The sequence below is a fragment of the Salmo salar genome, chromosome 04 (assembly GCF_965601325.2).
Source record: "Salmo salar chromosome 04, fSalSal1, whole genome shotgun sequence".
Classification (NCBI taxonomy): domain Eukaryota; kingdom Metazoa; phylum Chordata; class Actinopteri; order Salmoniformes; family Salmonidae; genus Salmo; species Salmo salar.
This window is the reverse complement of record NC_138294.1, coordinates 31,507,748-31,773,634: the sequence shown is the minus strand read 5'-3', so window position 1 is coordinate 31,773,634 and position 265,887 is coordinate 31,507,748. Positions and strand designations below refer to the sequence as shown.

Sequence of the window (265,887 nt, the reverse complement as noted above, 5' to 3'; positions counted from 1 at the left end):
ATGAACCTCGCTTTGTACATGGGGGCATTGTCATGTTGCAACAGGAAAGGGCCTTCCCCAAACTGTTACCACAAAGTTGGAAGCACAGAATCGTCTAGAACGTCATTGTATATTGTAAAGTTAAGATTTCCCTTCACTGGAACTAAGGGGCCTAGCCCAAACCATGAAAAACAGCCCCAGACCATTATTCCTCCTCCAGCAAACTTTATTTAACTAGGCAAGTCAGTGAAGAACAAATTCTTATGTACAATGACGGCCTAGGAGTTAACTGCTTGTTCAGGGGCAGAACGACAGATTTTTACCTTGTCAGCTCGGGGATTTGATCTAGCAACCTTTCAGTTACTGGCCCAATGCGCTAACTACTAGGCTACCTGCCGCCCCTTCGCAGTTGGCACTTTGCATTCGGGCAGGTGGTATTCTCCTGGCATCCACCAAACCCAAGATCATCACTCCAGAGAACGCATGCGTTTCCACTGCTCCAGAGTCCAGCTTTACGCCACTCCAGCCAACACTTGGCATTGCGCATTGTGATCTTTGGCTTGTGAAGCTCCCGACGAAAAGTTATTGTGCTGACGTTGCTTCCAGAGGCAGTTTGGAACTCAGTAGTGAGTGTTGCAACTGAGGAAGAACGATTGTTACATGCTGGTCCCATTTTGTGAGCTTGTGTAGTCAACCACTCGCTATGAGCTGTTGTTGCTCATAGATGTTTCCACTTCACAATAACAGCACTTACTTACAGTTGACCGGGGCTGGCCGGTGTAGGCCGTCAATGTAAAATAAGAATTTGTTCTTAAACTGACTTGCCTAGTTAAATAAAGGTTCAATATTATTTTTCTTTTAAAAATAATTATATAGGAAGAGCCATGACTAGAATCCAGTACGTACATTTGAAGTGAGTAAAACAGTATGTAAACATTATTAATGTGACCAGTGTTCAATGACTATGTGCATAGGGCAGCAGTCTCTAAGGTGAACTATCGAGTACTGGGTGGTACCCAGCTAGTAACAGTGACTACGTTTCAAGGAAGGGTGTAGAAGGTTAATGTTAACTAGCTAACGCTGCCCATGAAAGGAAGTTAGGCTAGCGAGCAAGCCTTTTAGCCAGGTAGCCTAGGACAACAAAAAATAAAAGTGTGTACTGTATGATAGTCATATACCATTCCGTCAACATGAAAGAGAGGAGGATGGCATTGCCGTTTCTCTACTCGACTCCTCTGACGTCAAAATTATAGAATGGTATCCCTTCTTTTTTTTCTTGAGCGTGTTGTCTCTGACCAACGCTCTCGCTATCTCTCTCAAAACAATCTTCTTGACCCTAACCAGGGTCAAGACGGGTCACTCAACCGAGACTGCTTTCTCTGTGACACAGAGGCACTCTGACTGCCAAAGCTGACTCTCTTTCCACTGTTGTCATTCTTCTAGATATATCCGCTGCCTTCGACATCGTGAACCATCAGATCCTCCTCTCCACCCTCTCAGGGCTGGGTATTCTCTTTGATTGCATCCTACCTGGCAGGCCGCTCCTACCAGGTGACGTGGAGTGGAATGTGTCTGCACCACGTACTCTCACTACTGGTGTCCCCCAGGGCTCGGTTCTAGGCCCTCTCCTCTTCTCTCTATAGACCAATCACCCGGCTCCATCATTACTTCACATGGTCTCTCCTATCATTTCTATGCAGTTGATACTCAACTACTTTTCTCCATCCCCCTTCTGACACCCAGGTGGCGACACACATCTCTGTGTGCTTGGCAGATATCTCAGCTTGGATGTCGGCCCACTACCTCAAGCTCATCCTCCTGGGAAAGGCCTGCCCGCTCCAAGACCTCTCCATCACATTGACAACTCCAAAGTGTCCCCTCCCAGAGTGTAAAGAACCTTGGTGTGACCCTGGACAACACCCGGTCATTCTCTGCAATCATCAAAGCAGTGACTCACTCCTGCAGGTTCATGCTCTACAGCATCTGTAGAGTATGACCCTATCTCACACAGGAAGTGCCTCAGGTCCTAATCTAGGCCCTTGTCATCTCCCGTCTGGACTACTGCAACTCGCTGTTGGCTGGGCTACCCACTTGACCATCAAACTCCTGCAACTTATCCAGGAGGTTGCAGGCCACCTGTTGTTCAATTTCTCCCATGTCATCCCACTCCTCCACACACTCCACTGGCTTCCAGTTGAAGCTTGCATTCACTACAAGACCATGGTACTTGCCTACGGAGCAACAAGAGGAACTGCCCCTCCTTACTTTCAGGCTATGCTCAAACCCTACACCCATACCCTCCCACTCCATTCTGCCAGCTCTGGCCCTCCTACTTCTTTTTTAGATTCCCCCTTACTAGCTCTGACTTTGCTGATAACTACTTTATTGAGGAAAAATGTACTTACTATGACTGTCATATAGTCATATAGTTCAGTTAGCTTCTGTTTTGGGGGTACAGGAACAATGGTGGACATCTTGAAGCAAGTGGGGACAGCAGACTGGGATAGGGAGAGATTGAATATGTCTGTAAATACTCCAGCCAGCCGGAATGCACATGCTCTGAAGACATGGATTGGGAAACCATCTGGGCAAGCAGCCTTGCGAGAGTTAACATGCTTAAACGACCACAGAGAATGAGAGCTCACAGTCCTTGTGAGCGTTGGTGGCCCACGTCAGCGGCTCTGTGTTTTTCTCAAAGCGGGTGAAGAGGGTGTTTAGCTTGTCCAGGAACGAGTCATTTGTGTCCGCGATGTTCCCTTTATAATCTGTGATTGTCTGGAGTCCCTGCCACATACATCTTCTGTCTGAGCTGTTGAATTGTGACTCCACTTTGTCCCTGTATTGTAGTTTTGCCTCTTGTATTGCCTTACGGAGCTCATAGCTGGTCTGTTTGTACACCTCCATGTTCCCAGTCACCTTGCCGTGGGTAAATACAGTGGTTGGCACGAATGCTGCTATCTATTCATAGTTTTTGGTTTGAGTAAGTTATAATCGCCACAGTGGGAACAACATCCTTTATGCACCTCCTGATGAACTCAGTCACCGTGTCAGTGTATACGTCAATGTTTTTCTCAGAGGCAACCCAGAACATTTCGCAGTCTGTGTGATCAAAACAATCTTGAAGCATAGATTCCAATTGGTCAGACCAATGTTGAACAGTCCTTATCACTTCCTGTTTAAGTTTCTGCCTATAAGAGTGGAGGAGCAAAATGGAAGCGTGATCTGATTTGCCGAAGGATTGGCGGGGGAGGGCCTTGTAGCCATCCCGGAAGGGGAAGTAGCAATGATCCAATGAGTGTCCGATGCGCGAGTAGCACAGGAGATGTGTTGATAGAATTTCAGAAGCGTTTTCCTCAGATTTTCTTTATTAATGGCCCCAGCTACAATAAATGTGGTCTCAGGATATGCAACTTCCAGTTTGCACAAAGTCGAGTGTAGTTCCTTGAGAGCTGTCACGGTGTCAGCTTAGGGGGGAATATACACAGCAGTGACCGAAGAAAATCCTCTCGGGAGGTAATGCGGTCGGCATTTGATGGTGAGGTATTCCAGATTGGTAGAACAAAAAGAACTTGAGTTCCTGTGTGTTACCAAAATCACACCGTGAGTAGTTAATCATGAAACAAACACCTCCAACTTTCTTTTTCCCAGAGAGTTCTTTCTTCCTGTCCGTGCGATGGACGGAGTACACCGCTGGCCGAATTGAAGGGGACAATATATCCGGAGAGAGCCATGATTCCATAAAACAAAGTGTGTTACAGTCCCTGATGTCTCGCTGGAAGGAGATCCTCGCCCCGAGTGCCTGATTTTTGGAACTGCCTCGGAGTTCAAACTAATTTCTGGTCGAAATGCTGGTGAGTGACCGCCGATCTAATATCCAAAAGTTATTTTCGGCTGTAGGTAATAATGCAACAAACATTCTGAGCAAATAATGTAAGAAATAACACAAAAAACTAAACAATTTCATAAGAAATAATGCAAAGTTGGCTAGGAGCTAGAAATAGGGTGGCCGTGTCTGCCGACGCCATCCTGTGTGTGTAAATAGGAAATCCGGAATCCAACCAGGATTTCAGGAAACTGGGAATTTGGGGAAAGTTACTGGAATTTTTCAACCCTAGTTGGGGTCAATTAATTTTCAATTCAGTCAATTCAGGAGGAAAACTAAAATTCCTATTCCATGTTTTTCTTATAGAGAAGCATTGTGGAATATTGGAATTGGATTTTCAGTTTACTTCTTGAACTGCGTTGAAAAGGAATTGATAATAACCAAATGCTTTTGTAGATATCCTAAAACGACAACCATTGTAGCACGGTGTACTGTTGAAATATGTGTTCTCAGTGTGTTCAGCATTCATCATGGCCAAACTATAAACAGTCTGTCCCTACAAAGAGGTCTTTGTCAGAGTTTGTCTGAGGATAAGAGTGGGCAGTTGGCAAAAGCAAAACCCTTTCAGTGCCTATCCATCCATCATTGGGTGTTCCAGGGGGCCGGGAACTAATCTGCCTTTTGTTTCCAGAGGGACAATAATAGCCCGTGGACAGTCCTGCAATCAGTTAAACCTTTTAGTATTAGTTGATTAAAGAGTATCTTCAACCCTTCCATCAGAGAGTACTAGACTAAAAGATAGAGGAGATGTGAGGACAGCTTCACTCCCCTACGTATCTATATTGGTGAAGCAAAAATATGTAGATTTGACTCTATAATCCAGCATTTTGGATTTTAGATTGAATGTTTCATATGAATGTTTCAATGTCACCTATTATTTGAGGGTTTTTTTCACACATATCTGTTTTACCATTTAAAGAAATGAAAGCACTTTATGTATCTAGTCCTCCCATTTGAAGAACACATTTTTTCCATAACTATTTGGACAAATTCATGAAGAAGTATGGGTCTCATACTCCTAGTACGCAATGATTACATCAAGCTTATGACTATATGATGCATTTGCAGTTTGTTTTGGTTGTGTTTCAGATTATGTTTTGCCCAGTAGTAACTGAATGGTGAATAATGTATTGTGTCATTTTGGAGTCACTTTTATTGTAAATAAGAGTAGATTATTTTTCTGAACACTTCTACATGAATTATGGATAATCATGAATTAATCCTGAATTAGGGTGAGTGAGAAAGTTACAGAGGAACAAAGATCATACCCCCCAAAAAAATGCTTACCTCCCCCATGTTTTGGGGGTATGGTCTTTGTTCCTCTGTAACTTTCTCACTCATCATTATTCACGATTCATTCATGATTGCACTACATGTAATCATGTTAGCATTCACATTAATGTAAAAGTGTTCCGAAACATATTCTATTCTTATTTACAATAAAAATGACTCCAAAATACTTATGACACATTCAGTTGGGAGGACAAAGTGCTTTCATTTCTAAACGGTAAAACAGATATGTATGAAAATACTCTCAAGTAAAGGGTATCCTCAAATACACTCAAATAAAGGTGACATTCTGTACTGTCACCTCATATAAAACATTTTCTCTCAAATCCAAAACGTTCTCTCCTCACTGTCCAAATAAATACAGTACGTAGGGGGAGTGTACATATCTGCCTGATTTTTTAGTGGTCCAACACCTGTTTAAAATGAGTGGCCTTTGTGTAACAGGGTCTTCTACATGAGCATCACTGGAAACCAGTCATTTTGTGTACACAACTTTCCACGGAAACCCCTCAGGCAGTAGGGGGAGTTGTTTGTTTTGGTGTGGCCTGTGCATACTGACCCTTTAACATCTCTAAAGACCACTTGTTTTCTCTGTAGGTTCCTGGAAACAGCCCTTAGCTGTGGTATATTGGCCATATACCAAAAACCCGCAAGATGCCTTATTGCTTTTATAAAACGGATTACCAACATATTAAACCAATGAATGACATATTTTGATTTCAATATAGTCATTTCAGGATTAAACCTGACATTCCTATTCCACTGTTTTGTTTTAGAGAAGCATTGTAGAAAATGTGGAATTAGATTTTCTGATTACTTCTTGAATTTACTCAATTAAAAAGGAATTGTCCCCAACGCTAATCCCTGATAATAATAACCCAATGCTTTTGAAGATTTCCTAAAACGACAACTATTGTAGCATAGTGAACTGTGTGTGTGTGTGTGTGTGTGTGTGTGTGTGTGTGTGTGTGTGTGTGTGTGTGTGTGTGTGTGTGTGTGTGTGGGTGTGTGTGTGTGTGTGTGTGTGTGTGTGTGTGTGCGTGTGTGTGTCTGCGGATGTGTTTAACTATACTTGTGGGAACCAGAAGTCCCCACATCAATAGCAAACCGATTTGTTTTTTATTTTTATCATAAAATGGAGCCATTTTTATTTAAAGGGGTAGTATTCATCACAGGTATGACAGTTGAGCTCCTTTGTGTTCACATTTAAAAGAAACACATGCAGACAGGCTGACTGTGACCAGAGGGAAAAAAATATTAGTTTTTCGTTTTGGAAAAATTATTTTGAACATTGAAAACTATAACTATACTTGGAAAGTGTCACAGTCGTTCACGTGCCATATCACTCTCTTTTCCTCTTTCTTGCTGTCTTTTCCTCTTTCTTCCTTTCTTTTCCTCTTTCTTCCTCTTCTTCAATCTTTTTCCCACTCTGTTGATTTCTCTCTCATCATGCCTCTGATTATGAAGATGTTTCAGCCTCCGAGCAGAAGCTAACTACTCTTCTCCTACAGCTTTTTGTCTTGTTACTTTGGGATCTATTGTCATTCTGTGTTCATCTGTTTGTCTGTCTGCGCAAACTGCAGAGATCAGAACGTTGGCGTTGAAACAGTCAACCATCACCCACAGAAATAGCTCATAGGAGCCAAATAAGCAGATCTAGAAGCTGCATATGCAATTGTGTTTGTTATAGTGAATTTGTACAGCTTGTAACAAACAGGGATCACTATTAGACAGGAACATTGAAATGTCTGGGATGAAAATGAATGATTTGAACCTGTTTTGTTCTTCTCGGATGACTTTCGTCAGAACGCTGGATGCATTCAGAGGGACAACTTAATTTTAAAAGGGTACAATCTGTGACAATTTAATACTTCTTCAAATGTAATGTGACAGCCAAGTGTGCTATTATCAAACCAGCCGATTCGTTTCTGAAGAAAGAAAGCAATTGAATTGATGAATTTGTTTTTTACAAAAGCTTCAATAAAAAATGATATTATTGAAAATTGTCTCAATGTTGGTTGGCGGATGCCATTTTATTTCAATTGGTGTTTTCGTAAGGGGCTGAAGGTGGACTGTACTATCCCCTTGTCTGTGTACCAATAGACCAAAAGAAATTAATGAGAAATCCCATTCACACAATGTGGTCAGAAATAACAGATGCTGTTTCTTGAACAAAGTCTGCACAGGTACTGTAGGTTCACTCTGTCTCAAAAGCCCTGGGTCGAAACACTTAGCCCCATATATGGCTCCATTTGATTGGTCGGCCACTGAGTTTTCTTCAAAGAGTGAGTCCATGCACTGGGTTTTGTGAAGGTCAGTGTGTTTCATGGGATAGTATAGGAGGAAAGGGAACAACATGACGACCACATGACAAGTCTCCTGTAGATCTGTAGGAAGAAAGGGGAAGTGATCAGTGAGGCAGCAGCGTGGGTGTCTGTAAGTGTGTGTGTGTGTGTGTGTGTGTGTGTGTGTGTGTGTGTGTGTGTGTGTGTGTGTGTGTGTGTGTGTGTGTGTGTGTGTGTGTGTGTGTGTGTGTGTGTGTGTGTGTGTGTTAAATCAAATCAAATGTTATTTACCACATACACGTGTTTAGCAGATGTTATTGCAGGTGTAGCAAAATGCTTGTGTTTCTAGCTCCAACAGTGCAGTAATATATAACAAGTAATATCTAACCGTTTCACAACAATACACACAATACACCCAAATCTGAAGTAAAGGAATGGGATTAAGAATATATAAATATTTGGACAAGCAATGTTGGCGCGGCATAGACTAAAATACAGTAGAATAGGATAGAATACAGTATATACATATGAGATGAGTAATGCAAAATATGTAAACATTATTAAAGTGACTAGTGTTCCATTATTAAAATGGCCAGTGATTTCAAGTCGATGAATACAGGGCAGCAGCCTCTAATGTGCTAGTGATGTATATTTAACAGTCTGATGAGCTTGAGATAGATGCTATTGTGTGTGTGTGTGTGTGTGTGGTGTGTGTGTGTGTGTGTGTGTGTGTGTGTGTGTGTGTGTGTGTGTGTGTGTGTGTGTGTGTGTGTGTGTGTGTGCGTGTGTGTGTGCAAGAGTCTCAGTGTCAATGAACAGCAACATCGCTGTAGTAATAAATCGAATCAATAATACTTTTAGCAGCAGCGTAGGTGTGAGGGGGAGCAGTAGTTGTTCGCCATTCAACAGTCTTATGGCCAGGGAATAGAAGCTGTTAAGGAGTCTGAGCCTTGATGCACTGGTACCACCTGCCGGCATGGAGAGCAGTCCATGTCTCGGTGACTGGAGTCCAATTCTTTGGGTTTTTCTCAGACACCGCCGGCTTGTTCGTCCTGGATGGCTGGGAGCTCACACCCAGTGATGTGCTGTGCCGTCCACACCACCCACTGGGTCTTCCAGTCGAAAGTGGTGCAGTTGCCATAACAGATAGTGATACAACCAGTCAGGATGCTCTCAATGGTGCAGCTATAAAAGTTCTGAAGGATGAGGGGCCATGCCAATTCGTTTCAGCCTCCTGAGGGAGAAGATGCACTGCTGTGCCTTCTTCACTACTGTGCTGGTGTGAGAGGACCGTGTGGACACTGAGGAACTTGAAGCTCTTGACCCTCTCCACTGCAGCCCTGTCTATATGGATGGGGGTGTGCACCCACCCCTGTTTCCTGTAGACCATGATCAACTCCTTGGTATTGCTGATGTTGAGGGAGAGGTTGTTGTCTTGGCACCACACTGCCAGGTCTCTGACCTCCTCCCTTAAGGCTGTCTCATCGCCGTTGGTGATCAGGCATACCACCGTTGTGTTGTCAGCAAACTTGATGATGGAGTTTGCGTCATGCGTGGCCACACAGTCATGGAAGTACAGGGAGTACAGGGAGGGGCAAAGTACACACCTCTGGGGGGCTACCGTGGAGGTGTTGTTGCATACACTTACCACCTGGGGCAGTCAGGAAGTCCAGGATCCAATTACATAGGGAGGTGTTCAGTCCCAGTGCAGTGTCGTTGTCTGTGGATCTGTTTGGGCGGTATAAAAATTGGAGTAGGTCCAGGGTGTCTGGGATGATGGAGTTGATGTGTGCCATGGCCTTCCTCTCAAAGCACTTCATTATTACAGATGTGAGTCCTACAGGGTGGTAGTCATTGTGTCAGGATGACTTAGAGATTTGGGGAACAGGAGTGATGGTCAGACTGAAACGTGGGCATTACAGACTGAAGACGCCTGCCAGCTGGTCTGCATGTACCCTGAGGATACGCCCTGGAATATCATCTGGCCCTGCGGCCTTACGTGTTGACCCATTTAATAACCTTACTCACATCAGCCCCGGAAAGAGAGCTCACCCAGTCTTACCTGGCAAAATAAAGATTAAATAAATGTATAAAATCCTCCGGATCAGTGGGGGCCCCAGCGGGCTCTGTGTTGTTTTTGTGGAAGTGTGCATAAAAGTTATTAGTTCATCTAGTAGAGAGGCATCATTGTGCAGATCACGGCTTCCTTTGTAGTCAGTAATGTACTGTATCCCCTGTCACGTGTTGAGCTTCGGAGCCGGTATAATAGGATTCCAACTTGATCCGATACTGTCTTTTTGCCTGTTTGATTGCTCAGCAGAGGTCGTAGCGGGACTTCTTGTACATGTTCGTGTCCTCAGCTATAGCCTTGGGGTTACCTGTGATAGCCCTGTGAGTGGTAGCTCTGTCCTTTAGCACCCCTAGTGGTGAAGGAGAAATGTTGATAGAAGTTGGACATCACATGTCTTACTGACTCGGAATTAAAATAACCGGCAACAAGAAAAGGAGCCTCCGGGTGCATGGTTTCCTGCTTGTTTATAGCATTGTACAGTTCGTCATGTGCCAGCTTGTTGTTGTTGTTGTCCTGAGGTGGAATATATACAGCAGTCATGATAACAGATGAAAACTCTCTTGCGGGAGGTAGAAAGGTTGGCATTTGACCAGGTATTCCCAAACGTGTGAACAATAGGTAGAGACTTCCACTGCACTAAAGTCTGCACACCATTTGCTGTTGATAAAGAGACATACCCCTCCCCGTCTGGGTTTCTCTGAATCTGATGTTCTGTCCTCTCAATGAATGAAGAATCCATCAAAGTTTGATAGCCATAGGGGCTATCTTGTCCAAAAACCGTGTTTCAGAAAAAATGTAGAATATTGGAGTTACGAGAGTCCCGTTGATAGCAAATCCGCGATTGGAGGTCCATCTTACTATCAAGTGACCACTTTCGATGGAGGGAAGTGATAGCTGGTTCTTCACCTTAAAGAAAAAAATACACCCAAAACCACTAATTCCTATAATTGACAGTGTTAAATAACACTAATATCTGATATAATTATTTTTTGTTGGAAAGAAAATCATTTGGTAATTATAATAAGGTTACTAGCAAAATCTGTTGCAGCTCAAGTAGACTACAAAACTCACAATACAATGTTCTCTCTATGGGCTGGCTAGCTAACTAGCTAGCTAAGTAGCTAGCTAGCAAACGTAGCTCCACACAATAATACCAAAGTGAATATCAGCATGTGTATTAGTTGTAAAATCACCTAAACAAACTGCACTATCAATTTAGGAGTCTACAATATCACCATGTTCAACATGTAGATCGATGTGCCTCGCAGAGTGGAGTCTGACATTTCGTAATGGCCATGCAACGGCACAATGCAATGCACCCTGGACTGAAGAGGCAGACAACCCTCTGTTATATTACACATTTCTTGAGGTAGGAATATTGCAAAAATATGATGAATGGCTCAGAAAACTGGTATTTAAATCTGACATGTATGATAGACATTTTCACAATCTAAAAGTCGCATTCCTATTAACCTCAAGTCTAGTGATAGCTTTATCGAAATGCTACGTCATGCCGGCCAACTTTCTACCTGCTTTCTTTTTCTTTTTTTATTTCACCTTTATTTAACCAGGTAGGCTACTTGAGAACAAGTTCTCATTTACAACTGCGACCTGGCCAAGATAAAGCAAAGCAGTGTGACAAAAACAACAACACAGAGGTACACATGGAGTAAACAATAAACAAGCCAATAACACAATAAACAAGTCAATGACAGTAGAAAAAAAAGAAAGTCTATATACAGTGTGTGCAAATGGCATGAGGAGGTAGGCAATAAATAGGCCATAGGAGCGAATAATTACAATTTAGCAGATTAACACTGGAGTGATAAATGAGCATATGATGATGTGCAAGTAGAAATACTAGTGTGCAAAAGAGCAGAAAAGTAAATCAAATAAAAACAGTATGGGGATGAGGTAGGTAGATTGGGTGGGCTATTTACAGATGGACTATGTACAGCTGCAGCGATCAGTTAGCAGCTCAGGTAGCTGATGTTTAAAGTTGGTGAGGGAAATAAAAGTCTACAACTTCAGTGATTTTTGCAATTCGTTCCAGTCACTGGCAGCAGAGAACTGGAAGGAAAGGCGGCCAAATGAGGTGTTGGCTTTGGGGATGATCAGTGAGAGAATTTGCTTGAAGGACAATAGCTCAGATACACATGAAAACAATATAACATCAAAAATTGACTGTACGAATTTAGCTGTCTTATGCCACAATTTCTCCGTCCCAGACAAAATATCCACATCGTGGGACAATTCTTAGCTCGTAAATGATTGTTGATCTTCTTGGTTTGTTTGTGGCTCAGTTGGTAGAGCATGGTGTTTGCAACGCCAGCATGGTGTGTGCAACGCCAGGGTTGTGGGTTCGATTCCCATGGGGGGCCAGTACGAAGAAGAAAAAAAATGCATTAAATGAAATGTACGCATTCACTATTGTAAGTCGCTCAGGATAAGAGCGTCTGCTAAATGACAAAAAAATATATATATATATATAAAAAAAATGTGTGACAAGGTCTGCCGATTAAGTACCAACACATGCAGTCATACAGTCCGACAAAGTTCTGTCAGTATCAGAAATTTGGAGCCTTTATTGTGTAGTGTTACGAGACGATCCCGGTGACTGACCAATAGGAACATGCACAAAATGAAGTCAGATTAATATAATACTTTGATTTAAATGTTTACATGCTTTGCAAGAATCATTATTTCCCTAACAATCTTGTTTACATGACATCTTATATCAGATTACCTGATGGGATTTTGATAAATGCACAAAATGGGCAATCAAAATAAACATTTTTCCCACAGCGACCGATTTCATTTATGAGTTCAAACATACAGTTTGCATGCGAAAACTATTTCTAATGCATCATTTCAGTTTTTTCTAAGTCACTTGGGTGGCTTGCGCTGTTGGTGCATGCACATGTGAAGATCAAATACACCGCTGCAGTTGACATAGCCTACGTCAGCTGATGTAGCCTTGCATGCTAATCGCAGAATGTGACGACAGAACTGAAGTAAATCATACAATCTGGCCAGGTTGATTTCAATATTTTAATTTGGTAGCATCTCACAGTGTGGGAAGGCCTTTAGTCTCACCAGGACACCTCCACTCCTGCCTCTTTTTCGACAGCGTTTCCTCTTGGGTATCCCGAAGATACCCAAGAGGAAACGTTGTATACAAAGAGCCCAGGGCAGATCAAATTAAATCAAATTGAATTTCTCACATGCGCCAAATACAGCCTTACCGTGAAATGCTTACAAGCCCTTAACCAACAATGCAGTTTAAGGAAAATAGAGTTAAGAAAATATCTACAAAATTAACAAAAGTTTAAAAAATATATGCATAGATAATAAACAGCGAGTTGCAGCAGTGTAAAAACAGTCCGGGTGGCCATTTGATTAATTGTTCAGCAGTCTTATGGCTTGGGAGTAGAAGCTGTTAAGGAGTCTTTTGGACCTAGACTTGGTGCTCCAGTAAAGCTTTCCGTGCGGTAGCAGAGAAAACGGTCTATGACTTGGGTGACTGGAGTCTAAGACCATTTTTTGGGCCTTCTTCTGACACCGCCTAGTATATAGGTCTGGGATGGCAGGAAGCTTGGCCCCAGTGCTGTACTGGGCCGTACACACTACCGTCTGTAGCGCCTTATAGTTGGATGCTGAGCAGTTGCAATACCAGGCGGTGATTTTCAGTCTCCTGAGGGGGAAAAGGTGTTGTCATACCCTTTTCATGACTGTCTTGGTGTGTTTGGACCATGATAGTTTGTTGGTGATGTGGAGACCAAGGACCTTGAAACTCTCGACCCGCTCCACTACAGCCCCGTCGATGTGAATGGGAATGTGTTCGGCCCTCCTTTTCCTGTAGTCCATGATCATCTCCTTTGTCTTGCTCACATTGAGGGAGAGGTTGTTGTCCTGGCACCACACTGCCAGGTCTCTGACCTCCTCCCTATAGGCTGTCTCAGCGTTGTCGGTGATCAGGCCTACCACCGTTGTGTCGTCAGCAAACTTAATGATGGTGTTGGAGTCGTGCTTGGCCACGCAGTCGGGGATGAACAGGGAGTACAGGAGGGGACTGAGCACGCACCCCTGAGGAGTCCCCGTGTTGAGGATCACCTTGACAGATGTGTTATTGCCTACCCTTACCACGTGGTGGTGGCCCGTCAGGAAGTCCAGGATCCAGTTGCAGAGGGGGGTGTTTAGTCCCAGGGTCTTTAGCTTATTGATGAGCTTTGTGGGCACTATGGTGTTGAACGCTGAGCTGTAGTCAATGAACAGCATTCTCACATAGATGTTCCTTTTGTCCAGGTGGGAAAGGGCAGTGTGGAGTGCGATTGAGATTGCATCATCTGTGGATCTGTTTGGGCGGTATAAGATTGGATCTACGGTTGGAGTGGGTCTCGGGTTTCCGGGATAATGGTGTTGATGTGAGCCATGACCAGCCTTTCAAAGCACTTCATGGCTACGGATGTGAGTGCTACGCGGCGGTAGTAATTTAGGCTGGATACGTTCGCTTTCTTTGGCACAAGGACTATGGTGGTCTGCTTGGAACATGTAGGTATTACAGACTCAGTCAGGGAGAGGTTGAAATGTCAGTGAAGACACTTGCCAGTTAGTCCACACATGCTCTGAGTACACGTCCTGGTAATTCGTCAGGCCCTGTGGCCTTGTGAATGTTGACCTGTTTAAAGGTCTTTCTCACATCGGCTACGGAGAGCGTGATCACACAGTCGTCCGGAACAGCTGGTGCTCTCATGCATGCTTCAGTGTTGCTTGCCTCGAAATGAGCATAAAAGGCATTTAGCCCATCTGGAAGGCTCGCATAACTGGGCAGCTCATGGCTGGGTCAGAGCCTGTGTAGTAGGATTCAATCATAGTCCTGTATTTGACGCTTTGCCTATTTGATGTTTCGTCTGAGGGCATAGTGGGATTTCTTAAAAGCATCCGGATTAGTGTCCCGCTCGTTGAAAGCGGCAGCTCTAGCCTTTAGCTCGGTGTGGATGTTGCCTGTAATCCATGGCTTCTGGTTGGTATATGTATGTACAGTTACTTTTGGGACGATGTCGTTGATGCACTTATTGATGAAGCCGGTGGCTGAGGTGATATACTCCTAAATGCCATTAGATGAATCCCGGAACATATTCCATTCTGTGCTAGCAAAACAGTCCTCTAGCATAGCATTTTTTCCTCTGGTTGCACATGTGACATTCTGTTAGAAATTAGGTAAAACAGATTTAAGTTTGCCCATTATCAAAGTCCCCGGCCACTAGGAGCGCCGCATCTGGATGAGCATTTATTTATTTATTTATTTATTTCACCTTTATTTAACCAGGTAGGCAAGTTGAGAACAAGTTCTCATTTACAATTACGACCTGGCCAAGATAAAGCAAAGCAGTTCGACAACATACAAAAACACAGAGTTACACATGGAGTAAAACAACATACAATCAATGATACAGTAGACAAAAATGAGACTATATACAATGTGAGCAAATGATGTGAGATAAGGGGGTAAAGGCAAAAAAGGCCATGGTGGCAAAGTAAATAAAGTATAGCAAGTAAAACACTGGAATGGTAGAATTATAATTTGAAGAAAGTTCCAAGTTAATATAAATAATATGGTGTAAAGGAGCAAAATAATAAATAAAATAAATAAATACAGTAGGGGAAGAGGTAGTAGTTTGGGCTAAATTATAGATGGGCTATGTACAGGTGCAGTGATCTGGGAGCTGCTCTGATAGCTGGTGCTTAAAGCTAGTGAGGGAGATAAGTGTTTCCAGTTTCAGAGATTTTTGTAGTTCGTTCCAGTCATTGGCAGCAGAGAACTGGAAGGAGAGACGACCAAAGGAGGAGTTGGCTTTAGGGGTGACCAGAGAGATATACCTGCTGGAGCACGTGCTACAGGTGGGTGCTGCTATGGTGACCAGTGAGCGGAGATAAGGGGGGACTTTACCTAGCAGGGTCTTGTAGATGACCTGGAGCCAATGTGTTTGGCGACGATTAGGAAGCGAAGGCCAGCCAACGAGAGCGTACAGGTCGCAGTGGTTGGTAGTATATGGGGCTTTGGTGACAAAACGGATGGCACTGTGATAGACTGCATCCAGCTTGTTGAGTAGGGTATTGGAGGCTATTTTGTAAATGACATCGCCGAAGTCGAGGATTGGTAGGATGGTCAGTTTTACGAGGGTATGTTTGGCAGCATGAGTGAAGGATGCTTTGTTGCGAAATAGGAAGCCAATTCTAGATTTAACTTTGGATTGGAGATGATTGATGTGAGTCTGGAAGGAGAGTTTACAGTCTAACCAGACACCTAGGTATTTGTAGTTGTCCACAAATTCTAAGTCAGAACCGTCCAGAGAAGTGATGCTGGACAGGCGGGCAGGTGCAGGCAGCGATCGGTTGAAGAGCATGCATTAAGTTTTACTTGTATTTAGGAGCAGTTGGAGACCACGGAAGGAGAGTTGTATGGCATTGAAGTTCGTCTGGAGGGTTGTTAACACAATGTCCAAAGAAGGGCCAGAAGTATACAGAATGGTGTCGTCTGCGTAGAGGTGGATCAGAGATTCACCAGCAGCAAGAGCGACATCATTGATGTATACAGAGAAAAGAGTTGGCCCAAGAATTGAACCCTGTGGTACCCCCATAGAGACTGCCAGAGGTCCGGACAGCAGGCCCTCCGATTTGACACACTGAAATCTATCAGAGAAGTAGTTGGTGAACCAGGCGACGCAATCGTTTGAGAAACCAAGGCTACTGAGTCTGCCGATGAGGATGTGGTGATTAACAGAGTCAAAAGCTTTGGCCAGGTCAATGAATACGGCAGCACAGTATTGTTTCTTATCGATGGCGGTTACGATGTCGTTTAGGACCTTGAGCGTGGCTGAGGTGCACCCATGACCAGCTCTGAAACCAGATTGCATAGCGGAGAGGGTGCGGTGGGATTCGAAATGGTCGGTAATCTGTTTGTTGACTTGGCTTTCGAAGACCTTAGAAAGGCAGGGTAGGATGGATATAGGTCTGTAGCAATTTGGGTGAAGAGTGTCACCTCCTTTGAAGAGGGGGATGACAGCAGCTGCTTTCCAATCTATGGGAATCTCAGATGACACGAAAGAGAGGTTGAACAGGCTAGTAATAGGGGTTGCAATAATTTCGGCAGATAATTTTAGAAAGAAAGGGTCCAGATTGTCAAGCCCAGCTGATTTGTAGGGGTCCAGATTTTGCAGCTCTTTCAGAACATCAGCTGAATGGATTTGGGAGAAGGAGAAATGGGGGAGGCTTGGGCGAGTAGCTGTGGGGGGTGCAGTGCTGTTGAATGCAGTAGGGGTAGTTAGGTGGAAAGCATGGCCAGCCGTAGAAAAATGCTTATTGAAATTCTCAATTATAGTGGGCTTATCGGTGGTGACAGAGTTTCCTATCCTCAGTGCAGTGGGCAGTTGGGAGGAGGTGTTCTTATTCTCCATGGACTTTACAGTGTCCCAGAACTTTTTAGAGTTTGAGTTGCAGGAAGCAAATTTCTGTTTGAAAAAGCTAGCCTTGGCATTTCTAACTGCCTGTGTGTATTGGTTTCTAACTTCTCTGAAAAGTTGCATATCGCGGGGGCAGTTCGATGCTAATGCAGAACGCCACAAGATATTTTTGTGTTGGTTAAGGGCAGTCAGGTCTGGGGAGAACCAAGGGCTCCTCTAACCAGGCATCCTCTACTGACGGGATGAGGTCAATATCCTTCCAGGATACCAGGGCCAGGTCGATTAGAAAGGCTTGCTCGTTGAAATGTTTCAGGGAGCGTTTGACAGTGATGAGTGGAGGTCGTTTGACCGCTGACCCATTACGGGTGCAGGCAATGAGGCAGTGATCGCTGAGATCTTGGTTGAAAACAGCAGAGGTGTATTTAGAGGGCACGTTGGTTAGGATGATATCTATGAGGGTGCCAGTGTTTGCGGCTTTGGGGTTGTACCTGGTGGGTTCATTAATAATTTGTGTGAGATTGAGGGCATCAAGCTTGGATTGTAGGATGGCTGGGGTGTTAAGCATGTCCCAGATTAGGTCACCTAGTAGCACGAGCTCTGAAGATAGATGGGGGGCAATCAGTTCACATATGGTGTCCAGAGCACAGCTAGGGGCCGAGGGGGGTCTATAGCAGGCGGCGACGGTGAGAGACTTGTTTTTGGAGAGGTGGATTTTTAAAAGTAGAAGTTCAAATTGTTTGGGTACAGACCTGGATAGCAGGACAGAGCTCTGCAGGCTATCTCTGCAGTAGATTGCAACACCGCCCCCTTTGGTCGTTCTATCTTGTCTGAAAACGTTGTAGTTAGGGATGAAGATTTCAGAGTTTTTGGTGGACTTCCTAAGCCAAGATTCAGACACAGCTAGGACATCCGGGTTGGCAGAGTGTGCTAAAGCAGTGAATAAAACAAACTTAGGGAGGAGGCTTCTAATGTTAACATGCATGAAACCAAGGCTATTACGGTTACAGAAGTCATCAAAAGAGAGCGCCTGGGGAGTAGGAGTGGAGCCAGGCACTGCAGGGCCTGGATTCACCTCTACATCCCCAGAGGAGCAGAGAAGAATGAGTATAAGGGTACGGCTAAAAGCTATAAGAATTGGTCGTCTGTGACGTCCAGAATAGAGAGAAAAAGGAGCAGGTTTCTGGGGGCGATAAAATAGCTTCAAGGTATAATGTACAGACAAAGGTATGGTGGGATGTGAATACAGAGGAGGTAAACCTAGGCATTTAGTGATGATGAGAGAGATATTGTCTCTAGAAACATCATTGAAACCAGAAGATGTCATAGCATGTGTGGGTGGAGGAACTGAGAGGTTGGATAAGATATAATGAGCAGGGCTAGAGGCTCTACATTGAAATACGCCAATAAACACTAACCAGAACAGTAATGGACATTGCATATTGACATTGAGGAGAGGCATGCTTAGCCGAGTGATCAAAGGGTCCAGTGAGATTCAGACAGCTAGCAGGGCCATAGGTAGCAAGCTGGTGGAAGATGGAGGGAGGTCTGTTTTTAGCCACCTCATGCGTTTCCGTCTGTGGGTTAGTGGGGTTCCATGTGGAAGGGGGGACCAGTCCAAGTTGGCAAAATAGTTAGTTATAGTGGCCCAAGAAAAGTGTCCGATAGACCTATTCAGATCGCAGCCGATAAGACAGCTAACGATTAACGATTAGTGGGCCGCAGATGGGCGATCAGGTTACGTCGCGACGGAGGGGCCAGTTGGATAACTCCCTCGGGCAGATAACGTCGGTGGTCCAGTCGTGAAGGCCCGATGGGGCACCGCATCAGCAGTAAAGCGGGTCAGGATAGGTGATTGTAGCCCAGGAGACACTTCAGCTGGCTAGCTCAGGAAAAGCCCACGAGTGGCTGACGGAACTCTTCAGCTGGCTAGCTCCGGGATAATGTGTGTTAATTCCGGGACCGACGTTGCCAATAGTCACTCAGGTAGCAGCTAGTTAGCTGCAAGATCCAGGTGTAAATGTCCAGAGCCTGCGGTAGAAATCGGGGAAAGGAGAGAGAGTAGGTCCGGTGTGCTCTGGTCTGAGTCGCGCTGTACAAAAACTGGCGATAGCTTTTCGAGCTAATGGATAGCTGAGGACAGCTAACCGTGGCTAGCTGAACTCCAACGTTAGCCAGTGAAAATGGCTAACCTCTGGCTAGCTTCTGTTGTGGATTTCGGATTTTAGGTAAATAATACTTTCTTTTTTAAATTGGTGAGGCGGGTTGCAGGAGAGTGCTTTGAGGTTGAGTTTTAGAAGAAAAAATGTAAAAAGATAATGTGAAGAAAAAATATGTAAATATATATATATATATATATATACACGGGACACGACAAGAGGAGGGTAAAGGACATCTGAACTGCTACGCCATCTTGGAAAAAAATTGACTTGTTTGTTTGATTTACTTGTTTGCTTATGGCCTTATACAGCTCGGCAGATGAGTCGAAGTCAAAGTTAAAGCCTGAATTGAGGTTAGTAACTGCCGATCTGATTTTCAAATGTTTTTTCGATCATAGGAAATGATAGAGGATACATTTCGTGCAAAAAAGATAAACGCCAAAAGAATCACAAGATAGCAAAGTTGAGTCAAAGCACGCAAGACAGCAGCCATACAGTATGGCGCCAACTTATTAAAATAACCTATATACACTATATATACACTATTGGGTCTACAAATGGGAAAATAGCATTCTACATTCAGCTTTCTACATTACCCCAAAAGAGTGTTGAAGTGTCACTTTAAGATGGTTGGAAAATAATGTTTATTAGTTACTCAGGCTAAATCTAAATCATTTTACCTCATGGCATAGTCTGAAATTGCATTGGAATTCCAAGGAGATAATTATTGGGAAACATAATGCCAAAAACAGTATACTGTAGTATGATTGAAAGATAAGGTTTTTATGAAGGCGCTATCACGCAATAATACCGAGCTCTGTAGTACACTGTCGTAATGTCCAGTCATGAGTGTTACAACTATTTGATTGCTGAGGGGGACTGACTGTCCCACACTTGATCCATCACATGGTGTGTGGATGGTCTTATTTTGTCAGATTGAAGCCTGTCTTCTAACAGCTTGGACAACCATTTGCATGACTGACACAGCCTTTGCGTTAATCAAAGGGGCCTACTAAGGGCAGGATGTAATACACAGTAATACAGTAGTAGAGAAGCACTATTAATGTAATCAGCAGTTTGACATGAGATGGAGCCTGGGTATCCTAGTCTCATTTAAGATCAGCTAAAATAGGAAGGGACCCAGTGCAGAGCCTTGGGGGATTCCCAGCTAAAATAGTGAGGGACTTCGTATAGAGCTTTGTAGTATTCCCACAGCAATATTCACACCATTAGAAACAACCTGTGCCAATTATTTTATTGAAGCAGTTACGCAATTAACTGGCGACACATCTCCTTCGTCTTTTCTCTTTCCTATTTCTATCCTCTTGCACCAAATGCTTCCTTGTTATCTTCATTATTGTACACAGGATGCAGGTCTGGTCCACGGAAGCGGGGCTAGCCGGTGTTACGTGATTGGCACTTGAATTTGCATGCGTTCACTGAATAAATAGGAACAGAGAGAGTGGATTGTTAGCTTGGGATTGGTCGAGCCGTTGATTCAGTATAATGGCCTCTCTGTTTGTGTCTCCAGTGGGGTATATAGACGACACATTGTGAGTCTGGCCCGGTTTGGATACACACTGTATCTCTCCATCCCTCCCTCTCCCCTTTTCAAATGCTCATGCAACACACAAAAGAGTGAAAGAAAGTGCCTTTTCATGGGTGGGGTGGAGGGAGGGGGGGTTGGTGGGACCATGCACAGGAACTTGGTGGAAGACGAGTTAGTCAGCCGGCTACAACTGGCTTTTGCACGCCCCATCGAGCGATTCTCCAGCACCAACCGATGTGAATCCTGGGCATTTTACCAGCTCCATCAGGGCATGGGCGCATGGAAGGATGGAAATGGACCGGACGGCGGGCCAGTGTTTGATGGCTGTTTGCTATTGTGTAATCAGCATTGGTTTACATGCAGGAAGGGCCTTTTTAGAGTGTGCCAGTGTGCCTCAATGTATGTCCCAAATGGCTCTCTATTCACTCTATAGTGCACTACTTTTGATTTTTGCCCATATGGGTCCTTTATACTGCAAAATAACGTTTTTATTATGGTTTATTATTAATGAACAATTCAATATAAACAAAAAAATGTATGTGTAACTATTTGTCATTATAAAGTGTTTTTCATGGTTGCAAAGGTGAACAACACAAAAGTCGCCGCAATTCAAAAATGATCCAGACACTTGTGAGGGCAGAGTTATCATTGACTATTCTATAGGCTTTGATGAAAAGCCATCAAAAGACAGTACAATAAGAACGCCAAAAGTAGGTTAAAATGTATGACAGATAATAACAGAGGAACAAAGACTTACTTTAGATCTGCTTGCGTAATACAATTTGTTGCGCAAATCTCCCATTGACGACGAACAAGCAGGCTGGCGTATCTCAAAATTCCAACTAGAGTAGAAAAGCACAAACCAAAGCTATTCTATTTCAGTCTAAAATTCAATTGTCTCTTAAATGCAGTGAGCAAAGCTGGTTGAAATGACATTACAACCAGTTGTATAACCAGTTGTAATATGGTTATACTAATGTAATTTCAACTGTTCTGCCCACTGGAATTGTTCTAACAAACATAAGGAGGTTTAAACATTCTAGTATTTCCCTTTTATGGAGAATAAATTAGTTTGTGTTACATTATGTTATGAGGAAGAGGATACAGTTAGTATTCGCCATTCTCTATTACAACAACTTGGATATAAGATTTCATTCACTAGAATTTCAAGCCATCATTTGCTGAAGTTGCTTGAGTTCCAAAATGCAATGGACACAAATTGACACTGGTTTGCATCCCAAATGGCACCCTATTTCCCAGTAGTGCACTTCTTTTGACCAGGACCCTATTGACCCTGGTCAAACGTAGTACACTACATAGGGAATAGTGCCATTTGGGACACAAACCCCTGTGATGTCGACGGTCAGCTCATTGCCAACATAAGACAGACCGGAGGCAAAGTTCACTTCCATGTAATCAAATTGGACTGTGTGTGTGTGTGTGTGTGTGTGTGTGTGTGTGTGTGTGTGTGTGTGTGTGTGTGTGTGTGTGTGTGTGTGTGTGTGTGTGTGTGTGTGTGTGTGTGTGTGTGTGTGTGTGTGTGTGTGTGTGGTGTCACATAACAGAGGACAAAACCGAAAAAATGTCTGATAAACAAGTATTCCTCGCAATAAAATGGCAGCTTTTATCAAAGATTGTTTTTAAAATATATTTTTTTGTTGTTGTAATAATTATTGTTTTATTATTATGAATTTTTCAGATGTTAAATTAATTACTAAAATGTCATCAAAGAAGGAGGACAAAACAGAAAAAACCCAGCCAACTTTACATTTCTATTGTGGTAAGATGTGGTAAATTCCCACTTCCCAAACCATCCACAACATTGCTAACCATCCACTGTAGTCCTAACCATCGGTTTTTGTAAGTAATTTCATTTATGTACCCCTAATTGCACCGAATACTTATGTTAATCATACAGCTATTGTATGCAGTAATCATGAGCCTATGAACCAGAGTTACACTGTTAGCACTCAGGCGGTGTGCCCTAGTAGGAAGACCACTTTGTGCAGCTCACCCTGCATTATCAGCTCCAATGTAAATAACATGAGTAAGTCTACTTCCGATAAGCTTCCCAGTAAAGGATTAAAAACAATCAAGCTTCCCAGAAAAGTGCTAAAAATAGCCCATATGAACATACATAGCCTAAGAAACAAGGACCTTGACGGCTGTTACCAACCCTTTGTAAACTTCTGGGAAAAATGGTGTTTGACCAGATACAATGCTATTTCACAGTAAACAAATTGACAACAGACTTTCAGCACGCTTATAAGGAAGGACACTTAACAAGCACAGCACTTACACAAATGACTGATGATTGGCTAAGAGAAATTGATGATCAAATGATTGTGGGGGCTGTCTTGTTAGACTTCAGTGCAGGTTGACATTATCGATCATAGTCTGCTGCTGCAAAAACATATGTGTTATGGCTTTACACCTCCTGCTATAATGTGGATAAAGAGTTACTTGTCTAACAGAACACAGAGGGTGTTCTTTAATAGAAGCCTCTCAAACATAATCCAGGTAGAATCAGGAATTCCCCCGGGTAGCTGTTAAGGCCCCTTGCTTTTTTCAATTTTTACTAACGACATACCACTGGCTTTGAGTAAAGCCAGAGTGTCTATGTATGCGGATGACTCGACACTATACACATCAGCTACTACAGCGACTGAAGTGACTGCAACACTTAACAAAGAGCTGCAGTTAGTTTCAGAGTGGGTGGCAAGGAATAAGTTAGCCCTAAATATTTCTAAAACTAAAAGCATTGTATTTGGGACCAAACATTCACTAAACCCTAAACCTCAACAAAATGTTGTAATAAATTATGTGGAAATTGAGCAAGTTGAGATGACTAAACTGCTTGGAGTAACCCTAGATTGTAAACTGTCATCTTCAAAACATATTGTTACAGTAGTAGCTAAGATGGGGAGAAGTCTGTCCATAATAAAGCGATGCTCTGCCTTTTTAACATCACTTTCAACAAGGCAGGTCCTACAGGCTCTTGTTTTGTCACATCTTGACTACTGTTCAGTTGTGTGGTCAGCTGCCACAAAAAAAGGACTGCAATTGGCTCAGAACAGGGCAGCACGGCTGGCCCTTGGATGTACACAGAGAGCAAATATGAATAATTAGCATGTCAATCTCTCCTGGCTCAAAGTAGGGGAGAGATTGAGTTCATCACTACTCGTATTTTTGAGAGGTACTGACATGTTGAATGCACGAGCTGTCTGTCTAAACTACTGGCACATAGCTCGGACACCCATGCATACCCCACAAGTGTAACGTCTGCTTCCAACTCACACCCTCAAACACGTAGATCCCCTGAACGCAGCTCACTTTCCAGCCCACTTTCCAGCTCACACTCTCAAACACCAAGATCCCCTGAACGCAGCTCACTCTCCAGATCCCAATCACCTGAATTCTAATCACCTGTTCACACACCTGTATGTCATTTTCACACACTATTTAGTTCAGTTCTTTGCGTCCCATCACTGTGAGGTATTATTTGTTTTGTGACACACATTTTTTAGAGCGCTGGGTATCCCGTGATTTACTCCTTCCGTGTATGATCGTTTTGCCTGCCTCACTAACGACACCTCTTTGCCTATTCCCTGCCGGTACTTTAGCCTATTTGATTTCCTGTTATCTACCTATTGCCTGATCTTCCGGACTACGTTACTAGCCTTTTCCCTGCCTGTAGTGTTGCCCTTTTGTATGACCGGCCTGCCCCTGGACCAAGCTACCTGTGTCACGACTCCCACCGAAGTTGGTCCCTCTCCTTGTCCGGGCGGCGTTCGGTGGTCGAAGTCACCGACCTACTAGCCATCACTGATCCTCTTTTCATTTTCCTTTCGTTTTGTCTTGTCTTCCATCACACCTGGTTCCAATCCCATTCAATTACATGTTGTGTATTTAACCCTCTGTTCCCCCCATGTCCTTGTCGGTGATTGTTTATTGTAAGTGCTTGTGCACGTCTGTCCTGGTGTGCGTCGGGTTATGTACCCATTGTTTGATTGTTCTGTTTTCTGGTGGGTTTTTTGTTATTAATTTGTGCCGTTTGGAAACACAGTTTTTGTTCTCCTGCGTCTGACTTCTCTGCCACCAGTACGCACTCCTTACAGATTTCCTGTTATCTACCTATTGCCTGATCTTCCGGACTACGTTACTAGCCTTTTCCTTGCCTGTACTGTTGCCCTTTTGGACCCCCTGTGTATGACCTGCCTGCCCCTGGACCAAGCTACCTGTGTCACGACTCCCGCCGAAGTTGGTCCCTCTCCTTGTAAAGGCGGTGTTCGGCGGTCGACGTCACCGGTCTTTTAGCCATCGCCGCTCCACCTTTCATTTTCCATTTGTTTTGTCTTGTTTTCCCGCACACCTGGTTCACATTCCCTCATCAGACTGAATGTATATTACCCTCTGTTTCCCCCATGTCTGTGTGTGGAATTGTTTGTTGTTACGTGTATGTGCACGTTAGACTGGTTTGCGCCGGGTTATGTCAAACCGTATTTGTTTGGTGTTCTTAGTGCTGTGTGTTTGTTCGCCGTAATAAAGGGCTCCATTTGCTACCCAATTCTGCTCTCCTGCGCCTGACTTCCCTGCAGCCAGTTACGCATACGTTACAACCTGCCTCCTCCTGTGGTCCTTTGCAATAAACACCTGTTGCGCCCTGCACTTGAAACCAGCTCTCTGTCTCCCCTCGTGTTCATTACAACAAGACATGCCACAAGAGGTCTCTTCACAGTCCCCAAGTCCAGAACAGACTATGGGAGGCGTACAGAACTACATTGAGCCATGACTACATGGAACTCTATTCCACATCAAGTAACTGATGCAAGCAGTAAAATTAGATTTAAAAAATAGATTCAAAAAACAACTTTTGGAACAGCAGGGACTGTGAAGCAAAACAAATATAGGCACAGACACAGACACATGCATACATACGCACTATACACACACATACACATGGATTTAGTACTGTAGATATGTGGTAGTGGTGGAGTAGGGGCCTGAGGGCACACAGTGTGTTGTGAAATCTGTGAATGTATTGTAATGTTTTTTCAATTGTATAAACAGCCTTAATTCCGCTGGACCCCAGGAAGAGTAGCTGCTGCCTTGGCAACAGCTAATGGGGATCTATAATAAATACAAATACAAATACAAAACCATCCACTGTGTGTGTGTGTGTGTGTGTGTGTGTGTGTGTGTGTGTGTGTGTGTGTGTGTGTGTGTGTGTGTGTGTGTGTGTGTGTGTGTGTGTGTGTGTGTGTGTGTGTGTGTGTGTGTGTGTGTGTGTGTGTGTGGTTGGCTTTAACTTGGATTAAAACGAGAACAAATAAAGGAAGCCCAGACAATTCAGGCACAGCTGTAACACACACACAGCTGTGCCAAGCTGCTACAGATTGGTGAGGCAAGAGACAATCACTTCAAATAGCCCTGCAGTAGCTCAGCAGTAAGGTACTATACATTATTTATAATGAGGGATAATTGGAGAAAATCTGACCCCTCTGAAATGAAAATGGATGGACCTCGCTTCAGTAAAATATACAGTACCAGTCAAAAGTTTGGACACATCTACATTGTAGAATAATGGTGAAGACATCAGAACTATGAAATAACACATATTGAATCATGTAGTAACCAAAAAAGTGTTAAACAAATCAAAATACATTTTATATTTCAGATTCTTCAAAGTAGCCACCCTTCACCTTGATGACAGCTTTGCACACTCTTGGCATTCTCTCATCCAGCTTCATGAGGAATGCTTATCCACATGTCTTGAAGTAGTTCCCACATATGCTGAGCATTTCTTCGCCGCTTTTCCTTCACTCTGTGGTCCAACTCATCCCAAACCATCTCAATTGGGTTGAGGTCGAGTGATTGTGGAGGCCAGGTAATCTGACGCAACACTCGATCACTCTCCTTTGTCAAATAGCCCTTACAAAAAAATTCTCTCCTCGGCTATAGAAGTTTGTAGCGCAGCCTCTGAATGTCATAGAGACAAACCAACTGTGTCCCATGTGCATCGGAGTCACGTCTTTCTCTGGCATTTTAAAGCTTGTTTCTAGTGTAAATCATTGCAGACTAAAGCGTCGTTAAAGATCACTTAACCTCTATGGGCTAGGTGGGACGCTAGCGTGCCACCCGTGGTGCACTCCATCAACAGCAGGTGCATTTCAAGAGCGGCAAATTTGAATCCAATTAAATGTCAAAATTCAAATTTTTCAAACATATAACTATTTTACACCCTTTGAAAGATAAACATCTCCTTAATCTAACCACGTGTTACGATTTCAAAAAGGTTTTACGGCGAAAGCATAAATTTAGAGTATGTTAGGACAGTACATTTACAAGAGTTGTGTGTAATGTTTTGTCAATTCAAAGACAGGGTCACCAAAACCATAAAACCAGCTAAAATGATGCACTAACCTTTTACAATCTCCATCAGATGACACTCCTAGGACATTATGTTAGACAATGCATGCATTTTTTGTTCTATCAAGTTCATATTTATATCCAAAAACAGCGTTTTACTATGGCATTGATGTTGAGGAAATCGTTTCCCTCCAATAACCGGCAGTCAAGTCAGCGTAACAAATTAAATAATTAAAATTAGAAAACATTGGTAAAATATTATATTGTCATTTAAAGAATTATAGATTTACATCTCTTGAACGCAATCAACTTGCCAGATTTAAAAATAACCTTACTGGGAAATCACACTTTGCAATAATCTGAGCACTGCGCCCAGAAAAATACGCGTTGCGATACAGACTAGTCGTCATGTTGGGGAGATCTAAAATCGAAAATACTATGTAAATAATCCATTACCTTTGATTCTCTTCATCAGATGTCACTTCCAGGTATCACAGGTCCATAACGAATGTAGTTTTGTTCAAAAAAGCTCATCATTTATGTCCAAAAATCTCCGTCTTGTTAGCACATGATCTAAGCCAGCCGGACTTCTCGTCATGAACGAGGGGAAAAAATATATTTACGTTCGTTCAAACATGTCAAACGTTGTATAGCATAAATCATTAGGGCCTTTTTTAACCAGAACATGAATAATATTCAAGGTGGACGAATGCATACTCTTTTATAACGTATTGGAACGAGGGTACCCAACATGAACTCGCGCGCCAGGTGTCTAATGGGCCATCATCGTTCCATGGCTCTTGTTCGGTCAGATCTCCCTCCAGAAGACTCAAAACACTTTGTAAAGGCTGGTGACATCTAGTGGAAGCAATAGGAAGTGCCAAAATATTCCTCAGCCCCTGTGTTTTTCAATGGGATAGGTTTAAAGTCAATACAACACATCAGGTATCCACTTCCTGTCAGAAAATGTCTCAGGGTTTTGCCTGCCAAATGAGTTCTGTTATACTCACAGACACCATTCAAACAGTTTTAGAAACTTTAGAGTGTTTTCTATCCATATATAATAAGTATATGCATATTCTAGTTACTGGGTAGGATTAGTAACCAGATTAAATCGGGTACATTTTTTTTATCCAGACGTGCAAATGCTGCCCCCTAGCCCTAACAGGTTAATATAATCAGGTCCATTTAATGCCTATCCATTGTGTTTAGGTTAGCCCCAGCGTAGCTTAGTTTTATATACACCATCCCAAACTTAGGAAGGAAGTACATTTTCTTAGAAATTTGCCCTGTGCTTCTCTGAGCATGCTCTTCATATGGCTTAGACCTATAGTATTGGCTATTAATAGTTTTATTGAAACCACACTAGGCACACTTGATATCGCGCGCCCTGCAGAGAATCAGGGATGACAGGCATCATCGGGCACACATCAAGATACTATAATAAGCAACTAATTCTGAAACCCAGAGCAATATGACATTTCATACAAATTACATGACCCTCCCCAGGACAAAATTGAAAAATACTAAACCCACCCCCTAACTGAAGTGAAAAAGCATGACACTCCCCCATTTTCCCCTGGGTAACAATTGTGTACATTTCGACCTCTCCTGAAGTGGTGTCAACCAGATTGCCTTGAAAGTGCTGCCATAGACTCTTATTACAGGTTAGATGTGAGGACACTTCAGCCCATACAAATGTCACATATTTTTCATAGCTATCACGTTGTCTGAAGTACAATCGGCAACCTAACTAACCCTAGACTATTGTTTCCATGCCCTCCCTCACTCCTTGTCTACACTCAGTCACACCACCAATTGTGCAATTCTCTTGGCCAGAAGTCACTCTCTCTCTGTTGTTGTGGTGGGGTACACAGAATGCCGTGACACGCGTATAATGCGTAATCCCCACAATACAGATTGTGCCCCAAATCACACTCTATTCCCTGTTGCGCACTTAGAGTTGCAAAATTCCAGTAACTTTCCCAAATTTTCCACATTTTTCAGAAAAGTTAGCGGTATCCTAGATATCCTATTGATTCCCTCCTGATTCCACGATTCTTCCAACCAGGATTTTTTTCATGTTACAGGAATTTTGCAACTCTAAGTGTACTAATGTCGCACTATAGGGAATAGGGCCAACATGGCTCAGGTCAAAACTAGTGCTCTATGTAGGGAATAGAGTGCCATTTGGAGGGCAAAAAGAGCCCCACCTGTTTTGAGCCCCACATTTTTTGCAAAAAAAACAACAACAAAAAACTGTATTTAACTATTTATTTTTTAAATTGGGCGGAGAGGCTTGCCTGTTTTGCATGCTATTTGCCATGAATACATGTCAAATATAAGTTTGCAGAAAATGTAAAAAAATAAATATGTTATTCAGTTAATAAAGCCGCGTACAAACAGGCAGCTCCAAAATGCATGTGTTTCAGCCTAGCTCAGTGCTTTCTGTGGTGGTGGGGCAGGCAAGCATAAAATAGGAGCATTGCACCGTGATTGGCTCAGCATTGCACCGTGATTGGCTCAGTGTTCTGTCACTCATGGGGACACTACGTCACCCGCCTTTAGTAAGGGAAGATATCAAGAATGTGAGCCCTTTGGGTCCTGCCATAGACTTAGATTAGATGTGCCCTTCCAAAAAGGCTCAAGGTCATCGGCCACAGATAAAATGACGTCAAATCACGTAATATCTATAGTAGCTTTGATTCGACTGATCGTGTCAACATCTTACTTTCAAAATCTTAGCTAGCAGTCTTCATAAATCAAGTCGACAATCTACTGGCAACTCCTTTTTAATCCTTGTCATATGAAGAGAAATAATGAAGATACATATTGATAAAACGTATCGGTGTTCATCGGCCATTGGACATAAACATTTCACAACAAGTTGGAAATCGCAAATTCAACAATGAGTTGTTTGGAAGGAATCGTGACAGTGGCTAACCGCAAGCATTGCAACTGGGAAGTCGGGAACAAACGCGCTGGAGAAAAACGTTTTAAACGGTCATCCAACTCGGAATTGTAAATCTTTCTCTTTCTTTGATGACAAAATTTGCCAACAAAGGACCGTGAGTCCAAAAATGTCTTATATGCTGCTGCATAAATTATGTGTTCTGCGAGGGAGATATTGCCAGCCATATCAGCTATGTTTTTTAAAAAGGCAGTAAATGAGGCTGAATAAACTGTTTCGTGCCAGACAAGTCTCCACTGACAGCCAGGTGTAGCAGTGGTAAGGATTCACTCCATGGTAATGAAAAGAAAGCTCTGCTGTTGAGACAGCTTTATGTAGGCCCTAACAGTTTGTGGGCACCACTTGTCGCTGTTATAGTGCAATTAATGTATTGTTTAGTGTTGTGTTGTGGCTTTTCTGGCATGCATCTAAAAAAAATTGGGGGGGAGTTTGCCCCACCAAGATTTACATGCTAAAATCGCCTCTGTATAGGTCTCGTGTGCATACATTTGAATAATGTTGTTATTGCTTAAGAGTACATCGAGGTCAAGTGCACTACTTGTGATCAGAGCCCTATGGGCCCTGGTTGAAATTTGTGCACTATATAAGGAATAGGGTGGCATTTGGAACGAAGCCTATAATGGCTGAATGTATTATGGTAGGGTTCCCCAATTTTGGAAATCTGTTCCAAAATATGCCCACAAATAATATATGTGATCGTATACAAATGTAAGCAAGGTTTGAAATGATTATGTTTTAGTCAAATATTATACCTGTTTGGGCTTCTTGCGGTCTATTTCTATATTATTTGTTATTATGTTCCGGCCCCCCAACCATCCGCTCCAAAAGAAAATTGGCCCGCGGCTGAATCTAGTTGATGATCCCTGTATTATGGTAATGCCAGTACACAAAAATTCATTTGGATCTGGATTACTACAGACTTATATCAAAGTATGAGGTCAATAAGGTGTTCCTGCTGTGTTCTACTAAGTTCTACTGGTTTTTAGTATGTTCTGCTGAGCTGCATCACATCCGGCCGTGATTGGAAGTCCCAAAGGGCGGCGCACAATTGGCCCAGCATCCCGGGGTATTGTAAATAATAATTTATTGTTAACTGACTTGCCTAGTTAAATAAAGGTTAAATAAATAAAAAAAATCTAACATTTTTACAAACAACTTGTCTCACAGGAAGTCGACTGTGTGAATCTTGAGGGGTCAAATTGTGCGTGTGTGCATGGCTTCAAGTGTGATAGACATCCATATATTCAGATCAAGACAGAAATAATAACAGAGAGAAAGACAGAAAGAGAAAAAGAGAGAGAAAGAGAGAGAGGAACACTTGAACAAGATATCCCAGTAATAGGGTTGAATTGTAATAGCTGTGCTTTCCTCAATGAAAGATCGCTGTCTTTCTCCATCATATCAGAAGGGCCAATTACCAGACTTTGTATGCTTCCCTTTTCCCTATATAATACACTACTTTTGACCAGAGCCCTATGGAATATGGTGCCATTTGGAACTTAACATTTCTCTCCATCTACATGATGTTTCCCAAACTCTAGTCCTAAAGTACAATCTCAATCTCCTTAAAGTACACTCAACAAAAAGCTTATTTGTCTCAAATCTGTTTACATCCCTATTAGTGACTATTTCTCCTTTGCCAAAATAATCCATCAGGTGTGGCATATCAAGAAGCTGATTAAACAGCATGGTCATTACACAGGTGCACTTTGTGCTGGGGACAATAAAAGGTTAATTTACAATGTGCAGTTTTTTCACAACACAATGCCACAGAAGTCTCAAGTTTTGAACGAGCATGCAATTGGCGTGCAATAATGTCCACCGGAGCTGTTGCCAGAAAATTGAATGTTCATTTCTCTACCATAAACTGCCTCCAACGTCATTTTAGAGAATTTGGCAGTACGTCCAACCAGCCTCACAACCGCAGACCATATGTAACCTCGCCAGCCCAGGACCTCCACATCCGGCTTCTTCAACTGGATCGTCGGGTGGGGGGGGAGAGTATTTATGTCTGTAATAAAGACCTTTTGTGTGGAAAAACTAATTCTGATTGGATTGTACAGAAGATCAGGGGAAAGATAGCTGTGGGAGGCTTTGTGTGTGTCCTCAAATGGCACCCTGTTCCCTATATTGTGTACTACTTTTGACCAGGGTTCAAAGGCTCGGGTCAAAAGCAGTGCACTATGTAGGGAATAGGGTGCAATTTGGGATAAATTCCCATGGGAGGCGCTTATCATTAGCTAAATATCTAGTGGCAGGCTATGAATGCGGTCATAAAAGAGTGTTTAATGTTATGTGCTTTTAATTGTTAGATTTGGACGTTCCTTAAGTTCCATAAGACTTCAATGATGTGTAGCAGACATACTGAAAAGGAATATTTTAAAAAGTGCTGATTACATTGAGACCAAAAGGCTTTTTAGCTACCTCTGGGACTCTCAGCCTCTGAGACACGTGATCTTATGCAACACAAGTGTGAGGAGAATGTGTTTTGTTTGCTCAGTATCCAGCTGACGTTACAGTACACCATGAAGCAATGAAACTTTCTCACCCTTCACCCTGAGGTATATACAAAATCCAACTTGATCTGCCTGTAAAATCACATGTATGTCTCGCTGTCTTTGTCTCTTTGTCCACTCAGCATTTTCAGCCTGCTTTCCCCTACTAGTCTACACTTCTCCTTTCGACATCCTCCAATGAAATCAACTGTATTCCTTGCCTAATTTCATATTTTTTTTCCCACAAATTCCATTTTCTTTGTTTAGTTCTTCTAGGTTTCTGTTTTCCCCTGCTCTCTAAATCACACTTTTTTTTAAATAGAAAATCAACTAAATTGGATGTTCTAATTCCACAACATTGCTTAAACCACATCAGGGGACCCCTTTTGAGGTCTGGGAAAAATCAGAGAAATTTAGATTTTGGGGTGTAGTGACCCTTTAATTCCAGTGTGCACCAAGCAAGAGGCTGTTGTTTAGCAATGTTTTTATAGCGAACGTGTGATGGTAGAGTTGGCAAAACAAATATCCACTGGATTGATGAATATAATCATGATGTCATTCTGCCAGGTAAGCATAGGCTACTTTGTAGTTAACATTTCATTGAGGTTTTTGGGAAAGCCTTTCCACCTACCAGAAGATTTTTCAATAGCATCATGGCTAACGTGCATTCTGTTCATGTCTTATGATAAACTTTCAATACATTTAGTTGATTCCCTACTAAGTTCAATACATTCCTGAATATTGTTGAATTCCGTTTTATTGCCTGAATTCCGTGATTCTGTATGCGTTCTCCGTATCACAGATTTTATAGCGCCCTACATGACCCTCTCAGGCTCTGAATCATAATGTCCTTATGTCAATGTTTTGTTTTGGTCATTTCAATGGAGAGAACACACTAATTGATAATGGTGGGATTAATACATTGAGACTGGACAAATAGAGAACATTACCTTCTACGAAAAGCGAGGTAGCTTTTCATCTCCATTAGAAAGGTTAGCCCATCCATTAGTTTGGACAGGAAATTGGACAAAACCGGCAAACCGGTTTAATGTCACTAAGGCACAAAAATGGAACAGTGATAATTTAGGCCATATCAGTTATGTAAAAATAAAGACACTGGATCTAGTGGGATTCTCCCCATTCTCATTTTGTTCTCAGGCAGGTAGCCTAGTGGTTAGAGTGTTGGACTAGTAAACAAAAGGTTGCAAGATTGAATCCCCGAGCTGACATGGTAAAAATCTGTTGTTCTGCCCAAGAACAAGGCAGTTAACCCACTGTTCCTAGGCTGTCATTGAAAATAAGAAGTTGTTCTAAACTGAGTTAAATAAAGGTAAAATCCAAAAGTGAGCTCTTGTAGTTCCTGATCTTGATTTTCCACAGGGGTAAAGGTTATCTGCCGCTGTCAGAGCCCTTTAAATTACAGCAGTCTCAGTCCCTGTTGTGTCTCTGGGGGTGTCTCTGGGGGTGTCTGTGTCTGGCTGCTACACTGGGTGTGTCTCTCTGTCCCCGCCCGGGTCAGGGAGTTATGCAGCCCACCGCCCCTCTCCCTGTCCCCTTACCCCTGCCCTCTATTCTTAGCCTCTGTCCAATGAACAATGAAACGAAAGGCTTCTGCCCCGCTGGACCCCAATGTGAGGGAGTTGGGGAGGGGGGAGAGAGGCAGGGTGAAAGGGAGGGAGGGACTGTAATAACAAACCCGGGTTTGTGTCCTGTCAGTGGCCCGGGAAGGGGAAGAAAAACTTCAAACGACAAAAAAAACATCAGGAGGACCTTCCCATTCCAAACAATCCCTCCTGTCGTTCGTCCGGTGATCCGATGGTGAAGAGGTGACTGAGGGTGAAGGGGGGATGGGAGGAGGTGAAGATGACTCACTGACCTGTCTCAGGGGTTCATTTTTGTTTGTCATCCAGGAAATGGATGCGCGAGTGACGCCCTGATAGCATGGTGGTCCACTCCCCAGCTGTCCAGGATCCCTGCTTCCCTGTCCCTGAGCACGTTCACACACATACACATAACACTTTATTACACCATTATTCCATTATCTCAACCAACAGGGATCTATTTGGGGTTTCTGGGGATTAGTGTTTAGCAAATAGAAATATTATGCAGACCAAACATCTCTGTCAGATATGTAGATTCAAGGAATCATGTCAGCTCTATTCATGCATGTCTATCAGCAACGTTTCACAACATCTGCCTACTGAACATGCTCTCAGTGGGTTGGCTTTCCACATTCATTTTCAAGACACTTTTTTATAGAGCTCTATATTAAATCAAAGCTGGTATCTAGGTCTCCAAGGTGAGTGAAATAATAATCTACTGCACAGCTTTGATCCAGAGGGATTCGAAGATGTTGTTGTAAATTCTATTTTCAATGGAAAGGTGGGGAAACGCCATTCCACTGCAAATGAACAGACCTGATCATCAGTCAGAATACTTAATCACTGAGAACATGAAAGTCTGCTTGGAACTGTTTGTACACGAACAACAAAGCAAGCAAGCCAATATTCCATAAGATGAGAGGAAGGATTTTTCCTCAAGTTTCCAGAAGCCAAGAAGGGATTCTGGGATTGCGAATCAATAAAGAGGGAATTCTTAATGGCATCCAAAATCATCAGGGATGGTTTTGAATTTCAACTGAGAACAGTTGGAGAAAAACAACCATTCCGCTTTACATTGCATGTACAGTACATCCAAGGCTCCATCTGGTTTGTGTATAGCCTAGGCTCTCTCCTGTCTGGCTGTCTGGCTCCAAATAGCCTACAGTACCAGCATCTGTTTGTTTATCATCTGAGACCCACCCTTGCCACCAGACCTGGGTTCAAATACTATTTGAAATCATTTACTTTATCTGTGCTTGATTAAGCTTGCCTGGCTTAACAGAACAATAGAATAGTGTTGCTGTTTGATGAAAATCCTGTAGCATTTTTGCAACGAAAAAAATAGTTTTTACATTTATTGAAAGCAGTAACTCCCCTCAATGTACTTCATGACTCTAGGACCAAGAAAATGCATTCAAAATAGCTTCTGAAATTTCGTAATTGTATGTTCATTCATGGGATTTTTTTTTTTTTTTTTCAACTTCCTAAAACGTTTCTGTTTTGGAGATACCTATAAGGGGTTTTCGTCAAACAGTGATGATAATACCAGAACTGTAAACCCTGCCTACTGGCACTCTAGGCAGGCTAGAGCAAACACTCACAGTATTTGAAAGATTTCAAATAGTATTCAAACCCAGGTCTGCTCCACATACAATGTCTGCTTCTGTGTTTGTCATCTGAGACTAAGCCTTGCCACAGGGCCACGTAATGCTATATGCAGTCGGACTAGGGGGTCTTGTGACTGTGGACCTATCGGGTGACAAAACAAAGTGTAGACTAGCGCAGCACAGCTGATTCAAAATGTCACAGAAGGGACGAGAGGGTACGCCAAGTTACTCAGCTGTGCAGACTCAGCCACTGCCACCGAAAAGGACTTAAAGGGAGATTTGCGAGACCTTCCACCTCATTGATCTCTAACCTTTGACCTATAGGCATAGTATGACCTGGAGGCAGTGTTTGACGGATAGGTCACTGGCTACAGTATAACTGAGAATTGAATATATAGAGCAATGGCCCTTGCTGCGACCTCACCTCTGGGTCTCCGTGTGTGTAATGATGCACAAGTCAACAGAACATCCCGCAGGACTATGGTAGACAGGACACAATCTCATTAATTGTTGCCTCAGGGGCTGGTTTGATGCAAAAACAAGCCTGACGATGTCAGAATAACGTGATAAAGGTAATCAGGGACTGACTCTCTGTAACTAATGAAAAATCTGGTGCGAAATTTCACGTCCTCCCTGGTAAACACATAAATAGATGCATCCACACACACTGTACTGTTTCAGTAGGGCACAGTGTACTGTGTTCTGTTGTTGCTTCATATGAAGTCGACTCGGTGTACAAATGATTTCCATATGACCTTCCCAAAGCCTTCACATTTGAGAACAAATGTCACCTTTGAGGGCGGCTGTTCACACACGCACAAACACACACACGCAAACACACACACACACACACACACACACACCCACAATCCAGGTTGTAAATGTGTTAAATGGAAAGGTCAGTATCACAATCCCTCCACGGACTAAAGGCCTGACCAGATTATTGATAGGTGAGGGTTGAAGTCCACATCATGCCATTACTGCACTTTGACAAGTTCTACCTAGCAAGATAGTGACTGTGTCATTTTTGACTTATCATAACCTGGAGAACCAGGTTATCCACTAATGTGGTCCATATTAGAACAGTCTAAGTCTCACATGATCAGACTGATGCAAGTCCTGCTGAGACAGAAGCGATCCTAATATGGACACCGTAGTTGTGGCTTCCTTTCCTCAATCAGCTTGTGTTCAGAACTAAATCTAATACGGATGCTGAACAAAACAATATTATTGATAATGAATCAACATGATGACATAAAAACACTAATCAGTATTCAACTTCACACCAATCAAAGAGATTCATGTTGTAAAAATACCTGGGTTCAAATACTATTTGAAATATTTATGTTTGCTGTAGCCTGCCTGGAGTGCCAGGTGTACAGAGTTTACATTATTGGATATTCCCTGTTAGTTCCATTGCAACAGGGAGGCTCAATCAATGACAGATAAAGTATTTGAAATCATTTCAAATGGTATTTGAACCCAGGTCTGGTTGGAAACTGATACCATAAAGTAAACACACAGCCGATCATCTAGGTCAGTGAGTGGAGTATACAGCCAGCCAGACCACCAGCCAGCCAAACACCATTACAATATGAAAATACTGATCAGGTTACTGGGAAACACACGTATGCATTCACGCACGCACACGCACACACACACATGCGCTCACATTCTTTCTCACATACATTTATTAGAAATGTGTACACACATGCCACATATCACACATGCCACATATCACACATGTGGGCTCACACACTCAGTATAAAAACACACACACACTTTGTGAGTGTGAAGGATTGTAGTATAACATCAAACTCTTGGATTGGCCACGCATTCCAAGTCGGATAGAAAAATAGGTTTGGCCTGGACGCTTGGTATTATGCTTCTGCACACATCTAGTAACATTAGATAAGAATCTAATCACAAGCCAGGTGAGACTGAAAAAGGTCAAAATGCCACCTCGTATTTTTCTTGACCTTAACCTGAGTAATGTAAGTAACGTAACTATCTCTCTGAATAAATCCAATGGGGTTAACGTCGTCTCTCACTCTCTTTCTCTCTTGCACACAAAAAGTATGTCTGTCTGTCAGCCACTCACTCTCACTCACTGGTCGTGTCCGAATATCCATATGTGCGTCCTAAATAGTAGGCGGTTTGAGTATGGGGGGAAAAATGAAATAGTATGCGACATTTCGAAAATCGAGTATACTTTAAATGCCTAAATGTCATACTCTTTTTGGCTTTGACAACAGCTGATCAATTAGATATAGGTAATGAGCTACCGAAATCAATGAATAACAGGAAACGACCCAATCGCGCATGACACATTCTCAGTATGCGAACATCGAGTATGGTTTAAATTCCAGGATGTTACGCTCATTTCGGCTCTCCAGCTACTAAAATTCGATGCATACTTTTCCACAATGCATTGGAAGAGGTGAGCTGCGAGTGATAGGCCCTAGTTCTCTTCAAGTAGCCAAACAACAAAACTCGGCTACTTAATTGGGAAGATGCCACACAGAGAAGCTTCTGAGGTGGTGTTCAAATGTAGGCTGAGTAGTTTTTGTTCTCCTTAAAATGATCACAAGTATTGCATCGTATGCTAAATCTTTGAAAACAGAAGTACTTTTTTTTTTTTACCCAAAGTGGATTTCTGTTTTCTCATTGAAAAGTGTTTCTTGTTCTCTTGGCCTTAGTCAGAGCTTTTAAACAAAATGCTAAACATATTTTTATTTCTGAATGTGTCAGCTCCGGGGACTCGGGGTGTGGCTGCATTTTTGATGTCATGTTAATCGGGCATTTTGATTTTAACATATTAATTGTTTTAGTTTTGTAGGCTACCTATTTAATTATTTAATTGATGGATCAAGCCTTAGCAGTCATTCTGATCTCAATACCAATTATCAGTTTAGTTTATTATGTTGCTGTCCAGCGTTTCTGAATTTGCGATGTACTGTACCTGACTGTCCACGTTTTTCTGTGCAATAGCCTTTTGATTTGTACATTTGATTCGTTTTGGTGTGTGTATAAACTATTTGATTTAATTTATATAGACCTACGTTAGAGCACTTTGGTTTCACTAATATGTTGAAATGGAACCAAATTATATGTTTCTGTCTTCAATTCTTTTTAGGATAGATGGGCGATATTGGTTACGGTATAAGTTGAATGTCATAGTCTGACTATAACCAGCCTGAGTAGGCAGCATTCCTATTCTATTCAGAGTTCAAGAGAAATCAATCAAATTGGAATATGTTTTGTAGTATGCAGTTTAAGTATGTAGTACGCTAGTATGGGCACTCACTCACTCACACGAACACACACACACACACACACACACACACACACACACACACACACACACACACACACACACACACACACACACACACACACACACTCTTGCTGGGCTTGCATAATCCACGGTGGACTCAACAAGAAAATTCCTTCCAGAGAAAATATTGTTAACACATGATTTACTATAAATAAATCTGTTTAAATCCCCTCTGTGGTTCAGTGTGTTCTTTTGTGTTCCTTACAGCTCAGCAAATGGTAACAACCCAAGGAGGAGGCGGGGGGGGTGGTGGTGGTGGTATATTCAGTACCAGTCAAACGTTTTAGAACGTTCCAGGGTTTTTCTTTATTTTTTACTACTACAAGGTAAGGGTGGTATACAAAAGATAGCCCTATTGGGTAAAAGACCAAATGGCAAGAATAGCTCAAATAAGTAAAGAGAAACAACAGTCCATCATTACTTTAAGACATGTAGGTCATTCAATATGGATAATGTCAAGAACTTTGAAAGTTTCTTCAAGTGCAGTCGCAAAAAACTTGAATTGCTGCAAAGAAACCACTACTAAAGAACAACAATAATAAGAAGAGACTTGCTTGGGCCAAGAAACACGAGTAATGGACAATAGACCAGTGGAAATCTGTACTTTGGTCTGGTGAGTCCAAATTTGAGATTTTTGGTTCCAACTGCTGTGTTTTTGTGAGATGCAGAGTAGGTGAACGGATGATCTCCGCATGTGTGGTTCCCACTGTGAAGCATGGAGGAGGAGGTGTGATGGTGAGGGGGTGCTTTGCTGGTGACACTTTTAGTGATTTATTTAGAATTCAAGGCACACTTAACCAACATGGCTACCATAGAATTCTGCAGCGACACGCCGTCCCATCTGGTTGTGCTTAGTGTGACTATCATTTGTTTTTCAATAGGACAAATACCATAAACACACCTCCAGGCTGTGTAAGGGCTATTTGACCAAGGAGAGTGATGGAGTGTTGCGTCAGATTACCTGGCCTCCACAATCACTCGACCTCAACCCAATTGAGATGGTTTAGGATGAGTTGGACCAAAGAGTGAAGGAAAAGCAGCCAACAGGTGCTCAGCAATGTGAGAACTCCTTCAAGACTGTTGGAAAAACATTCCTCATGAAGCTGGTTGAGAGAATGCCAAGAGTGTGCAAAGCTGTCATCAAGGCAAAGGGTGGCTACTTTGAAGAATCTAAAATATTAAAGAAATGTTGATTTGTTTAACACTTTTTTGGTTATTACATGATTCCATACATGTTATTTCATAGTTTTGATGTCTTCACTATTATTCTACAATGTAGAAAATAGTAAAACTAAAGAAAAACCCTTGCATGAGTAGGTGTGTCCAAACTTTTGACTGGTACTGTGTATATATATATATATATATATACACACACACACACACACACTAGTGGTCTTAAGTTTTAGAACAAGATAACATATAACATAACATATCTTGTTCTTAAAGTGGGATTGAAGGAGAATTTTCCACCAACCATCGTTGCGTGTGCTTGTGTCCTTAAACTACTTTTACGGTACACTCACATAAAAAATTCACTCACCACTTAACAAAGGCATGTTTCGAGTGGTTAGACACCTACACTGGGTTCGTATTCTTATCGGTGCCAGGTTCCTACATGACATGGCTCTGTTACAGTAGATGGCACAGTTCAGTATTTATGGCATCTACGGTAGACAGAGTCTCTGTCTTCTTAGCTAAGGTTACCACCATAACCATCAGAGAAAGGTGTGATGTCTATACATGTGACAGAATATGTTTTGTTCAATTTAAGTTTTGATTACAGTCAACACTATTGAAATGGGGGAATCTATTCAAAAGGTGGAAAGTGTCATCACATGGGAGTAATGCATAGTTCTGAAGAACCCACCCCCTCCCCCCTCCCCCACACCGCACGTAGACCTGCCATCATCACATCCACACACAGAGCGAGAGAGGACCCCCCCCCCCCCCCCCCCCCCACACACACACACACACACACACACACACACACACACACACACACACACACACACACACACACACACACACACACACACACACACACTTATACAGAAATGCCATCGCCACATCCACACACAGACCACACAGAGACACAGGCACAGGCACACACATGAGCAAAGGTCCGCAGCTGGAGTTGTAGAGAGGAAGCAGGCACAGTAAGCAGCTTATGTAAGTCCCCAATAGCTAGGCCGGAGGATTGGGGAACAGAGCTTAATATGTTGTCGTGGGGGGAAAGGCTGTGGCCAAGATCTGTGGGGGGGGGGGGGGGGGGGGTAGGGGGGGAGTAGAGCAGGGGAGTGATTACTTTTTGAGGGGGCTTTGAATGGACAGACTGAGAATTATGTTTTTTTGCCTTCATGTCATCAGTTTGAGGTTAGAGACATATTCTCCTATTACTAAAAGAAGGGGATTGGCTGCACGTTGAGTTAATGCGTTATGATTATGAAACATTGCAGTGGTTAAAGTAGTACTATGGAAAAGGGTAGCATATTAGTCAAACCATTACTGGTTCCACATCGATAATCAAAGCACATACTTTGGTATTTTATAGTTCCTCTGTTCATGTTCTATGAACGTGGAAAGTAAGTCAATGTATTCTGTGGTTATAAAGCGGTGTATGTGGTCAATCTAATAGGTTATATAGAAAGCATTCCGTTTACCATCATTTTCAATGGCACACAATGAGAGCTTGCAGAAGATATCTACCACAGCACTGCCACTGTGAGACGCAACGACGCATATTCAATGGTGATATGGTTCTGTTAATATTTTGTTGATATTAAAGCAAAGAACGAAGACATAATGTACTCCTGTGTCAGTGTCTCAGGGGATGACAATATTTCCTTCTGATATCATATGACCCCTTTATATTTAAATATGTTGACTCCGTGTGTGTTTGTCCCCAGCTGGGGTGCTGATAGTCCTCTTCTTGGTGTGTCTGAGTCCCAAATAGTACCCTGTTCCTTATGCAGAGCACAACTTTTTTTCAGGTCAAATGTAGTGCTCTATGCAGTGAATAGGGTGCCATTTGGAGCACAGCCTCTGTCTCACGTCACCTGAAAAGGTAGTGAAGAGAGGGAGGAAGGTAGGGAGTGAGAGGGACTGGATGGGTAGAGAAAATCCCTGCTCAAGTACAGTGCATTCGGAAAGTATTCAGACCCCTTGACTGTCCACATTTTGTTACGTTACAGCCTTATTCTAAAATTGATTAAATCTTTTTTTTACACATCAATCTACACACAATACCTCATAATGACAAAGCGAAAACAGTTTTTTTTTTTTTTTTGCAAATGTATTAAAACAAAAAAAACAGACATACCTTATTAACATAAGTATTCAGACCATTTTCTATGAAATTTGAAATTGAGCTCAGGTGCATACTGTTCCCATTGATCATCCTTGAGATGTTTCTACAACTTGATTGGAGTCCACCTGTGGTAAATTCAATTGATTGGACATGATTTGTAAAGGCACACACCTGTTTATATAAGGTCCCACAGTTGACAGTGCATGTCAGAGCAAAAACGAAGCCATGAGGTCGAAGGAATTGTCGGTAGAGCTCCAAGACAGGATTGTGTCGAGGCCAAACTGAGCAATCAGGGGGAGAAGGGCGTTGGTCAGGGAAGTGACCAAGAACCTGTTGGTCACTCTGACAGCGCTCCAGAGTTCCTCTTGGAGATGGGAGAACCTTCCAGAAGGACAACAGTCTCTGCAGCACTCCACTAATCAGGCCTTTATGCTAGAGTGGCCAGACGGAAGCCACTCTTCAGTAAAAGGCACATGACAGCCAGCTTGGAGTTTATCAAAAGGCACCTAAAGATTCTCAGAACATGAGAAACAAGATTATCTGGGCTAATGAAACCAAGATTGAATTATTTGGCCTGAATGACAAGCGTCACGTCTGGAGGAAACCTGGCACCATCCGTACGGTGAAGCATGGTGGTGTAGTAGCCAGAGCCCGGACTTGAACCCGATCGAACATCTCTGGAGAGACTGAAAATAGCTGTGCAGCAACGCTCCCCATCCAACCTGACAGAGCTTGAGAGGATCTGCAAAGAACAATGGGAGAAACTCCCCAAATACTGGTGAGCCAAGCTTGTAGCGTCATACCCAAGAAGACTCAAGGCTGTAATCACTGCCAAAAGTGCTTCAACAAAGTACTGCGTAAAGGGTCTGAATACTTATGTAAATTAGATTTTATTTTTTTATTTTTAATAAATTTGCAAACATTTCTAAAACATGTTTTTGCTTTGTCCTTTTGGGGTATTGTGTGTAGATTGATTAGGGGGGAAAAAATGTACATTTGTTTTTAGAATAAGGCTGTAACGTAAAACAATGTGAAAAAAGTCAAGAGGTCTGAAATGCTTCCAAATGCATTGTGCACCAGTCACATCTGGTGGCACTGGCAACTCGTGTAGGAACATGTGATTGAGGATGCATGTGTGCCAAAGCAATACAACCTGACACACATAATACACTTGCTACAATTAGTACACTCACAACAAGTGTAACAATGCTGTGGAAATCAATCAACCTGGACTCATGGGTCGACGTAACATAGTAAAATGTGTGTGAGTGTTTGAGAAAGTCATGTGAATATGCATAGAGGCCGTGCAGATAGTCTGAGGGTGCAGATAGACCGACATTTTTCTACCTCCAGTTAGTAAGAAATGTTATGTTTCGTATGGTATGTATTAATTTTTGTATGTCCATCATCCATTTTATATGATATGTTACATTCTCAAATGTGTACGATATATTACGAATTCTAATTTGTGTGATTTGTTATTGTAACAGTCGTCATATGAAGGGGACCAAGGCGCAGCATGAGTGCTCATCGTAAATTTTTATGAAAATGAACACTGAATACAAATAAACAAAAATGACAGCCGACAGTTCTGTCAGGTTAATCTAACAAAAACAGAAAACAACTACCCACACCAACACAGGAAAAACAGGCTGCCTAAGTATGGCTTCCAATCAGAGACAATGATAGACAGCTGCCTCTGATTGGAAACCATACCTAGCCAAAACATAGAAAACAAAAACATAGAATGCCCACCAACCCTGACCTAACTAAACAGAGAAAACACAGCTCTCCTAGGTCAGAGCGTGACAGTTGTGAATTACAATTTGTACAATATGTTATGAATTTGCAATACGCATTATGTTACGAATTCCAATTTGTTGTGGCTAACGCTGGTTAGGTGTCTAAAATTAGCTAAGCTAGGGGTTAGGCTAAAGTGTATGTTTAGGGTTAAGATTTGCATTATGGGAAGGGTTAGCTGACATTCTTAAGTAGTTGCAAAGTAGCTAAAAGGTAGTAAGTAGTCGCTAATTAGCTAAAATAATAACGTTGTCCATGAGGTCATTTGAACAGGAAACCTTTAGGTTGCTAGATGTTCATGTTACATGTCCATCCATCCATCCATCCTCCCCAACCAATCTCCCTCCTTTTGTTTTTGTGTTAATTAACCATCTATCTTTTGTAACCATAACAAATGTAACATATCATACTAATTGGAGGGATACAACATTTATGTTTACTATGATACCTATAGTCTTAGAGGCCAAGCTGGATTAAGATATCCAGAAAGTGAATTGTTTAAAATTCACTTGGAAATCACAGAAAGAAGCAATTGTGCGTGAGAAATCTCTGCAGCTTTCTGAGTTGAATACACTGTGAAATTAACTGCTTTCACTTTACTTAGTCCCGTAATATTTCTTTGACGATTATATCATCAAATTCGTGAAAACTTGATATTTACTTACAGCTTTGTTGGGGGATTTCTGATGTATGGTTGTGTTTGCTGCCAGCTTGAGGTTGTATGCTGACATTACAGTTGTTATATTTACCTTAAAGTTCACAGCTTGGCAAAGTTGATAACAGAGAGAATATGTATGCTGTTGTCTGTTCTTTTGGGTCCTTTGCTGTATATCTCATTCTGGATAGAAGATTGATTCTGTTTCAAGGTAACACAACAAGGCGCACACACAATGGTTAATAGAGGAGTTACTTTCCTGGGAGAGAAGAGTCATCCTTTTAAAGGTCAAGGAACTTGGTTATTTTGTGAACCTCTCCTTTTATATAGGGAGCAGTATTGTATATACACTTCCCTACATATTTATTTGAACACTGAAGATGAAATTGTAAAACTTCACCTTTTATTTGAGGGTATTTACATGCATATCTGTTTTACTTTTTAGAAATGAAAGCACGTTATGTATCTAGACCTCTCATTTGAATACGTTTTTTTTCCACAAGTATTTGGACAAATTCACTGTGTGTATAAAAATGGTCAAACATTTGGTATTTGGTCTCATATTCCTAGCACACAATGACTACATCAAGCTTGTTGCTATACAAACTTGTTGGATGCATTTGCAGTTTGTTTTGGTTGTATTTTGGATTATGTTTTGCCCAATAGGAACTGAATGAGTAATAATGTATTATGTCATTTTGGAGTCACTTTTATTGTAAATAAGAATATAAAAAGTTTCTGAAAACTTCTACATTAATGTGGATGCTACCATGATTATAGATAATAATTTACAAAATAACCTCCAACACCCTACTCAACAAATTGGATGCAGTCTATCACAGTGCCATCCGTTTTGTCACCAAAGCCCCATATACTACCCACCACTGCGACCTGTACGCTCTCGTTGGCTGGCCCTCGCTTCATACTCGTCGCCAAACCCACTGGCTCCAGGTCATCTACAAGACCCTGGTAGGTAAAGTCCCACCTTATCTCTGCCCGCTGGTCACCATAGCTGCACCCACCCGTAGCACGCATTCCAGCAGGTATATCTCACTTGTCACCCCCAAAGCCAATTCCTCCTTTGGCCGCCTCTCCTTCCAGTTCTCTGCTGCCAATGACTGGAACGAACTACAAAAATCTCTGAAACTGGAAACACTTATCTCCCTCACTAGCTTTAAGCACCAGCTGTCAGAGCAGCTCACAGATCACTGCACCTGTACATAGCCCATCTATAAATAGCCCAAACAACTACCTCTTCCCCTACTGTATTTATTTATTTGTTTATTTTGCTCCTTTGCACCCCAGTATTTCTACTTTGCACACTCATCTACTGTCAAATCTACCATTCCAGTGTTTTTTAATTTCTATATTGTATTTACTTCGCCACCATGGCCTATTTATTGCCTTTACCTTCCTTATCTCACCTCATTTGCTCACATTGTATATAGACTTATTTTTCTACTGTATTATTGACTGTATGTTTGTTTTACTCCATGTGTAACTCTGTGTTGTTATATGTGTCGAACTGCTTTGCTTTATCTTGGCCAGGTCGCAGTTGTAAATGAGAACTTGTTCTCAACTTGCCTACCTGGTTAAATAAAGGTGAAATATATATATATATTTTTTTAATAATCATGATTGAATCATGAATATTGATGAGTGAGAAAATTACAGAGGAACAAAGATCATACCCCCCAAAAAATGTTAAACTTCCCTAGGTCGTTCCATGAAATTATTGCTTTTTGTGTCCCTTTGATATTTTTTGTAGAAATTGTGCACAAATATGACATTTTCAAAGCCTGATATAATAAATTAAGAGCCATTTAATATGGACCACATGGAAAATTCAATCAATCTGATTTTTATATGAATAAACACTTGCTGAAGTGCCAAAATTCAGCATTTTGACATGGCCCTCTGTGACTTCTAGGAAGATTTTAACACACTTAACCCCAACATCATTGTAAAGCCCTAGTTATTTTGTTGCTTTGACAATGTCATTTCTGAAGATTATTATTTATTTAATGTGATTAGTGATTCACTTTGAGGTCAACCCTGTTAAGTGAACTGAACTCTCATTTTAATATGGTGAAACTATTCCTTTTTAAATATATTTTTTCAAAAGACAGATTTAACATCTAGTAGTCAAGTCATAGTGTATAATCGGGTGAGTTGGTTCTACTCTTTGTGGCCATTTTGTGGTGGAAAACTGAGTGGTTCGAGCATAACACGTCAACCCTGTTACCCATGGATAGGCAGGCTAGAATGTTTTTAACAATGACATGTTTTTGCTTAGCTTGTTTAAAATTGCCCCTCCATGTTGCACACAACAAGCTTGTCACAGGTAGATTTATAGATGATTTAAGATGAATTCGTTTATTGTCATGAATCTTCCCCTGGAGGCAGAACTGATCGATTTCTGCTAGCTGGGCAGCTGCAAAGTAAAAATTGGTTATCATTATTGTACAAATTAATGAAAACCAAAATGTGCTTTTTGGTCTTAATTTAAGGTTATGGTTAGGTTTAAAATCACGCCTCCCGAGTGTCGCAGTGGTCTAAGACACTGCATCGCAGTGCTAGCTGTGCGACCGGAGATTCTGGGTTCGAGTCCAGGCTCTGTCGCATTTGGCCTTGACTGGGAGACCCATGGGGCAGTGCACAATTGGCCCAGCGCTGTCCAGGTTAGGGGAGGGTTTGGCCGGCAGGGATGTCCTTGTCCCATTGTGCACTAGCGACTCCTGGGGTGGGCCGGGTGCAGTGCATGCTGACACGGTTGCCAGGTTTACAGTCTTTCCTCTGACACATTGGTGCTTCTGGGTTAAGTGGGCATTGTGTCAAGAAACAGTGCATCTTGGTTGGGTTGTGTTTCCGAGGATGCACGGCTTTTGACCATCGCCTCTCCTGAGTCCATACAGGAGTTGCAGCGATGAGACAAGACTGTAACTACCAATTGGGGATAAAAAGGAGTAAAAAAATAAAAAAAAGATTTTATGATTTTGTTGCTGTGCCAGCTACAGTGGTGACAACTCTGAAGAGATGCCTTCAGGGCATTCATGACAACAAATTGCAACCTGCCCCTGTTACGGTCAACCCTGTTACTTCATTTGGCACTTAATAGGCACTTACAATAGTCATTTTTTTACTTTATCTTTTGAGATGGTAAAACATGTTTTTTATTAAGAGGAACGTGTTTGCACACAAATTTGCCCACCGACGTCAAACTGCTGTCAGGTTAAGATCCTGATGAGAACAACGAGCATGCAGATGAGCTTCCCTGAGACGGTTTCTGGCAGGTTTGTGCAGAAATTCTTCGATTGTGCAAATCCACAGTTTCTTCAGCTGTCCAGGTGGCTGGTCTCAGGCAATCCCGCAGGTGAATAAGTCAGATGTGGAGGTACTGGGCTGGCGTGGTTACACGTGGTCTGCAGTTGTGAGGCTATTGGACGTACTGCCAAACTCTCTAAAATGACGTTCTGGTAGAGAAATTAACATTCAATTCTGGTAGACATTCCTGCAGTCAGTATGCCAATGGCACGCTCCCTCAAAACTTGAGACATCTGTGGCATTGTGTTGTGTGACAAAACTGCACATTTTAGAGTGTCCTTTTATTGTCCCCAGCACAAGGGTATTTTCATATCTGTTTTACCATTTAGAAATGTGTATCTACTATAGTACCCATTTGAAGGTGCCATAAGTATTTGGACAAATATAGAGTTAGGGACTATAAGGTTCTATCTGTATTTTTGTCCAAATTATATTGACATAGTCTTGTTCTGTTCAATGTTCTCTACCTATATAGTACTCTAAATTCCCCAATTCATGTTGTTAAGTTGAAAGAATAGAAGATAAACATTTCTGAAAGATAGAACCTTATTGTCCCAAGCTCTAAAACAGCATGTATAGTGTATTACATTTAGTCAAATGTTTAGTAGGTCCCATCTTCCTCTACTTTCTTCACTGCCTCAGCATATGACACCTTCTGCACTACTCTAACCCTGGAAACCTCAACCTGCTTCTCTCGCACGGGACATTTCTGATCCCCAGCCCCATGGGCACCCCTACAATTAACACATACCACTACTTTCCCCAATGCTACACATTCCTTTGTCTCATGATCTTCTGCACACTTCTCACACCTAGGAACCTCCCTCCTACACACTGCTGCCACATGCCCATAAGCTTGACACCTGTAACAACGGAATGTATTCGGCACAAAAGCTTGTACAGGATAACTTATATATCCTAACATCACTTTGTCGAGGAAAGACTCAACATCTAAAATCAAAAGAACAGACAATGTTTCTCCACTCACGCCACCCTGTCTGCGTCGCACCAAACGACGAGCATCACAAACACCGGGAATCTTTTCCTTTAGTTGGTCAGCTTTCACATTTACCGCTACCCCAGTAATCATTATTTTCTTGCCCCTGGTGAGAGCACTGCAGCTTTCCTCCTGGTTCACTGAGCGTGTGCAGCAGGCACGTGCACAGATAGGGGTAATAAATGGAACGTTATCAAACACATCAAACATATGGAAACCACGTTTGACTCCATTCCATTTATTCCATTCCAGCCATTACAATGAGTCAGTCCTCCTATAGCTCATCACACCAGACTCCTCGGGTATATATATATATATATATATATATATATATATATATATATATATATATATATATATATATATATATATATATATTTTGTTTATACTGTTTTCATCGTTGTTGTTCTGAACCCACTGGCCGCAAGTCGTTGTGACACATCCACCCCGCTACCCAGATCCTTTGGTTGGTTGCGCATGCTGGTCTGCCCTGTCTAATCACCGTATACTAAAATATCCACATGAGCCATTAGCCAGCCAGACATATATCATGAGTTAGAAGATTATGATTATATTATGAAGTTATTATTTAAGAGCATTGAAGATAAATCATAATCAGTCCCCCCAAAAATATTGCGCTAGCTATCTAGCAGATTTACATAATCATCAACATCCATGATGAGCTGATAGCCCACACTGTTTTCCAATGGAAATCATATCTTTAGGAGGCACTGTAACTAGCTTGTTTACAATTTGTGATGCTGAGTGAGTGTGTTGTTGCAGAAATAAATAGACCTATTCTATGTTAAAAAAATATATTAAAAAAAAAGGTCTGTACACTGCACTGGTGTGCAAGCTGCACAGTGGGGGGGGGGGGGGGGGGACATAAGTTACGTAACACTGCGGCCCTGTCTCTTTCAGAGCGAAGGACAATGAGGTGTTGGTATGCACATGACAGGCCGATAGGCTGACTACTGTCTCTTAGAAAATACATCCCTTTCATCCTTTACAATTTACAGGAAGTGAGAGATGCATTCATATTTCAATCGTGCGTACATAAATGAGCTGTATAATACTATAGCTGTGAATGCTATTTCTCCTAATATGTGCTTTGCTATATCATCTTTCTGTTGTGAGTGTGTTGTTGTGGGTTTGTTTTTGTTTTCCCCAATTATTTTTGAAAATGCTGAGCAGAGTATACTGCTGTATAACTTATGCCACATTACTGGAATTACCCTTACATTACCACCTGACCTGTGAGGTACGGTTTTCAACAGTAGAGGGCATTAGAGATTCATATATTGTGGAAACAGCTCACTAGTCAACTCTTTTGCTGCCTCTCAAGACAAGGGACAGACTGTCGAAACATAACTCAACACTAAACATCCACACATGTATTTGATGGAATGCATTGTAAAAGTTGGCAGTAAGTTCCCTAAACGAGACAAGAAATGCTTCTCTAGGAGGCAACGATTGAGCACACATTCCAAAAGAGCACCAAGGTTACAGCAAAGTAAGTAAACGGAGAGAAAAACAGACATAGAATGACTGATATTTGAGTCGCCTTTGACCTTAATTTAAAAAAAATGTAATTCATACGAAATACATTTTATGGCTTAGGGGCATACACTTGTCAGTCATCAGCTCCATAGCAGAAGTTGGGTTTTCTGTGACCTTTTGACTCTCTGGAGGGCTGATGTGTATGCATGTTTAGTTAGATCAGATGCATTGTCCTGAGCTGGAACAAAACATGTACTAGGTTATTATAGTAAACTAAAACTAATCATGAAAAAACTATTGAGTAAACTAAAACAAAATAATTAATAATAATTATCGTGTGCATCACAACCCCAAGCTATCACTAGCTAAAAGGGAGAAAAAAAACGCTAAGTAGCTAACTTGATTTTCATTGCATGTTAAAAAGCTTTAGACTGGTGTAAACATGGGTGAGAGAGTTTCCTTCCACCATATTTTTTGCACCCGTCTCTGCGCCATTCCTTTAAATCCAAGTCACATTGAGATTGACTTTATATAATTTAAACCTAACCTATGACCTGACCCTAACCCATCACCTTATGTATTACTGCCCCGAAATTGCACACTAACCCTTGAGGAATAACAATGACTGTCTTGGAGATACCAAGTAGCCTACCCAGGGAGCACGATATGCATTTTCAGCATCTTTTCAACAAAAAATAATGATTGTCAACGTCTTTTGCTCATAGGGTACAAGTCATTTGACGTTCATTGTGAAATCCGTTAGTTATGTGTGTTCTGTTCTCTAGACTGTGTTCTGTAGCGTTCTGTAGCCTTGCTGTGAATGTGATGCAGAGCAATGTCGACTGGACTTTGTTATCTAATTGATCGTCCGAGCCAATAGGGAGTTACACTGAGAATACAAAACATTAAGAACTTACTCCATGACATAGACTGACCAGGTGAATCCAGGTGAAAGCTATGATCCATTATTGATGTCACCTGTTAAAGCCACTTCAACCAGTGCAGATGAAGGGGAGGAGACAGGTTAAAGAAGGATTTTTAAGCCTTGGCACAAGTGAGACATGGATTGTGTATGTGTGCCATTTAGAGGGTGAATGGACAAGACAAAAGATTGAAGTGCCTTTGAACGGGATATGGTAGTAGGTGCCAGGCGCACCGGACTGTGTCAAGAATTGCTACGCTTCTGGGTTTTCACGCTCAACAGTTTCCTGTGTGTCAAGAATGGTCCACCACCCAAAGAACATCCAGCCAACTTGACTCAACTGTGGCAAGCATTGGAGTCAACATGAGCCAGCATCCCTGTGGAACGCTTTCGACGCTTGGTAGAGTCCATGCCCTGACGAATTGAGGCTGTTCTGAGGGCAAAAGGGGGAGGAGGCAGTGCAAGTGTAGTTCAATATTAAGGTGTTCCTAATGTTTGGTAAGTTAAATAGTTTGCTTCCAAAATATGGAATTTAAAATATTAAAAAGCAGCTTGTCTGCAGTTGACATGGTGTGGGCGTAACCCAACAGCAGAATGATGTGGGCGTGTTCCAATCATAAAAAAAATATTAACGCGAGTAGGCCACTGATTGGCCAGCTCATCCTTCTCAGGAGCAAATAGCAAGCATTTCTGAGGCGGGGTTGTGTTTCATTTTTTTTTCTTCTTCAATTTATCCTTTGGACACAAACCATATTTGTTCCAACCCTTTGGTGGTCAGTGCTTACTCAAAACAAACCTGTATAGAATGACTTACTTACTTGGAATCTAGTACACATTGCTTGTACACTTCAATCAACACAGTGAGCGTTGTCACACATTCTTAAAGTACCTGTAAAGTGGAAATCTCACTTTTAAAAGTTCATGTTCTGTTGACTCATACCCAGATAATGTTGTTGACTCATCCTATACTCTTCTTTGCGTGTACTTCATGGTCAAGTAGTCCTAGGAATGAGTATCATGTGAACATTACCAGATATGCGTGTTTATCTAGAACAAACCTATTTTGGGCTAAGTGTGTGTGTACGTGTCCATCCTCTGTGCGTGTGTGTACGTGTGTGCATGCGTGTGTCATGCCTCATCAATGAGCCAAATGTCTTTTTCACCTCTCTGCATTTTGGGGAGTAAAACACTTATATAGTCTGTTTTATTGTTTTATTGCCATTTTATAATGTTTGGGCCTTGTATGAGCAATCTTCTCACATAAAGACCATATGGGGAAAACGCTCTGAGTAGATGTCAATAATACACTTCTGTATACAAAACAGGACATAATAGCTAACATTAGCCTGGAATGATGAAGTGCAAAATGCTCTCCTATTCTAGCTGGAAGAATCCTTCAATTCAGCCTGTACCAGGCAGCAGGCTTCCTCCTCGCCCACCCCACTCATGCCCGGGTATGTCAGGGTGGCTGGGGTACTGGTGCCAGTCTAGCACCCAGTGTGCTACACTCAATGGGCCTTTGTGGACACTGCCATCCTTCCCTCCTGACCAACCCCCGCTGTCCATTCAGGGTGGTCACATCGCACGCCCACTCCCAGCCTGCCGTGCTCCGTCTCACAATGTGTCCCTGTCACGGGCGCCTCGTTGGCATGCAAAGGCCGTGGTGTTCGTCTGGAACGGGCGCGCTCCTTGACGCCTCTCACAGGATAAGGGAAATGAGGGATACAGGCTTGTGATAGGGTGGTGATGGCTGCTTCCTGTATCCGTTGGTAACTCATTCAAATCCTCTTATTATAGTCTGAGAAGATTCCTCACTACGGAAGCTAGTGAGAAATTCAATGACATCATCCCTTTAACGATGAGGTAAGATGAGATGAGATAAGATGGTCAACAAAAATAAGACCCTAAAGAAATTCTAAAAAAACACAATTGAGAGCATCCTGTCGGGCTGTATCACCGTCTGGTACGGCAATTGCACCGTCCGCAATCAGCCGCAGGGCTCTCCAGAGGGTGGTGCTGGTGCCGTCAGTGCAGTACCTCACCAGGGGAACACTGCCTGCCCTCCAGGACATCTACATCACCTGGTGTCACAGGAAGGCCAAGAAGATCATCAAGGACCTCAGCCACCCGAGCCACGGCCTGTTCACCCTGCTACCATCTAGAAGGCGAAGACAGTACAGGTGCATCCACCCTGTACCCTGCCTTGAAACGTAGACATTTTTCTTTTCTTTTTTGTTTTAAACCTTTTTTTAACTAGGCAAGTCAGTTAAGAACAAATTCTTATTTACAATGACGGCCTACCAAAAGGCAAAAGGCCTCTTTGCGAGGACAGTGGGCTGGGATTAAAAACAAAAAATGTAATAAAAATATAATACAAAACACACATCACGACAAGAGAGACACCACAACACTACATAAAGAGAGACCTAGGACAACAACACAGCATGGCAGCAACACAACAGTACAACGGGCAAGACGGTAGAGACAACAATACATCACGCGAAGCAGCCACAACTGTCAGTAAGAGTGTCCACAATTGAGTCTTTGAATGAAGAGATGGCGATAAATCTGTCCAGTTTGAGTGTTTGTTGTAGCTCGTTCCAGTCGCTAGCTGCAGTGAACTGAAAAGAGGAGCGACCCAGGGATGTGTGTGCTTTGGGGACCTTTAACAGAATGTGACTGGCAGAACGGGTGGTGTATGTGGAGGATGAGGGCTGCAGTAGATATCTCAGATAGGGGGGAGTGAGGCCTAAGAGGGTTTTATAAATAAGCATCAACCAGTGGGTCTTGCGACGGGTATACGGAGATGACCAGTTTATAGAGGAGTATGGAGTGCAGTGATGTGTCCTATAAGGAACATTGGTGGCAAATCTGATGGCCAAATGTTAAAGGACATCTAGCTGCTTGAGAGCACCCTTACCTGCCGATCTATAGATTACGTCTCCGTAATCTAGCATGGGTAAAATGGTCCTGAATCAGGGTTAGTTTGGCAGCTGGGGTGAAAGAGGAGTGATTACAATGGAGGAAACCAAGTCTAGATTTAACCTTAGACTGCAGCTTGGATATGTGCTGAGAAGGACAGTGCACCATCTAGCCATACTCCCAAGTACTTGTATGAGGTGACTACCTCAAGCTCTAAACCCTCAGAGTTAGTAATCACACCTGTGGAGAGAGGGGCATTCTTCTTACCAAACCACATGACCTTTGTTTTGGAGGTGTTCAGAACAAGGTTAAGGGCAGAGAAAGCTTGTTCGACACTAAGAAAGCTTTGTTGTAGAGCGTTTAGCACAAAATCCGGGGAGGGGCCAGCTGAGTATAGGACAGTATCATCTGCATATAAATGGATGAGAGAGCCTCCTACTGCCTGAGCTATGTTGTTGATGTAAATTCAGAAGAGCGTGGGGCCTAGGATCAAACCTTGGAGTACTCCCTTGGTGACAGGCAGTGGCTGAGACAGCAGATGTTCTGACTTTATACACTGCACTCTTTGAGAGAGGCAGTTAGCAAACCAGGCCAAAGACCCCTCAGAGACACCAATACTCCTTAGCCGGCCCACAAGAATGGAATGGTCTGCCGTATCAAAAGTTGGCCAAGTCAATAAAAATAGCAGCACAACATTGCTTAGAATCAAGGGCAATGAGGACCTTTAAGGTTGCAGTGACACATCCACTGGCTTCCTGAGCGGAAGCCAGATTGCATACCCGAGAGAATACTATAGACATCAAGAAAGCCAGTCAGTTGATTATTAATTATTTTCCAATACTTTTCATAAACAGGACAAAATAGAAATGGGCCTATAACAATTAGGATCAGCTTGATCTCCCGCTTTAAATAAAGGATGCACTGTGTCTGCCTTCCAAGTAATGGGAACCTCCCCAGAGAGGAGAGACAGGTTAAAAAGGTCATCGATAGACTTGGCGATGATAAGGGCAGCAAGCTTAAAGAAGAAAGGGTCTAAACCATCTGACCCAGATGTTTTTTTGGGGTCAAGTTTAAGGAGCTCCTTCAGTACCTCGGACTCAGTGACTGCCTGCAGGGAGAAACTTTGTAGTGGGGCAGGGGAAAAAGAGGGAGAAGCATCGGGTTAGTCACATTAGAAGGGGTGGGAGATGAGGAAATGTTGGACGGGCAAGGAGGCATGTCTGAGTCAAATAGGAATCCTGACTTAATGAAGTGGTGACTAAAGAGCTCAGCCATGTGCTCCTTGTCAGTAACAACCACATCATCAACATTAAGGGACATGGGCAGCTGTGAGGAGAAGGGTTTATTCTCCAGGTCTTTAACCATTTTCCAGAACTTGTTGGGGTTAGATCCACAGAGAGAGAACTGCTCCTTAAAGTAACTAACTTTGGCCTTCCAGATAGCCTGAGTGCACTTATTTCTCATTTGCTTGAACGAGAGCCTGAGTGTGTGTGTGTCGAGCCTTTCGCCAAATGGAATTCTTGAGGTGGGGTAACTGCAAGATCACAGTCGAACCAGGGGGTAGAACCTGTTTTTAATTCTTATTTTCTTTATGGGGGCGTGTCTGTTAACAATACCACTGAAAATATAAAAAAAGAATGTCCAGGCGTCTTCGACAGAGGGGATCAAGCTGATTCTATACCATTTTACAGAGGCCAGGTTATGAAGGAAGGTTTACTCATTAAAGTTTTTTAGCAAGCATCTATGACAAATCAGGAGAGGTCGTTTCACTGAGCAGCCATTACGAACACAGGCTGTAAAACAGTGATCACTAACGTCATTACAGAAAACACCAGACTGATACATATCAGGATTATTTGTGAGGATAACATCAAGGAGAGTAGCCTTTTCTGGGTGTTTGGAGTCATACCTGGTCACTGTTACTAGCTGGCTATCACCCTGTACTCTACACTGCACCTTAGAGACTGCTGCCCTATGTACATAGTCACTGAACACTGGTCACTTTAATAATGTTTACATACCCTTTTACCCACTTCATATGTATATACTGTATTCTAGTCAAGGATCATCCTATAAATATACTGCTGTACACACCTTTTCTATTCATATACTGTCCATACTGTCTACACACACCATTATATTAATATATACATACATACACACACCCACACATACACACACATACAGTGCATTTGCAAAGTATTCAGTATTCCCTTTGACTTTTTCCACATTTTGTTACATTACAGCCTTAATTTAAAATTGATTAATTTGTTTTACTTCCTCATCAATCTAAATGCAATACCCCATAATGACAAAGCAAAAACAGGTTTTTAGAAATTTGTGCAAATGTATTTAAAAAAAAACTTGACTTAGTACTTTGTTGAAGCACCTTTAGCATCGATTACAACCTCAAGTCTTCTTGAGTTCGACGCTACAAGCTTGGCACACCTGTATTTAGGATGTTTCTTCCATTCATCTCTGCAGATCCTCTCAAGCTCTGTCACTGCACAGCTATTTTCAGGTTTCTCTAGAGATGTTCGATCGGGTTGAAGTCCCGGCTCTGGCTGGGCCACTCAAGGACATTAAGAAACTTGATGACGAAGCCACTCCTGCATTGTCTTGGCTGTGTGCTTAGGAGGTGAAACTTCGCCCCAGTCTGAGGTCCTGATCACTCTGGAGCAGGTTTTCATCAAGGATCTCTCTGTACTTTGCTCCGTTCATTTTTCTCTCGATCCTGACTAGTCTCCCAGTCCCTACCACTGAAAAACATCCCCACATCATGATGCTGCCACCACCATGCTTCACCGTAGGGATGGTGCAAGTTTTCCTCCAGGCGTGACGATTGGCTTTCAGGCCAAAGAGTTCAATCTTAGTTTCATCAGAGCAGAGAATCTTGTTTCTCATGGTCTGAGAGTCCCTTCAGCGGCTTTTGGCAAACTCCAAGCGGGCTGTCATGTGGCTTTTACTGAGGAGTGGCTTCCGTCTGGCCACTCTACCATAAAAGCATGATTGGTGGAGTGCTGCAGAGATGGTTGTCCTTCTGGAAGGTTCTCCCATCTCCACAGAGGAGCCCCGGAGCTCTGTCAGACTGACCATCGGGTTCTTGGTCACCTCCCTGACCAACGCCCTTCTCCCCCGATTGCTCAGTTTGGCTGGGTGACCAGCTCTAGGAGGAAACTTGGTGGTTCCAAACTTCTACCTTGTAAGAATGATGGAGGCCTTCAATGCTGCATACATTTTTGGTACCCTTCCCCAGATCTGTGCCTGGATACCATCCTGTCTCGGAGCTCAACGGACAATTCCTTCGACGTCATGGCTTCGTTTTTGCTCTGACATGCACTGTCAACTGTGGGACCTTATATAGACAGGTGTGTGCCTTTCCAAATCATGTCCAATTCATTGAATTTACCACAGGTGGATTCCAATCAAGTTATAGAAACATCTCAAGGATGATCAATGGAAACAGGATGCACCTGAGCTCAATTTCAAGTCTCATAGCAAAGGTCTGAATACTTATATAAATAAGCTATTTCAGTTTTTTATTTTTTAAACTTTTAAAACCCTGTTTTCACTTTGCCATTATGGGGTATTGTGTGTAGATTGATGAGAAAAAAATACAATTTAATCAATTTTAGAATAAGGCTGTAATGTAAAAAAATTGGAAAAAGTCAATGGGTCTGAATACTTTCCGAAGGCACTGTCTATATACACTACCTTTCAAAAGTTTGGGGTCACTTAGAGATGTCCTTGTTTTTGAAAGAATATTTTAAAAATTGCCCATTTTAAAATAACATCAAATTGATCAGAAATACAGTGTAGACATTGTTAATGTTGTAAATGGCTATTGTTGCTGGAAACTGCAGATTTTTTTAAATGGAGTATCTACAGTTGAAGTCGGAAGTTTACATACACCTTAGTCAAATACATTTAAACTCAGTTTTTCACAATTCCTGACATTTAATCCTAGTAAAAATTCCCTGTCTTAGGTCAGTTAGGATCACCACTTTTTTTTAAGAATGTGAAATGTCAGAATAATAGTAGAGAGAATTATTTATTTCAGATTTTATTTCTTTCATCACATTCCCAGTGGGTCAGAAGTTTACATACACTCAATTAGTATTTGGTAGCATTACCTTTAAATTGCTTAACTTGGGTCAAACGTCTCGGGTAGCCTTCCACAAGCTTCCCACAATAAGTTGGTTGAATTTTGGCCCATTCCTCCTGACAGAGGTGGTGTAACTGAGTCAGGATTGTAGGCCTCCTTGGTCGCACACGCTTTTTCAGTTCTGCCCACAGATTTTCTATGGGATTGAGGTCAGGGCTTTGTGATGGCCACTCCAATACCTTGACTTTGTCGTCCTTAAGCCATTTTGCCACAACTTTGGAAGTATGCTTGGGGTCATTGTCCATTTGGAAGACCCATTTGCGACCAAGCTTTAACTTCCTGACTGATGTCTTGTGATGTTTCTTCAATATATCCACATCATTTCCCCTCCTCATGATGCCATTTATTTTGTGAAGTGCACCAGTCCCTCCTGCAGCAAAGCACCCCCACAACATGACGCTGCCACCCTGTGCTTCATGGTTGGGATGTTGCGCTTCGGCTTGCAAGCCTCCCCCTTTTTCCTCCAAACATAACAATGGTCATTATGGCCAAACAGTTCAATTTTTGTTTCGTCAGACCAGAGGACATTCCTCCAAAAAGTGCGATCTTTGTACCCATGTGGAGTTGCAAACCGTAGTCTGGCTTTTTTATGGCAGTTTTGGAGCAGTGGCTTCTTCCTTGCTGAGCGGCCTTTCAGGTTATGTCAATATAGGACTCGTTTTACTGTGGATATAGATACTTTTGTACCTGTTTCCTCCAGCATCTTCACAAGATCCTTTGCTGTTGTTCTGGGATTGATTTGCACTTTTCATCTCTAGGAGACAGAACGCATCTCCTTCCTGAGCGGTATGACGGCTGTGTGGTCCCATGGTGTTTATACTTGCGTACTATTGTTTGCACAGATGAACGTGGTACCTTCAGGCATTTGGAAATTGCTCCCAAGGATGAACCAGACTTGTGGAGGTCTACAATTTTTTTCTGAGGTCTTGGCTGATTTCTTTTGATTTTCCCATGATGTCAAGCAAAGAGGCACTGAGTTTGAAGGTAGGCCTTGAAATACATCTACAGGCTCACCTCCAATTGACAGAAGCTTCTAAAGCCATGACATCATTTTCTAAGATGTTTAAAGGCACAGTCAACTTAGTGTATGTAAACTTCTGACCCACTGGAATTGTGATACAGTGAATTATAAGTGAAATAAACAATTGTTGGAGAAATGACTTGTGTCATGCACAAAGTAGATATACCAACCAAATTGCCAAAACTATAGTTTGTTAAAAAGGAATTTGTGGAGTGGTTGAAAAACAAGTTTTAATGACTCCAACTAAAGTGTATGTAAACTTCTGACTTCAGCTGTACATAGGTGTACGGAGGCCCATTATCAGCAACCATCACTCATGTGTTCCAACAGCACGTTATGTTAGTTAATCCAAGTTTATCATTTTAAAAGGCTAATTGATGATTAGAAAACCCTTTTGAAATTATGTTAGCACAGCTGAAAACTGTTGTTCTGTTTAAAGAAGCAATAAAACTGGCCATCTTTAGACTAGTTGAGTATCTGGAGCATCAGCATTTGTGGGTTCAATTACAGGCTCAAAATGGACAGAAACAAATAACTTTCTTCTGAAACTCGTCAGTCTATTCTTGTTCTGAGAAATGAAGGCTATTCCATGAGAGAAATTGGCAAGAAACTGAAGATCTCGTACAACACTGTGTACTACTCCCTTCACAGAACAGCGCAAACGGTCTCTAACCAGAATAGAAAGAGGAGTGGGAGGCCCCGGTGCACAACTGAGCAAGAGGACAAGTACATTAGAGTGTCAAGTTTGAGAAACAGATGCCTCACAAGTCCTCAACTGGCAGCGTCATTAAATAGTACCTGCAAAACACCAGTCTCAACGTCAACAGTAAAGAGGTGACTCCGGGATGCTGGCCTTCTGGGAAGAGTTACAAAGAAAAAGCCACATCTCAGACTGGCCAATAAATAGAAAATATTAAGATGGGCGAAGGAACACAGACAATGGACAGAGATACGCCCCATGTATGGAATGATCTGCAGACCCCAAACTTTTGAATGATAGTGTATATATTCCAGACTCTGACATTGTTCAATCTGGTATTTCTTAATTTCATTATTTAAATTGTTTGGGTTAGTGTGTATTGTTAGGTATTACTGCATTGTGTTTGCTTTTGGTCCAGTTTTAATGGACTAATCCTATTGATTATATAGGTGACACTTGACACGTGATCTAGTCTAATTCAGTTTGAGAGATGCTTTTTGTTGTTCTCGAATCTAGACTAGTCATCATCAGCAGACAGTGTTTGACTGTAGAGCAATATAAGGTTCTGACATCTTAACCACTATCTCAGCTCATTCACTGAGACAGATCCCAATGATGACATTGTTAATGTGCAGTCACTAAGTGGGTGACTAAATAAATAATATAGCTAAACTCAGAATCTCAACAGAATTATTTCTAGCCAAGTATGTTGCATCAACTTCTATAGGCATATAAATGTAAATAACAAACATCCTATGATCGATGATCTATAATAAAATAGTCTGCATGTGATTACATGCATGCAATAATACCATAATTTTTTATCACCATCATCATGTAAAAAAAATGTTCAATCCCGACGCCAGCCAGGCAGATGTGGAGTTCTCCCATATTTGATGCCAGCTCGGAATACACACATCAAACTAAGTGAGCAATGCATCAATTCTTCTGCCTCCCTCCCTCCCTCCCTCCTTCCTTCTAGAACACAGCAATCCCCGCGTATACACTGTACACGACTCTGTCTCCGTTAAACGGGCTAGGAGGAGGGACTACGAGCACTACGTGCTTGGAGAACCGTTCAAAAAATTGACCACGAGAATATTTTACACCTGGAAATCAATTTAGATAATCGTTTGAGGAGCAGTAGTTGCCTTTTTAATCGGTTTCATTTATCGTTATGTCCGCTTCTCAGTTTTGTGTCTGTTACAGTGTTGATAAATATTGCTACATCGCTAGCCAGCAAGCCAATATCGAGCAAACCATAGTCAACCACCAACATCGCGAGTTGAATGAAGACGCTTTGCATGGGCTGTAGCCTATCCCGTGTAGATAAGACAGTTGTGTAGCTAACATTACTGTAACTAGTTATCTGACGTGCAGAGTTTTTGTTTGTTTTATTGGCCTGATATTTCTCTCATTGGTATTGGTGAAGAAGAGACGAGCAGATATCGAGGACGGTATTGATTGGTAAGTGTCCTAATATTTGTGTTGCTTTGCAGCACCAAACGTGTCTGTATACAGGCTTGTATGTCAATAGGAGTGGTTGCAGTTGGGATATCGTTGTGAAAATCGAGCTAGTTTACTTGTTTATCTGATGTATAAATTATAGGGATTCAACCTAAACCATTGTTTCATCGATTTTTTTGTGCAAATACGCCCCCCTCCGCGCTCCCTTTTTCAGCTGACGATGGACAAGCAAAATGCATTTAGGCCCATTATCATCAGCTGTGCTTTAGCCTACCTCTCGTTGGCTAATATTGGATCATGTTTTCATAATAACATAGTAAAACGTGAAACTATTGTCAATATTGTATAAGTCGATACAATCGACGTTGTTGATAAGCAAGTGTAATACTCGTTAGGCCTAGCTCGTGCTGTGGGAATCAGTTGCTCGTGATAAACTGCTTGTTCAATCATTTGCATAGCAGACTGATTTGCGAATTGTGCATTTTCTATGTAGTTTCACTTTTAAAACCCATTGGCTCTTGGTTCAGCAAAACCTGAAAGTGAAGTTACTATGTTTGCACACACGATAGATAGAATGTTCTAGACTTGCTCCTATTCGAAGTGCTGTTGGCTGGCTTCGTGCTTTGGCCATGCATGTGCTTAGTAAAGTGCTAACGTTATATGAACAAACTAGTACCGCCAGACAACACTATAACCAATAGCGAAATCATGTTCTTCCCTCTTGACGTAGGCTAAGTAGTTGCACATAATTGCTTATCATTACAGGGTTGGTGTCATCAGTGGATGGGAAGAAAAGGTTTAGGTAATGCATTAACCCTTACCTGCCCAGCAGACTGCTGTTAAGTTTGAGGCTCGCCATTAGCTACCCCACATGCAGCATCTGCTCTATAATGATGCTATAAACCTGCTATAGACCTCACTGGCTTCTGACTCCAGATGCTCTGCATATGTCATGCCATGTGCACACAGATAGTTGAATAGCTAAAGCCGTAAAGGCTTAACTCTGTATTCTCTGTGATTCAGACCCTCGCAGCAATTTCCATACCTTTATTCTTAGGTATACATTTCCACTGTAAACCAAGTGTACCAACAGTTTCGCAGTGCCCCCCCCCCCCCCCCCCCCCCGCCCCCCGCCTTCTTGGAAAGGCTATTAAGAAGTAATCTGGGACTTTTTATTGTGCACAATGTCCAAAGATGTCTTTTAGCCTTTTCTACATCTTGGCTGCTGAGGGACGAATGGACAATAGAAAGAACACCCACCCCTGGAGAGTCAGAGTGGCGGATCAACTGCATAATTTCTCTCAAGGAGCCCTCCACTTCAAATATTACATCAAAGGTGTCATGCTCATTAGGGCACAGAATGGAAAAAGGTTTGAAAACATTTTGCAACGGAAAATGAATGTGTTTCTCATTGGACAACTCCTGTTTCATTCCGTTTCCTTCTGTTTGCGCCTAATGAACATGACCAAGGACTCTTAAAGCCATAGGAAGGTGACGCCACCCAAATGCGTACCCCGTTTACCAAACCTGTCAATCACCGGAGTGGTACAGTAGATGACAGGCTTCATGCTGCGCTAGCTAATCCCAAACTACACAATTCTGCTGTTAGGAGCAGGGGTGAAAGTAAGGCGGTCCGGTAAATAAATAGTGGGGGTACGCCGTACCGGTAAAACGTGAGCCTATCAAAATGAATACAACATGCCTAAAGAACTATAGGCTGTTACACCACTTTAATATCACTGCATGTCTGCCGCATGAAACATGTGCGAATTGACTGGAAACTGGGGAGTATACGCTCCAAATTGCATTGTGGTTTGAGGAGAACACTTACATTTTGTCAAGGCGGAGATGAGTGGCTGAGACCGAGGCGCGCATGGACAACAGTGGATGGATGATGCATCCATTATGTTTTGTCTCTTTCCATTCATTAAATAGCGGGTGCACAGTGAACTGTTGGGGTTTGGATGCTGGAATTATTTTGAGTGAATGAATGATTGATTGTTTGACGATCAGATGAAAACATCATGACTGATTGTGTTTATGCCACATTAAAAGGCAAAGTCCATAAGGCTAGGGAAAGCTAAGTTATCCCTAAAGTAAATGTAATTAAATTGCCAAAATTATATAGTGTAATTACCTTACTCCTGTCCAGTGGTGGAAAAAGTACTCAATTGTTATACTTGAGTAAAAGTAAAGATACCTTCATAGAAAATTACTCAAGTAAAAGTGAAAGTCACCCAGTAAAATACTACTTGAGAAAAAGTCTAAAAGTATTTGGGTTTTAAATATACTTAAGTATCAAAAGTAAAAGGATAATAATTTCAAATTCCTTATATTAAGCAACCAGATAGCACCATTTTCTTGCCAAAAGGCCAGAATCTTTGGCAATGACATGGAGGGGTCGCGGCCGGCTGCAACACAGCCTAGGATCGAACCTGAGTCTGTAGTGACACCTCAAGCACTAAGATGCAGTGCCTTAGACTGCTGCGCCAGTTGAGAGGCCCGTTATAATTTTGTTTTTGGAATGGCGCCACTTGTGTGCACTTCCGGTAATACCCCATACCCCAGTGTTGTACATTTACATTTTAGTCATTTAGCAGACGCTCTTATCGAGAGCGACTTACAGTAGTGAATGCATACATTTCATACATTTTTTTTCCTCCGTACTGGAGAAAAAATTTACAGAAACGGTAGGACTAGGGCTGTCCCCAACAACAAAAAAATCTTGGTCGACCGGGAGTCGTCCTATTCTTTCGACCGATCGATTGGTCAAAATGTTTAAACGTATTTTTCCATATATAGACAGACACACCCTATGTGTTTGAATAAAATCAACTACATATGCACTGAGCTTGTTTGATACTTTAAGCACACTGTTTGATTTAAATAATTAAGACAGAAATGACTCAAGGAAGAGCCCGACGGTCACACTGTGTTAACAAAAATGGGAGTACCTGTGTGAGTTGTGCACGTTTTCTCGCTCACCTCACTACTGCGGTGAAAAGGCACCGCAGCACAGCAAGTGTTTATTGCGCTGTCCGTGTTGAAGCTGCAACAACATGTCAGCCGTTTAGTTTCTGATTGAGAAGTTCTGTTAACGAAGTCCCTAATTTCTTTACTTAAAACATCCCCTATTCCCTCACCCTTGCTCTCTTTATGTGAAACATGTAAGCATCGCATGCTTGTAACCAATAGGCCTGACCTATTGCCTGTCATAATCACATCAATAAATTGGTTATAACAAACTCCGAACACATAAGGTTGACAGCAAAATGGATGTGGAAGACGTGAAAAATAAACTTGAGCCTGTTCTAGTGTACCAGAGAGTCTGTACTAACGGGGGAAAAATATATAAAGCATTTTATTACAGCAGACTAAGAACAGTTGCATGCGTTCGTGAATTGCGGTTTCTTTATTGTTGAGGCTAATTCTTCAAAGCACCCTTTGTTATTTAATTTAAAAACGAAAATGCTTGATTGCATTTCAAATCATGAATGTTTCGTATTCTGTGTGACAGCATGAACGAACGAATGAATGAATGATTGATACTGTAGCCTATATATTGAAATACAAGCCTAAGTAAGTTACGGTACTAAGACTAAACAGGACGCCTTCTTAGGCCTACAGCTCGATGGTGGTTATACAAGCCTACTATACAAAGCCTACTAATGATGACAACATGACTTATTATAATGATGATAATAATAATAGTTGTAATAATAAGAAGGAGCTCAAGAAAAAGGGGGGTATAGGAACAAGAGCTGTGTGCATATTATGTGTGACAAACAGGTGCTGTTATTTTACCGTATGATTTTACTGCCTATTTGGAATAGTGTAAACAACACTAAATAAATTCTAAGTAATACCAGTCTGTTCTAACAAAAAAAATTGTAAAGCCTTTATTACAGCATAGCAAACATTAAAAACAGTGAAATTGCTTTGCCCAACATTTTGCTGTTGCATGAGGCTTGGTGCTCACGGAATCAGTAGGCTATTAAACAAACACTCAAACAGGAAACAGAAGCAAGATCGTTCTTATTTCTGTAGATATATATGGATGATTTATATGCCAGGCACATTTAACAGGTAGGCTATTGATTATATACCTAATTAAATTGGGGTCTCTTCCCTCCTCAATATTCTTAGACAATTAGGCTAAGGCAAGGGCTGTATCCTTGTCTCTGCTGCTGCTGCCGCCGCGTTGTTTTCAATCCCAATTTGCTGGTTAACTTTGCCATTATGCACATAGCAACATAGGGAAAGGTGCCAATTCCACGGTGCACTGAAGATTATGTTTCAGAACCGAGGACAGCGACCGTATCCAAGGTGGGAGAAATAATATTAGGTTTATTAGTGTTGCACCATTATTTTTTGGAGTCAGACAAGAGACTTATCAGAGTTGGTGCAGTATGCTGACAACTTATTAGGTACACCCATCTAGTACCAGATCGGACCCCCCTTCATCCCAATGCCGCTTTATTGGGTTGAGGTCTGGGGACTCCGCAGGCCACTCAAGTAAACTAAACTCGCTGTCATGTTCCAGGCAATGTCTTTCCACTCCTCAATTGACCAGTGATCATGTGCCCGCTGGAGCCGCCTCTTCTTGTTTTTAGCTGATAGGAGTGGGACCCGGTGTGGTCGTCTGCTGCAATAGCCCATCCGTGACAAGGATCGCCGAGTTGTGCATTCCAAGGTGCCGCTCTACACACCACTGTTGTACTGCGCCCTTATTTGCCTATTTGTGGCCCGCCTGTTAGCTTGCACGATTCTTGCCATTCTCCTTCGACGTCTCTCCTCAACGAGCTGTTTTCGCCCACAGGACTACCGCTGACTGGATGTTTTTTGCTTGTCACAGCATTCTCGGTAAATCGTGGACTGTCGTGCGTGAAAAGCCCAGGAGGGCGGCCGTTTGTGACAGACTGTGTCCAGTGTGCCTGGCACTGACGATCATACCATGCTCAAAGTCGCTTAGGTCACTCGTTTTGCCCATTGTAATGTTCGGTCGAACAGTAACTGGATGCCTGTCTGCCTGCTTTATATAGCAAGCCACGGCCACGTGACTCACTGTCTGTAGGGGTGATCCATTTTCGTGAACGGGGTGGTGTGCCTAATAAACTGCCAATAAAGCCAATAAAAAAGCAGGTGCCATTTAAGATCCCTTTTTTGAAACCGTAATATCAGCTGGTTATTATATCGTGGAAAACAATCTTCAAAAAGGTAGTAACCTCAGCAGTGGCACTTGCGTAGAAGCCTATGGCTGTGCAATGGCATAGCCTTGTTTTGTTTATTTAATGAGCCCTTATCACAGTCAAGACGCACCCAAACCATAATATAACATAATAAAATGGAACATTTGCCAGTGCGAAGTGATGTGCATCTCGTGTCTGGAACAGTTATTCTCAGTGATAATTTGAAACGGGGCTTAATTTGGCGAGTAGAGAGAGAAGAAGAAAAAAAATCAGGGTTACAAACCAAAATCGCTCATATTTTCGATGTACAGACAGACATTCAGTTGAGTTTATTCTGCCTGTTCTTTGCAAATTTCAAAATGGATGAACAATTCCACATTGAACACTGCATTGCAGGGAGATGAATTACCGCTGCAACGTCTGCTTGTTGATTAGGCCTATATTTAAGGATTCTGATGAAAATACGCTCTTTGACATGATCAAACTAATGTTTTTGTGTATTTACAGTGTGGAACCTGTCTATGTTTACGGGGGTTATAGCCTAGGTTAACCAATTAAAAATGTCACTAGCAGTTTGCAAAGTAGCCATTTTTTCATTCTTCAATCAACCAGGCCAATATTGAATTTGTGATAAAACTGTCGTGATTTGGCAAGGAATGTAGCTTGTGTATCCCATCAGTTAGATACGTTTTTATAGGCATTTCTGTAAGCCTAACGGGAGCTTGTGTGTGCACTCAGCACCCATGTGTGGGGGAAGCAGTCGGAATGCATTTGAGTGAATGAGACAAGGGGAATGGGAATTTAGGGATAAGAACTGTGTGATGCTTGGCTTGGTTTATTTTTTTGTTGTGCCCCGCAAATGTACAAATGGAACACTAGAGTCAAAGCAAGTTAACATTATCTTTTCACTTGCCTGTTCGGGCAGCCATGTAGCACATTCCACTTAATAGTTTTACAGTATAATAAAAAAAAATCTCTGGTTAAAGATCGAGCTTGACGTTACTCATTCTCATCCCTAATCTTGACTGTACCCAATTCAACGGAGTGTAGAAACAACAGACACAACATCTTTTACCTCAGTTGGGTAACTCCATTCTCCAGTCGTAAACAAGGAAGTTGGGCACCGGCTTAGTAACAGTGTTACCATTTAGCATCCTATCTGTCATTGTACACATGATGCACCGCTGTCATCACACAGATTTACGATTCCCTTTTTTGATGCAACCGAGCTTACTTAACGGTTAAGCAGCCACAGATGTGAGGCAGTCATCTCATAGGCCTTTTATAGCAGTCGGACACACGCACATCCCCTGGCTTGGCTTAGTGCTGGGTTGTATTGACCAATGAACTTGCAATAGTATTATGCCATGTGCCTCAGGATGTGACTTCTGTTCTGAGACAGTCTCTTGTCATAGGTCTGTCTTGTCAGGGCAGCAGGTAGCCTAGCGGTTAAGAGCGTTGGGCCAGTAACCGAAAGCCGACTAGGTGAAAAATCTGATGTGCCCCTGAGCCAGGCACTTAACCCTAAATTACTAAAATGTCAAATGTATTTCAGGAAGTACTAGCCTAAACTTAATTGACATGTTGGAATGTCATCTATGTGATGGAATTGTAGCGAGGAGGGCCCTTGGTGGGCAAGCACAAGCACAATTAGGGCCTAGGCTATAGGTCTACATCAAAACACTAATTTCCTCAGTGTTGACTTGTAGCCTAATCCTGATTAAGCCTAATTGATGGTTTGAATTATTCATTAATTTCCATTTTAGCTTTCTTAGGGCTCGCTTTCGTTGTCATTTGTGCCAGGCAGTGGCTTGCTATGTAAGCCAACATCTGGACGATGCTCAAGGACAAGGTGGTCAGGCCTTTGAGAGTGCTGCTGAGTCAGGGCTTTGCTTAATTTGACCTTGATTAATGTGTCATGTCCTATTCAGTCCCGTCTGTCCACCACGGGTAATCAATTAGGCATCTTTAGCCCACGGGTTTGGTGGTGTGAGCGAGCGTGCACATGTGCAACTATTCTTAGGTGTAGAGATGTTGATATTGATGCCATGTTTATATCCATTCTTGTCTCGCTCTTTGTATAGTAGGCGCTTGACTCTTCCGATCACATTAATGCTATACTATATGCAGAAGTTCAGCCAACAAAAGCATTGATATTGAGTCTTTGTGTTGTGTTGGATTTGTGTTTGGCTTTGCCAAGCGTTGCCAAGTTGTTGTCGGGCCCTGGTCTGACCATTCACGCATCACATGACCACAGGTTTTATTTAGCGACACTGGACAGGGCTCTTGTTTCTATCATCTCATTGAAATTAAATGAAAGTAGACCATTAGCAAAACATCTACATACTGTGTTGTGTTTACTGAATCTGACCCACATGATTTGGTCAATTTATATCCCCAAACGTAAGCCTATGTCTAAGAACTAGCATAGTAGGCTAATTGGGATGAAAAGTAGCCCACCTTCAGGCTAAAAGTTAGAACATGTTCAACTATAGCCGAAAGGTCTGGGTGACCGTTTAAACTCCATTTAGAAACATAGGAGAGTTTGATCCCCTGGCTTTGAATGAGTCACCCAATAGTCAGTCAATTATTATGTGTGTGTATGCAGGTGGGCAGATGCCCAAACAGGACGTGTAAACCATGTGAATGGGGGTAAGGTGCGAAACCAGGGGCCTCCACCAAAAAGTAGGGCTGTTTAAAAATGGCCCATGTTTATGAGACGACACAGAGAGAGATGGGTAAGAAGAGAGTAATTCCTTCCTGAAAATGTAGGCCTAGTGCTGGATGGGAGGGGGGGAGGAGGAAGAGGAGGGGCTACTTGCGACAGCTGCGCGTGTCAATTCCCAGCTTGTTTGTACCAGCTTGTGTTACTGTCTGAGCCCACCGAAGAAGAACGAGCAAAGTGAAAAGGAAGAGGGAGAGGTGGAGAGAAGTGTTTGACTGCTGGCCACAGGGCGTGTGAGAAAAATAAATGCAGAAAGGTATGAAAAACGCCTTATTTTCATTTTTGAAGTAGACAAATATGGGCCCTATGGCTCTATCTCTTGTCATTATTGGTTTCTCACAAAACTACAGATATAGAAAGCCTGTTGTGGCTAATAATTGGCATAATGCTACGACCAATGTCAGTCATGAAGGTGGGTTCTAAGCCTTTTTTTGCATCTCGCCTGCCTCTAATAAAGTCACTACCAATGTTGGTCATGCAGCCAGGTCAGTGTCCCACATCAAGACATGCAGCCAGTGTCCCACCTCAAGATGGGCCTCAGTCTCTTGCCCATCTGTCTCTAAAGCCATTGAATCTGAGTCGGTGAGGCTGATCCCACAGCACAGCCCCAGATCAGCCCTCAGGGTAAAGGGGATTAATTAGCCGCAGGAGCAACACCGTTTCCCTGGGTCAGGGGTTAGAAGATTGATCCTGCTGCCCGGCTCACACGCAGGGCAGCAGTCTTCCATGCAGTTCTGGTCCCGTATTCATAAAGCATCTCAGAGTAGGAGTGCTGAACTAGGAATAATTTTGCCTTCCATTTTAATGAATTGGACCTGGTCCTGGGCCCTAGTGATAGTTTCATATTGGGATATTATTTTTGATGTATCATTTTGCCAATAGTGCAACATGTTTGCGGTAGTTGGCTGTACCTGCACCAGAACGCAGTATTTTTCCTCTAACTTTATCTCAATCTTTTTTTTTAAAAGGGAGCCAATTTGTTTTCAGCATTTATTTCCATGAATAATCAAAGCTTGTTTTCACATGGCTCTCTCTTGTCCCTCTGCAGCAGACATATGGTGAGCAAAATGTTTGGAACATCGAATCGCAATAAGAACACAGTATTGAATCGCAATACATATCGTATCAGCACCAAAGTATCATGATAATATCATATCTTTAGGTCCCTGGCAATTCCCAGCCCTAAAGGGTCCTGATCCTAGATCAGCACTCCTAATTTGAGACGCTCAAGAAGGATCCTGAAGAACACAGTACAGTGGTCTATGGTTTCAACAGCCTCTGTTCTGTTGTTGTAAGGTTTCTTCTAAAAGTCACTCTAGCAATGTTTTTCCAAAACCAACTGACCGTTGCTATCTCTAAGAATGCATTGGTCTGTTTATGTGACCTACTTGGAATATTCCCTGGTTTAATTCTGGGAATTGAGGCATCTGCCCTCAGTATCCTGACATCTGTTACCAAATGAGACAATGACAAAATGTCTGTGTTCCATTGATTCAGTGCCATCTATTAAAGATGGGCTATAGAACAGTAGCATAATCTTAGACATAGGCCTATGTTATTGTGAATGCTGGCTTTGGATACAGTGCAATTAAAAACACAATCCTTGGATAGCTTTTCAGAATTCACAGATAAATTGGTCCACATGGAAAACTAAAGGCATAGAAACCGTAAAGGACTTGGTAATGGGAAATAAAGTTATTTCCATGGCAGAATTAAAAAGCAATTTTGGACTGACCAATGTTGATATTTTCGAATACATGCAACTTGAAAGTTTAATATCAAGAAATGTAGATTTGAAATCTTTTGGACATCAGCGCAATCTTGAGGGAATCCTTTCTGTGTCACGCCCTGATGTGTTTCACCTGTCTTTGTGATTGTCTCCACCCACCTCCAGGTGTCTCCTGTTTTCCCCATTAGTCCCCGGTGTATTTATCCCTGTGTTTCCTGTCTCTCTGCCAGCTTGTCTTGTTTTGCCAAGTCAACCAGTGTTTCTCCTAGCTCCTATTTTTCTCAGTCTGTTTTTTCCTAGCCCTCCTGGTTTTGACCTTTGCCTGTCCTGACTCCGTATCCGCCTGCCTGACCACTCTGCCTGTTCAGACCTCGAGCCTGCCTATCCCCTGGTACTGTTTGGACTCTGACCTGGTTTATGAAGTCTCGCCTGTCCCCGACCTGCCTTTTGCCTACCCCGTTTGGTATAATACATATCGGAGCTCAACCATCTGCCTCCTGTGTCTGCATTTGGGTCTCGCCTTATGCCCTTATAATCTGAGTCAGAAAAGGATATTCATATGATAGGTAAGATATATAAAACCTTGCGGAGAGCCTATCCAACTGACAATCTCTTAGAAAAATGTATAAACTATTGGAACAAGACTTAAAATAACTGATATTGGCACAAGATGGAGGGAAAGTTGGAACATAACTAATGAAATGAGTTAGCGAATGCTTAATCCAGTATAAACTAATGTATAGAATTTATTACTAGACAATTCACAAATCTACAGCACAAAAGCATGCCATGTCGTTATAGTTAGAAAGTTGGCAGTCGGAAGTATGTACATTTGGGCCTACTTTTAGTCTGTCTGCATATTTCAAGCCATGGCATATGAGGGAGCAGTGAGATACCCGGGTTGGACGATACTTTTCTTGTCAATCATCTTGGAAAGCGGGCGTGGCAATGGGCACAGTCGGCACGGCTGAATTTGAGGCCCCCTATCTTGATGGTGTAGAGACATTTTTTTTCCCCCGCCCATTTCCTGTAATTCTGATACTTTCTCCATGGAGCTGAGCTTTTTGCAGTTTTAAAGCAAATTTCCTGCAATTCTATGCATTTAGCCATGGCTATAATGGTGTGCGATTTTGCTCAAACATAATAACAACCGATTATGATTTTTCAACGCCGATACCAATTATTGGAGGGCCGGAAAAGCCGATACCGATTAATCGGCCGATTTATTATTATGATTTTTTAAAATATATATATATATACACACAGCTCTGAAGTGACAACGATACTGAAGAGTCTGCTTAGGAGACAAATACTCTCAACTGTTTGAATAACAAAAATAGAGTTTAAGTTACCTGTGATGAATGCTGAAAACAAAAACTGTAATTTCTATATGCAGGAAATCCTATTTTAATAATGGGCATGGTAAGAATTGACTACAAAAGTGCGAGTCATAATTCCCATGACACCTTCTAGCAAAATCTGAAAAGCGGTTCCTTCATTTATTCCATAGGATATTTGTAGATTAACTTAAAATAAGGTCTAGGCTTACACCACCTTGCCAATTTTATAACTGTGTAGATATCCATAGGATATAACTCTGATCAATTATAAGCGAAGTAATTTTTTTTGAAGAGTGGATTTATGAAAATATGTTGACAAACGTTACCTTGTGAGATTTACACGGGTATCAAAACGCCGAGGCGGTTTAAGCACAAAACACAGACCTTATTTGAAGTAGATCAAGACATTCTCTATGGAAGACATGAACGGTAAAATAACGAAGGAACCCCTTTCAAGTTCAGCCACAAGTTATTACAGGAATTATGACGCGTCGACTATTTCTCTCTAAACCATATACCTTTGATTATTACGAGCCTGCTGCTGCCTACCACCGCTCAGACTGCTCTATCAAATATCAAATCATAGACTTAACTATAATATAATAAACCTTAGGTCATTAATATGGTCAAATCCGGAAACTATCATCTCGAAAACATTATTCTTTCAGTGACATACGGAACCGTTCCGTATTTTATCTAACGGGTGGCATCCATAAGTCTAAATATTCCTGTTACATCGCACAACCTACAATGTTATTTAATAGTTCCGTAAAATTCTGGCAAATTAGTTCGCAATGAGCCAGATTCTGTATACCCTGATTCTGCGTGCAACGAACGCAAGAGAACTGACACAATTTCACCTGGTTAATATTGCCTGCTAACCTGGATTTCTTTTAGCTAAATATGCAGGCTTAAAATTATATACTTCTGTGTATTGATTTTAAGAAAGGCATTGATGTTTATGGTTAGGTACAGTCTTGCAACGATTGTGCATTTTTTCGCAAATACGCTTTTGTTAAATCATCCCCGTTTGGCGAAGTCAATAGTCTTCACAGTTCGCAACAAGCCAGGCGGCCCAAACTGCTGCATATACCCTGACTCTGTTTGCAAGAGAAGTGACACATTTTCCCTAGTTAAAAGAAATTCATGTTAGCAGGCAATATTAACTAAATATGCAGGTTTAAAAATATATACTTGTGTATTGATTTTAAGAAAGACATTGATGTTTATGGTTAGGTACACGTCGGAGCAAAGACAGTCCTTTTTCGCGAATGCGCACCACATCGATTATATGCAAAGCAGGACAGGCTAGATAAACTAGTAATATCATCAACCATGTGTAGTTAACTAGTGTTTATGATTGATTGATTGTTTTTTTATAAGATAAGTTTAATGCCAGCTAGCAACTTACCTTGGCAATGTAAAGCAGGTGGTTAGAGCGTTGGGCTAGTTAACGTAAGGTTGCATCCCCAAGCTGACAAGGTAAAAATCTGTCGTTCTGCCCCTGAACAAGGCAGTTAACCCATCGTTCCTAGGCCGTCATTGAAAATAAGAATGTGTTCTTAACTGAGTTAAATAAAGGTAAAAAAAGAATACAAAATAATCGGCAAATCGGTGGCCAAAAATACCGATTACCGATTGTTATGAAAACTTGAAATCGGCCCTAATTAATCGGCCATTCCGATTAATCGGTCGACCTCTAAACAAAACCAATACTGCTAAATTCATTGTTTTTGTCATTTTCAATTCTCCCTGACTGTCTAGTTTTTATTTTTCAAAGATTATATTATAAAAACTAAAATATATAGATCCATCATTGTTTCTACATACTTTATCTGGTTTTAGTCATTTAAGTTTACACCGTGATTTAATATAATTCTTTTTTAATACAGCGGCCCGAAAAAACGCAAAGTATTTCAATGGCAGAAACATCCCTGAGGTTGACCTTGTTCACTCTTATCAAAGTGCATTCTCTACCCTTTGCTACCACATCTCCATCTCTGGAACTAAAGTTAGTCTGACCTAGTTTATTGCAGAACTTGGCATCAACTGTGCAGAAAAACAAGCATTCTTTTTTTCGCAATACATATTTCAGCGCCTGAGGGAACAGCGCTGTTATGTTTTCTCCCTGAATCGCTATGACGCCTATTTAACGCTATAGCAGTGTCGCTCCCCCTCGGTGAACAAATCCAATCACCCATATTGTCCCGCTGGCCAATAGAGAACAAAGTGGAGTTTTTTCGAAGGTTTCCCCTTTAGAAAGGACTAACTGACAGAAGTATAGGATGTATCCCGTGGTAAGCTTTGTGAGTCTTCTGCATTAGGGCTGACTTGACTGGGTCGGTTTGCAGATTAGCTCACCACTGTTGTCACAATCACTAGGAACAATGATATATACTTTTAGCCTAAGCTGTGATGATTCCAATTACTTCTAAAGCCCTGATAATGCTACTACCACCATGTCAGGAATTTGGGCTTCAAGCTCAATTAAACAATGGCTGACTGATTTGTGTGTGTGTGTATAGTAGTGGTGAGTCGTGACGGGCAGCGTTTTGAACAGCCCCATGCCTGCCTGCCTGCTGCCGCTTATGGAGCTCTGCCTTCTGCCCAAGGCCTCTGGTTTGGTGTTGCCCTTTGGTATGTTAAGTTTCAAATGTGCAAATCATGGCTGGCTGTAGCTGCCAGTGGAAATTTCCACTTCAGAATCAGATAATGGACTTTGTTTCGGGTGCTGGGGGCTCGCCACAAGCCCTCTGTAAATTGGCTGGTGGTGTTGCGAAACACTGCAAACGGTCAGCTATTTTAATACAAAAGAGAGGGGGCGGGGTCTTACAAAAGCATGTGTTCTGAACCAAATCTATACAACTGGAGTTAGTTAAAAAAGCAGTTCTACAAAGAGGGATTTTGGCTCCTTGATTTCTCAAGGAAGATTTAATCCTCAACAAAGAGGGTGAAAGCCTGATTTAGTGTGAACGTGTTACACTACTATCTATGATAATTAGTGAACTACTGTAGTGACTTTTTGATTGCTGATGTTCTTTCATAATGTATCAACCTACCATGTTTGGGCAGTTAGGCCCACTGAAAAGTCTAATTGTTTGGTGAATCTCTTCCTCCAATGAGTGTAATCAAACCACCATGAAGACCGTTTACAATAGGATACGAATACAAATGAAAACTTCTTGTGCTTCCTAATCATGCAGTAGTGACAGTCAGTTTCCCTTCAATCCCGGACAATGCTGTTGCGACGGAGAATTATTCCTCAAAAATGAATCTGTGGGTGGAGGTTCAAAGGTTAAGTTGGTCATGATCGGGACATGTGATTTGTCCTCTAGCAAAAGTAGTATTGATCAAACACTCTAAGAGATCTTCAGGAAAAACCCCAGCTCAATGTGTTTTGTCTGAATGTCAAGGGTGTGTGCTCGGCCCTCTCCTGTACTCCCTGTTCACCCACGACTGTGTGGCCATGCACGCCTCCAACTCAATCATCAAGTTTGCAGACGACACAACAGTAGTGGGCTTGATCACCAACAACGAGGAGACAGCCTACCGGGAGGAGGTGAAGGCACTCGGAGTGTGGTGTCAGGAAAACAACCTCTCACCCAAAGTATATATAAAAAAAAGGAAACAGCAGAGGGAGCACCCCCCTATCATTTACATTTGCATCGAAGGGACAGCAGTGAAGAAGGTGGAAAGTTTTAAGTTCCTGGGCGTACACATCACAGACAAACTGAAATGGTCCACCCACTTTTACAGATGCGCAATCGAGAGCATCCTGTCGGGCTGTATCACAGCCTGGTACGGCAACTGCTCCGCCCTCAACCGTAAGGCTCTCCAGAGGGTGGTGCGGTCAGCACAACGCATCACCTGGGGCAAACTACCTGCCCTCCATGACACCTACAGCACCCGATGTCACAGGAAGGCCAAAAAGATCATGAAGGACAACAACCACCTGAGCCACTGCCTGTTCACACCGCTATCATCAAGAAGGCGAGGTCAGTACAGGTGCATCAAAGCTGGGACCGAGAGATTGAGAAACGGCTTCTATCTCAAGACCATCAGACTACTAAACAGCAATCACTAACTCAGAGAGGCTGCTGCCTACATGGAGACCCAATCACTGGTCACTTTAATAAATGGATCACTAGTCACTTTAAATAATGCCACTTTAATAATGTTTACATATCTTACATTACTCATATCACATGTATATACTGTATTTTATACCATCTACTGCACCTTGCCTATGCCGCTCGGCCATCGCTCATCCGTATACTTATATGTACATATTCTCATTCACCCCTTTTTAGATTTGTGTGTATTAGGTAGTTGTTGGGAATTGTTAGATTACTTATATTACTGCACAGTTGGAACTAGAAGCACAAGCATTTCGCTACACTCGCATTAACACTAACCATGTGTATGTGACCAATAAAATTTGATTTGACATTCTGGTTATTGACCAGGGGTGCTGTGTCTAGATAAGCCACTGACTTACCCCGCTTTGGACCATTCCTGTTACTTAGTATTAGGCCCTGCCCAATGCAATGGAAAATTACTGGAACGATGCAAAGAGGGTTCTTCTTTCACTTTCTGACTATCTACTTGGCTGGCTATCTGGTGGGAGGGACTTCCAGGCACCTCTAATTTTAGGTCCAGTGTAAGGCAATGTGCTCTGGTCTGGGGTTCCTTAGTTTGCCGGAACGGCATAGAGTGGATATGGTATTATGGCCCCATGCCGGCTTGTAGTGTGATTTGAGAAAGCCACAGGTTATGCAAGGGAGAAAAGGAGGGTAATTTTGTTAGAGCCTTTCAAAGGGCATTTCGGGTTGTGGAGTATTCGGACAGATTGAGGTATGAAAGCAATGATTTTTCAACACTTGTGTCAAATTGAGCCATTACATTTATTGCTGTGGGGGGGGCAACCAAGAATGCACACTAAAGATAGCTCCTTCATGGCCGTATTAATTGAATACCTGCCATGTGGAGATAACCAATAGTTTAAATGGTACAGCTTGCCAGTAAACCACCACTACCCTCCAAAAATAAGGAAATGAACTTGCCCAATAATCCCCGGACTACTCACTTGGCACCTAACATCCTACCATGTGGGCGGTTACTCTGGTGCAATCCAGGAACCAGCGGGCAGCGCCATGTGACCGACGCATGGAGGCAACGAGGGGAAAACTACTGAGGCCTCACCCTGAGGTCACCCAGTCCCAGCCAGGGTAATCAGATCCCTTATCCCTGGGCAGACTCTAGTCAACGGTTGCTCATACCAGTCCACGTCCTGGGAACCTCAGGCGATCCACATATTTAATATATTCCAGTACGAACACACCTGATTCAGCTTGTCAACAAGCCATCATCATCAAGCCCTTAACTAGTTGGATCAGGTGTGCAAGCGGTGGAATAAATCAAATGTGGGAAACTATCAATGCACCCAAGGACATGTTTGAGAAACACTACTTTAACTAGAGAAACAGCCTTCCCTCAGTGCTGGTGTTATTAATGATCTTGTTTCTCCGCACCCATACATGTCTGACTGGGACTTCACTGTTGTCTGTGACATAAGAAATGCACCCTCTTTTGCATGTGTACTTGTGTAGTCAAACTTTTGTTCAGGTTAAGGCTTTGAGATTGGTCACATCCTTCAGTGTTGTCTGACTAGACTAAATTGTAATCAATAAAGCAGGCTAGTTTTATTGAAAGCTAGTTTGGCATTAACTAGGCTTTGGCTACTGTATGTTTTGGCATTAGCTAGGCTACGTGTTGTTTAAGTGTTTTGGCCCATCTATTTCCCCTTAAGATGATTTGTGAACAGTCCTGTGGATTGGCAGCTGGTTGGTGGCTGCTGGGCAATGGCTGAGAGGCACTCCAGAGTGTGTGTGTGCAAACACAAGGCATGTCTTACTTCCTATACAACACTTCTGAATCACATACTGTGGTTTTATGGTGCTTAACCAAATACATTTAAATTGTTTGAGCATTCGTTTAGACTATTTTGTTGAAACAAATCGGTTCGGTAACCCCATAACTTATAATTGCCAAATGTCCAATTTCAGTATGAAACGTGGTCAAAGACTTCTCTCAAGCCACGTTGGAGGGCTTATTGAAATCAATGTAAGATGGGATCACACAGAGGGCAAAGAATTTATCTTCAAACCAGAACCGGTTTCACTTTCACTGTCCAGCAGGAATCTCCACTGCTGTAACCTTCTGAGGTCCCCCAGGACAAGCTGGAGAAGGGGAGTAGAAGAGGGTCTAGAAGAGTAAATTACTGTAAGAAAAGCCCTGTGGAAGAACTTCGAGCTGTTCTGGGGCTTGTGGGAAGAGGGTGTTGGTTGTGTCATTTGATACACTTGTTAAATTGCAACCCACTTGCAGATGGCTGAAGGCCGCAGCACTCAAGGAATCTTTCAAAAAACGTCTCTGCTTAACTACAACCTTTTGTATGGTCTACGTCAGAGGGCTTATCGTCGAAATGTGTCTGCTGGTTTTCGTGGAAATGTCAGCAAATTTAGTTTAGTCTAAATAAATAATTCAAGATGGAATGAACACTGAAAGACACTGCAAGCCTTGAAGACTAAAAATATCTATTATTTATTCTTTACAAATGTTAAGAGCCTTGCCAAAGAGAGAGAGCCCTCACCTTATCTAACCTCACAAAGAGCTTAGGCTACATAGCTTCTCAAAGGTTAGCCATTGAAACAAAGAGCCAACAACCAAAAGCCTTTTTTGCCTTGTCGTTGTCTCACCTTAAATCATTCTCTCTCAAAACGAGTTGGCTATCAGTTCTCCGCTTCTCACATGGCAGAGTGCGTCGTGCTCTCTCTCGGTCTGCTTCCCCAGTCTATTTTTACGGCTTTATCATCCTCTGTGAACCTTGTATAAGTCTCCTCTGAGAGAGGCACGACCGACGTGTTGAAATGCGAACTACCCCACGGCTAACAAAGCAGTGTGGTTACAGTACTGTAAGGACGGACCCGTTGCCTCAGAACGATGAGAGGGCAAAGCCTTTGTTGTTCCGCCCATTAAAATGCTTTTGGCTGAACTGGCCTTGGCATAGTTAGCGAGAATATACGGCCTATATTGAGCAGATATAGGCTAGTCTGTAAGCACGTTCCCATTTCCCTCACCTCCTCAAGCCTGTCTCCAGTCAACTATGAGCTGTGGGTTTGTTGTGTCCTGGCCTGGCTGAGAGGGCCTTCCAGTTTGAAGGGAGGATAGGCTAGATGGGAGGTATTTTTAGATGCTCTAATAGATTTTGGGTTGGAACCAGTCTGAGGTGGATGGAGTGTTGAGTAAATGAGAAGTAGGAGCTAGGGAATTTTCAGGTCCTCCTTCGTAGGATATTTTAGGTACTTTTCTGTGATGAGATCTGATGACTTTTAGGTGCTTTCCGTTTGAGGGCAGTGGTGTGTCAGTGGTAGATTCTGTAATTTATACAGTCAATAGTCCTGTCTCTCTGACTGTCAGTTCAATTGGCTTTGTTCTGGCACTGTGTGAGGCAAGTGAAGTGTACTTTGGATTTTTCCCCTCTCAAAGTGGCCTGATTCAGTACAAACAAGAGAAATGTGAATAAAGGTCCACGTTGTGAGGTCCGTTGATCCCTGGAGTGAGTGTGCGTTTATTTGTAGGCATTTGTGTGTTCCAGCCCCACAGAGTAACTGGCTGTAGGCCGTAGTCTCCCTAGCTGTCAGTGCCCATTTAAGAGTAGATGTCTCTCTGTCTCTGTCTCTCTGTGTCTGTCTGTTTGCTCCTTCAGTGAATGACCGTCGCTGTCAGTGCTGAGAGGCACAGACTCTGGACCGGTATCTCCACTTCCTGGGCTTCTTCGACCTCCTGCAAGGATGTGCTTAGAGACGGAGAGATCCCAGTGATGAAAGAAGGAAAAAGTCTTTTTAGAGGGTAGTCGGTGTCAGAATTGAAGAGCGAGTCAGTGTCAGAATTTAAAAGGGATGAATTAGGACTGCCAATAGTGTATTTGAGTATTTTCTTCTCATTTCTTTGCTCCATTCAATAGCAGGACAACATACAGCCCTGAGTGACACCTGAAACGAGCCTTTGTGGATGACGTCGGTTGTTTACCGCGGCGGGGTAGGGTTACCGGGACGACGGGGTGAACCCGGGACCATCTAGCTAAGCGAATCCTGATACTGTCCATTAGCAGGGGGTCGATGATCGACAGCTGCCTGCGACACAACAAGGGGAGGAAGGGGTTCTGGGAGGGATTCTATAAATCACTCTGGACGAGATCCCCAAGAGAGACCTTTAAAATCCGCTCTTCCCTGACCCGTTCCCCACCCCCTCCTTACCCCGTCCCACCCTACTTCAACAGCCGCTAGGCTACTTAGCTGCTATGTTGACATTTACAGTGGCAAGAAAGAGTATGTGAACCCTTTAGAAATACCTGGATTTCTGCATAAATTGGTCATAAAATTTGATCCGATTATCATCTAGGTCACAACAACAGACAAACACAGTCGGCTTAAATTAATAACACATAAACAATTATACGTTTTCATGTCTTTATTGAACACACCGTGTAAACATTCACAGTGCAGGGTGGGAAAAGTATGTGAACCCTTGGATTTAATAACTGGTTGACCCTCCTTTGTCAGCAATGACCTCAACCAAAAGTTTTCTGTAGTTGCGGATCAGACCTCTTTACAAAACTGTTTCAGGTCAGCAATATTCTTGGGATGTCTGGTGTGAACTGCTCTCTTGAAGTCATACCACAGCCTCTCAATCGGGTTGAGGTCAGGACTCTGACTGGGCCACTATTTTCTTCTGTTGAAGCCATTCTGTTGTGTTGATTTACTTCTGTGTTTTGGGTCGTTGTGCTGTTGCGTCACCCAACCTCTGTTGAGCTTCAGTAGGCGGACAGATAGCCTAACATTCTCCTGAAAAATGTCTTGATAAACTTGGGAATTCATTTTTCTGTTGATGATAGCAAGCTGCCCAGGCCCTGAGGCAGCAAAGCAGCCCCAAACCATGATGCTCCCTCCACCATACTTTACAGTTGGAATGACGTTTTGATGTAGGTGTGCTGTACCTTTTTTCTCAACACCTAGTGTTGTATGTTCCTTCCAAACAATTCCATATAACATCTGTCCACAGAATATTTTGCCAGTAGTGCTGTGGAACATCCAGGTGCACTTTTGCAAACTTCAGACGTGCAGCAATGTTTTTTTTGGACAGCAGTGACTTCCCGTGGTGTCCTCCCATGAACACCATTCTTGTTTAGTGTTTTACATATGTAGACTCGTCAACAGAGATGTTAGCATGTTCCTCAGATTTCTGTAAGTCTTTAGCTGACACTCCAGGATTCCTCTTAACCTCATTGAGCATTCTGCTCTTGCAGTCATCTTTGCAGGATGGCCACTCATAGTGAGAGTAGCAACAGTGCTGAACTTTCTCCATTTATAGACAATTTGTGTTACTGTGGACTGATGAACATCAAGGCTTTTAGAGATACTTTTGTAACCCTTTCCAGCTTTATGCAAGTCAACAATTCTTAATCTTAGGTCTTCTGAGATCTCTTTTGTTCGAGGCATGGTTCACATCAGGCAATGCTTCTTGTGAATAGCAAACTCAGATTTTTTTATAGGGCAAGGCAGCTCTAAACAACATCGCCAAATCTCTTCTCATTGATTTGGACTCCAGGTTAGCTGACTCCTGACTCCAATTAGCTTTAGGAGAAGTCGTTCTCCTAGGGATTCACATACTTTTTCCAACCTACACTGTGAATGTTTAAATTATGTATTCAATATAGACAAGAAAAATACAATAATTTGTGTGTTATTAGTTTAAGCACACTCTTTGTCTATTGTTGTCAATTTATGCAGAAATCCAGTTAATTCCAAAGGGTTCGCATACATTTTCTTGCCACTGTAGGCCAAGACCTGCACCCCCAGATCTTACATCAATTGAATCAAAGCCGTGTCCTGTATGTCCTCAGTGTGTCACCACACGTGGTGAAAACGTAGCTATTTAATCAACTTAACATCAATCATAAATCATGCCTAACTGTAATAGGCTAGATTTTGGGGAATGTAGTGGTAAGAAGTCCATCATTTTGAGATGATAGTCAGGGGCCGAGGACAGTCTGTCAGGGACTGAAATGGTCTATTGTATTCAAGTCCTCTTATAGTTAGCCTGTTAGACAGTGTAAAAAAACAGATAGGCTAAGCTTTAATGACTGCAAATCACCTAATGGCCAATCCATAAAACTCTGGAAAAAATCACAGTATACTACCAGGGGCACCAGTCGTAAAAACAAACTGCTCCTCCACACACACCTTCTAGTCTACCTCAGTCATGATAAGTTATAACAGTGCCTTCATAAAGAAATTAGTGATCATATCTGAGTGCTGCTTGCCTGCCATGGCATTAGCACCCACCCAACAACGTTTACACGGTGGGTTGTTGCATAACGACGCGTGGCTCTGCCAGTCCTGACAGAAACAGCCTTTGTCTCAGCAAGCTTGCGCTGGCTCTGGTGTATGTTTGTGTGTTTCTCAACATTGTTCGGAGGGAGAGAGTTCCACTGCCAGATCCAGCTAGAGCCACAGCAGAACTAGTCTTGGGGTGAGCCAAGCCCAGTCCAAACAAGACGATGGTGGAGCTAATTGTTATCCATCTGGGCTAAATAAATTAACTCAGCAAAAAAAGAAACGTCCCTTTTTCAGGACCCTGTCTTTCAAAGATAATTCAAAAAAATCCAAGTAACTTCACAGATCTTCATTTTAAAGGCTTTAAACACTGTTTCCCATGCTTGTTCAATGAACCATAAACAATTAATGAACATGCACCTGTGGAACGGTCTTTAAGACACTAACAGCTTACAGACGGTAGGCAATTAGTGTCCTAAGTTTCCATAACTGTCACCTTAAAGAGGCCTTTCTACTGACTCTGAAAAACACCAAAAGAAAGATGCCCAGGGTCCCTGCTCATCTGCGTGAACGTGCCTTAGGCATGCTGCAAGGGGGCATGAGGACTGCAGATGTGGCCAGGGCAATAAATTGCAATGTCCGTACTGTGAGACGCCTAAGACAGCACTACAGGGAGACAGGATGTACAGCTGATCGTCCTCGCAGTGGCAGACCAAGTGTAACAACACCTGACAAGGAGCGGTACATCCGAACATCACAGCTGCCGGACAGGTACAGGATGGCAACAACAACTGCCCGAGTTACACCAGGAACCCACAATCCCTCCATCAGTGCATAGACTCTCTGCAATAGACTGAGAGAGGCTGGACTGAGGGCTTGTAGGGCTGTTGTAAGGCAGGTCCTCACCAGACAGCACTGGCACCAGCGTGACAATGAGGAGGAGATGCACTGCAGTACTTAATGTAGCTGGTGGCCACACCAGATACTGTTACTTTTTGACACCCCCCTTTGTTCAGGGACACATTATTCCATTTCTGTTAGTCTAACGTCTGTGGAACTTGTTCAGTTTATGTCTCAGTTGTTGAGTCTTATGTTCATACAAATATTTACAGATGTTACGTTTTCTGAAAATAAACGCAGTTGACAGTGAGAGGACGTTTCTTTTTTTTGCTGAGTTTAGATTGTTACTCCAATGTCTCCGAGTAGCTCTAGACTAGCCGTCATAGTTGCCTTTGGGTCAATATATAATATCCACAGAAGTAGAATCGCTAGAAGGGTTTCCAGTCAAATTGCCATGGACAGAGATTCATTTTCCCAAGACCAAGAACTAGGCTACGACAGCAGTGAGGAGAGATGGATGATCTTGACCTGTCAGCCAGGATGCCCATTGGAGGTACTGCTGTAGTAGGCCTGCTCACAGATCTCAGACCTGTCAGCCTGCCTCCTTAGGCATCCTTCATTAGTAGTACAATAGTAATGCCTTTCTCAGCTGTAGATCAAGAGGCTGTTTAGATAAACCGGAATAGGGAGTCGTCGAATGAGGCCATATTGAGGTAAAATTTGCCTGTAAGTGTAGATCTAAGATCAGTTTACCAGTTATACTAGCCTAACCTTCACCATCTGAGGGTTATATGTAAAAAATAAAAAATAAATAAAAATAAGACCACTTGAAGGCAGATTTGTGGAAAGCTGTCAGAGGAGACTAAAGTGTGTTTTTTTCAGAGTGAGAGGATGGGAGGTTAGGTGAAACGCTGCACTTAGCCTGCTGTAGGATACCACACAGACAGCTGGTGGGACCTTAGAGCCGTCGGGGTTGGGAAGGGTTAATCCCCCCCATGCACTACATACATTCATGCGTACAGTATGCGGACACCCCTTCACATTTGTGGATTCAGCTATTTCAGCCACACCCGTTGCTGACAGGTGTACAGCACTAGTCAAAAGATTGGACACATCTACTCATTCAAGGGTTTTTCTTTATTTTTGACTATATAACACATGGAATCATGTAGTAACCAAAACGGTGTTAAACAAATCCAAATATTTGAGATTCTTGATGCCTTGATGACAGCTTTGCATTCTCTCAACCAGCTTCATGAGGTAGTCACCTGTAATGCATTTCAATTAACAGCTGTGCCTTATTAAAAGTTAATTTGTGGAATGTCTTTCCTTCTGAATGCGTTTGACACAATCAGTTGTGTTGTGACAAAGTAGGGGTGGTATACAGACGATAGCCCTATTTGGTAAAAGATCAAGTTCATATTATGGAAAGAACAGCTCAAATAAGCAAAGAGAAATGACAATCCATCATTACTTTAAGACATGGTCATTCAATACGGATAATGTCAAGAACTTCTAAAGTTTCTTCAAGTGCAATCGCAAAAACCATCAAGTGCTATGATGAAACTGGCTCTCATGAGGACCGCCACAGGTAAGGACGAACCCAGAGTTACCTCTGCTGCAGAGGATAACTTCATTAGCGTTACCAGCCTCAGAAATTGCAGCCCAAGTAAATGATTCAGAGTTCAAGTAACAGACACATCTCAACATCAACTGTTCAGAGGAGACTGCGTGAATCAGGCCTTCATGGTTGAATTGCTGCAAAGAAACCACTACTAAAGGACACCGATAAGAAGAAGAGACTTGCTTGGGCCAAGGTACATGTCCTTTGGAAATCTGTCCTTTGGTCTGATGAGTCCAAAATTGAGATTTTTTTGGGTTCCAACTGCCATGTCTTTGTGAGACACAGAGTAGATGAACAGATGATCTCCGCATGCGTGGTTCCCACTGTGAGGCATAGAGAAGATGGTGTGGGGGTGCTTTGCTGGTGACCATGTCTGTGATATATTTAGAATTCAAGGTACACTTAACCAGCATGGTTACCACAGCATTCTGCAGCATTACGCCATCAGGTCTGGGCTTTGTGGAACTATCATTTGTTTTTCAACAGGACAATGACCAAACACACCTCCAGGCTGTGTAAGGGCTATTTGACAAAGAAGAAAAGGGATGGAGTGCTGCATCAGATGACCTGGCCTCCACAATCACCTGACCTCAACCAAATTGAGATGGTTTGGGATGAGTTGGACCACAGAGTGACGGAAAAGCAGCCAACAAGTGCTCAGCATATGTGGGAACTCCTTCAAGACTGTTGAAAAAGCATTCCAGGTGAAGCTGGTTGAGAGAATGTCAAGAGTGTGCAAAGCTGTCACCAAGGCAAAGGGTGGCTACTTTGAAGAATCTCAAATAGAAAATACATTTTGATTTGTTTAACACTTTTTTGGTTACTATGTGTTATTTCATAGTTTTGATTTCTACACTATTATTCTACAAGGTAGAAACAAATAGTAAAAATAAAGAAAAACCCTTGAATGAGTAGGTGTGTAGGGGCGGGACACGATGCAAATAGTCCAGCTAGCCATTTGATTACCTGGTCAGGAGTCTTATGGCTTGGTGGTAAATGCTGTTGAGAAGCCTTTTGGTCCTAGACTTGGCACTGCGTTACCGCTTGCCATGCGATAGCAGAGAGAACAGTCTGACTGGGGTCTTTGACAATTTTTAGGGCCTTCCTCGGACACCGCCTGGTACAGAGGTCCTGGATGGCAGGCAGCTTAGCCCCAGTGATGTACTGGGCCGTACGCACTACCCTCTGTAGTGCTTCGCGGTCGGAGGCCGAGCAGTGGCCGTACCAAGCAGTGATGTGACCAGTCAGGATGCTCTCGATGTTGCAGCTGTAGAACCTTTTGAGGATCTGAGGACCCATGCCAAATCTTTTTAGTTTCCTGAGGGGAATAGGCTTTGTCATGCCCTCGTCATGACTGTCTTGGTGTGTTTGGACCATTCTAGTTTGTTGGTGATGTGGACCCCAAGGAACTTGAAGCTCTCAACCTGCTCCACTACAGCCCTGTCGATGAGAATGGGGGCGTGCTCGGTCTTCCTTTTCCTGTAGTCCACAATCATCTTCTTTGTCTTGATTATGTTGAGGGATAAGTTGTTATTCTGGCACCACCCGGCCAGGTCTCTGACCTCCCTATAGGCTGTCTCGTCATTGTCGGTGATCAGGCCTACCACTGTTGTGTTGTATGCAAACTTAATGATGGTGTTGGAGTCGTGCCTGGCCACACAGTCGTGGGTGAACAGGGAGTACAGGAAGGGACTGAGAACACACCCCTGAGGGGCTCCAGTGTTGAGGATCAGCGTGGCAGATGTGTTGCTACCTACCCTCACCACCTGGGGGCGGCCCTTCAGGAAGTCCAGGATCCAGTTGCAGAGGGAGGTGTTTGGTCCCAGGATCCTTAGCTTAGTGATGAGCTTTGAGGACACTATGGTGTTGAACGCTGAGCTGTAGTCAACGAATATCATTCTCACATAGGTGCTCCTTTTGTCCAGGTGGGAAAGGGCAGTGTGGAGTGCAATAGAGATTGCATCATCTGTGGATCTGTTTGGTCGGTAGGCAAATTGGAGTGGGTCTAGGGTTTCTGGGATTATGGTGATGATGTGAGCCATGACTAGCCTTTCAAAGCACTTCATTGCTACGGGTCTTTAGTCATTTAAGCAGGTTACCTTAAGTGTTCTTGGGCACAGGGACTATGGTGGTCTGCTTGAAACATGTTGGTTTTACAGACTCAATCAGGGACATGTTGAAAATGTCAGTGAAGACACCTGCCAGTTGGTCAGCACGTGCCCGGAGCACACGTCCTGGTAATCCGTCAGGCCCCGCGGCCTTGTGAATGTTGTCCTGTTTAAAGGTCTTCCTCACGTCGGCTACAGAGAGCGTGATCACACAGTCGTCCGGAACAGCTGATGCTCTCATGCATGCCTCGGTGTTGCTTGCCTCGAAGTGAGCATAGGAGTGATTTAGCTCGTCTAGTAGGCTCGTGTCACTGGGCAGCTCGTGGCTGTGCTTCCCATTGTAGTCTGTAATAGTTTGCAGGCCCTGCCACATAAGGTGAGCGTCGGAGCCGGTGTAGTACGATTCAATCTTAGTCCTGCATAGCAGGTTTCTTATAAGCTTCCGGGTTAGAGTCCCGCACCTTGAAAGCAGTGGGTCTACCCTTTAGCTCAGTGCGAATGTTACCTGTAATCCATGGCTTCTGGTAGGATATGTACGTAGTCACTTTGGTACGGGCCTTCCCTGTGGCTCAGTTAGTAGAGCATGGTGTTTGCAACGCCAGCATGGTGTGTGCAACGCCATGGTTGTGGGTTCAATTCCCACGGGGGGCCAGTACCAAAAAAAAAAAATGCATGAAATGAAATGTATGCATTCACTACTGTAAGTCGCTCTGGATAAGAGCGTCTACTAAATGACTAAAATGTAAATGTAAAATGTCACTGTGGGGACGACATCCTCGATGCACTTATTGATAAAGCCAGTGACTAATGTGGTGTACTCAATGCCATCGGAAGAATCCCGGAACATATTCCAGTCTGTGCTAGCAAAACAGTCCTGTAGTTTAGCATCTGCTTTATCTGACCACTTTTTTATAGACCGAGTCACTGGTGCTTCCTGCTTTAATTTTTGTTTGTAAGCAGGAATCAGAAGGATAGAATTGTGGTCAGATTTGCCAAATGGAGGGCGAGGGAGAGCTTTGTATGCGTCTCTGTGTGTGGAGTACAAGTGATCTAGAATGGTTTTCCCTCTGGTTGCGCATTTAACATGCTGATAGAAATTTTGGTAAAACTGATTTAAGTTTCCCTGCATTAAAGTCCCCGGCCGCTAGGAGCGTCGCCTCTGGGTGAGCAGTTTCCTGTTTGCTTATTTCCTTATACAGCTGACTGAGTGTGGTCTTAGTGCAGGAATCCGTCTGTGGTGGTAAATAAACAGTTACGACAAATATAGATGAAAACTCTCTTGGTAAATAGTGTGGTCTACAGCTTATCATTAAATACTCTACTTCCGGTGAGCAAAATCCAGAGACTTCCTTAGATTTTGTGCACCAGCTGTTTACAAATATGCGCGATCTGCCCCCCCCCTTACTGGAGTGTGCTGTTCTATCTAGCCAGTGCAGTGTAGATTCCACAAGCTGAATATCCATGTTGGCAAGTAATACTGACGGTAAAGGCAGATTTCCCACTCGCCGTCGGCGTATCCTTACAAGGCACCCCGCTCTGTGTTCTCTGTACCTGCGTCTTTTTCTCCTGCCAATGACAGGGATTTTGGCCTTGTCGGGTGTCTGAAGTACATCCTGTACGTCCTGCTTGTTGAAGTAAAAATCTTTGTCTAATCCGAGGTGAGTGATCGCTGTCCTGATATCCAGAAGCTCTTTTTTGCCGTAAGATACGGTGGCAGAAACATTATGTACAAAATAAGTTACAAATGACGCGAGGAAAAACACACATAATAGCACAATTGGTTAGGCGCCCGTAAAACTGCTGCCATTTCTTCCGGCGCCATTTTATCATCATCTTCTCTTCCCTAACAGTTGAAACTCAGCTCAAACATTGAAAAACAACCTAGCTTGTGAACAAAACAAGGTAAATAGCCAAGAAAAACAAGGACAGAGTCTCACTTCAGTAGACTTTAGTTTCAAGTAAATTAGACCTGGTAGATTATATATATATTTTTGATCTACCTGCCACGGTGGCTGCTGGACCAAAAAGCTAATTTTAGGCCCTGGTCTGAACATATGGGTTTCATGTTACCCCAGAGTTTGTGTGGGTGTTTGCTTCTGGAATGTGTATGTCAAAGGGCCATGTGGAACCAGTGTGTTTTGGGAGCCCAGCTAAGTGGCGATAACCGGGCTTTCCAGTCGTTGCCTCGTTTTGATAGAAAGATTGTGAGGTTGGCGTGGCGCCACTGCATACTGGCAGAGCAAGGGGGCAGATTTGAGCCCAACCGAGAGGGCAGCAGTGTTTATGACCGCATACCAGCCTAGGGGCTAAAGCTAGGGAGACTGAGGGTGTTTAAATTGTGATGGTGTTATTACTACCATTCGTGGTCGCAGTGTGTGTGACGAGGGGAAAAGGAAAATGAACAAAGGCTGAGCCTCTTCCCAGCGCTACCGTTCTCAGAGTTATAGATTGGGTTCCGCTCAACACTATGAAGGCACCACGCGGGTGAGTGTGTGTGTGGGTTAATGAGTGTGTGTCCTCTTGAAGTGAACAGTGTGCGGAAGACAGGGTTTATGGTTTATTATGTCTGTTGGCGTGGCTGTATAGGGAGGAGTAACTGTAAACTGTGTGTGTGTGTGTGTGGAGTTGGGCTGTATCCAGTTTCTTACCTTCTTACTGTGCCTGTGCCATCCCAGGATATACATTATTACCGGTAGTGCACACAAGGGGTGCTGTTTTTTTTTTTTCAAATGTTATTTACCAGAATGCTAACATGTACTAAGGAATCCCCATAGGGGAGGCTAGGTAAACGCTAACGAGCGCATGCAAACCTTTTCTACTAAGACATCTCATAAAGTAATGCAAGTATCTCAAAACATAGTTTGCAGCACACACAAAACAAATATTAGACCGCAGGGATCTTCATCCAGGAGGGGATTGTCTCTGCTGCTGTCACCAAGAAGCTTGATCTTGCAAGCTAACGTTAGCCATTTATCAAAACCCAGCTGGAGTGAGTTGATTTGGCACATCTTAGATAGTTAACTTAATAGTTATAAAATATATCAGTTTGGAATTTCATACAAGTTAAGTTGCGCTGCAGGAGTGACTCACCTCAAGAAGCTCCCGTTTTGCTTGTTGTGCATCTTTGTAAACAAACACAGTTGACTGGCTTAAACAGCTGTTTTGGGGAACTAGTACCGGTAAGCTTCATAATGAAAAATGATCTAACAGGCGAACTGATGAATGCGATCTGCTTTGTCTATTTCCTAGTGCACAGGTTGACTGCAGGTATTTATTTATTACAAATATTCAGATTTATATATTTTTTAAATGTATTGACAGTATTGGAAAATCCATACAGAGGATTTTTCTAAATTCCCGGGATACGGTAAATATGGTCTTTCTCTTTTCATTCTTAGGCATGTCCCTCTGTGGAGAATGGGAATTTTCAGTTGTGGACCACACAAACACATACTCATTCAGGAATTGTATTTTCTTCAATAGTAGTAGGGTGTGTGTGTGGACACATTTTACTATACTTGTTAGTACCAAAAGTCCTCACAAGAATAGTAAACAACAGAAATTGTGAGGACATTTTGCCAGGCCTCAGTACTTTAGGGTTAGTGGTTAAGTTTAGGGTTAGGGAAAATAGGATTTTGAATGGGAATAAATTGTTGGTCCCCAAAAAGAGAGTGTGTGTGTGTGTAAAAATATTATGTGTATGTAAGCACCTGAGCTGAGACTGGGCATCTACCACCACACTATCAGATTAGAGAAGCAATGTATGTTAAAAAAACAATCTGAAATTACCATCACCCACTAATTAACTTTTTGCAAATTAAAAGTGTTTGAGCTAGTCATTTATCTTAAACAATTAGCTATGACGTAACCAATTAATATATAGCACAACTTTGGAATTCACCCCAACTTTTTGGGTGACCTGACTAAATTGAATACTTCACCAAAAGTATGTGCTTTGTGCACGGGGGAATTGTCATGCTGAAACAGGAAAGGGCCTTACCCAAACTATTGCCACAATGTTGGAAGCACAGAATCATTTAAAATGTCATTGTATGCAGTAGTGTTAAGACTTCCCTTCACTAGAACTAAGGGGCCTAGCCCAAACCATGAAAAACAGCCCCAGACCATTATTCCTCCTCCACCAGCGTAACCACAGAATGCAGGACGCGACTGAAGAGACAACCAATTTGCTAGTTACAACATCTGCTCTGGAAAGACAGCAGAGAGTAGAAAGGCAGTTTGCCATTTACAGCAGCGCGTCCCCTGAACGATAACGAAGAGGTAGGTTTCCTGACCACAGAGACGGGGGTGAGAAGGTGATGAAGCGTACTTCATGAGCTGTTACCGAAAAACAACTGGCATTTGGAAAGTTTGAGGTGAGGGATAAAGTGCGGTGGAACAAGTTAGCCAGAGAAACCTATAGAGGTGAAAGAAACACCACACACTTTCCCTCTTTCTCACTTTTTCAATAGAGTGGATAAAAATGGGTATGCCAGATGTACTCTGCCTGAAAGAGATCAATTATGCCGACAAAGGGTCTCATGCTCTGCTGCTGGCACATTGTAGAACATATGTCCACAGGCAGAACGTGTACAATGTAATAACCTGCAGAGTAGCCCAAAGATGTTGCTTATGTTATGTTGAACTCGACAGTAACACTTTTGTGTGAGTGAGGAGGGATTATTTAATATTTTACTCAGTGAACATTATTTTTGCACACATGTAGCCTTGTGCACTTGATCAATGCCTGTTTGTTTCTATTTCTACTTTAAGATGTTTTTTCCCAAGTGCAATATTTAGATGTGTGTGTGTGTGATCACAAGCGTTCTATTATAAAGGCTGCCATGGCTAACTGCAATATTAGTGTGTTGTTTTTTTTTTCCAAGACTTGAGTGTCAATTGCAGTAAAGTCTAGGCAACAAATAACATTGGATTGCTTTCTTTACATTTTTTAGCAGTGAGTTAGGTTCACATTAAGTACTTTTTATTTTACACACACACACAAGTCTTTGTTGTTTAATTAGTTAAAACCTGCATTTCCCCCTAGCAGGGATTTTTTGCATGTTTCGGTGCAACAAAAAAAAGTAACACCTTTTTTGGGCCCTCACCAGTTTGCATCCCTGCGAACTGCCAGATGGTGAAGCGTGATTCATCATTCCAGAGAACACGTTTCCACTACTCCAATGGCGGCGAGCTTTACACCGCTCCAGCCGACGCTTGGCACTGTGCATGGTGATCTTAGGCTTGTGTGCGGCTGCTCGGCCATGTAGACACATTTCATGAAGCCCCCGACGAGCAGTTCTTGTTCTGACGTTGCTTCCAGAGGCAGTTTGGAACTCGGTAGTGAGTGTTGCAACCAAGGACAGATGACTTCAGCACTCTCCGGTCCTGTTCTGTGAGCTTGTGTGGCCTACCACATTGCAGCTGAGCCGTTGTTGCTCCACTTCACAATAACAGCACGTACAGTTGACCAGGTCAGAAATTTGACGAACTGACTTGTTGGAAAGGTGACGGTGTCCTGTTGAAAGTCACTGAGCTCTTCAGTAAGGCCATTCTACTGCCAATGTTTGTCTATGGAGATTGTATGGCTGTGTACTCGATTTTATACACCTGTTGTGTGGCAGAAAATAGAGGAGTCCACTAATTTCAAAGGGTGTCCACATACTTTTGTATATAGATGGTGTATAAATGTGAGTTATAGATCTGTTATTCACATGGAAAGCATGTCTAAGAAGCAGTATATGCGCTATTTTCGATGCTTTCCGTGTTTATTTTCTTTTGCGTCTTTTACTTTCAAATTTGTACACTAGCTTCAAACCACTGAAAATACAATATTTTTGGTTACTGAAAATATATTTCACAGCGATTTTAAATGGCACAATGATTCTCTACACCCCTCAAACTCTTATGGACCAAGTGGCACAGAGGTCGCTGTGAAATCTCTTTTGTCTGGCGCAGCGGTTTAAGGCACTGCATTGCTGTGCTAGAGGCGTCACCACAGACCCAGGTTCGATCCCGGGCTGTATCACAACCGGCCGTGATTAGGAGCCCCATAGGGCGGTGCACAATTGGCTCAGAGTCGTCCTGGTTAGGGGAGGGTTTGGCCAGGGTAGGCAGTCATTGTAAATAAGAATTTGTTCTTAACTGACTTGCCTAGTTTAAATCAGGCCCTGATTAGAGGGGAACAATGAAAAAATGCAGTGGAACTAGCTTCGAGGTCCAGAATTTATTTATATATTTATTCATTATTTAAACTTTATTTGACCTGGGACACTAGGTGGGTGCAATTATTTATCAGGTAGAACAGAAAACCAGCAGGCTCCGGACCTTGTAGGATTAGAGACAAATATCCCTGCTCTACACTTTTGTATTGTTACATAACTGAAATTAGGTGAACTAATCGAATTTTATCAACCAGGAAATGGTGTTGCACCTGGAAATGGTGTTGCACCTTTAAAATCGAGGGGTTTTGACCATTTTGGACCTTTTTACAGCGTGAGGGTCTCTTCTCATCCCACTTCAACATGCAGTGCTGTTGTGAAATTATCAACTTTACCCTACCCTTTATAACAATCACCATATATACTGATAGTTTAAAACAAAACTACCAAAACTATTGCTGATGGTGATCTTGAACAATAAAATCTAATGTAAGCCCCGATCAGCAGGTATAGCCAGATGAGTTGTCTCCGGTAGCTTCATTTTATTCAGGTAAAACACAATTTTCAACAGCTTATTTGTTAACAATAACCTAGTAAATTACATTGATTGTCACTGTACTAATAAAGACTAATATTGTTCAAGCCATTTTACAAGCATTCGAATGCTGAAGGTGCCGCAGTGATGTGCAAGATCAGGAATAGGCCTACCTCAGTGACATTACGCAACTAACAAATGTATATGATCATGGTGGCCTGTTCTTGTCAATTCACCCTACCTATTGTCATTGTGGCAGGCTGGAAGCCATATCAAAGCTTTCTGCAGGCTATGAGAAATTGTCCAGTACACACTCAGCCCAACTGACCACAGGACTATCTATCACTTTATCACATCCCCTAATCCATCTCTCTCTCTCTCTCTCTTTGCAGGATATCCATGAGCTCCGATTTCCAGCACTACAGTTTCAGGATGCCTAATATCGGGTTTCAGAACCTTCCTCTCAACATCTACATTGTGGTGTTTGGGACCGCCATCTTTGTCTTCATCCTCAGCCTTCTCTTCTGTTGCTACTTGATAAGGTATGATCCACATTCCTAGTTCCTAGTTTCTATAGTCTACTTTGAAAATCTTGATTTGTGTTTAGGTTTCCTTGCACCGGTGCCAGACAGTGTAGATTCTGGGTTATGACATTTGTTTGTGACCCCATATTTGACATCAACAGAGCCTCACTCCAATGTTTATGGTGGCCATTTAAAAAAAAAAGAATGGCCCCTTCAATACATTTGAAGTCCCAGACCTGGCTGTATTATATTGCTTTGCGGAGATCTTATTGGCCCGCCACTCTAGCCCCTCTGGTCCAATCACGATAGTCCTGAGCACTGTTGCCATGGTGGACAACCATGGCAATGGCCAATGACGTTGGAACTCTGTAGCATTTCTTACCTATAGTAGCGAGAAGCAGCATGTCTCAACCCAAATTCACCCTGCCCTTTACCTAACCGGCGGGGGGAGATGGTGTGTTTCTGCTTTTGTTTCGTTGTTTCGCCCCTCCCTCCTCAAGACAAACTATGAAATTGATGCAGTGTCACGATACAATTCTGTGAGGAAAAAGAAAAGGGGGAAAAAAGGTGGTCAGATTAAGTAATTTATAGAAAAACGTTGTCCCAAATGGCACCCTATTCCCTATAGTGCACTACATTTGAGCAAGCAGAGCCCTATGGGCCCTAGTCAAAAGTAATGCACTGTGTAGGGAATAGGGTGCCATTTGGGACAGTTTTTACTCTGAGAGGCTTCTAAAGATGCAGTCTCCCTTTCTAACATGTGGCCCCCATGGTTCCCTAAACCAACCACACACACACACCACAAAACCACAAGGCCTCACTGGATAGGCTACACTTCCCATGTATATTAACACAGAATCAGTTTGATTTTCCTTGACCCAGTTTCATTGCCTTTAGAGACCGATGGACGAAACACTGAGCCCTGTCTTAACTTTAGCCCCCTTCACATCACACCGAGGCTCCAGTGTGGCGTTTCCCTTGGATACAGATCTAGGATCAGCTTCCCTCAATCCTAACCTTAACCATTAGTGGGGAAAATGCAAAACTACCCATAGACGCTCTTCTTGGGTCAACTTGACCCTACTCCTCACAGCCAGTCCACAGATGATCCTCTAAAAGCTGGACAAATACAGGAAAGGAGAGGGGAACGAGGCCAGTCGGGCTCTGGAGAGGACATGTTAATGCTCGCTTTCCCGGTGTGGCCCAAGCAAACACGGCCCGGACAGCTTGACGTGAGGCTGAACGTCACAGGTAGACTCGACTCCCTCCTCTCGGTCAGTCCCGAAGTCCACACACATACGTGAAATAAGCCTGTGGTTGGCGAACACACCATACACACACATACACGTTGAGGAGTGTTTGTTGTCCAGTTCTGTTTTAGAAGTCAGTTACATTATTTTAGTATAGGAGTCCATGGAAAGATCACATCCCTAAGCACCAAGTGGCCCTTCTGTGGTCTCCTGTATTTTTACTGAAACTTTCATCTATCCCCCTCACTACCATGCTAACAGGGCCACTTATCAAATCTGCCCCTCACCTTTGACAACCCCCTGACCCCTCACCTTTGACCTCTGCCCCTTGCCCAATGGGAGTCTCTGCATCTTTACCCGCTGCTCTCTTTCAGAAGGTGTCAGTCTCTCTCCTAGAACTGTGCTGCTGTGTGTTACAGATCCCTCAGCCTCTCGCTCTGCTCCGAGAGGTTAAGGTTACTAGTAACGGAGGTAAATCTTCAACACATATGTCTCTCAATCGCTTTCTCTTTTTCTCCCTTTTTTTTTATACACTGAGTGTACAAAATATTAGGAACATGTTTTTAATATTGAGTTGCACCCCCTTTTGCCCTCAGAACAGCCTCAATTCGTTGGGGGCATGGACTACAAGGTGTCAAGCATTCCACAGGGATGCTGGCCCTTGTTGACTCCAATGCTTCCTTAAGTTGGGTCAAGTTGGCTGGATGTCCTTTGGGCGTTGGACCATTCTTGATAGACACGGGAAACTGTTGAGCGTGAAAAACCCAGCAGCGTTGCAGATCTTGACGCACTCATCCCGGTGCGCCTGGCACCTACTACCATACCCTGTTCAAACGCACTTAAATCTTTTGTTTTGCCCATTCACCTTTGAATGGCACACACACAATCCATGTCTCAATTGTCTCAAGGCTTAAAAGTCCTTCTTTAACCTGTCTTCTCCCCTTCATCTACACTGATTTTGAAGTGGATTTAACAGGTGACATCCATAAGGGATAAAAGCTTTTACCTGGATTCAGTCTGTCATGGAAAGAGCAGGTGTTCCTAATGTTTTGTGAACTCTGTGTATATCTATCCCTCCTCCTACTGTCTTTCGATTCTGTTTTTCATTCAACATGTTTTATTCTTTTGCCTTTTTGATTTGTGCTGAAGTGAATGGTTGGTGTAATGACAATACAAACCGACCACTGGCGTTATCTATGATCTTCCTTTTAACTTCAGGTGATGGGAAAATGTCTAAACGGAGTTACCAAAATAGTTATTTGTTTATAAATGTCTGTTAATATCCAAGCTAGCTTAATGTTAATGCACTACGTGTATTAACTGTTCATAGTAAAAATGTTCACAGGGTGGTATATATACTCACCGTTTTCATAATATTTGTGGATCTATTTAAATTTTGTGCTTTCTCATGGCTGACTTTCTTCAAGCTATAGTAAGTTAGGTGTCATTTTCCATTCACAACACTTTTCAAAGGGTTATTTATCTTAAGAATATGGACTTCCCTATGCTTGGCTGCCTCTCTCTTGAGTTGACCTTTATACTCCTCTCCCATTTGTGAGCATTGTCATGCCCTCTTAAAGGACCTTAGCTTCCCCACTAAAGATGAAGGTTAATGTGCCCAGTCGTTTCCTTTCCTTGTATTCTATCCGCTTGATCATATATCTTAGGACTTTAAAGGTGAAAGTAAAATATCAGAGCCCTATCCAGTCCTGTCACCCATCATTGCTTGTGAAGGTCAAGGGAAGAAAATCAAGAAAGGAAGTTGTTTAGTTTTACTGGGATGTAAAGTAAAGCTCCCATTTCTCCCACACAAATGATTCATCTGTCTCTCCTTCTAGCCTAGTCAGCATTAACGAAGGCCACTACGGTAAAGGCAAGACAGGAGCTCTGGTTAGTTAGGCGCACTCACGTGAAAATCATCCCTGCTGCATTCACACGAATGATGGTGATAAAACCATGTGTCCTGCTGGCAGAAACCGCACGTGGGGGTGCTTTTTTTAACGCTTGAGAGGGAAAGCATTAGTCTCTCGACATGGCGGACATTTTGTCTAAGCAGTCCAGTTCGGACCAGACCATTTGCCATTCAGTACGGGGGGCCCACATTACATTGAGTCGTGTCAAGGTGTGGAATTCCCACCTAGTTGTGGCAGTGGAGCTGTGCCACAGCACGACTGCTGACCAGTGCTCCGTCAAAGTCGTCATAAGGTCGTCCGGGTGACGTTTGAGTGAGATTGAGTTTGGTGCTGATAGGTGGGAAGTAGGTTATGTTTTGGTTTGGTCGGGGTTAGTGGGGGAGGTGTATAAGTGTCATTAGGGTCAGAAGCAGCCAAGCCATTGGGGTTAAATGTCACCGTTCACAGCTGTGAGATGGGTGTGATATCACAGAGTTCGTCCCAAATGAAACCCTATTCCCTATATAGTGCACTACATTAGACAAGAGCACATAGGGATTTGGGATACCACCATTGTGAAATCAAATGGGTCTGTGGGCAGAACGGGTGCCCTACCCGACCTCGGGCCATTCCATTTCATAGACCATAAAAGATAGCAGATCCAATCCTTTTCAAAAGCCATTTTGAAATGCCAAGTGGAACCACATATGATGACAGTATTTCCTGTGTGTGTGTATATAAAGAGTTCATAGGGAAAGGCCGGGATTCAATTCAGTGGTTATTACAATGACCGTAGCTTCCATCAACTCATCTGGATTGATTTATGACTTCAAAACTAAAGATTAAAAAAAATGGAAGGTTAAGATTGAATCCAGGCTACCATAGTCAAGATATTGTACAGGGGTGAGTTTCTTGAAAGTTTCGTAGCACTAAAATAATTTTTAATCCAATGTAGACCAGGCTAGTTCAAAACTGCAGCACTGCCATCAATGTCTGTTTCTACAGCGCCTAAACAGTTGAATTTGACTTGCTTTTATTTCCGTGCTGGAGATTTGAATGGACATTGTTTAAGCAGCCATGTTTTTCTGCCCCGAATGCTCTCTATCTATACAGTTGCTCACTTCCTGTTTCAGGGTCTATTGACTTGCCACTGTATCTGAATGTACTGTGAGTGCAACTGGCGAGTTGTAGCGGCTCCTTTACTAATTGAAGAGATGCTGTGTTTCTCTGCCTTGTCCCTACAGGTTAAGGCACCAGGCGCACAAGGAGCTGTATGCGTACAAACAAGTAAGAGGCCCGTCGTCTATGCACGCGTGCGCTCACACTTGCACACACACACAAAGATACTATGGACATGGTTTCTTTTTCTCACAGTATGTCACTGTAGCCTACAAATCCTCTGTTGCTGAACATACACATTATATAGTACACACCCTTAATATACATACTGTAGAAGGCATCAGGGTAAAAACAGAAGGATTGTGGTTTATTTTGGGCTAGTTTCATTGGAAGTGGGGGACTCCACCTTAATCAAATGTACGGCCAGTTTTAGCCAGCCAGCCTGCTGAAAAAGTAACTTCCAGTCGTAGCTGTACTCCTTCCTATCAGAGAAGACATTTCCAGATGCTGTGCGTGAAATAGCAGCAGGAAGCATTGATTTTGTTGATACGCCTTTAATCCCTTTAAGTGAGTGGTGAGGGCTCGGGGCTGAGCCACACAGGACCATAACTGCCTGTAACTGAACTGAACTCTACTGTCCATTCATACATCACCATTCTTCTAATACTAAAAACAAACAAGTATTGGATTCACTTCTGGATGTTTCCTGTGAGAAAAAGTGTGTTTTATGTTGTCTGTTCTAATTGTATGCCTTTTTTATTTCCCCTCAGGTTATACAGAAGGAAAAGGTCAAAGAGCTAAATTTGCATGAGGTAAGCACTTAACCTTTTTCTTGTTCCATTGTCTTGACTTCTATTGATACTGTATCTCATGGTTACATGGGCTTTGAGTTGATATTGTTTAGCATTGCACCAGGTGTTGAAACTTTTTTTTATTGGACCGGACATGGACATTCTGTAATACGACTGACAAGCTTAGCACACTCTGTGCTGTACTTCCCTAATGTAACCTATTAGTAACATTAGTAACTGTGTTTGGTCGTTGTACTGAACTGTACTTCTCTCAAATGCAACCTTTCAGCCAGCAAATGCCACGTATTTGTTTAACCATTATTTAGAAAATGATTGCAATACGTTAGGGTTTGCGTTAGGCTCTGCTCCTTCGAGGTATCTCACTGCCAGAGCGTGCATCATGTTAAAGCTGTAATATGTCACTTTTTGGGCGACCCTTACCCAATTCACATAGAAATATGAGTTATAGATCTGTCATTCTCATTGAAAGCAAGTCTAAGACGCAGTAGGTATGTTCTATGTGTGCTATTTCTATGTTTAAGTTTTGTTTTTGTGTCTTACTTTTGGTTTTGTACACCAGTTTCAAACAGCTGAAAATACCACATTTTTGGTTATGGAAAATCTATTTTACAGCGGTTTAGATGGTACAATGATTCTCTACACTATACTTGCTTGTTTTGTCACAAACTGAAATTAGGCAAACTATTCACATTTTTGCAACCAGGAAATGGCGGAGTGATTTTTGCATAGTGCACCTTTTTAAGATCATAATAATTACAGGCAGTGAGCAAGGTACTCTGTATCAATCCCACCGCAGGATGGAAACACAGAACCAAACAGGTGGAGGCTGGGGTAGTGGGTGGGTACAAGAAAATGCAATCGCATACTATCGAGTAACCAACGGCAGTGGAGAATGTGAGTAAAACTGATCAGCTTAAATATACCACCATATTAAGGTAGAAAGTGTTTGTAGAATATGATTGGTGCGACGTCAGCTAATGCATATACTCTGGTTTCCTGTCTGAACAGGCTGAGCTTCATGAACTGTAAGGTCGCCGTTGGTCTGGTATTTACATTGATTGTTTTGTTGTTTACTGCTGTGTTACCGTATATGGGTCCCATGGCATACATTTAGGCTACTTATTGATTTAGAAACGTGTGACCTTGATGAAGCAGATTTATCAATGTCGTCTGAAGCAAACTGGTTGTTCAATAGCCGCAAGATCCCTTAGGCTTCTCTTGAAAAATAGATTTGTATCTCAACTAGATTAACCTGCTAAAAATAAAATGTTGTTGAAAGAGCGAGGGAACCCCTTTATGCAAAGTGGACCTGTCGAGACAGATTTAGTTGAGCTGTCAGCAGACTGTCGTTGTATCTCTCTCATTTTTAGGGTATCAATATCAGAAGAGGCACATTGTGTGTGTGCGCGCGCTTGTGTTTTTGAGTGTGCATGTGCCATGTCCTCTCATTATGCATGTCTGTCTCTGGAGCTTGTTACGGTCCATCTGTTGCGTCAGACAATGTGTTAAAGTCATGTTAGCCCAGCTCTACAGCTAGCAGCGTTAGCCCCTTTTCCACAGATCTCCTTCACAGCCTCAGCCCTGGCCCCTTTTAAACTAGACCCAAGGGGCCCTACTAGCCTCTCGCTAGCCCCCGCTACTCCCTTTAGCACGTCAATGCTAATGAAAAAACTAGCGCTGGCACCCGCGTGTGAGGAGCGAAAGCGCTACGTTGCTAACGCTAACCAAACGGCTCTCCCACAGTGCAGCGGTCTAGTTATGTAGCCATTATTGAGTCATTCTATGTCATTAAAAGTGGGAGAGCGCTACAGTATGTGACATGTGTGTGCCTGTGTGTGTTTGTGAGCGTGTGTGCGTGATTGTTGGACAGCCAAGTTGTTATGTATTGCTGAAAAACACTCACCAACGCTGGCCGGGGGAATGACCCATTTTATTGGAAGGGCCCTGTCCAAAGGAAAATGTTTTGGAAAAAGTGTATAGATTGCGCCTCTTGCAGCTGTATACATCTAACCTTCATTTGACACAGAGCATGGCTACAACAGCTGTGAATAATACGTGCTGACAAGGTAAAAATCTGTCGTTCTGCCTCTGAACAAGGCAGTTAACCCACTGTTCCTAGGCCGTCATTGAAAATAAGAATTTGTTCTTAACTGACTTGCCTAGTTATATAAAGGTAAAATAAAAAATAAAAAATAATTGTATCCAGCTGAACATAACCCTTATAAATACACACAGGTCTACAACCTCGCACACGCACACACACACCAGTACATCACTTTGTGTCCTTGTCTGTGTATGATGGACAGGGGTTGTATTGTGTGAGGAAGTGCATCAGCTCAATGTTGTGGCAGTTCAGTAGTAGTGTCCTTGATAGTACTCAGCCAAACTATTACAGATAGTGTTGCTGTGACGTTGCACTGTACAGCAGCAGCGATGTAACATTCAAAGAGCAATAGGGGAACATTCTAAACCAATCTCTAACATTCAAAGGACGTTAAGGGAACTTTCTAGGCCTAAACCTTGTGACAAAGTAGCATATTCAAAATGTAGGACTACTGTATGTGGCTGATGAGTGTTGAAATTAGCAAGCTTTGACTTTGGCTTCAATACGCTCTCAGCTCTGTTTGACTTGCCGTATTTTTACTTGCGATCCTTCCCATAGCAAACAGAGGCCTACTTTTGAATTAGTCAGCCGTTATCGTTTTGATAAGATAAGCCTAACTCTGGCGCTGCATCACGAATGGCACCCTATTCCCTACATAGCATAGTGCACTACTTTTGTTCTGAGCCTTCTGGGGACACGGTCAAGGTCTATGTTCACAGCACTACTGATGATATCGGGAGCATGAATTAAATACCATTACAAGGACATGGTTTAGTAGGAGCAGCAATGCTCCCTGTTTGCCAATAATTGCCTATAGATTAAGGTAGGCCTTTTCAGTTTGAACACGCGCGCACACACTGCTTTTTATGAGCGTCGTAATGGACGTCTGATGACCAAGGGACTGTGGCCCTCAACAGTAGTTTTGAATGGGCCCCTGGGGGTGAATCACTGTCCCCATTACACCCCCACATTGTCCCCATCAACTCAAAAGCTCTTTGTCCCTGGTTGTGTTTCATTCCAGAAATATGTCCGCTTCATATCTGCCATTGGACAGATATAGCCTAACCGATAGCTTAACTTTTGCCTAGTTTCCTTGCCATGCTGCTTTCTCTTCAGGATAGAGTGGAGGCGGCAAATGGTCATCTGGAATGAAACAGTCCCTCAACTCTAGTTCAGTGCAGTTGTAGAGGGGAGAAGGGAAAGTTGTCAGGAATGAGATGCAGCCCATCTCACCTCAGTACAGTAAGCCTAGTGGTTAGAGCGTTGGGCCAGTAACCGAAAGGTTGCTAGATCGAATCCTCGAGCTGACAAGGTAAAAATCTGTCGTTCTGCCCCTGAACGAGACAGTTAACCCACTGTTCCTAGGCCATCATTGTAAATAAGAATTTGTTCTTAACTGACTTGCCTAGTTAAAGGTTAAATAAAAAAAATGTTAAGTTGTACTCAGAGTGGAAAAACTCCACTAGCCTTAGCCTGGGTCTCTGTGACCCCATTTCCTGCCCAAGGCAGAGCTGCTTACCCTCCAACCCATAGGGGGGTGCACACACTGACCGGTACACATTCTGACACACACACCTCACGCACCATCCCCACTTAACAAACTGCTCATTAAGCCAAAAGGTTTAAACAGGGTTTATTTTAATTTTTTACCTTTATTTAACTAGCAAAATCAGTTAAGAACAAATTATTATTTACAATGACGGCCTCCCGGGAAACAGTGGGTTAACTGCCTTGTTCAGGGGCAGAACGACAGATTTTTACCTTGTCAGCTTGGGGACTTTCAGTTACTGACCCAACGCTCTAACCATGAAGCTACCTGCCACCCCTCTTAAGTGTCTACGTGGGATTAGAACTACACAGAACGGTACAAGGAGCTTGATTGTTTGGTTAATAGGAATTGTATCTCACAAACTGGCCTAGCCTGAACCAGCGCGAGACGTTGTTGCTGATCTTGGGTCAGTTTAGCATTTTCTCCACTAATGGTTAAGTATATGATTGGGGGAGGGGAAACTAGATCTGTACCTAGGGGAAACTTCAGACAGAACACAACCCAAGCAACCTTTAGGTGGAACGGTAATAATAGAGCCAGACTGAATAAATGAATTTGCCGTCATGAATTTTCAAATTTTCATCAGGCCGCTGGCATTTGGAGCAGAGCGGTTGTTTTTCAATCAGACACAGGCTGTCTGGCTTTGTTTAAATGCTAGCTATGTGGATAGTGGTGTGTGTTGTTGCTCAATTTTACAAGCGCAACCAGGTAAATCACATTTATTTATTTTTATTTTATTTTTTAAATTTTTAAAAAAAAAATTATTTGAGGTAAGTCTTATGTAAGCTGGGATGTGGACCAAGAGGAGCAATGGGTGGCCAGTTGCCAGGGCCAGTATTCATAAAGCGTACGATCAGGTCCCCTCTAATCTCTCGTGGACAGATCTACGTAAACATAACTGATACCGTAGAATCTGTCGGGACTGTATGGGATGCGTAGGATAACGTGCAGCAGTAGTTTGGGTTATTTGGACAAATCACGTTTTTGCAGGTTGTTAGCGTCTTTTGAATTTCGGAAGGGGAGGGGACTTTCGACCTGTGACTTGCAAAGAGAGAGGGTGGAGCTCCTTGTTCATTATCATCTGAAAGGCAAACTTGATACTAAATCAGCACTACTACTGAGATGGGCTGAGCTGGAATCAAAGTAAAGAGACACGAAATAGCCTAGTAAATATTCTTACTGTATAACTGCTGTACATCTTGTATCAAAAGCGACAACTTGTTTACAATGGGATGATTTGAGTTTATTTTAACATAGCAGTTACATAGTATAAGAGAGAGCACTCATGATGTCAAACTCTATCTCACCCACCCCCCTCTCCTTGAGTGGAGTGACTATCTTTTCATAAAAATGTATTCCGGGATTTGCAGTGGTTGGAGTCGTCGGGATGTTTTTTCCCATGGCGACAGAGATCAGTGGTCTCGTAAATAGTTATATGATGACTGCTATCTCCAGTGTCCCTATGTCCTGACTCATAAATCAATCAAATGTATTTATAAAGCCTAAAGCCCTTTTTACATCAGCAGATGTCACAAAGTGCTATACAGAAACCCAGCCTGAAACCCTAAACAGCAAGCGATGCAGATCTAGAAACACGGTGGCTAGGAAAAACTCCCTAGCAAGGCAGGAACCTAGTAAGAAACCTAGAGAGGAACCAGGCTCTGATGGGTGGCCTGTCCTCTTCTGGCTGTGCTGGGTGGAGATAGTACATGGCTATTAAGGCCAGATTGTTGAGCAAGAGAGAGAGAGAGAGAGGGTAGCACATCCGGTGATCAGGTCAGGGTTCCGCAGTCGAAACTGGAAGCAGCAGCATGACCAGGTGGACTGGGGACAGCCAGTAGTCCTGAGGCATGGTCCTAGGGCTCAGATCCTCTGTATGGAAGCAGGCTCCTTAGACTATTTTCAGTGCAGGTTGCTATTGTAACCCTGGCTACACCCAAAGAGACTGCTTTCCAGAGTTGAGCACAGCAGCACACCAATTTATTCTAGTGATTGTAAGACATGTACATGCCCTTGTACACACGCTGTGAGACCTGGGTGTGTGCTGTACTGAGCTCAGGAGGAGGTAGTGCTGAGATGTGCAGTTTGGTCCACATCGCGCACACAACTGTCAGATTTAATGCACTGCTCATCTACATGATTTAACTCTCACTTGCATAGATATCACACACACACACACACACACACACACACACACACACACACACACACACACACACACACACACACACACACACACACACACACACACACACACAGGAGGTGGTGGTGCTGAGACGTGCAGTTTTGGGCCGTATCTCTCACACACCATCCTAGCTCACCACTCCTCTCCTCCCATTAGTGTAACAACATAGTTAAAGAGGGGGCACTGAAAAGAACTGACACCATTGATCTAGTGAATGAGAAGGAGCCAGGGTTAGTGTTCAATGGAGCTCAACCGAGAGGATGGTGTCTTGTCTCTAACTACACCCTAGAGAGAAACCTTAGAGGGCTAAGCCGGCAGTACCTCTTTTCATCCCCAGCCCCAAGCTAGTTTGTATTGAAAAGGGGGGAGAGAGGGAGAAGTATGCCTTTTGTCCTTGAAGTGTAGCACTCCGAAGTAGGTCCTGCCCCGACGTAATACTGTAGCCAAAATGGCTGCAGACAAAAAGCTAGGCTCATAGAGTTGAATAGAGGACACGTTTGCAAAGATGTGACCTCTATCCAACTCTATGGCTAGGATACACAGCACTAGCAGTTCTTCTGTATTGAGGGAATGTTACACGCATTCTTGAATTTAGCCTAGTAACTCGCATAGAGGTCACTGTGCAGTGTTTAGTGAGCCTCCTGGGCCATCGTCCCAGGACAAATGTCATGTGTTGTACTGATATGGATTGAAAGTACCCTTGGATATCGGGATGCACTTAATGACGCAGTTGTAATGTCTGGGGTACAACATTACTATCTTTGTCTAGATAGTTTGTGGTGGTTAATTTCTGTATTATCAAATGAGGAGAGACAAACTTATCACACAAGTCAGAGTTATACTTAAACTGAATCTTTATTAGTGAGAGCTTTGCAATAGCGTTGGCTGGTCGACGAATCAACCTCAGATGATTCGTTGAGAGCCACAACACAAAGGCTACTGAGATCTTTTAGTCTACATAACAAACAACAGATGATTGGAACGGGTCACAAGGTGAGACTTTTTAAATGAGAAAGGAGTGTCCCGTAGCAAATAGCATTCGCTATAAATTATCGTTCAGTTTGGCCCCTAAGACGAGGCTCCGATCTCATTCCTGGTACTTCATAGCACGAAAACACCAACTCATCCAATGGCATAAATCAATTGTCAACTCCAGATACTCCCATCTCAAGAAAAACCCCTTGACCACACGCCTGGACAAGCTGTTTGAGGGGAGTGAGCCTCTAGGTCATACACTATCCCAGGATAAGTACAACATCTAAGATATGACATACAATGGTTCCAGTCACTACCCCACACATCTGTTGTCTCAAACCTTATCTCCCCCAAGGCCAAAGGAAGGAATGACTGGCGCACAGACATTGTGGAGACAAGTAATTGGCTCCCCATTAATCACGCCATCCCTTCACATGGTTTAAGAATAGGTAAAGACACATTCACATATGAAGACGATGTTCCCTCCTGTCCTCTTCTCTTTCTGATATTCTGCATAGCACCAGGGACATGTGAAATACAAGCCTGACCTCTCCCCTCTCTGGGCCCCAGGTGACTGAGCCCCAGCTTAGGGAAGAAGTGCAACTGCCAACACCAGAGTCTGAAGGAATACATTCTAATAACAAGTATATCATATAAGCATATTATGCAGATAAGACATCTTAATTATCTATGTTACCCAACTAATTCTGATTCTTCTGCCACAAGTTACAAGGGTGATTTTTCATGAACATTGTGGAACCACTACTGGCAGTAATGTATACACACACACACACACACACAATAGTGCTGATAGGTCACTGAATGGGGTGTGTGTGTGTGTGTGTGTGTGTGTGTGTGTGTGTGTGTGTGTGTGTGTGTGTGTGTGTGTGTGTGTGTGTGTGTGTGTGTGTGTGTGTGTGTGTGTGTGTGTGTGTGTGTGTATGTGTGTGTGTGTACAGCAGCACTGACAAGCTAGTGAGTAGATGAGCTCTATCCAGTCTGCCGGTCTCCATCCTGCCTCTGTCAGCACTGTTGTCTTGTACCTTCTCCATTGTCCTCTGACAGATAGATAGACAGACAGACAGAGACACACACACACATCTCCCGGTCCACACAGAGACCTATTGTGACAGTGGGTTAAATGCTTCATCACAGACCCCAACACGCATGCAAACCACACACACACTCTTCTTCTCCCAGCCCACACAGAGTCCTATTGTGACAGTAGGACTAATCCTTCCTCACTGCCACAAACAGACTACTCCCAGTCATTGTCAACACACACACCGACCACTGCCTCTCAGCACGCTGCTCAATCGAACATGCTCTGCTGGTACAAACAGTGTGCGTCCCAAATGACGCCCTATTCCCTACTTAGTGCACTACTTTTGAGCAGGGTCCATGCGACTCAAATCAAATGTAGTGGACTATATAGGGAATAAGGTGCCATGAGACTCATGCATAGACTCATTTCTCCCGGGGTGTCCTATAACAGAGCCGATTTTGCTTATTCCGACTAAGGTGGGTGCTTACAGGTTTTCAGAATAAGGTCTGAGCATGTAGTAGTAGTTCTAAACAACGATCCCTGCATCAATATTGCTAATGCAGGAGTGATTGAATCCAGCCCTCCACAAAAATACCCAGACTTTAAATACCCAGGCGGGTGTCCCTCTCTCTCCCTGTGTGGTGTTCTCTTGTCTTACTACACAGCTAGTATTTTTTTCAGCTTGGCCAAACTAGGCTATAAAACTAGCTTTTTAATGGTCTTATTTAGGCCTATTTGCCTAGCTGTCTGGGCTGGCACCTTTACGCAGGAAAGTACACACACACACACACACACACACACACACACACAACACCGCACCCAGCTGGGCCAGATTTGTTTGGGCTGAGGAGACCCTTACTGGATCTAGTTTCAACTGGTTTTAATGGCTTGTGTGAAGTTGAGGGCACAATCGACATTGTGTGTGTGTGTGTGTGTGTGTGTGTGTGTGTGTGTGTGTGTGTGTGTGTGTGTGTGTGTGTGTGTGTGTGTGTGTGTGTGTGTGTATCGTATGTAATTTCTGGATTTAGTTGGGCTGTGATGAAAAGATCACACCCCTGTGCATGTGTTATGCAAGTTGCATTTCTACAATACTCCAGGTGCAGAGGCCTTTTCTGTTTCCACACTCCAGAATGCTCCCCTCTAACGTCACAGTTTAATGAAAACATTTTACTGTTTGAGGGAGAGGCTTCTTTCTCCAGCCCGAGGAGTCTTATCTCGAGGTGTGTCGCCACTCTTTCGAGGCCTGAGAAATCGCATATTGAGGTCTGGCATGAGAAGTGGTATATCGAGGCGATGGGTTCCAGGGCCTATATTCATAAAGCATCTAGTAGGAGTGCTGATCTAGGATCAGGTTCCCCTGTCCATGTAGTCTTCTTCATTATGATCTAAAAGGCAAAACTAACTGATCCTAGATCAGCACTCGCTGAGACGCTTCATGAATATGGGCCCAGAATTGTACAAATCGTATGTGTGTCGACGCTCCCTCCTCTGGCTATACCCAGACATGTTTTAGTTTGAGATACTGACGTCTGTCATCCTTGATGCGTTGCCATAACGGTACATACAAAACCCACTATCTCGAAGCTGTTTTTGTTGTTCGGTGTTTCTGCCCTGCTAGTGCTAACAGCCCTGTTTCTCCCTCTCTGTCTTAGTCTCTCTCGTTCTGTCTCAATCTCTCCTCTCTCTCCTTAAACTTCAGCTACAATGACTGTGGTTGTTTTGCTGCCTTGCTAACCCTGTCCCCCCCCCCCCCGCCCATCTCTCTCTGTCAACAGATATGTGCGGTGTGCTTGGAGGAGTTCAAACAGAAAGACGAGTTGGGGATTTGCCCGTGCAAACACGCCTTTCACAGGAAGTAAGTACACCAGAGGCCTGGCTGATGCCCAGAGCCTGTGGATGGAGCCTAGCCCAGTTAGGCCTAGCCCAGCTAAGCCTAGGCTGTCTTCCACTCAGCCCCAGTCTCACAATAACATTAAACAGTGTGGTTGAGCACCATTTACATAACCCAATCTAATAGCCACACCCTGTACACAGAGCACCTTTCCCATCCAAACTGCGATTCTAAAGGATCGCCCAGTTGCACGATAAGTTCTGTTGATGAGCATATGGGGCTAAGCTGACCCAAAATGGTGCCTCCCGCCTCCTCACACAAAGTTACATCCACACAGTGATTCCAGCTCGCTCAGCCCAGTCTAATTTATTTTACCTTTATTTAACTAGGCAAGTCAGTTAAGAACAAATTCTTATTTTCAATGACGGCCTAGGAACAGTGGGGTAACTGCCTGTTCAGGGGCAGAACGACAGATTTGTACCTTGTCAGCTCGGGGATTTGAACTTGCAACCTTCCGGTTACTAGTCCAATGCTCTAACCACTAGGCTACCCTGCCTCCCCTAATACACACACACGCTGTATGCAGCCCCATTCGCACAATAACAAGTTCCGTTAATGATGAGCATGTGGGTCCAACTAGACCCACAATAACAGTAATATTGGTCTGTTGTTGATAAGCATGAGTGGCAAAGTGGATCCAAAATGGTGGACATCCTCTTCACACAGTTAGTTCAGTGATTCCAACGCACTCAGCCCCAGTTGCACAATAACAGTAACAATAACAGTTCTGTTGAGGCGCAAAGTGGACCCAATATTGTGGACCGGACCTTTCCTCACACCAAGTCAAACATGTTATGATTCGGCTGCAGAAGTGATGGTCCCTTTACTGCCATTTCTTCACCGCTATCTACAATACCCGCCCCCTCCAAGTTCTCTTAGTAGAGCAACCCAACACACGGCAACAGAGTGAAAGACTGAAGAAATCCGGGAAAGTGCGAAAGTAGGGGGGGGGGTGAGATGAATGCGATGGAGAGAGATTATGGGGAAAGGAAACGACCGGCCGAGAGCAAGTGAGAGGGAACACAATGCAGCGCTTGATGGATTGGAAGTCTCTGGTGGCCTGGGGCCAAATGAGTTTCCTCCCACCAGCATGACAATTTAAATTGGGCTGTTTACGTCGTGCGACCCTCGGCCTAGTTTTTACCACATGTCAGGAGCTGGGGCGGGGCCCACTCAATCTCAACACACTCCGCTGTGTGTGTGTGGCCCTCTGGGACTGCAGAGAGAACTAGATGGCACTAGAGAGCAGGCGATTTATAAACCTCACAGGGGTTGAATGCATCCCTCTATTAGGTGACCGTGAGAAGGAAGCACAGTCCCACTCCCCCTTCACTCCTATGTGTGAGTCCCTTCCCAACCCTGTAGGACCAGAGTGTACCAAAATAGAACTGCTGTAAATAATTCAGTAGCAACGAACACGCCACGCCACCCCCACTTACTTCTGAGTCATGGGCAGAAGCTCTAGTCGTGCGTCCCAAATGGCACCCTATTCCCTCTTTGGTGCTCTACTTTTGCACTCCATTCCCTGTTTAGGGGTGCATACATTTTGCACCCTATTTAGTGCCATTTGGGACGCACACCCTAGTCTAGGCCCCATCCACCTACGGTACTGTCTCGCGCTGTAGTCTCGCTGTCTGTTCCGCTAACAATGCATAGCGCAGAGCATCCTTATTCAGTAGGGCTGAACATGTAGGGGTGGTAGATGGCTGCAGATAGAAATGGAACACACAGAACAGGTAGACAGAACACACACATTAGATTATTTTTTTATACAGTTACTGAGCTATTTCTAGCTGCTATGCGGAACAGTCTGCCCTGTGGAATAAGCCCCCTGGTCTCCCAGTGCTAGCACTTTGTGAGCAGTCAGAAATAGAATAGCTGGATCAGTTGCAGCAGTCAGTGCTGAACTGAGAGGGCTAGTGTTTAGAGACAACACTGGAAACACCCACACGGGTACACTAATAGTCTATTTGATGTTAGTGTCACCCACATTTGCAAGTGATGACTTAAGCCTAAGGGTTAAGAGAGTTGGGTCAGTAACTAAAAAGGTTGCTGGTTTGACTCCCTGAGCCGACTAGGTGAACAATCTGTCGATGTGCCCCTTGAGCAAGGCACTTAACCCTAATTGCTCCTGTAATTCGCTCTGGATAAGAGTGTCTGCTAAATGACCTTAAAAATTAACCATCTTGTCTCTCTCTATCCCCCCACTCCCTGTTCTTCTCCCTCACTCCCCCACCCCTCTCTCTTCCTGTTCTCCCCGTCGCCCACCTCGCTCTCTCCCTGTCCTTCTCCCCCCCTCACTCTCTCCCTGTCCTTCTCCCCCCTCGCTCTCACCCTGTCCTTCTCCCCCCCCCCTCGCTCTCTCCCTGTCCTTCTCCCCCCGTCCTTCTCCCCCCCTCGCTCTCTCCCTGTCCTTCTCCCCCCCCCCTCGCTCTCTCCCTGTCCTTCTCCCTCCCTCTCCTCCCGCCCCATCTGTCTCTCTCGCTCTACCAGGTGCCTCATTAAGTGGCTGGAGGTGAGGAAGGTGTGCCCGCTGTGCAACATGCCTGTCCTGCAGCTTGCCCAGCAGGCGGGCAACACCATCGACGTCACCGTGCCCATACAGCAGCCCCTGCCAGGCATGGAAAACCTGGTGTAGCGCAGACTGCAGTGCACGCACACACACCTGTACAAGTACACGTATACCTCGATCACACCGACAGCGTCATTGCATTTTGATACACCAGAAGTACATTCATTTCCAATGGAACGCTGTGTTTGCCTTGCATCATCGGACGTATGCATCAAATTCTTTGCGTAGACGGCTTGACAGAAATGGTAGAAGATGATGCCGCGTACCATTTTGCGCAATGACGCTGTAGGTGTGATCGAGGCGTTTATATGTGATTAAAAGACAGGACAGACAATGGAGAAACACAACAGTGTTACGATGCAGACAGAGACTCACGGTGACGAAGAAGTGAATCTCCTCTCATCTCTCTGCCTTGGTGGATTCCCATAAGGATTTTTTTATAATAACGGTTCTTTACTGACAATCTTTTTTTCTTTTCTTTTGGACACAGCCGTGGTCACTATTCTGACCGTTTCACAACCAAAGCACTTTTCTGGGGACACCAGCACGTGACGAGTAAGAGGCACGAAAACCAACAACTACAACACGTTGACATGAAAATGGCGTCATCGTTTAGTTTTCTTTTTAACGACTAAACCTTAGTTTTTTTTTCTTTTTCTACAAGCACTTTAAAATTGAACGCTTGTGAGGAGGTTGTAGTAGCAACAAGGTTATATTTTATGTTATATTATTTCGATGAACTTTTTTGTGTGTATATATATATATACACAGAGCCACGTGAGTTAATTTTTTTGTTGAGTGGAGACTTTTTTGGGGGGGTTAGGGAGCATAATATCTTAAAGGGACAGTAGCCTCCAAATGAATTAACGTCTGGATACTCGTGGGAAGCTCAAGGAACCCCAGAATTCTGTGGCCTGATCCACCCTCTCACACATACAAAAGTGGATATTGGAGGGGAATATGTGTGTGTGTGTGTGTGTGTGTGTGTGTGTGTGTGTGTGTGTGTGTGTGTAGAGAGAGGATCACCCCAACCTCAGTACTTGGTGTCTAAACAACTTAATGTGAATTAAGAGAGGATGGGTGTGAATGTGGGGTTGTGACCCGAATCATCTGGTTCACCGGTGTGCATCGGACTCTGCGTCCCCTCTTGCATATGAAGGTTGTACAGTTTGTTACTCACTGCACACCTCAGTGTCTGCGTTCCCAAATGGCACTCTATTCTCTAAAAAGTGCACTATTTAGGGAATAGGGTGCCATTTGGGAACGCTGCCTGTGTGTGTGTGTGTGTGTGTGTGTGTGTTACAAAAAGGCTGTGGCCACTGTCACGGTCTGCATCTGTCATTTCAGAAAAAGCCAATAGTTGCTATTCTGTTGGGGGGAAAAAATGTGAACTAATTGCTAAAACGCAACAATGCCGAGTTCGTATTCTCATTGAAAGATTTTTCACTATGTGGTTTTATGAGGGTCGAATCATATTAACATAGTAGTATTCTCTAGTGTAAACATAGAGCCCCCTGTGTGTGTCACACACACACACAGACAGACACACACACCCGACACAAACTGTGGAGGGGTCCTGGCCTCTATCACTTCCTGTGGACTGGCGATCAGGAAGTAAGAGAAACCCAACACCCATGGCACCCCTAGAGCCAACATCCAATCAGATGCCTCCGTTACTGTTGCATAAGAGAAGACTGAGCTCCTCCCGAGCCCACAGCGCTCCCAAAGCATTACTCATTCAGCTTGTGGCAACAGAGCGCTATGAAAACGCATAGCTGGAAGATTCCTCTCTTGGTTTTATACAGTTAAAGATACATCCCTCTCTTGCCGTCCTCAGGTTTGAGTGAGGTTTAGCCTGATGGAAGTCTAAAACAACTAGCCCAATCTACACACTACATAGTAAACGAGTACTTCATATAATGCCAAGATGATTATATTCCAATATTGTCGCCGATGTGATCATGTCTAGAATCATATATTCTATACGCTAATCTTTACAAAACCTAGAACAAACACTGGTCCACTGAGGCAGTGGTTCTTAAACTTTTCCAGCTCGAGAAACAAATTTAGAAATTGACTGTCCTCCCCTCACCCAAAAGGTCCTCCAACAACCCAAAAGAACAATAAATAGCGCGTGATTATATATATATATATATATATATATATATATATATATGATGTAGCATTACATGTGGCAGAAAAACTCATGGTCTTTTACTCGGCACTGAAAGAGCAGGACCACCCGCGCTTTCACTTCCTCAATTCAGTCAACGACTCAAAGCTGCTTCTGCGATTAGTAATTACTTAACGCTATTTAGCTTTAGCTTAGCGTTGATCTAATTAGGCTATGGGGGATATAGGCTAATTATCTAGTTCAAATTCTGGCAGCACTCAGCATATCGGTCAACACACATACGTACGTTCCCAGTAGATGTCATTGAGCGGGTATAGGCCCTGGTTAGCAGTTGTAGAGAACAGCAGGCTCATTCCAGCGTTTTCCCCAAACGCTCTCTCCACTCTGGTGTTTTGTTCCCCGATACACACACCAACCCCTCTACCCTGGTGCTTTGTTGCACCACCTTTTGTGGCATCACTGTAGTAAAAGTGCTGTGTGATAGTTTGGAACAGAGGGGAAACAGTGTCCCATAGGTCAGGGGTCAGCTTGTGTCACTGTGTCAAAGGTCACAGACTAGATCTAGGTGATTGGTCATAATAATGGCGTTAAATGCAACTTTATTTATAAGAAAGCCTGGTCTGTCCTAAGAGTGAAGAACCGAATCGACCCTACCCTGTTAAGTGTTTGTACCTTTTCAGGACCCCGGCTTTTTCAGTGCTGAGCATCAGGCCCAGCTCTAGAACCACTGCGCTTGTGTCTCCTAAAAATAGTGGTATTCTTAGGATTCTAGGTGTTAAGACCCCCAAGTCGTTAACGAAATGTACTGTGTCCACTGGCTTTACCTTCGTACAACAGAGGGGAATGTTAGCCTACTGTAGCTAGCTGGTGAAAAGAATAGTAGGACATTGTTTCTGATATTGGCAAAAAAATTCTCCCTTCCGCCCTGCCCAATAATATCTATTGTATTGGAGGGAGGAGGATGACAATTGTGATTATTGTATTTTTTTTTTTACTTGTGCTTTACTTACGATGTGTGTTCATTTTGGCTATTTGTTTGAAGAGACACCAGTCTGTGGTTGAATGTGGAATGAGAAAAACCATAACCTTTTTATTGAAGGCGCCCGGCCTTGCTTGTATTTGCGGGTCGCATCGATACCCGTTTGCCTCTTCTTGGTTCTTCTTTGTGGCTACACACAAAAATGAGCTACACAGGAACCAATGGAGGTGTCACCCTTTCTGTATATAACTCAAATATAGGTATGTAACACACCTCTTTGTACAAAGAGACTTCAACGCTGATATTAATTTCAGAACTCCAAAGTTTGACTGGTCCGAAGTTAATTTTTTGACAACTAGCCCCGCCACTTTCTTATTCCCTAAAGACTCCTATATTGTAACAGATAGCCAACAAGAACACAGCAAGTCTTGATGCTTCATCCTCTACTATGTGTGGATGTCTCTGAATTGACGGTTTAAAGGGAGATTTAACGATAGGACTGGGTGGGGAGGAGACCGATAATGTGAAAGCATGCGATGAAATGGCGGCTGCACTTGCAACCAATTTCACCATTTGTAATTGTACATAGAGTAGTAGTAGTAGTAGTGTTGGTAGGAAGACATACTGCATAAACACTTTTTACTGTGAGGGGGTGTGCATTGTGCACCTGTTAGGTTCTAATTCAGAATAAAAACACTCAACGGACATTATGAAAGCTTAACCAAGTTTATTCTGCCCAGAGGGTCAATACAGCTGCATTCAGACAAATACATGTTTCCACCACCACAAGTATATATACTTCAATTTAGGCACTCCTTCTCTCCAATCCTTACATCTTTTATGGTTCGACAGGAAGACGAAGTGATAAGGGAGAAATGATGGTTTATTACCCTAAGGGGATCTGACCTCATCCCCCTTGATGCCTAATCCAAAGATCTCCACCCGTATCCCCTCTAGCAATCCTGTGACTTCTTCCCATCCACCTAGCACATTCCAAAGCCATCTGGTTCCTACAGAATCCAACACAACGAATAGCTGAGGATAATTCTTCCATTGAAAACACTGCATCTGAGCACTTAACTGCCATTTGCCCATCCGAGAATTGCAACAATTCCAGACATCTTGTAATGCTTTCTTTCAAATGAGAGTTGAAGGTCAGAAGAGAACTCTTATCTATTATACTCCATCATTTCTTCCTGTGTAACTCCCTAATCCTTCCCCCACACTTCTTGGACCAGACAACATGGTTCTGGGTTCTCTCCGAGTCCTGGAAAGCATGTAGCCACGGTCAAGTGCCATAACAGCAGGCAGTTAGAGGCCCTTCTGCGAGAGGAAGGAATCATGTGTATATTCATAGTGAATAATCACCTATCGTCTACTAGTTATTACTGCGCAAGGTACCAGGCCAAATCTATTTGAAAAACATTGGGAGTTTGGACGGTTGATGAATTTAGTGATGACCCACCCCATCGTGACCTCCATTGATGTCAGCGCTGTTCCAGAGAACGCCAGCCTATTGGACTGTAATATTAAAGGACTATGATGTACTTGCTTCAGTATCATGAATTACTGAGAGGAGTGAGGCTCTTTGTCACGACAGCAACCAAAATGCGTAATAACGGGCCCCTTATCGTGTATCCTTTCTATAAGGTGCTTTTATCTCAGAAAGTATACCCAGAGACAGGAGAAAGTAGGACATCCCACTCCTTAATTTTTTTCTCTTTCAATGGAAGACAATGAACTAAGTAGACCAGACCAAGCTGCGATCACAGTGGTGTCTATAGTAGAGCCACTCCCTTAAGTAGACATTTTTTTAAATGGTGAAACGGCCTGAGTGAACCATCTTTTTTTTTAATCAACCATCTTTGGTATACCTGGCTGTTGGCAGCCATTTTGTGGGCCGGATCTCAAGGTCAACGCTGTGTAATTGGCCGCTTGGGCCTCAATAACGTGTCACTGCCTCACTGAAAACTCTCAATGTGTATGGTGTCTATTCATTCAATGTATAGCTCTTGTAGTGCCCCCCTCTCCCTCAAGTACATCCCGTCTCGCCCCTAATCCACTTTATCCCAACCTCCCACTATGTCCAATAGCCACCACATTCTTCAATGGGTCAACCTACCCCATCCCTGTGATAACCTCTCTCACCATTTTACCCCAGCCTCCCGCTTCATCCACCAGCCCACACTTTCTTCCCTTGACAGGTGAACCTACCCTACCCTCAATGGGTCTACCCATCCTATCCTGAGTTAACATTGTTTATAAAATTAAGAATTCTGCAGCAGAATATTTTTGGAGAAATTTGCTGTACAGTATTTGTAAGCTCTATTTTTGTATATTTAATTGCCATTTGAGGAAAAAAAATTATGAATGCATTTCTTTTGCTAATTCTGTTTTATTCATTAAAAAATTGTTGCATGTGACTGACTTGAACTGTAAATAAAATTACCACGTTTTGGAAATAATGACTGCTTGCTATGCTTTATTAGTAAAGTTCCTTTACATGGTTGTAGCAGCATCCTTAAAGGGGCAATATGGGATTCAAACAGCAGTGGGTCCCCGCCACATTTTTTGGAAACAGCTGAGGGTTGGGTCTGTTGAAATGGAACCACTAATCCCAGATTGCGCCTTTAACATTGTACACCATGTCAAATAGTTAGCCAGATCTCATAATCCTGAACATGTGGTAATACTCCTGAGGGGTATACTAGGAAGGAAGCTATAATGAACAAAAATATATACAGTTTCAAAGATTTCTGAGTTAGATCACATAAGGAAATCAGTCAATTAGGCCCAAATCTGTGGATTTCACATGATTGGGAATACAGATATGCAACTGTTGGTCACAAAACTATATATATATATATATGGTGTGGATCAGAAAACCAGTCAGTAGCTGGTGTGACCACCATTTGCCTCATGCAGTGTGACATCTTCGCATAGACTTGTGGCCTGTGGAATGTCCCACTCTTCAATGGCTGTGCAAAGTTGCTGGATATTGTCGGGAACTGGAACATGCTGTCGTAGACGTCGATCCAGAGCATCCCAAACATGCTCAATAGTGACACTTCTGGTGAGTATGCAGGCCATGGAAGAACTGGGACATTTTCAGATTCCAGGAATTGTGTACAGATCCTTGTGACATGGGGCCTAACATTATCATGCTGAAATATGAGGTGATGGCACAATGGGCCTCAGGATCTCGCCACGGTATGTATGTGCATTCAAATTGCCATTGATAAAATGCAATTGTGTTTATTGTCTGTAGCTTATGCCTGTCCATACGATAAACCCACCGCCACCATGGGGCACTCTGTTCAACGTCGTCATCAACAAACCGTTCGCCCACAGCGACGGCGCGGGTGGGGGTGGACATACTGCCAAATTCTCTAAAACAACCGAGGTGACATATTTGTGCACAACATTTTAGAGAAATAAGCTTTTTGTGCATATGGAACATTTCTGGGATCTTATTTCAGCTCTTGAAACATAGGACCAACACTTTACATGTTTGCTCAGTGTAGATCTACTCTGGGTTTTCTACAGCTAGCCAGCGTCAGTTAACTTCACAATCCAGTCCAGGCTTCATCCGTACTACGACGGTGGATATTGCTTTTCTGCCTGCCGCTAACTAGCAGGTTTGTAACTGCGCATGCATGCATGCCGCACGTGGATAGTCCAACACCAAACTCTTCATTGAGACAATGATGTAACTTCAATCCATGGGCGAGATATTGCAACATTTTCATTTGTGCCGAAATCAAAATGAAAGAAGATAGCCTGCTGAATTTGCAAGATATGGTGTGAGATAGGCTTTTAGAAGTGCCGTCTTTATTTTATTACTTATCCCCATGCCGTCTTTGTACACAAGTACATTTTTCTCCCCACCCTTATCGATTTAAATAATTGTATTAAGTCATACAAAAAAGTGTTACTGTGCATCAGTGGAGTTCATCTCAAGAACATGGAAGTGCTGTTCTTGGAGAGAGTAATGGGGGCAAGAGCGAGAACTGCCACTGACCTGACACACTCACTCAACCAGGAGTACCAACTCTTACCCTCAAGCCGCCGATTCAGAGTCCATCTATACAAAACCACCAGACCCCAGAAATCATTCTTTCCCACCAGTCAGTGGAGGCTGCTGAGGGGAGGATGGCGTATAACAATGGCTGGAAAGGAGTCAATAGAATAGTATCAACCACATGGAAACCACATGTTTGATACCATTCCAGCCATTATTATGAGCCGTCCTCCCCTCAGCAGCCTCCACTGCCACCAGTATAAATCAATTGAATAAATAACTGCTCAACTCCTCCCAGAATTGACTAACTTTATTACAGACTATCCACATGTTCTCTGCTGTAGTTATTGCTTGTCATTTATGTATGCATTTATGCACCTATTGGTGATGCTGTGGTGTTTGTTAATATGCATGACACAATTATTATTTCAGATGCATCCTGCCATTACTAAATCTGTAATGTGATCGTTTTTTTATTTTTTTTTAACAAAAACGTGTTAAACTTCATCCCCTTCATTTGAGGAAGATGACTCAATCTATGCGAGAGGGAGGGCATCATTTCATTAGTCCTCAACTCACGACTCAGACACTTCATTCAGGATAAATGGAGTTAGCCTGCCCTGGAGCAGGTTAGTTCTGAAGCATTCATTGCCATAGAAATTTACCTGGCTAAAAGGTGAACCACTTTCGTGGTACCGGTTATGCCGAGTTAAACTCAGTTGACCAAAGATACCTCGGTAATGCCTCAAACTTGATTTGTAGTATTGGGCTCTGGTATGACATAATACCAATGCTGGAAATGTATTCAAGTGGCTGATCAAGACTCTTGGCTTGCACACTGCATCACTAGTTGCATAACACCAACTTTTACAGATGCAGACCCGCCCCAAACAAATAGCAACACTCCAAATTACAGGCCATTTACCATTGGACAATTTTTTTCAAGGTTCCTGTTTGTGTAAGTGGGGTGTTTTCGCTCTCGCGAGAGCATGCTTTCCCGCGTGAGCTCACAGTTCCTCCATATTGATCACGTTCCACTGCTCAGACGTTGCATGCATCAACCAATGGTTGCGTGCCACGTCATCGACTGACAGAAACCTTATAACGTATGTGGTTAGCTGATACGTAAAATACCTTTCCAGGCGTTGTAAGATCTAGCAGGCATCAATGACGCCTGGGCAGAGGAATGCGCCCAATATCTGGCATGCTCATGTGAGAGAGGTGACAGTTGGCTCTGGTCTACTTATTGTCCCATCCCGCTCACCCAGATATTTTTGCCAGTGAGATATCTTGCCACAGGGGCAATAAGTAGACCAGAGAAAATGAGTGGGGTGTCACACCTTCCTTACCTCAGAGCTCCATGGCAACAACAGGCCTCAGAGTGTCTGTACTGTTCCCTCTCAACATGCTTCGGCCAATCAGAGTGTCTGTACTGTTTCCTCTCGACTTGCTTCGGCCAATCAGAGTGTCTGTACTGTTTCCTCTCGACTTGCTTCAGCCAATTAGAGCCTCTGTACAGTTCCCTTCTCTGGTGTTGAGTGAAATTAAGGATTGGCTGGTTTAGATCACTCAAACACAACTCTGGACCTCAAAGGCAGTTCCATTGCATTTTTTCAACGTTCCCCTCTAATTAGGGACTGTTTTAGACCTGGGACACCAGGTGTGTGCAATTAATTATCAGAACAGAAAACCAGCAGGCTCCAGACATTGTAGGGTAAAAGTTGAATACCCCTGGTTTAGATTGAAGGTATTGACTCTGATAATCATTTTGTACAGGATAAACTGTGATTGACTAAGATTATCACGAGAAATCAGCCAAAATCGTTTTCTCTACTGGTTTGGGACAAACACATATCGAGCATCTCAGAGCAGGAGTACTGATTTAGGATCAGTTTTGTACTTCCAATCACAAAAGTTACATAGACAGGGAAGACATGACTCTAGATCAGCACTGCTACTCTGAGATGCGTTATAAATACAGACCGATTAGGGTGTAAAGTGCCACCACTAACTTACTACCTGTTGAACTAAACCGGAGTTTGGTCCTTGATTGACCATTTTAAAGAATCCACAGACGTTTAATGTATGTTTTAAGGATATGGGGCCCAGAAAGTTAGCCTTGATAAACCAGACTGAACACTGCACTCACCATTGTGCATCCCATCTTTCAGTATGGTGTAACCAGGCTACCACGAAAGTAGCAGCCAATTTGCATCTGCTCTCTAAGGCAGCCCATTCTGATTCTTTGCCCAAATATTGGCAAAAGATCTGACTAGTCAAAAGACCAATAATTGGGCAAAATATCAGAATTGGGCTGCCTGTGTAGAAGCAGCCTAAGAGCTGTACCACTCTAAAGTACTTTTAAACGTAAGACAGATGTGAATCGGCCACAAGAGGAAATTAAAAGTAGTGCCTGGTTGGACGCCTTCAGTTTGCTGAAATAAAAGGAAAAAAGAATAAAAGCCTTGCCATTTTACTCTTGTTTTCAGACCAATTTGTCCATGCCTGTTGAGTTTCTGTAATCACAGACAAGTGAAAGCCTCTCACCTCGAATTCACACTCCAAGTATCCATATTCAGAACACAGTGACTCACACATACACCACACACGCATTCCAGTTAGCAAAATGACGTTGAAAATACATTTTTCTGACGTTGACATCAGGTTCATTTCGAGTTCTGAATGAAAGTTGAAAAGACATCTGAAATCAAATAAAAGGGATACTGTTCAGCCAGCGGCTCACGAGGCAAACACAAAAACCCAGAGAAATGAAAGTTATACAGTTAACTGTCTGAAGCAATGGAGGAGGACAAATCACATATTAGAAATGTTATGTTTTGATTGGCTAATTACCAGTAGGAATTCAGCCATGTTTACGTGCTGGTCGTGACTTTGTACATAGCAGGGCGGTGGTGATCACATTGGGCTCAGTCTACATTAAATCATAAGATCTCCATATTGTGTAATGACAACTCATCTATGTCAACATTTTGTAATGAAACCAATGTGTTATCTGGATGGTTAGAGGAAGAAAGGCTCCATTGTCAAAGTATATGAATAGAGCCGCAGGCTCTGTTGCTCAGTCCACTTTTACAGCAGTGGGGAATACAAGTAATACTAGCATCTGGATTTGGTATATTCCACACACTCTGGTCAGCAGTGATGACTATCAATAGTAAATCCTGTTCCAGTGTTTGTGCATCCTAATTGTCACCCTATATAGTGTACAACTTCTGACCAGGGCTCACAGGGCTCTGGTCAAAAGTAGTGCAATTATGTAGGTAATAGGTGACATTTGGGAGACATACTTGGCCTTCACTGGAGCCCTCTGGGCCACAAATCAAATAGTACGGCCATTCATGACTTCTCTGTACAGCTGGAGCAAAGCTGGTGTCCATTTGTCTTGTCACGTGATGGAGTTGACGTGTGTGTGTGTGGAGTGGGGTTTCTGGATTAGTGTGTCAGTGGGTTGGTCTGAAAGGTGAAGAATATATCAAAAGCAGACACATCACGTGCAACCTCTGCACCGTAGGTGGGAGCCTAACTCCCTCGACCAGTCTTCAGCAGTTGAGGGCCCCTATGGGCCATGGTTAAAAGTAATGAACTACATAGGGAATAGGTGCCAATAAGGATGCAGCCTGTGTTGTTGTTTCCCTTTGCCCTACTGACCAACTGGCCTCTCCCAGTCCATACTGTGTAGCGTCTACTCTGGATTGGCTCGAGAGGTGAGATAAGACTATCAGTCGCTTGACTTCCACCTACTTTCCCCTGCAGTCAGAACCTTGTGACTCGGTCAAAGGTCAACCACAGAGTGGCGTGGTCTGGCTGGGTTGTCTTTTAGTTTATAGCCTTTGGTCCTGTCCAGAACCAACCCCTAGCGTAGACCAGGGGGATTCCCAAACGTTTTCCTTCGTGACCCAACATACCGGTTGAGTGGTGAAAAAACATGGACAAGTTAACAATACCCTCTTCTTCAAAACATGTAACTGAATGTAAATTTAAAGTATGTGGTCTTAAGGAATTGACTGTATACTAACACAAATATTTGTAACAATGCACAAAAAACGTCATCCTGTGACCCATCCGGAACCCTGCCGCAACCCAAAAGTCGGTCCCGACCCACAGTTTGGGAACCACTGTCCTAGGCTATGATGGAAGGATTGGACGGGTGTAAGTTGTGTGGCACATAAATGATATCTAGCCTATCAAAGGTTAAGGTTAGACATGTGGCGGACAATATGTGTGCAGTCCACATTAAATCGTCATCACATGCATGTTGTAGAATCTCGAAAGCAGCAGCGATAGTACTATTTGTACATTGTGAGCCTTGCTTTTTCCACATGTATTATGTTAAGGTGGTTGTGTGAGGCGTAGGACTCTATTCAGTCCGTAACACGGCAGTTCAGCTCTAAAGCCCGATTTAAATTTAAAGGCAATGTTCCCACGTTAGCGGACACCTCATTCACAGTAAACACGACATATGTCAGCTCAATTGGAAATTACCTTTAAATTTGTGTCATACAATCTGTAATGCTTCATGGATACAGATTTAATAGAGCCCCTATACTTTTCTAGAGTAGGTACAGTACAGTGAGTGACCTGTCCACAATGTTCAGTATGTGAAGTCTCACATCAGGTGTTTATTAGGAAAAATGTCAAATAACTCACAGTTGCATACATCTGTGAAGGGTGATGATACTCTTGACTAGATTTTGGCATGTTTTACCGGTTTGAGTTCTGTTAGCCAATAGAGAGAGGAAGGAATAAGGTGAACTACCATAGGCACAGCCCTAGGCCCAACATTAGGCCACTGTGCTTGTAAATGGAGCAACACTGCCCTCTAGTGGACAAATAGGATGCTTCAAGTCCATTTATTGGGCGCTTAAATAGAGTAGGGCGAAGTTGTCCCTAGACACTGATCTTAGGTCAGTTTAGTATTTCCCCCTACTAATGGTTAAGGATAGGATTGGAGGAAGGGATAGCTGATCCTAGATCTGTACCTAGGTGAAACAGTCTGTTAGGAGTACATCAAGAGGTTTTAAAAGAGAACCGCTTCTTTTAGGCTTGGTTTTTGTATAAACACTTTGTGACAACTGTTGTAAAAAGGGCTCTATAAATACATTTCATTGATTGATTTATTCTACAAAAAAAATTGAATTGTTTGAAAAGCAAATGATATGTATTTAAGCCATTTTATTGATGATAAGAAATGGATGAATTTGACTATGAGTGGGAAAATAACACCTTTTCATTTATTGCAATGGTCTTGGGATGATGAACGGCATAACACTGTTGTGGGAACGACTGTTTGGGTTTTGAATCAACCTGGTCATACCAACATGACATACCTATATTCGATATAGTACATTAATGAGCAGAATATCAATGACTGTCCAAAATAATAATGAAAGAATGTGCACACTTAGTTGCCCGGATAAGTGTTGAGGTAATGAGTTCAAATACTATTCAGACAAATGGACAGAGAATACAATCATCCAGACAAGGAATATGTGCAGAAGAGGTAAAAAAAATAAAAATAAAATGCTAGCCTCTGTCCCGGATCTGTTCGTGCGATCTTGCCAATCCCGATGGTCATTGACATGGCAAGATGTAGCAACAGATCTGGATCCAGGCTAATTAATTACATAAGAATTGAGACATTTGTTTCTAAAATGGCACCCTATTCCCTACATAGCGCACTACTTATGATCAGGGCCCACAGGATTCTGGTCAAAAGCAGTGCACTATATAGGGGATCGGGTGCCATTTGGGACAAGAGAGACATATTAGATAAAAACATAAAATCTTGGCACAAAGCTGGACTTAGGAAAATGCAGTCAAATGCCTGACACAGTAGAATAGTTTGTTTTACAGACAAAAATGGATTGGCCATATCCCAAACAACCTTACTCCATGAATCAGAGCTGGGCTTTGAAAGAGCAAAAATTAAGATACACTATTTTCTTGTGTGTATCAATAGGAAACATTGGCCAGGGTTCTCGAAAATAACAAATAATGAAAGCATCATGTATCAACTTATTACAATAAATGAATAAAATAAAATTGCGACAAGGAATCGTGATCATGGGAATCATTAAATTATTTGATATTCGGAATGACTAAGTTACCAAATCAAGTCATAAAAACATTAAAACGGGATAGTTCACCAAATTACAAATTGGTTTCCTTACCTTATAAGCAGTCTGTGGCAGTGGCCAGGTAAACAAAACCAAAGCATGGACTTACCTTGTCAATAGACTGCTTATAGGGTAAGGGAAACTGTGTCATTGTGTAATTTGGGGTAATTCTCTCTTTAACGACAGACACATTGAATCTTAGCTATGGATAAGATCCTCGTAGTAGAACATACAGCAGGGATCATCAACTACAATCAGCCGCGGGCCGATTTTATTCTTGAGCGGATGGCCAGAGGGATAGAAGATAATTACAAATCATTTATAGGCTAAACATTTACCGTAAGGCCAAACAGATACAGTACCAGTCAAAAAGTTCCGGATTGACTGACCTTCATGTCTTAAAGTAATGATGGACTGTCGTATCGCTTTGCTTATTTGAGCTATTCTTGCCTTAATATGGACTTGGTCTTTTGCCAAATAAGCAAATATACCAATCCTACCTCGTCACAACACAACTGATTGGCTCAAACGCATTAAGGGAAGAAATTCCATAAATGAACTTTAGGCACACCTGTAAATTGAAATGCATTCCAGGTGAGTACATCAAGAAGCTGGTTGAGAGAATGCCAAGAGTGTGAAAAGCTATCAAGGCAAAGGGTGGCTACTTTGTAAAATGTTAAATATATTTTGATTTGTTTAGCACTTTTTTGGTTACTACATGATTCCATATGTGTTATTTCTACAATGTAGAAAATAGTAAAAATAAAGAAAAACCTTTGAATGAGTACGTGTCCAAACTTTTGACTGGTACTGTATATTTGACTAAAACAATCATTCCAAACCTTGCTTACATTTGTATACGATCACATATCTCTATTATGCGTGGGAATAGGCGGTGCCAGAGGAAAGCCCATAAAATTGTCAGAGACTCCAGTCAGCCAAGTCAGACTGTTCTCTGCTACCACACGGCAAGCAGTACCGGAGCACCAAGTCTAGGTCCAAAAGGCTTCTTAACAGCTTCTACTCCCAAGTCATAAGACTGCTGAACAATTCATTAAATGGCCACCGGTCTATCACATTGACCCCTCCCTCCATTTGTTTTGTACATATTTTCTTAACTCTTCTTGAACCGCACTGTTGGTTAAGGGCTTGTAAGTAAGCATTTCACAGTAAGGTTGTATTGGGCGCATTTGACAAATAAAGTTTGATTTGAATACTTTGGAACAGATTTCCTCAATGAAAATCAATTGGAGCCAATATATTGTTGTTTTTACAGTACTTTATGTCCAACCAAGTTCTCTTTTGTTGCTCAGAAATAAAATAAAATGCAATTAAAATCCCTGCCCGGGACCACCAGTTGGGGAACCCAGACAGAGAGTATGTTTTTGTCAGAATGACTCCTCTTCAACTCTTAATCTCATTCTCTTATTTGATTCAGTTTTCAGGACATGTACTCAAACAATTTCAGCAGGACTTCTGTCACACAATAAATTTGGATAAGAAGCTTTAAAGCAAACCAACACAAACACAGAGTACACAAACATAGTTAGACTCGCCATTACCTGGTAACGATCATAAGGTCATGTTGGTGTACAATTAACCTCAACAGGACTTGAAATGCAGTTGAACCAGGTTGGCCATGGGTTCAACCATAAACTTCAACAGCCAATGGCAGATATAGGCGATAAAATAGGGTCTGCATTGTGTGACATGTTAAAAACTCTCCGTTGCCATTGGCTACTGGTCATGAAGTGATCTACCTTCTTGCTCCTAATTGGCCATTCAGTTTAAACAAATCAACCAATCATCACGACTATGTAAGAGAGAAACCAACCTATCGCTCACACGACAGAGGAAACCATGGAAACGGCGTGACAATGTTGACTGACTGAAGTGTGATTTTTGTTACTCTTACAGAACCTCTAAAAGCGCTCTAGAAAAAAAGTGCATCATTATATGTCAAATACTGAGAAAGCGTTTTAAACATTAACAAACAGCACTAATATTAAATATCAGTATTTTCTTATTTTTTTCCCCCACTAGTGCAACAGACGTATTAAAAATAAAATACAGCATAAACTTTTGCAAGCAATCTTAAAATCTTTTTAAATATTAATCTATAACTACAGCCACTACAGCAGAATATGTTAAAGGCAACGTGATGATTGATGCATGAACAAACATGCCAACATTATAGACCTCTTTTTATAGAAATAAATAGCTCAAATAATCTTTATCCTCTTTCTTTCCTAAATAATGTCCATCTCTATAGCACATTTCTGATGAACATTGAATATAAAGCATCTATAGCACACGACTGCAAACTTCAACACTACCGTTTATACATAATATACAGTGGCAAGAAAAAGCATGTGAACCCTTTGCAATTACCTGGATTTCTGCATAAATTGGTCATCAAATTGATCTGATCTTCATCTAAGTCACAAACATAGTGTGCTCAATAGACAACCAGTGTGCTTAGACTAATAACACAAATTATTGTATTTTTCTTGTCTATATTGAATACATCATTTAAACATTGGAAAAAGTATGTGAACCCCAAGGCTAATGACTTCTCCAAAAGCTGATTGGAGTCAGCTAACCTGGAGTCCAATCAATGAGAAGAGATTGGCGACGTTGTTTAGAGCTGCCCTGCCCTATAATTTTTTTTTTTTTAAATAAAAACTCACAAAATTTGAGTTTGCTCTTCACGAGAAGCATCGCCTGACGTGAACCATGCCTGGAACAAAAAGAGATCTCAGAAGACCTAAGAATTGTTGACTTGCATAAAGCTGGAAAGGGTTACAAAAGTATCTCTAAAAGCCTTGATGTTCATCAGTCCACAGTAAGACAAATTGTCTATAAATGGAGAAAGTTCAGCACTGTTGGACAGATGAAACTACAGTTGAGTTGTTTGGAAGGAACACACAACACTATGTGTGGAGAAAAAAAGGCACAGCACACCAACATCAAAACCTCATCCCAACTGTAAAGTATGGTGGAGGGAGCATCATAGTTTGGGGCTGCCTCAGGGCCTGGACAGCTTGCTACCGTAGACAGAAAAAATGAATTCCTTAGTTTATCAAGACATTTTGCAGGAGAATGTTAGGCTATCTGTCCGCCAATTGAAGCGCAACAGAAGTTGGGTGATGCAACAGGACAACGACCCAAAACGCAGAAATAAATCAACAACTGAATGACTTCAACAGAAGAAAATACACCTTCTGGAGTGGCCCAGTCCTGACCTCAACCCAATTGAGATACTGCTGTGGCATTACCTCGAGAGCAGTTCACACCAGACATCAAGAATATTGCTGAACTGAAACAGTTTTGTAAATATGAATGGTCCAAAATTCCTCCTGACCGTTGTGCAGGTCTGATCCGCAACTACAGAAAACGTTTGGTTGAGGTTATTGCTGCCAAAGGAGGGTAATCAAGTTATTAAATCCAAGGGTTCCCATACTTTTCCCACCCTGCACTGTGAATGTTTACACGGTGTGTTCAATAAAGACATGAAAACGTACAATTGCTTGTGTGTTATTAGTTTAAGCAGACTGTGTTCGTCTATTGTTGTGACCTAGATGAAGATCAGATCAAATTTTATGACCAATTTATGCAGAAATCCAGGTATTTCCAAAGGGTTCACATGCTTTTTCTTGCTACTGTAGTTGAATCTTTCATTTCGACTTTGAAGAAAAAAAAAAAAAAAACTTACAGAATGGACACCTGTAGACTCTTAATACTTATACGTATGACCTTCATTTTTATAACACCAAATGCAGTAATCTTTTTATATTATAAACAACATTATGTACAGTGTTTAATGTCTAAAAGAAGACAAGATTGTCAGGAACTGAAAACCCCCTAAAGCTGAATCCCGAATGACACCCCACTCCCTATATAGTGCACTACTTTTGACCGGAGCCCTATGGGCCCTGGTCTAACGTACAGCAGTTCACTATACAGGGGAAAAGGGAGCCATTTGGAGCACACGTAAATAAACAAGTGCATTGTGTTTTCTCTATTGTGACAGTGACTTTAAAAACACCTTTTACTTGAAACCCATTTTCAATCTCTGAGGGGCAAGGCAGTACAATATTCAGTATTGGAAGAGAACATGGAGAGATGAGAAACCACTGTAGTGTGTGTGTGTTCATGTCAGGCTAGCACTACTAAAACAAACCAGCGCGTAACTTAGAACAGAATTCGGTGCTCAACTTCACTAAACATCTCTCCATTGAAAAAACTAAACGGGGAAGCAGCACACGGGCTGCATCTCAATGGTCTAAAAATGGCTTTCTCTCGTTTCCTTTATCTACAATGACCTACAAACAAAGGATAAGTCAAAGCCTACCAGAGGATCAGCTTCCAACTGTTGTCTTCTGTCAGAAGGAGCCCACATTAGACTTGAGATGCCTCCCTGGGGTGGGTGCATGGCTTGGGTCGGTGTGCATTGTTGCCTGAGCTCAACGACTTGCTTGAATGCATTAACGTTACAGTATTGCGAGTGGATCCATACAGGCTAACTCTTTCCTCTTCTCCCATCATTGCACTGAGCAAAAATAACTGGTCAGGTGTAAGACAGCCTAACTATGAGCTTCCACCATTTTGTTTTCACTTGTCAAGGCAATCAGTGCAGATGAAGAAACAAGAAGAGGACTTTGAGGCAATTGAGATCAAGTCTGCATCCCAAATGTCACCCTATTCCCAATATAGTGCACTACCTTTGACCAGAGCCATTTGGGAGGCATCCAGAGACACTTCCTACTTCTCCACCAGCTGTGTGTCGTTGCACGAGTCATCCTGCTCAGCAGAGGGCTCCAGAGAGTCAGCTGACCTATGACATCGAACAAATCGCAACTGGTCATAAAGTTGGATAGAGGGCACAGTTATGAAGCCATTGTGGCAAAGAACCAAATATGTGCCCTCTATCCAACTCTATGTAATTGGCGGGCAATAAGAAGCCCTTCCGGTGTACTGGCTGTAAATACAACAGCGTTATATATATATATATATATCATAATAAACGGCTGTAACATATATAAATGTATTATACATTATGTTTATAGCCAGTTTAACATATAAATGGCATCATGTCAATCAACAATCAGCAACTTTTCGCTCATGGAAGTTGTGGTTTGCGTGCACTGGATGTAGGACTATAGCCGTTTCTCAACTGGCACCCTATTCAGCGCACTACTTTTGACCAGAGCCTTATGAGCCCTGGCTAAACATATTACACTAAATAGGGAATAGGGTGCATTTGGGATGTAGCTTATGCATGTAATTCACTGCAGCTTACAGAGCTAGTGGCTAGTATAGGGTTAACGCCTGCCTTTACAACACTCCTATAGATTAGTGGCACACTGGAGAAACCATTTTACGAAATGAAGATAGAACAGACACGTTCTGTGAATGCCATCAATTCTGAAATAGAGGCATAATGAATTCATTTGCAACCCCGTTTAAAAACATAAAACAGTAGCTGCCTTATGGACCAACCGGCCTATTGGTACCGTAAGAGTTCCACAGACCAAAGTAATTGACAGCTGAAAAATCCAAGGCTGTGCGAGAGATGGTGCTCGGCTGATGATCATGCTAAGGATGCACCTAGTGTTCAATATTGCACTGTTCCCATGGCGACCACACCATGGAGTGGCTGATTGGCCAATAAAGACCTTGGAATAAAAATGTTCTCAAGGTGACAAGATATCTTCTCATTTTATGTTCGACCAAGTCTGCAGCTGGTATGTCATGTATTGCCCTCCCTTACACATACACACACACACACACACACACACAGGTTGGGAGTCTATTTTAACTAACTGTTTAGCATCTTGATAAAAAGCATCCCAGACACATTCTCTGCAATGCTCTCAGTGAATAAAGAGAGAACGAGAGCCTGCTCTTTCATGACATCCGTCCTCCTGCTTACAGCTATTTTCTCAGTTGAAATCAAAATGGCCGCCGAGATTACAGCATCTACAAAGTCCAATAGTCCTGCTGAGTTTACGTTTCAAATCCGTTTGCCAGGTCAGAAACTCACAGGCAGGGTCCCTGTATGCTTTTGCGGAGACTTACGGGCCCCTGGTCTTGTTACCTGCCTGATGATGTCTTTACCCCCACCATAAAGTTGGATAGAGGACACACAAAATGTACTACTTTAAAATGGAGTTAGCCCTCAATGTTGCTGCCCATTTGGTCAAAAAAGCAGCCATTGAAAAGATAAGGGATGAGCTCTCGTACATATCTATGGTAAAGGAGGGTTTGGTCCCTTCATGAGAATCTCCACTGGGTTTGTATGCTCCAGGGTAAGGTGTGGACCTAACCTAACCAGGCCCTAACCAGGCCTAACCAGGCCTAACCAGGCCTAACCAGGCCTCTTGTCTTGTCTATCCTCTGTTCTGTAATGCATTGTAATGGTCTATGGAGCATCTATCTGTCTGTGGTGTCTGTGTCTGTCTTTTAGTCAAGGCTAAGGGCCGAAAACACATTGGTTTTTATTTTTAACTAAAAAGCAGCATGTTTATCAACTTCCACTTTCTCCAACAGTTGCTGAATTTCCTCTTCAGTTGTGTGTGTGTGTTGGCTGACTGGTACGTCAAGGGGTTTCAAATGACAGGGTCTGTTCTGTTGGTGTGACTGGAAACAAAATGGCCGACCCTTCTTTGGGGGGGTCCTGAGTGGTGAAAGGGGTTAGCAGAGGATGTCCGCCTTCACGTGCAGAATTTTGGAGAAGCCCGGTCTCTTCTTCAAGCCCTGGAGGGTAAGGAGGGATGGATGGAGGGCTTAGACCACTACAATCATTTATGCAGAGAAAAGTCAACATCACTTCTTTCATTTGTAGACCATTGTGCATACGCACACACACAGTAGAGGCCGTTGAACCATCAAAAAGGTGTGTGTAAATGAGCATGCCTCAATCTATTTCTATCTATCTGAGTGAGTGCATTTAAACATTAGGGCCCGGTGACGATACCAGCATCGCGATACTCGTTAGTATCATGGCAAGGAAGCAAAACGCAAAGCGGCTTCAACTTCTTTAGGAAAACAGCCCTAATGTTGGAAACAAACATCAATACGTCGTCATCCCGAGTCACATTTACTTATTTCCCAAACTATTAACACACTACATTTTACATACAGCAGGTTTTAAAAACGAAAAAATAAAAATTAAAAAAAGAGTTCGGTCTGCTTTGCGTTTTCGACCATGGGAAAAATATTGCGATGCCGATATCGTCATAGCCCTATTAAGAATGTGTGAACCTAAAAATATGCTTAAGAGAATCTGGGAGAATCTGTATTTAGATACAGAAAAGTAAGCATATAACTCAGTTTGTAGACCATTGCGTGCACACATGTACACGCGTAAGAAATGAATGATTGTGCTGGTTCTTTATAGAGGTTTTCACTGACTGTACAGTACACACACAACTCATAGGTTTCTCCCCCTCGAGGGTTTATTGAGTTTGACTAAATGTTTGCTTCTCCCCTGTCTGGCTACAGCCATGACAAATGAACAGTGCCGAAATTACACACACACACACACACACACACACACACACACACACACACACACACACACACACACACACACACACACACACACACACACACACACACACACACACACACACACACACACACACACACACACACACACACACACACACACACACACACACACACACTTTTAGGTCTCTGGAGTTAGTTACTTAACGGCTATGAGCAATCTAGCACAGCATCCGCCAGTGAGAAAGGGACACCTTCCACACTGACTCACAGAAGGAGGGAAGGCTCACACGCCCACCCTATTCCCTATTTAGTGCACTACTTTGACCAGGGCCCATAGAGAAAAATGTAGACGAAGTCCGAGTGCAAATATCGAAGCGCTCTTCCTCTTAACCTCTGAGTGGCGCCCGTCGTGGGCGTGCCCCGCTTCCTCTCTTCAGAAAGCAGCTGTATTATTCCATTTCCTCAGTTCCTCAGACGACCAGCTGAACTGGCCTTCCTTGAGTCATGTACGGTTGAGTATGGTTGAGTTGTAATAATAGACAACTCTCACTCACCCACCGAACCATCACTAAAGGATGCTACAGAGTTAGTCATGTACATTACATGTATACTGTGGGCAGGAGAGAACCCAAAGACAGGAAATTGTTTGGAGTGGCATAGTTAGGAGTTGCCCTCAAAGAACTGATCCAGAGTAAGTTTTAATAGTATTGGGTCCCCCCCTTATTACGTGTATTACACCCCCTTTTAAAAATGATCTAAGATTGTTTAAATGCAATTATTTTTAAGAGCATTGGGATGTGGTCTCTGAAGTGGAAGTTAAAGCTCCGTTATAATTACCTGCAGCTTGTTCACCATCTCATCAAAGAGCTTCCTAGCCTCAGGGCTATTGGGGTCCTCGAAGTAGTCCTCTACACCGATCTGCACCACGATGGACTTCAGGTTACGACACACACCTGGAGGGGCGAGATTGTGTACAACCATCAGGAGGAAGCAGCAGACTCGCCACCCAATTCCAAATAGACCCCTCGACCCTACGCCCTAGCCACTTGTGTAGATGTGAAATGATTGACTGGATGAGAAAAGTGCAGACCTGGGTTCAAAAATGGTGCTTACGCAACACTTTGAGCCCTTGCTTGCGCAATGGAAGACTAAAATGGGCAGGGATTTCACTTTTGGGATTGTTCTACTGGTTCCTTTGTGAAAATAAAGCACATATTTATTTGAACCTGGGTCTGGTCTAGGATGTACTCACTGTTGACGTATAGCAGTGTCTTAGGGGTGGAGGTGAGGACCCGCATCTCTAGAACATCCAGACCCTCCCAGTAGTGTTCTATGTAGTGTATTATGCAGTGTAGTAGGGTGTACTCACTGTTGAAGTGAAGCAGGGCCTTAGGGGTGACCGGGGTGGAGGTGAGGACCAGCATCTCCAGGCCCTTCAGACCCTCCCTGCACACCTCAGCTGCCACTTCCTGGTTGACCTCACTCACATGGTCCAGCTCCAACACCTGCAGACGCATGCAGTTCCTCGCTGCAGGGGGGGAAAGAGGGAGGAGGAGAGAAGGAGATTGAGATGCCTTTGATACCAACAACTTAGTCGGTAGTATGTAAGTAAGTAGCATTGACCGCACCAGAACAGCCCATAGGGCAGGAGAGTATCTTCCGTTTCTGTAGCGTGAGGCAGCTAGAAGCACAAGTTCAACCCCTGGACAGGACGCTTGGTATGTGCTACTCCATTGTTTTTCAAGTGCTAGGTAAGATATCTAAAGAGCCTATCCAGAGTCTAAAGCACCACATATTGATATACGTTTGTTCATGGGTTGAAGTGTTAGCATTGCTTACATGAAAATAAAACTTAACAATGCGACCTAAATAAGTTTAAAAGAGAGACGGTCATAGCGAAAGCGCACATATCCAGCCTACAAAACCAAAACAGTGTGTTCACCGTGTTTCTACCATTTGTATGATAATCTCAGATATATTTGAGATGATTCAATTCAACAGCTTGGGGATAGTGTTTCATCATGTTTCGCCCTAGATGGTAGGATGAGTGTGAACCGATCAGAATGGCTGATTTCCAAATGGCATCCTATTCCCTTAACAGTGCACTCACTACCTTACACTAGCGCACATACGGTGCCTTCAGAAAGTATTCATACCCCTTGATTTATTCCACATTTTGTTGTGTTACCAGACTGAATTCAAAATTGATTAAAACAAATGTTCTCACCCATCATCAAAGAACACCCACAACGACAAAGTGAAAACATGTTTTTAGAAATGTTTGCAATTTCATTGAAAATGAAATAATGTAATTTACATAAGTATTCACACCCCTGACTCAATGTTAGAATCAGCTTTGGCAGTGATTACAGTGTTTCTGGGTAAGTCTCTAAGAGCTCTGCACACATGGATTGTACAGCATTTCCACTTTATTCTTTTTATTATTCAAGCTCTGTCAAGTTTGTTGTTGATCATTGCTAGACAGCCATTTTCCAAGTCTTGCCATAGATTTTCAAGCCAATTTAAGTCAAAACTGTAACTAGGCCCCTCAGGAACATTCAATGTCGTTTTGGTATGGTACTCCAGTGTATATTTGGCCTCGTGTTTTAGGTTATTGTCCTGCTGAAAGGTGTATTTGTCTCCCCGTGTCTGTGGAAAAGTAGACAGGTTTTCCTCTAGGAGCTCTATTCCATTTATTATAATTTAAAAAAAAATTAAACTCCCTTGACGATGACAAGCATACCCATAACATGATGCAGCCACCACCATGCTTGAAAATATGAAGAATGGTACTCAGTGATGTGTTGTGTTGGATTTGCCCCAAACATAACACTTTGTATTCAGGACAAAGTTAATTTCACTTTAGTGCCTTATTCAAACAGGATACATGTTTTGGGATATTTTTTTATTCTGTACAGGCTTCCTTTTCACTATGTCAATTAGATAAGTATTGTGTAGTAATTACAATGTTATTGATCCATCCTCAGTTTTCACCTATCACAACCATTAAAAGTGCTTTAAAATCACCATTGGCCTCATGGTGAAATCCCTGAGTGGTTTCCTTCCTCTCCAGCAACTGAGTTAGGAAGGACGCCTGTATCTTTGTAGTGACTGGGTGTATTGAAACACCATCCAAAGTGTAATTAATAACTTCACCATGCTCAAAGGGATATTCAATGTCTTTTTTTTTTTATCTACCAATAGGTATCTTTGCGCGGCATTGGAAAGCCTCCCTGGTTCTGTTGTAGATTCTACACTATATATACACAAAAGTATGTGGACACCACTTCAAATTAGTGGATTCGGCTATTTCAGCCACACCAGTTCCTGACATGTTTATAAAATCAAGCACACAGCCATGCAATCTCCATAGACAAACATTAGGAGTAGAATGGCCCGTACTTAAGAGCTCAGTGACTTTCAACGTGGGACAGTCATAGGATGCCACCTTTCAGTTTGGCAAAATCTCTGCCCTGCTAGAGCTGCCCAGGTCAACTTTTAGTGCTTGTTATTGTGAAGTGGAAACATCTAGGAGCAACAATGGCTCAGGCGCTAAGTGCTAGGCCACACAAGCTCACAGAACGGGACCGCCGAGTGCTGAAGCGCGTAGTGTATAAAAATCGTCTGTCCTCGGTTGCAACACTCACTACCGAGTTCCAAACTGCCTCTGGAAGCAACATCAGCACAATAACTGTTCGTCGGGAGCTTCATGAAATGGGTTTCCATGGCCGAGCAGCCGCACATAAGCGTAAGATCACCATGCGCAATGCCAAGCGTCGGATGTCAGTCCGAAGGACTAATCTGGGTTTGGTGGATGCCAGGAGAACGTTACCTGCCCCAACGCATAATGCCAACTGTAAAGTTTGGTGGAGGAGGAATAATGGTCTGGGGCTGTTTTTCATGGTTCCGGCTAGGCCCCTTAGTTCCATTGAAGCAAAATCTTAACACTACAGCATACAATGACATTCTACACAATTCTGTGCATCCAACTTTGTGGCAACAGTTTGGGGAAGGCCCTTTCCTGTTTCAGCATGACAATGCCCCCGTGCACAAAGCGAGGTCCATACAGAAATGGTTTGTAGAGATTGGTGTGGAGGAACTTGACTGGCCTGTAAAGAGTCCTGACCTCAACCCCATCGAACACCTTTGCGATGAATTGGAATGGCCAAAATCAGTGCCCGACCTCACCATTACTCGACCTCACCATTGCTTGTGCCTGAATGGAAGCAAGTCCCCGCAGCAATGTTCCAACATCTAGCGGAAAGCCTTCTCAGGAGAGTGGAGGCTGTTTTAGCTGCAAAGGGGGGACCAACTACATATTAATACCCATGGTTTTGGAAGGAGATGTTTGATGAGCAGGTGTCCACATACACTACATGACCAAAAGTATGTTTGAAATTCACTGCTCGACTTGAGGGACCTTACAGTTAACTGTATGTGTGGGGTACAGAGATGAGGTAATCATTCAAAAATCATATTAAACACTACCATTGCACACAGAGTGAGTCCATGCAACTTATTGTGACTTGTTAAGCAAATGTTGTCTCCTGAACTTATTTAGGCTTTCCAATAAATAAAAAAAAGAGGTTGAATACCTTTTCAGCTTTACATTTTTAATTAATTAGTAAACATTTCTAAAAATATAATTCCACTTTGACATTATGGGGTATTGTATATGTAGGCCAATGACCCAAAATCTAAATTTATAAAATGTTAAATTCAGGCTGTAACACAAGAAAATGTGGAAAAAGTCAAGGGTTGTGAATACTTTTTGAAGGCATTGTTGGGCTCTGGCCAAGAGTAGTGCACTATATAGGAAATAGGGTGCCATTTGAGAGGCACTCAATATCCTTTCCTATTGCCACCCCACATCCTCACTCAGCCCATGTTTGTTTATTTAAAAAAAATGTATTTCACCTTTATTTAACCAGGTAGGCCAGTTGAGAACAAGTTCTCATTTACAACTGCGACCTGGCCAAGATAAAGCAAAGCAGTGCGACAAAAACAACACAGAGTTACACATAAACAAAACGTACAGTCAATAACACACTATAAACAATCTATGTACAGTGTGTGCAAATGTAGAAGAGTAGGGAGGTAAGACAATAAATAGGCCATAGAGGCAAAATAATTACAATTTAGCATTAACACTGGAGTGATAGATGTGCAGATGACGATGTGCAAGTAGAGATACTGAGGTGCAAAAGAGCAAGAAAATAAATAAGAATATGGGGATGTACTGATAGACAGGCCACCAAAACATCTGTTTCTCATCTAGCCACAAAAGTAATTTCCTCCCTCTGTTCCTGCATGCTGTGAATCGTGAGTAGGAACGCAATAGCTGGGTTACATTTCCTTCTGCACGCATCCCGCTTCCCATACGTGTGGATGGGCCAGAAATAAATCAGAATATTTTGTTCCTCAGAAAAAAGAAATCTAAATGTGACAAATAACCCCTTGAAGTACAAAGTCCTATCCATCAACAAACAGTCCCTCCAGGATTCCGCGAACTCATAATTAAATGCAAAATCAACCAATCAGCATATATTACGCGAGAGCTGACAATTTTGACCAATTCCCGCACTTTTAGCACATAAATGGGTCCAATCAAAAGCAGGTTCGTAATGTTGACTAATTACTGCACTGTTACCATGTAAAATGGCCCAATCCAACCACACGTCATCAAAGTTTTCCCCCTAGCCTATCAGCGTATTCACGTGCGAAGATGATGGCTGACAGGCAGTACAATGAACAGAAATCAATGTCATTTGCCAACAAAAAAAACGACCGTGTGAAAAAAATTCCGAATGTTTTTGGAAACTAGAGAAAGTCGACAAAGTCACTTCAATTATTTGAAGTGACTGTTTGTCCACTTTCTCACAGCAGCTGCAGATCACCATGACTGAAGTGGTAGCAGGGAAGACCGTGGCAAGTGCTGAAAGTAGTATGAATCAAGGTGAGTGGCGTTTTACTCAAACTTTTACTCCGCTAACCTTGGCTTTAGTAGGGTGGTCGGCACTCTGCTCTCCCCAGTCTGTCTATGGAGAGCGCTGCTCAAAACGCCGAGTGCTATTTGTCAGCTTTGCCGTTTTAAACTCTCTGTAAAACATAATACGGATCACGAAAGCACAATCTTTGTGGATTTTTTTAGAAATGGAACAGTACATTTCAACCACGATACTCTATTTCTGTTTTCTGTTCGTCTCCCTTACGACCCTTTCAGGAAAAAAAGTAACTCAAGAATTTAAGAAAACTTATTAGAAAGAAATATCGATCCTCAAATTGAAAGCGATTGATCAGCTTTGAATCTATTTGGGGTGGTTTTTGAGAGAGAGCGAGTGGGTAGGAATGGGAGGTGCATCTTGTGTTGATAGCAAGCCCCAAGCCTGATGGATCGGAGTGGTGTGTGTGACTGATGTGTGAGTGGATTATGACAGAGCTGTTTGTTCAGGAAAATAAACAAAATTGAGCACTATACAAACATTAGGAGTAGAATGGACCGTACTTAAGAGCTCAGTGACTTTCAACGTGGCACAGTCATAGGATGCCAACTTTCAGTTTGGCAAAATCTCTGCCCTGCTAGAGCTGCACAAGTCAACTATAAGTGCTTGTTATTGTGAAGTGGAAACATCTAGGAGTGTTTTTCAGATGTTTGTAATTGCTTTTGGATTATGTATTCTGCTTTTTATTGCTTTATATGAAATTAGCATGATAAAAACCATTGCAAAATGTATCGCAGAATTTCAGAAAAGCTGCGACAAAATCAAGCATTTTTGGCCGCAGAAATCACAAAAACACAATTGCGAAATCCTGGAGGGACTGAACAAAGACCTCTGATATGAGCCATACAAAGCACTTCAATCCAAATGGTTTCTTTTTTCTGAAAGAATAGTCCCTATATCAGTTTATTTATTAAATGACCAATGAGATGAATTATTCATTAGATATTTATCCAAATTAAATTTCCTCACCCAACGAGGCTAGTCCCTGAATGCCACAACCTGCCCCGCCAACGCCCAGGGCTCTGAGGTACGGCCAGCATCGGCCAATGGTCTGCAGGCATCGGTTGCTGAAGCGAGCCGGTTGTTGGCTGGAGGAGAGAGAGAGAGAGGTACGTCACAATATATATGTGTTAACAGTGTTCATAAAATAAATGTGTGCTAAGAGTGGCCTCTCACCATGGATGTAGTGGTGCCACCTGGAGGGAGATTATGTCTCTACAGCCTGCTCCTAGAGCCCAGATCACCTCCTGTCCTACAGGGTCTGTGGCACTCCTAGAACAAAAAACACCAATTCACCATACTTCATGGTATATCAACCTAGACACCCATTCATAATATATATCAGGGGTCTCCAACTCATGGCACGTGGGCCAAACGCGGCTCGTCTACTGATTTTATGTGGCAGATTAAATGCTAGTGTACTTACAGTATATTCTGTAATACTACAGTTAAATACTATATAGTATACTGTAGTGGATTATATTGTATAGAGTGCGAGCACCCCGTGGTGGTAGTACCTGTAAAGACAGGTGGGTTGTTTAGCAACAAAGCCGATGCATGCGCAATCGTGGAGCAAAACAGGCGGGGTTGGCTTAGAATTAAAGGATTGTTGACAACATGCAAACTATATTTCCTCTCCAAAGCTTTACTGAAAACATAAATACATTTGCACAATGAGCACTTGTCTCTCAAATACATCATTGCAGTTGTTGGTTAGCTAGCTAGCAAATGTTTTGGGATATTAGCATAGACATGATAAGAGTCAAAACAAGACATGGTATCAATAACAAGATACAACGAGTTGAAATGAGCCACCTACAATTCCCCACATGGCAGCTTCTTGTCATTGTTGCTAGCTATCTGACCATCCAGAATCATAACACACGGACTTCTGCCCCATCGACGCAGGCGCTAGTGATAACCCGCAATTTCAAATAACCCATCCTCAACCTCCCAACTATATGTGATTAAGTGAAAATTTTAGGCCCGCACCCGACCCTAACCCACAAATATAGAAAAGGCACTGTCCAGTCAGAGACAGGCCTATGTTTCTGCTTATAATTTCCCACATTGTGGTACGTTATTTGTTAGTAAACTTTTCTATAATTAGATACATGCAGCTTCTCTTGTCATTAACTGTTGCCCTAGAAAATCGATAGAATAAATGATTCAATCTAGTTGACGTCGGTAAAATTCTTTCATCTCTGCTTCTCTTGCTCAGCAAAGATGTTTAGGGATGCAAGATTTTCTGTGCAAAATTTCCTAATAACAGTTTGACCGGTTCTAAGGAAATTTAAAAAAGGTGTGAATACTACCCAACATGTTTCTGATAAGATTTCAGTTTGACTTTATGATGCTGATAAAGATAGCACCTATAGATGGTCACTAACTGTCTAAATGTGTATAGCGCCTCGCAATCATCACATAACACTCATCATCCTCTACACCAAAACTTTCCTGAACATTAGGCTATTGTTCTGGTCCACCCTTCTATTGATTTTCAACTCTCCTTTTTGCAGCTTTTCTCTTCTAGAATTAAACTCCAACATTGTTCTTTTTGACTCAGTGAATCGAAGTTAACTTTTTCTGACCAAGTTCCGAAAAGCATTTGGCGATTGGAGCGTAATTAGGCCCTAAAGCTTAGGCTACACACAAACAGCAGAAAAAAATGAATGAAATAAATACATAAAATGTCCTAAAACAAAAATATACAGAAATAATACTTCCTGTTTGCACTGGCAATTGAACCACTTTCAGAAAGTATTAGACAGGACCAAGCGTAACAGGTATCAGTATTGGTAAACATGAATATAAACTAAACTTATCTGCAGATGATCTCCTGATATACCTGACCAATATTTATTGCCAAAAATATTTTCTGAATACTCTAAAATCTCAGGATATAAAATGAATGTGGAAAAACTAAATAAAATGCAATAAATTGTTGTTTATTTTAAACTCATGATTCACAGCAGTCTAAGTGGACCACAAAAAATATTAAATACTTGGGATGCTTAATAAGTGACAACAAATATGAAGGTAACTTTATGCCATTACTGAACAGTATGAAAACAGATTCAATTGAATAATCTTCCCATAAATCTTATAGGTAGAATAAACCTCTTCAAATGGTTTTGTATTTATTTTTTGTAATACTAAATCATAGAATAAAAAGGGAAGTTTTACATCTTCCTACTGTATGTCTGAGGGTTGTTTTACCCTTCCAGACTTGGAGTTGTATCAAATCGCTACCCAAGTTTTTTATTTGCGACATAGTCAAATTCACTAAAGAGGAACAATAGGTAACTATTGAAGATGCGCAGCTCATCCCCAGAATCTTTTTACGTGTCTATTTTCAAAGGAGAAAGTTAAGAACATTAATAACTTTATCATTAAGAACACTATAACAACACGGAAGAAAATGAAATATATTCTACAAGAACCAATATCACTTCCTAAAAACATAACCTTATGGAACAATCCTTGGATAGCTTTTCAGAATTCACTGATAAATTGGTCCACATGGAAAACTAAAAGGCATAGAAACCGTAGATGACTTGGTAATAGGAAATACATGTATTTCCATGACAGCTTTAAAAAGCTATTTTAGATTGACCAATGTAGATATTTTCAAATACATGCAACTTAAAAGTTGTATATTACAAAATGTGGATTTGAAATCTTTTGGATATCAGAGCAATCTTGAGGAATCCTATTTGAGTCAGAAAAGGATGTCCATATGATAGGTAAGATATGCAAAACCTTGCAGAGAGCCTATCCAACTGACAATCTCTTAGTTTATATATTTTTCTATTGGAACGAGACTTAAAATAACTAATATTGGTACAAGATGGAGGGAAAGTTAGAACATAACTAACACGACTACAGTTAACAAAAACTTACATTTAATTCAGTATAAAATAATGTATAGGATTTTGTCTCGTATAATAAATTCTAACTCTACAGAACAATGGAAGAGTCATGTCTGAAGTGTAAAACTAAGAATGACTCAATAATTCATGCCTTCTGGGAATGTTATAAAGTCCAAAAGTTAGGGCAGAGTTAGAAAGTTGGCTGTCAGAAGTATTACAATGTAAATTTACTTTTAACCTCTTCGCTATAGGGGGCAGTATTTTCACGGCCGGATGAAAAACGTACCCAAATTAAACGGCCTACTACTCGGACCCAGAGTCAAATATTTGCATATTATTAGTAGATTTGGATAGAAACGGCTAACTGTATAGCTTGCATTGATGGCGGAGCTCTGTACTCAGAATATTGAACAATGTGCTTTCTCCGTAAAGTTATTTTGAAATCTGACACAGCGGTTGCATTAATAAGAGGTAGTATATCTATAATTCTTTAAATAATTGTTATATATTTTGTCAACGTTTATGATGAGTATTTCTGTAAATGAATGTGCACATTCACCGGAGGTATTGGCAGCAAATCATTTTCTGAACATCATGCGCCAATGTAAAATGCTGTTCTTGGATATAAATATGAACTTGATCGAACAAAACATACATGTATTGTGTAACATGATGTCCTAGGAGTGTCATCTGATGAACATCGTCAAAGGTTAGTGCTTCATTTTAGCTGGATTTGGGGTTTTTGTGACACATCTCCTTGCTAGGAAAATGGCTGTGTGGCTTTTCTTGTTTAGGTGGTGTCCTAACATAATCTAATGTTTTGCTTTCGCTGTAAAGCCTTTTTGAAATCGGACAACGTGGTTGGATTCAGGAGAAGTGTATCTTTAAAATGGTGTAAAATAGTCATATGTTTGAGAAATTGAAATTATTCGATTTTTGATGTTTTGAATTTCGCGCCCTGCTGTTCCATTGGCTGTTGGCTAGGGGTCCCACTGGCGGAACGAGGTTCCGCTAGCAGAACGCCTAGATGCAAGAAGTTAATCTGTCTGTCTGCATATTTCAAGACGTGGGTGCCTTGAGATAGCCGATGGGTTGGACGATACTTTTGTGTCGAGGCACAGATCTGGGGAAAGGTACTAAAAAATGTCTGCAGCATTGAAGGTCCCCAAAGAACATCTTAAATGGAAAAAGTTAGGAACCACAAAGCCCCTCCTAGTGCTGGCCGCCCGACCAAACTGAGCAATCGGGGGAGAAGGGTCTTAGTCAGGGAGGTGACTGAGAACCCAATTGTAACTCTGACAGAGCTCCAGAGTCCTCTGTGGGGATGGGAGAACCTTCCAGAAGGACAACCATCTCTGCAGCACTCTACCAATCAGGCCTTTATGGTAGAGTGGCGAGACGGAAGCCACTCCTCAGTAAAAGGCACATGACAGCCCGCTTGGAGTTTGCCAAAAGGCACCTAAAGGACTTTCAGACCATGAGAAACCAGATTCTCTGGACTTGAACCTGATCAAAGATCTCTGTAGAGACCTGAAAATAACTGCAGCGACACTCCCCATCCAACCTGACAGAGCTTGAGAGGATCTGAAGAGAAGAATGGGAGAAACTCCCCAAATACAGATGTGAAAAACAGTTTTTCCTTTGTCGTTATGGGGTAGTGTGTGTAGATTGATGGGAAAAAAACAATTTAATCTATTTTAGAATGCTGTAACGTAACAAAATGTGGAAAAAGACAAGGGGTCTGGAGGACTAGGAGGTCGACCGATTATGATTTTTCAACACCGATACCGGTTATTGGAGGACCAAAAAAAGCCGAAACCGATTAAATCGGCCGATTTTTATATATACACTGAATGAACACTTAACTTAATACATAAATAAAATCAATTTAGTCTCAAATAAATAATGAACCGTTCAATTTGGTTTAAATAATGCAAACACAGTGTTGGAGAAGAAAGTAAAAAGTGCAATATGTGCCATGTAAAAAAAGCTAACGTTTAAGTTCCTTGCCCAGAACATGAGAACATATGAAAGCTGGTGGTTCCTTTTAACATGAGTCTTCAATATTCCCAGTTAAGAAGTTTTAGGTTGTAGTTATTATAGGAATTAGGACGCGTCGATTATTTCTCTCTATACCATTTGTATTTCATATACCTTTGACTATTGGATGTTCTTATAGACACTATAGTATTTCCAGCATAATCTCGGGAGTTCATAGGCTTGAAGTCATAAACAGCGCTGTGCTTCAAGCATTTCTAAGAGCTGCTGGCAAACGCAGTAAAGTGCTGTTTGAATGAATGCTTACGAGCCTGCTGCTGCCTACCACCGCTCAGTCCGACTGATCTATCAAATCATAGACTTAATTATAATATAATAAACAAACAGAAATACGAGCCTTTGGTCATTAACCTCACTAGGGTAGGGGGCACTATTTTCACCTCCGGATGAAAAACGTGCCCAAAGTAAACTGCCTGTTACTCAGGCCCAGAAGCTAGGATATGCATATAATTGGTAGATTGATAGAAAACACTAAAGTTTCCAAAACTGTTAAGATAATGTCTGAGTTTAACAGAACTGATATGGCAGGCGAAAACCTGAGAAAAATCCATCCAGGAAGTGGGATTTTTTTATGTTTGTAGTTTTCCATTGACTGCCTATACAGTATCCCATGACTTAGGACTCAAATTGCACTTCCTATGGCTTCCACTAGATGTCAACAGTCTTTAGAAATTGTTTCAGGCTTGTATTCGGAAAAATGAGGGAGTATACCACTGAGTGAGTGGATAGTGGAAAGTCCCCAGACCTGTTTCCTGCGCACAACCGAGAGCACACTTTTTTTGTTTTTCTTTTATATTGACGAAGCTATTGTCCGGTTGAAATATTATTGATTATTATGACTAAAAACAACCCGAGGATTGATTATAAACATCGTTTGACATGTTTCTACAAACTTTACGGATACTATTTGGATTTTTCGTCTGCCTTTGAGCCATTGGATTACTGAACAAAATGGAGGTTTTAGGATATAAAGAGGGACTTTATTGTGAAACTGGGAGTCTTGTGAGTGCAACCATATGAAGATCAAAGGTAAGTGATACAAAAGTCAGAAATGGTGATAAAATGTAACTAATACTTGGCTGGTAACTTTTGTGTGCTGGGCGCTGTCCTCAATCGCATGGTATGCTTTCGCCGTAAAGCCTTTTGAAATCTGACACCGCGGTTGGATTAACAAGAAGTTCATCTTCAAGCCGATGTATAACACTTGACTGTTTTATTAATTTTTATTATGAGTATTTCTGTTTTTGAATTTGGCGCTCTGCAATTTCACCGGATGTTGGCCAGGTGGGACGGTAGCGTCCCACACCCCCAGAGAGGTTAATATGGTCAAATCCGGAAAGGACCATTTCGAAAACACGTTTATTCTTTCAGTGAAATACAGAACCGTTCCGTATTTGATCTAACGGGTGGCAACCCTAAGTCTAAATATTGCTGTTACACTGCACAACCTTCAACGTTACGTCATAATTATGTATAATTCCAGCAAATTAATTACGGCCTTTGTTAGAAATGGTCTTCACACAGTTCACAACGAGCCAGGCAGCCAAAACTGTTGCATATACCCTGACTCTGCAGAACGCAAGAGAAGTGACACAATTTCCCTAGTTAATATTGCCTTCTAACATGCATTTCTTTTAACTAAATATGCAGGTTTAAAAATATATACTTCTGTGTATTGATTTGAAGGAAGGTGATGTTTATGGTTAGGTACATTTGTGCAACATTGTGCTTTTGTTAAATCATCACCCGTTTGGCGAAGTTGAAGTAGGCTGTGATTCGATGATAAATTAACAGCCACCACTGATTATATGCAACGCGGGACAAGCTAGTTAACCTAGTAATATCGTCAACCATGTGTAGTTAATTAGTGATTATGTGAAGATTGATTGTTTTTAATAAGATAAGTTTAATGCTAGCTAGCAACTTACCTTGGCTCCTTTCAGCCACAAAGTGCTTTTGATGCTGCACTCGCGTAACAGCCTGCCATGCAGTCTCCTTGTGGATTGCAATGTAATCGGCCATAATCGGTGTCCAAAAAGGCTGATTACCAATTGTTATGAAAACTTGAAAATCGGCCCTAATTAACCGCCAATGCCAATTAATCGGTCGACCTCTAATGTACACTGTAGTGTATGATGTGTGATCACCCCCTGGTGGTAGTACCTGTAAGTGACGGCCTGCAGGGCTCGGCAGTAGCAGCTGGCGAGCCACAGGGAGCGGTCAGTTAGCAGGTTGGGACAATGAGACACCTTGAGGATCAACAGGTTCCCTCCTGTAGCCTTCAGCAAGGACTCCAGACCCTCTTCTAGACAACCCCTGGGAGGAACAGAGGAGAGAGACAGACAGAAACAGAGAGAGAGCAACAGAGAGAGAGACAGACATTACATTTACATTACATTTTAGTCATTTAGCAGACGCTCTTATCCAGAGCGACTTACAGTAGTGAATGCATACATTTCATTTCATACTTTTTTTTTTTTTTTCTCCTACTGGCCCCCCGTGGGAATCGAACCCACAACCCTGGCGTTGCAAACACCATGCTCTACCAACTGAGCCACAGGGAAGGCTACAAAAAACAAGTTAATAAAACAATTTTTACTGAATATACCAATTACTCAGTGCAGAACGAGTATTGTCCTTGAGTTGAACAAGGCACTGCAGCAATGTATGCCTCTGGATTTGTCTGTCGAAGCAGTAGAATGTTAATGCATGGCATTATGCTGTTCTGACCAAGAGAGTCAAGAAAAATGTTGTACTAAAACGTGTTCAATCTGTTTGTGCAAAGCTTAATCAAATAGAAAAGCCATTTTCTATTCATAAGGATAAGAGGGATAAGCGAGCAAGCATGCAAATGCAGTGTGCACACACTCATACACACTCTCACAAGGCCGTGCATACACACACACAATGTCAGGAATGAGATAGCCCCATGTTCTATCTGACTCATTCTCAACCGGCTGCAGGATATAGACTAGGAAGGAGCAATGGGGAGAGAGAGAGAGAAAGGAGAGAAAGGAGAGAGAGAGAGAAAGGAGAGAGAGAGAGAAAGGAGAGAGAGAGAGAAAGAGAGAGAGAGAAAGAGAGAGAGAGAGAAAGGAGAGAGAGAGAGAAAAGAGAGAAAGGAGAGAGAGAGAGAAAAGAGAGAGAGAAAGAGAGAGAGAAAGAGAGAGAGAGAGAGAGAGAGAGAGAAGAGGAGAGAGAGAAAGAGAGAGAGAAAGAGAGAGAGAAAGAGAGAAAGAGAGAGAAAGAGAGAGAGAGAAGAGAGAGAGAGAAGAGAAAGAGAAGGAGAGAGAAAGGAGAGAGAAAGAGAAAGGAGAGAGAAAGAGAAAGGAGAGAGAAGAGAAAGGAGAGAGAAAGAGAAAGGAGAGAGAGAGAAAGGAGAGAGAAAGGAGAGAGAAAGGAGAGAGAAAGGAGAGAGAGAGAAAGGAGAGAGAGAGAGAAAAGAGAGAGAAAGGAGAGAGAGAGAGAAAAGAGAGAGAGAGAGAAAGGAGAGATGGGGAGAGAGAGAGAGAAAGGAGAGATGGGGAGAGAGAGAAAGGAGAGAGAGAGAGAAAGAGAGAGAGAGAGAGAGAGAGAAAGAGAGAGAGAGAGAAAGGAGAGAGAGAGAGAAAGAGAGAGAGAAGGAGAGAAAGGAGAGAGAGAGAAAGGAGAGAGAGAGAAAGGAGAGAGAGAGAAAGGAGAGAGAGAGAGAGAAAAGAGAGAAAGGAGAGAGAGAGAAAAGAGAGAGAGAGAAAGAGAGAGAGAGAGAGAGAAAGAGAGAGAGAAAGAGAGAGAGAAAGAGAGAGAGAGAGAGAGAGAGAGAGAGAGAGAGAGAGAGAGAGAGAGAGAGAGAGAGAGAGAGAGAAGAGAGAGAGAGAAAGAGAGAGAGAGAGAGAGAAAGAGAAAGGAGAGAGAAGGAGAGAGAAAGGAGAGAGAGAGAAAGGAGAGAGAAAGGAGAGAGAGAGAAAGGAGAGAGAGAGAGAAAAGAGAGAGAAAGGAGAGAGAGAGAGAAAGAGAGAGAGAGAGAAAGGAGAGATGGGGAGAGAGAGAGAGAAAGGAGAGATGGGGAGAGAGAGAGAAAGGGGAGAGAGAGAGAAAGGGGAGAGAGAGAGAAAGGGGAGAGAGAGAGAAAGGGGAGAGAGAGAGAAAGGGGAGAGAGAGAGAAAGGGGAGAGAGAGAGAAAGGGGAGAGAGAGAAAGGGGAGAGAGAGAGAGAAAGGAGAGAGAGAGAAAGGGGAGAGAGAGAAAGGGGAGAGAGAGAAAGGGGAGAGAGAGAGAGAAAGGAGAGAGAGCACATATGTAAACTGAGGGCCCAAAAAGGTCACTTTTTTTTTTTGCACTGAAACATGCAAGAAATCCCTGCTAGGGGGGAAATGCAGGTTAACTAAATAAACAACAACGAATATGATCTACATGATCAGTCTCTGTGTTTAAATAAAAAAAAGTGGTTAATGTGAACCTAACTCCCAGCTAAAAAATGTAAAGAAAGCAATCCAATGTTATTTGTTGCCTAGACTTTATTGCAAAGTCTTGCGAAAACAACAATACACTAATATTGCAGTTAGCATGACAGCCTTTATAATAGAACGCTTGTGACCACACACATAAATATTGCACTTGGGAAAAAACATCTTAAAGTAGAAATAGAAACAAACAGGCATGCTATTTTTGCTCTATTATCGTGGCCACTATAGTAGACGTCGATCAAGTGCACAAGGCTACATGTGTGCAAAAATAACGTTCACCAAGTAAAAAATTTAATAATCCCCCCTCACTCACAAAAGTGTTACTGTCGAGTTCAACACAAAAAAAGCAATATCTTTGGGCTACTCTGCAGGTTATTACATTGTACACGTTCTGCCTGTGGACATATGTTCTACAATGTGCCAGCAGCAGAGCATGAGACCCTTTGTCGGCATAATTGATCTCTTTCAGGCAGAGTACATCTGGCATACCCATTTTTATCCACTGTATTGAAAGAGGGAAAGTTTGTGGTGTTTCTTTCACCTCTACTGGCATCCAGCATAAGCCAGGCCCAGCTCCAGCTAAACTTGATCCCTGAATCCACTTGTTTAACAATCAATGCCTCATTTTCACCTAAATCTCTCATTCTGAAAATTAACCACATGATGTAGAGGGAAAACAGTTCACAGATAGTAATTAGTCCGTTAGCTAGTTAACATTTCACACAGATTGTGTTAGTTACTTACTGGACCCTGGCAGAGGTAAAGACAGTTTCAAGTTGGATATATGACGGATATTCGTGCTTTCAAACCTCAATATCTTTCAAACCACTTGAGCCACAGACTCCAAATAAGTGTCATGTTGGAAAAATTGCACATAACATTGTACAGGTTTTATTTTCACGATTTGGACATTAATTCGCTTTCCAAAGCTAATAAACATGTGGAAATGTGAGCAGCATTTTGTATTCCTAGTTGAATTAGTTAGGGAGCGTAAACAAAGTACAAACGTTTTTTTTTACATTCGAATTTCAATAGCTCTTTGGTCATGTAACCTACTTGACTCAAACACGGTTCAGAATGTCCACTGACTACCCTTCTATATTGCACACCCGTTGGTTTGTCCATTTTCATCTCACATGTTTTTAAATGAATTTTTCAAACGTTCTAATTTCAATAGCTCATGTGACCTACTGACTTCAAACAAGGTTCAGAATGTCCACTCAGTGGGCCTACATGTTACACTCCCTTTAGTTTGTCCATTTTCATCTCACATGATTTTACATGAAATTTTCCAAATTTTTAAAATTAATAGCTTTTTGGTCATGTGACCTGACTTCAAACAAGGTGCAGAATGTACACTGACTACCCTTCTATATTGCACACTTGCTTGTGTACTGTAAAATCACAGTGTAACGTACATTTTTCATCGTTTTACATTTCAATAGCTCCTTGGTCATGTCAATTACACACCTAAGCGTGCAGTGGATATACACCCATATTGCATAACCTCTAGTTATGTCTCGTCTATTGTTGTACATTAATATTAGTTTGACAATTAGGGGGTTCAGTCCAGTGTTTACCCTTAATATTTATCTATAATAATTGGTAGTTCTAAGTACTTATTTACCCTTTTTTTTTATTTTTCCACAGTATTTAACAGCGGTACACAATAGGAGAGAGAGCGACAGATAATATCTCCTTTCATCGTTAATAATCAACCATAAAGGTAAAGGGCAAAGTACGAAAGTCATGCTATTAATTGTCCAAAGCAGGGATGGAGAGTGAGCTAGTGAGGTAGGCTGCAGTGGGTTTGCTGGTCAATACATATACTGAACATGTAACCACAGTAATGGTGGCCAGTAAATCAATGAATACAAATGGAATATTGACAAATTAAACAGAAACTGTAGACCTTTTAATCTTTTCCAACATGTCAACCGACACTTAACTTCAAATAAGTATGAAACATTTCAGTGTTAACTTTGTCTTTATCCCTGGTTGATGTACATTTCAGAGCCTCTTCAGTGTGGATGGGGTATAGCGGACATTTTCAACAACAAAGACTGCACTTCCAGTTTGTGTTCTTTACTCTGAACTTTTTTGTCTTCATTCCTAGTTACAGCACATGGAACCACCATTGGCATGCAAAACATTCAGTCTAAAACAAAACAAAGTAACACGTTATAAATAATATCAAATATCAATGCAGTATGACGAATGACGAATTAGCCATCCATTGTGTTATATCATAAATTGCCTTACATGCAGTCACTGTTGTCAAAAGATTATAAACATGTTAAATAAAGTTACTAGCCCAGTCAGTCTTTGGGCCACATCCAGGTTCTTCATCAGTGGCACACATGAAGCAGCTGTTGGCTTTGTTGAACTCTGAAATCATAGGCATGAACTGATCATACGGCTGTCCCACACAACTACATAAAAATAAAGAATTCACATTTACTTTGAATTAAATGTCATTACATACCAGCCATTTTTAGTATATCCTCAGCCATTTCTTTTTGCAGTTGCTCCATGTGTTTTAGTAAAGGTTCTATATCAATTTGGGAGAGGATGTTGGGGAGGTTCTGTGCAACTTCCTTGACCATTTACACCAAAAAATAGAGTTTTTGACCTAACTGCCACATAACAGCTAACCATTCATTATTGAAAATATAACTATCAAACCTGCATTACAAAGACCCCGCAGCTTAAGGTGTCTGCTGCATGGTGTGAGTTATTTCCCCTCCTTTCCACTTTATGTCCACCCAGTCGTCTTTTCCATGGCAGGATCTTCTCATTTTGAAGCACTCTTTTTTTTTTTTTTTTTTTTTATGTAAACATAATGGAATACTGATTAGTTATAGGCAAATGAATACACAGGCCAAAACTGTATGCGGTTTTCCTCACTATAATCTAGTAGTAATTTAGTAGTAGAGGTAATTTCCTTCATGCCCCATTCTACACACAGCCTAAATTACAGGCACTGAACCATTTACAGGACAATACTAAACGTAGCATATTGGATCCTGCCCTATCACAGAGTGAATAAATGTTGAGCGTTTGTAGACTTCAAGAAAAAATATGAAGTGGCAGTTTCATCAGTACGTGCTTAAAGAAAGTCAAAGATCAGAGCCCATCAAATCTATGACGATAAGAGAATGAATTGTAAGCGCCAAAGTGTGTTAGTCAAAATAATATCTGAAAATGTCAGTTGTTGAATATAATGTTTCTATTTGCAATAGCAATTTATGATATATGCAGTTGAGGAATATTCCATGTACCAACACTACATGTAGGATGGAAATAAGACATTCCCACAAACAGTATACACGTACATAGGAGGCATTTTTCAGCTCTGATTTTACCACTCAGAATCCAGAATGGATATGACAATATGGCCAGCACAGGACGTAATACACCCTTACAACAATCTACTTTTTGATCTTCTTGACTTCTTATCTGGTAAACTGCTACTGTGTGTCAAGAAAAGAGCCCCAATTAGGGGTTATAGTGTACTCCAGTAAAAAAGGGCTGGTTTAGATGAAAAACTATTGCCCTGTGTCCCCGTTCATAGGGGCATGAGAGACTCGTCACTGGTAGAATTGAGTTGGCACTTTATTGGCCCAAACATCCACTGACCCACAAGGTTGAGGTTACTCATGGACAGTAATTAGTCACTTCTTTTTTATTTTTGCATTGATGCATTGTGTCTCCTAACTGTCCAAGAATAGGATCCAAAGTGTTAGGAAATATTTGTTCCCATAAATACAAAAGGAGGATGTCTCTCCTCATACCTCTGGCACTTTAGTCGAGACTGCCGGACTGTGTAAAAACTTTACGATGAGGCCGGCAACGGAGTTCCCATTGACTAAGCACCACGGAGACCAATCAGGAGAGAATATACAGGTCAAGGGCACCAAAGTGAAGGGGTGTGTCTGTGCCTTTTGGATTACTCTCTCTTTACAGAGAACCCCTGTGGTTCAAGTCAAGAGCTACCCTTCCCCTTTCAGTCTGCTCTGCGCATGTCTGAAAGTGACAGAGGCAGCAGCCAAGAAAGTTTTTCACAGTATGTTAAAAAAAATTACACTTATAAATGTATGTTAAATACTAATATGTATTAGATCCAGTACAATGGAATAACTAAGACCTGAATTTGAATGCAGCGTGTTCGATTCCTCCTTCTCTGTCTGTCCAGCAGCGTCAACCAAAAACACTTGGCTTGATGGTTCATGCAGATACTGGGGAAGCAATATAGAAATGTATTGATCCCTTAAATGACCCATATCACAACCCTCATACCCCATCACAAAAATGTCATTTCTGGAAAAAGGATTTTACAATGTCGTCTTTGCAATAAGGGCTGTGAAAGGCAGACTGGACTCTTGAGGCAAAGACATGGGGGGACAAATGCAAATATTAAACAAACTTGTAAAAGTATGCTTTAGATTAACAACCAGCTTAGTGGACAACATGACAACTAATATCACAGTACCATGCAGCTGTATGCCAACGACAAAAGGACAGTTACACGTATTTCCAAACAAATGTGGACAAAAAAACATGACAATAACTATTACAAACAGTAAGTATTGCATGGAGTGCATAAGGATGACCAGTGTTACAAGCAAACATAACTTCATTCACTATTTTAGAGGCCACCCTCAGGCAAATGAGTCCGGTACATCTGGATCAGAACCAGGTTATTCTCCAGTGCTTTGACCCTCATCAAAAGAAAAGTCCGGAAAATAGTGATGACTCTCACTACAACAGCATCCCCACTCTACTGTCCATACCCCACAGCTGACTTAACATTTACCATTGTACTGAGTTGTAGCATTTCTTTATTAACATACAGCTGTGAGTGTTTTTCGGCTCCCAACAAGATTTTTATGCTGCAAAGGCAAAATAAAACAGAACTAGTTAGTAGTATACGGTTTATGTGCCAGGGAAAACAAGACTGACTTGAAATGACTTACCAGAGTCACACAAAAAGCTTCATCTTCGATATTTCAACACAGTAAGGACAAAAACGCTTTTAGACCTACAAGCTACGAAGGCTACGGATATGGGAATCTCAGTTGTCATGGATCTGGGGGCGTCTACAGCTAGAGGGCTCTCGTGGTTCTTGGAGTGTAGAGAAAGGGTAGAAGGAGAGAGGGTGTTATGAAACGGGAGTGAGGTGGCGTGGTGCTTATAACAAATGACACCTGACTGGCGCTAGACTGAAAAGGCATCAATACCGTCCACTCAGCAGGACCTGAGAAAGCAAGAAAATGGAGACAACATTTTATGCCCGACCATAAGACTTACTAAAATGATAACATTGACTCTGAATTTCAACGGTTACACAGTCATTGACTATCCTATTGAAGCTTGAGGACTGTTAGAAAGGAGTCTAGGGACCATGGAATATCCTGCGTGGTGAGATTGTAATGTCCTGGAAGGGTTTGATTGTACAAGGGGTTCAGACAGATAATAGTAATCACTGTTAACTACTGTCAGTCAAATACTTTATTTTTCTCCAAATGACTTCTGAGTGTGGGTGTCCACACCTACTGGGTCTCAGGCTTACAGATTTAAGTCTAAAAGCGTAAGATGAAAGTAGACAAACATCAGAGTGTGCGATATGAAGGCATAGTCAGTGGACATTCCACCTCGTTTGAGGTCAGTAGGTCACATGACCAAGGAACTTGACATTTTAAATTTGGAAAATTTCACGTAAAATCATGCGAGATGAAAATGGACAAACTAAAGGGTGTGCAACGTGTAGGCCCACTGAGTGGACATTCTGAACCGTCTTTGAAGTCAGTAGGTCGCATGACCAAGGAGCTATTGAAATTTGAAGCTTTGAAAAATTCATGTAAAAACGTATGAGATGAAAATTGACAAACGACAAACTAAAGGGTGTGCAATATAGAAGGGTAGTCAGTGGACATTCTGAACCTTGTTTGAAGTCAGTAGGTGATATGACCAATGACCTATTCAAATTTGAAAATGTAAATAAATTATTTAAAATCGTGTGAGATGTAAATCGACCAAAAATTTTTTTTAAAAGTGTGTGCAATGTGCGTTTATGCCATCGGGTTAGCTACAACAAGTTTTGAAAGTTTTAGGAGTAATGGTTAGAGCTATTGAAATTTGAAATCTTTTGATTTGTCACTATGTTGACAGTCCCTAACTGCTGTTAGTGGACGTAAGGAAAACTACAGGCGAATATCCGTCGAATATCGAACCTGAAACTGTATTTACCTTGGTGCAACTAACGCGTTATAATTTGAGGAACGGCAAGGGGTTGTATACCAGTTAATACCATAGCACATTGGTTAGGTTACTAACGTTAGCTCATCTGATGTTGTAACATTAGCTAGCTAGCTGTCTGACTATTAGCCAGGTAATTTTCAAACAATAAACTCAATTATTTGATCAGCTAAATTGGCTAATGTTGCTCAACATTTCTCTGGCTAGCTAACGGAGAATTCCATCCAGCTACTATAGCAAGATACTTAACAATGCCAATACTTGTTCGCCACACATTCCCCCTCACATCAAACTTTCCAAATGCCAGTTGTTTTTCGGTTACAGCTCATGAAGTATGCTTCATCACCTTCTCACCCCCGTCTACGTGGTCAGGCCTCCCACCGACCTCTTCGTTATCGTTCAGGGGTCGCGCTGCTGTAAATGGCAAACTGCCTTTTCACCCTACTGCTGTCTATCCAGAACGCGCGCTGAATCTGTAACTAGCAAATTGGTTGTCTCTTTAGTCTCCTGTTGCATTCTGTTATGTGAATGATTGGCTGAGCCTTGGCTACAGCCAGTATTGCTGCAAACGTGCATTACTCGTTCGCTTACAACCAGTTGTGAGCCAAAGCCCCCCCCCCCCCCAACTTTTCTCATCAGATCAACAAGTTTCACGTAGGTCACCTATTTTGGATTCAAAACGGCAAATTCCGCCAAAAGGTGTGACTGAGTGAGTGAGAGAGAGAAAGGAGAGATGATGGGGGAAGAGAGAAAGGAGAGATGATGGGGGAAGAGAGAAAGGAGAGATGATGGGGGACGAGAGAAAGGAGAGATGATGGGGGAAGAGAGAAAGGAGAGATGATGGGGGAAGAGAGAAAGGAGAGATGATGGGGGAAGAGAGAAAGGAGAGATGATGGGGGAAGAGAGAAAGGAGAGATGATGGGGGAAGAGAGAAAGGAGAGATGATGGGGGAAGAGAGAGAGAGGGGGGAGAGAGGGGGTGATGGGGGAGAGAGAAAGGAGAGATGATGGGGGAGAGAGAAAGGAGAGATGATGGGGGAGAGAGAGGAGAGAGGGGGGAGAGAGGGGGTGATGGGGAGAGAGAGGAGAGGATGGGGAGAGAGAGGGAGAGGAGAGAGAGAGAGAGAGAGAGGAGAGATGGGGGAGAGAGAGAGAGAGAAAGGAGAGATGATGGGGGAAGAGTACTGCAGACCCCTGCTGTTCGCTGTATAGAGGGAAATCAGTCCATCACACACGCCTCTCCTCTCACCGTGTGCTCTTGAGGTACTCCTCCTTGATCTCCTTCTTGCCCCTCTGTCGTGGTTTCAGGTTCTGGAGAATGAGGGAATGGGTCTGGGTGCACCACTGGGACAGTGTACTCAGGAACTGGGACGAAGAGATTACAGTTACATTTGAGTCATTTAGCAGACACTCTAAGCACATACTGTAACACATATCACAATTATTGCACCTAAACTACCAGCAGAATCGGCGAGTGTGTGTGTACCACAGGAGGTTGGTGGCACCTTAATTTGAGTAGAACGGGCTTGTGGTAATGAACTGGAGCGGAATGGTATCAAATACATCAAAACGCATGGTTTCCATGTGTTTGATGTCATTCCAATTCGCGCCGTTCTCCAGTCAGAAGCCACCTGCGGCGTTCTGTGTGTTTGGTCTGGTCTTACGCGTGTAACGATCCGTGTCCTCTACCTTGGAGGAGATGCGGGCGTTCTCCAGCAGCACCCGGGTCCACACGGCAGGGTGGCGGCCCACGAACCTCCAGTCCCTGCAGACCTCCGCGGCTCTCAACAGGGTCTTGGTATCCAGGTAGGTAAAGATACAGAACAGAGCCGCCCTCATCTTCAGTATCTCCGGGCTGATCACCTCGTTGTTGGACCGGGACAGGCTCTTGTCGTGGCGACACGGCTTGTTGTGGCGGTAGCCCCCCTCGGACCGCCCTGCAGGGTCGGGAAAAGAGAGAAAGAAAAAAAAAGGAGAGAGGTTAGGTGAAGAAAGAGGTGGTGGAGAGGGTAAAAAGGAGGGTGAGGGACAGGGATATTAGTCAGGTTGGTACAGAGAGGGAGGGGGAGGGGGGTGGTGAGAAGGAGAATGGGTAAAGAAAGAAGTGCAGAAGGGAAGGAGAAGAGAGGATGAAGAGAGGAGGCAGGGAGTTTAGTCAGAAAGAAACGTGGCGGGGAAAGAGACGGAGGTTAGTTAGAGACGCCATCCTGAGTCGCATATATATATGGCATTCTACAAAATATCCACAATGTGGTGCAAGCGATCCACTTCCCACTCAAACACAGATATGAGCATTACCATGTACTGTACTGGCCAATACCATGTGACCAAAACAGACTCCAGCACATTTCCATTTCTCCCAGCAGGCATCAATCTATGTGATGAGTCATCGCCCGTGTCATCGCTGTTGGCCTTCAAAGAGAAGAAGCGAAGGAGGCTTTGGAAGCGACAGGCCTCGCGGCTAGAGGCACACCGCCTACGCTAGCTAGCAATCTACCAATGCATGCTAGCAGTCATACTGTGTGATACGTTGATATGTGCCATTTCAAACGCAACCCTGCCAAATGCTTTGAGAATCTTATACGGAGGACAATGTCCGAGCATAAAATGTAATTTACATGACAAGTAATATTATGTAATGTTGATGGTGCCAATTTGAATTCTCATACCAGACATTCTGGGTTGTGTAAAAAAGGACAGCTTTATTGCCTATATGGGTTTACAGTAGCTCCTTTGCCAAGTAGACGTAGCCAAAAGGACCCACAGGGAATAGGGTAGGCCTATCTTTTGCCCAAAATGTGTCAATTTAAGGCAAAATGGGCATGTTTTAATGGCCTCCGTCCTAGTTAAGACTCCATCCCAAATGGCCCCCTACTCCCTTTATATAGTGTACTACTTTTGACCAGGGCACGTATAAGGAACAGGGTGCCATTTGGGAAGCAGCTTTACTTGTTCCTAGCATTATGCTCCTGGTCTCTCTGCATCCCAAATGGCACCCTATTCCCTATTGTCCCTGGTAGAAAAGCAGTGCACCAAACAGGGAATAGGGTGCCATTTGAGACTCAAACAAGGTGTTTCTAAATAAAATGGAGGTCGCCAGCCGGGAATTGTGGGATCTTGGCTGGAGAAGGCAATTAAGGGAGAGATATGCTTGTTGTGTTTGAACCAGGAGTCGTGGAGCTAAAGGCGGTTTTCTCATCAACATTGTCAGTGTCTAAGTCCCAAATGGCACGCTTTTCCCTATATAGTGCACAACTTTTGGAGAGAGCCCTATGGCTCTATCAATATGAGAAAGTTTAGCCATACTTGGAAAGGTGCAGTACATAAACTCAGCAAAAAAAAAAAAAAAAAGAAAAGTCCCTTTTTCAGGACCCTGTCTTTCAAAAGACAATTCGTAAAAATCAAAATGACTTCACAGATCTACATTGTAAAGGGTTTTAAACACCGTTTCCCATGCTTGTTCAATTAACCATACACAATTAATGAACATGCACCTGTGGAACGGTCGTTAAGACACTAACAGCTTACAGACGGTAGGCAATAAAGGTCACAGTTATGAAAACTGAGGACACTAAAGAGGCCTTTCTACTGACTCTGAAAAACACCAAAAGGGTACTGCTCATCTGCGTGAACGTGGCCAGGGCAATAAATTGCAATGTCCGTACTGTGAGACACCTAAGACAGCGCTACAGGGAGACAGGACGGACAGCTGATCGTCCTCACAGTGGCAGACCACGTGTAACACCACCTGCATAGGATTGGTACATCACACCTGTGGGACAGGTACAGGATGGCAACACCTGCCCGAGTTACACCAGGAATGCACAATCCCTCCATCAGTGCTCAGACTCTCTGCAATAGGCTGAGAGAGGCTGGACTGAGGGCTTGTAGGCCTGTTGTAAGGCAGGTCCTCACCAGACATCACCGGCAACAACGTCACCTATGGGCACAAACCCACCGTCACTGGACCAGACTGGCAAAAAGTGCTTTTCACTGACGAGTCGGGGTTTTGGCTCACATGGGGTGATGGTCAGATTCGCGTTTATCGTCGAAGGAATGAGTGTTACACCGAGGCCTGTACTCGGGAGCGGGATCGATTTGGAGGTGGAGGGTCCGTCATGGTCTGGGGCAGTGTGTCACAGTATCATCGGACTGAGCTTGTTGTCATTGCAGGCAATCTCAACGCTGTGCGTTACAGGGAAGACATCCTCCTCCCTCATGTGGTACCCTTCCTGCAGGATCATCCTGACATGACCCTCCAGCATGACAATGCCACCAGCCATACTGCTCGTTCTGTGCGCGATTTCCTGCAAGACAGGAATGTCAGTGTTCTGCCAAGGCCAGCGAAGAGCCCGGATCTCAATCCCATTGAGCACGTCTGTGACCTGTTGGATCGGAGGGTGAGGGCTAGGGCCATACCCCCCCCAGAAATGTCCGGGAACTTGCAGGTGCCTTGGAAGAGTGGGGTAACATCTCACAGCAAGAACTGGCAAATCCGGTGCAGTCCATGAGGAGGAGATGCACTGCAGTGCTTAATGCAGCTGGTGGCCACACCAGATACTGATTGTTACTTTTCATTTTGACCCCCCCCCCCCCCTTTGTTCAGGGACACATTATTCCATTTCTGTTAGTCACATGTCTGTGGAACTTGTTCAGTTCATGTCTCAGTTGTTGAATCTTGTTATGTTCATAGAAATATTTACACATGTTAAGTTTGCTGAAAATAAAATGCAGTTGACAGTGAGAGGACGTTTCTTTTTTTTTGCTGAGTTTATAAACACAAGCACACACAAAAGGCATCCACACAGCCATTCCATGCCATCCCCTGGAGGTTGTTCATGCGTGATCTATCTGGGTAGTGTGTGTTAGTAGATCAGCCTGGTGAAAGTCATCCCTCGATGACAGGGATCCTGGGCTGATTCAGAATCAGTTTGTGACGCGCTCTGGTCATTAGTCGTCCTTAACTGTTCTCTGGACAGCCTTACCCTGGAACACCTGGGACTAGAACAGCCATGACCCAGTTTCACACCAGCCACCGTCCTTCTGACAGACCTGGCTACTGTTATCCTGGGCCGGAGGACAGTGTGTGTGTGAGGGAGGGAGGGGATTCTGTGTGTGTGTGTGCTGCAGGTGCCATTGGCAGGTAGACGCAGGGTCATAAGGTGTGCCAGACATGTGAAAACTGTCCTTTTAGAAATGACTGTCTTTCTGCAATGCACCAGTACACACCATTTCATTACAAGTATCTGCTGAGTAACAAAGCAATCAATCAATGGACAAATCAGGATAAACAAATGGTAAGCAACTTTTAACCTCCTACCTGACGTAGCCTAGCCCAGCCTCCTACCGTACTGTACCTAAGCAAGGTAAAGGTTAGCGGCCTAGCTTAGCTTAGCCTCCTATCCAGTCCTACCTGTGCCTAGGCGGTATCCAGATGGTCTCGGCGCGCCAGACTGCTGCGTCTCGGCCATGGTGGCCCTCCTTTCCTGCTGCTCCCACATCTCCGCCTCCGACTCGGTAGTCCTGGAGCCCACGTCCGACACGTCACCCTCCTCTCCCTCCTCCCCCTCCGTGCTGTTCCGGTAGGGTCTCCGCTGCCAGTTCTGGATGGCCTGCTTGCGGAGCCCCCAGCTCCGGGACACCCCGGCCCTCTCGTAGCACTGTCCGCCCCCTTCCCCCAGCCGACACTGGACGTGGTAGTACTGGCCCTCGGGGCACTCTTCCATGGGGTGCATCTCCACGCTGTCGCCGCTGTCGTAGCCCCCGCCTGAGCCCTGGGAGAAGGACTTGACCCGGCCCGACGCTCTGGGGAGAGAGGGGGAGAGCGGAAGAGAGGAGATGAGTTAGACGCAAAAGGTACCACTTAAAAACATTACTCCAAGCAACTTTTGTGTACACTTTACATATGGACTACTAACAGACAGAACCATTGAAACGTATACAGGATTATATAGTTTTCTATCCAGGTTTCATCAGATAGGTCATCTGCATTACTGTAGCCTGGTCCCAGACCTGTTTGTCAGGTCAGTGATTTGCTGAAATGAGCCGAAGTGGCAGCAGAGCCGCCACGCGTTGTCACTTCCTGATACCACATGATTCTACAGCCCAACAGTGTGTTGCCGTGGTTTCCACAGCTCAGTATCGACCAAGACTTACCGAGTCCTTAGTAAGATTAACAACTTCCAAAACGAAGAATATGAAACTTATCTGCTAACTGTAATGAATGTTTACACATCGTTGTTTTTTAAAACCTTGTAACTGCACAGGTTTGGGTGTGACACCTGTCTCGGGGTGTTTTGAGGGTGTCCCTTAAACTACGCTTGTGGAGGGAGACATATTTTAATATGTGATGTGGTGTGTCCCTTTAAGTTTGTAGAGACATATTTGACTAATGTCTTGGCAGTGACTAAGATTCTGGCCACAGGTGGAAACCGTGCCCCTCAAGGACAGCTCTATTTTTTTTAACCCAGAATGCATTTCATGAGCTTACTGCCTTCTGGCAGTTGCTACATGTCCCAAAAATCTGAGATGCACAATTTAACATGTCCCTCCCTGTAGCATTGAGAATATAAAAGGTATTTTGACACTTTCCCCACTGACACACACAACACACGCATGCCTCAACATGGTGTCAAGTACGCAGTTGTCAATCAATGCACCTACAGAGCATTTTTTTAAATGATATATTTGACCAAGTGTAATAAAGTTTCCTGAAAGTTTAGACTACAACATACTGTAGTGCTTTAAAGTCAGCCTGAAAAACAGGAGGAATAATTCCCTTCCCAGTAATTATGAACCATGACAAAAGTAGAGGGAAAACAAATGAAACTTTTATGCCAGTGGCCATTTTCATGGATATTCATATTTATACCCAGCTCCTGTGCTCTGAATTATCTGGAGACCCCAGGCATTTGTACAGCAGAAACTTTCAACTGTATGATAAATAAGAACCACCAAGTCTGTTCTCGGTAGCAACACTCACCACCGAGTTCCAAACTGCCTCTGGAAGCAACGTCAGCACAAGAACTGTTCGTCGGGAGCTTCGTGAAATGGGTTTCCATGGCCGAGCAGCCGCGCACAAGACTGAGATCAGCAATGCCAAGCGTCGGCTGCAGTGGTGTAAAGCTACCAATTGGACTCTTGAGCAGTGGAAACGTGTTCTCTGGAGTGATGAATCACTCTTCACCATCTGGCAGTCTGACGGACAAATCTGTGTTTAGCGAATGCCAGGAGAAAGCTACCTGCCCCAATGCATAGTGTCAACTGTAAAGTTTGGTGGAGGAGGAATAATGGTCGGGGGCTGTTTTTCATGGTTCAGGCTAGCCCCCTTAGTTCCAGTGAATTGAAATCTTAACGCTACAGCATACAATGACATTCTAGACGATTCTGTGGCAACAGCTTGGGGAAGGCCCTTTCCTGTTTCATCATGACAATGCCCCCCGTGCACAAACGGAGGTTCATACAGAAATGGTTTGTCGAAGTTGGTGTGGAAGAACTTGCCTGGCCTGCACAGAGCCCTGACCTCAACCCCATCGAACACCTTTGGGATGAATTGGAACACTGACTGCCAGCCAGGCCTTATCGCCCAACATCAGTGCCCGACCTCACTAATGTTTGTGGCTGAATGGAAGCAAGTCCCCGCAGCAACGTTCCAACATCTAGTGGAAAGCCTTCCCAGAAGAGTAGAGGCTGTTATAGCAGCAAAGGGGGGGGACCAACTCCATATTAATGCCCAGATTTAGGAATGAGATGTTCGACAAGCAGGTGTCCACATACTTTTGGCCATATAGTGCATGTATGGGAAGGGGACTTTTTAATAGGTTGGTATATCGTTACATATTCATTGAGATAGTAGATACTGTAGCTAGATACTGTAGATGTGTGTGTTACATTCCCTTCCCTCAGCATTTCAATATAACCCATTTCTTTAATACTTGTAAGCCTACGCGTAAAGCACTTTTAGCTTTTGTGTTAAATGAAAATCACATTAACATTGTCTACTACTATCCCTTTTTCAGAAATCATTTCTGATAGTTTTTAGTCAACTGAGAGAGACATTTTGGAGTTCATACGCCACCATTTCAAACCAAGCTGTAAACACATTCCCTCTTCATCATGCACGGACAAAGACCAACTTCCTGGTGCCGACAAGACACTTAAACTATGCAACAAACAACAACAAAAAATGTAGAATAACATCAGTGGAGAGAAGATACTACCTCCGCATAAAAGTGTTTTGAAGCTCTGATGAAATATGAAGTAGACCAATTTAGATCATGAGGAGTGAGGGAGGGATTGTTTTTGGGGGGGAAATTGACTACAGTGACTGCTTCTGGAAACAGCAGTTCTTCCCTGAGGCAGCCATTGCGCACGCACACACAGACAGAGAGCGCGAGAGAACAAAGACGCTGTTAAATTACTATACCGATAACCTTCCTCCACATAATAAGCAAATAACGAGGAATTTTCAAACCTAGCCTTGCAGAAAAGTAGGAAATCTTCCATCGCTCATCATTCTCCTGCTTGTCTAAAGGTTTTTATATTGTCCTATGGAGGCAAAAGCACCACAAACAAAACAAAAACAGACTAGAACAGATAATCTGGCATACCCAGTGGATGAACTGCACACCAAAAAGGCAGACTTCCATTTAGTCCTTCCATACCTAATCGATATTCACTTTGTGTGATATTAGTGCATACTTGTATTCTTCTTTTAACATTACAACGCTACATAATTATAAGGCTTTTCACCTTTCCGTTATTACTTTTGTGTCCTAAATATCCGCATTAAAACTCCACAAAACAAATCAGTGAAACTTCCAGCACTGACACGCACACACATGTTAGAGGAATGACATCAAACACAACCGTCCTGCGGTTTAGCTAGCTAATTAGCGACCGTAGCTAACGCATCCTGAATTCAGAGTGAATGGAAAACAGTCTAGGCGATTATATCAAGCTGGTATTCAGCTCCTGCAGCGTAACAATTAGAAGTTGGTGTGAAGAGAGATTTGATGGCGAGCCTGGTAAATCCACACCAGAACCTGGAATCAAATATAACTTTTTTTCTTTGAAATAGATTCTGTGCTCGATTGAGCTCGCCTGGCACCATGGAACCAATGGAATAGTCCCAAAGGTGCATGTGTTCACCTCGTCTCCACTAACCGGGGAACACGCATACATAGAACCTAGTGACACCGCTAAAGAAGCAGAGGAGAGGCCACTTTGCAGCATCCCAAATGGCACCCTATTCCCTATGTAGTGCCCTACTTTTGACCAGGGCAGATAGGGCTCTAGTCAAAAGTAGCACACTGTATAGGGAATAGGGTGGTACTTGGTACACAACCTATACTGGAGTGGTGGCTTCAGCAATAAAAGCCACAGGTTGGATCAATACTGTGGAATCAATCAGCAGAGCTGACTAATTGGGTACAGATCATTATTCAAGTGTATAATAGGGAAGTACAGTTTCCTGCCCTGTAATGCACAGTGGGGCTCAGGATGGATGACAGAGCAGCCATTTCGGTACAAAAATGGAGTCGAGGATTTCAGAGCGAATGATCCAGACCACGTCAATAAAGCAACAAAATAAGATATTTTTAAACCCAAATATGCAAATATCTATTTCTTATCAAACAAGCACCTAAATAGAATCTTCCGTCACTGTATTTGGAACAAATAAATCACATTCATCTCCGGGAGACCGAGGGCATTTATGGAACGTTCTAATCTAGGAAGTGAAAGGATCACGTAGTGACCAAAGATCGGCTGGCCGAAAACGAATGCCGAAGAGAGACGACGTCATCGCGTGACAGAAGGACGGTAAATCAAGATCATGTTACGCACATGCACTCACAGGAACAAGCATGGGCCTGTTACAAACACAAAGAGTTGCATAACGATGCAAAAAAAAGGTCTACATTTAGTCTGAACAACAACAAAAGAGAAGGTTCTGCGTGGATATGATACCGTGGTGATATGGAGCTTGATCATCATACTGGAGCGCCAGGGCTGCATACCAAAAAGGCACCCTATTGCCTTTTTTTATTTACTAAAGGAGTGCGCTAAATAGGGAATAGGATGCCATTTGGGACGCAGCCCAGTGTGGGTGGGTTTGGATCAGCAGTGAAGGAAAGAGCACGAGATGGGCCTCTCAAAATGCATGAGATAGGGGTCGAATTTTGGACCTTTCAGCGAGCCACTCAAATCCAAATACACACGAAGATGCGTCATCGCGCAAAGATAAGCAGATCAGTCGGTGACGATCTGAAAGCCATATTGGGTGAATCATATCCTTGGTTAGGGTGACTTTAGTTTCAGCGAGTGAATTGAAGAATTAAATAATGCCAAAACCACCTGTAACTTACAATTTCCTTCCAATCTAATGTTTGCTTGTTTATTTACAACATAATCACATTGTTCACTAATCTGAGTAGAGGGGAGTAGAGTAAACCAAATGACAAGTTATCCATGTGCACATCAACAGAGCGCTTTGTACAAATTCATGGGTTCTCCCTCTTTCTTTGGCTCTTTCTGTATCACTCTCGCCGCCCTGTGCCCACCGAGGCAGCCAGGCCTGAGAAAGCAGGACTGACACTAAGACCTTACAGTCTGAGCGCCGTTGTTTACAAGCATGTGTCAAAGAGCAGTGGCGAGGCCCATCAGCTGGTTTTGTGTGTGCGCCATGTCCGCTCGTGTGCGTTTGGTGCGAGTGGGAACGCATAGCAGCGGGAAGGGAGAGCTGGGACGGAACATTCCCCTACTGTTTCTGCATGGCTGACAGATTCGGCCTCACTTCAGCGCCCGGCAGAAAAACAGGAAGTTGTGTTGGGTTTTGTGAGGCTGTCAGGGGCCAGGGCACAGTACTGGACAAATACTACCTGGCTGGTGCCCTCTGATACCTTCCATGCCGGGGGCGGTCCAGTTCGGTCTGAGTCAGTGTTGCCACAGTCTGATGCATACTGGCTCAGGCCACGGTCTGGTGCACAGAATCCATCTACTGGACCACTGGCCCCCAAGCATAGGGCCCCACATCAAGTCACTGTACCTAAGTGCACCAGGGGGTTGCATTGCATCTTACCTTGAACAGATGCTCTTATCCAAAGCCACTTACAGTGCAGAGAGTGAAGTGTGAAGATGGGATATAGAAGTCACCCATAGGCACAGACCTAGAATCAGCTCATCTCCTTCTATTCCAACCTCAAACATGGGGAGAGGACATGACTCTAGGCTCCCGAGTGGCGCAGCGGTCTAAGGCGCTGCATCTCAGTGCTAGAGGCATCACTACAGGAGGGCAGTGCAGTGTGGGATAGCGTGTGGAGGACTGGCTTACCCGGTGCTGGGAGAGGATCGTCGGTCAGAGACCTGGTACATGCCCCTGGACGTCCCCGAGATACTGGAGTTCCTCTGATAGAGAGAGAGAGAGAAAAGAGAGCGACAGGTGTGTCAACACATTAAACTGTTTCCTTGAATTCTGTTACTTCTTATAAAAAATAAATAAAAAAGGACTTTACACATTGTAGTGAAAATACTCCTCTGTCTAACACAGGAGGCAGCTGCGTGGAGAACTGCTCATAATAATGTACAGAACAGCGCAAACGGAATGGCATCAAACACCTGGAAACCATGAGTTTGATACCGTTCCACTAATTCCGCTCCGGTCCATTAGCACGAGCCAATCATCCCCTATTAAAAAGGTGCCACCAACCTCGTGTGTTCTGTAACTCACAGTGAACATTGAATAGACTTCAATATTCTGTTGTTGTGCCCTGAAACTATTTACTGCTGTGCTATGTTCAGAGGATAGTTTGTCAAGGGTCAACAACACCTCCCACTGTTAGTGTTTCTCGTCAATCTACTCTGTTTCAAATAAATACTATTTACACACACACACAAAACAACCACTATAAAACTGAAGCACATAAAAATGCTGTATAGGTGTGATACCTTCTTAAATGACCCATAATAACTAGGACAACTACTCTCATTCAAAGCCCAAGAGGTGATCGGTTTAAAAAGAGCTTGGCTAAAACACTCACATTTCCCAAATGAAAAAAATAACATACAGTGGCGTAGTTAATCAAAGAATAAGTATGAACGTCTCCTCTTCAGATATAAATACATCTGCCAAGCTGTGAGAAGCCACCAGGAGCTCAACAATACACGCACACACAAACACTATCAGCAGGGTTCAAACATGATTTGACTAGGAAAAAGACGAGGGTTGCATCTCAATCGTCAAAACTAGCTTGTTCTCGTCTCCTTTCCATCATCTAAACTGATTTGATAATGTAGGATAGGTGAAAACATTGTGATGGAGGCGCATCAACAGATTACTTTTCTATCCAGCACAATCTTATCTACAAGTGCCTTCAGAAAGTATTCACACCTGGGGCTGTTGCGGCGACCGTATTTTCCGCCACACCAGCAGTCATGACCGCTGTAATCTCCTCTTATGCACCCAGGACACCAGCCCGCTAACAACCATCAGGTCCTAATGGCCTGGTACTCTGGACTCTAGTGTCCCTCTAACCACTCTGACATCAGAGCAAATGCAATCAAAAAAAATTAAAAAATAAAATCACATTAAAACACATCGAAACTGTAGGCCGACTTAAAACTCACCCCACTGTGACTGATCAGCTTGAAGAAAGAAACTGAGTGGAAAACATGGTTGTTGTGGATGTTGTTTCAAAGCATTAGAATGAAAAGGACAAAGCTTTACTAAGGTGATGATTAAACCCATAGGCCTATACTGATTTAAGATGTGTTCGGTACATAATTGGCCTATACTCCAAAATTAAACAAGTTCTAGTAATGACCTTTGAGTGTGGACTGTATTATGCATTCTGGATGGACTGGTTACCTTATATGCTACACCTTCTATCCATGAGTCTGGGAGAGAACGTCTAGGTCTTGGTGATGCAGTTGGTTCATTGACTGCAGGGCAGCTTACAGAGTTAGCCTACGGTATAGCGAATTTGTATTGGTTTCTGAATAGCCTAATAATAGGGCATTTTTTATATTTTCATAATTATAAATAGGCTGACATTACCTTTAGATAAAGAAGAATCTCACCACCGCGAGTTTCCGTCGCCCTCCCCTCCCTCTCCCCTTCATTCCTTTCTCGAAGCGTGCAGAGATGGGGGCTGTCAACAGTTTAATGAAATGTGTCTTGCTGTGAAAACCTTACCGTCGATGTCCCCAAACAGATTTCACTTGGTTTCCCCAAAGTTAAGCACTGGGGTAGCTGCAGGAACAAGGTTGGAGAGCCCATGGCGTACAGAGATTGAGGCGGAAGCTCACCTGTTGCACAGCGAAGAAGCTGCATGATTCTCAAAAAGTGGTTTATGCACGGAGTAGCCGATCCGGCACAATTGAAAAGCTAACAGGTGGAAAAGTCGCCTCCATTCGCTAATTCCAGTGCGTACGGGGCCATTCTAAAATCAAACACATTTTACATATTAGTGAAGATTAAATTCAGAATAGTCTGACGGGTGAAAATATGATCACTTGATGAGAACAGCATGTGCAGGAAGAGAGCATGTTTAAAATGATCACTTTCATGCTCAACATAGCCACTGCATTTGCCCACTTGCTATGGAATGGGAGAAATATCCTTTCAATCTAATTGAGCTAAATTGAATTACATTTTTCGTACAACAAAAAAAAAATCAGAAAAATACAAAATAATGGCACAGGACTTAAGCATCTTGTCTGCTAAATGAACAAGCCTGCAGCATGGTGCACAGCCAGATAACATTCAGTAAGCAAACCCATATTCTGTTAATCTGAAATACATTTTCTACATATCATAATCTTTCTTTAGACCTACCTAAAATAAATAATGGATTTACTGTGATGGGGACGCATAAGCGGCTTGTGTTTATGTTACTTAACGCTCAAATACAAATGAGACCAGGCAGTCTTTTACATGACAATAAACGGCTGACAAAATGTCATGACCACCACAGCCCTAGACACGAGGGGAGGAAACCACTTGAGCCTATTGAGAAACACCCAATGGAGTATCAAGACGGGGCTGCACCAGCAAGACGGGACTTGACAATCAATACATCATAGTGGTACGTCCCTGTCATGTCCATCATGATCAAATGGTTAACATTTTTGTATTAACCCATCCACCACCATTTGTTTAGACAGACCATAAACAAACAGCTTACAGACAGTAGGCAATTAAGGTCACAGTTATGAAAGAGGCCTTTCTACGGACTCTGAAGAACATCAAAAGAAAGATGCCCAGGGTCCCTGATAATCTGTGTGAACATGCCTTAGGCATGCTGCAAGGAGGCATGAGGACTGCAGATGTGGCCAGGGCAATAAATTGCAATGTCCGTACTGTGAGACGCCTAAGACAGCGCTACAGAGACAGGACGGACAGCTGATCGTCCTCACAGTGGCAGACCACATGTAACAACACCTGCACAGGATCAGTACATCCGAACATCACACCTGCGGGGCAGGTACAGGATGGCAACAACTGCCCGAGTTACACCAGGAACGCACAATCCCTCCATCAGTGCTCAGACTCTCAGCCTATTGCGGACAAAGGCTGGACTGAGGTCTTGTAGGCCTGTTGTAAGTCAGGTCCTCACCAGACATCACCGGCAACAACGTCGCCTATGGGCACAAACCCACCGTCACTGGACCAGACAGGACTGGCAAAAAGTGCTCTTCACTGATGAGGGGTGATGGTCAGATTCGCGTTTATTGTCGAAGGAATGAGCGTTACACCGAGGCCTGTACTCTGGAGCGGGATCGATTTGGAGGTGGAGGGTCCGTCATGGTCTAGGCCAGTGTGTCACAGCATCATCGGACTGAGCTTGTTGTCATTGCAGGCCATCTCAACGCTGTGCGTTACAGGGAAGACATCCTCCCCCCATGTGGTACCCTTCCTGCAGGCTCATCCTGACATGACCCTCCAGCAAGACAATGCCACCAGCCATACTGCTCGTTCTGTGCGTGATTTCCTGCAAGACAGGAATGTCAGTATTCTGCCATTGCCAGCAAGAGCCTGGATCTCAATCCCATTGAGCACGTCTGGGACCTGTTGGATCGGAGAGTGAGGGCTAGGGCCATTCCCCCCAGAAATGTTGAGGAACTTGCAGGTGCATTGATGGAAGAGCGGAGTAACATCTCACATCAAGAACTGGCAAATCTGGTGCAGTCCATGAGGAGGAGATGCACTGCAGTACTTAATGCAGCTGGTGGCCACACCAGACACTGACTGTTAGTTTTGATTTTGACCCCCCCCCCCCCCCCTCTGTTCAGGGACACATTATTCCATTTCTGTTAGTCACATGTCTGTGGAACTTGTTCAGTTTTTGTCTCAGTTGTTGGATCTTATGTTCACACAAATATTTACATGTTAAGTCTCCTGAAAATAAACGCAGTTGACAGTGAGAGGACGTTTCCTTTTTTGCTGAATAAATAAATAAAATATATACATACACACATATCTATAGAGAGATATCTATCTATACAGTTGAAGTCAGAAGTTTACATACACCTTAGCCAAATACATTTGAACTCAGTTTTTTACAATTCCTGACATTTAATCCTAGTAAGAATTCCCTGTCTTCGGGCAGTTAGGATCACCACTTTATTTTAGGAATGTGAAATGTCAGAATAATAGTAGAGAGAATGATTTATTTCAGCTTTTATTTCTTTCATCACATTCCCAGTGGGTCAGAAGTTTACATACACTCAATTAGTATTTGGTAGTATCGCCTTTAAATTGTTTAACTTGGGTCAAACGTGTCAGGTAGCCTTCCACAAGTTCCCACAATAAGTTGGGTGAATTTTGGCCCATTCCTCCTGACAGAGCTGGTGTAACTGAGTCAGGTTTGTAGCCCTCGTTGTTCGCACACGCCTTTTCAGTTCTGCCCACAAATGTTCTATTGATTGAGGTCAGGGCTTTGTGATGGCCACTCCAATACCTTGACTTTGTTGTCCTTAAGCCATTTTGCCACAACTTTGGAAGTATGCTTGGGGTCATTGTCCATTTGGAAGACCCATTTGCGACCAATCTTTAACTTCCTGACTGATGTCTTCAATATATCCATATAATTTTCTTTCCTCGTGATGCCATCTATTTTGTGAAGTGCACCAGTCCCTCCTGCAGCAAAGCACCCCCACAACACCCGCTGCCACCCCTGTGCTTCACGGTTGGGATGGTATTCTTCGGCTTACAAGCCTCCCCCTTTATCCTCCAAACATAATGGTCATTATGGCCAAACAGTTCTATTTTTGTTTCATCAGACCAGAGGATATTTCTCCAAAAAGTACGATCTTTGTCCCCATGTGCAGTTGCAAACCGTTGTGTGACTTTATGGCGGTTTTGGAGCAGTGGCTTCTTCCTTGCTGAGAGGCATTTCCGGTTATGTCGATATAGGACTCGTTTTACTGTGGATATTAGATACTTTTGTACCAGTTTCCTCCAGCATCTTCACAAGGTCCTTTGCTGTTGTTCTGGGATTGATTGCGTTCAAAGTACGTTCATCTCTAGGAGACAGAACGCGTCTCCTTCCTGAGCGGTATGACGGCTGCGTGGTCCCATGGTGTTTATACTTGCATACTATTGTTTGTACTGATGAACGTGGTACCTTCAGGCATTTGGAAATTGCTCCCAAGGATGAACCAGACTTGCGGAGGTCTATCATTTTGAGACCTGAGGTCTTGGCTGATTTCTTTTGATTTTCCCATGATGTCAAGCAAAGAGGCACTGAGTTTGAAGGTAGGCCTTGAAATACATCCACCGGTGCACCGCCAATTGACTCAAATTATGTCAATTAGTCTATCAAAAGCTTCTAATGCCATGTCATACATTTTCTGGAATTTTCCAAGCTGTTTAAAAAGGCACAGTCAACTTAGTGTATGTCAACTTCTGACCCACTGGAATTGTGATAGTGAATTATAAGTGAAATAATCTGTAAACAATTGTTGGAAAAAAATACTTGTGTCATGCACAAAGTAGATGTCCTAACCAACATGCCAAAACTACTTGTTAACAAGAATTTTGTGGAGTGGTTGAAAAACGAATTAATGACTCCAGCCTAAGCGTACGTAAACTTCTGACTTCAACTGTGTGTGTGTGTGTGTATGCATGCATAGTCACTTTAACTATATACATTCATATACATACTACCTCAATTGGGCCGACCAACCAGTGCTCCCGCACATTGGCTAACCGGGCTATCTGCATTGTGTCCCACCCACCACCCACCAACCCCTCTTTTACGCTACTGCTACTCTCTGTTCATCATATATGCATAGTCACTTTTACCATATCTACATGTACATACTACCTCAAATCAGCCTGACTAACCGGTGTCTGCATGTAGCCTCGCTACTGTATATAGCCTGTCTTTTTACAGTTGTTTTATTTCTTTACCTACCCATTGTTCACCCAATACCTTTTTTGCACTATTGGTTAGAGCCTGTAAGTAAGCATTTCACTGTGAGGTCTACACCTGTTGTATTCGGCGCACGTGACAAATAAACTGATTTGATAGGTGGACAGATGATAGACGGACAATGGACAGATGAACACACACACACGGTACTTTTTATACAGCAATCACATAACACAATACCAAACAAACTCTTTAATCCCAAACCTCAGCCACTCTCAGCCCATCCCCCTATCACCATAGATCACACTCGTTTGGTTTCCATCATGATCAAATGTTAGCGTCATGTTCGACATGGGAGCAGAATCCCCCTCGTTCATCCTCTCCATCAACATTGGCTGTCCACCATTTTGAAATGACACTGTGTACAGTATGTCAACTTCACACAACGATACAATACCAGAGAGACCAATTAGTTAGCCAAACAAAGGACTAAAATTAGTGGGAGTGGATGAGTGACTTTTAAAAGGCTTCACTTGATTAATTTTGAATTCCACATTTAAATAACAAAAAGGAAAAAAGTAATTCTTCTATCATGAACAGCACTGACGAATGAAGAAAAAAAAATGAAAATAACTTGAAAACGTCCAGTCTATAGCTTCACACTTCTCACGCAACCGCGCGCACGCACACACACACTTGAGGGAACTGCAAAGCTCCTGTATGTGAGTGCTGTCTGAGGTTTAGGGATAATTAACTGCGATTGGATGAGGCTCTGAAAACATGACAGCTAATTGGCTGACATTAAGGAAGTGTAATCGGAGCTATCTGAAAGTGTGTCTGCGTCCCAAAGGGCACCCTATTCTCTATATATTGCACTACTTTTGACCACCCTGGTCAGACAGTGTGAAAAGGGAGGGAGAGTTGGTAATCCCCCTCTTTTACACAAGGAGCCGAAGATATTCAGGAGACTTTGGGCGTGGGCCTGCCACATTTCCCTTCATCTTCCTTCCCTCTTCCCCTCCCTTTATCTACCGTATTGGAACTCACGCTGTCTCCCATCCCTCTACTGAACTAAACCTCTATCCCGCCCAATACCTTCATCTACAGTACCACTGCCTTTTTACTCGCTACCCTCTGTAGATTCCTTCTCCCCAACACTCTCGCTCTTTCTCCTCCCTTCAAGCAAATTCCCTACAGGGGCTTCCCAAATATCTCAGATGTACTGAGATACACAGAAAACCCTGTCTGGGCCCAGCGCCAGTGGAAACAGACCAGGGAGGAAGCAGAGAGAGAAAGAGAAAGAGAGAGGAGGGGAAAGTGAGCAATGGCAGAGAGAGGGGCATCCCTGGATGGCCAATGTGCAGTATCTTTCTCGTGTCCGTAGCATGCCAAATGCCCTATAATATAATAGTATTCTAGCCATGGACACAAGAATGCTGAAAACGACGACTCATAAGCACAAGACAAACAAGATGACTACCGTGGATACAAATCAAGCCTCAAAAGCATCATAACACTGCTGCACATCACTGACTGTCTAACAGCCTCTTAACACAGATGAAGTGCAAGCCCTGTAAAATGTTGACAATTTAGCCACTCAATAGAGCACTAATGGAGACTGGGGGGGGGGGGGGGGTCCGCATCCCAAAATGGCGCCCTATTCCCTATATAGTGCACTCGTTTTGACCAGGTCCATACGGCTCTGATCAAAAGTAGGGCACTAATGTAGGGAACAGGGTGCCATTTGGGACAAACACCTAGCTCGGCTATATCAGGCTGGGTAATGAATGAGCTTGATGGGATGCAGGTTGTGCATGGTAAATGGTGGGGAATTTTGGGCGGCGTGGGAAACGCATTCACTTAGCTCTTGTCAACTGTGGGAGAGGTGAGAGATGGGAGAGATATGGGGGGGGGGGGGGGGGGAGTAGAATGTGGTATCTAAGATGAATCAGAGACCAACTACTGCGCTATCACCTGACCTGGACAACTTGAACAAGTAGAGCCACTGTGTCTCCATGGAAACGATAGATGGCCAGTTTCCATTTTCCTTCCATCTACTTCTCGCTAACAACACTTGGATAAAAAAAAAAAAAAAAAACACTTTAGATTTAGCGAATTGGAAATGCATCACAATGTTTACTTCGATTTGGTCTATTAATATGGCGGCATATGGAACATCAATGCCTCCTCTGTATGGATGTTTTCTGCATGTAATCAATAACAATGCAATACTTTAGATTTCAGATCATATCTAAGGGCATGAGGAAATTCTGAAATGTCCCCACAGAATTTCCTCATGCCTCAAGGTTAACCCAGACACCACTGATTCCTGTAATCAAAATACTTGAACATTAGCTAAAAGCTATTTAGCATTTAAATTAAAGCCGGGTGCATCTCTATGCCAACACCAGTAATGACTAACACCTGGACAACCACTTATTACCTCTGAGGTAAACGAAGAAATAGAGTGGTGACATGACCAGTGGTCACACACACACACACACACACACACACACACACACACACACACACACACACACACACACACCTCCTCCTCATTCGCTGTCCAATTCTGCTATTCACAGTCCAGTGCTCTCCCATTCCGTTTAATAAATATTTAACACATTCCCTAATCAGCCCAGATCAAATTAAAATGCTAAATTGTGATGAGTCGACGTGTCAACACGCCCACCTCGCCTGTTTCTAATAGCCCAAGTGATAAGACGCATCCCATTCCCTACATGGCGCCCTACTTCGGACTAGGGCCCATAGAGCTCAGGTCAAAAGTAGTGCACCATGTAGGGAATAAGTTGCCATTTGGATCTCAGACATAGATATCCACATGCTAGGTTAGATTGTCTGTTTTCATGTCACTCCAAAATCATTTCAATTATACCAATATCACAAAGAAAAAAAAAAATGTGGGACTGGAACTAACATATGCAGTTGTAGAACCAATTATACAAGTGACTCATGTAATGTTGACTAATTATGCAGGGACTATATTAAGGAACGTACAACACGGGAGGGTGGGGGGAAGCTTAATTGGGGAGGACGGGCTCGTGGTAATGGCTGGAGCGGAATGGTATCAAATACAGCAAACATGGTTTCCATGTGTTTGATGCCAGTCCATTCGCGCCGTTCCAGCCATTGTTATGCGCCGTCCTCCCTTCAGCAGCCTCCTGTGATGTACAACTGTTCAATTCAGTAAACACACACGCAGTACATGCACACCGTCTATTAATCAGATACTCAGTTTACTTGACCAAGCTCTATCTGGTTTATGCAAGTCCATCCTGGTTTTGTCCTGTGAGTCTACAGTGGCACAGTTCAATAGACTCAATGCCTATTCATTATTCAAAGGTAAAAAGCTACTTTGACGAGTTGTCACTGTCATCTGTTCCCCCAGACAGCTTTGTAGGCAGCAATGGATTTGTCTTCCCCTATTGGTTGTCCTGTCAATGTAACAGGAAGTGTCTAATTTGTGGCGATGCCTTTGGCCCTGGTCTAATTCTATGAAGATGCATCCTTCCTTTGTCGCTTTGGAGTTAACAGGTGCGTCGACCACATTAGATTGCCCTTGATTATTTCACATCATGGAAGGGGAGTTTTTAAACAGCGACATTATCTGTGTCACTATCTGGCAGATCTAGAATCAGCTTACCTTTCCAACCTTAACCATTAGGTTTACACATACAAATCTGACCTCACATCAGTATCTAGGTCAACTTTTTTCCCACTCCAGATCACCAGAAATAATCTAGGATAAGTTTACCTTTCCCAATTCTTAACCATTAGGCTCCCTTTACACAAATCTGACTTTTGTTTGTCTACTACACGGCCAACTTCCTCTCTCCACTCCAGATCACCTGGCATTTGTTGCCCTTTTGGAGCCTGGCAGGCTACAGATCTAGAAATCAGCTTACCGTAACCGTTTGTGTAATCAAAAGCAAAACTGGTCTTGGATCAGCTCACCTGGCGTCCATTGTTGGAGCCCTTGTTGGAGCCAGGCAGGCTGCAGCGTCCCATACTGCCGTTGGGCGTGGTCCCGCAGCTGCTGATGATCTGCAGCTGTTTCTCGGCGCGGTCGGCACGGTCCAGGAGCTCTTCGATGAACTGCTGCAGGCGCACCTTGGCGTTGGCCTCCCGCGCCGCCGTCTCCTGGAGGAACTGGTCTATCTGGGTTACCTCCCTGGTGAATCGGGAGGAGAGGAGACGGATAGTTACTGGTGTGCAAAAACACACATAGGCTACGTCCCAAAAAGCACCGTATTTCCTTCACACACACACACAAAATATATAAACGCAACATGTAAAGTGTTGGTCCCATGTTTCATGAGCTGAAATAAAAGATCCCAGAAATGTTACATACGCACCAAAAAATGTATTTCTCATGTTTTGAGCACAAATTTCTTCATATCCCTGTTAGTGAGCATTTATGCTTTGTCAAGATAATCCATCCTCCTGACAGGTGTGGCATATCAAGAAGCTGATTAAACAGCATTATCATTACACAGGTACATCTTGTGCTGGGGACAATATAATGACACTCTAAAATGTGCAGTTTTGTCACACAACACAATGCCACAGATGTATCAAGTTGAGGGAGCGTGCAATTGGCATGCTGACTGCAGGAATGTCCACCAGAGTTGTTTCCAGAGAATTGAACGTTCATTTCTCTACCGTTGTTTTAGAGAATTTGGCAGTATGTCCAACCGGCCTCAACTGCAGACCACGTGTAAAACACGCCAGCCCAGGACCTCCACATCCGGCTTCTTCACCATCGGGATCGCCTGAGACCAGCCAACCAGACAGCTGATGAAACTGAGGAGTATTTCTGTCTTTAATAAAGCTCTTTTGTGGGGAAAACTTGTTCTGATTGGCTGGGCCTGGCTCCCCAGTGGGTGCACTCCTGCCCAGTCATGTGAAATTCATAGGTTAGGGCCTAATGAATTTATTTAAATTAACTGATTTCCTTATATGAACCATAACTCAGCAAAATCGTTGAAGTTGTGACATGTTGCGTTTATATTTTTGTTCAGTATAGTACACTAAATTTGACCAGAGCCATATAGGCTCAGCAGTCATGGACTGGTCTATTTGAGCCACGTCCCTGGTGGAGAGGCGAGAAGAGACACAGAATGGTTTGAGTGCACACACACACCCAACCAACCCCTGTGTGTGTGTGTGTGTGTGTGTGTGTGTGTGTGTGTGTGTGTGTGTGTGTGTGTGTATGTGTGTGTGTGTGTGTATGTGTAACAGTAAAACCTCATGGCATTTAGATATTTGCACACTGATGAATGGTCCTGCAGCTTACTGGGAAACAATAAGCAATATTAACAGCAATATTAACCGTTGCAGTTGCATTTAAGTAATAATGCCAGAGAAGCCGGTATTTGGAGGATATTGGTACGAAGTCGAGGGCCGGCAAACCCTGCCAATATATCCTCCAACCACCGGCTTCGAGGGTGTTATCACTTTTATACAACTGGTTACCAACAGATTTAAATAACAAGTCATTTGTTCTGTTGCCATTCTGCCTGGCAACATTCTTATCCCTTGGTTGCTAGCTAGCCAACCATGGCTAACACAGTCACGTCAAACAGTGCAGACAGAATAACAGCAAAGTAGCTGCATTTGCGTTTAAGCTGTTTTCTAGTGACATTTATTTGTCATGACATTTACAATGAGCTAATGAGTGATTCAGTCTGGCATAGAAAATGTGCTCTCTCGTCAGGACAATGTTCAGAGGAGCGAGCCAACTACACAGCTAACACAATCACTTCAAACTGAAGCTGGAATGACAGCAAACTGCAGTAGCTCTATTGATATTTATTTGTGGAGGAGATTATATATATATATATAAATAATTATGCCGAGTCATGATTTCGATTGGCTGAGATAAGATGTCTCGTCCTGACAGGTTAATCCTCAAATGGGACAGCGGAGATCAAATTTCAATATTGAAAAGGTCGGAGAGAGACAGCAAGGTTTATACAAATCTCTGCTGTTGCAAATGCTAGTCTAAAAGAAAGGGGACATGTCTAGATTATTTTTTACAGTGGAGATCAAGTTTATAAATTGCCTGGTTGGGCTGATGAGAGTGGATTACGTCATAGCCTTAGCCGGTGGTAACTTGTGGAATAGACACCAGCTGAAATGCGGTTTTAACCAATTAGGAACCAGGATTAGACCCACCCGTTGCATAATTCATGAATTTATAAACTGCAGGTTATTGGATGCGAGTACACTACATTTGCAACTAACTGGGCAACCTAACTCCCTGGGAACATATGGGAAGAATGTTTTTGTATGCCCCAAACCACCCAAACACACCCACACACACACACACACACACTTCTAAACGGGAGGACAGAAACCAGATGGTTAGGTGCACACATACCAGACCTGGGTCAAATACATAATGTAAAATACTGCACTTGATTTACAAAGGACCCAATAGAACACACAGTACAGTGGAGCTGGACATGAAGATTTGTGCCATCTTTAAACACAGACACACAGAGATGCAAGACAGTTGAATGTCACAGAATCTCCTGCTGAGGTGCCACAGACACGTCTGGACTGTTAAATGCCATCGACCCCCCCCCGGACCGTTCAACAAGGTGACCCATGGGTAGAATCATTTACTCCCACAACAGCGTTATATGGACACTGATGAATCTAAGTATAGGATCATATCAAGTACCGTAAGTGGGACCTTCTGGAAACACGCATACCAGGGGGTAATGTTGACCCTAAGGTACTGTCTTTCAAAAACACACACTCCTACACCAACACACAGGAGCTGACTGATTAATGCCATCGCACTCGCTGTCCCAGTTTTATACAGACATTAAAGTTTTATTTCCACACAGATACTGTATCACAGCTGAATCTTTTTCATATTTCGCTTCTCTTCTCTCACTCGGTCTTTTTTTTCTCTCACCCCACTTCTCACTCTCTCTCCCGCCTTTGTTTTTTATGCTTGTTTATGTGGACCTGCATTCTGCAATACTTCACTGGGGCTGGGAGTGAAACAAGCCATTTTCCCTTCCCTTTTCTCTGTGGTGTGTGTGTCTGTGCGTGCATATACCACGTCTCTGTTCTTTAAAAAACACCAGCAGCCGCTCCTGTCCAAACAATCTCCTCAGAAAATCCAAACAAGACAAAGGTCCCACTACCGCTGGCTTGTCATTGGTTTTACGGGAGCAAAGTAACTACTGTCTGAAGGTTAACATTGCATGCTCCAGTTATGAATGCATCCCAAATGGCACTTTATTCCCATAATAGTGCACTACTTTTGACCAGGGCCCACAGGGCTGAATAGGGTACCATTTGGGATGCAGCTTTGCCTGCATTTCCGCCGCTATTGACAAGTGTTCTGTGAAACTGGTACATGGACAATAACGGTCAAGTAAAACGTTCTATAAAAAGGTGTGACGACCCTCCCACTCCGTCTGCCGAATTCTCTTTGTTCTCGTTTTCCTTATTAGGATGTCGGTGGGCGGAGCCAGGAGGGTCGTCAGCGAAATGGGACACACCTGGGCCCGGGTGTGTCCCCGGGGGTAAATACACCTTTCCCCCCAAACACCAAGGAGACTCTCCACACAGACACACTGTTGTCTTCTGGTTGTGGCAATTTGGGGCTTTGTGTTCATTTGTTTTGGCACCTCAACACCCCTCATTATCACCATCTATGCACGCATCCACTCACTTACACAATCCATTGTTACTTGTATATAGTTGACTTAATAAATATATGTTTGTTATTTCTTCATCTCTGTGTTGTCTTCCTCTTTCTTACGGGCTATGAGCCGGTTCGTAACAAAAAGGGAAGAGGCTAGACTTGAGATGTTTGGCATCTGGTGAAATGAAGTGTCTGTCTTTGGGTCAAAGACATTCCAAAATGAGATTATTCAGATTAGGATTAGAATAAGTGTTTGATCAACATGAAAGATGTGGTTATCAAATGGGTGTGTAAATAAATAAACACAGTGCAGTAGATTGAGGTTTGACAATAGCATCATCCTTTTTTAAATTTATTTTACTAGGCAAAATCAGTTAAGAACAAATTCTTATTTTCAATGACGGCCTAGGAACAGTGGGTTAACTGCCTTGTTCAGGGGCAGAACGACAGATTTTTACCTTGTCAGCATGATATGGGGTTAGAGTTCATCTCAGGGTTGTCGTATATTTTAATAAACCTCCAACCCTCTTTTGGAGACATTATTTCTACTCATCTCATTCATGCTGAGTAGGATAGAAAAGCTAATGAGTGACTCTTCAACTAGCCCAGAGAGGATTAACATTTTCCCCTGTTGCTAAAATGGCTCTAGTCACATTGAGCTACTCTCTCCCTCTTCATTTCTCTCCCACTTTCCCTCTGAATCGACAGGCACGAATACAATCTCACACCTGCCATTTTGTATACCTATGGTTCGTGTAGGAGTGCATTTGTGTTGTGTTCCAACAGCTTTCTGATGATTCATCTTCGCTCCCTGTGAGTGAGTGAGTGAGTGGTGTGTGTGGGATACAGTCTGCTTCTGTTTTCAGTGTCACAGCTAAAGCGATCAGGAGTCAGGCCTGCCACCACAGCCACCGCCATTTTCCCTTATCACCACGCAGTGGGAGGACGTGTCAATAAGGGTACACACACACACAAAATAGGATTTCAGCAGCCACCCTCAAAACATCAAAGAGAGGTCAATTTCAACACATAAGATACAGGAGTCGAAGTGGCTGGAGCAGATTTCCCTCTATATTATGGGATGTGACGGGCGTCATCAAAGGAAAAGAGAAAGTACACTACTTTTAACAGGGCCCAGGGCAAAAGTAGTGTGCTATGAAGGGAATAGGGTGCCATTTGGGACACAGCCAGAGAACAGAGTGTGACGGAGAGGTTGCTAAATATATACACCAATATATGTCGTGTAATGAATAATCTGGTTTACACTGAGAATTGAATCCCCTCTTAGAAAGTGCTGTAGGATTGTGGGTAGTGAGTACCAGTGTCTTCCCAACCTGGAAAAACACACGCGTCCCAAATCCAACCCCGTTCTGTATATATAGTGTTCTACTATGTAGAGAATAGGGTGCCATTTTCTCCCAGAGACACAGACTGGTAGTAGAGTTGGATTATACGATTGAAGAATTGGTATTCATGATACATTTATCCAAAAGATGATCGGCTTCACATTTCTTTTTGTTGGAATATATTGCATCTGTCTTTGAGTACCCTTTCTATTCACTTCATCTGGCTATTCAAATACGTTTTTTTTTTTTTTTTAATACACTAGACCGATATGAAAAACATTTCTAAAAATGACAGTCATTTGAAGGAATAGAAAAATCTCCTTTGCTAGGGGGCAAAAGACACCGGTGCTGAATGGTTGCAGTGAATACTTATTTGTAGTGGTCTGGTAGGTTGGAGGTACTTGAGGGGCTAGCACACAGAGGCACACACACACACACACACTCCCATCCAGTCTAGAGCAGACCCACCTGGGTGAGTAGAGGGAAGGAGAGGAGCGTGACCACAGACTGGATTAGAGGTGTGTGTTTGACTGATTGTACCAGTGGATGTGTGTTCGACATTTTCAGTAAGTGCACTACACAGCTGATTCGAATAAATCAACTAATCATCAAGCGTTGATCGTTTGAGTCAGCTGTGTAGTGACGGCAAAAACAAAAAAAACGTGCACCCTTTAAGGTCCCGAGGACCGAGTTTGGGAAACGCTGATCTAATGCGCGTGCGCGCAACCCGGCCTCTGCAGCTATCCCACCAGATAGGTTCACAAAGAGCAGCAAGGCATTCATCCATGACAGAGCCATCCTCCAGGAGTGCATACACGCGTGTGGCGCGCTGGGCCGTGTGTGACCGGACTATCAAAAATCTCAGAGGATCCATGTTCCTGTATTTCACATGGCTGATGGCTCCTGGTTATTAACTAGCTACATCAATACAGAGAAACACTAGCGAAGTCTGAGGGGCTAAACACGCATGGGAAGAAACGTGTTCTCAAATGTAATACTGAAGAATACGATAGAGTACAGTAAACTGGATGAAGTCAAGGTTTTTCTAAAGCGTTATTGTTTTTGACAGTGATGAAGATAAAAGGATAGAAAACGGGACTACAACTCTTCTGCCCAGCTCACTGTTATACGCATCTCAGTCCACGCTTGACCAAACGGACAAGGCTCAAATAAGACCTTGGGCTAGAAGGATACGCCAATCCTCTGGGAGTGTAGGGCTAAGGACATGGAAAGCTAAAAACCCTCGCTCTTCTCCCTCTCTCCCCAGAAGTGTTGTATTAATGCACTATACCACCTGACTGGCTGACGGCCGGGCTGCTCGCTCTGCATAGCTGAAACTGAGTTTGATATTAGAGAGGGGAAGAGGGTGGGTTTAAAAGAGACACACACAGACATGCATAGACACAGAAACATGCAGAAAGAGAGAAAGACATACCAAGAAATCAAAAGAGCCAAAGGGAAGAAGCAAGAGGAGACAGACCGACACATCTCAGTAGGAGACATACGTGATGTGTTGGTTTCCTGTTGTCAACCTTAATTTTATTTTTATTTTTTTAAACACCGCTCTAGGCGTGACTCATCGTCTCCTTCCAAAACTAGCACCTCCAGACAGGGAGAACAAGTCAACAAATAAGCCCACGTTCACACCGGCACTGGGGGGAGTTGAAAACCAGGTCTCCTACAGTCTTTCCTGGGTCTTACTATACTGGAACACTAGGGCGCGTGTGTGTGTGTGTGTACACACACACACACACACACACACACACACGCACACACACACACACACACGTTTTACTATACTTGCAAGTACCAGAAGTCCTCAAGAAAAGTAACCCAACTAAAATTCACAAATGTAGTAAGACATAGCTCTGTGTGTGTGTGTGTTATCAGGAAACAGGCCTAGACAAGACATTGAGGGTGAAGTAGTGCCAGACCACCTGTTTACAGGTTGGTAGGATGGCGCTACAGAGGATAGAACTTCCGTGGATCCGTGTTCCCTGTTCCTCACCCGTCCTCTCCTCTTCCATATGCTCTACACACACAGTATATACACCATATAATAGACTTCCATAAGGAACAGTGTCTCAGATGGCTAGTCCTCTAATGACACCTCTCTGGTTATCCACACTACAGGGCAGATAAAAAAAGGCATGTTAGAGACATTAATATGGAGGGGAACTGAAAATGTGTGTAATTGCATCTCGACAGTGTTCGCGCCCCAAATGACACCATTATTCCCTTCATAGTGCATTACTTTTGACCAGGGCCCATAGTAGTGCGCTATAAACTGGAATAATGGTGCCATAGAGTACCACTGTATGAGTCATAACACCCATAAAACCTAGCAGTCAAAACAGGGAAATGGTTCCAAATCGTTTTTCCACCATTCATTTTTAGAAACACTTCAAATAAGGCTTGCGTTTCATGTAGGCTTATCCTGGCGTAATGTTTTGATAGCTGTGTAAAATCAGACCAAGGTGACTTATCAATATACAGGGCCTTCGGAAAGTATTCATATCCCTTGACTTTTTCCACATTTTGTTATGTTACAGCCTTATTATCAAATGGATTAAATATATTTTTTCAGAAATCTACACAAAATACCATAATGACAACAAACAGTTTATACATTTTTCAAATTTATTTAAAATAAAAACAGAAAACAAAAAATGTACGTAAGTATTCAGACCCTTTGCTGTGACACTGGAAATTGACCTCCGGTGCATCCAGTTTCCATTGATCGTCCTTGATATGTTTCTACAACTTGGAGTCCACCTTTGGTAAACTCAAATGATTGGACATGATTTGGAAAGACATAAACCTGTCTATATAAAAAAGGTCCCATAGTTGTCAGTGCATGTCAGAGCAAAAAGCAAGCCATGGGGTCAAAAGATTTGTCCGTAGAGCTCTGAGACAGGATTGTGTCGAAGGCACAGATCTGGGGAAGGGTACCAAAACATTTCTGCAGCATTGAACCACCAAGACTCTTCCTAGAGCTGGCCACCTAGCCAAACTGAGCAATCGGGGGAGAAGGGCCTTGGTCAAGGAGGTGACCAAGAACCTGATGGTCACAGACAGCGCTCTAGAGTTCCTCTGTGGAGATGGGAGAATCTTCCAGAAGGACAACCATCTCTGCAGCAATCCACTAATTTGGCCTTTATGGTAGAGTGGCCAGACAGAAGCCACTCCTCAGTAAAAGGCACATGACAGCCTGCTTGGAGTTTGCCAAAAGACACCTAAACACTCAAGACCATGAGAAACAAGGTTCTCTGGTCTGATGAAACCAAGATTGAACTCTTTGGCCTGAATGCCAAGCATTGGTGAAGCATGATGGCAGCGTCATACTGTGGGGATGTTTTTCAGCGGCAGGGACAGATCAACGGAACAAAAGTACAGAGAGATCCTTGATGAAAACCTGATCCAGAGCACTCAGGACCTCAGACTGGGGCGAAGGTTCACCTTCCAACAGGAAAACGACCCTAAGCACACAGCCAAGACAACGCAGGAGTGGCTTCAGGACAAGTCTCTGAATGTCCTTGAGTGGCCCAGCCAGAGCCCGGACTTGAACCCGATCTAACATTTCTGGAGACCTGAAAATAGCTGTGCAGCAACGCTCCCCATCCAACCTGACAGAGCTTGAGAGGATCTGCAGAGAGGAATAGGAGAAACTTCCCAAATACAGGTGTGCCAAGCTTGTAGCGTTATACCAAAGAAGACTCGAGGCTGTAATCGCTGCCAAAGGTGCTTCAACAAAAGTACTGAGTAAAGTGTCTGAATGCTTACGTAAATGTGATATCAGTTTTTATTTGTAATACTTTTGCAAAAATGTCTAAAAACCTGTTTTTGCTTTGTCATTATGGGGTAGTGTGTGTAGATTGATGAGAAAAAAAAAACCAATCCATTTTAGAATAAGGTTGTAACGTAATAAAATGTGGAAAAAGTCCAGGGGTCTGAATTCTATATTTAACCCCAACAAATTAAATGCCAATTAGCTGCTAAAGAACTACAAATGCCATGATGATCTGGATGAGTGCGCCAATTCGAGGCAAAAGTAAGAATCTCTGGATTAACCATCTAATGTAAGCTAAATGTAGTAATGAATAAATTGGCTGCATTTCTTTAAATGTACCGGTTAGCAAACAGTGCTAGAGATGACGTGCAGGAGCTTGCAGGGATTTGTCGTCTTCCATGTCTACTTATGTTAATTAGCATGTTCAAATCTGATAGTAAATAGTCCCTTTGTCCGAGAGAGATTTACGTGGTTATGAAAAATGGCACGCCAGGGTAAAACCTACACGAAACACAGCCTTTATTTGAAGTGTTTCTAAAATGTATGGTGGAAAAACAATTGGAACCATTTCACTGTTTGAGCGCTAGGTTTTATGGGTACTATGACACCTCCACTGTGGGGCTCTATTTGGGATGCAGGATCTGTCTCACCATGCCAAGATGAAAGGGCACTGTGCGGCTGATATAATGCTATCGGGTGCCAGTTTCATGGTCAGATACAGACCAAATTCATGTTGCCTTTTATACAGGGGTACAAATCTCGACTGCAGAAGTCAATCTGCTTCAGCAAGAGAGAATGATAATTTAGGGCGCTGGTCAAATGTAGTGCACTACGGTTGGTAGAGCATGGCGCTTGCAACACCAGGGTTGTGGGTTCGATTCCCACGGGCGACCAGTAGAAAAAGTACAAAAATGTAGGCACTCACTACTGCAAGTCGCTCTGTATAAGAGTGTCTGCTAAATGTCATAAAATGTAAATAGGGTGCAAGTTGGGATGCATCCTGATTATCTATAAATAAAATGGAAGGCATGATTAGAACGGTCTTTTAAATGGAAATACAATTTGCGAGATTTGCATTCTTCACATGTATAATAATATACAGATATACACTGAGTACAAAATATTAGGAACACCTGCTCTTTCCATGACAGATTGCCCAGGTAAATCTGGGTGAAAGCTATGATCCCTTATTGGATGTCACCTGTTAAATCCATTTCAAATCAGTGTAGCTGAAGAGGTGGTGACAGGTTAAAGAAAGATTTTTAAGCCTGGAGACAATTGAGACATGGATTGTATGTATGCCATTTAGAGGGTGAATGAGCAAAATAAAATATTTAAGTGCCCTTGAACGGGGTATGGTGGTAGGTGCCAGGGCGCACCGGTTTAAGTGTGTCGAACTGCAAAGCTACTGGGTTTTTCCACACTCAACAGTTTCCCGTGGGGATCAAGAATGGTCCACCACCCAAAGGACACCCAGCCAACTTGACAACTGTGGGACGCATTGGAGTCAACATGGGCCAGCATCGCTATGGCACGCTTTCGACACCTTGTAGAGTCCATGACCTGACAAATTGAGGCCGTTCTGAGGGCAAATGGGGGTGCAACTCAATATTCCTAATGTTTCATACACTCAGTGTATCTATTGAACTACTACATGTTTAGCATTGCAGGGACCAAGATGAAAATGAAATGTATCGGAAAGGATCGAATGGGAGTATGTCACATGCTAATGTAAAGGACGTCACAATGCTTCTTAGCAAGTACCACTTCCTCCTGATTCGGCTCACACCGAGGCTCAAACCCAGGACCTCTGCCCTGCTAGCGCACGTGACCTCCCTCCTGAAGCGTCTTACCATTTGGCACTACACGAAAAGCTAGCTATTCAGTGGCACAAGTGGCGACACAGTGCTGAGGAGGACGTGTCACATCCCCATATGCTACTAACAGGACGATTTCAGACAGGGTACAAATGCCTAATTAGTAATCATAGGATGTAAATGAATGTTTTGGTAATCAATGAGGTGAGCAGAGGACGAGAGAGGCCGGGACTAATGAGAATTAGACTTTGCTCATAAATCCGCTGCTAAATCACCTCCGGTTAAGTGGATGGGTGTCCAGTAGGGTTCAAGCCAGGCACCATAAACTGTTATCAACTAGCTTATTACAATGCAGCTCACTGAATGCTAATCATTCCCTTTGCTGACCTACAGAAGGCAATTAGCCTGAATTGTAGCATTAGCATATTAGCTAATGATGCTAGCATGAACAGCAGCGCATTCTATTGGGAAATGCTAATCATCATGCTAACACACAATGATGGAGTGGAAGGCAAAAGGATATTCCAGGGAGCATATTTCAACAGTGCTTTCTAAAGGAGATCATGATATGCTATGACGTTGTGACATGAAGAGTGTCATGCCGTCTGAAGAATAATGATGCATCCCGAGGAAGAGGGGAAGCAGGGAGGGCCATGAAGGGCAAAGGGATGAAAGCAGACAATAATGATCTAAACCACTGCTGTTCATGGACATAAAGATAGGGGAAATATACATGAACAGGATCTAGTATCTATACATCTACGGCTAATGACCATGATAAGAGGGGCTAATGAATAGTCACTAGTTTACAGCCAGCCACTGTCACTTAAGATGAGACAGAGGGGTCATGTCCCATATTACACCCTATTCCTTATTTAGTGCACTATTTTTTTTACCAGGACCCTTGGGGGTCTGGTCAAAAGTAGTGCACTACATAGGGAATAGGGTGCCATTTGGGGCACAAGTCTGACTCGCTCTGTACACCCAAAGGTCCAACAAGCCACAATGAATAAATCATGGTCGGCATTCCAAATGGCATCCTATTCCCTATATATTGCACTACTTTTGACCAGACCCCTAAGGACCCTGGACAAATATAGTGCCCTTAATAGGGTGCCATTTAGGACACAGTCATGATCTTCTAAAGTGGTCCTGTTTATATGTTAATTATAAATCACTGGTCAGTCCGTCTTTCATAGTTGTCATGATCACCGGTTATTAATTCAATATTATACAGCATTAATATTCATGGGGTGAAATAATTCATTAAAAGCCATGCATGACGGACAGATAGAAAATACCTTTTATAAATGGTTGCTTTGTGTCGCTCAGACAAGTGACAAGTGCTTATTATAGATTCTACTTAGTCACCTGGATGGGACTAAGTAGATGCGTTTTTTATTTTATTTTTTTACGTACACACGCATATGCATGGAACAAACGCTTACACACCACATCTATTGAATAATACTGAACCATGAGAGAACATGTGGTACAGAGGGAAGGAGGGTGGGAGAGAGACAAAGAAAGAGAGACGCAGCAGCCTGTCGAGGGTGAGGTGAGAAGAGCACTAGAATAAAGGAGAGGCAGTGAAAAAGAGAGTGAGCGACAGATGTAGGAGGAGACAAGCTAGAGAATAGAGGGTGCACGAGACCCAGGCAGCAAACGAGGACAAAAATAAAGAAAGAAAAATCAGTATGCCTTGATCATGTTGATGAAGCTCATCGACCCATTTTCAAAGCCTTCTCTCCCTGAGGTTCTTGATTTCCATGAAACCCTAATCCAGGTCCCGGTGCTCTACTATTGGATTGAGTGAATATTTTATAAAAATGTAGCCTACCAAAGGACAAAACACATCGTGCCCACAAATAGTTAAAAGCAATGGTTAGCCGTCCTATCACCTCTGCGTAGAATTGTCGGCCGTCATTTTCTATTCACTTCCCGTCGATGCTACATGTAGAGTCGTCACAGTATGTCGACACCTCGCATGTTATCGCTAACACCTGCTGCTTTTAGAAGTGAGTCTATGGTGTGTTTCGTCGTATAGAATGTAATCCTATGGTCAATAGTAGGGCCGGGACGATACCAGTATCGTGATACTCGTTAGTATCGTGGCAAGGAAACAAAATACGAATCGGATTTAACTTCTTTAGGAAAACAGCCCTAATGTTGGAAAAAAAACATGTGCATTCAGAGTCATATTTATCCATTTATTTTCCAATCTATAGCACACATTTTATATACAGCAGGTTTTTAAAGGACTAAAAAGAGTTTTGTCTGCTTGGTGTTTTCATTTTTGCCATGGAATCTTTTTTTCTATACTGGTACCATCACCGCCCTAGTCAATAGAATGCTTTGACAATTCTGTCAAATGAGTCAGACAAAATCAAGACTCTCCTTTCCACAGATTCGTTATATTCTCGAATGCAAAAAAATGGCGGACTGGACTGCCTTTTCTGGACTGCTTCTATTTGAAGCCTTGGTCTAATTGTTATTTTATGGCCTTATCGGATCATGCTAATAAGGCTGAAGAAAAGGGGTATCAATGTATTCATCTGGTTTGAGTTTCCTCTTCTGATTCTGAAACGCGGGGGGAGAAGGTGAAGACCTGAGCTTATCACCTGGTGATGGCAGTATTCACACATACCGTCTTGCAAGCTCACGTCAACACCTAGAACCAAGACTTGAGCTAACGTCATTCCAACACAGTCAACCTAATTGGAGAGGTGTCATAAGTCTCTCCATTGCGCCCGTCCTCTTGCTCACCCTCTCTTCAAATGGTTTCTATTCCCCTCTCACTCACTCGCTCTCACCAAAGCCAAGGACCTGCAAATCAAACCCTCCATCGTCTAAACTCAGGCCGGGGTTCATTATCGATCCCCTACCTTCCTGGTTTCGCCATATCTATGCTCAGGGCTGTAAACATGCATTTTTCATAAGTTACTTCATATTGTTTGTGTCAGTGCCTTCGGTTGAGGTTTAAATTATTAATCTTTAAAAGGATTCTGTTAAACGGGGAAATCTAGGATGGGAACATCAATATTTGGACTAGTTAACCTTTAAAGTTGAAAGGCGCATAAGGTGAAACAACGCCACTGATCGTACCACTGCGTTTGTTATTGTTTTGCTGATGAAACGGAAGAGGAGCATCCAGCATTGTGGTATAGCAAAATGGAAGTACATTCTTCGCTGTTCTGTCATGCGTGCAATGATGTACTGTAAGATGTGAATGTAAGAATGAACACTTTACATAGCATGTTCTATTTACACACTTAACTTTAAAATGTCAACCTTTTTTCCATGTCATTAAGGAAAGCTTTCACATCTCCCATCAGTTGAGTGTGTCTCTCTCATTGGTGTGCGTGTATGCATGTGTGTGTGTGTGTGTGTGTGTGTGTGTGTGTGTGTGTGTGTGGAACCCACTGCTCTAAGACACTGGCTCCTCCCTACCCTGACAGTCAGTAACGCTTTGCATTCTGGGAATGCTGCCTCGCTTGGCGCAGAACGAACCCGTTGCCACAGTAGCATCACATCGGAGAGACATTGGTAGGGAGCCGCCCTCCTCCCTCCCAACCTCCCTCTTAAGGGAATGAGCATGAAATATGTTAGATGAAATACGGTACTGAAATTGCACCGCATTGAGAGTGGCCTTTTGATGTTCTCACTAGGGGCTTGGTCATACACTCAGCCCACCCTGGCTGGGTGTGGGGCATAAGTCACAGGGACAGTAGCGCTGACCATGTACGCATGCATAATTATCCGTTTCTCTGGTTTTACTATTTATAGGTACGTGTTTGGGTAAAATGACTTTTTTGTTTTATTCTATAAACTGACAACATTTCTCCCAAATAAAAATATTGTCATTTAGAGCATTTATTTGCAGAAAATGACAACTGGTCAAAATAACAAAATGCAGTGTTGTCAGATCTCTAATAATGCAAAGAAAATAAGTACATATCCACCAGATTTCAGTGGGCGCGAGACCTGGAGAGGCCTACAAGCCACAGTGTCTCGGAACCACTGTGAAATTTGGTGGAGGATCGGTGATGATCTGGGGGTGCTTCTGCAAGGCTGGAATCAGGCAGGTTTGTCTTTGTGAAGGACGCATGAATCGACCTGGCTGTGTGGCATGGTGCATTGTCCTGCTGGAAAAACCAATCCTCAGAATTGGGGAACATTGTCAGAGCAGAAGGAAGCAAGTTTTCTTCCAGGACAACCTTGTACGTGGCTCGTTTCATGCGTCCTTCACAAAGACAAACCTGCCTGATTCCAGCCTTGCTGAAGCACCCCCAGATCATCACCGATCCTCCACCACATTTCACAGTGGTTGCGAGACGCTGTGGCTTGTAGGCCTCTCCAGGTCTCACGCCCACTGAAATCTGGTGGATATGTACTTATTTTCTTTGCATTATTAGAGATCTGACAACACTGCATCTTTTGTCATTTTCACCAGTTGTCATTTTCTGCAAATAAATGCTGCAAATTTGACAATATTTTTATTTGGGAATTTGGGAGAAATATTGTCAGTAGTTTATAGAATGGGTAAAATTAACATGGTTTTAAAACATACCTAGAAATAGTAAAACCAGAGAAACTGAATTTTCCAGTGGTCTCATTTTTTCCAGAGCTGTATGCATCAGTGGCAGTCATTTTTTTTTATTTAACTACGCAAGTCAGTTAAGAACAAATTCTTATTTACAATGACGGCCTAGGAACAGTGGGTTAACTGTCTTGTTCAGGGGCAGATGAGATTTTTACCTTGTCAGCTCGGAGGTTCGATCTAGCAACCTTTCGGTTCCTGGCCCAACACTCTTACCACTAGGCTACCTGCCGCCCCACACGGTCAGTACCGTTTATGATGAAGACAGTTTTTTTTTTTTTTTTTTTTTTCATGAGAACGGCCTTATTTCTATTACAGCATACTGGATGGCTGTCATTCATATTCCATTCACCCAGTTCAATGTAACAGCGATAGGTTTAGGCTACTTGAATTGATAATCAAATTTTCCCTATTCCCATTACGAGGTTGCTACAACCTAGCCTATGAATGACAGTTTACAACGTAGGTGCGTAGGTTGAGAGAAAAATTTGACACACATTCAATTCCGCCTTGCACACTCTTGCCTGCATCTAGGTGATGTAGGGTGTAATCATTAGTCCAACAGTTTCAAACGAGAGTTTATTGCACAAATACAGGTATGTTTATCCCCGTTTGCTTCCGTTTAAGAAACATTTTAAACAGAATCGGCAGAATGAATACACCCATGATCCCGCGTAAACACAGTTCCCTTTCATAGCAGCCACGTTGCATTCCTTCTCGCCTCGACACGCTCTTACTCTCACCTTGTCACTTTGCTTGTGGACTGCACAACACATCAGCTGTATGTGAGCAGGCAAAAAAATACTTTAAGCCAAACCATATCATAACCAGTACACACAGCCTACATCGTTAACACAATATTAGCTAAAGTAAGGTCAAAATCAACATAGCTAATAGAACTAACAAGTAAGTAAACCCATGCATTAACATTGGTGTGCAGTCGGTAAGCAGTTTAGCACTTACAGAAGCTTACCTTGACTTGGAAGAGTTCTAGTGTTGTATTGGATAGTCATAGCCAGCTAGCTAACATAAACACCCTACTCAAACATAGGGATGCTGAGTAGGCTGAACTAGCTAGCTGCATTTGCTAGCTAAGTAAGTGAGGGGGAAATGAAGAACTCCCCTCTCTAGCGCTCACTTGCTTCCCCTTCATTTTGGAAGACATTAATTTGTTCAAAAGTGTTCAACTACCGTCTTTCTCTCTCTTTGAACCAACTACTCGCCACATTTTATGCAGTGCTAGCTACCTGTATCTTATGCTTTCAGTACTAGATTCATTCTCTGATCCTTTGAATGGGTGGACATGTCAGTTCATGCTGCAAGTTGTCATAATTACTGTGTAAGTCTATGGAAGGGGGTGCAAACCATGAGCCTCCTAAGTTTCGTATTGAAGTCAACGTACCCAGAGGACAGAAAATAGCTGCTCTCCGGCAACACCATGGCGCTACCCTACAGAGTGCTGTTGCAGCTACTGTAGACCATTGCAAAATAGTGCGTTTTAATCAATTATCTGGTGACGTGAAAATATTCAGTATATAGTTTTATCTAAAAAGGATCACTTTCTAAATGTTCAAACATTTTGCATGCATGCATGTTAAATCCTTAATAACAGAGCAATTATTTTTGAAACAGCTGAAATGTAAAGGCATTTCTTATATTACAGGCTTGCTTTACTACATATTTCTGTTAGGGAATGCCTAATCTGAAGTGCGTGTGTGCAATATCTCAAGTTGCCCTTGCATTCCTTCTAAATAATTTATATATATATATATATATATATATATATATATATATATATATATATATATATATATATTTTTTTTTTTATCATCAACTTTGGCAATGGGTAAAGTCTACCAAAAAAAAAACAGTCTACTCTGTTCGTAACAAATTCTAGTTTTATAAACAGAAAACTGTATTGAGATCAAATGTTTCATAGATGAGAAAGTGTGTAGAATGTCGCCCAGAATCCATCTCGCCCCATCTTCTCCCACTGTCGGCCCTGGGGATTCCTCTCATTACCATTCCTCTCACCACCATTTCTACATCCGGTGAAATATCTGGCTCATTGTTCTACCAGTGCTAGTAGTATGTGAGGAGGATGTAGACATTTTGTTTAGCTTGCTACCTTGCTCTGTATAATATGAATGACATTAGATAACGTTACTGTCATTTTTTTTTTTTTAATCTGAGAGGGGTAAAGGTTTATTTTTTTCTATGCTAAAGTTATTTGATGAAGCAAAATGTTAGTAGTAGCTGTACCACTGGCTGTCTTGCGGCTAAAATCTATGAGTGTATAAAAAGAGAAAATAAACCACTTAAAATGTCTGCACATGCTTGTGAATGGTTGCATTACTCAAGTGTAATATGGTGGATGAGAAGTTGCTTGCATAGTTTAGTTTGCATGCTTACTGGCTAAAGGCTATGATGATATTTATGAAAAATTTGACCTGTGGCGCTAGAACATCAAGTCACTATGTCCCCCGATCCCCTCTCTCAGCATGTGACATGCCATTGCTAATGCAAATAGAAAAGTTTATGTACATGTAATTTGAATTCCATTATTTCAACCCTCTTCAGTCTGAATAAGCCCCTAGTTGCCCTGCTATCTACTACAACAACCCCTGTGGCTTTCCTCATGTCCCTTGACCTTCATTTCAGATCACAGCAGGAAGAGTTTAATGGCTCTCCCATCCAATCAACTGCGTAAACGCTCCATGAACAGCCAATCATCACTGCTCACACTGACAAGGCCCAGGCTATTATTGGACAACTTTCATTTACCCAATCAAAGCACAGCGCTGGCATTACAAGGCAAATGACTTGGGCAATCTGCTGCCTTTTACTTGATAAGATCAAAGTGGGTTATAAAAAGAACATCCCTCTTCCTGATTTCCTGGCACAATGTGTTAGGTTAATGAGTTGCCAAGCCAGTAAACCTGAATAACTAATCTAATATAAACTCAGCAAAAAGAAACGTCCTCACTGTCAACTGCGTTTATTTTCAGCAAACTTAACATTTGTATGAACATGACAAGATTCAGACAAACTGAACAAGTTCCACAGACATGTGACTAACAGAAATGGAATAATGTGTCCCTGAACAAAGGGGGGGGGGTCAAAATGAAAAGTAACAATCAGTATCTGGTGTGGCCACCAGCTGCATTAAGCACTGCAGTGCATCTCCTCCTCATGGACTGCACCGGATTTGCCAGTTCTTGCTGTGAGATGTTACCCCACTCTTCCAAGGCACCTGCAAGTTCCCGGACATTTCTGGGGGGGGTATGGCCCTAGCCCTCACCCTCCGATCCAACAGGTCACAGACGTGCTCAATGGGATTGAGATCCGGGCTCGTCGCTGGCCATGGCAGAACACTGACATTCCTGTCTTGCAGGAAATCACGCACAGAACAAGCAGTATGGCTGGTGGCATTGTCATGCTGGAGGGTCATGTCAGGATGAGCCTGCAGGAAGGGTACAACATGAGGGAGGAGGATGTCTTCCCTGTAACGCACGGCGTTGAGTTTGCCTGCAATGACAACCTCAGTCCGATGATGCTGTGACACACCGCCCCAGACCATGAGGGACCCTCCACCTCGATCCCGCTCCAGAGTACAGGCCTCGATGTAACGCTCATTCCTTCGACGATAAACGCGAATCCGACCATCACCCCTGGTGAGACAAAACCGTGACTCGTCAGCGAAGAGCACTTTTTGCCAGTCCTGTCTGGTCCAGCGACAGTGGGTTTGTGCCCATAGGCAACGTTGTTGCCAGTGATGTCTGGTGAGGACCTGCCTTACAACAGGCCTACAAGCCCTCAGTCCAGCCTCTCTCAGCCTATTGCAGACAGTCTGGGCACTGATGGAGGGATTGTGCATTCCTGGTGTAACTCGGGCAGTTGTTCTTGCCAACCTGTACCTGCCCTGCAGGTGTGATGTTCAGCTGTACCGATCCTGTGCTGGTGTTGTTACACGTGGTCTTTAAGGGAATCGTTCAAACATTGGCACATTCTAAGATCCGATGATCGTATCGGTAATGTGTTTTCGGACCTTCCCTTGGTCGTATTTTCGCGGGGCAGAAACCTCAGAGATCAACTGGTAAACTGATTTACCACCCCAAGATATCCCTGCACAATGTGTATTTGCGCCCCTACTGGATGGAAACTACAAGTGTAATGGCTGTGCTCAATGCAATGGCACATATAAATGTAGATCCTTCAAACACCCCCAATCAAAGGTGTTATTACGTGCTCCACTAAGGCAGTTATTTATCTTATAACTTGTCCTTGTGGTAAAAATTGTGGGTAAAACAAAGAGCGAAGTAGGTCTCGGAGCATCGTTGCACCATTAGGTGCAAAATCTTGACTTACCCAGTTGCGGCCCACTTTTTGGAAGAAAACCACTCGATTGTGTCTACGTTATATTGGCATCGAACATGTCACCCTCCCAAGGAGAGGGGGGTGACCTCGACAATTTGTTGTTAAGAGGCTGCTTGGATCTTTAATTTGAAGACCCTTGCTCCCTTCGGTCTCAACATAGACTTTGAGCTGAAGTCATTCTTGTGATTTTGCTTGTTTGAAGGCTTATGTAGCCAAATTGTATCTATGATCGTACGCTATCCATATGTTTTTTGTATGCCATTTTAATTAGAATTAACCAATGATCAGGCCACAGACACCTGTGTGTCTTTTGACACTATATAAATGAGTCATCCCGCAGTGTTTGTTGTTATACCCTGATGAAGACAGCTTGTCTGTCGAAACGTTGGACATGGATCGGAGCTCCTAGAGTGTGCAGTTCCCCTTTATTTTTTAAGTGTTCCACTCCGCTAGCCAGCATCTTACCACTGCAAGGACGATCAGCTGTCCATCCTGTCTCCCTGCAGCGCTGTCTAGGCGTCTCACAGTACGGACATTGCAATTTATTGTCCTGGCCACATCTGCAGTCCTCATGCCTCCTTGCAACATGCCTAAGGCACGTTCACACAGATGAGCAGGGACCCTGGGCATCTTTCTTTTGGTGTCAGTAGAAAGGCCTCTTCAGTGTCCTAAGTTATCATAACTGTGACCTTAATTGCCTACCGTCTCTAAGCTGTTAGTGTCTTAATTAATGAACATGCACCTGTGGAACGGTTATGGGAAACAGTGTTTAAACCCTTTACAATGAAGATCTGTGAAGTTTTGGATTTTTATGAAATCACCTTTGAAAGACAGGGTCCTGAAAAAGGGATACATACATACATACATACCATAGCAAGGAGCATCTTGAGAAGAGAAAAAAAATTATGCCTAGGTTTTCAATTCCGATCTGTCAGTCTATTAGCGAGCACCCACATACGCGTGATGAAACATTGAACTTACTGGGATGGCTTAGCTTAACTACATATCACATTTTTATCTTGAGGCAAAACTGTAGTTGCGTAACACTGAAATTATTTATGTTATCACAAATTAGTCTAAAAGACCCTATTTCAGACTGTAGTGGCTGACTGTGTTGAAGTAAAGAGGTTGGCTTTCTCTGCTTGCCTATTCTATAAATGGTTGCGCTCTAATTGAATAGCTAGAAAATGATACCTTCCCTTGACAAGGAGAGCTAATAACGCTTATTAGGCCCATATAATTTCATCATTTTATGTAGAAACAGGCTAAACCAAATTTTCAAGACACTAGACGGTTCACAAATATCCTAAAATGATCATTTAATACGACAACTTATATCTCCCATCAGGCTGAGAAGACGCAGCGGCCATCTTTTAGCCATCGTCAACCACACCGCTGAGTCATCTTTTGCGGCTTACCCTGAACATTCACAGTCTGTGATGCGCTTTCTCCATCTCTGCAGCTAGCCTACACTTCAGTGTCAGAAAGACCTTACTGTTGAGTTAGCCAGCTTTTCTTCCACGCAAGGAGAGCCAATGGGTGCATCCCAAATGGCACCCTAGTCTCGATGTAGTGCACTACTTTTGAACATGGACCACAGGTACCTCACCAATAGTAGGTCAGTTCATTGGGAATAGGGTGCCATTAGGTACACAACCAATGTCTTTGGCATAACGGAGAAAGTCAAAACAACTCAGACAAATGGTAGTCGTGTCTATGACCTTCGAAGAGGGTGCCTTAGCGACAGGATATTCATCACTCTTACAACGACATAGTAATTTGGCAGACACACACTTTATCCAAGAGCAAGTTATATCGTACATCAAAATAAGGAGGCTGAAACAACGAGCTTGAAAAAGAGAACGAATCTCAACCAAGATTTAAAAAAAAAACTTTTTTAAAGTTTTCAAAATTGAGTGATATTACCATCTCATAATACCTGAGATGTTGGCCTTGGGCCTCTGCTCTCATATACCGACACTGGCAGGCTGTGTGTGTGTGTGTGTGTTTGGTTTTACTATCCTTGTGGGGACCAGAAGTCCTTACAAGGATAGTAAAATAAGAAATTATTGCAAGTGGAGACATTTCACCAGTCCCCACAAGGAAAAAGGCTATTTTAGGCTTAGGAGTTAGGTTTAGGGAAAATAGGACATTGAATGGGAATCAATTGTTTGTTCCCCACATTGAAACTGTGCGCGCGCTGTGTGCATTGGTATGTGCGATGGCAGTAATGTGGCCATGACGACCTCCCAGGCCTTGCTCTGGAGTATCTATCCGTCCGTCTGTCTGCATACAGCCAACGTATCATCTATCCCTAATAAGCAGACTAAGTGCCGAGTTAGAGAGAGGGAGGGAGGGGTAAGGACAGACAGGAAGAGGAAGGGGTTGCTTTAACATCCTACACTGTGCAATGATGCTCTTTGTGCCTCTTCTACTAACGTTCCAATGCATCATTAATGCTAGCTAAGCTGAACTTACAGTGCCAATCATTTTCATTTAAAATCAGGGAGTCACCATTGAGACTGGTATCTCTTACAAGGAAGCCCTGCATATACAATTTCATAAAACACATCAAATACATTATAAAACAAATAAAATAAAGCTGAACATATATTGAACGGGCAAACCTAAACACACACAAAACAGGCAACAAAATAAAACATTTCTTCATGATAAGAATCCTCTGTTCACTGGCCGAACTGCCCAAGGGACACTAAAGTAGCTACTCAAAATGTATTTTGGAGATCATTCCAAACATGTGGAGCAAGAAAACAAAAAGGCTGACTTACCTAACTGTAGACACCAGAGGCGTCTCCAGAGTTATCAAACCCGTTCACAGGGTTGGTTAACTTGTCATTTTAAATCTTAACAGTGAAGTTAGGTAAGTCGGAAGCTCGTGGAGCAGGGCTTTGTAAACAAAAAGAGCGTAATGTGATCTACTTGACTTCAAAAAGAGGTCCAGACAACCTTTTGGTAAAGAACACAGTGATGAGTAAACTATTTCCTGTGATAAAGCAAAGGGCGTTATGAAAGACGACATCCCGGGGTTCAAAAGTAGAGGCAGCTGCACTTTGATAAATAGTTTCAGCCTAAATCAAGAACAGGTAGAAAGGATGACTGCACAATCTGCTTCCTGCTGACTAGACACAATATGTTTCTGTAAAAATAGCCCACTTTCAATCTTAGTTTAACAAGCTCATTCGTATGTTTTATAAACTCTAAATCGTTATAGAACCATCCGATGACTGAAGACGTAATCCATCTAAGTGAGACAATCTTACTCACATGAAACGAACCCTAAACTGAACCACCACGATAAAGTGTGTCAGCTATGCTCATATTCCCCGTCCGCCCTGAATGAATTAAGTGTGATGACAATGCCTTGTTGAAGCTGCCCCAAACACAGTAGGCCAGGTGGTTTGAGCCTTTGTGATTCTGGTCAAAATTGTCTCCTATTGGCCCCAATGTTGCTGTCCAAGCCACCCTTCAGCCTGACTGACCAATGAGCATGCTGAAGCACTGAGTGACATGGAGACAGCGGCCAATAGGCACGCTCCAGGCACTGAGAGTTATGGAGACGGCAGCAAGGCCACATCTGGAGAACTGGACGTCCACAGAGAAGCACACCATCAAAAGAGAGAGAGAGTGTGTGTGTGTGTGTGTGTGTGGACTGAGAGGGAGAGAGAGAGAGAGAGAGAGAGAGAGGGAGAGAGAGAGAGAGAAAAAAGGGAAAGAGAGTGAGAGAGGAAGAGAGAAAAAGAAAGCGGGAAAGAGAGCAAGGAGCGTAAGAGAGCGTTGTACCATCCATGTCAGGGTCATTGTTCTGTTTACCCTCAGAGTTCAGCCATGCGTCAGTAACACTGATACAGCTGTGGACAACTGTGTGAACAGGAAGAGAGACCAAAGCACCCAGCATCAGCTGTGAGTTATCCACAAGGGTCCAGGCAAACACACACGGAGTTAGACACAAAACATCAAAGTTAAAGTCAAACAATGTGATGCCTCCTGACTGTTTGGCAGGAAAACCAGGGTACAAACCGTCTCGGTATGTGGCACTAACAGCAGCTTCTGTAAATTGACTCAATTATCCACAAGGGTCCAGATAAACACAAACTCACACAGGGATATCACAGCCACTAAGAAAATACTGTGAAGCTAAACCTGTACAGTATATTGTCTGACTCACTTGCAACAGTAAAGAGCTACAGTAGGTAAATACATTCAAGTTTTAGAGTAGGCCTCTATTATCAGACTCACTGCTGTTTGTGGGTGCGTTCATACTGTAGGGGGGTGTTGAGTAGTCAGACAAAACAAGTATCTTATTTACAGATATAGGCCATTTCACTACGATTCTGATCCGAGTATTTTCCTTTAAAAAAATAATTTTCGGGTGGCAGCGCGCAGCTTTCAGTCAAGTGCAAGGTGCTAGATGGTCTAAAGAACTCAACTGGCTAGTTAGCCTGTCTGTAAAGAGAAGGGCGGGCTGTACGTTTACCCTCCTTCACCGATTGGATAGAGTGAAGCTGTATTTCTCAGTCCACTTGCGTCACTCGCTCCTCGCATGTTTCGGTCTGATCATTTACATCGCTGCTGCATCCTGTTTGCCTACTACAAAACAACTCAAATGGCGAGGACGTTGGTTAGCTTGCAAGCTATCAATACGCATAATATCTAACAAGCAGGCCGAGGGTAGGGAAAAAAAGATGAACCGCCGATGCACATTCTGAGTAATAGCAAACTTTCTGCCTGGCCCACTTGTACGAATACATGTATGGCCAGATTGACACACTCCTATCCTTCTGGTAGTAACAGTACAGCTACACTAAGCCTATACACTAAAAGGTAAACCACCATATTGTGTGACTCACTGTTGTTTGTGGGTGAGCTCCTCCTCCTTGCTGACCAGGTCCTGCTTGAGGTTGGCCAGCATCTCCACCGAAACGTCCACCTGGCGGGAGAGCTCCGATGCCTTGTCCTCCAGGTCCTGTTTCTCCTGGCCAAGCCGCTCGCTCTCATGCTTGGCCCGCTCCAGCTCACCGCTCTTCCTCTCCAGCTCCGCCTGCAGCCGGCCCACACGTGCAGCTATCTTCTGCTCCACCTGCAATGGAGGAGGGATCTTGGTTCTAATCCAGTGGTGGTGATGGGAAGTACTTTTTATTTGAGTTTCTTGGTACATATGTAAAAAAAAACATTTTAAAATTCTGGAAAAGGGGGAGAAAAATACAAAAATAAACACTGCTCAAAAAAATAAAGGGAACACTTAAACAACACAATGTAACTCAAAGTCAATCACACTTCTGTGAAATCAAACTGTCCACTTAGGAAGCAACACTGATTGACAATAAATTTCACATGCTGTTGTGCAAATGGAATAGACAACAGGTGGAAATTATAGGCAATTAGCAAGACACCCCCAATAAAGGAGTGGTTCTGCAGGTGGGGACCACAGACCACTTCTCAGTTCCTATGCTTCCTGGCTGATGTTTTGGTCACTTTTGAATGCTGGCGGTGCTTTCACTCTAGTGGTAGCATGAGACGGAGTCTACAACCCACACAAGTGGCTCAGGTAGTGCAGCTCATCCAGGATGGCACATCAATGCGAGCTGTGGCAAGAAGGTTTGCTGTGTCTGTCAGCGTAGTGTCCAGAGCATGGAGGCGCTACCAGGAGACAGGCCAGTACATCAGGAGACGTGGAGGAGGCCGTAGGAGGGCAACAACCCAGCAACAGGACCGCTACCTCTGCCTTTGTGCAAGGAGGAGCAGGAGAAGCACTGCCAGAGCCCTGCAAAATGACCTCCAGCAGGCCACAAATGTGCATGTGTCTGCTCAAACGGTCAGAAACAGACTCCATGAGGGTGGTATGAGAGCCCGACATCCACAGGTGGGGGTTGTGCTTACAGCCCAACACCGTGCAGGACGTTTGGCATTTGCCAGAGAACACCAAGATTGGCAAATTCGCCACTGGCGCCCTGTGCTCTTCACAGATGAAAGCAGGTTCACACTGAGCACGTGACAGACGTGAGAGTCTGGAGACGCCGTGGAGAACGTTCTGCTGCCTGCAACATCCTCCAGCATGACCGGTTTGGCGGTGGGTCAGTCATGGTGTTGTGGCATTTCTTTGGGGGGGCCGCACAGCCCTCCATGTGCTCGCCAGAGGTAGCCTGACTGCCATTAGGTACCGAGATGAGATCCTCAGACCCCTTGTGAGACCATATGCTGGTGCGGTTGGCCCTGGGTTCCTCCTAATGCAAGACAATGCTAGACCTCATGTGGCTGGAGTGTGTCAGCAGTTCCTGCAAGAGGAAGGCATTGATGCTATGGAATGGCCCGCCCCTTCCCCAGACCTGAATCCAATTGAGCACATCTGGGACATCATGTCTCGCTCCATCCACCAACGCCACGTTGCACCACAGACTGTCCAGGAGTTGGCGGATGCTTTAGTCCAGGTCTGGGAGGAGATCCCTCAGGAGACCATCCGCCACCTAATCAAGAGCATGCCCAGGCATTGTAGGGAGGTCATACAGGCACGTGGAGGCCACACACACTACTGAGCCTCATTTTGACTTGTTTTAAGGACATTACATCAAAGTTGGATCAGCCTGTAGTGTGGTTTTCCACTTTAATTTTGAGTGTGACTCCAAATCCAGACCTCCATGGGTTGATAAATTGGATTTCCATTGATTATTTTTGTGGGATTTTGTTGTCAGCACATTCAACTATGTAAAGAAAAAAGTATTTAATAAGATCATTTCTTTCATTCAGATCTAGGATGTGTTGTTTAAGTGTTCCCTTTATTTTTTTGAGCAGTATATTTTACTTTTCTCTTCCAAAGAGGGGTAGTGGTGGGAAGAAATTTAATAAAATCAATGTTTCCCAAACCTCTTGAGTATTCTCAGCAGTTCCACATATTAGTATTCCAGAACTAGCCTGATTCAATTAATGAGCTTGGTGAATAGGCGTGGTAGTGCTGGTATACATTGAATAAGTGGAATGGCTAGGGGCACTCAAGGAGAGGTTTGGGAAACACTGAAATAAGATGATTACCATTACCTCCTCTGAGAGTTTCTCCAGCCTCTCGTCCAGCTCCAGACGCTCAAAGGCTCTTGCCTTCAGCCTGGCCAGGCCCTCCTCATAGGCCGCCTCCACCGCGCTCGCAGCCACATTCGCCGCCACTGCCACGGCCGTGCTTTGGTTGCCGTGGGGGTCCCCGGCTGCGCTCATGGCTTTCTTCACAAAGATCTCCCCCAGGGGGAACTCTACATTGGGGATGTAGCGAGCCGCGGCGTTGGAAGTTGTGGATAAACCGCCGAGGTCGTCCGGGCAGGGAAGCTCGCGGCACTGGAAGCGGCGCTCCTTGAAGTCCCTGAAGGCGGAAGACCGGAGTTGAAGACCGTCGAAGGGGTCGTTAATGTTGTTGCTGTGGTTAACGCCGGGGACTGAAGGAGCGAGGAGAAGGTCTCCGTCGGCCACCAGGGGGAGTAGCGCAGCTGCGTCGCACACACTGTTGGACTTGGAGAGCACGTAGAGCGTCTCGTAGGTATGGTTGTACTCCAGGTGGGCACGGAGGGAGGACAGCGACCGGAAGCGCTTGTGCTCCCCGCAACGAGGACAGCGGTAGGGCAGGTCCAGAGAAGCCATTCCGCGAGAGGCCGCCGGGGGGGGGGGGGGCCCTCACGCGGCACAGCGCTCAGTGGCGCCGATACGCCACGGGCTTACTACTCACCGAGAATTGGGCGGATCCTCTCATGGTACAAAAATGGTGGTGGTGAGATGAGGGTGGCGGTGGGAGTTAGATGAGGGCGAGAAGGAAGAGGGATGTCTGAGGGAGGCGAGAAGAAGACCAAAGGCCATTCACGCCATCACACATACTGGAAATCTGACACACAGATTCAGAATCTTCTTCGGTTGTCGATTTGTTCCTCTTGTCACCGTTACTTCTGCCTCACCATTACCTTTGGCCCTGAAAGAAACAGCGAAAGAGAGTTGACATTATATAGACCACACTTTGCCTTGGAATGTATGGTGCACAATGCTATTGCAAAAACTAAAAACAAGTGAGCATCTACTGCATCTAGCATGAGAGCTACTTTAAAAAAAATGTAACACAGCCAAGCTACTCTTTTTTTCTAGCGTCAAATAGGCATATTCTTCTCCAGCTCCTTAGTGCACTACTACTGTCTCTTGTACACTATGTGTTGTCTTTAACTGGTAAAATAATGGTTAATAAATTTTTTTATAAAAATCTGATTTATTTTCGCAAATGATATTTATATTTCCCCCAAATGATGTTCAGATACATTTTTTACTCAACGTTACAATTGTTCATAGAGAAACAACGAAAGTGGATGTTCTGAGTCGATGTCATTGCTTAAATCATTAGATTGTTTCTGCACTGAGGAATTACCATCTTCAGATAATGTTTTTATAATTTATCTGCAGATTTGATGTATCGAGCTCAAAAAAAAATAATTGTAAAAGTAGGGAGTCAAATTAACATCTTTCACATATGGGATTTGACGTTCAAAAAGTGCCGTTCAAAAAGAGCAGCTTGTTCGCAAACAACCATCACTATTGGCTACACACGGAGTGATATACAACCGTCCGCACCACAGACAAAAAGGGGCAAAATTGCTGGGAATTAATGGCAGATAGTGTAAAGTATGGCTTTTTAAGCCAAGTGGCTAACCAGGTGTGGGATCATGTCAATGTTGCGGTGACTAGATAGGTGAGAGCTTGCAGTGTCTGATACTTGTGCGATTTGTTTATGACAGGTTGCGGTTGAACACGTGAAAATTGCATGTACTTTCAGAATTGTTTGGCGAGCTACTGGTCTAGTGAATCATCGTATTAAGTCATTTGAATGTGGTATAGTTAAGATCTAGCTAAAGCAGTGGTCACCAACCTTAAGAGTCAAGATCACTGAGTCAAAGTGCGAGCTGAGATCTACCGCACATATTTATTTTTTTTACATGACAAAAACGTAAGCCTACGCTACATTATCCAATTAAAAGTAGCTTTGTGCAGTAGGCTACGACCCAGTACATTATCACTGCATATTGGCTATGCTTGAATTGCCTTGCCAACGTTGTTCTGGTGGTCAGTCTGAGGGGAGGGAGGGGAGCAGCGGCGAGGCTGCATCTCACTCTCCCTTCCTCCGCTGAGAAAAGGGCACAGTCTTCCAGCTGATGGCGAAACGCAAGTCGCACTGCATTATTTCTGCCTCATGCACCAATTCATGTTGTTGCTCCTATGACCAGAGAAAGTGAAATACTCCTCGATATATACTGCTCCAAAAAATAAAGGGAACACTTAAACACAATGTAACTCCAAGTCAATCACACTTCTGTGAAATCAAACTGTCCACTTAGGAAGCAACACTGATTGACAATAAATTTCACATGCTGTTGTGCAAATGGAATAGACAACAGGTGGAAATTATAGGCAATTAGCAAGACACCCCCAATAAAGGAGTGGTTCTGCAGGTGGTAACCACTTCTTAGTTCCTATGCTTCCTGGCTGATGTTTTGGTTACTTTTGAATGCTGGCGGTGCTTTCACTCTAGTGGTAGCATGAGACGGAGTCTACAACCCACACAAGTGGCTCAGGTAGTGCAGCTCATCCAGGATGGCACATCAATGCGAGCTGTGGCAAGAAGGTTTGCTGTGACTGTCAGCGTAGTGTCCAGAGCATGGAGGCGCTACCAGGAGACAGGCCAGTACATCAGGAGACGTGGAGGAGGCCGTAGGAGGGCAACAACCCAGCAGCAGGACCGCTACCTCCGCCTTTGTGCAAGGAGGAGCACTGCCAGTGCCCTGCAAAATGACCTCCAGCAGGCCACAAATGTGCATGTGTCTGCTCAAACGGTCAGAAACAGACTCCATGAGGGTGGTATGAGGGCCCGACGTCCACAGGTGGGGGTTGTGCTTACAGCCCAACACCGTGCAGGACGTTTGGCATTTGCCAGAGAACACCAAGATTGGCAAATTCGCAACTGGCGCCCTGTGCTCTTCACAGATGAAAGCAGGTTCACACTGAGCACGTGACAGTCTGGAGACGCCGTGGAGAACGTTCTGCTGCCTGCAACATCCTCCAGCATGACCGGTTTGGCGGTGGGTCAGTCATGGTGTGGGGTGGCATTTCTTTGGGGGGCCGCACAGCCCTCCATGTGCTCGCCAGAGGTAGCCTGACTGCCATTAGGTACCGAGATGAGATCCTCAGACCCCTTGTGAGACCATATGCTGGTGCGGTTGGCCCTGGGTTCCTCCTAATGCAAGACAAGGCTAGACCTCATGTGGCTGGAGTGTGTCAGCAGTTCCTGCAAGAGGAAGGCATTGATGCTATGGACTGGCCCGCCCGTTCCCCAGACCTGAATCTAATTGAGCACATCATGTCTCCCTCCATCCACCAACGCCACGTTGCACCACAGACTGTCCAGGAGTTGGTGGATGCTTTAGTCCAGGTCTGGGAGGAGATCCCTCAGGAGACCATCCGCCACCTCATCAGGAGCATGCCCAGGCGTTGTAGGGAGGTCATACAGGCACGTGGAGGCCACACACAAACACACACAACTGAGCCTCATTTTGACTTGTTTTAAAGGACATTACATCAAAGTTGGATCAGCCTGTAGTGTGGTTTTCCACTTTAATTTTGAGTGTGTCTCCAAATCCAAACCTCCATGGGTTGATAAATTAGATTTCCATTTATTATTTTTGTGTGATTTTGTTGTCAGCACATTCAACGATGTAAAGAAAAAAGTATTTAATAAGATTATTTCATTCATTCAGATCTAGGATGTGTTTATTTTAGTGTTCCCTTTATTTTTTTGAGCAGTGTATATAAAATTTTTAAAAAAGACAAGCCTATAATAATAATGCAAGTTTATCAGAACCCTGCTCATTCATTGCAGCTGGTTGTAGCATGAGTGGAATTAGGGAGAACGTGCATTTTATGGTTTATAAGTGTTGACAGTGCTGAATAACAACTTAAACATGAACTTACTCAAACAGCAGCTCTTTGCTGTATTCGTTGAGTCGCTCGTCATGGTTTTAAAAGTTTTTTTTAATCTCACAGTACCAATTTTACTTTGCGTTCGAGGCTTCTTTCACAGTCAATGGCTCCGGGAAACTGTGCAGATTGGGAGGTCTGAGCTATCCGATTGGCCAGCTGTAGGCCTATAGGTGCACTTGATTTGCTCTCTGGGCCTGCGGGTTAAGCGGAGTTCTACCTTCAGAGACATAAAATGGATTAAAAAAATGGGAACTCTGAATGAAGTGCAGCTACGCAAGCAAGGCTAAACGAATAAAATAAAAATGGCAGGCAAGGCTTTGTCGTGGTTTCTGTACACAAATGTTTGGTGATCGACTAGGAATGCCTTGGAGATTGACCAGTCCGCGATCGACCGGTTGGTGACCACTGAGCTAAAGCATAGCGCTAATTGGAATATAGCCACAGAAAGCACTGATGCTGGCTGCATTCACAGGTTTCCGAAAATAACAAATCTGCATCTCAGCCCACAAAAGGTGATTGTTTGAGTCTGATGTTTGTTGATGCAATGTGCTGCTGAGCCAACGCTGGAAACAAGAACAGACAGCACAGTATTGTGTCCCAAATGGCACCATATATGGGTCCTGTTCAAAAGTAGTGCACTATAGAGAATATGATGCCATTTGGGACAAACATAGTTTTAGAGGGGACAACTGACAGGCTAAGCTCATTTTTAGAAACATCTGACATTTCAGTGAAACGAGGTCGAGACTGCCGAGGATGGAAATTGCTGCTGAATGAAAGAGGAATAATTCTTGCCCTACCCTTCCCCTTCAATGCATTGGTTTATCAGTTGATTTATTACCTTTTGGTTAGCAATAAAAATATAGAACGATAGACATCTTTCGATCCTATCCTCACCCAATTATAGATCAGAACGAGGAGATATGATGTTGTTAAAGCTATTTCACTAGACAAGCATTATCGAATGCAGCTCCATTTAACTAATAGCCTACAAGGCTAATTCGATTATTCCTATACACATCAACGGATAAGGGTTTTATAACAGCTAAGTGACCCCAGAAACACACAGACCAGATGGACACTGCCCGCTATAAACAGACGCAAGTAGTGGAGAGAGAAAAAATAAAATCGGGAACTCCTGCCAGTTCTCTTTCTTTGTGTATGGAACTGAGTCTTTCTTTGCCCCCTTCCCCTAGAGCGAGGGAATGCGCCTATCACCGTCTCTCTCGCTCCCTCTCTTCCGCTGCATTCTGAATGGATAGACTTCGGGAGCGGAGAGGTAAACATTGAGCCCATTAGTCGGTTTATTTCTGTTTACCGCCGTCCTCGCTACATCTTCAGGGCGACCACGCTAAGTAGCTAACAATGAAGTCTAGAGGGTCGACCCGGTATGCATGTCTGGCTTACCCTTGCCGCCACGGTCAAAGCCTCACAATTCTGCTCACTTTGTGGTCGCCTCACTCGACCCGTTTTTTTTATTTATTATTCTTTCAGGCCTTTGATTCCTGATTCTGCCTGTCAAAGTCATCCCAAATCTAGCGCGGCCCGGTTGACAACGACCATAGGATTTGGCCAAAACAAACAGAGCTGGGACCTGGCTTATTCCAGACAACGAGAGTTGATGAAAACAGCACCCAAAATACCAAAAGAACGTCAGACCAAGCACGTCAAACCTGATCCCTTTGCCATTTAAAATGATTTAATTTAGCTATGAATATCTCAGACAGTCAGCGTGACAACAGCAGGCTACAACAGTAGGGTCCATGTTAATGGCATTTAACAGTCCAGTGAGCCCACCCAGCCATCTGCCTATTAGAGTTCGGACGCAGAGTGCGAGCAGTTGGGCCGCTGCGATGAACGTCACAACCGCAGGCAATTAACCTGAAAGTGATGCCCCTCGCTTAATTTAATCGAATTAATTCTGCATGGCATTTGGTTGGTTTTCCAGCAGCTATTGTGGCGTCCCCTGTACCGTCTGATCTAATGAGTGAAGCACGTTAAGCTTCAGCGCAGATTGTCTGCTGGGCTAAAAAAGTCCAGCATGTGAGACGTTGAGGTCAGATACTGTATAAGTAGTGGGTACTTGTACTGAGTAACAAGGAGAGACTGGTGGGTTGGAGTTTCAGCTAAATCAGATCTGACAGTATTGATCGTGGAATTGACTGGTGGCCTAACATCACTGTCCTGACTCAGGACGAAACTGCATATCATTGAGTGAAACAGCCTATCCCACCAATTCTAAGCACTGTTAAAACAACATTTAGCTCAAGTACATTTTTTAAACAAACCTAAGCGTCGATGCTAAAATCTATTAAGCTTATAATAGATATGTTGAAACACTTAAAATCCTATAATTGTGTTGGCCACATCTTTGTTATTCTTTGGATAAATGCCACTGCAAACTACCATCATCCCCAATTTCAATCCTACCTCTAACCTCACCCTAGCAAAATAGCTCATCATGATGGCATGTCTATTACCCCTTGAACAAATTGCTTTCGTTATGATTAGCTTGTGCCGCGTTAGTGGCTCTGCCATAGCTGAGCTGGACAAAGAAATCCCATCAGCGTGCCTCTCTATTCAATAGACATGTCTTCCAGACACTGATCGTGTGCGTTACAGGTCTGAGACCCAGCGAATTAGGCAGAGTAGGCTTTTAGGCATTCAGTGGAGGGGGATTAGGCATGAGTGTCTACAATGCTTATTAACATACCAAGCCGGTATGACAGTAGGCATAATAGCCTGGCACAGACACATCCTTACTCAGCTCAGAAGTTCTCATACACCGGCGATCCCTAGACCAGTGCCTGGGTTCAAAAAGTGTTGTCTTTCAAATACTTGTGAGTGTTCACCTGAGCTTGCCTGGAGTGCCAGAGGGGCAGGGTTTGCATTTTGGGCGCTGTGTTGTGCTCCCTATAGACTAAGTAACAAATGCACTATGGCTGCGACCCAATTCCCCACCTTTCCCCTGAAGTGTGCACTTTCTCGCATGGATTTAACAAAACGGTGGAAACTCCCACCTTCCAATGCACACCATTTCTATGCTTTTAAATCCATGAAAGTTAATTCCCAAGGGCACACTTCTGGGGAAAAAAATGAGTGGAAAAATCATCTAGAATGGGAAGAGCACTGCCAGAGTATAACGCTCATTAAACCAGGAAGGCCATGGTCAGAGATGATAAAAGACACACCCAGAGAGATTTAATTGGCCAATTGGGTGGGAAGGAAGTGAAGCAGCTTGTCAGTCACGTGTCACTTCCTTTGACAGTAATGCAATTGTTGGCGTCCCACTGGCCTGCTCTCACAGTAAGAACTCACTTGGATGTACAGTACTGCTGTAGCACACACACACACACGCCACGCACACCCAGGTACGGTTTACCCACACACTGTCGCTTCACAAAAAGAGCCCCTCTAAAGCATTCTCCTCAATAACTGACTGTGTACACATCCAGTTCCAAACGGAACAGAAGACAGCGCATCAGATTGCTTCATCTCTAATGACACCACAGGGAGATCCTGTCGATGCAGTGTTTACCTCAGTCAAGCATAAACACACTCAAACTGTAGCCCACTTACTGCCTGCAATATCCCCCACCTGCCTACAGTACATGCAATAGTCATACAGACCTGGGTTCAAAGAGTATTTGCTATTGTGGATATACTTCAGTGTCAACAGGTGTCTCCAGTTTTGTTGACATATTGCCATTGGTAACGTATTCCCTTTCCAAACATACTGAGTTTGCCAATGGAACAGTCACAGAAGTGCAAACCCCACTGCACTTGGCACTTCAGGCAGGTTAAACAGGGTACATGAAAGAAAACAAATACTATTTGAACCCAGGTCTGGATGACCGGTATACCACTGTTAGGGCTGTGACGTAATTGAATAACCATGCACCTGACAGTCATGGATGAAGAGACTGTCATGAAAATAACCATCAAAATCGGCCTACATTTATTTTTGTATTACTTTATTTTCATGTAGATAAACAACCTAATAACGGGAGTGTTTACTTATAATTATGGTTGCACATTTTGGGGAATATTCAGGAGGTGGAAACTTTCCATGGGAATTAACAAATATATGCAAATTAATACCATTTAAATGTTGATGTTTTTTGCATTGGATATATTTACCTTATCATATGGACAAACATAAGTAGACATAATTGCAAATTATTAAACCCTTCCATTAAAAAAAAAATCCAAAATGTAGTTACGAATTGAACTGTAATTAAATTAATTGACTTTTCACATGGGATAATTTCACTGAACAACAAAAGGGAATATTGAATGATCCATCGCATCTCCCAAATACATTTTCAACATACATCTGTAAAATGATAGTCTAGACACTAAAGCTTTGGTTGTCTTCCTCTCATGCAGCCATGTCTTCTCCCTGGCCCTCCTCAATGTCTACCTCTTGAACATCAGACTGAGGCCTCATCTCCTCAACCAATATACACAGGCAGCTAGAAAAGCCAAGGCTTTCTGCTTGAAAAAGCTATTTGCTTCCTGCAACACTGTAAAGTCCATGGAGAATAAGAACACCTCCTCCCAGCAGCCCACTGCACCGAGGATAGGAAACTGTCACCTCTGATAAATCCACTATAATTGAGAATTTCAATAAGCATCTTTCTACGGCTGGCCATGCTTTCCACCTGGCTACCCCAACCGCGGTCAACAGCACTGCACCCCCCCACAGCTACTTGCCCAAGCCTTCCCCATTTCTCCTTCTCCCAAATCCAGTCAGCTGATGTTCTGAAAGAGCTGCAAAATCTGGACCCCTACAAATCAGCCGGGCTAGACAATCTTGACCCTTTCTAAAATTCTCTGACGAAATCATTGCAACCCCTATTACTAGCATGTTCAACCTCTTTCGTGTCGTCTGAGATTCCCAAAGATTGGAAAGCAGCTGCGGTCATCCCCCTCTTCAAAGGGGGGGGACACTCTTGACCCAAACTGCTACAGACCTATATCTATCCTACCCTGCCTTTCTAAGGTCTTCGAAAGCCAAGTCAACAAACAGATTACCGACCATGTCGAATCCCACCGCACCTTCTCCGCTATGCAATCTGGTTTCAGAGCTGGTCATGGGTGCACCTCAGCCACGCGCAAGGTCCTAAACGATATCATAACCGCCATCAATAAGAAATACTGTGCTGCCGTATTCATTGACCTGGCCAAGTCTTTCGACTCTGTCAATCATCACATCCTCATCGGCAGACTCAGTAGCCTTGGTTTCTCAAATGATTGCCTTGCCTGGTTCAACTACTTCTCTGATGGAGTTTAATGTGTCAAATCGGATGGCCTGTTGTTCGGGCCTCTGGCAGTTTTTATGGGGGTGCCACAGGGTTAAATTCTTGGGCCAACTCTCTTCTCTGTATACATCAATGACGTCGCTCTTGCTGATGGTGAGTCTCTGATCCACCTCTACGCAGACGATACCATTCTGTATACTTCTGGCCCTTCTTTGGACACTTAACAACCCTCCAGACGAGCTTCAATGCCATACAACTCTCCTTCCGTGGCCTCCAACTGCTGTTAAATACAAGTAAAACTAAATGCATGCTCTTCAACCGATCGCTGCCCACACCTGCCCGCATCACTACTCTGGACGGTTCTGACTTAGAATATGTGGACAACTACCTATACCTAAGTGTCTGGTTAGACTGTAAACTCTCCTTCCAGACTCACATCAAACATCTCCAATCCAAAGTTAAATCTAGAATTGGCTTCCTATTTCGCAACAAAGCATCCTTCACTCATGCTGCCAAATATACCCTGGTAAAACTGACCATCCTACCGATCCTCGACGATGTCATTTACAAAATAGCATCCAATACCCTACTCAAACTGGATGCAGTCAATCACAGTGCCATCTGTTTTGTCACCAAAGCCCCATATACTACCCACCACTGCGACCTGTACGCTCTCGTTGGCCGGCCCTTGCTTCATACGTCGCCAAACCCACTGGCTCCAGGTCATCTACAAGACCCTGCTAGGTAAAGTCCCCCCATATCTCAGCTCACTGGTCACCATAGCAGCACCCACCTGTAGCACGCGCTCCAGCAGGTATATCTCTGGTCACCCCCAAAGCCAATTCTTCCTTCGGCCATCTCTCCTTCCAGTTCTTTGCTACCAATGACTGGAACGAACTACAAAAATCTCTGAAACTGGAAACACTTCTCCCTCACTAGCTTTAAGCACCAGCTGTCAGAGCAACTCACAGATCACTACACCTGTACATAGGCCATCTAGAATTTAGCCTAAACAACTACCTCTTCCCCTACTGTATTTATTTAGCTCCTTTGCACTTTCTTCCACTACAAATCTACCATTCCAGTGTTTTACTTGCTATATTATATTTACTTTGCCACCATGGCCTTTTTTGCTTTTACCTCCCTTATCTCATTTGCTCACATTGTATATAGACTTATTTTTCTACTGTATTATTGACTCTGTTTGTTTTACTCCATGTGTAACTCTGTTGTATGTGTCGAACTGCTTTGCTTTATCTTGGCCAGGTCGCAATTGTAAATGAGAACTTGTTCTCAACTTGCCGACCTGGTTAAATAAAGGTGAAATAAAAAATTATTCACTGCCACTTTCCAACCTTGTTGAGGATGGCTCGTTGTCAGGCTCAAAAAGCCTCAAATGTACAGATGAATAGCTAAGCAGTTAGATTAAACAACTCCTTCGTAAGATCCTTTTTTTTTTATGAAACATGTATGGAAACAGGTGAATTAACACTCAGCAGGCTCAAGCAAGCTAAAACCTACATGGTAGAAAAAAACTACCTAGACGAAATTGTTAACAAGTTAGAAATTATTTAGACACTTTGCTGTAAGCTACTACTTACTAGTTAACAAAAAAAAAAAAGTTATAAAATATATTCACCCCACCCAGTATTGTAATCAAAACTTACCAGAAAGCATGTAGTCCTTGGCTCAGACAGTGTAGTAGTGTGGGCTCAATAGCATCTCATTAGTGTGCAAGATCTTAAGAATCATCTGTGCATGTGATGGAAGAATGCACTGCGCATGTGATGGAAGAATGCACTGCGCATGCAGAGGGTTGCAATGCCATTGAATTGGGGATAGTTTAACCAAAATATGCCACAAGACCTAGAATTGCCTTGTATCCCACAAAAAGTTCACTGTTATAAGCTAACTTTGAGGAATTTAAGCAAAATTGCCAAAATTCCAGGACTTAACTTCATATTTAAAATTTCCGGAAATTTAATGGAAAGTTTGACCCTTTTCAGCCCTAATTATAAGCAACTGTTTTGCCAATATCTGGTATGGTATAGTTTGATACAGAATGTATAGACTGTGCTGCCCTCCAATCCCCGCCAAGTAGAATAATAGCCTAGGCTATACAGTGTTAGGCCGCAATAAACTTATGAATGCCCATGTGGTAAACTACAGTTTGTAAACAGGCAATTTACCATTAATCCCTGTCATTTGGTTACATTTATGTTAATTTTACCGTTTCATTCTCGGAGTTGAAATGTTATTTGCAGAGTTCACAACTTGCTACACTTGTGAGAAACAAGTTTTGGTTTATTTCATACCATCATTTACACGCTCCATGTGAGCATGTGTCTGGTTTCTCTGTCCTGTTAACGTTGACAGAGCGCACATGCCTGAACACTGCATAGAAGTACCTGGCCTGCTTCTCGCAAATGTAGTAAAGTGCACAACTGCGCTTCTCAGTGTTTTTTCACCTTCACCTCACAAATTAGAATAGTTCCTCACAGTATTTGAAAAATCTTACCAACACTCTTCCTCTTGATAATCAACGTTGCTAATAAATAGGCTTGACATGTTGCGCGTATTTGTTTCTATTTGAACGATTGTCAATTTAATCTTCATAGCATAGCTGTCCCCTTCATTACTTTCCTTGTCAATTCATTATCTTCTAGCCTACTTTCAGAAAAGCCTACAAGTAGGCCTACGTTTAATACGTTTTAAGGAAAGAATAAATATTTGCTTGTGTCTGACATACGCTGTTGGCTGTGATTGACTGGCGCTTAAAACGGGGGAGTGCGTTTGAGTTTCCTAAAGTAGCCTGGGTGAACTCCATCTCTTTAATAAGAATCAAAACGCTCCGGTCATAATTTAATCTTTTAAAGGGCCTCTCAATAGCTTAGATTACATGATTTATTTCATTACGGCGTTCTCTTCGAAGAAAATATATGTTAATGCCACTGTCTTCGAATGACGCGGCAGCCTTTGTGACGTTATACGAACATTTGGTAAAAGTGGGAGAAACCCCATCGGACTTAATTTAAATGGTTGGGTGTCAAAATAGGATTTGTATTAAAAACAATGATATGCAGAAAAGCCAACAGACAAAGTAGGCATAGATCTTAAGTTTGACTCCATTAATGTGACAATACGAAAATTAGAGATCCTCTCCAACCTGGCATTTCTTCATTTGTTGAATAACCTGAATAATAATAATGAAATACCAAGATAATAACGAAGTGTAATGGCTGATTTCAAATAAGCATTTCCATGTAAACAAGTATACAAACATAACTGTTACACACACACACAGTGGTTGGCCTGGCCAATTACCTTAACCTCAAATACCAAGACAGTCACAGCCCTAACTGCATGTCTGTGAGGGGATCCTCCCTTCCACACATGCACACAATCCTGGCTCTTCACAGCAGCAGGCACCTGGGGGCTTCCACTGTGTTCTCAGAATCATGCAAGCCTGCAGGGGTAAGACTTGTACAAGGCAGTACAGTATTGATCTACTATGATATTTACTGTATCAGATGTTACTGTATTTTATTGTATCACTTATCCTCATGTCTACACAACATTGAAATGGTTTTGTTCTAACTGACGACATTGTTGTTTCCCTGCATGACCCTATTGTGACTAACCTCAGCTCTTCAAGTCTAGACTTTAAAACAATGAAGGGGACCTTTAAAACTGAGAAAGTTTAAAGAGCCTTCCCTGGCTGGCAGGCAAACTGTAACGATCTCACAAAACCTCTTTATTGGCGTCCGTTTCTAGTCAGGCTTCCAGACAAGAAGGAATCGAAATGAGGCAGGATTAACGCCAAGTCAATATGCCATAAATCCCAGTGAAATAGAGCAACACCGTTATTTAAATTCAAAATGGTTTCAGCCAAGGTTTTGTGCGATTAACATTCAGATTGGTTGCGTCCCAAATGACTCCCTACATAGTAGTGCATTCGGCTTGGGCGGTATTACCAGGGTATTTTGAAATACCCACGGTATGATTTTTTTTAATACTGTCAATATTAAATACTTAGTAGTCAACTTGTGCAATAGCTCGGTTAATAGATAAAGCAGATTGTGTTCTTAATTTCACTTGTTGCGTTTTTTCATTTTGAAGCTGTTCCCCAAAGCAGCAGATTGTAAGCAAACATACCATGACTGGCTCAAAGAACACACAGAAGCTTTCGTGTCATGACGATCCAATGTTGTCCAGCTCACAGAGAGGTGGTCAAGTTACTAATTCACTACTAAATGTTTGCCAGCTAAATACAGTATCTTATAAAAGTCTCAAAATAAATTCCCTTCAGCTCAGGGCTCCAGCTATGCATTTGGTTTGCTAACTTCCTAGCTCATGTGGCTAGCTTGCAAGATTAAGCTTCTTGGTTACATTGATTACAGCGTGCCTCTGAACGGGGTATGGAAGTAGGTCCCAGGCGCATCAGTTTGAGTGTGTCAAGAACTGCAACGCTGCTGGGTTTCACACGCAACAGTTTACCCGTGTATCAAGACTGGTCCACCAAGGACATCCAGCCAACTTGACAACTGCGGGACACACCGGAGTCAACATGGGCCAGCATCCCTGTCGAACGCTTTCAACGCCTTTGTAGAGTCCATGCCCCCGACGAATTGAGGCTGTTCTGAGGGCAAAAAGGGGGGCAAGGCTGAGAAGAACATTGAAATAATGTTTGCCTGTGGGGGTCTGCAGAATCTAGCAGGTCTAAAAATGGAAGTCTCTGGGGATACCAGCTAACTCCAGAATCCCATTCTGCTGTGATGAAAGGATCTGTGGCATGCTAACAGGAAGTTGAAATGACTCAGTGAAAGGTTGCAGAGAGAGAAAGAGTAGATCAAGACAAGGTGGTGGCAGCAGAGCGGGAGTGAAAAAAAACGAGTGAGGGCAAGCGGGCACAGAGAGCCGAGGGGTTGAGCTGTGGGTGTCGGGGAGGGGGGGGGGGAGACAGATGGTAGAGGAAACAAGTGACATGGAGGTAACAAGAGACTCCAGCAGTAGACAGGCCAGGAGGGCATCAGCCACTGTGAATAACACCTGACTTATTTTAAGAGGGGAGGGAAGAAGAGGAGATTGCTGGTGTCACTATTATCAAGTGCGGGCGATTTGGTTAGCCAGCGTCCTAGGAAAGAGGGTGTATCCTTCCCAGTGAGGGTTAAGGAAGTTTAGCATTTTTGCTTTATTTTGAATTAGATTATACCAATTATGCTATTATAGTATGCCTGATTGCTTTAGCCTTCCTGCCTTGACTGCATTCACTGGCCAAGCAGAGACAATAATGTACAGTGTTTTGAGTAATCCTTCTGTTGTAGGGTTGAGTCTAAGATAGAACCCTATTCCCTACTACACAGTGTGCTAGTGTTAACAAGAACACTCAAAAATAGTAGCCTGCAATATATAACACCCCCCTTTCAGACAAACAGATCCACAGACCAACTGATTGACCTCCTTGAGCTAATAACGCAATGAGCTTTCCCGTTCCATCAGTATCATCTCACTGTGTAGATGCAGAGAAGCTGACCTTTAATTAGGCCCAGAGGGAATCCGAGGGAGACGACCCATCATGTGCCCATCACCAATTGGCTTTTAAAACGCTGTCCAGTGGCTTTTAATTAAACAATCCATACTGCTGGCCCACAATAGATACGTACTCATCCAAAATCAGAGGTTTGCTGAAATCAGAAGCACTGAAATCAGTGCCGAATTGCATCTCATTATCGGTAAGCACTGTACAGTTGGAGAGAGATGCATCACGTCCTCATTCTGATCTATGATAAAGTAAATGTTTTGCCTGGAGGTGTGGAGAGAATAGAGAAGCAAGGCAGGATGTGGCTGGCTAATAACCGGCACAGAGTCTTCTACCGCTGCGGTGCTTCACGCGGAGGTGGCATTTAGCGGTGCCAAGACTCTGCAAGGTGCAACACAAGCATCTGCCTACTCTTAGTCAGTGTTGTTCAGACTGTTCAAGGGTTTTATTCTGAAGATGAACTAGAAAGTTTGAGTGAGCGGAATTAAATATACATTTTATTCAAGCATGTAATTAAACATATTGGCGAACGTTATGACAATAACTAACATGCGCCTGTGTTTTACTGTGTTCCCCATTGGCTCCACAGATTCCCATATCTCCTTACTGTATAAGGGCTTCTGCTATGATTGTAAAGTTCCAGCAACTTTCCCAAAGTTCCCAGGTATTCAAGAAATCAGTTAGCAGATTCCACAAATCAGGAGGGAATAAGCAGGAAATACAGAATCCTCCAACCAGGATTTCTGGAAAGGTTACCAGATTTTAGCTATCCTAGCTTTTGCCTTAGCTCTAACACTGGTTTACCCCAATGCTGGCTAGGCTTTAGCATGAGTGTGTCAAAGTGTTAGTCCTGAGTAAGCCACGGGTTCTCCGAAGACAGGCCAATCACACAGCAGAGTGCCAATCCCATAGCCAGCCAACTGAACAGAATGTCGAAGTCCTCTTCGGGGATGCCCACTCTATTCAAAATGGACTGGACTGTGTCACACAATGGTCTACCTTTCCTTCATGACAGTTGATAGGGGTTGATAGGTGAAAGCCATGGTGGGAAGTAGAAACCTGTTCACTCCTTTCATGTAAAAGTGGTTATGAAGGACAGGAGATAAGGAGACAAGGAGACTGTTTAAGAATATTGGGTCACAGCTACTGTGTGAAGGAAAAGAGACAAGAAAAAGGTGGGAATATTTAAGAGTAGCTACACTGTGGATGCAGCCGCTGAGCATTGAGAAGACACTGCTACTGTACTGTGACTAGGGTTGCAAAGGGTCGGAAACTTTCCAGTAAATTGCCGAAATTTCTCAGGAAATTTGCCAAGGGAAGTTAAGCCCTGGAATTTTGCTTAAATTCATTAAAAAAAATTACTTTTTTTTTTTTTAAATTAGCTTATAACAGTGAACCTTTTGTGGGATAAACATAAGGCAATTCTAGGTCTTGTGACATATTTTGGTTAAACTATCCACAATTCAATAGCATTGCAACCCTCTGCATGCACAGTGCACTCTTCCATCACATGTACAGATGATTCTCAAGATCTTGCACACTAATGAGATGCTATTGAGCCCACACTGCTACACTGTATGAGCCAAGGACTACATGCTTTCTGGTAAGTTTGGATTACAATACTGGGTGAGGTGAATATATTTTATACGACATGATTTTTTGTTAACTAGTAAATAGTAGCCTACAGCAAAGTGTTTAAATAATTTCTAACTTAACGATTTGTTAGTTTTTGCTACCATGTGGGTTTTAGCTTGCTTGAGCCTGCCGAGTGTTAATTCACCTGTTTCCATACAGGTTTCATTTTAAAACATTCATCTTACAAAGGCGTTGTTTAATCTAACTGCACATGGAGTTGCATTTGTGTTTTTAACAAAAAATGCCACGGGCACTATCTGATGTGTAGAGACATTTCACTGCAGCTAATGTAGAAGGAAAAGCTGTGTACATTTGCAAATAGTGTCAAATCATATGTGAAGAATGCAACAAAGATGCAGAGTCTTCTGGCCAAGTGCATAAAGTTTCCTCAGTGCTCACAACAAGCAACCTCTGACAAAAGTCCCTCTGCTTCTATTCGAGGTGAAAATTATGAAGACACCTTATCGATAGCAACAGCTCATGGTCCTCCTGGAATCAGAAGTTTGACTCAATGGAGGAACGTAGTCAGAGAAATGCTGATGAATGTCTTGCTCGAGCTGTATATGCAACTGGTTCACCTCTGATGCTCACAGGCAATGTGTATTGGAAGAGATTTCTGAATGTTCTTCGCCCAGCATACACCCCTCCAATCAGACATGCTTTATCTACTAATTTGCTGGATGCAGAGTTCAAGCAAATCAGAGAAAGCAAACTATTGCAATCTCTGATGGGTGGTCGAATGTTGGTGGGCAATGAATAATTAACTCCATCTCCACCCCTCAACCAGTTTTCTACAAGAGCACAGACACACCGGTCTCTACATTGCAGATGAGCTGAAGGCAGTCAATGACCTTGGAACAGACGGTATTTGCACTGGTGGCAGACAATGCTGAGAACATGAAGGCTGCTTGGTCTAAAGTGGAGGAGTCCTACCCTCACATCACACCCATTGGCTGTGCTGCTCATGCATTGAATCTGCGCCAAGGACATCATGGAACTGAAAACAATAGATACCTCAACAATTCCTTGGCTTTCTTGTAGAGTGCATGTGTAGGATCATCAAGTTATAGCAGCAACACCCATTGGGGTGGTATTGTCATCAAGTTTGACTGTCTCCTGGAGGGGAAGGAGTCTCTCCAAGAAATGGCCATATCAGTCTGCCGATATGGACAGCCCCATCAAGAGGATCCTCACGGATTATGTATTTTGGGAGAGAGTGGTAAGCAGCCTGAAACCTATAGCAGTAGCCATTGCAGATTGAGGGAGACAACGCCATCCTGTCTGATGTTCAGACTCCGCTTGCAGATGTAAGAAGAAAGCCATACTGCCCTGCCCACTTCACTGATGTGCCAAGCAGAGGATACTGCAGTTCTGAAATGCATGAAGACTTCTGCCTGAAGCCCATACATGTTGGATCCCCAAGTATGCTGGCAAGAGCATCCTGTCTGGTGCAGAGAGCAACATGGCTTATGGTGTCATCACTACCGTGTCTCGCCACCTTGGCCTCGCCCTCGCCATAAGGGCAAGGTTCTTGGCAGTCTGGTGAAATACACTTCCAAGCAAGGGCTTTGGGGTGGAGATGCAATATGGCAGTTGTGCCAACATGCATCTCATCAGCCACCTGGTGGAAGGGACTTTGTGGATCTGAGGCACTTTCCCCTGTTGCCTCAATCATTCTCCAAATCCCACCAACATCAGCTGCCTCAGAGCGCAGCTGGTCCTTGTTTGGGAACACACATCAAAACAGGCTGACCAATACAAGGGTTGAAAAATTGGTGGCCATCCGGGCAAATTTAAGGCTTTTTGAGCCTGACAACGAGCCATCCTCAACAAGGTTGGAAAGTGACAGTGAAGATGAGGCCTCAGAGTCTGATGTTCAAGAGGTAGACATTGAGGAGGTCCAGGGAGAAGACATGGCAGCATGAGAGGAAGACAACCAAAGCTTTAGTTTCTAGACTATCATTTCAAAGATGTATGTTGAAAATGTTTTTGGGAGATGTGATGGATCATTCAATATTCCCTTTTGTTGTTCAGTGAAATCATCCCATGTGAAAAGTGAATTCATTTATTTATTTAAAGTTACAATTTAAAAAAAAAAAATTAATTACAAATGTATTTCTATTGGAAGGATTTAATCATTTGCAATTATGTCTACTTATGTTTGTGTCCATATGGTAAATATATCCAATGCAAAAAACATCTACTTTGTATTAATATTAAATTCCCATATATTCCCACGGAAAGTTTCCACCTCTGAATATTCCCCAAAATGTGCAACCCTAACTGTGAAAAAAACAATTCCGACAACTATGGACAATAACAGAAATTTTAAATAATAATCGTAATGAGTGTCAAAGTAGTTTTAGGAGCGGGGTATTCAACTTTATTTTCAAGTAGATATATACTGCTCAAAAAAATAAAGGGAACACTTAAACAACACATCCTAGATCTGAATGAAATAAATAATCTTTTTAAATAATTTTCTCTTTACATCGTTGAATGTGCTGACAACAAAATCACACAAAAATAATCAATGGAAATCCAATTTATCAACCCATGGAGTTCTGGATTTGGAGTCACACTCAAAATTAAAGTGGAAAACCACACTACAGGCTGATCCAACTTTGATGTAATGTCCCTAAAACAAGTCAAAATGAGGCTCAGTAGTGTGTGTGGCCTCCACGTGCCTGTATGACCTCCCTACAACGCCTGGGCATGCTCCTGATGAGGTGGCGGATGGTCTCCTGAGGGATCTCCTCCTAGACCTGGACTAAAGCATCCGCCAACTCCTGGACAGTCTGTGGTGCAATGTGGCGTTGGTGGATGGAGCGAGACATGATGTCCCAGATGTGCTCAATCGGATTCAGGTCTGGGGAACGGGCGGGCCAGTCCATAGCATCAATGCCTTCCTCTTGCAGGAACTGCTGACACACTCCAGCCACATGAGGTCTAGCATTGTCTTGCATTAGGAGGAACCCAGGGCCAACCGCACCAGCATATGGTCTCACAAGGGGTCTGAGGATCTCATCTCGGTACCTAATGGCAGTCAGGCTACCTCTGGCGAGCACATGGAGGGCTGTGCGGCCCCCCAAAGAAATGCCACCCCACACCATGACTGACCCACCGCCAAACCGGTCATGCTGGAGGATGTTGCAGGCAGCAGAACGTTCTCCACGGCGTCTCCAGACTCGTGCTCAGTGTGAACCTGCTTTCATCTGTGAAGAGCACAGGGCGCCAGTGGCGAATTTGCCAATCTTGGTGTTCTCTGGCAAATGCCAAACGTCCTGCACGGTGTTGGGCTGTAAGCACAACCCCCACCTGTGGACGTCGGGCCCTCAAAACCACCCTCATGGAGTCCGTTTCTGACCGTTTGAGCAGACACATGCACATTTGTGGCCTGCTGGAGGTCATTTTGCAGGGCTCTGGCAGTGCTTCTCCTGCTCCTCCTTGCACAAAGGCGGAGGTAGCAGTCCTGCTGCTGGGTTTTTGCCCTCCTATGGCCTCCTCCACGTCTCCTGATGTACTGGCCTGTCTCCTGGTAGCGCCTCCATGCTCTGGACACTACGCTGACAGACTGCCTTCTTGCCACAGCTCGCATTGATGTGCCATCCTGGATGAGCTACACATCCTGAGCCACTTGTGTGGGTTGTAGACTCCGTCTCATGCTACCACTAGAGTGAAAGCACCGCCAGCATTCAAAAGTGACCAAAACATCAGCCAGGAAGCATAGGAACTGAGAAGTGGTCTGTGGTCCCCACCTGCAGAACCACTCCTTTATTGGGGGTGTCTTGCTAATTGCCTATAATTTCCACCTGTTGTCTATTCCATTTGCACAACAGCATGTGAAATTTATTGTCAATCAGTGTTGCTTCCTAAGTGGACAGTTTGATTTCACAGAAGTGTGATTGACTTGGAGTTACATTGTGTTTAAGTGTTCCCTTTGATTTGAGGTGGCAAAGCAACATGTATTGATGTCTCCACAATCCATACGTCTAACCTATGTTGGGGAGACAGAGGGACACCAACTAGTTCTGTGCAAATATCCATCAAGAATGGATGTAATATTTCAATTGATTCAGACCCTGCGATCAAATAGTATTTGAGCCTCCCTGGAGTGCCACATGGGCGGGGTTTGCACTTTAGGGACCATTTCATTGGTTCCATTGCACCAGGCAAGAACTGCTTGCAAGTATTCTGAACAATTTGATCACAGGTCTGAATATGTACAGTGCATCTTCAAAGTGATTGACTCTGCACAGCTGTTACCTAGTACTGCATGCGTGGAGAGACTCCCAAATGAGAATTTCTGCTGCCCCATTTGGATTCTTCTCCACCACTACAGATCTCACACTCACCCAAACTAGACCACTCACTAAGATGGGAAAATAGAGTTACTTTGATTAAGGAGGGAACTGGTAGATTGGTAAAGGGGCAGCTCTTGCCAGGGGATGAAGTGAAAAAGCAAGTGTCAGAAAAACAGGCAAAGAAATGCTGGGATGATGGTGGTGTCCCAAATGGCACCCTTTCCCCTATAAAGTGCACTACATAGGTAGCCATTTGGGACGTAAATTATATTCCCCGTTCTGACTGGGGATGGCCTTTATTCACATGACAGTAAAAGGTCTGATTGTTTCCAATAATAGTGAATCAGATCAAACAGAAATATACGTGTCATGCTGATGACAGAGTCAGGATTTGGAGTAAGCAGCGTGAGTCCATGGCCCCATCCTGCCTGGTGTCAACGGTACAGGCTGGTGGTTTAATGCTGCGGGGAATGTTTTCCTGGCACACATTAGGTCCCTTAATACCAATTGAGCAATGTTTTCATGACCCAAAAAATTCTGGCTGTTCTGGAGGCAAAGGGGTGGGGGGGGGGGGGGTCTGACCCAGTACTTGGGTGTACCTAATAAACTGTGTGTATAAATGGTGCTGTATCAAATCTCTGTTCAAAATTGTGGGGAGATCAGAGGCAGTCAACAACTGAGGTCTCAAATGTAAACAAAACAATCTCTCGTTACCGTCCCATAGTGGCAGTCAGATAGTGTAGTGGCGCTATGGGACAGGAGTAGTACGATCAATGTTTTGCCAGAGGTGATGTGATGCTGTATGTTTACTTGAGGAAAATTACTATGGGATTGGGACGCTCCACTGTCACTGTAGAAAATACTTGACACCTACACAAGGAAAATGACTATGGGAAGATCCACTGTCACTGACGCACACACAGGAATACTTGACACCCAACTGTCTGCGCGACAGAAAACATTCTGCATGAGAATTACATTTCACCGAATATGCAGCATTCCTCCAAGGCAACTAGTGGTTAAAGGAATGCATTAGTTGACAGAGATGGTGCTCATCAGTCACCATTGTCAAGGAGATTTTCTTGAATCGCTTTGGGAATGTCTTCCACCCTCGGTCACTGTGTGGAAATTGAACAAAAATGTCCCATGAATTTCTATTTGAAATTCAATACAAAGAAGAAATAGGCCTAACCTTTGGAGGAAAAAGAAACTAAATGTCAAATGAGAGGTAAATTCTTCTTAGAGCGTAATATATTTGTACTGAACAAAAATTGCTGAAATAAAAGATCCCATAAATGTTCCATGCGTACAAAAAGCTAATTTCTCAGATTGTGCACAAATTTGTTTGTATCCCTGTTAGTAAGAATTATTCCTTTGCCAAGATGATCCATCCACCTGACAGGTGTGGCATGTCAAGAAGATTAAACAGCATAATTATTACACAAGGTGCACCTTGTGCTGGGGACAATAAATGGCCACTAAAATGTGCAGTTATGACAAACACAATGCCACAGATGTCTGAAGTTGAGGGAGCATGCAATTAGCATGCTGACTGCAGGAATGTCCACCAGAACTGTTGCCAGAGAAATTAATGTTCATTTCTCTATCATAAGCCACATCGTTTTAGAGAATTTGGCAGTACGTCAAACCGGCCTCACAATTGCAGACCGTGTAAACACGCCAGCCCAGGACCTCCACATCCGGCTTCTTCACCTGCGGGATCATCTGAGACCAGCCACCCGGACAGCTGAAGAAACTGTGGGTTTGCACAACTAAAGAATTTCTGCACAAATTGTTAGAAACCATCTCAGGGAAGCACATGTGAATGCTCGTCGTCCTCACCAGGGTCTTGACCTGACTGCAGTTTGGCGTCGTAACCGACTTCAGTGGGCAAATGCTCACTTCATAGATGAATACAGGTTTCAACAGCTGGCAGACAGCGTGTATGGCTGTGTGTGGGCGAGCGGTTTGCTGATGTCAATGTTGTGAACAGAGTGCCCCATGGTGGCGCTGGGGTTATGGTATGGGCAGGCATAAGCTACAGACTAACACAATTGCATTTTATTGATGGCAATTTCAATGCACAGAGATACCATGACGAGATGCCCATTTGTCGTGCCATTCATCCGCCACCATCACTTCATGTTTCAGCATGATAATGTACAGCCACATCTTGCAAGGATCTATACACAACTCCTGGAAGCTGAAAGTGTCCCATGTCTTTCACGGCCTGCATACTCAGACATGTCACCCATTGAGCATGTTTGGGATGACAGCGTGTTCCAGTTCCCGCCAATATCCAGAAACTTCGCAAAGCCATTGAAGAGGGACAACATTCCACAATCAACAGCCCGATCAGCTCTATGCGAAGGAGATGTGTCACCTGCATGAGGCAAATGGTGGTCACACAAGATACTGACTGGTTATCTGTGACCAACAGATACATAATATTCCCAGTCATGTGAAATCCATAGATTAGCATTTCACTGTAAGGGCTACACCTGTTGTATTCGGTGCATATGACAAAAATTCATTAGGCCCTAATCAAAATGTTACGTCAGACTGGTTTCCTTATATCAGTGGTCACCAACCTTTTGAGTCAAGATCACTTTCGCAGTCAAAAAAAACAAGCAGAGATCTTCCGCTTAGATTTTTTATTTAAACATGACTTGTAATATTAACCTAATATAAACAGTTCTGTAGGAATGATGTTTGGGCAGTAGACCTAATACATTATCACAGCATATTGGCTATATGCCTGGCCTGCCAATATTGTTATTCTCAAACCATATCAGCTTTCAAAACTCAAGCTTTGATAACAAAATTGATCAGTTGGTGTATCACTTGCGAGGCACTGCGGACCATAAATGTAAATAATTAGTTGGTTTTTTTACTGGACTGATGGTACCTGCATTTAATGGCCATGGTGCTTTCAAGACAACTGGGAACTCAAAAAAGTCAAAATCATGAAGTCCGTGATCGTCAGGTCGGAAAGTCAGAGCTCTAGAAAGATGCCCGTGTTTCCGACTTCGAATTCCAAGTTCAAAAGATTTTTCCCAGTCGGATCTCGTTTTTTGAGTTCCTAGTTGACTTCCAACTTCAGTGTGTTCAAGACGCCAATTTCTGAGTTGTTTTGAACACAGCATTAGTCTCAGCAGAGGGAGGGAGAGACTGACCAGAGACGGGACAGTCTCTCACCGGATGGCTAAACTCGAGTCACACCGCATCTGCCTCAGTCATGCACAAATTCATGTTATTCCAATGACCAGAGAAAGTTAAATATTCCTCTATATTAAAGTAGCCACGACAAGCTACTAATAATAATAAAAATGCAAGGCTATCAATACACTTGGCTACTCATTCGTTGCAGCAGTGCGAGTGGAAGTACAGAGAAACAAATTTTATGTTTTGTAATCGCGTTGAATAAAAACAGTGTTGACAGTGCTGAATAAAAACTTAAATCATGAACTCAGCCATAAAAACAGCAGCTCTTCGCTGTATTCTTTGACAGTCTCTGTGGTAATAAGTTTGTATCAAACGTTGCTGTGGCCGGGGAAGCTCTGTAGGCACGGTGGTTGAGCTAGCTGATTGGCTAGCCAGTAGGCGCACTTGATTTAATCTAAGATCTCCCGGTCCTCCTGGGTAGGCGGCGTTTGTCTTTTCAAACAGAAATGGTTCAGAACGGAAACACTTCGCTTACCCGGTAAGCAAAGTGTTACCGGGTAAGGCAAGTGGACCTACCGCCAACACTGCAACACAAATATCGTTGGCTGTTCTACAGAAATGTTTGTCAATCAACTAACAATGCCTTGAAGATCAACCAATCGATCGCCATCAACCAGCTGGCGACCACTGCCTTATATGAACTGTAACTCAGTAAAATCTTTGAAATTGTTGCACGTTACATTTATATTTTTGTTCAGTGTAAATGTTACTGAAACCTGTTAGGGGATTTTGACCTACATTATCCTCATATTGGCTAGCTTAATTGCAGTGGTAATTGACAGGGAAGTGAAATCACCTGTGATAGTAAGCCTGAATGATCAGCTTATTCTGCTACAGGTAGAAAGACTTAGTGGTGTGCTGACTGTCTTTACCTTTAAAATGAGAGGAAACTATACCTTTCTTCACGAGCAATGTACATGCAAAAGTATCTCAAATTACTAAAAGTGTGTGTGCAGTGTTTCCTCTGAAAAGAAAAATTAGCAGTGGGTGGGACCGTGGGGTCTGTGCATGCAAATGTGCGCTTGTGTATTTGTTTGTGTCCATGCATGCAATTTCATCTTGTGTTTAGGTCTAAAAGTAATGTCGGTCTGCTAATACAGGTCTAGTGAAGCCCCAGTGCACTACTTTTGTAAAAAAAATATAGCTAATAAATACTGTAAAGTACACACACTAAAGCATAGCCGAGGGAAGTAGGGGTGCTGAGAGTGCTGCAGCACTCCCTGAATATTTATTTGGTTAATTTTTTTTACATTTCAGGGGGTGCTCTAGCACCCATACTCCCCGCAGCTATGCTTTAGTGTGTGCGAGTACTGCATTTATACTTGGGATATCCCTTTTCAACAGGAAAACTTCCAAAATTACTTTAATTGAAAGCTTAAATGACTTGACTTTAGTCACATCTGATGCCCAACAGAACAGCATGGACACAGCAACAGCAAGTCAGTATTTCCCACAGTGGTCAGCCAGTCACACAAAACTGTAAATCAGTATTTCCCCACTGGTCACACACAGCACAATTTCCCACACTCAAGTAGCCTGTCTGTCACTTTAGGCAAAGTGCTGCTGTGGCTTCAAGAGCTGTGGTGGCAGATCTGGGAAGTTTTCTAAATGGCCAAGCAGAAGCAGTGCATAATGCAGTGCATAAATCATAATTTCCTTCGAGACCTTTCACCTTGAGCTCAAGTGTATTTAGTGGGACAGCTGGAATTACTATGAGGCTCATAGCTGAGTAGTGGGATCTTTCAAAATATAAATGCATATTTAAAGTAAATGATATATTATCAGATGGGCCCTAATCATATTGCTTTGATGTTTGGACATTATGCCAAAATAACTGTCATTTCGCTGAAAAAAAAACATGGATATACCGGAATGATAGTGTTTCTAGACTTAAAAGCTTCCAAAAATGTATTTTGTGCAAAAATAGGCTTCATTACACGTTATCCGCTGAATAATGATTCCACCCGAATAGATTGTATCATGTTATGATGGGCATGGGCCAGATTATCACTAACCGTCACGTAGCCTATTAGAAGCGAATTAGGCCGGTGACATTATGGATTCCGAACATTCGATTGACAACTGATTGATTAAGTGACAATTACGCACGTGCAATGAACGTCTATACATATTGATTGCAACAATCGCACTGACTGAACGTTATCAGTCTTCGTTTGGGTGTGAAGACCCAGACAGGTGGCATAGGTAGCATACCGCAGCAGGAACATGCAGCTTAACTGTAGCCTATCATTCAACAATTTAAATAACCGAAGAAAAACATCACGTTTAATTACATAGCATAACATTGACAAATATCAATGCAGTCGTGTCGATACGGATGACAACGTGCAGAAGGCGGAGTATGTCCGGCGCGGGTAGTAGCGTAGCACTAGCAGCATGCCCTGATTTTCTTGCCTACCATTTTCGACAGTGCACAGACAGACCATCACTTGTGTGCTGCCTGCTAGCTCTAATTTTGCGTTATTTTCAGCCATTCTCTCGAACGTGGTGTCAACTGATACATACACACAAACCCTTAGCACTGCCATCCCTCCAAAACATTATGTAGGGTAAAAAGCGCTTCTCACCTTGCAATTTTCTCCCCATTTCTCGCTCGAGCGAAGGAGCCGCTCCAGCATTCGTTGACGTCACACGCCCCACTCTGCAGCAGAAATACAGTAGGCTTGCAATAGAGCGAGAGGGCGCACTGGGAGAGCGAAGGAGAGAAAATAAGGCTGTTCGAGCTCGAATAAAGATTTCTGCCCACCGATATCTAGAAGATGAAAGACATCCCTCTACCTGTGCGATTCCCAAGGAGCTTTCATTCCTGTGAACACAGCAGGACCGAAAAACACGATAATTCCCTGGAGAACTAGGACTTGAGATGAATACATGCAGAGAAATCCTACAAACGAATACTTTTTTTTTTAGTACCACATTTTTTTAAAGCATGTCAAAGTAGGCCTAGTCACCGCAACTGCATGTACTAGTAATAATGATCACCTGTCATGTCATCTATAATGGGCTCCTCACTTTATTTCAACCAATCAAATTTGATTTGATCAACAAACCAATCAGTAATAAATGAATCAATGAGATGTTTTTTTTTTAATTTTTAAGCGCCTGTATTAACGGGTAGGCAACAGCCACGAAGTCACAGGCTAATGCACTATAAAAATCAGCAGCTAATGCAAGAGGACTAGGAGTCCTTGAGTATGGAAGTGAGGTGTGTGCCTCTGTCTGTCGAGGAGATTCATAGGGGACACAGGGCCATGTGCCCCCTCAGATGTCCTGGTATTTTCTGTGTGTGAAATGTTTAGTTGTCTCTGTAATGCTAATAACCACCTAGCAATTTTATGAAGTTGGCTTTAGCTAGCCCAGATTGGGAACCTAAGCCATTTCAGGCTATTCTTTTTTTATTTCACCAGGTAGGCCAGTTGAGAACAAGTTCTCATTTACAATTGTGACCTATTAGTCAAGTTAGAGTAGCTAGTTTGTCTAACTAAGCTGGCATGCCTGCTGTCAAGGTTGGTAGACTTTAGAAAAGCAATCATTTACCAAATGTACTGAATAAGACTCACATTCCTTGCAATCTTTTACCCAGATTTTAGCAGAGATGCAGAGCAGCATATTTAGTTTCTTTAACTAAATAATCACCAGTCAACTTCAAGATGGCCACCATTGTTCCTGTACCCAAGAAAGCAAAGACACCTGAACTAAACAACTTTGTCATCATGAAGTGCTTTGAGAGACTAGTCAAGGATCATATCACCTCTACCTTACCTGTCACCTTAGACCCACTTCAATTTGCTTACCGCCCCAATAGGTCCACAGAAAACGCAATCACACTGCCCTAACCCATCTGGCCAAGAGGAATACCTATGTAAGAATGCTGTTCATTGACTATAGCTCAGCATTCAACACCATAGAACCCTCCAAGTTCATCATTAAGCTCGAGGCACTGGGTCTGAACCGTGCCCTGTGCAACTGGGTCCTGCCCCCAGGTGGTGAAGGTAGGAAACAACACCTCCACTTCGCTGATCCTCAACACTGGCCCCACAAGGGTGCGTGTTCAGCCCCCTCCTGTACTCCCTGTTCACCCATGACTGCATGGCCACGCATGCCTCCAACTCAATCATCAAGTCTGTATACGACACAGCAGTAGTAGGCTTGATTACCAACAATGACCAGACAGCCTACAGGGAGGAGGTGAGGGCTCTGCGTGTGTGGTGCCAGGAAAATAACCTCACTCAATGTCAACAAAACAATGGATATGAGTGTGGACCTCAGGAAACAGAGGGACCACCCCCCTATCCACATCGACCACAGTGGAGAAGCTGGAGAGCTTCAAGTTCCTCGGCGTACACGTTACTGACAAACTGAAATGGTCCGCCTACACAGACAGTGTGGTGAAGAAGGCGCAACAGCACCTCTTCAACCTCAAGAGGCTGAAGAAATTTGGCACCTAAAACTTTTTTACAGATGCACAATTGAGAGCATCCTGTCGGGCTGCATCACCGCATGGTACGGCAATTGCACCACCCGCAACCACAGGGCTCTCCAGAGGGTGGTGCGGTCTGCCCAACGCATCACGGGGGCAAACTACCTGCCCTCCAGGACACCTACAGCACCCGATGTCACAGGCAGGCCAAAAAGATAATCAAGGACAAAAACCACCTGTGCCACTGCCTGTTCACCCCACTATCATCCAGAAGGCGAGGTCAATACAGGTGCATCAAAGCTGGGACAGAGACTGAAAAACAGCTTCCATCTCAAGGCCATCAATGTTAAATAGCCATCACTAGCACATACAGTTGAAGTCAGAAGTTTTACACTTAGGTTGGAGTCATTAAAACTCGTTTTTCAACCACTCCACAAATTTGTTGTTAACCGACTATAGTTTTGGCAAGTTGGTTAGGACATCTACTTTGTGCATGACACAAGTAATTATTTCCAACAATTGTTGATAGACTATTTCACTGTATCACAATTCCAGTGGGTCAGAAGTTTACATACACTACGTTGACTGTGCTATAAAAGCTTCTTTAAAATTCCAGAAAATGTCATGGCTTTAGAAGCTTCTGATTGACTCAAATGATGTCAATTAGCCTATTGGAGGTGTACCCGTGGATGTATTTCAAGGCCTACCTTCAAACTCAGTGCCTCTTTGCTTGACATCATGGGAAAATCAAAAGTCAGCCACAAGTCTGGTTCATCCTTGTGAACAATTTCCAAAACGCCTGAAGGTACCACGTTCATCTGTACAAACAATAGTACGCAAGTATAAACACCATGGGACCACGCAGCCATCATACCGCTCAGGAAGGAGATGCGTTCTGTCTCCTAGAGATGAATGTACTTTGGTGCGAAAAGTACAAATCAATCCCAGAACAGCAAAGGACCTTGTGAAGATGCTGGTGGAAACAGGTACAAAAGTGTCTATATCCACAGTAAAACGAGTCCTATATCGACATAACCTGAAAGGCCACTCAGCAAGGGAGAAGCCACTGCTACAAAACCGCCATAAAAAAGCCAACTACGGTTTGCAACTGCACATGGGGACAAAGATCGTTCTTTTTGGATTAATGTCCTCTGGTCTGATGAAACAAAAATAGAACTGTTTGGCCATAATGACCATCCGAAGAACCAACCAGCCGAAGAACACCAGCACGGGGGTGGCAGCATCATGTTGTGGGGGTGCTTTGCTGCAGGAGGGACTGGTGCACTTCACAAAATAGATGGCATCATGAGGGCGGAAAATTTGGTGGATATATTGAAGCAACATCTCAAGACATCAGTCAGGAAGTTAAAGCTTGGTCGCAAATGGGTCTTCCAAATGGACAAAGTTGTGGCAAAACGGTTTAAGGACAACAATGTCAAGGTATTGGAGTGGCCATCACAAAGCCCTGACCTCAATCCCATAGACAATTTGTGGACAGAACTGAAAAATCATGTACAAGCAAGGAGGCCTACAAACCTGACTCAGTTACACCAGCTCTGTCAGGAGGAATGGGCCAAAATTCATCCAACTTATTCTGGGAAGCTTGTGGAAGGCTACCCAATACATTTGACCCAAGTTAAACAATTTAAAGGCAATGCTACCAATGCTACCATTACTCATCTCATGTATATACTGTATTATATCTTAGTCTATGCCGCTCTGACATTGCTTATCCATATATTTATATATTCTTAATTCCATTCCTTCTCTTGGATTTGTATGATTATTGGGTTTATGTTGTAAAATTGCTCGATATTACTTAGATATTAATGCACTGTTGGAGCTAGAAACACAAGCATTTCGCTACACCTGCAATAAAATTAGATTTACAGACAGCTCAGTGTTATGCTTAGAAATGCAGAAAAAAAGAAATGAAGACATTTTTTACATAAAATGAAGCATAATGATGATGGCTCTAGATTGCAGGAAAAAGCCGTTTCAGGTGTTGGAGAATTTTTCAATGGGGGGGGGGGGGTCTAGGGCGTGTTTGTTGTGCATGCGTGTGTATCTGCCTGTCTGTCACTTTGTGCAAGTGGACCATTAGCAAATTGCTACATGGTTAGGGAAGGTGACAGACAGGAATCTTTAAAAGAAAAGGGCAATGGAGAAGTTAACTATTTAAATTTAACCTAGTCCATCTTATTATTATTTTTTAAATTTACAAGCCCATTCCAATTGCCTATCAAGAAATTCTCAAGGATTAATCCTCTGCTACTCTTGTCATTACAATAATTTTCCATTAGATATCGAAAGAAAGCCCTAATGCTGGTTGGCATTCATTAGTGTACGCCAAGAAAACGTAAACAAGCATTACTCAGTCCCTTCCTGTTTGTCCGTTTTATTCTATGTGGTACCTAGTGAATGCAACCCTGGTGTTTATTGTTCCCAATACGGGTGCAGCCAGGACACAGTGTGCAATACAATGCATGGATGATACTGCAGGTGCTGCCTGTCAGTGTGCGGTCTGATGTTTTGATCGGTGGGGGGCTAAAGCACCATCTTGTGGCCAAATGAGAAGACTGCACTCCATCGTTCACCTCAAAGGGAAACGCCACCACTTCTCAACCTCATTTTCATTATTTCCAGCACAATACCAGTGTCACGTGTTTCTATGTTTTGTAGAAAAAAAATCTGAAGTTAAATTGTTCTACCTGATGACATCTTCAAAAGTTAACATTTCAAAAATGGATTCTCAAATACTGAGGTTTGTGGTGACTTTGGGAGCAAGAAATACCCTCCCTTGGGCTAGAAACTGGTTGGAGGGTTTGAAAATCACTTTTTTTCATTTAATCCTACCTTGTGATGTCAAAGAGAAGCTTTTTTTCAACCTTTTTATCTTTAACAGATAGAAACACGCATGTAGACACTGGTTTGGTGCTGGAGATGATGGATATGAGTTTGACAGTCAAGACTGTCTGGAGCGCTTCAGAGATGGGTCGTACTCAGGAATGAAATGGATGCAAATGGGCTGAAACGGGGAGGGACTATCTGAACTTGTCCAATAAGAAACCCTTGTTTTCTTTTTCCGTTGCAAAACGTTTTGCCATACTGTGCATTGGCTGCTGGGTAATATTATCATGCACACTCAAATACATAAATTACCTTTAGGGGATACTAATGGTATAAGAATTGTATGTCCCAATACAAAAATCAACCACTATAGTTCTCAAGGATGTCCTATGCATTATGTATGGAATAGGGTGCCATTTGGGATGCAGCCAAGGGGAGAATCGTGGTGGTGTTCAAGTGGCAGTTAGCCAGAAGATTCCGCCACTACCGTTACGCTTGTTTACACTGAGCTGCACTGGGGTCGGCACGCCATCACGGTTAGATTAAGACACTGGAGCCGGCACGAAATCAATGCAGGGATGGGATATGACACTGTACTCCAAATTGTACATTTATCCAAACTGATAGAGCTAGAAGATTGAAATATCATTTTTCCAGAGAAATTGCCCTGTTTGTCCTCATGCTAGCAAGAGAAGCCACCGCAGCCATTTTGGAATGGCAGTGTCAGCCAATCAGCTCTTTTGTTGTTCAACGCAACAACACATCCTTGTCAGTGTTAGAATAAAACCTTAATTGCTTGGATTAAATTAAGATGATACTGTACCAAAGTTCCAAGACGATGATGTCAACAAAGTACTGTGACAGATTTAGATCAGACACTTCTCCCATCCGTTCCTTTCATTCAGTTTTCTTATTAGAAGTGACGGCCCCATTGGCTGCTGGGTAATAGTAGGGCTGTGAACCATTATTGTCTCTTGATTGGCTGATTGAGACATGCTGTGCTTTGGTCTGCCTTCATCATTGCGCAAACAGCCTCAGCTGGTGTAGATATTATTAGTATCGGTTTGCATAGCAACCATAATAATGAATAATATATGCCATAACACATGCTTGACATTTCAACACAATGAAGTTGTTTTTTTCTCTTCCCAAGAGTGCATTTTAATGCTGGTTGGCCGTGAGGACGGAGGAATAAGAAAATAATAGAATGGAGGAAGGAAAAATGTCAAGAATGCGATTTGGAGACAATCTCTCTTGTCTAGCCTTTTCTTTGTACCTCGGCAAGGAAATGCATGTAATTCAAAAGACCTCGAATGACTGAGGACGTTGAATGATGCCAGTACACGTCACAGTACACGTCATTTTAATGATACAAATCATTAAAATCATGACAGAAAATATTTACGCAAGAAGCAACCTATTATCACACAGTCAAACTCTCATTTCATTTAGTAAGTTCACCACAGTACAGTACAGACAGTACAGATAATAAGATACGCACAGATCCGGAAACGGGCACAGAACATTTCAGAGATAGTGTCTGCGCCCCAAATGGCACCCTATTCCCGACATAGTGTACTACTTTTGGTCCACGGCCCATGAGGAGTAGGAAAAGGCATCATCTGAGACGGAACAGGTATTCAACGTACTACTATTGCTCCCCAATGCAGTGATTATCTCAGCGAAGAATCTATTTTTGATCATATTGGGCTGTGTGACTGTGTCAATTCCAACATCAAGTCAATAGACTTGTGTAAAGAAAATGTACTTAAGCATAAAATGTAAATGTTATTGCTAAAATACACTTAAGTATCATAAATCATTTCAAATTCCTTGTATTAAGCAAACCAGATGGTGTATATTTACAGATAGCCAGGGGCACATTCCATCACTCAGACATCATTTACAAATGAAGCATGTGTGTTTAGTGAGTCCGCCAGATAAGAGGCAGTAGGGATGACCAGGGATGTTCTCTTGATAAGTGCATGTCCTGCTAAGCATCCAAAATGTAACTAGTACTTTTGGGTATCAGGGAAAATGTATTGAGTAAAAAGTACATTAAGGAATGTAGTGAAGTAAAAGTAGTCAAAAATATAAATAGTAAGTAAAGTAGAGATACCTCCAAAAAACTACTTAAGTAGTACTTTAAAGTATTTTTATTCAAGTACTTTACACCACTGGATATTATCTTAAAGGAAAACTCCACTCAAAAACGATCTTTTGGTATTTTTGTCATTAGTCCATTGTTGACATAGTCCCAAAATATTATATTCAACTGATGCTAAATGTTTTTAAGATATATAACTTTCAAAATACAGAAATGATCCCCATATGATGTATTATGCATCATATGGAGCCACATTTTGCATCATGTGATGCTATGTTTTGCATCAGTTGAATATAATATTTTGGGACTATGTCAACAATGGACTAATGAAACAAATACCAAAAGATCGTTTTTGGGTGGAATAGTCTTTTAAGATGGTAGAATACTATACAGAACCTGCAGGTGCTGTTTCTCGACAGCAGAGGGCAGCGGTAGTGTACAAATAATAACAGTGTCAACCCATACTACTGTAAGAACTAATCATGATGTGACAGTACCTCATAAATCAGGTTAAACTAAGAACAGCTCCATTTTCAAAATGATTGGGTACTGCTGCTCACGCTTAAGTGAATAGGAAATATTGGACAATGGACAGGTTATGATATACAGAGGGTTAGTCCCAAATGGCACCCTATTCAGAGCACTACTTTTCACCAGAGCCCTATGTGTGTCCAAGCAGAGTTTCTCCAGTTTGATGAGTGCTGGAGGTGAACTGAATATGGTATTGATGAGGCTGAAACAATGGTTGTTGTACACTGACATGGGTATAGGAAGTAAGGGACACACACACACACACACACACACACACACACACACACACACACACACACACACACACACACAGAGAGAGAGATCAAAGTACGAAAAAAATGTTGATGTGACAATAGTGATCAGGGACTTGTTGGGAGAGATAGTTGACTTCAATAGAGTGACAACATTTTCACAGGTATACAGGACCTAACAAATCAAAACAGGTCTCACTGAGAAAAGCGAGCCAAACTTTTCAAAGTTTGACATGCTCATCAGAAAGTCAAACGAGTTTGCGGTTGTTATTATGTCACTTAGGCAATGAGAAAACGGAGGACAAAATAACAAAACAACAAAAAGTCAAAGGGATCACTGGTCTGTACTAATTTATTACGTCAAGTACCAATTAAACACAATAAGTGGATTAAATGTGATAAATTGCAGGTGAAGGGCTTCATAACGATAGGAGCATTCTATGCATACCAATGTAGATCAGACATGATGATACCATATGGACCATGGTGTGTAGAGAAGCTCCAACGAGATACAGTCTATGGAATTACATATAGAATCCCTATAGATTCTAGATATCAATATACATTTAGATGTCAATTCTCTCTATGGTGTAGTAGTCTAACAGATCAATGTTACAGTGTAGTTGCACACAGTACCGTGATGTATACAGAAGATGCAACAAATAAATCAGTTTACATGAAGGTACGTATATCTCTACTACGACTTACAATAAAAGGAAACATCTTGTCGACAGCACAGGCCCCTGTACACACTCGGGTTGTAAATGATGTACAACGCATTGATACAACAGATATTTGAGACACAATGGAGAGTTTGTCCGCACAAGAATACTCACTCAACCGTTGTTCTCTCCACAACGCAAGTGTTATAATTATTGTGCAGAGAAATTCTCCATTGTATCACAACCGTTGTGCCAAATGCATTGTTCATCAGTTGTACGGTTGAGTGTGTAAAGGACCATGGATGAGTCCTTCTGTACGAAGAATAATTCGGCTTTTTTTTCTGCCAATATTGAAAGCTCCCTAATTACGACCGGTTGAAACCAGATTTCTTCTATCCCATTTACGAGAGCGATACATGGGTCTGATAGCGAAACCCATGTACACAATGACAACGATTATACAGACCTCTGCATTTTCTGCTTGAACCACACTGTCGACGTTGCCATGGTAACAGAGTATGTCTTATCAAGTATGGCTCTTGTTTTTTTTCCCCCAGTGGAACTTATTTTGGGCCGGCTTTCAGTTGGGTAGGTATGACAACAGGCTGGTGAGTTGCATTCATTTGCATATTAATACTGCTAACAGCCATTGTATGTTAGTTTAACCCCTGCCTGAGGGACCTCATCAAATCACTGCCACATTACCTAGAACTTGGGCTATATATAGAGGCTTTTATGCAAATGGTGTTAAAACACTTGGAAACTATAAATAGGTGGTCATTCAGATACGGATGGTGATATCAACAACAGCAAAAAATACTGTTCTCCTTCAGTAAGGTTCATGGAGGGTTCTTATTTATCACAAACCATGCTGAAGACCATGTCTCCTTCACACAGTATATCTAACATAACACTATTTGAAGTATGGTGTAATTACACAAATCCCCAAATGATACAGAAGCAGAGGGGATACAGATAAAGAGAAGAGACACAGCAGGAAGGGGAAGACACGGGACTGAACCCCTGTCTCCAGTGGGAAAGCATGTACAGTATATATGCTACAACTAGACCACAGACTCTGCACCAGTGTTTTCTGTGTTAATAATAACTACTTTTATCTCCACTGACAGTCTTTGCTCTCTGCCTATAGCAGGCTGGGTGGCCTGTCGATATAGCGTGCATAGCATAACCACAAAGTTCAGATATTATTTGAACTTTAGTCACTTTGTAGCCCCCGCTCGTCATCTCTGTGTACTTTGGGTTTCCTCCCTTGTTGAAAATAATGAGCAGGTTTGATGTAGGGCTACTATAGCCGGTAATGAGAGGAGTGTTGCTGTTCAGGCGACATGAAAGCTCTTCAGTCTATCTGGTCCCACAAGCGGCGGCCATTATGGAGCCGGATAGAGCGGTTAAAGCCGCCATGGAGGTCTAGTTGCGGACTTTATAATGGGGGTTGGCGGAAAGTGACCAAGGCTACAGCTGGGAACCCCTTTTAAACTATACTGGAGGGATGGAGCCGTAATGCACACATTGGGTTTTACTAGGAATTCCCAACCTAATTCAAGTGTACAGTCAGACGGGACATCAGAACACAAGCTGTATTGTAGGCTTAATAAAGTGGTTGTCTTGTGTACACAGGCTTTGCAGAGTGAAAGTGGCGGTCAGTCATAGCAGTATGTGTGCTTTCGCTATGTGGAGCTTATCATAAAATACAAACGTTGATAGCTTTGACAGTAACACATCCACTCAAAGCCATGTCTAGAAGATGTATATTGTGGCACTCTTCAAAACTGTTCGGTAACCTATATGGTAACGTACATGAATGTGACAACTGCTTAACAATCATAACATGACAAGCTCTGCCGCTTTGATGTGTGTGTGTGTGTGTCTAAACATTTCCATCACACTATAGAGTGAGAACGTCGAGTCCATCAATTCTTCAGCCATGTCGAGTAACAGGAAACGGCACGTTCGTCAGCTGTCATATCAATCTTGCCGTTTATCCTTATCATTCACGTGCAGGGGGACGCAACTGTCCTCTGTGGTAAATGAAAGAGGGGTGAATGAATAAAGAGGAGAAGCGACGGTGATGGAGGGATCAGGGATCCCTCTCTATCTGTCTACGGGACGAGAGGAAGGCCCCGGCGGTGACACGGTTAACGGTTAACCACCTCGTCCTGGGGACCGTGTGATCTGTTACCCCCTAGAGCAGCCCAGGAAACTGGCTCCCCTGCCCCAGTGTCCTGTACCTGGTTAATGGTTAGACCTAGCATCCTGCAACCGGCCATCATTTTGGATCCATAACAATAGAGGGTGCCTAGATCTGGATGGATGTACTGTGGAGGAATGGAATCCTCTCGTTGTCTGTCTCCTCTTGGCACTTAATGGTTGTTCAGTTAATGGTTAATGGGGGGGGTACGCATGGATCAATCGGACGGACTGTCAGAGGGCACAAATACACAAATACACACACAGGGGGGATACTGAGGATCGACTCATCTGATTGTACACAGATCATCCAGATAGCTTGTTAACAGGAAGTGGACCCTATGCCACCTGAGAGTTGATTGACAGTTGAGATGACTGATGCTATTGGTCTTTGTGTTGATTTGCATTTGTGTCGACCTCGATCCTTTCCAGTTGTAATGTGTGTTCTATTTCGGAAAAACTTCCGTTCCATGAGTTTGGAACGTTCTTTTTCTCCGCTTTGCACGTGGGTAACTTTATAGGGAAGGAAAGAAAAGAATGAAGAGAAATGACTGGATGGCAATGGAAAAGAATAGCCCTTGTTGAGTTACTTGAATAACGAATCACATAACCGATTGATCTTAATAAACTTGCTGACAGTTGTACTTACAGCTGTGAATCATCGACATGTCATTACGTCGGCCTTTCTAGGTTTTGTGAATTAAATAAATCCTTGGCCTCCACTCGAACACTGTGAACTGGATTGTATAGTAAAGTTATATTGTACCAACGCCATGTATTATTTAAACTAGGGTTGAAAGGTAATGTCTACTCTTCAAACAGCCTTGCGGCTCTTCGAGTATAATTCACGGTCCGTTGTACAACAAAAACATTACTTTTTTAACACACATTTTTAAAAAAACACATTCTCCTATTTCGAATTTAGAAGTTGTTTAATTGTCCCTTTTATACCGTTTCCCATTTTCACCTGAGTTGAACTCATAATCACCTTAGCCACAGATGTAATTACCCAACGCCGAACATTCATTTGCATTGTGACATGATCCATGGGAGTGCTCTTAGAGCAGCCAAAGACAAGGGAATGAGTGGCTATAACGAGAGAAAGTGTTTTGATTTTCAAATGGCCAGCGATGCTCTGAGTCATTCAAATGAAACCCCTTTTAAAAAGGACAAAGAAAATAACAGTTAAACGTCTCTTTAGGGGCTCAGAACGCTCCAAGGGGCTCACATCCAGTGACAGTTTCCGTCAGTGATACTGACAAGGCCTGGGCTCTGGGTCAACTGAGGCCTTTGAGGGGCCCCTGTGGGGCCCCAGCATGGCGTCCATACACTCAGAACAGAGAGAGACGTCACTCTCCCCTTCCTCCCCCAGGTGAGGGTGACAATCCATCACCCGCCCAAAGGCCACGGCACTGGGGGTGCGGGGAGGGAGGAGCAGGGCTATTATGTGTCACTGAGGGGAGGAGAGGAGTGAGGGGGTTGTGACTTTGTGTGAAGCTATACTGTTAACCCGGAGGGAGGTAAAACAGCAGGTACAAGCCAGGCTTGGAGGAACAGAACAGGGGATTCTCTAGCCAGCTACTACTACTCCAGGATAGTGTTCTCCTATGGAGGTCTGTGTGTGTGTGTGTGTGTGTGTGTGCGTGTGTGTGCGCGTGTGTGTGCGTGTGTGATGCTGGCTGAGGATGCATCCCAAATGGCCCACAATTCCCTATATGGTGCATTTGGTACACAGCCACAGTGTTTCCATATGGAGGTGTGTTTGTGTGAAGCTAGCTGAGGAGGAAGTCACGTGTGACGTTACACTATTGCCTGGGGCTGCAATGTGGTGTTTCGACCGGACGGATTATAATGTGTGGTGTATCGATATGACAGACAGGTGACGTCATACTGGGTAGCCTACCTTTGTGCCCTGAGCACGGTCAACTTTAATTACCTTTCTGTCGCTTTATCTCAACGACTGATTGGGTCCCATCAGCTCCTATCAAACTGAGTATGAGATGATTAAAATAAATCCCTATATCATGCACTACTTTTGACCAGGACTCATAGGGCTCTGGTCAAAAGTAGTGCACTACGTAGGGAATATGGTGCCGAGACACAACCAATATCATTTGGCATGTTTGCCTTTGAGCAATTAGTTGATGACAATATTTCAGATAAACATGAAATTCAACATTATCTAAGAATGGATAATTTGGTCCTTTGTGGCTCAGTTGGTAGAGAACACCAACATAGTGGGTTCAATTCCCAGGACCACCAATACAGTGCATTCAGAAAGCATTCAGACCACTTCACTTTTTCCACGTTTTGTTACGTTAAATCCTTATTCTAAAATGGATGAAATAGTTTTTCCCCCCTTATCGATCTACACACAATAATCCATAATGACAAAGCAAAGTCGGTTTTTTATACATTTTTGCAAATGTATTAAAAATTTAAAAATGTAAAATATCACATTTATATAAGTATTCAGACCCTTTACTCAGTAATTTGTTGAAACACCTTTGGCAGCGATTACAGCCTTGAGTCTTCTTGGGTATGACGCTACAAGTTTGGCACACCTGTATTTGGGGAGTTTCTCCCATTGTTTTCTGCAGATCCTCTCAAGCTCTGTCAGGTTGGATGTGGAGCGTCACTGCACAACTATTTTCAGGTCTCTCCAGAGATGTTTAATCAGGTTCAAGTCCGGACTCTGGCTGGGTCACTCAAGAACAGTCAGAGACTTGTCCCAAAGCCACTCTTGCGTTGTCTTGGCTGTGTGCTTAGGGTCGTTGTCCCGTTGGAAGATGTACCTTTGCCCAGTCTGAGGTCCTAAGCGCTCTTTCATCAAGGATCTCTCTGTACTTTGCTCCATTCATCTTTCCCTTGATCCTAACTAGTCTCCTAGTCCCTGCTACTGAAAAACATCCGCACTTCATGATGCTGCCACCACCATGTTTCACCGTAGGGATGGTGTCAGGTTTCCTCCAGACGTGACGCTGGCCATTCAGGCGAAAGAGTTTAATCTTGGTTTCATCAGACCAGAGAATCTTGTTTCTCATGGTCTGATAATACTTTAGGTGCCTTTTGGCAAACTCCAAGCGGGCTGTCATGTGCCTTTTACTGAGAAGTGGCTTCCTTCTGGCCACTCTGCCATAAAGGCCTGATTGGTGGAGTGCTGCAGAGATGGTTGTCCTTCTGGAAGGTTCTCCCATCTCCACAGAGGAACTCTGGAGCTCTGTCACAGTGTGCATTGGGTTCTTGGTCACCTCTCTGACCAAGGCCCTTCTCTGCCGATTGCTCAGTTTGGCCGGGCAGCCAGCTCTAGGAAGAGTATTGGTGGTTCCAAACTTCTTCCATTTAAGAATGATGGAGGCCACTGTGTTCTTGGGGACCTTCAATGCTACATAGTTTTTTTCCCCAGATCTGTGCTTCGACACAATCCTGTCTCGGAGCTCTACGGACAATTCCTTCAACCTCATGGCTTGGTTTTTGCTCTGACATGCACTGTCAACTGTGGGACCTTATATAGACAGGTGTGTGCCTTTCCAAATCATGTCCAATCAATTGAATTTACCACAGGTGGACTCCAATCAAGTTGTAGAAACATCTCAAGGATGATCAATGGAAACAGGATGTACCTGAGCTCAATTTCGAGTCTCATAGCAGAGGGTCTGAATACTTATGTAAAAAGGTATTTCTGTTTGTTTTTTTTACAAATTTGCACAACTTTCTAAAAACCTGTTTTCGTTTTGTCCTTATGGGGTATTGTGTGTAGATTGATGAAGAACATTTTTTATTTAACCCATTTTAGAATAAGGCTGTAGCGTAACAAAATGTGGAAAAGGTCAATGGGTCTGAATACTTTCTGAATACACTGTACATAAAAAAAATGATGCACGTAAGTCACTTTGGATAAAAGTGTCTGCTAAATGGCATTTCTTATTGTCATACTGTCAATCCACAAAGGAGAATTACTAGGTTTACATGGTTAGTTCCCCAGCTAATGGTTATAATTCACTGCTATAGCAACACAGTATTTGACATGCACACCATATCCCCTGCAAGATGATCGATGCTGTTACTACTGCAGTAGGTACATTTTGCATACATTTCACGCGGTTCAGATGTGCGATGCTTGATTTGATGGTTAATTCAGATGCAGGAAACAGAGAGCTGCGTGGAGCCTGGTAAGTGAATGCAAATCCTCACCCTGCTCAAGCTGAAGGTTCAGTGTACTAGCAGAGCCCGCGTTCCGTTCTGCCCACTCATTTTATACTGCTATTCTTTATGGCTCCGGCTTCTCTCGCTCTCTCCCTCCCTCCCTTCTGCTCTCTCTCTCTTTCAGGCTCTCTGATTCCATCTTGCCCATGACAGAGGGGGTATCATTAACACACATGCACATGCATGCACACACACACACACACACACACACACACACACACACACACACGCAAGCACAAATGCACACACACACACACACACACCGAGTATTCTCCAGGCCTCTGCCATTTGCAGTGACGCTCGGTGGGTGAGCCATCATTAGAGGAGAGCGGTGCACTGGTGCCATCGCTTGGCCACAGTACATCTCCTTCCCCAGTGTTCGTCTGAATAGCGACAGTACAGTGAGACAGCAAACAGACGGCTCGTAGTGACACAGCTGTCACAAGACATGCCTCATTAATGCTCCTCAAATGTCACCCCTAAAGTCATCGCTCACTGTTCACACTGATCTGCCGGCCCTGGACACACGTGAGGCTTTCATTTAGGAGAGGATTTTGTGTGGTTGTGTTCACAATGCATGACTATTTGTAGATGTTTATTAAATTGGAGAACTTGAAACAGGCTGCCATGAAGCTGGATGCTTTGAGAGCCAGTTGGAAGGGGGAAAAAAATGGGTCTCTGGCCAATAAAGGGTGGCTAAATGTAGTCGCATAACTATGACATGGTTGAAGTCCAACTCCAACATTCTGATACAACACTTCGCTGTTCTAATTCGTTTCCACAAAGAAAAATGTATTGCAAGGTGTGAACTACACACACACACAAACACACACACACACACACACACACACACACACACTACTCTTCAGACACTAGGAGTCCTTTCGCTGAATCAGCAGAGTGGTGAAGCTGATCCATCCATCACTAGGCGTGGCAGGAACCAGTCATCACAGGGGCCCCAGCACACTACAGCTCAACCCAATCTGGGGAAAACAGGAGAGGTGTCCTGTAGAATCTATACACAATGACGGCCATCACAGACTGATCCATCACACTAGACTAGAGGAAGTTGAGCCGCTGAGAGTCGCTGAGCCTGTTGCTGTGCTGCCAGTGCCACCGGCTGGACCGGGTTAATGGTTAACCCATTGCATCCTGTCATCCATCTTGGATCTGCCGGATGCTGTCTGATACAGGCGGGGCCACTGTCAGGGGCATTGTTATGGCCAGGGGGGCTGATAAAATCCCAATGTAGGCTAAGGCAACACCGAGAGAGGGGGGTGGGGGGTGGGGGGTTGTTGTCATGATAGAGTGCTCTTGTCTTGGGTTCTCGCTTTGGGGTTTTCCTTGTCATTTCTTTGTTTCTAGTCTCTTTGGGTTTGGAATCAAAGATCTTCGTAAAAAACCCTGCGTAATGACATGTCGATGACTCAGGGCTATAAGTACAACTGTAAGCATTTATTATCCAATGAGTCTCAACTGAAATTGAATTTATTTAGATATTCCTCCAAATCTATCAGTTTGACATCTTGCAAGAAGCCACAGGTATATACAGTGAGTAAACTTACATTTAGTCATTTAGCAGATGCTCTTATCCAGAGCGACAACTACTGCAGTAGAGTACACCTAAGATATAATTTACATTGGTACAGTACATGATGGTACTGCATCCAGATTGACAACTAGTGCAGTAAAGTACACCTGAGATATATATTTACATTGGTACAGTGGATGATGGTACTGTACATTGGTAGAGTACATTGGTCATTTCCTGGTAATTCGTTCACATTTCCATTAGAGCTGTGAATTTATAAATTCTCAATAAATGAATCCTACCAGAGACACTAGGAAACTGCATTATCGCCCTGTGTTCACATGATGTGTGTCCAAAATGGCACCCTATTCCCTTAATTTATTTGATTTGTTTACTTTATTTATTTGACCATTTTAAACACAAAACAACCACATGGGGCTCGGGTCAAAGGTAATGCACTATATAGGGCCGGGATGGGCTCCCCTTTTGAAGGTCCTGGGTTCAATTTCCACAAAAAAACTCAGTCGGGGTCTCAATTTACTGTTGCGCGTTAGAATAGAAGAATGCACAAGGTGTGATTTCGACATTTGGTTGTTCATCAGCAGTTTTTCTCTTATTATGTCAGTCACTGATATTCAGTCAATTAGCCCATGCCAGCTAACATTTTTTTAGATTGCTAAGTTAGCTGGCCGCTAAACTATTGAAACTTGTTATCATGGTGGAATTACCGGCTGGGGGCCTCCATTGATTTTGTTAGTCAGTCTAACTCCGATATCATATTAAAAACTGCAAACATCTCACTCCACCTTATGGCAAAATGTGTTGAATTGCATGAAATTAGCTGTAAAACAGCTAATCTTCCTCTCCAACCCATTACAAAATGTGTAGAATTGCATGTTATAAAATTGCTAAATATTCTCTCAGCCCAATGGCAAAAAGTGTAGAATTGCAGTAAACATGCTCTAAAATTGCAACATTTTCACTACACCCCGTGGCAAAATGTGTAGAATTGCACGAAATAAACTCTAAAACTTAAAAAATATGCTCTCAGCTGTCAAGAGGGAGGCCACTAATATGTTTTGCATGCAGACCCGAAAGCAACTGCGGGTAAATTCAGATTTTCTGTGACCCCCCACCCCCATCAAAGTTGCACATCCCTGATGCACAGTATACAATATAAAGCTGCACATGCCATTTGTGACTCATCAAAGGTAAAAAAAAAAAGTAAAGCAGACACTGCCTGCAAGGATCTTCAATAAATATTTTTCTCCAAGGATGCCTGTCATGGCAGATGCACAGTATACTAAAAATCCAGGGTTATTATGAGGGCCTTTGCTTTTAAGGTTGCATCAAGGACGGTGGTGAATTGTCCAGCGGTGATGGAATTGCATTGAAGTAATTTACCTCGCGCCAAGAAATGTTCACCTTTCTGTGCTGTGCACCCGTGTAACACCTTTGACTGAGTTACCAAGGAGATGTTGCGCGCGGGAATAGAACAGCAAACGAAGACTCATTGACCCTTTGGTTTGACACGCAATTTGTCAGGGAAGAGATAAGAGACATGAGTACAGTGAGTTTTCCCTCCCATCCATCTCCTATAGTGCCTCGCCTGATCAGTCATATTAATGAAGAAATTTGGCGCCTCCGGAACAATGGGAAAGAATTAGACACTTGGAGAAAATGTTTGCATAACGAGCTCCTTTGCCGTTTTCAACAGTTTCTAGTCTTAATCACCTGGCGCTCTCCAGAACACCTACTCCCTTCTTCAGGATCAGATATGGGGACCACCGGAACGGGAAATGATCTGAGCCGCGGCATTAATCCGCTAAGCCTGATTGCTATTACCGCGGTGTGATTATGCAGCTTGATTACCGAGCCCACCCCAAGGACCATGGCGCGCCTGCTTCTACGCGTTCTCTAGGTGCGAATCAAATTACGCAGTGATTACCTTGTAACAGATCAATCGAGACGTGGCGGCCGGTGTGGTCATACACGATATAGACGTGCGTCTGAAGAAGGATGACTGTGATTATTAATGGGTACTTGATGTGGCCTGAACGCTGTAGACTTGAACTGTTAAATCGGACCCTGATGCGTAATATAACCAAATGCATTCATAATACGTTTCAGAAGAGTGATTATTGGATTATTGCTGTAGACACAAATGTTTGGAGTTCAAGCATAGACAAGGGGGTTGTTTTGTGCTCTTGAGAGGCCTAGGGCAGTAGCTATTTAAATAGGCGTTCCTTACCTCATTTCAGCCCGAATGTAGTGGATAGCTTGCGCAGTGGATGGAGTGCAACTTTTTATCGCTTATAGGCATTTTAGTAGAGAATGTTTTTTATTGTATTATGGAGCTGCCTGTACCTAAACCATACACTGACCTTAACCACACAGCGGTTATTATCTAACCGTAACCCTTCTAGGTTATTGCATCCTAAGTCATAACGTTTGCAGATGTCGGATAAATGCCAAGAACAGAAGTGTGCTTGTGAGATCAAGATGGTATGCAACCAGCCAAATGTACCTGGATTTTTTTTTGAGATTCCAATAGACCTAGTACACAAGGCCACAAAAATGGATGATAACCCTAACCCTAATTCGCTACACTGGTGTCAGAAGTGGGATGGCAGCCATGGGAGAGGTGTGTACACGAGAGTGACTTGGCATAGAGAAGCATGAGGACACGCTCTCCCAAAGGAAGGGGTAATGTAGCGAACTTAACCCAACACCTAGCAACCTCAACAACAAGGCATAACTGGCATAACGGATAAGGTGTTGGCTTGAGAGGCGCTGGACACGGGTTCGAGTCCCGGTCGAGGCTACCCCTGAATTCAGTACACTATCTAATCCTTTACTAGGTTTCATTCCCCGCGTCAGGGTTTTTCATCTAATCCTCAGCCAAAACACGAATATGGTTCAGGTTGACTTCATATCCTGTTGAAATGCGATTCAATGGAATAGACAACCGGGCTACGTTTTTTGTCTCACTTGCCCCTTGGAAAGAATTAATCACACAGAAATTGTAGGGGATAGTCTCGACATATGAATTGAATTACTAAAACTCATTACCCATCACAGAACATTGACTTGAATGGGGATTTCCGTTCTAGTAATTCTACTTTTATGACTCTCCCTTTCTCCTGTAGTTGTCGTTTGATCTTCATGTCAACCCTATGCATTACGGAGCTGACGGCTGGGGTCTGATTGACACAATGAGTTGTCATCGCCGTCGTGCAGGGCCTACCCCTGTGAAAACACAGCTCTCCGCGGGGGGTCGCCAGCTTTCGGACAGGACTACTTAACGGCCTTCATATAATTATTAACAAACCACCGTGTGGCTACAGCTCCATAAATGTCAACTCCGAAAGTGGAGTTGATGCATTGTGGACTGGACTCTCATCTCCGTGAACTACATGGTTTGAAACAACATTAACATGTGTCTGAGAGCGACTCGTGACAGGCTGTTTAGGGGGGTTTGGTAATTACAGCCGAGATGGTTGAGGCTGCAGTCATGGGGTTCACCGGAGTCATGTTCTAGATCCGAATGCGAAAAACAATACCAGTTTAAGCTGCTCCGTGCGGAATTCCATCAGTGGCACAGTTCAACAACTCTTCAGACTTCAAGTGTCTGGATAATGAATCACTGTAACTGCACAGCTATGCAATTCAGATTTCAACCACCCTCCACTGGACATGTTGGCTACTTAAACAATGTGCTATACCACTGAATATTCCCCCCCGTCCACTGTGCTTTTGGAAGTGGTGAGGATGGATTGAAGAGAACTGTTGACATCCATAAGGGATGATGGACAGGAGTTGGTGATATACATTGAGCTCCATGTGGTAAGGGTCACATGTTTCACGCTGCCTGGTATGGTGCGGGGAGTTGTCAGAGAGACAGGGGGAGAACGCAGGCTCTTACGCACTGGTGTGGGCAAGGGGCAATGTTCTGCCAGGCAGCCACGTCACAGGCACACAGGGTGTTCTAAATTGCCTGTCTGTCTGCCTTTTTGTTTGTTTGCCTGCCTGCCTGTTTGCATGCCTAAACACTACCAACGACAGATTGCCTGGAGAGAGTCCAAGCGAGTTGCCTGCAGAAGGAAGTGTGCTGAAGATCTCGACTGTCTCACCAGTGTTATCCCGATATAACTCTCTCTGTCTCCTCTTTTGGTAATCACCAGTCCCCTTCCGTGGAGGACACAACGGGCTGAGTTGCCTTGACCACAGTCAGGGAAGATCCTGCTCTACTCTGCTCTAATGTTGACAAACAGCCAGAAAGACCATGCATAGAATAGAAATAGAATAAAATAACTTGATTTTTCCTGTGAGGGAACTTAATTTTTGGAGATGTTAAAGTAGGCCTTTTCACATGCAAGTGTTGGGAATTGAACTTTCAGGACACAACGCTTAACACTATATGATGTGACTGTGATACAGTATAAGTATTGTATTCAAAGATACTGGTTATTAAAACCTCAAGTATAGCACAATAATGGGCAATAATAATACATGAAGAATGCTTGTTTCTGATCAGGCAACCTTATCAAGTCTAATCTAACTCATAAGTGACCAATGAGATCCCTGATCGCAAGCTCAAGAGCCAGATAAGAGTGCAATCTGTCATTTGCATAGAAATAATGTTAGAAATGGAAATATCTCTGACACGTTGATTCAAATGGGCTCATAGACATACTGTATACTGCTAAAGAGCAGCACCACACAAAAGTCACAGTACCATTGAATTAGCAGGATGTATTATTGGAAATGTTATTTCCTTTGTGCATATTCCTTTTGATAAGTGATATGAAGGATATGAATGATGAGCGAGTCAGAGCAACAACTGTCAGTAGATAACATTCTCTCGACACAGCCAGCATGAAAAGGAGGAGGTCATAAGGGAAGATTGCAATGCTACTGGGTCACAGAGAGACAAATGGAGAGAAAGAGAGAGAAACAAACAATCATTGATCTCTTATCTATCAGCATTGTGGGAAAGAATGACAGGTTAGACACATACAGTATCTCTATGGGGCCCTTTGAGATGAACAACATACAGCAGGCCATAGACCTCCATGGAAAGAGGAAGTATGGTTAAGGTCTCTTTCTGATGAAGGTCTGTTTAGACTGAAACATCTGCACCCGAGGTTATACCAAATAAATACCAATTATAATGGTGTCCTCCCTCAGCTAATGTATCTCATCTCCACATTTGGTAGCTATAAACCCGTGACCTTTTTCATGTCAGAGGGACTAGAATCACAACACTGAGTAATCGGGTATTCACTTTAATGTGTTGGAGCCCAAAGCCTTGTGAGTCTTCATTACATTGGAACTGTGATGTCTAATGTTAGGATACCACTATCTGCTGCTGCTAGGTTGCCAAGTTAGAACGTGTATTTTTAGGAACAGCCGCAATAGTCATCCATATGACTGCTTTGGTGGAAGATGCTGTGTTACTTACATACAGGAAGTTGTCAGCATAGGTGAGGAAGGACTGAGGAATTTCTCTGCATGGACAAATGACTCTTGCAATGTTTCGAGAAAACCAAACATTTTATTCATAAACATTTGTCATAAAAATAACAACATCAATATTCAATTTATCGAAAGTATTTTCGTATAAACTGTGTATATATACAAAATTCATTACATACCCAAGCAGTTAATATAACTTAAGGCGAGTTAAAACACTTTTTTACAGTACCCTGACTGATTGGTGACATTCTCGCCAAGCCATAACCATTGTTTTTTTTGCTAAAGTGAATAGCTTCCTCGTCAGTAATGCCTTGTCAAGTCTTAAATCATCTCATCTGAAAAGTACATAAACTCGCAGCAATGTGTGCTACCTGATTACTCAACAGCAATGTTTTTGTGTTGTGCTGCTAGTCAATTCTGGCTTGAGAGTACAATACAGTACATCGTACTGTACCAGGGCCATGTATAATGACTTACTAGTTTAACACTATAGTCCTCATCACGAACTGATTAGCAGTGTAATCAAATGATATTTCGAGTCACTATTATACGAACAGTTAGGTCATCTTTTACTTGTCTTAGAAATATATTTATATCAAATGACAATCTCTCTAAAACACTATTTTGCTACCAGCCATCCAAAGGTACACGTAAAACATTGTGAGTATGTTTTTAAAAAAAAAGAAGCCTTTTCCACTTTAACAATTCAAGGTTAAACAGTGGTCTTTTGAAATATGTATATACACAGCTATAAAAATACAAAGTACAGTCATACAAATATATTTATTTTCCATTTATGGTATAACTTTCACGATTTAATTATTGAACCATTTTGTTTAAATACATCACAAAGACCAATCAATAGAATATTAATAGCAAAGCAAAATAAATTCTCAAAACCTTGGCACAAATGGACTGCTTCGTGACTAAAGCCAAGAATAATGTGTTACATTCATGTCATAAAACGAAGTCTCCTGCACTTCCATTCGGCAAGTGGAGGACTAAGTTATTTGTTGGCTATATTCAATAATACCACATGAACATAAACATGCATTTGAAGAACCACTATCTCACTGGTTGCAGTGTTAGTGGAATAAAAAGCCTCGAAAGCATAAAATATAAGACTTTCTAGTGGATAGAGGATATCTCAAATTAGATATAAGTGCAATACAGCCCAGCAATTTCGATGCAGTTCGTTTTCTTATTGGTCGAGGTTTGAAGTTGGAGCTGTCCAGACGAAAGGGTGCTGAACTGCTGCAGGCATTTGTTATGATGCCTTGGTGTTTGGTTTGGCATGACCAAATTTGTTGATTGTAACAGAGAAATCCAACAAGTGTCTGTTGTGCTGTCAACTCGGGAAGGTTTTACAATCAAGTTATGCATGTGTTGCATAGAGTCAGCAGCAGCAAGTAAACGAGGGTCGAAAGAGCAGACCCCTTTCACAATTCACTTTCCGATATAGCATTATGCAAATCAAACTCGCAAAACATCCTTATTCTAAGACTCCTTATAGAGACTTTCACAGTCAAACCAATTTCACTCGACCTATATGTCACACCGCAAACGTTGATACGTCGACCTGTAATCAGCAATGAACTGTCAAGCTTTTTATCTTCGACAGAAAGATTGTAATGTTGTGTGGACAGAGCTACTCGTGTGCTTAGTGGTGTCTCTTCAAATTCCCTCAGGAAGAGTAAATGGCCACGCGCTGATCACTTGTGGCTTCAGCTCCATCTTCTCTTTCTGTTTCAGGTGCACGCGACCGTGCCTTTTCCTCTCGTCGCTCCGGGCGAACCTTTTGCCGCATACGTCGCAGGAGAACGGCTTCTCTCCCGTGTGAGTCCGGGTGTGGGTGGTGAGGTGATCGCTACGGCTGAAACTGCGCAGACAGATGCGGCACTGAAAGGGTTTGTGTCCGGTGTGGATGCGGATGTGCCTGTTGAGTTCATCCGAGCGGGAGAAGCGCCGGTCGCAGTTCTCCATGGGACAGGTGAAGGGTTTCTCTTTGGCAGGCCCGGTGGAGGCCGCGGGGCTTTTCCTGACACGCGGTGCCTTTTGCGCGCGCGGCGTATAACTTTGGGCAAAGGAGTCTGGCAATAAGGAGGAGTAAAGAATTGAGTCTATAGTACTGGGTAAAGCTGGTGAGGTAAGCTGGCAAGACGAATCGCACTGATTAGATAATGGCGGAAGATCAATGTTGGGAAACATAGCTGGCTTGAGGAGGTTGTTGGTTGAGAGGTCCATGACTGGCACTGGGTAGTTGGAGTAAAGAGAACTGCAGAAACTCTGAGAGCAGGTGTCAGAATAACACTGCTCCTGCTTGATTCCGCCTTCAACTTTGAACTCCATCTCTGGGTTAGGACACATGGGGGAAAATGAGTCCAAAAGTTCCTTTACATCCACTTGTTGGTCAGACGGGAAATCACTGGACATCGGGAACGTTTCTGATGATTGGAAGCCCGTTTCCAAATAGGAGTCTGATTTATTGAACGTGCCCCATTCGTAACAGCTGCTCTCGAACTCATTCTTGACCACTACTGGAAAAGACGCAGCTTCTGACTGCGGCTCGGTGGTGCTGTTCTGGTTTCGGACTTGAGCGGGGGAGCCGAAGCTCACCTGGGGAGAGGCTGAATCTTGAGCTTGGCTGCCGGATTGACCGTCGGGGTAGCTGGGACATGTCTGCCCCGGCGAGTACAGGGGCGGGGTGGCGCTGCAGGATTGCCTCTGGACGCTGGCGTCGCCGAAGCTGCTGCTGTCCATGGTGCTCAGTTGAACTTCGGAGATTGGTAAAGTAGAAATACCGACAATTTCTGTGATCATGTTGAGCAATGTCTCTGTGCTGCACGGCCCACCCTGAGTCGCCTCGACATAGAAGCTACCTGAGTAGGCGAGGGAGGAGGAGTAGGTGCCTTTGGGCCCCTCGCAGGGATTAAAGGCGAAATCTGAGTTGGAGGCCTCGGTTTTCAGGGTTACAGGTGCTCCCTCTGAAAAAGAAAGAGGGAAAGTTTGTCATTACAAATGTTGATTTTAGACTGATAAATGCACATAAATTAAAGTCGTTATGTAATCGATAAGCATACATGCATAACATGCACCGCTGCAAATGGGACAAATAAAATCCATGCGATGTTTTTAATAAATCCCAATGTGCAACCACAAACTATGTTATTCAAACTATCAATGCATGCATATTAATGTATCACATTATGCAATGCAGCAACAGGCTACTGCGAATTTACCATGGGTAAACTGGGCAGGTGCTCCTCTCTCTGCGTCCGAAAACATCTCCTGGGTATCTTTCCGAGCGCTATTTTCCATCCCCAGGGAAGAACCGTTACAATTCTCAAACTGAGGGTAGAAGGAATCTTTAGAGTTCAAATCCATGTTATTCAGCATGATTGCGAGATTGATTTCAAGTCTGTCAATCCAGGTAAGTGTAGGTAGATCAAAAAAAACTAAACAAAGCAAATACAAATTATGTGTCCTTTCCCCTCTGATGCACGGGGTCGTCAATTATCCCCGAAAATGTGCTGGTGGTCGTTTGAGGAAAAAGGTGTCAATAAATATTTCGAAATTTCCTTTTTGTCCAGATGACTGCGTGTTGTATCGCTTTGTTGCTTTTCGGCTATCTGTTGCTGTGGGTAGGTTTCACACCAGTGGCTTCCCTTGCCTCTCCTTATATACACTCCGGCGGGTCGATAGACCCCTCCCTCCATTCATCGGCTCCAGTGAGAGGATTCCCCGCTGCGTGTAAACTTCATGCCCATACATGGACAGAGGATGTGACGGGCTTCCCCCAAAAAAGGAGAGTTACGATTCTGACGTTGCAACAAGTCTCTTGGATCTGCGAGAGAGACTGCCATTGATTTACCATCGGGTATGTTAATGTTATGTATGAGAATAAACGCTTGATTTATCAAATCATGATAACAATATATCATGGCAGTGGCATGGCAAGTGTTCTTGCATTAAACTCGGTCGAATAGAAAACATGGTAGCTTTTAGGCAGTCATTCGATGCCGTGTGGAGATGTACAATGTCTTCTGCCACCAATCAACACACCAACACACTTAATAACTTCATTTCTCATAAATTAAACAAATTAAGATTGGGAAGGCTTTAGGCCATATGACGTTACGGTTATGCTACTAAGCATCAATTTCACTTCACTGTATGATTCATAGAAGAGATATTTTACAAATCAAGTTAACTGTGATGTAGCCAAGGAAGAAGCAATACCCCCCCTCCCCCCTTTCCATTGTGGCAGCTGAAGTTACTGCACCCATCAATATTTAACTGGTTATGAAAGTTTGACCATGGGCTTGTATAACATAAAAAAGTAACAGTTGTAGGCACCCTGTTTCCTTTGTAGTGCACTGCTTTTGACCAGGGCCCATGGGGAATAGGGTGCCCTTTGGGATGCAACCTGTAGGTTATCTAGGCTATGCACTCACATCAAAAGATGACACACCTTAAACTCAAAAGAGAGGCATTGGGTCACCTTATAACAGAGGTTATAGACCTAATCCTTTAAACATTTGAGATTTCTGTTGTACACTACATGACCAAAGGTATCTGGACACCTGCTCGTCGGACATCTCATTCCAAAATCATGGGCATTAATATGGAGTTGGTCCCCCTTTTGCTGCTATAACAACCTCCACTCTTCTGGGAAGGCTTTCCACTAGATGTTGGAACATTGCTGCAAGAGCATTAGTGAGGTCGGCACTGACGTTGGGCAATTAGGCCTGGCTTGCAGTCGGCATTCCAGTTCATCCCAAAGGTGCTTGATAGGGTTGAGGTCAGGGCTAAGTGCAGGCCTGTCAAGTTCTTCCACACCGATCAAAATTTCTTTATAGACCTCACTTTGTGCACTTTGTCATGCTGAAACAGGAAAGGGCCTTCCCCAAACTGTTGCCAAAAAAATTGGAAGCACAGAATCATCTAGAATGTCATTGTATGCTGTAGCGTTAGGAATTCCCGATCTAAGGGGCCTAGCCCGAACCATGAAAAACAGCCCCAAGACCATTATTCCTTCTCCACCAAACTTTACAGTTGGCACTATGCATTGGGGCAGGTAGCGTTCTCCTGGCATCCGCCAAACCCAGATTAGTCCGTTGGACTGCCAGATGGAAAAGCGTGATTCATCACTCCATAGAACGTGTTTCCACTGCTCCAGAGTCCAATGGCGGAAAGCTTTATACCACTCCAGCCGACGCTTGTCAATGAGCATGGTGATCTTAGGCTTGTGTGCAGCTGCTCAGCCATGGAACCCCATTTCACGAAGCTCCTGGCTAACAGTTCTTGGGCTGACGTTGCTTCAGAGGCAGTTTGGAACTTGGTACCGAGGACAGACAATTTTTTACGAGCTATGCGCTTCAGCACTCGGTGGTCCCATTCTGTGAGCTTATGTGGTCTACCACTTCACGGGCGAGCCATTATTGGTCCTAGATGTTTCCACTTCACAATAACAGCACTTACAGTTGACCAGGAAGCTCTAGCAGGCCTGAAATTTGATGAACTGACTTGTTGGAAAGGTGGAATCCTATGACGGTGCCACGTTGAAAGTCACTGAACTCTTCAGTAAGGCCATTCTACTGCCAATGTTTGTCTATGGCGATTGCATGGCTGTGTGCTCAATTTTATACACCTGTCATCGACAGGTGTGGCTGAAATAGCCAAATCCACTAATTTGAAGGGATGTCCACATACTTTTGTATCACATACTTTTGTATATATAGTGTAGCTGCTGCTACTTCAAACTCGATCAGTTCTAATGTCGTGGCCCCACTGAGCACATGTGGGCGACAGAAAGGTAGGCCTGGATGCTGTTTTCTTTTATAAATGCAACTCAGGAAAAGTCCTTGCTGGTAATTGCTTCCTACACGCTGCTGCTGCTCAGCACTGAACTATTTTCACTCATTCACTTCCATCGTTGTCTAATAGCAAACGTGACCGCTGTGGTGGTGTTGTCACCGTGCTGAGAGCCTAAACTACAAAACACTTGGCTATCTAAAGGGTTGGCCTTTCAGGTATGCGGGGGAAATCGATAATACCCCGAAGTGTTCAGTGGTTGAACCAACCTGTCCTCACAGACGTTGACATTTCAAACAATAAAAAAGGTGTTTTATTTTCACTATCTGATGCTGGGTCCATAGAGGCGATGCAGCACATGTCCCTATGGGGAAAGTTGTTTAAATCGAGTGGACAAACTGTTATGTGCATGAGTTTTCTTTCTATGATATCAAAATGTCGATAAACACAGTGTACAAAACATTAAGAATACCTTCCTAATATTGAGCTTCACCTGGTCAAGTCTGTCATGGAAAGAGCAGCTGTTCATAATGTTTTGTACACTCAGTGAACACTCATACCGGCAGCGCAAATCAGTCGTTGCGCTGTCCACGGTCCTGAAAGCACCCTTGTATAGCCACATTTCATCGCCCTTACATGGGTGATTTCAGGAACACGCCAGTGCAGATTTGAGCACTGTCACCATATAAACGCTATGGAAGCTCATTAGATCATATTCCCTGCTTAATTAATTTCACATGTAATCTATATTATTGCACACGTGAATTGAAAACGATAGTCTAGGCTACATATTGCAATATGATGACAAGTGGTAATGGCATAGCCTACCTAAACTCGCTAAAGCCAGATGCACGGGAGGGGAGGAGGGGGGGGGGGGGTCTCTTTGTAAAACTTATAGGTAGGCAATTTGAACTGAATTTCAAATAAAACACACATGGTTTGCTATCTCAGTTGTGTTCTCTCCTAGCTCGCAAATGACACCGATTTGAAGAGTAAGAATGGATATTCAAAATCGTTGCCGTAACTGCATATGGAGGAGCACTCCTCGTCCACTTTCTAAGTTATGATAATAGCCTAATGCGCTACTGCTCGCGCCAGCCAGCGAGGCTTTGACATTCTCTGGAACAAATCGTTTTCACCTCAGTGACGTGCCTCTAGCTGCTCTAATTCTAGGGCCTCGAAATGTTACGTCTCTGGGAGATGTCTTCAAGTAAACCCACTGAAGTCTATTAAAACAGATCTGATCACACAGAGGTATCCGTCCCGAATAACACCATATAGTGCACTACTTTTGACCAGGCCCTGGGTCGAAGCTAGTGCACTAGATAGGGAATAGTGTGCCATTTAGAGCCACGGTGTTTAGAACGCCGTTAAGATAACTGCAGAGTGCACGCTAACCTCTCTGCTCCCCGGCGAAATACCACAGGGCCAAGAAGCCTAATGGATTTGCGTAATGTCAGCACTTACCCGAGATTATTGCACGGAGCCCAATTTAGTGCCTGTAAAAGTTTAATGAGACACAGGTGTTATTGTATTCTGTGTAAAAGAAGTCTGATTTCTATTATGGAATTTGGTAGGATTGGATGCTCATTCTAGATCTTAGCATGGTGTTGACATCAAAGAATAATGTTCAACGCGTTGGCTAGTGCAAAAAAATGAAATGTGGCTGGAATGAAATGATATCTTCCCAGGTTCAAGAGGCACACTTTGAGTAATGTTCCTCCCACATGGCACCGTATTTCCTATATAGTGCACTACCTTTGACCATGGCACATGGTCAAAAGTATTGCACTACTGTATGTAGGGAAAAGGGTGCCATTTGGGACGCAGCATAGAAGTACAACATAATTATTGCTACACCACTATTAATAAAGTTACAGATGTTGAAACACACTACATATTGAATAAAGACCTTTGAAAACTGTCCTAGCCTGGTCAACTCCTTAGGTCATTGTGAAGTTGGTGAGACAGCACAAACAGATCTGGGACCAGGCTATCTTTTTATTGAACTGGGTGTGATTAAAATTTTTAAAAAACTGGGTTGTTTACCAAATGGCACTTATTTCCTTTACAGTGAAACATTTTTAACCAGAGGCCCTATGTAGGGAATAGGGTGCCAGTTGAGACATATCATGGATGACCTACAGTAAACATGGTGCCTATCCCATTGCTGAAAGAGCACACAAAGCAGGATGCTTGAGGGAAACTGCAGAGCATGCTGAAAGGCCTAGAAGACCTATATAAGGATATAGGATAAGGGTTAAGCATGCGCTCTCTCTTTAGCCAATCGAAGGTGCCAATTAACCAAAGCATAACATCTGTGGTCATTGGAAGCTCCCCATTGGATATATACAGTTCCTGGTAGAGGATAGAGAGAATACTTTATATACAATTCCTTATAGAGGGAAGACTGTATACAGAGCATAGAGAATCCTCTCCTGAAACCATCCATATGGTAATGAAATGCATACACTATCATACTGTATAATGCAGAACTGTGTCCTAAAATGGCACCCTATTCTGTATTTAGTCCCCATAGGGCTCTGGTCAAAAGTAGTACACTATAGGGAACACAACCATAATAATTTATATCCAGTATCTAGGCTTGAGCTCAAGAGCTAGATAGGCTGTTTATTCACCGATACATTTGAATTTAATTACCTAGATACAACAGATTTTTGGTAGCAATACCACAAAAAGAGAAGGAGAAATCCTATAACCCCCCCCGTCCATTTCTGACAAGAAAGTCCCCCACCTTAAAATATGAAATACCCCCCTTAGGCAGCGGATGAGAGAACATCTCCGTCTAAACCTGGATGGATGTACAATAGGGCTTCTGAAGAGAAGCGAATAAAATGGATTGGGAGTGCTAACACCGGAGAAACCTCTGCCGGAAACACGACTCGCTATAAATACAAGATGCTCGCCTCGGCTGCCAAGTTTTTTTTTGTTTTTTATCCCTTCCTTCTCTCTATCTCTCTCTCGTTGGGCCACGCATAGTTACATATACCATCATTCAAACACCGGGTGATGGAGAGAGCAGAGAGAAAGAGGGAGAGAAGGAGAGAGAGAGGGAGAGAGAGAGGAGCGGAAGCGTGGTTTTTCTTTTGAAGGAGCATCTCTTTCTCTCTTTCTCTGTGGGAGTGATGGGTTAGGGAAGCCCGGGTAACTAGGCCCCTGTCTGTGGGTCGGTGTGGCAGGTTTCCCTTGTGTTCTTAAAATACACCCGTCCGCTCGCCCACCTCTGTCCCCGGCCGCCCCTTCCCTCTCCTCTCTTTTCCTCTCCTCTCCAGCAGCGATGGGATTAGAGCCTGCACTTCTTTCTCCAATCGTGACTGCAGATGGTGGCAGAGGGCTCCAGCGGTTCACCCAGCCCTCCCCCTCCCCAAAACACCCCCACACATCTCACACTCATCCGGGCCCCTACCCGACCCTGCCCTCCTCTCACCACAGGATCCCCACTCGAGTAGCACTCTGACAGGCCAACTTGCTGGTCCCACTGGCCCTGTGCCAGCTACCTGCCGTTACCTAACTACTCAGAGGCTTGGAAGTTAAAGTGGCGTAATGGAACGCGGAGTGAAATTATAACATTGAAATGATACCCTTTGTGGTCCATGTTGAGGGTAAGGGCAATATTTAGCTTGGTTGGAAGTTACTTAGGGTGAAATAGAACCTGAAGTGCTAGGCTGTCATTTTGTGTTGTGAGTGACAGATGGCCTTACAGTGAAAATCTGATGTACAGCAGGGGGATGATTATACATTTAAAACAAAGCTGAGGAAAGCTGTATGATTTTCTCTGCAAGGTGCAACAACTACCTCCAAGGGCACAAAATGCTCTACCCAAATGTCCACACAAAATCTAGACCTCACTTAAAAACCATCTGTACTATTCAAAATTAATAGGGACCAACATTCTGACTGCCTTCGACTGCCATTTGTGAGATATTCTACAAGCATATATTGACTGCTGAGTTTGAAGCAGGCTTGCTTATTTGATACATCGACAATATGCAACAGGGAGAATGGGTTATGATGACAGTCCACGCTCGAAATAAAGGATATCTGATAGGCCAAACAGTGATTCAATCACCTTTTTGATGCACAATCACAAGAGAGAGAGAGAGATAGATAGCGAGAGAGAACACTGAATACAAACAAATAACTTGCAGCTGTTCTGAGGCAACAAGACTGAGAGAATGCAAAGCCTCGGTCGGGCTAACAAAAGTAACTATGGTTACGGCCGCTCGGCATGGCACTAGCTTTCCACAGCTTCACTCCAGAAATAAAACTGTTGGGCTAAGAGCGAAGAGCAGGTAAAGACAAAAGATCCTGGGTGAGCACTATTTATAGCGGCCAGGCTTTACATAACCAGCACAGAGGGCAGTGTGGGTACTGTAGAGATACTGGATGGAGCAGTTGCTGCTGGGTGCTTCTGGTTGCTGGAATACACTGCAGGCTTCTGAAGGGGGTAGAGGGGCAGAGGTGCTGGGCATGAGGGAGGGGAGATGGCCACGGAGAGAGGTGAGAGCCAGTCCTGGGGTGAGAGAAGGAAGGGAGGGAGGAAGGGAGTGAGTGTGGTTGCATATCAGGGGAGCTCTATGTTGAAAGTTAAGAATGTGTGGAGGGCATTTGTTGTTGGTGGTGGTGAGGACAATAGGCCTAACTAGTGAGGGGAGGAAAGACAGGGTACTACGCAGGAAGAGGATGTTGTTTTGTTTTGCTGACGGACGGACACACACTCGACGCGCCTCTCTTGCGTCTATCGAAATCCCATGCTCCCCTGGGAGAGGTAGTGATGTCAGAGGCGAGGCGCCAACAAAGTGTCCGCCTGCCGCTTGGCGTCAACATCAGCACTTACATCATTGTACGACGCGCTAACGAGTGTTTGGGAGCTGGGAGTGAGGGAAAAACATTAGCCGAGCTCAGAGGGGCCAGTTTAGCCACGGGGTGTGTTGTGGAATCCACACACACAGTCACACGCACAAACAAACCTAAACGTCATAGCGTGAGCTCATAGACAGAGCCAGAGGCTGCCGGCATTCTCACCTAATCTGAAAACCTGTGTCAGCGGAGAGTCAGGTGATTTCCCCCCCACACATTATCATATCACCCCAGGACAAAGCCGCTGACAAGTCTCCCCTGTATCTATGAGAACACGCTCCATTGACTCTAATGTACGTGCCAGCATGAAACAATGATCTAGGATCTACGCACAGCCAGTGAATTGCCTAGAGATACTCTTCATTACCACCATCACATCTTACACAAATTGATCCATTAGCATAATTACCCATTTATAGGGCTAATGTACTGCACTTCTCAATTGTAAGTGTAAAGCGATAGTCGAACTGTATTCAAAAAGAGCTTTTCTCCAACTCCAGAAAAGCGTGATTAATTGGAAGTGTTGCTATATGCGGCCGGCAGATTTTGTATGGTGCCTGACGTCGGTCAGTCTCACCATATGCCTAACCAAATCAACATTTATTTACAGTGTATTTTACAAACAAATGTGTCAAAATACTCCTTACACACAAAACAAAGAAAGAGGGAGAAGAAAAAAAATTCAAAAGGGCAAAAGGTGAGGGAAAACTTTCACCCTAACCTCAGCCCCATTAACCTAACTCTAACCTTTAACCCCAAACATATCCTTAACATCCCAACGTACAAATCTGCCGGCTGTACAATGTTCAATTCCAAATGGACCCCTTATCCTGGACACTCCTGTAGATCTGAAAGGATTGGATAAGCAAAACTCCACCCAACCTATCAGAGGGTAAGGTAAAGCTATTTACCATACTGCTTACATTTATCCAAGCCTTCCATGTCGACAGGAAGTCCTAAGGGGTACGAGGCAGGGGATTAAGGGTCCATTTGGAATAAAAAAACACACTTGGTTATTAATCAGCTCCCTCTAGCATAACTTTCTAGTCATTGCATTCTAGATAGCTGTGCTGAAAGAGGGGTTATTCATTTCTATCTCCAACCAGCATTACTTGAATGATGCTCAACATATGTCATTTGCGTTTTTAAAGGCAAACAATACAATAATTGAAATGTGAGATTTTGCCCAACACATTGCTTCCTTCTAACAGGGTATTGGGCAGTCACAAATTCTCCAGAGGAAGCTCACATATTGTTGGCTGTAAATCCATACAGAGAAAACGCACCACTGAATAGGCCGACACCATGGGCCTGACTCATCTGTTTATTATGCAGCCACATTAGTGAGCGCCGATGCCATTTGGCTATTATCCCATTTCACTGTGAAAAAAGGGGTCTTCGGAACAGGGGAAATGCTCGGTGAATGCTTTAGTCACACTGATGGGCCGCTCTCTTCAAAGGAATTAACACATCTTTTTCTGACTGACTGCCATTGCTTTGAGGGGATGTGGAAATGTGGAATACATTTCCTCAGTGTGTGTGTGTGTGTGTGTGTGTGTGTGTGTGTGTGTGTGAGAGAGAGAGTGAGAGGTGTGTGCTTGTGGTTCTACCGTATGTATCACTTACTCAGGCCCAAGGCCCATGATGACCAGCGTTGCATTATTAGGTCAAGGGGTCAAATTCTAAGGCAACAATATATTACCCATGCACATTAGACCCAGCAGCACTGTGCTAAACCAGTCGTGTGGGAACCGGTTGCGTGGGAACTGCAGTGGTTTCCCCAAAATGTGATTAAAAAATATATCTAATAATTAAGAGTACAGATTATTGTATGGAACAATATACATGTTTTTTTAGAAAGAAAATTTGAAAGATACAATGTTATTGAGTAAATGTACTTATTCGTTTCATTTAACTTTGATAAGAGATGAAAATGCAATGAATTTAAGGTTATTTGTTGATGTAAAAATCTAAAATAACCGATTTTAAGGTTGTGTCAGTTCGGGTGGGGTTGCAACAAATTCTTGTGGAAAAAAATGGGGTCCACTGAAATTCTGGCGGAAAAATTAGGGTCTCCGCTGAAAAAGTCTGAATACCACTGTGCTAAACCCTCTGCACTGTCGGCCTCTGATGTGGAACCTCTGACACATCTCCTCCCTGCTGAACAACAGAGTGAACTATCACTTCCACACTCCACTCAATTGTTGGTTGCTAACATTTCCAAAATTCCCAGGTTTTTTACATTAGAAATTCCGTTTGGAATGTTCCCGGAATCAGTAGGCTGGAAAACCTGGGAATTTGGGGAAAGTTACAGGACTTTTGCAACCCTATTCTACATTGGGGCTAACGACGATGAACAATGAATGTCTCTATGTATATCAATAAAAAGGATAAATCACCAATAGCAGAATGTGAAATAAGGACTATGGCAGTTGCGCTTATGTTTTTTAATAAAACATTTCCAGTAGCCTACTTCCCAAAAGTGAGGGAAATCACAATAACACATAAAAGATGTCGGCTTTATGTTGGTGATGACAGTTTTAAGATATATACTGAATGTTGCATTGCTCTCTTTTTCACCTTTTGCAATCATTCTCTAACTGCACTTTGGAGCCAGACTAGCTACAGCCAGTGCCTCTTCCTCCTGAGCATAGGCCTATTTATAGAACTGCAAACCTGCCAACGCCAAGACCAACCTTGAACTACACATCTAATCAAAGGCTGTGATAACATGAAAGCCAGAAAGGATTCTGTCCCAGGGTCACGTGGAAGCTGGAAACCAACATCAGTGCATTCAGGAGCCAGGCCCTCTGTAATGGTGTTCACACACACTGCTGTGTTAACAAAGATCTAGCGACTGTACACTATGCTCCTGTCGTGTTTGTATGCGTCTTGACTCTCTGCATGTCAACGCTTGAAAAGAAGTTGACACCGGCGATGCACTCCGAGCCTGTCCATTTTATCCAATTTGCCCATGGGCCCCTTCACAACGACGCCTCGCCATGGTAACGGGCGCCGCAGAAACAATGACTCTCTGCGGATTGACGTCAGCGGCTGTCCTTCGTGTGTCGCAGTCTGACAAAGGACCAGGATCAGGCTCCCATTGTGGCTCATTCTCAATTCATCTTTCCTCGATT

General features: G+C 43.1%; 3 protein-coding genes across 5 annotated transcripts; 1 reads left to right on the top strand and 2 right to left on the bottom strand.

Moving 5' to 3' along the window:
• The first annotated feature begins 61,378 nt into the window (after positions 1-61,378).
• On the top strand, positions 61,379-117,980 carry rnf24 (ring finger protein 24). 2 transcript variants are annotated; one of them, XM_014195618.3, is made up of 6 exons: positions 61,379-61,836; positions 94,877-95,026; positions 99,395-99,437; positions 100,040-100,081; positions 109,715-109,794; positions 112,324-117,980. In XM_014195618.3, exons 2-6 carry the CDS (start codon positions 94,884-94,886, stop codon positions 112,466-112,468), a joined length of 453 nt encoding a protein of 150 aa, XP_014051093.1. In that variant the 5' UTR covers positions 61,379-61,836; positions 94,877-94,883; the 3' UTR covers positions 112,469-117,980. The 2 variants fall into 2 exon arrangements, with proteins under 2 accessions (XP_014051093.1, XP_014051094.1); XM_014195619.3 differs by lacking the exon at positions 61,379-61,836 and adding an exon at positions 69,800-70,006.
• A 6,734-nt stretch (positions 117,981-124,714) lies between these two features.
• On the bottom strand, positions 124,715-235,983 carry fbxo41 (F-box protein 41). Of its 2 annotated transcripts, none has more exons than XM_014195607.3 (14): positions 235,905-235,983; positions 203,867-204,776; positions 201,685-201,914; positions 177,172-177,388; positions 167,154-167,227; positions 161,235-161,626; positions 157,511-157,758; positions 157,071-157,186; positions 147,284-147,436; positions 140,367-140,462; positions 140,160-140,278; positions 134,558-134,716; positions 134,026-134,141; positions 124,715-132,432 (listed from the first exon to the last, which is right to left on the bottom strand). In XM_014195607.3, exons 2-14 carry the CDS (start codon positions 204,452-204,454, stop codon positions 132,370-132,372), a joined length of 2,571 nt encoding a protein of 856 aa, XP_014051082.1. In that variant the 5' UTR covers positions 204,455-204,776; positions 235,905-235,983; the 3' UTR covers positions 124,715-132,369. The 2 variants fall into 2 exon arrangements, with proteins under 2 accessions (XP_014051082.1, XP_014051083.1); XM_014195608.3 differs by lacking the exon at positions 235,905-235,983 and adding an exon at positions 230,379-230,673.
• Positions 235,984-252,114: 16,131 nt separating this feature from the next.
• LOC106602768 (uncharacterized) lies at positions 252,115-262,216 on the bottom strand. Its single transcript, XM_014195612.3, has 2 exons — positions 255,295-262,216; positions 252,115-255,039 (listed from the first exon to the last, which is right to left on the bottom strand). The coding sequence occupies exons 1-2, from the start codon at positions 255,449-255,451 to the stop codon at positions 253,730-253,732; spliced, it is 1,467 nt and encodes a 488-aa protein (XP_014051087.1). The 5' UTR covers positions 255,452-262,216; the 3' UTR covers positions 252,115-253,729.
• Positions 262,217-265,887: the final 3,671 nt, after the last annotated feature.

Coding starts and splice junctions, on each gene's coding strand:
- rnf24 (XM_014195618.3), top strand. CDS start 94,884: ATGAGCTCCGATTTCCAGCACTACAGTTTCAGGATGCCTAATATCGGG. Junction 100,082..109,714: donor AAGAGCTAAATTTGCATGAG/GTAAGCACTTAA, acceptor CTCTGTCAACAG/ATATGTGCGGTGTGCTTGGA. Junction 109,795..112,323: donor AAACACGCCTTTCACAGGAA/GTAAGTACACCA, acceptor TCGCTCTACCAG/GTGCCTCATTAAGTGGCTGG.
- fbxo41 (XM_014195607.3), bottom strand. CDS start 204,454: ATGGCTTCTCTGGACCTGCCCTACCGCTGTCCTCGTTGCGGGGAGCAC. Junction 157,187..157,510: donor ACGCCCGCATCTCCTCCAAG/GTAGAGGACACG, acceptor TCTTCGTCCCAG/TTCCTGAGTACACTGTCCCA. Junction 140,279..140,366: donor GTGGCACCACTACATCCATG/GTGAGAGGCCAC, acceptor TCTCTCCTCCAG/CCAACAACCGGCTCGCTTCA.
- LOC106602768 (XM_014195612.3), bottom strand. CDS start 255,451: ATGCTGAATAACATGGATTTGAACTCTAAAGATTCCTTCTACCCTCAG. Junction 255,040..255,294: donor ACCTGCCCAGTTTACCCATG/GTAAATTCGCAG, acceptor TTTCTTTTTCAG/AGGGAGCACCTGTAACCCTG.